Below are 287,650 nucleotides of genomic sequence, written 5' to 3' on the forward strand. Positions count from 1 at the left end.
CCCTAGTATATCCAATTTAATTGACCGTGGATTGCTACCTCCAGTAGTACAGGGGGCTTTTCAAATTATATACAGGAAAGAATACTGAGAGATATAAAAGGAAAATTGCATAAAAAGAAGTATAGTTTTACCAAGGGTAAATTGTTCCAGACTAGTTTGGCAGCTTTATTTCGTAATAACTTTACAACAGACTTTGTAGGCAAAAGAAACACAACAGATCTAATAGATCTTGATATCAGATTTCACATAATTGAACTTGAAGAAGATACAAAGATAATACTGTTAAGAAGTAATCTCATGATGGGAAGACAAAGTGAGTTCTGCTTGCTGGTGTTCAAGAAAGACCAATTCAAACTATAAATGTTCTGGAGAATGGTTACCAAGATGTTCAGAAACTTGATTTACGTTGCCTAACAAAGGAAAACTGAAGTTAAGCTGACTCTCTGTGCTCTCAAGGGTACTATGTTAGTAGCAAACACAAGAAAAAGGAATTGATTATTTAAGTTGAAAGGCACAGACTTGCCATAAGTACTTTTACAACGGAAATGATAAAGATGTTCCTGACCACCAGAGGATTTAGGATTTGGAATAGTGGTCCAGTAGAAGCAGCAAGAAGAAATCTGTGGAAGACTAGGATGAAAGTACCAGTTTTACTGAAAGCGAGTTAATTTTCTTCATGCAGTTAGAAACCTCTCTTTTTCATAGCTAGCACGATCATTGGGTTGAATTTAGTTTGAGAATAAGAAGATAACAACTTGGGACAGAGCTAATGCTTTTAACTGTTGCTGTCTGGGAGCTAAGGATGTTCTGAGTGCTCTGCCCACAGGTGTGAGGCATTGAGGAAGGGGGGCATGGATGGGGCAGAGCTTGACTGACATCCAGACTGATCAATAAGAGTATTCCATCCCATTAGCGTCATGCTTCATATTTAACGAGAGTCCGAATCTTCCAGCCAGTCTCTGAGTCAGGACAGAGACCTGTTTGGGAGTTTTTTCAGTCTTCTAATCTTCTGCCAATGTATCTGAGATAATTTACTGTAAAACTCAAGACAGCACTAATGGCCTACTCCCCTCAATATAGCATGAGTTTGAAAGGGGAAAAATCTAGATTCTGAAGTGCACTAAGCCTTACTTTCATCTTGAAATAATCTTTTAAATTTCTTTAAAGATATTTTTAATACATGTGAACATCTAATTAAAGCTAAAGGTAATTTGCACTTCAATTATCCTCCCTTCCTAGTAGGTCCTCAGCAGATCAACAAACCCAGGAAAAGTCTTTACCCTGGGTGCTCTCTGCCTCAGTACACCTTAATGGATCTTCTGTCCTGCTCCCAGAACCCCAAAGGTGAAAAAGGGTAAGCGTCTATATATACGTGTACACACATGTAGGGAGGGCAAGGGAGGACACATCCGCCCTGTTTTACATTCACTGTGCCCAGCCCTGGTGTTTACGCACACAGTTATGTCTATACACATAGTCCTGATATGAACAAAGTAGTTTCTCACACAGTTATGAAAGCTGTTTCTTAGAGGGCCAAAATCCTAGGCCCATAAGCAATTTGGTTGTTGTATAGTCTTCTCAATCTCCCTCTACAATCTGCACCTTCCCTTCCCTACTCAGCCCAAAACTGCTAAAGCCAGCTCATTTCACCACAGCCTCAGTGCCTTGCTCCTCTTTCATCTGGGCGCCTCCTGGGGTACCTCTGCTGCTCCTCGCTGTCCCAGTCCTGCCAGACCTCTCACTGGAGATCTAGAGCAGTATTTCAACAGCTGGCCTCAGCCCTGCTGAGACTGATTGGGAGTTGTAGCCATTTTGAGGGGAAACACATAAAATTGAAGCCTTTCCTGGTAGCTCGATGGCACAAATAACCTCTGCTCCTTTTCCATTTACCAACTCCAACTGCTGCTCATCATCCAGTTCTCAATGCAATGCTGCACTGCAAGCGTCTCTGTTCTCATAGTTCGTTCTGTAGCCCCACACTGCTGGCAATGCTGTGTTTCACCTTTGAAATGACAGAAATCTGCTGTTTCTGAACAGCCATATCCTGCTCTCCTGAGGCAACAGAAAAGGTGCTGTCACTGAAATGTTCAGGTGTGATGAAGAGGGAAATCAAGTGATTTAGGAGGTGCAGGATTTCAGCTGCCTGTCCTCAGTCATTTACTTCTTTGTTTAGGTTTGCTGGGGAGAAATAGATAAGGCCCTTTAAATAAGGTTCTTAATTGGCAGCTTGGTAAAGAGGCAGTGGGAGTGTGTATTGAAGAAACTGGAATAAACAACAAAAGCTAAACATAAGGTCATGATTCATGCAAATATGCCAGAGGGAGCACTTGAGCAGACTATGTTTATTGCTCAATGCAGTCTGAAGTCCAGGCAGCGTGTGGGTGCAGTCCAATGGAGCTCCCCTAAAGCCAGGAATGGAGAGGTGTGTGGAGGGCAGACCACAGAGAAGGCAGTATGTTTTCCTTTGGAAAGGGGCAAGAATTATTGTACAGTAGACTGGAAATGTTTAGCCATATAAAAGGTCTCAGTGTTAGCAGCAGCAATAGCAGCTTTGCACGTTTCTTTATTAAAAAAATAAATCAGACATTAACTTTTAGTGTGAGTTAGCAGGTCAGTCGCCACTTCTTACAGAAACTATTGCAGCTGAAAAGGACTGTGGGAACACTTCCTAATTAGCCCTATTGTGGGGGTTTTTGTTGTTTTTTTAAGAACAAAAAAGTAGCTGAACTTCTGAATCTAGTTTCCTGTGGAAACAAAGCTTACGCAATCAGTGTTTGTCCTTGTGGCGGATGCACTCGACACTCCTCAGCCAAACCAGCGGCAGTTTGGTCCAGGCTCCAGAAGAGGTAAAGGCTTGAGCTGTAGCCAGGCCAAGAACTCCTTTTAAGAAACCCGCAGGGAAGCTGAACAGCACACTGAACACCGATAAGTTGTGGGTGCAGGGAGTCTTGTACATACTTTTCCCACTGTATGCAATTTAACTCTGAGTCAACCACTTTATAAATATGACAGCCTGGATGATCCTACTTTGAGCTCTCTCTGCTAAATAAGTGGGCTGTATGGCAGTGGTTTTATTACATACAGGTCAGTAGATGAGCCCAATATAAGTGTAACATTAATCCTTCAGCTTAAGTAAAAGCACACTAAATATAATGAATCACTTAGAAGCATAAGGTTGTATGATTTTTAATATACTCTTGGCTTCATGTTACTTTGTAAGCTGGATTTGCTAAAATCTTAAGCTGTAATGTTCTGCTTATATTTACCAAAGGCAACTACAAACTACACTGAACGCTTGCAAGATAAGGTCTAGTTTGCACTTTTCTGGGAAGAAAGGAACTGACTGGGGAAAAAATAATAAAACAAGGCTAATACAGAGACATTAGACATCTGCAAAATGGGGCCTGTTTTGCACTTCGCTGAGAAGAAAGGACTTATTCAGGCAAAACAGTCCCTGCAAGGTTATGGACCATAAACAATGTCTACAACTGAACAAAACAAAGGCACATATGAGATCAGTGAAAAAGATCCAATGAGAAGCAAGAAGGCCCCAAAGTGAAATATTTCTATTGGACTGAATCATGATATGAATGGTCTGTTAAGATATAAAAGTCAATGGTTTTCTCTGCTCGGGTTGGACCTCTGTGCAGGTGCTCAGTTTGAGCCAGCCCTCCTGCTACCTCCTGCTATTCTACACTGTGGTTTTTTTGTTTTGTTTTCTGATAATTTTGTTTCCTGAAATTCTGCTCTGCATATGGTTATCAGGCCTCACCTGAATGTTTGCCTCTGGAGTTCTAAAACAGAGAGTCGGGGGCAAAGGGTTATCAGGGAGGGAACGCCTGAAAGTTTGCTTTCGCGAACAGGTACTTTCCCCTGAAAGTCTGCTTTTGGAGCTCTAAAAATACAGACTCTGGAGCAATGGTTATTAGGGAGAGAAGAATCCTGAAAGTTTGCTCCGTGAATGAGTATGAAGTTCCTGGAGAGAAGGTAAGCGGCATTCAGCTTGGTATATTTCCCCCATGTAGTAAATAACAGAGTGAACCTGCCACCAATTTCTCTTAAGTCACACTTCGCTTTGAGAAATTTAAACATTGTTCTGCAGTAAGCAGAACCCTAACATAGAACATAGAAACATAGAATGTCCTGAGTTGGAAGGCACCCACAAGGGTCATCAAGTCCAACTCCCGTCCCTGCATATGACAACCCTAAATTACCCTCCACGACAATCCTGAAGCTAATAATTTTTGTAACCTTCTGGCAAATCAGATTTTGACCCAAGCTGAAAGAGCAATAATGTTCAACATTTTTTTTTCTTTTTTAATTTCATAAAATCTGGGAGCAGGATAAGAAACAGAGAGTCAGGTTACTGCCTTGACTGAAGAAAAGGCAAGAGGATCTCAGCCGTTCTATGTTGCTTGCCAGTCAGCACACACGTGCTGACAGTGAGTATTTTTATAGCTCCAGACTAGTCCCAGAGTTGTTGTCTCTTGGTAGGGACTGTGTCATCAGAGGCACGAGGAGAGCTGGAATTATTGTGGTGAAGGGGAAAGAGATTTGGGACAAAGGACACAAATCCGTAGGAAATCAGGCTTCGTTAGTTCTGCTGCTCAGGAACAACATGTTTGTCTAACAATAGCTTTCTGCCTGAGCATACGTCAGAACCAGATTAGATTTCTATTTGCATACCTCTTTACCTTTCTCAGGAATGCTTCTGACATAAAACCCCTCAATTTATCTTTCTTCCTTATGCATGGGTCTTTCCTGGAGACTAACAGTAAAAGTTGCGTCTTATTTCTTAATAGCTTTATTACTTTGTTTACTCGAAGTCAGATGAACTGGGCTTAATAACAACATCAAATGTTTGCTGCCTTTTTAAATCCTCTTGGCTCTTCAGAAACAACATAACAGAGAGAGAGAGTAAATGAGCTGGATGCAATTCCATGTTGTGCACACACACTGAGAACCAAATCTGAAGACAGTATTGTTGTGCAATGTAAACAAGGCATAATTTATCCTACAGAACCCTTGTAGCTGATGATCTGAGAGAGAAAGAATCCAATGGATTTCTGAAGCATAAGATGAGCTTGTAGCACTGACAGGAAAAACAGGATTTTTTTGTTTTCATGTAAACTGAGCACATTTTATATGTACTTGTTGAAATAATAAGCGGGGAGGGAAGGGGGGTGTGAAGAAACCTTTACAGCCACGGTTCAAAGGAATGCTGTACTATCCAAGGGAGTTTTTAATCTGCAGAGAGAGAGAGAATAGAAGCTGTGCTCTTCTTTCTGTCTTATGTAGTCTGTGGTCTGTATTATGCTCATTACAATGATATCAGTGCTTCTAAATTAAAGTAGCAATGCCCAGATTCCACAGGGATGTGTGTCACAGAAATGCATGTGCGAGTAATTAAAAAGAATTTTCAAATATTGCTTCCAATTCAGACAAGAACCTTTTTATGCAGTTGTGTAATAAAGAAAGGAAGCTAGATCCAAACTGGAGGGGCAGCATTAATACACGGCGCAGCCACTGACACAACATGAGACCTTGTGCGCCATCATTGCTGCTAGCCGCATCGAAGAAAAGAGGTGTTTTCAAATATGAAGTAGTATATCAGAAGCTCAGATTTTACGGAAGTCCATCCAAACCCCAGCTGAATATTCCCACTGCCAACTGCTTTGAAAATTCACTCCAAAGGACAACTAGTCACCTAGAAGTAAAATGAGATGCAGTTGCAATGAAACAGATATTACTTTATTAGCTCCTACCACTGGGCTACTCAGTATTCAGCCATTGGCATTGCGCCTCTTCAGGGGCTAGAGGGAATAGCCCTTCCTGATCCCCACGTGGACAACAGGTTTATGAAAAGAAATACAGAGCAATTACCCTAATCACAGTCTTAGCAAATGCGATTAATGATCAGTTTTCCCATGTTTTGGCAAATCCTGTCCTAGTGTTATTTGCCTTGAATTCCTTGCACAGCAATGAGCTGTGTAAGTTGACAAAATGCAAATGCAAAAAGCACTACCTTTTGTGTCCCGGGAGTACTATAACTTGGTTATATCCAACCTTCTCTTTAGTAGCTGACCTATTTTCTTCTGTTGTTGGAATTTTAGAAGGAACTTTTTACAGGCTCTTTGTACACGGTCTGGATTAGTCCTCCAAGGTATCTTGGACATAAAAGGAGATGAAAAATAGTGTTTTCCTGATACATTATTACTTTAATTAACTAAATTGTGTCTGAAGGTGTGTCTGAAGGAGGAACAGAGGAACCTAATTCTAAGACACTCTGATTTTGTTCACGTTGCACTTACGTGTTCTGAGGCTAAAATAAAGCTTGTGTTGCACATATAGAGTGGCTAATGAATTAGCTCCTGACATCAGCTAAACTGCTAGGAAATTTTACACTGGGTCAAACCTAATGCATTGGTACACTTACAATCTAGCCGCTCAGATCTGCTTTCAGAACAAACACCTCAAACGTGTCATTAAAAGGCTGAAATACACCTACTGGCAAGGCCTGCATCCCAGTAACGTGCCCGCATGAGTCGTAGGCTGAGTCAAGGGGATCCTGCTAAAATCAACACTTCACCCAGTGTGCTGGCGAAGGGGATGGGATTTGTCTCATACAATTTTTGCAGTAACTTGCTATAGTCTGTGTTTGCTTAGTCACACCTAGTCAAACTGGTTTACATTGTTTCCTGCCTAATCATGTGCAAGTTATCCCTTTTTTTTTATTTCTTTTTTTTGTTTGTTTTGGTTTTAAGTTGCTGATGCTCACGGTTGTCCTAGCATTGTTATTAGAAAGTGTCAAGGTGGAAAAAAATATGGGTGGGCCTCAGAGGCCTTGTCCGGAGTTCAGATTTAGCTGCTCATTTAAGCAATTAATACATATGACTGAGTGTAGCCTAGTGCTTCAGTGTCTTCCCAGCCCTTCCCTACGTGATTTAAGAAACTACGTTTTTTTGTCATGGTATGTGCATAGTGAGAAATCAGAAAGTGGTTTTTGAATGGCATGAGCTGAAACCTTTCCCCTTGCTCACAAGGGGAGAAAGACTGCCTTGCAGCAATTTTTAATCCAGGAATGCGAACTCTGGGGAGATTAAGTCTCTTGAATAGCTGTGACAGCAGTCCTAATTTAGAGTAAAGCATCCTGGGACTGAAAAAAAAATGGCACACCCGAGAGGCAAGGAGATCTGGAAGGAGCCTGCAGAAAATGTGGATGAGTAACCTAGGTTATTGTGCTAATGAGATTATGTTTTGCTTTGCCATCTACTCCTGTAGGGAGAGACTGAGTCACTTTGTCTTGTCCTATGTCATAGGGAGACTAGGATTTATTTTTAATGACCAAAATAGCTGTACAGCTCCCAGGGAGTGCCTTGATTCCCTGGGCCTCCCCCTCACAGCTATAGGGGGGTAGTTAGAGAGAACATTTTTTTATGCGGGTATAAACTGCAACACAGGAGGTTCCATTTAAATTTGAGAAGAAACTTCTCAGTGAGGGTGACAGAACACTGGCACAGGCTGCCCAGGGAGGTTGTGGGGTCTCCTTCCCTGGAGACATTCAAAACCCACCTGGATGCCTTCCTGTGTAACCTCATCTAGGTGTTCCTGCTCCAGTGGGGGGATTGGTCTAGATGATCTTTTGAGGTCCCTTCCAATCCCTGACATTCTGCAATTCTGAGAACTTTACCTTTTAGCCTCATCTATGCCACGTTTTCCAGGCAAGCCTCTCCAGACCTCCCTTACACCCAGGCATGGCCCCACACACCCTCCAGGCTTTTCAGCTTCTCTAATGTTTGGTGAGTTTGCTTTTCCCCCTGCAGGGGTCCAGCCTGGGAAGTGGCTGACAGGAGGGGCTCCCCCTGCCTCCCAACCCACTTTCTCTGGTCTGGGGCTTCCCTCCCCACAGCTGGGGCCTCCTGGAGCCCCCTGGCACAGGGAATCTCTCTGCACTGCTCCCTTCTCCAGGGACCATGGCTTTCTCCCTGCAGGCATTGCAATGCTACCAGCCCCTGCTGCAGCAGCGCTGGATTTCCCTATTTGATCTTCGAGCACCAATTAGAGCATTTCATATTTATCAAAATGTGTATATTATATATCCTGTTACGCCAACATAACATACAATGAGAATAGGCTGGTGCAACTCACTTTTGAGCAGCTTATCAGCCTCCCTAATAGGGAATTCATGGTGTTTTAATTATATTGGTGTTGTTGCAGCAATATATAGTTCTCTGTGTAAAAATAGGATGAGAAAAATCCCTTAGATAAAATAAATTTTGCTTACCAGTTTTAGAAAAACCTTCACATGCATAACTTTTGTTTCAGGTGTCCTGCTATTTTCCATACATGAGAGGAACTCTTGTTTACGATGGGCTGATCAGTCATTTGACAAGCAAGCATGTTTACTCATAAAGCAACCTATCTAGCTCCATGTATGACTAAACTGAGTAACTACGTAATTATATTCCTGTATCTCAGGCCTTCTTTGCTGCACCCCTCTCCTTGAGTAGGTTTGTTTTATTCTCTCCTGTCTGCCATGTCCATCACTCAGACTATGTGCCCCGCTAGCACAAAGTGCAGTGTTTGATAGCAGATATGTTCTGTATTGATAGATTTTACAGCTCACTTGGTCTGCTCAGAATTCAGAAGTGATGCTGATTTAAAAATTTGAAGGAGAGAAAACTCATTTTCAAGTGCATTCAAACTTTTATTCAGCCTTACCCGTTGCTTTGAGTGTGAGCGTCACTAGAGTTTTATGGGACTGGCTGTCCCCCACAAATATGAGCATTCATATGGCTTGTAGTAGAGTTGGCAGAGCTACATCTACAGATCAGGCACTAGGGCTCAAAGCTTGTAAAATTACTCCGTTTAGGTTTTTCAGGTTGGCATTAACAGAGCTACATACAACAGCGCTGTTTAGAGGATGAAGCACTAGGCAGAAATTCAAACAAGACTATGGAATCGCTGGACTGGGCAAAAAAGCTGTTAGCCTCCTAAGTCCATCTAATTCATGTTCTTCCTCTCTCAGTGCAACACAACACTGACCAATGAAACCCTTTTTTTTTTTTCAGCTTTATCAAGTTGTTGTTTAATCACTGCTGGGCATTTTTTCTTTCTTTTAGGCTTCTAAATTAGTAGTTAACTCCAGTTTCCTAGCTAGTTTCTTCAAGGTTACCTGAAAGGGCCAGGGTGGAGGGGGAAGATAGCTTGCCCAAGTTTTATGATTTGTATCATAGCTATTCAGGCAGAATGAAAAGAAGTGTGAAACAAGGAGTGTCAACAAATTTCACAAGGATTAATGTTTGCTTCACTGCTAAAGCAGAAGAAGAAATGCATGGCATGATGAGAAGTAAAAGTGATCAGAAGAGGTGTGACTGGGAAGGAGGAAGAGAATGAAAAGTTGAACAATGGTAAAACAGGGAGTCAGGGGAAGGATTTAAACAGGTGAGAAAATGGGCAAGAGTAATAGTATTGACTTTTGGTTTGTCATAGGGAGAAAGGGACAGTTACGGATATTTCCAATATGGATATATAGGAGATGAAAAGGGAGGGAACAAACAGGAGCACTGTGACTGAGAGAAAAGGTTGCAAAGCTTGAAACTTGATCCGGCTGCAGTGTGGCAGGACTGGCTTTGATTAGTCCAAGCAACAGGGTAGGATAAAAGGAAGAACAATGCTTACAAACAGAGTAGAGGTATTGGAGTAGCACTTAAGGGGCCTCCTCAGAAGTTCAACAGCAGCGATGGGAAAGTTGAATTGGCAAAGACACTTCCCTGGGAGGATACAGTGGCTGAAATATAGGACTGGATGGACGAAGAAACCAAGATAAATGCACATGTCACTGACACAGAATGCTGGCAATGTGACTGAGTACTGATCCATGGGGAGAGGCAGATGAGAAAAAGCCTGCTGAGATTTCCATGGTGAATAGGAATGGAAAAGGAAGCCTCAGCTGTCAAAAGGGAGAAGTGAGGATGGAGTTGTGAAAGCCAAGGAGAGAAAGTGTTGAGAGGAAAGATGAAGTCGGCAGAGACGTTACAAAAGTAAGTGACAGGGATCAGTGAAGATATAAATAAAGACAACATCATTTAAGGAAGAAGAAGTCACGAGAGCAATTTCAGTGGTGCAATGAGAGTAGATAGCAGAATGTCAGAAATGCAAGACAGTAGAAAAGAGACTTGCAAGTACGTGGTGTATGTGAGTTGTGGTATTAGTCTTGGTGAGAGATGAACCAAGGAAATAAGGAAATGTTGTGAATATTGAGAATAACAGTGTGCATGGTAGAGGAAAGTTAGTGGAGACTCTGAAGGACAGAGGGAACAAGAGAGAGAGGAGTGTTGAGACTGTGTGAAAGAGAAGTGATGTGAGTCTTAATATCTTCCGGAATTGGTCTAAGCAGACTTGCAGTGTAAAAAGGGTGTCATAGGAGAAAGAGCTTACTAGCATGGGTAGGGAAGATGTTTTCAGAGACTCTTCTTTTTACTGTCTGAAAGCTGATGGATGTACATACATCCTTTAGCATCAAAGCTGGTGTTCAGACAAAACAGCAAGATGGAAAGGAAGAATTAATTATAAGGAGAGAGAGTTAAGGGAAAGAAGGGAAATATTTTGGTAGAAGAATATGGAAGTATATGATTAGCCTAATTGGCGTAATCTATTGTTTCCTACAGTATCACCAATTCTCAGTATTCACTGAGAATGAAAGTCTGTGTAATGAAAAGTGGGATTTGGGTCATTGAGAAACAGGCAGATGTACCTGCTGACTTCTAAGCTTATGTCTGTGTCTCTTTTGTCAAGGATGAGAAGCAGGGAAAGAAAAACCAGTTTTCAAAGTCAGGGTCAGCAGAGACAAGCACATCATTTGCATTTTGCTTTATTAATGTGGGTTAGCTCAGCAGGCAAAGTCTAGCATACTGATAAATGATTTCATAACAGGAAAAATAGGGTCAGTGGCTGCAAATCATTTTTCCCTGTAAAGTAAATGAGACACTGTTGACGGGGGAACTTGCGGGGGGTCATATTTCATGTCAGTCAGAAAATACAGATGTAGGCTGGATTAAAGGCTCTGAATATTTCACCAAGGAAAAACTATGATGAAAAAGAAGTAGAGCTAGGCCCTGCAGATATCACACAGTCCTGCTCCCAGGTGGTGATGGTTAGCTCCTGCCGTATTGGGTCCATGTGTTCTCCCACAGTGTTTAATCTGAGCAGCTCACAAAGCTGGCTATGTCCCTGGTTTCTTGCACAGAAACCCTCTGTTATCCCTCTGTGGAAACGAGGCCTTTTACAGCTTGGCTCCTATAATCTCCTGAAATATAATTGCTCCTCCCTTTACCCCGTGCTCCCCAATAGTTCAAGCAAAGGCTTTGTCCAACCCTTCCTATAAAGTACCACTGAGTTACTAAGTACGGAGTATCTATTCATGGATGTATAGTTGTGGAAGCAACTGGGCACATGCATTTGAGGAGTGTTAACACTGATCATGCCCTACATGATGCAGCTCAAGGAATACACGGATCTGTGTAAAATAATCAGTATCCATAGGTTTTTTTCCTTGCTTTAGTCTTCTGAGCTTTCTTCGGGCTGGGGTCAGAGAGTTTGAAGCCTTCTGCTCCCCTCCAAGTCATAGGAAACTTCTTGAGTTGTGAGTTGAATCTCACAGCTAAGCTGACACGCTATGAAAGGAGGATTGTCTTTTCTGTTCCTCTGCTCAAGCTTTCCATGTCTCCAAGTGCACCCCTGGCCTGTCAGAACCCACAGTGGGATTAGACAGCTCAGCTCACCTGATCCCATCATTACTTGCTGCCAAAAGGGGTGATCCCACTCTACCTCCTCCCTGGCCATGCACCCCAGCAGCTTCCCTTCCTGTGGCACTGGAGATCATCTTGTCTCGCAGTAAGAGTATCAAGGGACCTAAACTGGTAGAAAACTAACTCCTGAGCAGTATTTTTGCTGGAGGAGTTAAATGAGCCATCTCCTTGCAGGATCACACGAGCACAACCTGGGGGAGGCAGGACTTCCCCATTTGGTGCCACACAGCTGCTAGAAGGTCGTGGCTGCATCATCACACCATACCCCACAGCGCTGAAAAATCCGCCAAGCTCAATGCTCATCTGTGCACCACTTCTGAGAAGATTTTTCCATTCCTCACTCCTGGCTGTCAGGTAAACTCAGTGGGGCTGATTTGGCCTCCAGCTATCTGACTTTCCAAAGATCCTCCCATTTTGAATGGGAGCAATTGAGTTTTAGCAACTGTTTTTCTCATCTCTGGAAAGTGTGTGACACAGTCCTGACAGGTCAGCTCCACATCCACAGACACTTGGTAACAAAGCAATTTCTTACCTTAAATCAGAATACATGTACATACTGGCACAGTCCCCAGAATGTCACAGTTAGGCATGATGAAGCACCTACAAATTGACTCAGAGCATGTGTTACTTTTTTCCTGATTATATTGGCTCTGGTACCAGAACCACAGGACAGGGATAAGCAGGTACTTAGTTGGGATGAATCTATGCCTACTTTGTACTGAGACTGACATGTTTGAGTTTTCAGCACCATTATTAAAATGCAAACATATAAGCTAGGCCATATTTTGTATTCCAATTTATTGCTGTAAATAAAGTGAGGTTTTGGTTTGGTTTGGTTTGGTTTTTTTTATTCTTTCAACAAAGCTCCCTCAGAAAAGTTTTGGTACTCTACTCTGGCTTGCAGTGATATATTTTTTGTGATTGTGTGTGTCTTCCTCTTCCTTTCATGTTTTATCTGTTGGCACAGAGCTAAATCCAAATTTCAGCAACTTGTTCCCAGGGCTACACAGCCAACCTACTGTCTTTCAGTTTATTTTTTTTTCTTAATTTTGTGGGCCTTGGCTACAAGAAAGCAGGACAGCATTGCACACTTTAGTATTGCGCAATATATTTTTATCCTGCATGAACATAACCAATTTTTCTTAGATCCAGCATAAATCTAAGCTGGAAAATCTGATTGAGTATTTGAGAAGTGAGAACAACTATTTTGTCTTCAAACCTGGTAAATAAAAACTTGTCTTTCTAACTAAAGGCATTATATTGAGTTACACCATTATGCTATAATGCCTATAACACATAACACAACTACTTCTGTAATCCTTTGATTTCCTTTTGCCTAAACTAAATAGTAGAATAAAATTTCCCGGGTAAAAAATGTGCATGTAGAAACCTTGCATTGTGGGACCCTGTCACTTGCGGGAGGGTCCATGCTTGCTGCAGCAGTGCAGACAGCTTTGAATGAATCACAGAATTCCAAGAATTAGTGACAAACCTCCATCATGTGGGGCAACCCACAGCGCAGGAGCTGCCAGAACAATGCAGTGACTAAGGAGGCTGATGTGGTCCCTGGGTGCAGAATACCTTCCGTAGGAGTAAAGAGGTGATATTACAGTGATATTAAGGGAATAGTGTATCTCGTTCTGGCGCCCACACTTGGGAAAAATTATGTTGACAATTTAGGTTTCACAAAGCAGCAATAAAAGTTATGTGATATCTAAGCAAACCTGATTTATTGTAAGAGACTTATGATCAGTGTCTTTAGTTTATTGAAAAGTAGGCTGTTGCAGTTTATTGAAAGCAGTAGGCTGTGAAGGTTCTTAACTGCAAGGGACTGTCATCCTTCAGACAAAGACAAAGCCACATCCCATGGCAGAAGGTGAAAGCTAGAAATAAGGTGGATAGAGAGTAGTTCAGGGTAAAGATTAATTAACTTCATCACAGTATCATGCTTGGATCATTTCTGGCTTAACAGCCACTGGAACCCTTTTTATTACTATGGCAAAGGTGTCATGAAATGTGTGCATGAATAATTGAGATGATATGCTACATAAATAGAGCCAGATGCAACTAGCTGAGCTTGGAGAATTCATAAGCGCTTCCTGGGACATCTGCATTTGAATAGCTCAGGGGAGGATTGTGCAAATCAAGGACTCTCTTGCTGCTATGAGCAACTCCAGGAGATACCAGTTATGGTCTTCCCAAAAGCATGATTGTCTTCTATTCCTTCCTGTGCCAGCTCTGCCACTTTAGCCTGTAAAACAATAAGTCATTCAAATTCCTCCTTAGGGCTGGATACAGGGGCCATATGTGGATTCAGGGAAGAATACTCCTGTTTCTCTCCCATTAAAATCAATGAGTTTTCAGGCTGTCTGAAGATAGAGTCTTCTCTGGATGCAGCCACGACACTGATCGTGTTTAAGAGTCAGTAGGGATATTTCTTTCATTTGTTTGAACTTCATACCAGTTTATTTGACATTGTCTATTTAGTTGGTACGTGCTTTAAAGCACAAACTGTTGTTTCTATGGATGTAGTGTTTAGCAGAGCTGAAGACTGTCTTGATTGAGAGTTCTAGATGCAACTTGAATGCAGATAATAGAAATTCATAATAAGCCTTGAATTTATGCTTAGTCTCCCATGCGGTATAGTTCGACATCAGTGCTGCTTTATCACTGCAAGTGTATACAAAAGCTACACTCTTTCTGAGAGGACTCATCAAATGCTGTTGTAGAAAGATTTTGTGCTTTGTCTCATACCAAATATTTCCAGAACTGGACTGTTACTTTTCTGTGATCATGACAAATTAAGATCATGCACACTTCATGTGTTCAAAGAAGAACAAAAGAAGTCGATGTTTGCTAAACAGAAATTAATCTGATTCTAGCGAAGGACTGAAATTTTTAAAAAGACTTTCAGTGTACATGGGCAGTCAGTAGGTCCTTGGATAACTGCCCGCCCTCAGCTCTCTGTACATAGCTCTAGTTGCTAGCAGATCCTGGTTGAAATTCAAATCAGTTTCAGCATTGCTGCTGTCCCTTCTAATTGACTCCATCGACACACTCAGCTAGTGGAAGGGACAGAGGAGCAAAGCAGGCAAAAGGACCAAATCATTTCTACCACATGCTAGGCTATTCAGCAAAATGTTACTGACACGAGGGCCGAACATGTCACAAGTGTTGGGATTCCCCATGCCCTGCCACAGAGAATTCTGTCAGAAAACGGCAATTTTTTAAAAAATATTTTTTAGTGTTAGAAGCATTAGGCCGACAGCAGTTGAAAACCACAGCTCAGTTGGCGATGAGCCCTGTGCAGCAGTGGAAACACATGGAAAAATTCTGGCTGACTCACCTATAATTCATCTGCCATCCTGGGAAACGTGCGCACCGGAGAGGGATCCCTGGCACTCCTGCAAGGGCAGCGCCTGCTGCCTGAGCAAGACATGGGCAGCAACCAGCTCTCTTCCATCCAGGTGACCTCACAGTCTCTGACAAGCACTGGTCTCCCTGCTGCAACACAGAGCACGGGAGCGTAGCCCTGGGGGACTTAATTTGAGCTTCATGATGCTGCTGCTGTGGGGAAGGGTCAGGGAAGGAGCTGGCCCCAGACCCTGGGATAACATGTGCAATGATTTGAGGAATCCATTCCAGCCTGTTCAATACTTGCATCTTTGTACCTGTGTGCATGTGATGTAAACTCTGCTTTGAGGGACTCTGCTCTTGGACCTCCTGCTGGGCTGTGTTTCCAAGGGCTCCTGGTGAAGGGCTGGTAGGTGTTATTAAACCTTAATGATCTGTTCATACAGACCCCAAAAGGCAGGTGGCTGCAACCCAGGGCAAAGTAGTTTTTCAGCCTGACCTTCAGCTCAGGGGTAGCTAAGCAACATATTCTATGTTGGGGGATTTCAGTCACCTGATAAGGTTATTTTAAAAGTATGACTGGCCTGAAGAAACAAGTAAAATGTCTTGCGGGCTTTTTGAAAGAAAAACAGAAGAAACAGGATGAATATCAGAGACAACTGCAACTCACAGACAGTGTTCAGTAACCTAAACTCAGAGGAGTTTGCAAGAGAATCTTATGGAAAAGCATGGTGACAAGTAGTGAGGAAAAAATTACATAGACAAATTAAAGTATATGTTAATTGCTTTATCTCCATCCATGCATTTTTTCTACTGCCCAGGGCTGAAAGAGCTGACTCCTTCACGACTGACTGCTTTCACTGATTTTTCTGAAGGGATGAATGAGGTTCAGAGTACTCAAAATACCAGAGCTGCAAAATATGTGTGCGGGAAATCTATGAACGATTAGTCCTGGGACTGTGTGGTCAGAGTGAAGAGCTGAAGAACATGTATACACAATAGTGCCCAGACACAAGGGTCTAGTGATGTCCAGCTGGATTGCAGATGCCCCAATACCTGTAGACAAGAGGGCTGAACACCATAATGCTGACTGCAGTGGTTAACTTCTACCTGAACGCTCTGTTGGTGAAAGCATGGAATAATTTAACGAAACAAGACTCAGAATTCGCTAGCTAGCACACACAAATCAAAACCATCAGTTACATTCAGAGTCTATAAATGTTTATCATCTATTCTACTTCCATAGGCTGTGTTTCAGGAAATAATATTTTCAGGATTGTAGTCATTGTCGCTACCCTCAATCATTAAAAAAAATAAAAAAGACGTGACATAGAGACATAATCTAGAAAATGAAGCATGTTCCGTGGTTGTTTTCTTGTCTTAAATCTAATTACTTCCCAGTATTTCAGTTTGTTATATCTATTTTCATCTCATGTTCTACCACTGTTCCCAATAGTACACTCCATTGCACAATTCTTGGTATTATTTATTTTGAGGCAGCTTCTGGGATAAAGAATTAGTCCTGGGTTTTATCCACAGTTTTGACACTGGCCAGCTGGGTGACTTCTGGCCAAGTCACTGCACCTCTTCACCACTGTTTTCCCAGCAGTACAAGTGGGGTAATAACCTTTTCTGAAAGCACATGGACTTCTGCGGATGAAGTGCTATATAGTTTAAGTCCCTGTTTACAGCAATGATTTCACTGATGTAGTAGACTTGTATACTGAATTTCCTTTCTTTTTTTTTTTTACAGGTGAAAACCTGAAGACTAGCACCTGTCAAAGTGCTTGTTAACCTGTAATGGAACTAGTAAAAACAGACAATCACTGAATGTTTATTTTCCTCAGCCTGTTTAAAACAGGTACAACAGTAATACAGCCAAGCTTTTAAACTGGATGTTTGTGACCTATTTGGAACGCGTACAATCAGTGCAGACTTTGCTCATGGGTTCTGATTTTTCTTTTCTTAAGGTGCCCTCTGAGGGAACAATCGCACCATTTCTTACACCTGTGACTCTGTGCGCCCTTGGCCCAGCCAGGCAGAGGTGCTGCTTGAAGTGCAGCAGCCCCAGGACATGGTCAGGGAAAACTGCCTGAATTTGAGAGGAACACCTTGCTGTGACATTTGCCTTTTGGTCCTGCTTGGGATTTCACTCAACTCCACACTGAAGGTTTGTCAAGTTAGGAAATCTTCCTGTACTCTCTCCCTCTTCAAAAAATATCCAACAGCCAGATTAAATCTGTCTTGCTGTGACTTTCATGTCATGAGATAGAGGAGTCTCTAAAGGGAGGCAAGAGTAGCGGCCAAGTAATTATGCTAGAGATACATGAGTTCATTTGAAGACATTTCCTGTTTCACGCTTATGCATGACCTTCTCTTAAAAAAGTAAATTAGAATTAGTACTAAATACATATTCTTAAATAGCATCAACTATGGGAAGGGTTCTTCTAACTCTATAACATAAATTACCATGATATTGTAGTAATCTTGCACAATAATCAGTGGATCTTATCTCTCAAGTTCACATTTGGAGTTCAACTATATATTTAAAAAAAAAGCCCCCTGGAAGAGGAGATTACTCAGATTACTACTGGCTTGCCTTTTCTTTATTACCTCATGTTTATTTCCTCAGTTACACACTGCATAGTTCAAACATTGCGTACCCCTTAGTAGCAAACATCTCCATTCCTGTTCAGATACGGGGTCCTGGCTTTGATATCTGATATACTGTGCACCAATGTGAACCTTGACTTACCAGTGAGAATCCAAGGGAGTTCAAAATCCTGCTAGCACAAGTGAGATTGGAGAACCAGGACTAGGACTTTTGTTTTGGAGCTGGTAGTCTTTTACTTTACAAAAATCTAGAGATTTTTGTACTATTAGAGTCAATGCTTCGCCCATCATCTAAGCCCTAGTAAACAAAGGCAAAATTGTACAGTGCCTAATATTTTAATGTTTTTTCAAGGGTATCATTTTGCAACACCAAATTAAATAATTTGTCTCATGCATCTGTTGATTTTGTAACTAAAGCACTACTGGTCAAATTGTTTTCCTTACTGCCTCCTAATTGTGGGAGGAAAACGTGTAAGTGGATCGGAATGGTGCTCCACAATGAGTGTAACTCTCATTTAAGGCACAGGATATGAGATAGAGGAACCAAACTGGAGCCAGCTGAGGACAGCTCTTCTACCAAGCATTTGAGTTCCCCTAGGAGAATTTTATCCCCCTTGAAACCTAGTTGGGATATTTCTTCCAGTAGAGCTCTGCCTGTAGTGTAGGCAGGGTGCAGACATTTTGCCACAGTCAAACCATATGCAGCTTGGTTACACTTTGCTGCATTCTTGGCAGCACTGAAGGAGCATGAATTAGTGATTTTTTTTTTCATGTGTGTGTTTGTAAAAGGCACAGTACTGGATGTTCAACATCACCAAAGAGCCAAAATAAATATACTGATGGTAATGACCTTCAGGATGTGGAAGAGAATGTTATATCACTTCATGATAAGTAAATAAATGTAATAACAATTCAGGCCTTGTTAATTTGACAATGTCTTTAAATTCAATACAGTAGTAGATACCTGGCTTCTTCCTACCATACTTCATAAGTTCTGCCCTAAGCATTGGAGGCTGTTATACCTGTACACTATGTCCATTCTTCTCAGTTAAAAATTAAAGTAAAAGGTCATTCTTGAACAGGCTTAGAAACTATACAGGGTTTTGATAAAATACGGGGCTAATTGTAGTTGCATACAGCCCTTCCTCCTCTTCCTACCTTCACCTGCTTTTAGGACCCATATTAAAAGAAAGAAGAGTTGTCTTCCAGGGAGTGTTGATGTCCATCTTCAGTATCACTTCTTGAAAATATGTTTCTAGACATGTCATCATTAGCATTAATTTCTTCAGAAACAGAGAGAACCCTTGGTTGCCAGAGCCAGAAAACATAAAGTTCAGATAACCATCACTTGGCACTTCTTGCTGGCCAATTTTTAACTACCATTTTCACATATTTGTTACTAGACATTCATCAACAAGGAATGATTGGTTCCTTGTTGCAGCACAGGGAGGGGGTGTCCAAAGCTTTTCCTGCACCGTTTCCCCAGATATGTTTGCTGGTTTTGTCTTCTAGTTCAGATCAATCCTGCCCAAGACAATACCAAGCTATAAGCGCATATCTAACCAAGGAACATTTAAAAGATTTGTGTGACTGCATCTATATTCTTTGTTGGTAGATGCAGTTATAATACTTCCTTTTCCTGCATTTTTCACTATGATTCAATATTCCTTCTGTACATAAGACTGTGCCACTTTAATTATGGATCATGCTTCAACCCAAGTTGACAGAGAATTTTTATTAAAAGTTTGAAAGAGAAGTTGCTGCCATCTCTGCTATTAATACTATTACTGCTTCATATAACTATGTGATTCCCATACAGTGGATAAATTATAACAGACAAATAAGCATCTCTGCCCACAAGGAACTTTTACTTCTGCCTAAAAAGAGATTAAAGGATACATAGCAGGAAAGTTCAATACAGAAAACAGACAGAGGTTTGGAGGGTAGAGAGAAAATGCTGCGAAGTAGCAAGTCTGCAAAAGGTCAAATCTCATCCTAGAGATGAGGGGCAGTCAACACAATTAGGGCCTGCATTAATGTCTCATACTACATTTGGCAATTCCTGGATTAGTGGTGAAAATTGAGATGCCAGCAACTGAGGTGAAGAGGTTACTTTTCCTATGAAGTGTTTAATTTTGCAAGTGTATTTCTTCTTGCCCAAGCTCTGTCTCACCTCCTCCTATGAGCCTGGGATGATGTGTCACTTCAGCTGCACCATGTCTTCAGCAGCTTTTGGTCCCAACTCTTCAGCATTCATACAGTCCTACTTCCCATTTTCCTTGCTCAGACACAAAGCTCAGGCAGAGAAGCGGGACAGCGACCCAGCCCACACCTACTGTTGCTCTTCCTGCTGAGCCACCCATGTGTCAGGTTGTGCTGCACACCCAGCTCTGTGCTGACCAGGCATGTCCCAGCGGCACCAGGACATTCAGGAGGCTGCTTGGTGGCACCTAACAGCTCATACAGGACCCACAGTGGCAAGGTAAAGACCCTTGTGCTGAGTTGCATCAAATAAAGGAATTCATGCTGCAGGCAGAGGCTTTGGAGAGCAAAAGCATGCTTTGAACAATATGCTGTCTCTAGAAGCCAAATAGGTACTAAAATAAATCACTAAAAACAAACAAATCGCCCACAAATTATATTATCTAAAATGACATAGATTTAAATTTCCTATACAGTGAGATTAAATATCTCATGCCTGTAAAAATATTCTAAGACATTGTAAAGGTTTCAAAGTCAAGCACCTGTAATAATAAGAAACGCATTAATTTGGATCCAGCTTTGCAGCTTTAATTCTTTCCCTCTGGGTGCACTTGCATCCTGGTAGTCTTCATTTGTATGATTACATATAGCTGCTTCCAGAATGCAGAATGATCGCTTAAGCAGGAACCGGTTCATTTGTTTTTGTCAAATGTGCTAGAACAGGAGGGATGTCCTCCAGGTACCTGTGTTTCTCCATTAACTGCTGACAGGACCAAGGTGAGGACTTAGGTGAGATACCCAACGCACTGGTCAGTGAAATGATTCTGATTCCTCCTTCTAGTACTGACAGAGAACACTCTTACTGGGTGCATTAGGTTTGTTCCCAGTAAAGCTCACCATCAGCTGATGCACAACCAGTGTAAGCTGTTTGCAGAGAGAAACTGTAGTGCTTGACAGCTTCTGGTTCGCTTCCACAGTGTGTCACTCACTGGGTAAGAGGCTCGTGTGGTCCAGGAACCTTACGTCAATCAGAACTGTAACACGTCTCCCTATGTACCAGTTTGTACCTTTCTGCAGTCTGGCAACAACTTTTAGAAATGCATTTTCAGATTCCTCAGAGTCAAATGAACTTTTCTTAGCATGAACCCTCATCTAAAAATCCAGGCAGGTTGGTGCAGCAACCAAGAAAAATCTAATTAACCTAAAGAGAGGATTTTCATGTGAGATTTGTATTGCTCTCACCAATGAGGTGGTTCTCCAATACAACTTCATGCTATTGGTTATTGTTAGAAGTAATGACCTTCTACAACATATGGCCTCCTGTAGACTGTACTTTTGTAAGGGTTAGTTTGGAGCTCGAGGCAAATGCTACCTCCCATATGAATTTAATATGGCACTTGAGTAAACTTGCAAGTTGCTAGATTGCACTTTTAACAAGTTCGACAGCTAACTGCAAGACACTATATAAAAGGAGTTGTTTGCATTCACAGGGTTTATTTAAGATGCTCAGCATATCAACAACATAACACATTCACTAGAAGAAATGAGGAATCTCTAACAAGCAAGTTTATCCTAGAACTCCTAACCACACACCATTAAAATTAAGCAAACTACTTGTTTATCAAAACCTTCCTTTAATTACCAAGACCTAGCCAAGTGAGACAAATCCATGACAACACTCAATTGTTAGTTTCCTGCACTCTTCATGTTGAAAAAAAACATTCCTTCCTACCATGCAACTTAACCTACTGGGGCCTGTGAGTCGAGACAGCATTTGCCTATTAAGAGGCATTATTATACATTAATTACCTTAAGAAACAGAAAAGTGAACTGAAGTTAGCAATGTACAGTGGAATGCTAGGAGAGCTTTCTGAGATGTAAAAGATTTGTTCTCCACTCTTTTCCTCAGCCTTTCTCAAAAAATACTAAGAATATTAAATATGAGGGGATCAGTACGTACAGGTTACTGTTTGTTCCACTATAAACATGTGACACTGAGATGATGTCAGAATGCTGTCTGGTCAGATTAGGTGGTTCTGATTTTCATTATTTTATTGCAAATCCTTCAATACTTTTTCTTTCAGCTGCCAAAATCAAGAGACTGCAGTAAGAATCCCAGCTTACATATTCTTTAAGCAAGTTTTTTATTCCTCTGTATGGCAAAAGCTTGTAAATATGAAAGGCAGGTCTCCTAAAAGCTCTGAAAACAGATGGCAAATAACCAACCACCTACCCTTCCTCTCTAAATGTCTTATTTTTAAGAAAATGGGCTTTTAAGCCAATTTCACTTGTGAGTGGGCATTGACTCCTGAGTTTTGAACATTTACTGTGGCAATGCAAATCTGGATCAAAGCTTAAATTTTATGTTTTAAAAAGCACAGTTGTTTGGGGTTTTTTTTAAGCAACAGAAAAGCTTGTATTCCATTTCTTTTCCAGACTATCCATATTAAATATGTACTTTCAAACATTCCCTTACATTTTTGCTGGTCAAAACACAAGAGAAACCTGTTAGCGAATTGGTCACAGCCATGTTTTAAGAGAGTTTAAACAAGTGCCTGTCAGGAATGATCATGGGATAGCTGGTCCAGCTGTGAAGGCCAGATAATCTCTCAGCCTTTCTCAGGATTTTGAATCCTAGAAAAGAACACCTTATCATTAGGACACTTTCAAGTACCATGCAGCTATAAAATTCAGTGACAATGCTGCAGCTTTTGTATAGTAAAGATTTTCATATCATACTCTCTAGCTTCCTCAAACAGGTAAGTTCATAAGGTAAGTTAAAAGAATTTGCCAGGTAGATAAGACTCTGCCATTTTTAAGCTGATTAAACAATACTGTTGATGACAGAGGTTAGCATAGGTGTGGCTTGGCAAACAACAATAAATAATCATAATAATAACTACTAGAACAGGAAGCTACTCTTCCTCCAAGCTTCTGAGCATATACATTGCAATCGTGACAGCATATGTAACGGCAAGTTAATCTTAAAATCAATGACCTCCCAAATCATGACCTTGTTTGAAATATTTTAATCGCTCTGTCACGCACATATTCTCCAAGGTTACTATAACTGAATAAAGTTAGAAAAATATTTTCCACTTTGTCAGATTATGTGCTTTGAAGATGCACATTTTTGTAGTCTTAAAATAAAAGGAGGCAACTGTCTGCACATCCTGCAGGCTTCTGGTATATTTAATATAGTCCATAAATCATAACATAATGTTCAGTCCTGTGCAGTAAAATACTACTAACAAGGGCAGCAGATTTTTCAGGATTTCAGATTTCAGCAGATGTTCAGGATAGCATGCTAACCTGTTTCCTCAGAACAGACGTGAAAGAGGCAAACTACAGGCTGGCAGTAGGACTGGGAGCAGCTACAATAACTAAAAATTACTAAAACTCAAGTGTTTTCACCTGACAGTTTCATATTCCAAGAGTCCATTTAAAATCTACTTCTGCCACTAAGATTAGCATGTGGCGCATTTGAATTTGTAGGTGTGAGAGATGCAGACAGGAAAAGATAGTTTCTCACATGTAAACATCTATTTTACTGAAGAGCCAAGTGAGTGAAAGAAAAAAGCACGACAAAACTCCATCTGCGTGCAATTCCCAGAGCCTTACTCATCTTACTTCCTGATTCTCCTTTTTGGCCTCCTTTCCCTTAGGGCCCTCCCACCTCTATAAACACCATAACAATAATTATCCCATCAGTGGAGACTTAAACATTCTTGACATCCTAACATCTAACAAGTACAGGACATTTCACAAAGGCTTTCAAGAAGTGGGTCAGCTTGACACATCCCATGTGTTTCTGAAAGCCCGCAGTCTTTGAGCTTGCTCATCTATGGTAATGGGCACCCTACCAATGCAGTGACTGGGAACAAAACACCGCCTGCTTTGTCAGGGGAACTTTAAAATGTTTACCCAAAGCACCTAACTTGTAAATTTCCATCCTAAATATCATATAGAGGATGTCCTGTAGTGCCCAGCCACTCAGCAATTTCCAAACTCGGTGGTTTTGTGACCCACCTGCCCCTCATTTATTAAAAGGGGACTGGAAATCCTCCAGCCTCTGGCAGGAGGCATCCTGCCCACACACCCAGACAGAGCAGGGGAAGGGGTGCAGGGTGCTTTGCTCTGCCAGTGTCCGGAAGCTGGATGATCAGCTCTTTTCTTATTGCACTCCATCTTTTCCTGTCCCTCACTCTTACTTCAGTTGCTTACATACCACAAAGGGACTTTTTAGTCCAGGTTGATCTGGCCAAACTAACTCCTTTACTGCAGAAATTCTGGCCACTGTGGTTTGTTTTTGTGGGTTTTTTTTTGGTTGGTTGGTTGTGGTTTTTGTTTGTTTGGTTTTGTGCTTGTTTGTTTGCTTTGGGGTTTTTGGTATTGTTTGTGGGGGTAGGGGCAGTGTTTGTTTTGTTGTTGTTTGTTTTTGTTTTTAGTCACTCCGCAAGGATTTTTTTCTTTATATTCCAACATTCAAATCATGCCAGCTTGCTTCCAGCCTCAGCAGAAATCCGTGATGACTCAGAAATGGATTTTGACCCACTAGCCGAGAATCACTTCTCTAATAGTATTATAGTTTGGTATCTGTTTTCACAAAAGTAATAAACCAATGTGTCTCATCATATTTTCTATCCTGCCCTCTACATAATTTTGTCTTTTGAATAAAACACATTATATTCTAGCTTGGAGGACATTTTATTTCTGTGATCATTTTGACATTTTAGTTAGAACATGATGCTTGTACAGTAGCCAAGACAGCGAAGACTATAAAAATCTGCTATTTACGATCCATCCCAATGAACAAATTTTCAGTTCTCCTTAAACTGCCTTTTAATACTGGGCAAAGAAACCCCACCTGATGAACCAGAAAACAATCAAAAATAATTGTTCTTCAGTGTGGAAAGAGGACATGGTAAAGAGCTATTAATAACTTTGGAAGAAAAACATGAAGTTAACTACGATTAAGCTTCAAACTCATTAACAAAATGCAAATAAATTCAAAGAAATAGGGCTATAGAGATTAAATTTGGTGAGATTTTGTACAAAGAGTGGATCATACTTCCATAAAACTTGGGGTCCCCATAAATCACAGTGCCCATGTACATACCAGAAAGGTAAGAACAGAATAAAGAAAACAAGCCTGCTCCTGCTGTGTATACACACTGGTGTTCAAGTACCAAAACTATACATATATACATATATATATATAAAAATACCACAAGTGAAGCATTGGCAAACAAGAGAGATTTCTAATCACTCTTAGTCTAAGATGATAGGCACAAGTAGAGCTGACTCATACAAAAAAATAATTTCCATTAGTGGATTACTAAGTTTCATAAAAGCAGAAGCACCGTGCTATGTGTGAACAACAATACAGTAATACTGTAAATTGCAACTTGATTACTGTTTGATTCAACCAAGTTAATAGCTCATGATGGCCTATAATTCATATGTGATTGATTTTGGCAAGTCTTCCGTCAGTTCATCAAGCCTATCCTATATATGAGCAATTAAATTAACAGGAAAGAAAAAATAGTCCAAATAGTAAAGGGCTCAGCAAAAAATCACCCAAGTGGTTTGAAGAGATCTATCCTTAACACTGTTAAAGCATCATAGCCTATTTCTTAGTGTTTGGGTCTTTTTTCTCATTAGGACCAGCAATTCAGCACAGTAGGTACAACAATAAATAACAGACTGCTGATTTCCAAGCAGCTTCTTGAAGCAGGGAAAATTAATTCCAAAACAGTTACAAAGAAACTACGCATTGGAAAAACTTAAGCAGGAAAAATACTAAAGAACAGCAAACAGTTACCATCACTATGAACAGGAATATATTAGATTTCAGAGAGAAAGTGGCTGGACATTTGTCAGGCTGGCAGCCGTAGCATATGTACTAAATTCATGTGTCACGAGGAGGCTCGGTCCTACAGGGGGACAAAGGACATACACAAAAATAGACTCCCAAGGAGAATCCTGCCTGTGTTTCTCGATGACAACCAGAATGCTGCTGGCATCCCTGGCACAGATGGCCACAGCCCACCTACTCACTCATCACAGAGAGCAGCCAACACAGGATTCAGCAGTTAAATTAACCCCAGCAACATCGAGGCCACGCAGAACGCTCTGTGGTGAGAAGAGGATGTGCTTGTGCACTCGGGAAAGCTTTATCCTTATGGCTGCTTCCTGGAGCATGTCAGTCAGGGGCCGCTCACCCCTCTCCTCTGGCTGTGGGTTCCCCAAGGACAGCTGATGGGTGCACCATAAGCTGATGCTCACGCAGCACGTCTGCCTGGGGGAGCTGGGTCCTGGAGTGATGGAGGGAAATGATCACCTGCACTCACATTAAAACCCCCGTCTGACATGTTGACACCATGTTGATATGTTCAAGAAGAGGCCAAACAAATATCCTCAGTTGCTGGAAAGCTTGGATTGCATCTTCTCTTCTTTGGGTGAAACAGTCACTAAAAGTACACAAATAAAAAAACAAGCACACAGAAGAAAATTTCTGCATATGAAATTAGGCCTAACTAGGCTTTTCTGCAAAGCAAAATAATTTCTGGCTGACCCATCTATTGAAATTATTTGAAAGCATTAAAAAAAACCCACCCCAAAATCAAAGAGATTTTGGTGGAGATGGAAAACAAAGAGCAGAATTCAACAGTGAGTTTCTGCGATAGCAGAAGGTTCAGGACAGCCTGCTTCAGGGCTCTGTTGCACGTTGCATATTGTTGCTCTATTTACCACAGATTTAGAAAGAATGCTGTAGTGTAAGACAGTAAAATTTCCAGCTGCCACAATTATTTCAGCTAAGCAAGACAAGACAGGACTGTAATGATGGAGAAGCCCTAACAAAATGGATCATGTAATGATGAATTAAGTTCCATATTGAAAACGCAAAATAATGCATGTAGAGAGGAACATGAGTACTGCTGCTGAATATGACAGGTTTCAGTTCGTTTATGTCAACTGAAAAGCAGAAACTGGGCTTTTAGGTAAATATCCGTGTGCTATCTCTAATCCTCATAAAGCTGTAGTCAGAAAACAAGCTAATAGAACACAGAGGGAATAAATAACATACTGGCTAATACCAAGTAATAGAATATCTAAACATAAAGGAATTTATTTTCTCCTCTGGCATAGTAAACGGTACATCCTACCTCAGAAAAAGTGATATGGATGAATCTGTCTGTGGGCATGTTTGGGGGAAAAGGCTTTTATAAAAAACCAGTATTTTGATAGATTTGGATTTTTTATCCTAGGATGGTAGTAAATGACAGGACAAAAGCAAGCAGGGAATAATGTCAAGAGTTAAACACAAAAACACCTGCTCTCCTGTCTTATTGTACAAGAAATAGGAACTTGAGGGTGGCAATCTCAAAATGGGTGACATGAAATATTTTTGCATGGATGTTAAATGAGCCACGACTCAGTCAGTAGCTATGGAAAAAAAAAAAGAAATTAAGAAAAGAGTTAAGACACATCTAAATTTATGAACATAACAAATATGTTCCCCCAAACAGTTCATGTTAGCCAAATACTGTATTTTTTAAACTCTAAATTAAGCTTCCTTGTTTACAACAATCTCTAAATCTTAGAAAGCAAACTTAGATCTAGTGTGAGATAGCCTACCACTGCCAGCGTAACTGACCCTAGGGCATGATTCAGCACATGTTTTGACGTCCATCCCAGGCATTTCTACTCTTGTATAGTTTGCAGCTCCTTTTGATAGGGTATTTTTAGATGACTACATTTTGCTCAGCCATAAATGCTACTAGGCATCATGAAGCAATGCGTGTGACAGGATATTTGGGTGACTATAGGCAAGAAACATTTCGCTTCTTACAAACCTTTGCAAATGTCACACCTGCATTACCTCAGCAGTCATTTCACACAGGTGAAGCATAATTAACCTCCTCTATTTCCTGCTTCTGTACTTGTTCTCCAACACACCAGCAGCTGGAAATGGTTTGTGAAGCATTCAATTTTTGAGGATCTAGACGTGTCAGTGAAACTCCCTTCTGATGTTTTTAAAGTCATACTTGCTTGTTTGTAGATGTTTCTCTTCCATTGCTGCCATGTGAAAATACTAATGCAGGCAACTGCTTATTAATCAATGACATTAAGTATACACAAAAATACTGTAGGATCATAAAATCAGTGTCCTGAGCTGGAAGGGACCCACAAGGATCATGGAGTCCAACTCCTGTCCTTGCACAGGACAACCCCACAGTTCACACCACATGTCTGAGGACGTTGTTCAGTTTCGTATATTGACAGGCTTGGGGCCTATCACTCAAAGCATAAAACAAAGGAGGAAAGAAAAAAGAAAAAAAAAGGAACAATAACCCCCCAGGTACACCATTCTGTTCGTCCTGTCCCCCTCAGCAGAGACATTACCAAGCTCTCCCACCTCCCGTGGGCAGCGCTGCCCTGGTCTCTATGGCACTTCGCTTCGCTCCCGTCCCCTACCGCGGCCCGCGGGCAGCGAAGAGGAGCTGCGCCTGACAAGAGGCAGCCTCTCTGCCACCCCAGTCGCGACGCCAGCCTGTCGCCATCTATTTTCTCCACTCCCCGCACCCTTCCCTCAGCGCCTCACCAACTCCCGCCTCCCGCCGCCGCTACCGCCCTCGCACCTCGTCGCGCACCGCCCACCCAACCGCCCAACCTCGAGCCCGCCGAGAGGCGCAGGCCCCGCCCTTTCCCCGCGCCGTCGCGAGCGCGGGAGGGGGCGGGCGGGGCAGAGGCCGCGGGCTCAGCTGACTTGGGGAACGCACGGCGGCGGCGCCTCGCGCCGGGGCTGGACAGGGCGCGCGCGCGCGTAGACAGGAGGAGGAGGAGGAGGTGGAAGAGGAGGAGGGAGGGAGGGGGGGGGAGAGGGGGGACAGCCAGCCCGCCCGCCCTGCCGCGGCGCCTAGCGCGCGCTCTCCGCCCGCCTCGCTTCCGCCCGGCGCCGCTGCTGTACCCGCCTCAGTCGCTCCCTCCGGCCGGACCCGGTTCCGCCGCACCCCCGCGGCGCCCCCCACTCTCATCGGGCAGCTCTACGGGCCACGGCCGCCGTCGTCATCACACCCCCCAGCCCGCCCCCTTCTGAGACGCTCCGGTTGGGGGTGACCCGCACCGCAGCGCCCGGGCCTGCCCGTCGCTCCGCCCCAAGGCCCGTCCGGTGACAGTCGCGACTGCGGGAGGTGGCGGCGGAGGAGGAGGCCGGAGCCGGGATGTCCGGGCAACAGCAACAACAGCCGCCGCCGCCGCAGCTCCCCTTGGCGGCTGCCGCTGCCCCGCCGGGGATCCCCTCTGCCGCCGCCGCCAACCCCGGCCCCGCACCGGCCGCCACGCTCCTGCTCCACCCGCCACCGGCCACCGCTGCGCCGCCACCACCCCCCGCCGCCGGCAGCGGGCCCGTGGCGACGGGGAGCGGCGGTACCGGCGCGGCGATGGGCCTGCCGGCGGGGAGCAGCAGCGGCACCAGCGCCCCGGCGCCTTTCCCGCACGGCGACCCGGCCCTGAACGAGCAGGAGAAGGAGCTAAAGCGGCGGCTGAAGAGGCTCTACCCGGCCGTGGACGAGCAGGAGACGCCGCTGCCCCGCTCCTGGAGCCCGAAGGACAAATTCAGTTACATCGGCCTCTCCCAGAACAACCTGCGGGTACACTACAAAGGTGAGGGCCGGCCCGGGCCGCCGCGACCCCCCGGGACCCGGCGGGGCGCTGGGGCCCTCCCTGGGCCGGGGTTTGCGGGCCAGGGAGCAGCGGCCCGATCCCTCCATCGGGCAGTGGGCACAGGAGTAACAATAACAGGAAATAACACACGCTCTCCTCTCTCTTCTCCTCTGTTTTCTAATACCCTAAATTGCCCGCAGCGTGGAGAGAAGGGTCTTGTTTTTTCCTTATTTCAGCTTTATTTTGTCTCCCCTCCCCCCGTTTCTGTCGTGGTGCCGGGGAGGAAGGGGGTAGGGCAAGGGGCCGCCCCCGCCTCCTTGTGCTTCTGGAGTGGGCATTATGTAAACTCTGAGACTTCCTCCATGGATTCAGGTATCACCAGAAGGTTTGGGTCTGAGGCAGGAGAATAAAGGAGAATCGGCATGACGTGTCCTGTTTATGGTAATGAGCAAGAAAAGAAGTGGCTTTTTTTTTTTTCTCCCGAGGAGAGCAAGGGTTAAATGGAGTTAAGAGCAGCAAGCGTTAAGCTATTAAACAAGGAAATGATGGGAGGGGAAAGCACGGAGAAAAACACAGCTTAGTTTTAAACTGTGAAAGATGGAGTTAAAGTCTCTGGTAATAGTCTTGCCGAACTGTTGTACAGACTACAATGATTTCAGGGAAGGAATGACAATAGGATTTATGTTAGTAAAGGTGATGTTATAACTTTGTGCCTAGGCTTTTAATAGTTGAAGTTACTGATTTTCAAAGAAAAGGTGAAAATCGGAGTATGCATTTGTATAAATCAGCAAGAGGCAATAGGAGAAAAACTTGTGTTGATTGTTATGAAATGTCATGAAAACTGGAAACATAAACATACACTCTGACCTGAAAAAACACAGACACATCTGGTGTTCTAGGCCCAAGTCCTAAAGTAGAGGTGTTGTGGATTCAAAACCACTTCTGAGTTGGCTGTGAAGAGCTGGATCTTTTGTCAGTCTGTAGTCAAATGAACATAATGGGAGGGGAAAAAACAAACAACCTTGCAATTACCCTTTCTCAGAGTTTACAGTGAAGAAATTCAAGTGAAATCTTGATAAACATGTTACTATTTAATCGGAGAAGGAAAACGGCAACACAAACACATGGCAGGATTTGGCTGCCGTGAAAGGATTAAATGCACTCTCAGAGACTTTTTTTCATAGAGAGGCTTTATTATTACATACAAAGTACTCTGTTAAAAATTCTAAGTTTAATGCACCATACAAAGATAAAAAAAGAGGTTGGTGACTATAGAGCAAGTTTTTGGGAGGCACTGAGTGATTTAAGGACATGTTATTTAATACTCAACTTTGAATTTCCTGGCTTTTGTTCAGTGTTTTATGACCTTGTATTTTTAGAAGCGTTTAGTATTTTGTGGTGCATAGTGGTGGTGTGGTTTTTTGCCTTTTTTTTTTTTTTTTTTTGGTTGTTGTTGTTAAATCATAGCTTTGTGGCCATCAAGTCTAGAATTTAGAGAGAGAATCTCCCTGATCTGTCAGTGTAACTATACATTTTCAACCCTTATTTGTGCTGTTCCTGTTTTTCCTCACTTCTCTCCTTTGTCTTAGTGTTAAAAAAAAAATCATTACCTCAAAGAAATTACAAGAGGCTCTGCATGTTTCTGAAGTATAGGTAATATGGGAAATACTATGGATAGTCTACCAGAAGTCAGAAAGCACAGTTAGTAGTTTATCATAAAATAACCTTTACTCTAGCTCTTAAATAATAGTAAGTGGTGAAGGTTGATGTGTTCCTGGATTAGTCAAGAGGACTGCAGAAAGGAGAGGTGCCAATATAATATGAATACACTTTTCTTTCTCCTAACTGCAAATGTGAGTGGATGGCCTCTGAAGTGGCCTGTCTTTTCCACCTGGTAACGAAGGTGGCTATTAGGGCAGCCCCATGTATGAGTTACCGGCCTTGCACCTGCAGTTGCTAAGTGGGCTAAGGGATGGATGGTGGTGTGGCATTCCTACCTGTGAACTGGGGGAAAAAACATTAAAACATCTACTGCCTTTTCTCCCTTCTCAGTCATTCAACCCTAAGAACAAGATAAAAGGGAAGAAAATGAGGTTCCGTGAGGAGAGTAAGGAGAGATAGCAAGTAAGAATGTGCTTAGCACTGTGAAGTGTTTTTTCTGCAAGTCAGTTGCAAGTGGAGGTCTCAAAGCATTCAAAGTATCTTCTTGTGGAATACTGACATGTTCAGTGCTTCTGAAGTTATCTAAGTAGTTGTGGAAGGATGGTAGATGTTTTTGTTAAAAGGCAACTTGAATCGCACATTCAGCACAGATTAAGATCTGTTGTGTTCTTGACCAAATACTCAGGGAAGGGAGAGAAGACAGATCTGTCCAACGAAGCCAGTAATCTCAATTTTCTCACAATTTTCTGTTACTCTGTTACCTTGTATAGTTAAACTTTCTCTGCTGCTTTCAAAGATTTCTGGCTATAGAACTGTTTTTCTGGAGTAAACTTCCTTCTGTTTCTGACTGATAGGAGGCAGAAACTGGTAACATCAGTACGTTCTTTACACTGTGGATGTGTGGGGATACTTGCCTCTGAAAATATGGATGGGGAACAATCACAGCAAAAGCTTTCAAAGTAATTTTTTCATGTAACTAGCTTTATAATTTGAATGTGCAAGCAATGACAGTTTTCTTTCATTGGTTTGTGAGGCAAATAATAGTCCTCTCTATGTAATTGCCCTCTCTATGTATGTAATGGTCCTCTCTATGTAATTTTGAAGATTCCTTTCATTTTCGTGCATACCAGTGGACACACAAGTGGAAACACAAGGTGCAGTAGACATCTTTCTACCCATTGCAGCTGTGATGCTTTGTGTACTGTGTTTCCGGACCTGGAGCTTTTTGCAAGAAGTCTAGAGAATGCTTAAAAAATCAAAACTGCCACAAAACCAGGCATTGATCAAGCAGCGATTTAGTCTGTTTACTTAATTCTCTTCAGCATTCTCTCTCAGCATCATGGTGTTACTTAAAAAGAAAAGGAAAACATATGTGATGAGGTGCTTGAAGGGAAAATGCATTGGCTGGTGTGATATTTACCAGAACAGGCTAATTTCTTTCCACAGTGAGCTATTCTGTTATGCTTCTACAAATTCTTACTCTTGATTAGGAAGCTCCGCCAAGTCTGGATATGAAATATGTACACATTAGCATCAGTAATACTGTAATATATTAAAGGCCATACTGATGGGTATTTTTGTGTTTTTAGATGGACAGACATACATTTCTGTGTTGCTGCCAGTTAGCTATGCAAGCTTATAGAATACTAACACTATCCTTGTGACTGTTGTTTATGGTGTATATATATGTAAGGGAGACACGAAAAACAGTATTGGGCAAAAATGTATAATCTCAATTTTAATATAACAGCTCTGAGCTGTATGTAAGTGATAAAGAAAGCACAAGGGTTCAGACAAGTGTGTGCTACATGTAAAGCAGTTACCACACAAACTGCATAGCTATTAAGACATATTTTAAAATATTCCTACATATTTCTAAAGTATTCAGAATTAACACATGGATCTTGTGGAAAAATGGGGCTTTCATAAATGCTATATGTAATGTGAATGCTCCACTAGACAGACTGGTTCAGTTTCCAGTAGATGATAACCTATGCCATGTAGTATAAGGAGATAAAAATACAGACTCAATGTAGATGGTAACTGTGAAAGAAACTATATAGAGAATTAGGTAAACAAACTAAATCATTAGTGGTAAAATAATGGAAAGTCCTCTAGTAGCTTCATTTAAGTTAGTCTTGTGACGATTGTGCAAAATAAGCTAATGAAAGTTATACAATTTTGAGACGGCTGCCGTTGTGTGAACTTTTTCTAATGTGTCACAGGCCAGGAAATCTTAGCCAGACATTTATTTACACTGAATTTTCCTTTGAACTGTCTCTAGTGCCAAAATAATAAAAATATATTTTTCAGTACAAACTATGCATCCCAATTTCAATAACAAACAGGATTCTGTAGTAATAGTTCTGTGTTGTCATTCAGTGATACAAGGATGACATCAATTTTTGTGGCAGAAAACACTTGAACTACATTCAGTATAGTACAGTATGCATGTTTTGGGCACCTTTATAGCTCCAAGATGTCTTGCTTTTTTAAACTGGGGAAAAAGTTGAAGTAAAATCAGTAATTTGCACACGTCTTTTTCTTGTCTCAGTGAAACTTTCCTAAATAATTCAACAGAAGATTAGGCTGTGATTATTTTATTTTTGGCAGTGTGAGCAAGTCATTGAACCACCTGTTGGAAATAACTGCAGTTCAGTTTATATAAACTTCATTTAAGGATTGAACTGTATAAACACGCTTACCTTTGTCTAGGTAGACACTCCAGTTGACTACTTTTGAACTATTTGGTGCATATGCATTACACACTTAGATTCAGGCTCAAAGATTCTATTTTTGAAAGCTGAAGTGGCTGCTCCAATGATGGTTTTATCTGAATCTGCTTTTTTGAAGCAGGTGGAATTTAAATTTAAATTAATTTCAATTTAATTTTGCTAAAGGACTGATGATACTACTTTTAGTGAAAATCATCAGCGTGAATGAGTGCTTAAAAAAATAAAGCTTTACTCCTTAAGCATGGTTGACTCATGGTTGTTAAGCACTTTTAATGAAAGCCCAATTGAAAACAATTCTGTTAATTGAACTTCCCTATGATCTGGTTTGCAGAGTAAAGTTCAAGCTTTGTACACCTGTTTTCCCTTTTCTGTCCCAATGTATCTGTTTGCAGAATTCTCTTTTTAGTGCTGAAAATGATTAATTTTTATAGTATGTATTAAACAACACTAAAAATATTATTTTAAATACTTTAACTATAGCTTGTGACTATGAATGAGGTCTGTTCAGGGAACATGGGGCCATGTTCTCATGAGCTACTTCAGGCATTTGGAACCTCCAGTTCAATAGCTCAGAGTTGGGTGTCAAATTTCCTTTTTATTTCCAAGCAAGGAAGTGGAGATTCAGGTTAGCAGAGAATGTGGCAGCAGGATGTAATGTCAAGCTAATGGCCCACTCAGCTTGGTGGACATCAGTGACAGTGGCCATAATTGAGTGCCTACAGAAAAATCTAAAAACATGTTGGGCATATGTAGTGTATCTGTGTTTCCTCCCTCTCAGTTTCCAGCCATTTTAAGCTGAAAGATATCCTGAGCTGAAGGCAATTTTTCAGTTAATTGCTGTTCTAGAAGCTTGTCCAGCATCCACTTCAACACTAGCATCTATAATATTCTTTGGTAAGAAATTCTGGAGTTCAACTATGTGTTCTGTAAAGAGCCTCTTGTTTTAAAGCTGGCTGATAACCAATATCTCTTGACTCCTCATGTAATCCAACATAGCTGGATAGTACTGAAAGTCTCAACTAGCATATTGAGATAATTTAGAGGTGTTTGGAATACTTGAAAGTAGTTAACTGCTTGATGGTGTTGAATTTGCTGTTAGGAATAATAAGCATGTGTAAGAACAAATAAAAGCAGCATATATGAGTAGTAAAATCCACAGGAGATCATATTTAAAGGACAGCAGTTCTAAATTTAGGCTGTCTTCTGCTTTAATGTGATGAAAGTAGTTTTGGGCACTGACTTCCCCAAGCATGTTTCTTCACTGCATGAAGTGTTTGGCAATACTGGTAAGGGATCCTTTTACTTCTGCCCCTGCATCGACCTCTCACTTGCAGTGTGATAGCTGTATGTGGCCATGTTGTGAACTGGATCAGGGAACTGATCTGTTGCTTAAAAAAAAATCTGGTAGGTTTCTTAAAGCCTGATCAGCTAGTCAATCTGTTTCAGGGTATGTCCTTGCAAATAGCTGTCTGGATTGGGGAGGGGTTGGGAGAAGGTGACTAGTTTCAGGAAGAGGTGCTAAGAACACCTTAAATTGGTATTGTTTCCAAACACTTAGATGTGATTTCACAAAACAAAGTCTGCTGGGTAATAGATGTGCATTTTCAGTAATTATTGGCTGGTTCCTACCACTTCAGTCTTCTATGTGGAAAACTTGCCCAAATAAGGAGCCTGACTCAGACTGAAGCTACACAGATTGTCAAATGCATGGAGTAACCAAGGGAACTTCTTTGCAGTCTATTTTAAAGTAAAAACCTAAGGAGATTTAAAAAGAAAGTATGTTTCCTTCCCCACAACCCTCACTCTTAACTGATGCATCAAAATTTAAGGGATCTCTCAGGAGCTTAATGTTCTGCCCGTACGTTTTGGATGGCTTTTAGCTGAAGGATTTCTGCATACTTGGAAATAATAATCTAATTTATGGTGTGGTGAATTAGTGAGCTACTAGCACTTGAAAATGAAACAAACTTTTGGAAACTGTAAGGTTATATACTTGATTATTACCTTTGTTGACACAGCCTGAGAAAATAACTTAAAAATGGTCAACAGGAAAACATGCATGTAGTCTGGTGTATGGAGGAGTAAATTAGTGTTTTTTCCTCATATGAGACTTCTGAAAACAACATACAGAAGGTAGGTAATAAGCTTAATATTGTAAAACCTGTGAGGTTATTGAAGGATCTTCATATAATAGTAATGACATATTGAAGCAAGTAATGCATTTGCATCCAGAGAAATAAAATAGTTGGCTACTTGCCTTAAGGCAGTAACATGCTGAGGTGCACTAATTACATCAGAAAAATTTGGTAGGTTAAACCATGCTGTGCTGGCAAAGTTTTGAATGCAGGTGCAGCAATGGTGAAATGGAGAGTTCTCCTTGGCTGAGTATATCCTGTTTGGTACAAGGTGGTTGGTGCTAACTCAACAGGCAGATAAGCATTTACTGTTTTACCAACATTTACACTAGAGAGCTCTGTACAGAGGTTCAGGAGAGTAGGCCAGCTGCGCCTCATCCTTTTGCCTGGCTATACTGTCATTTTCCCACAGTTTCTTCCTTGCTGTATGACCCAACTTGCTGCACATGAGACATGATTAATCTGTTCCTGAGCAATACTTCCAGTGTTAATGTCACTGGAAGGAGTGAGGTTTTTGTTGTTTGGTTGGTTTGGTTTTTTTGGCATACACAGATCAGTGGCTGTGCAGGTGCAGTAGGCCACCCTGTCTGGACTGGAGGTGTTGGCTGGAGTGCTGCAGCCCGAGTGATTCATACAGCACACTCAAAACAGTCATCTCTTTTCATCATGCCTCAGATCCACGTGGAGAATGAACATGGGATCTGTGTGAATTATGGTAATGACAATCTGTTCCTGGCTGTTCGTGGTTACCATCTTATTTAAATACCAGTTGCCAGGATCTGATACACTTTCCATCTTGCTCTCCTTTTTTTTTTTTTTTTAACTGTCTTCTGACCCGATGTGCGACTTTCCACACAATAATTGAGGCATTTTGGTGTGGCTGGGAGAGGCTGAGCTTGCTTGAACAGGTTGCTGCTAAAGCAAGTCATCTGGCCAAAAACCTGCTTCCAAGTTGCCTTTGGAACAAAGGGCTGTGAAGAGGATGACACATTCAGAAGAGTTAGTCTTAGCAGAGTGCAAATGACTCTCAGGTTTACATTGAAAATCCCCAGAGTAGATACGAGCTGGCAGTGGACGTTGTTGTGGTGGAGCTTATACATAGTGAACCTTATAAGAAAAAGGAGTAGGAGCTGCATTAGCTCAGTTGCAGGCTGCAACTCTTAATGCTGTCCTGAAATAACATTCAGAACATGAAAATAAATTGTGAGTTGTATGTTCTATGTAATGACTGATGTTTATTCTGAAGGACACTAGAATTAAAGTATCTTAAATAACTTGAAGATTCAGAAGCACTAAGCATTAAACTCTTTGTCATGTTTCAGTTTATTAAAATGTATAAGCGCTGTCTGTTTGAGAAATCATACAGGTCTTTCAAACCCAGGTGGGCTTTTGTCAATTATGTTACTTACTGTGGTGAAACTTTTTTCCAGTTTCCCTTCAAATAATTGTAGAACCTTCTAGAGTAGTATATCCAGAACTTCACATAGCATACATAGTTGCAATACAGGTGCCTACAATGTAAACTTAATTTGGGGAGAAAATATTCTAGCATAAAAATGAGGGTGATTAGAATATTGTATATTGTTTGCTCATTACATAAGCCTTCTGGTTTGAGTAGTTGGTATGTATATCTTTGAGTTATCTGCGGTTGTCTAAAATACATCTTTCTTTTTTTTTTTTTGAATACAATTGTTTTTCAGGTCATGGAAAAACTCCAAAAGATGCTGCTTCTGTTCGAGCTACCCATCCTATACCTGCGGCCTGTGGCATATACTATTTTGAAGTTAAAATTGTCAGTAAGGGAAGAGATGGGTAAGCATTGAGTGCATTATTAATTATTACTTGAATACTGTCTTGCATCATCTTTCAGTCAACAGATGTCTTTGGTATCAAAACTTACTTTCATGTTTTGCCACTGTTTGTATAGCTTAATTCTTTATTCAAGAGAAGTTACACTTTGATATTTCATTGCTTTAATGGAGTTGATTGTGATATATATTGTCGACAAATCAGTGTACATAATAAACACCATAACAGCATCTTCTTATTTTCTCTTTACAGAGAAGTTAGGGTTTGAATGACCATAGTTTGCCTTGACTTCTACCGTTATAGGTGTTATTTTTTGGCTATATAGCTTTACAGACTTACATGAAATTTTTAGGAAGTTTTTAGGGTGTGCAGCAGACCAACTTACCTCCTCAGTGCAGTCTTTTCATGGATGTGGTATCAACTTTAAAACAAAGTTATTCTTAAGGCTATTTGTTGGTGAACAGTAATAAGAATAAATTGAAATGTTCTGAATAGGTGTCTGGGAATTTGTCACTCTATGGAAAGAACAAGAGTTGAGTGAATGCAGCTGCTGCTTCCCAGAATCTGTCTGAATTATGAATTTGTTGAAGTCCGGGTGATACCATGATTTTAAGTCTCCTGAGGCAGATATAATCTTACCTGGAAAGTTGTGAAGTGCTGGTGAAATCTTTGCAAGACCACTTTAATTCCTTTTCATCTTTCACTGCTTTTGGTAGAGATTATGTTTTAGTCCTGAGACATTAATTATGTTGCCTGTGTAGTACTACATAAGGAATTCTTTCCAATATGCTATAGTATGTACTGTGATCGTACTTCAAAGTTCTGGTGAGGATTGAATGTCATTGTCCTAGGTACTACACAAGCACGTTGCAGATGGTTATGTCCTGTTGTGAAAATTAGTTTTGAGAGAATGGAACTATGTAATAGCTCTTTGGGTGAAATTCAGTATCTTATTCTGTCTCCGAAAGAGTAGCCTCTCAATACTGCTGCTGCCTTATAGGGTCATTTATGAGTTTGTTATCGGTTCTATTACCAAAAGTTATCTCTGGGAGATTTCTTTGCTGTGAAAAGCTTATGTCTGTGTTTGCTTTTTTCACACCATGAGCACATAATGGTTTTTATGTTGAGAAGATAGAAATTAGTGTTTCAAGTAATGTTTTGCTATGAGTTTTAGGAACACATTTTGTGTGTTTGCTTTGTTTTTTTTTAATTCCTTAAACATTTTTTTTAAATTGTCCTGCTGCTCTCAGTTAAGGAGAGGTTCTTATTGTGATTTGTTAGTGATACATATATCTATTAATTAAATGTATTTCTGCTTGCTTAGTATGGAAGTTAGCTGTTTTGAAATAGTGGATTTCAAAAGGTGTCCGTGTGTGTGGATATAATTTTACATAGCTCCTCTAATACTTTACTTTAGACCTCTCTGTGTGGCTTTTTAGTGATTTCTATTTTAGCAGGCCACTCAGGGCAATCCTACAAAAGTAGAAAACACCTTTGAATAAAGTGTTTCAAGGTTTTATAGTTCAAATGATTGTTTGTGAGGTATACATAGCTAAGACTTGTGAAGTTGCTTAAAAAATGAGAGGGGTACTTTTTTCAGTTAATGTTAATACATATGGCCTTGTCCTTGTTTCAGCCTTGTGGCCTTTTTTAGTGTCACTTCATAAAACATTAGCTGCATAATGAGCTGAGATGTTCATTTTGTCATTGTATAAGATAGTATGAATGCTGGTGAATACTGTGACCAGAGCCAAATGCAAATGTAGGTTAACTGGTAAAGAGCAGGAGTCAACATGTGGAGCCTCACTGGATGTGATGTGTGTATCTCTAGACCCTGTTGTCAGGTCCAAGAGGTCTTTGCCTGGATGCAGTGTGAATCTCTTACAGTTCAATGTTACGCTGCATTCAAACTGATAAATTCTGCTGTAATAAGTAAGCTGGGTATTAAATACAGAGATCTATAAGCAGGTCTACAGAAACCATTTTGTGTCAGATAGGACTAATTAGTTCTTTCTCACTGCCTGTTATGTTTCATGTGATTTGTTCCAGGTATATTTTTACCATTTTTTTTTCTTCTTTGCTTGATGTCTTGTAATGGTAACAAAGTTCAGGAAGACCATATCTGTAGAGGACCAACATGTAACAGGGTCAATTAGTTAAAGTGTCTTACTGTTGCCAGAGCATCTGTTCTCAAGGCCTTGAGCCTAGCTGTGGAAGCACTATAGCTGTATCTTATAGCACTATTTATAATAAATCCTAGACTACCTAAGGCAACTTAGATGTCTTTCTGCAAGCTGAAGGACAGCTTTCAACTTTAATAAATGTCAATGGGTAATTTAATGGTGTTTATTTGGGGTTCCCTTTGGTAGTGGCCTTTACTATTTTTATATATATATATTAATAAACTCAGAATAAAATATTTAGTTTGTGTATTGTGCTATGGAGCAAGTCTAACAGCATTCTTGTTTGTGTGCTCTACATAGCACAACTTGCCTCAAATCATCAAAAACTGTTTACTAAAAACCTAGTCTAGGAGATGTGTGGTTTTTTTTTTTTTTTTACTATTGTAGCACTTGATGGCACTCTTCCTGGAATATGATCTTGCCTATAAGATGCTTCTAGGCATTATGGACACATTGAAGAAAGCATGAAAGCAGGCTTACTGGGAAGTAAGAAATGGGTCTTGCAGAGCAGGTGAACAGTGAAGTTGCTTTTTGATATCTCAATGAGAGGTGATTGGGCCACACAGCAACTGATGGTAGCAGATGAGAAAAAGAGAAGTCAGAATTTAGGTTAATAAAGTAGTAATAAGGTTGAAATATCATTCAAACTAAAACTGTCTTGGTGTTTGGCATGAAGAGTCCAAAGGTCTTTTATGTACTGCTACAGTACAGCTGTGTGAAATAATTACCTTAGATATTTAAAAACTTTTTTTGAGTGTGCTAACTGGGCTGTCATGTTGTGCTCTAAATATTTTCTGTTCTTTATGTCTTCAGTTTTCTTCATTAATTTCTTTTCTCCTTTTGCAGTTTGAGGACCTCTATTTATTTACGTTCTGTTTTTATATTCTCTCTTTGTTTTGTTTGGGAACATTGTGGACAGTGATGTGAGTGATTGAAGATGGTAACAGTAGATGAGTAATGGCTGTAAGAATGGGGAAGTGTACCAAGGTGATGATTAGAAAGTGTGGTAGGAAGAAAAGTATTAACTGCAATAAATTACAGCTGCATCTCTATTGAAATCTCCAGTTAATTTAAAAAGAAACACACACCTATATGTGTGTCAGTTAAAGCAGAGTATTGCAGCAAGTGCTGTGAAAAATTCTGATGTGACTGAGGAAGCTAAGCATAGTTGTAGGTTTAAATTAAACTTTTATAAGCTATTAAGGCAGCCCTCATTTCTAATTTTCCTATTAGAGAACTAGAAGTAACTTACATATGTTGTGTTCTGTAGTTTCTTAATACAGTACTCAAGGGAGTGAGAATGGCATGGCATTGCCATTTCAATACAACTCTTTTTAGTTTCATCTAAATTTCTAGAATAGGAGCTTAATTAAAGCAAACTACATTGACCATCTAGGAATGGGAATGAACAAAAGTGTGCGAAGTCCCATGGACTTGTGATTTGGAGTTATAAGCCTTAATCTCTAAATCTGTTATAATACTATACTGGCCTCTCACTTCCCAAAAATGATCACCATGGTGGCCATTGTCTTCGCTACCTAAATATATGCAAATGAGACTTTTTCCAGTCTCTCTCAAATCTTGATTTCAGTTTTATTGTACTGCTTTTCACTGAATTTTTCCACTTAAATTTGAGTAGAAACTTCTTCTCAGTGATGGTGACAGAACACTGGAACAGGCTGCCCAGGGAGGTTGTGGAGTCTCCTACTCTGGAGACATTCAAAACCCGCCTGGACACCTTTGTGTAAACTCATCTAGGTGTTCCTGCTCCGGCAGGGGGATTGGACCTTTTTAAATAAAGACTGCTCATAGTGTCACCTAGTCTAGACTAATCAAGTCTCAAATCTGTTCATGAGATGAAAACAATTGATTCTAATGAGGAGGGGTCCAGCTTTAAACATTCTGTGATTCTGTGAATTCAGTTGTGCTTTTACATATTTAGGTTCTCTGGCTTTGTGTAAAGAAGTAATGCATCTGCTTTACTGTCCCACAGTTAATATTTTATTTCGGATGCCAGTTAACATTTCCCTCTTTTACACAACTAAAGATACTTGCATGGTACTGGCATAGTGTATATAAACTACAAGTCCCATAGCTTTGTGCTGTTGCTGTGTGCATCCTTCTTTAATGGTGAAGAGTCTTCTATAGTCTCTCTTGGTTGAGAGTCTGTGAGCTTTGCTGTAGCCTTGGCTTGCACGCTTGGGCATTTCATACTGGGCACAAGCGTACTCTGGTTCTGGTTTCCAAGGGGCTGTCTCGAGGATGTCCACTGGCTACCTGCCTTTCAGAAGCAAATAACCTTCCATTATTTCATGTTATAAACAGCTTACATGTGAGCAATTTACTGAGTGATTGTCCATTTCTACATTAATTCAGTCTTAGGCTTGTTGGTTTTCATAATCAATCTCCCAGTCATGGCAATGTATTTTGAATGTTTACAATTCTTACTCTAAACTGTAGTTTGAAGACTTCGTGGTGGTTTGGCCATGCGGAGGAGCAGCTTCTGAACACCCCTTGAGTTCACTTCCCTTGTCCCGGTTTGTGACTGTGTGAGCTTCATGGTAGACCCAACTCTGTAGCTCAGTGTCCAAAAGCTGACCTCAAGAGTGAATGAGTTTTCATCCAGGTTCGGTCCCCTGTATAGCTGTTAGTATCACTTTGTGAGAAGCTGTGCTGGCAAAAGAGAAGGGAACTTAAGGCAGAAATGAGCATCTGGGCCCAGGATGCTGGGAATGCTACTTTTGGTAATGGTGCCAGCATATACCCACTTAATTTTAGCTGAAATAAGCTTTTTGGTTTTTTTAAGTTTTTCACCAGGAGAGACTTTATCTGTTTCTTTCCCAGAGAGAGTGAACTTTTGGGGAAAAGGCCTTTATCTTTAGTGTCTTGAATTTTTGTCCATTCTTATTGATTTGTAAATACAATTGCTAGCAATGGGGAAATTATAGTAATGCCTTTTACTTCTAGACAGTCTTTACTACTTTGAGCACAGATTCAGAGGATGTATGCTTAAAATGCAAAATCCTCTCAGTAGATGTGCTTTTTTTTTTTTTAAGGAGAATGAAAACAAGTCTTGGAAGTGGTAAGCCATCTAGAAGAAAAAATGAATGCTAAGTTTAGAAAGGATTTTAGTCTTTTAGCAGATAGCACTTAGTTTACACTTGTGTGAGCATGGTTGTTTAGTCTGTAGTGTGGTTATACTGATGTAGATCTTCAGGGAATGCTATATATTGTATGTGTAAGTTCTGCTAAATGTTCTGCATGGAAATAAAAATCTTACTACAGCAACTTGTGCAAGTAATCAGCATGCTTTTGGTAAAGCAGTGTTTATAAGGCTTTAGACACCTGTTGGATTATGTCTGTTTTTTAACACTGACCATAGAATCAGTCACCTGTTGTTTTGGCAGTATATTGTAGTACATGTTGTGTATGTGATGAAGTGGGTGAAGAAATCAAAAAGGAAAAACTGTACAAAACAAATAAATACCAGGAGGATTTAGTTTGAGTTTTCATGACACTTATGCCTAAGCTATGGTAGTGCATTTGAGTGATATTTGTGAAATACAAATGCTCTGTTGTCTTCCAGAGCACATATGTGTTAACTCTAAAGAGAAACCATATCTTTTTTTTTTTAATTAAAAATTTTCTGTTGTGATAAGTTCGTGTTTACAACAAATATAAATCAAAACATAGAATATAATCAGTTGCTGTTTTGTTTGTATGTGTTTTGTACGCTACTAATCTAATGTAAAAGCTTTGTGTAGTCTTAAGACCTATTTTTATAGTGTTGATATGTCCTCAGCAGTTATTTCTGTAATAGCAGGTGTTTGTTACAACAACACGCAAACTTCACTCAGTCTGTATTTACCTATGGATTGTGGCATTATTAGCAGAGTACTTGTGTATAGGTTAGAATCTGATAAAGTCTGAAGTAGCTTTCTTGCCTTATTACCTTCATTTGAATTGCAGCAGCTACAAGATTGCAGTATGAATCAGCAAGGGTATATTTTCTTAAACTGTTGCAGTTTTTACCTGAGTATAGGAGGCCAGACATTTGACAGAAAGGAACAGCAACTAAATATTATTGCCTATTCAACTGTTCTTTTCTGACACTGTGGTCCCCAAAAAGGTTTTAGAGCTTATGGAGAAGTGTCATGAGGCAGAAATTGCGCAACCTCAGAAAGTGAGAGGGATGTCAGTAGATGGGAGTCTTTTTAGGAACATTGCAGGAATCATAAGCAAAATGTTACAGGAATAACAGTTTCAAGCACTATGCAGGATGACTGCCTGACTTTTTTTTTTTCTCCATGTAGAACTGGATTAATCTGAAACCTGGGTTTATCATGTTCAAAATACTGTTTCCTTGGAAACATTCCATAAAATTAAACTTGTTTTCAATTTGGAATGAAAGACTCAAACTGTCTATGGCATATTTTGAAACATTTAAATGGAGAAAAATTTAACAGCTCATTTCTTATTGTGATTGTGCAGACAATAAGAATCTTGGATTAGCATATTCCTACAAAATTTTAATGCAGGGTAACTATATTAAAGATGAAATTTAGATACCTTCTTTGTGTACTGTATTTCTGGCATTATAGCATAGTGTCAGTGAAGACAGTGTAGAAAACTATAGGAGAACATTATTCAAACTTTTTACATCCTTGCAAGTCAGTCAGTTGCGAAGGTCCTTTAGAAGATCGTGTCTTAAAATTATTACTGTTGCAGGTTTTTTCTTCTTACAGCCTTTTCTGACATACAAACTTGATAGTAAAACAAGCTGCACCTGTTTTCTAGCCTCCTCTTCTCAGTGCCAATTTTACTTTTCGTAGTAGTCAATGCATTAGAAGCATCAGGATGTTTTCAGTTGCGTTATTTCTAGGTGTAGAGATCTGATAGTTCTTGGACTTAGGTTTCTTACAGATATTATGGTAATTTACATTTTAATGCTATAGGGTTGAAGTTGCTTTTTTAAGTATATGGTGGGCAGATGATAAGATACCAGGTTGATTATTTACTTTCCTGATCACCAAACTAGACTGGATTTCACAGCATGGTATAGCAGTTCCCCAGGTTATACTGTCTTTAATAGAACATGTAGGCATGGTGAAAGTCAGAAAGAATTTACCTCTCTGCAGACAACCGTTTGCTAGTGAAATCTCTGTACTAGGGAGGATATTTTTTTTCATTTCCTAAGGCTATGCTGAATTATTTTACTTGCCTTTACAAATACGGTATGGATTTTTTTTTTTAACTAGATAAGTGTCTATTTAGTACTTAAATTTATCTTTAACCACTAGTAAGCTTTCTGTGGTACCTGTGATTTTGTGTTGTTTTTGAGATTCTATTCTTCTTTATGGAGTGGGTGGGATAAAATATAATTAACCTGAATTCTGATTATCATCAACTTCCATATTGAAGGATCTTCCATACATCTTCAAAACAGTGGCTAAAAGATCTAACAGAGCAGTTTCAAATAAAAATCAGAATTGTGAATCTTTTATATTAACTGCTGTGGTTTTTTTTCCTCTTTCCATATGTTTTAGCAGTCTCCAGTTCTGTAGCACCTCCTATTGCTATTTTTTCCTTCTACTTGGGGCTGGTTTTTTTTTTTTTTTTTATTTCTCACAATTAGTCTATTCAGGCATCCAAGTAGAAACTTCAAGCACCAGCAAAAATGTGAATTTAACTCTTTTACTGGAAATATACTTGAGAAGAAAATAGTTTTTGTAAGCTTGCTGCTTGTTACACATTTCACTGCAGAGGAGCCTAGGCTTTTCAGTGTGTGTTAGTGGAAAAAACAGGTATCATAGTGCCTGTATTTTTGACACTGAGTTTTCTTTTGCTTTGTGGCAAAAAGTTGACTCTTCACCAAACTTTAAACTCTGTAGTTTTGTAGTATTCCTAAAAACTTCTATATGACTTGCAGTTGTGAAATATAAACTAGAAGATATGCTGAGACATTGAAATGGTAATCTATATCTTTAATGAACTGGAAAAAACAATAAATACAATTTGAAATGAAAAATCAAGAGTATGTAAGATGTACTTTCTTTCTTGGTATTTAATACTAATTTTGGCTACGTTTTAAATTGGTTTTCAGGCATAGCCTTTTATTTCAGTCTTTCGTGTGTTGATTTAATGTATTCCATGAATGGGTTTACACTCTATTTGTAATTTTGTGAGCTCCTGTAAGGCTTGATCACTTTAATGAGGTGATGAATCTCAGCCACTGGGACTGAAATGCTCCAAGAGAGGCTTCTTAATTCAAAGTGTCCCAGGCCACTTCCATTTGCCTTGGTGAGTGATCTTCCCGCTGCAGCAGCCAGGGATGTTAATGGCTGGAGGCACCCCCTGCCCACAGGTAGGGAGGGAAGTGAGCAGGGAGGTGACATCAGAACCACACTATTATTCACCCTCTCCGGTCTCTCGCACCAAGCTGTGTCACATCCGTTTTTGGAAGGTGCTACATGTCGAAGGGAGTGTGCTACTTCCTGGTGTTGACACCTCTGTTTCCCCAGGGCTACCGTTACTGTGTCACACAGTCTAAATGGACCGGTTCTTCCCGTCTGTGGCTGTCTCCCAGCCCAAACCTGTCCATGTGACAAGACAGGAAATGCATCATGAACTGACTGAGAACAGCTCAGGCCTGCATCGCACCTGGGTGCTGATGTTGTCCGCTTCTTGTACTGCCCTGCGTTTCTATCGTGAACTTAAGAAAACCTTAAATGCATAGCTCTGCCAGTGTTCTTCTGATTCTGAGACGCATGATACGTGAACCTTAAAGAAGCAAACAGGAGGACAATTTATGTAATTCCTCCCACTGAAGCAAGTCTTTTTGCAGACAGTGACTCTGGACCTAAATATGGGCTAAGCTTCTTTAAAAAACAAACAAAAAAGTGGGTTTATGCCTGTGAGGCTTACAGGTGCCAGGAAGAAAAAAATGTTAACATCTAGTGTTTTGGAAAAATACAACTCCTGTTGATGAATTTTAGAGCACCTAAAGCTTCTCTGTCATGACACTGTTTCCCCCCCTCAATTTATAGTGTACTCTATCAAGTTGAACATGAGATAAGCTATCCATCAACTATAGCAAATAATAAATTAACTTAATTGATGACCCTGTAATTTCACTCGCTTCCAAACTATAAATTGTAGCCATTCCTTTTTAGTTTTGAAAGATGTCTATAATAAACATGTTAATTATTTGAAATGTTTCAATCTAACTTTACTTGAGTTGCTATTAATACCACATCTCCTTGATGAAATGGTGTTAACATTCCAAGTAGTTTTAAGTGAATCCCAGGTTAAAAATATATACTGTTGAACATCTGTCTCCTTACTGAGATGATGTCAGTGCCTAGTGCCTTCTAGTCATTGCCAGTGGGTAAAGAATCCTTGTTCCCAACTGTATTAAATACAGCGAGTCTGCGTTTACAATTGTTACTGAGTTAAAGAGGAGGCTCAGAAGATATGATATCTGAGGGGGAAAAAAAGTAGGCAGTACCAAAATGTTACGTAGATAATGATTTTCTGTCTAGCATTTTACATTTTTCTGTAACCTTAATCTTGTTTCTGTAAGACTACTGAAATGAAATTTTGACTGGGGTGAAGGGTTTTTAATATGACTCATATTGAAAGGCTTTTTGCAGTCAGTGGAGTCCTTTAAGTTATCTAAAATTATTTTAAGAATTAAATTTCCTTTCTTTAATAAATTCTCCTTAACAGGAGACTTTACAATAATGTATTTGCAGTCTTTACAAGAGAATCCTTCATGCATCAAACTCCAGACTATGCTGATGATAATTCTGCCTTTATTGTTTAACACAAAATCAAGGGTTTTCCCCTTGTTTTCATTTATAATTGTTTTGTTGACTCTGCTGCAGTGGTGCCTCAGTAATATAATTAGCAGTGCAGCAAAGACTAATCCTTTTGTTTGTTGCCTTTTGCTTCAGCTCTTCAGTGTCTCCAAATGTAGTATCTGCTTTATATGTTTCTGAGGTTTGATTTCATGTTGTTGGTATGTTGGAGGGAGACTATGACGGGTATCATACCTTAGAAATTATTAGAGAAGGGCTTTGTAAATATTAAACATAGAAATGATTAAGGTAACTGTTGGAAGGGATCAGTAGAAAAAACAAAAGCCCAGTACATAGTTAAGCATATCACTTCTGAGATTTCCTGCTCAGTTTCCTTCTATATTAAATGTATTTTAAAAAGCAGATAAACCTGTACTTCCTAGTAGAATAGTTGCTTTGAATTTGCGTTTTATGAGATGGGAATACAAAGGTCATGTTTGTTGCCTTAAAAAATTTTCAAATTGGCATGGGTGATTTATTCTTTTCATGCAGCTTATTAATTATTTCAGGATAACTTTGTTATTTAACTAGTGTGAAAATGATTTGAATGTTTTGCTAAACTAGGAAATGTTAGGTTTAGCTGATTTTTTGGATGTTTACTTTTAATTGATGCCATTTGGGTTTTTTTTGGGAGGGTGGGAGGGAAGAGTGAAAGCCTAGGTTCCCATTGTGCTCGTTTCTTGGTGGGTTTTTTTGTGGGTTTTTGTGTGTGTGGGGGTTTTTTTTGTGTGTGTGTGTGTTTTTTGTGTGTGTGTTTTTTGTTTGTTTGTTTTGTTTCCTGCAGTCTCAGTCATGACATGGCTTTTGCTTAAGAAACAGAAGTAAAACTGATTTTACTAATGTCAAATAGTGTCATTTGGGAGGGAGACTAGTGACATCAGCTTTACAGTATTTGCTGTTAAATTGTTAGCAATTTTAATGGACACTGGCTTTATAAAAATTACCTTAGTGAAGCTGACTTTGGGACTTTATTGACCTAGCTATAACTTATTCAGACTCGAGATTGCTGGTCAGCATAGCAAGAATGTTTTCCCTCTTAAGTTTGCCAGCAGTGAAGTAACATTGGTGGTAAATTTCTCAGGTTAGCATTCTGCTCCATGATCCAGGCCTAATGTTTTATTCTGATCTTTTTGTGTTATTTCAGCATTTTGCTGCTGAAATAATGCGTAGTTTTGCATGTATTTAATAAAATTACTCATTTCTGTTTGTCTGCGGAACATGATAATGTACATTGAAGGTGATGAAATGGGTGTGTGTATAGCATTAGCCTTACTTTCAAAATAAGGCATGGCCTTTAGCTTTCTTCATTCATGCTTCAAAATTTATGGCTAATAGCAGTGTTCTCCACTAATAACTCAGAATGCCTAAAAGAGAATAAGGTTGTCCTTACCTCCTACAGGGACAGAATCTGTCTATATACACTGTATATCAGAAATTACTTTTAAGTTCTCTTGCTGTTGTGCCGGTATTAAATGACCTCTCAGCAGCTTAATTGGTATATGATTATCAGCACAGTGTTTCTTGGCAATATCCCACATATATATGCACTTTTGTAAGAGACAGGTATATTTTTCTTTTGTTCTTTCATTTTTACAGTTACATGGGAATTGGACTTTCAGCACAGGGTGTGAACATGAACAGACTACCAGGTATGTTTGAGTGTTTATTACATTTGGTAAATTACTTATATTGGTTAATTGTGTTTTTAAAATATGCTTGACATTGATGGGAAGGTTCTGGTAAGCAAAAAAGTGTGTAGCATGGCATCTCTGTGTTATATCTGTTACCTGAATCATGTAAAGCTTGCAACAAAAAGCCTTCTGTTAATTGTTTTACAGTACATTTGCTCCTGTACTACTTCCCTGAACTTTTAGTGTTATTTGTGTTTTGCAGATACTTTTTAGCAAACAAATACATTTTAAAATTCTCATCATGTTACCTGATAAAAACGAAGTCGTAGATTTCCTTGATCTGTAAACTGAATTTCTAGCAATAATGAAGAGCTACCATGTTAAAAACTTATTGTCGGACATGGAGCAAGCTCTCCTACTGTCAGTTTCCATACTGTTACCTTTCCAGCCTTAATAACAAGGATGCGTAGCATAATTTTAAGTTTTGGCTGTTACATTGACCTGCATGGTCCAGGAACAGTCTTGTTAACAATTGCCTGCAGTATCTCTCTGTAGTATTTACAGAAGTTTCGAGTGTGTGTGTGTGTACATGTTGGATTTTTTTAATACATCTCTAAATGGAAAACAAAACCAAACCAAACACAAACCACCAAAAAAACCTAACCAAAACAAGATCCCACCACAAAAACAAAACAAACAGATTTTTTTTTTTGAAATTGTTACTGTTAACCAAATATAAAATACTGAATAGACCTTAGAGTATCTGTATTCTGTTTCTTTTCCATTGCTGCTTTCTCACCCAAATGTCCCGGTAGAGATCCTTACAATGACAGCAAGTACGGGTTACACTGTGAGCCCAGCTAAGGGTGATGGATTATTAGTGGGTGGCATTAAATTTATTTTGAGTATGATTTAGGATGAATTGCAAATAATTATCAAAGATACTACTAATCAATGTAACTGCAGGAATTTGGCTTAATTTACTGAGAGATGCTCAATGTGACGGTTATACAGATTAAGGGCCTACATATGGAAGATAATTCAAATTAACCTGTTCTGCAGCAGCCTGAAAGAAGGAGAATAAATCCACAACCTTTAAGTGTTTAAAAATAATTTGAGTTGTCAGTATAAATTCCTAGAGTCAGAATGTGTACATACATATACATGAAATTTGACAATTTGTGTTAAAAGATCATTATTTATGTTATTTTGAATATACATTTAATAGATCTATTGTGAAGATTTTGTGGTGCCTGAAAGTTTACTCCTTTTCTGTGTATTTTTGTTTAGTATTGAATTGCAGAGTGTGTGGACAGGTATTTTTAAGTGAGTTCAGACTAAAATTGCTTGCTGTTAATTTAATTGTTCTGTAAAAACATGAAGCTTCTTAACTGGTTCTATGGCTACTTCACCTGCAGAATTAGCACTCTGTTTGCATAAATAATGATTGGCCTGCTGGCTGACTTTCACCTGTTTTGATAATTTTTTTTTAAATTTATTTTTAGGAGCAACAAAGCTAGTGACACTATAGGCTGGAGGTTCTGTTTTGCAGAGACTGGTTGCTGCTGCATAGTCATTGAGAATAATCAGGAGTAGAAATGTGTTTCCCCAGAGATGCGTATTTGGGTTTTAGCCAGGAAGAATTTGATTATGACATATGGTAGCAATAGTTTTGCAAGATGAAAGCGAGAACAGGAGAATCTTCACTCGTTTATTGGGACATGTCAGATCTGCATATAGCTTTTCAAATTTCAGCATCGTGGCTCATCATATTTTGGATGTCAATAATTTTGCATGGTCACTTAAAGAGAAAAATGTGTGATTTGAATTTGTGTTGCCTGTTATGTACTACAAATGGAATTACCTGTTCAGCCATTTTGATAAAAGAAGTTTTATTTTTAAAATGAAACAGATTTGTTAGTTAGGTAAGAAATCTTAGATATCAGAAAGCTGAGCATGGTAATTAATTGTATTACCCTGGTGAGAATATAGTAACTTTGCATAGTCTTTCAGTTATTTCATAAAAAAGGAAACTAATTAATTGCAAATGCTTTTGTTCTCTAGGTTGGGATAAACATTCGTATGGTTACCATGGAGATGATGGACATTCATTTTGTTCCTCTGGAACTGGACAACCGTACGGCCCAACATTTACTACGGGTGATGTCATTGGTTGTTGTGTCAACCTTATCAATAATACCTGCTTCTACACGAAGAATGGCCACAGCTTGGGTATGGAGAAACGTTATCTTTAATGATAACTTTATGTCTATAAGTCCGTTGTAAATGTGAAACTATTCATGTCAGGAGCAAAGTGTTCGAATAATCCTTTGGACAGTCTCATAATCTATGAATTAATTAAAGGATTAGGAAGATTAATTTCTTGTGCACCACTTGCACTAACATTCTTTGTGAATTTGGAAGGATTTTTCATAGCATCTCATTCCATAGGACTGGCATTTATGAACTTTGCTACTAAATCCACAAATAATACTTAATGTTTATAACATAAGGTAATAGATATAAGAGAACTAGAGAAATTGAGAGTGGATGTAGCTAAAATTCATTGCTACCGTATGAGGGACACCTAGCCTTCGCTAAAACCTTACATCATAGGGGCAATATTTTGGACATATGTTGGAGAGCAGTGTCTTTTGGACTCCCAGGCTGGAGTCATGCATAGTTAGGCTTAAACTATGAATTATACAAGTTGTGTTAAGATTAAGTCCATTAAATCCTCGTGGTAAGTTTTAGCATTGTGCAACACTGTAAGACTATTTTTGAGTTTGAAGATGGCAGGAGGGGGTAGAGTTAAAATTTTTGATGCAATACATATAATAATTCAGTTACTTAATGCAATTTAATGAGCAAAGATACAGAGCATAAAGAAAGAAGAAAAAATATCTTAATGCAGGAAGATGAATTAAGGAGAGAGCATGGGCTTGGGGAGAGATCTTGGAATTGTGCTGAGGGGAGCAGGAAGTTTCAAGGGATAAAGCTCAGAAAGAAAAAATAAGGTTTTTGTCTTGGGTAGAAATGTGATAAGGAAAAGAGAGGCTAGCTTGAAATGAAATAAGAGGCTATTGAGATAGGGACTCTTGAAGTGTCTATTCTATTTTCTCACATTGCCAAACATGAAGGTTTGGAAGGCAATAAGGGGAAGGACATGGTTTAAATACTTCTCCTTGTCTCTCAGAACAGGACTGTCTGTTTTCGCAGGCCTTGAGCAAACAGACCAAACTTTGGAGTTGTCCTGCCCCTACTCAGAGCAGGGCTTAGGTGCTTCCAGAGGTTAATTACAAGTAATCACTTCTGTGATTCTGTTCTGTCATGATTTAATGTTTCTTCTGAATTGAATGAGTCTATGCACCTAGACTTAATACTTTGACACCTGTGACAGTGGGACACTTAAACCATGCACTGTGTAGTTGTTTCTTTTGGCCCTGTTTCATGGTATATGTCAAAAAGGAAGATAACAGGCTTATGTTGTGTTTACCCTAATCTTTATTGGGTTAAGGCTGAGAAGGGTGATGTTGCGATATTCCCTCTTTGGAACTAGTAACAGTATGCTTGTGGGTAAGTTGTATCAGATTGTTGATCAACCGAAGAGACACTGGTTTTCTGACTGCCCTTATGGTAAAATGCTTGGAAGACCTAAGAGAGGAGCAGAACTTTCACTTTCTTAAAGTCTTAAAGCAGACTGGATTAGGTCAACTGTGAAACAACACTCCAAGCGGTTAAAATCTGTGTAAAGAGAACAGAATGTCATAGGTGAGGAGAGGCTAGTAAAATGTGATTTATCATAGACAGAGTCTGACAAACGCTTCATGGATTTCAGAAGGAAACCTGACAACTGTTCTGCTGTTGGGGGCTTTGCTGGCTTGGGTTTCTGACAGAGGAGAATTGATTCTGTGTTTAGGGGAAGAAGAAATTAGAAGTCTTGGCTGTCTTGCTGAGTTGTTGCTGCTGCTGCTGGTTGTCCAGAATTCCTATACAATCGTGACTTGGACATTTGTGTTTCTTTTCTGGGCCACAGATGTACTCTAGAGTATTGGAAATCTCTGGCTCAGTCTCAGATTTGATGCTACAAAAAGGACTAAGCAATTGTTCATGCAAGTGTTAAATCGTGGGCTGAAAAAAAACCAAACAAAACAAACACACACCCCACCCCCCAAAAAACCAACCAAACAAAAACAAAAAGAAAACACACACATACATAAAACCACAACACAACAAACACCCCCAACAGACAAACAAAAAAGCACACACACAAAAAACCCAAAACAAAACAAAAACCCTCAAACCTTAGAAATAACCCTAATACCTAATGTCACTCAGCCATAATTTATCTGTCTTGCCTACTGCCATAGTTATTTTGGAAAAGGTTGAGTTATATGTCAAACCGTGCTAAACAGAGAAAGTTGTAATATCTTAGAAGTAAGTTACGGTGTGAACAGGTAATAAATAAAATGATAGCTTTGAAATTCACTCTATATGACATTCCTTTGTATCAAAAGTGTGAGTAAGGAATCCAGATGCTCTTGAGATTTGCAATCTTGGTGAAGAGCGGAGATGGAAAGCACAGGTGGAATTTAGGACAAAAAGTTAAAAAGCTTTGTTTTAATCTTAAATTTGAAGAGGCAGAAATGCAAAACAAATAAGAGTTTGAAAGGATAAGTGGATTCAAATCATTAGGCACTTAAAAGAAAAAATGAAGAAATACTTGCAACAATAAAGGAAATTATGAAATGCTGTTACCATTTGTTTGTCAGAAGGAGATTTCCTGATATTTATTTTTTAACTTAAAGCTTCCTCCTGCCCTGGCCAAATAATGGCTTGAAGTTCCTGAAGTGTATACAGGTCAGATTTTTCTCTAATCCTGAGACATCAAAATCACTGCCTCGGTCTTATGGGTAGCTGGATGCTTGTGATTATATAACAAGGTATTGAGCTACTGTTTGAAAACCAAAACAAAACACCTTGGTGGAGATTAGAGTGAAGCATTTACCAGACTGGTTTGGACTGTTAGAGGCACATGCTGCTCATGTAAAGGGAATGCCGACTAATAAAGTAAAAACAAACAAGAAAAGACACTATTAAATCTTGGCATGTCAGAATTAAGACATGCAAGTAAAAAATATCTTCATATATTCTTACTCTTCCTGTTAATTTAATTTATAGCCAGAATTTTCATACTTTTAAATCTCCATATGTGTATGATGTTTGCTAAACCTTAAACCCGATTTTGAAAAATTGAGGGCAAATTGAATAAGAATAACTTTTTGCCAAATATTTCCCTTTATTACTCAAGTACCTTAGCTGTACCTAAACATTATGGATGTCACCATACTTAATATTTTTTGAGATTATTTGGGTGAGTTTTCTGAATATATAATGATACACTTGAAAAAGTGAGGCTAGAACTTAGACATGTGGAAATTAATCTTAATTTTTCTCTTTGTTACAGGCATCGCTTTCACAGATTTACCGGTAAGATAAGTGCATTTTCAAACAGCTTTCAGGTGTATTATAAACAGATGTTTCAAATGTAACTTGCATTTACCTTATGCTTCTTGGAAATAGAATTATGATCTTATTAACCAATTTGATATCAAGATATTTCTCATAATTGTTTCAGTGATGACTTGTTAATTGAATCAAAAAGTCCTCACAGTTTTCCTTTTCAGGTTTTTAACGCTGAGGCATTCTAATGCAAGTTTAGCAGAAAACAATATATACCGGTAGTTATTACATACTTTCTTTGACACATACGGGCCTTGTATACAAAGTCAAAGCTACCTTAAACACCAGCATTGTGCATGTGAGTACACGTGTGTACACAGTTGTGTGTCATTTTCAGAAAGGCCAGCTACTTAGGACGTGGTCACTGTAACTCATGCTTGATGCCTGATTTTCAAAATCTTTCTCTATGTTGTTCATAAGATCAAAGGTATCGGAATATTTTCTTTTTTTAAAGAAAACTGCAGGTATCTTAATCCTTGAAGCTTTTTGGTCAATTAAATTGTACTTTCCTTAAAACTGTTATAAATGTGTTTCCTATGCTACTGGTACAGGCATGATACTGCACTTATTTTGTTGTTTGGTTTTTTTTTTCCTCATCCACTTCATTTCTGATCTAATCGGGTTAGCGTGCAGTGTGTGACGCATTTCCATCTGGCCAGCTACTTCATTTGATATGGCCTTAGGAGGCAAGGACAGATATTAAGGAAAAATGAAGTTGGTAACCCAGCCTCACCACAGGGTTGGGTACTTAGTGTGGGAAGCCCCTGATGCTGTTCTGAATGTGTGAGGTGCCAATAGGGCTGCCCATGAGCACACGGTACCAGTACAGGAGAACTAATACTGTCATATGAATTTTAAAGCTGGACCCCTCCTCATTAGAATCAATTGTTTTCATCTCATGAACAGATTTGGGACTTGGTTAGTCTAGACTAGGTGACACTATGAGCAGTCTTTATTCAAAAATAAAAGAGGGGAGTGGGGGAAGATAAGGGCACGATCCAGTTGGGCATGATCTAAGCAACCAGAGTATTTTACTTTCATTTCACCAGGCCTCAGTGTTCCTACTGACCTCCATGTTGATAACTTCTTTCTGATTGCTTTAATTTATTTAGCATATACTTCCATAGATCAGCATACCATTATACCATATGACCATCGATTGCAGTGTAAATATGATGTAGGTGTATTTATAAATTAAAAACAAACAAAACCCCACAAACAACAACAACAAAATCCTACCCACCCAAAACCCCAACGGATTGCACTGCCATTGCTGAGATGCTAGGTACATTTAAGAAATTTACTTTAATCCCAACAGGCAGATATTATTTTTCTCATATTTAGCATATTTCAGATTTGCATGGAGACCTAATCTCTAAGCAGAAAATAAAACGGAGACAACAATAAATGCTTTAAAGTCTTTTTCTAGATACAAGTCCAGGAATTCACGAGAACTTCAATGCACTGTTACAGTTCTTTTTAGGCGCTACACTTGGACTTTGAGGCTAATGAGTTCTCTATCCTGTCAGTTCTTACCACTAAAATTCAGCGATGTTTTAAGTATTTCACCCCAAAAGGAAAATGACTCACTTTGTAAGTTTAATTTTTGTTCTCTTCTTAAAAGAAACTTTAATCCTGGTGTTTAAAAATCATTTAAAAATTGGTATTGAGTATCTTGTAAAATTGGAACCAAAAAGTTGTAAACTTTAGCACAATTTTAAAAGTGCATTTTTCTGAATAGAAAGGAATGATCAGTAAGGCTTTCGTATTTCAAAATAAAAAGAATTATGACCACTGGGAATGAAAAATAATCAGTCATTGTATTTCTGGATTGGTAGAAATTGCTTTAGCTCTGGATCATCTGTCCAGGAGTTATTTGCTGATTCACACTACTAGTTGCATTGGGGATAAAACAGAGATGAGAAAAAAAAGTCAGGACTTCAGAATAAGCAGAAAAAAACTAATTAAAAAATTTCTTGCAGCCAAACTTGTATCCCACAGTAGGGCTTCAGACACCAGGAGAGGTTGTGGATGCTAATTTTGGACAACACCCATTTGTATTTGACATTGAAGACTATATGAGAGAATGGAGAACCAAAATTCAAGCACAGATTGACAGATTTCCAATAGGAGATCGTGAAGGAGAGTGGCAAACAATGATTCAGAAGTAAGATTTTTGAATATTGTTCATTTAAAAAATAAGTTAATAATTGCATTATTTCAGAGGTTTTTAAATATTGTAACTATTGACTTGTGCAAAAAATTACAGATAGTATTAAAAATTAATACAAATTTGTTGACATAAGTTTGATAAGTATGTATAAAATTGAGCATGAATATATGTTTTGGGGAAGAGTTGTCCACATAATTACTTAATTAAGAGTACATAATGATGAGTGTAAGTCTTCCATTCCAATTTGACCTATCTAATGTTTGTTGAGGAGTTTAGAACAATTGCTGTGGCTGTAATGGGCAGTTTTTAATACTTTGAGCTCTGGAAATTTCCCTTTGTGTTCTCAGCCTTTCAGCATGCCAGGTTAAGTTCTGGCTCGTTAATTGTCTCACTTGAAAAAAATGGTGGTCGCGGCTTTGGATTTTTTATTTCTTTAGTGAAAACAAAAACTTAGTGTGCAGAAATTTCACTTCAGTGTATGTAATGAGCAATAAGAGAAACTTAGTAGCAGGTAGTGTTGTCAATGAGCCTACCTTTGAATGATGAATCATTTTTATGAAATTTCATAATAATAAAATAATACAAGTATTTTTTAGTTGTTTTTTTTCTGTACAGTGTTTTGAAGAAGACACTGATTCCTAAATTGAATCGCTTTTGTCTGTCTTCTACAGAAATTTATGACTTTCAAGTAGAATTCTTTAATTTCCTCTAAGTCCCTTTTTTTAAGAAAAGGGGGTTTACCTTCAATAAGTTCTCGGTTTCTTACCTGTATTTAATGAGTGTTTCTGGGTTGTTTTTGTTTGTTTTTAGAATGGTGTCATCTTACTTAGTTCACCATGGATACTGTGCAACAGCAGAGGCATTCGCCAGATCCACAGACCAGACTGTGCTAGAAGAATTAGCTTCCATTAAAAATAGACAAAGTAAGCCTTGGAAAGCATGTTACATCCTCTTTTTCCTCCCTTAAATATTACATAAAACTTTCTTTTAAGCATCATTGTAGAATTTCCTTTCAGCACTACTCCCTAGTATAGTTCTTTGCTGTCATGTGAAGTTATGTATGTAAGAACAGCTGGTTAAGATGAACTTCTGCACTAACGCTTTGGAACTTGTTTGATGTAGCGGAATGTGGAAATCACCTGTTGCTTTCTTTTGAATGGGAAATTGTGGTCTGTCTTAAACAAATGTAGGTAATGTCTCGTTTGTGAGAGCTAATGGTCAGTCACAAACAGGAATATAAAACTTAGTCTTCACAAATAATTAGACATTTATCTCCACTGTGAAGAGGGGTAGAGTTTAGAGAATGCTTTATAAGGTAAATCAAATTTGAGTTTTCCTGCTTACAAATGTGAGGGGGAAGAGGACAAGGAAAACTAACAGCAGTTCGGTTCTAACTCACTGTGGCAGTGCTGTTTGGTAGGCTGGTTAAACTGTGCCTTCCCCGTTCATTTAAATCCCTGCTGTATGAACACAAGTGTTTGTGTGACTGCATGAAACACCACACAGGGAAACTGCTCTGCTTGAAAAATGACCCATTTGTTGGGCTGTTTGCAACTTGTAACAGGTTACTGCAACAGAAGCATCAATAAAGCACAGACTGTTGTGGAAAGGTGTAGTCAACTGTAACCTGACAGGAAGTATGTGTTGTAAATGAGAGCACCTAAGTTTTCTTATCTTAGTCAAAATTGAACGTGTGGGAGGTGGGATGCAATTTGGATGTTCTTGGGTGATGATAGTTTGGTATGTGCTTATTTATAAAGGTACAAAAATGAAAAATAAATTGCAGAAGAGTGCCTGCAATCTTAATCTACCTCTAAATGAGCAATCTGAGTACAAGTTAATTGTATGTTGGCAATAAATAAAAATATTGAGTACTCATTTAGATATGTATAGGTAGAGTGCAGTTCTTAAATTTTCCTATTGAGCTTTTTAAGGAAGCGTGATCTTTCTTTATAAAGTTTTTTCTAAGAGGAAAACATCTTGCTGATTGATAGTTGCAGTGTCTTTTAATCATTAATTTACATGTGTTCATCTGTAAGCTGTTCATTTAACTGATGTTGGTTTTGGTGAACAGAAATTCAGAAATTGCTTTTGGCAGGATGAATGGAGAACCCATTGAAAACAACATAACAGCTGTATCCAAGTTTACTAGAAAAAAATCCTAATCTCTTATTTGTTTTTTGGTGAACAGGAATTCAGAAATTGGTTTTAGCAGGAAGAATGGGAGAAGCCATTGAAACAACACAACAGTTGTATCCAAGTTTACTAGAAAGAAATCCTAATCTCTTATTTGCATTAAAGTGAGTCTTCAAATTATACAGATGTGTGTTTATAGATGACACAGTACCTTCTGAGACAAGACAGTTACTCATTTAAAGCTTTCACAGAATTTTAAACAAAGTTAAGCAGCATTTTTTAGAAAATGTATATAGTTCACTTTTTTATGCTGTATTATTTGTTACATGTTTAACTAGATTTTGTCATCAAGGTCTTGTTTTGCAGCATAATTCACATCTCACTGTAGACTTGTTCTCTGGAATTAAATTTTGTAGTTTTTCAAATCAATTTTATTCAAATTTGGTATCAAGTAAAACTTAAAATGTAAACCGATACAGTGTCATATTCAAGAAAGTTAAGAGTTTGTCTGCTCCTCGAAGTGGGTGACTGACTTCACAGATCAGTTTAAATGAGCTGTTTGACTCCTTGTCACTTTACTTGAAGCCTCTGGCTACTACTGTGGAAATTCCATAATCGAAAGAGTTCTCTTGGCTTCCCAGGCACACAATAGTCACCTTCGTTCTGGCATTTTTAATTGCCAGCCACACTGATCCTCCAGAATTTTGTATCACGTTGTAGTGTTTGAATGCGGAAAAAAATCTGTTATCTCCTGTAAGAACAAAGCACTTCAATTTTTATGTTCAGTTAAGTAACTTGGAATGTGTTTGAAGTCTGTCATGGTCAAGTGCTGAACACAATTCATGTGCTAATACTGCAGACTTGCCACAGAATTCACAAAATGCAAACATTTTGGTGAAAAACTTCACTCAATAACATCAGCTTATGTTATCTTTTCCTCAGTGTGTCTTTCTAAATTTTGCTTGTTCTATTGAGGCTATCCAAGCATAAACCATAAAGCAGTAGTTCTGAGCTTCCTTAAAGTTTATAGTAAAGCCTCCTTACCTAAAATAAAATCGATAAAGAGCAACAGCCTCTAAAGGGAAGGTTTGTATATGAGCTTGCTTTTCAAACTGTTTCCTGTGCAAATGTTTAATGTTAAAAGTTACCACCTAATGCTTACTGTTCCAGAGGATCAAAACTGTGTTCTCATTTATTTTGAGAGAAATGACAGACATGACAACGTAATGACATATCCTCAGGAAATAACCTTGCCCCTGCCAATAAAGCAAAACAGTTCAAACACGAAAATACAATTTAGTTCTCTAAACTTTGAGGACTTATTGCCAAAGTCTGTCCTCAAAGGATAAGATTCCTGTTCTCCCTCTCCAGAGCTTAATAATGATTGGATTACTGACATCCAGCATTTTGTTGAGTCAGACTTTTTGTCTATTTAGCACTAAAATTATTGCTATCATTGGTAAATTGAAATGTGTTAGTTGTTTTATTAGCTTAACTTTTTTGCCTTTTGTTTAGGGTGCGCCAGTTTATAGAGATGGTGAATGGTACAGACAGCGAAGTGCGGTGTTTGGGAGGCCACAGTCCAAAATCTCAGGACAGTTACCCTGTTAGCCCACGCTCATTCAGTAGTCCTAGCATGAGTCCCAGCCATGGAATGAATATTCACAATTTGGCAACAGGCAAAGGGAGCAGCACACACTTTTCTGGTAAGTTGATGTGAAGGATGCACCACATAGATTTGTAGATTTCTTTGGTAGAATTAAGTAACGGGAGAAGTTAAAAATACAGACTAACAATTTGTTTTAATTAAGAATTGATGCTGAATGCTTTGTGTAAAAATGTAGTTTTAATAATTAAAATATGTGATTCTCAGTCACTGGGGAAATGGGAAGTGTATAAATAGAATCAAATCTATTTTTTTGTATGTACTCTTGGTTTTACTAAGGGTTTGCAAAGTAAGTTGCCAATGATTTCTAAGAAATGCTTGCTTCCAGGAAGTGGAAGGTTATGATGCAAATTTCTGTTATCCTTTTGATGATGATTTGTGGCTTGGGCAAGGTGGTTTAAATCCAGTTAAGCGGTCTATACGATCCACTTCCTATGGTGTTCATAAAATAGTTGGAACAGCTGCTCTTGCGTAGGAAATACCGGGAGCTGGGTGGTGGAGTTACGCAAGACTTTCTGCTGGCAGACAGATTTCAGTCTGCAGAGTTGAAGCGGTTCTGAGAGCACCTAGGTGGTGGTAAAGCTTTTTATTCTTCTTGGTGACATCGAGCAGGAAGCCAGTGTAGCCTGGCCACCAGAGTCCTGCTGCCCTTGGAAAGGCAGCAGCTTCTCTTTTCTTTCCTCTGTGTCAAGACTGTGCTATCATGTGTGTGAGTGGAGATCCTCTCAGATTATCTGTTTGTTCTTCAGGACTAGTAGTTTCTTGATTTTATGTTGGAAGGGTCAGAAGACATTTTAGCCAGACATCACAATTTCACAGCAGGGTATAAGCTTATTTAGCAAAGCACAATATTAACAATTAAAATAATTATATGGGGAAGGAGGGAGGTTGTATTTAAGTGTAGCAACATGTAAAGTATTTCCAGCACTGAATTTTACTGCGCATTTATTGAAAGAACTATGTGATTAGAAATTAATAAAATGTGTGTCTGCTTCCATCCAGAGTGATTACAGTGGCCTAGAAAAGATTTTCAGATCTTTCAGAAACAATGTATCAGTTCTAAGAAATGATTCTACTCTGATGCAGTTTTCTGTTTTACTGGTGTATAAATACAAATGAAAAACCTTCTCACGTATGTGTTGTACTTGTTAAATAATGCTTAATTTCTGCACTGTAGAAGCTTTAAAGGTTTGAATACGTGAAACACAGAGGCTAAATATTTGTTTGTAAGTCTATTTGTTTGGCAAATCTGGTGTCTACTGACCAGGAACAATTAAATTATGCTTATTTCACTCCTGTAAATCCATACTTGCAAGTAAATTTGTAGATTATTACAATTATTAAAACTTTCTTACAGGGTTTGAAAGTAGTTGCAGTAATGGAGTAATATCAAATAAAGCACATCAGTCTTACTGTCACAATAAACACACGACCACCAGCTTGAATGTACCAGAGCTCAACAACATAAATGTATCAAGATCACAGCAGGTTAACAGCTATTCCAGGTGAATAAACTTCAGATGCTTCTAACTTACATCAAGGCTTGTATTGTGCATGTGCGCTTTTTTTTTCCAGAGATTCAGTGGAATTTTGTGATTTTTCTCTCTTTTTTTTTCTTTCCCAAGAACAGTTAAAAGAGGGCAAGGGGCCAACAGCTTGTGATCACTCTAGCGTGCTTTGGTTTTGTTTTAACTTCTCAAGCTCAATAGATGCTTTTCTCCTGTTCCGTTAAAGAAATGCAATGGACAAAAATAAATGGCCTTTCTTATAGCTCTTTATGGTCACCTTTGAAGTTGTGAAGATTAACTAGCTCTCTGGCACTTGGGATTTTAATTTAAACCACTGACATTGATTTAAGCACGCTGCATGTAGGTAATGAAAAGTTTTCCAAATACTCTCTCTTTACTTTGCAGTATCTGCAAAGTAAACACAATTGAGATGCATATTCTTTTGAGGTCCCTTCCAGTCCTTAACATTCTATGATTCTGTGTGATATGAAACGTGCATTGCCTTCTGTTGCACACACAAGTATTGTTTGCCTACTCCAGTCCGTCACTTGTGCAAACACATTCAATTTGGAGAATTACGATACATACATTACCCAGGGTTAATATGGTTATTCATAACCAGTAAATACTAAGCTCTAGGTTGCACAGATGCAGCAGAACTTAAGTTGATGTGAAATGCAACAGTATTCGGCTGTACTGCCCAAGATGGATTCCCAAAATTACCAACTAGGATGTGGTGATGTGGTGGTGATAACAAAGACTGTTCCAGTTGGATAGTGATGACTGGGGGGAAAAAAAATAAAGAGTAACAATTTACCTTTTAGCTTCACAATTTTTGTTTGTGTCAGCAATTTCTTCTGCCAAAAAAGCCTGGCAGTGTCTAGGCAACTTGTAGATTTTTCACAGGAGGAAGACAGTTCCTTGGCTGCAGTGTTGCCCAGTCAGAGAGGCCTTTTGGCTTTCTTCCTCAAAGGAAGCTGAGTATTTTTCATTGCTTAGAAGCAAGATATTAAACCTTTCAATTGAATCTTTTTGGTCTTGAGAGAGGTTTTAGGTTGTCGTTCTCCATGATGAACAGGCTAGGATGTAACTGTTGGCAAAGCTCAGTCCCAAAACCATGCTGGCATTTTCTAAAAGTGTTTCTGTGACCTGCTGCAAGCAAAGTATGGTGAGGAGCTGTACGCTCCGAATCTGGCTCCGAGTATCTCTTAAGTGTCCTGATTTATTCAGTATTTGCTTTGGGTTTTTCTTCTTTTTCCCTGTCATTCTACCAACAGTAAATGAGAGATCGAGGCTTTTTTTGGAAATAATTATTTACCTAAATGCGATATTCTCAAAGTAGGCTCTGTATTGAGTTAACTGTATTTAAAAAAAAAAAAAGTGGGAACTGTGTATTTTCTCAATGCATTTTCTCCAGCTCTGTGTATGTACAGATACATGAACAAGGTAAGAACTTTCTGGTGTGTTTTTAGCAAGGTTGTACTACTTATTCTGGAATAGTGGCAGACACATGTAATTTTACTGAATGCCAACGTTAGCTGAAAGAGCGTTAAGATTTCACTGGTGCTCTGGCACTGCCAGTTGCTGCAGAAAGAGCTGTGGTCTGACTTGGTAATATTTAAAAGTAGCTTTTCAGTAGCCAAGATGGGGAGGTATTGTGCTGAAGTCGTGAAGAAGATAACCGCTACGCACTTAAATATGCATAAAACTTTTATTTATTACTCTCTTTTCAGCAATGATGTAGACATGGAAACAGATCACTACTCCAATGGGGTTGCTGAGGCTTCATCCAATGGCTTCCTAAATGGTAGTTCTAAACATGATCACGAAATGGAAGAATGTGACACAGAAATGGGTCTGCAGTGATATTTCTTACATTTTTATTAAGTGATGGCAACAAGGTTATGTTTTTACTTGCAATGCTTCCCAACTTGAAAATTAGGGATATTAGCTCAAATCCTAATTTTTTTTCTTTTGTTTGTTTTGCTGTTATTAGATGTGAATCTTATAATCACTGATTCAGGTGGTCCAATATCAGTGTGAGAACAGGGGAAACATCAATTTGTAAGACAGTGCCTTTGAGAAGAAACATCCTGTTGTATAGCACGCCTGGGTTAGGGTTGGCAGATGGCTTCTCCCTCTTTTCCTGGTCCTCTTACCATTCATGGTTCTGATGGCATCTTTGCACTCGACAGTAAGAGTAGAAATTCCAAGTCGCTCATATTGAAGAATGCAAAGTGCTAATATTAAGTGGTAAAGAAAAGGGCTATGTTTGGGAACTGAGATGTTAAAAACAATAAACACACACCACACACTCAAACAAAAAACCCTCAAACAACAACAACCAACCAACCCACAAATGTTTTCCACCAAAAAAATATCCTGTTTTACATGGTTGTGGTCTAAAAAAATAACTTTGTTTTACTTAACCTGCTTTATACTCAGTCATAACTGTTGTCATTAGTGACAAATGAGTATTTAAATGCCTTCTGATCGCCGGCACACCATAACAAGATGCTGTTTACTCTGTCAGTTATGGTGCTAACTGCATTCTCAAACAATTGCTTTAACCAGACATCAATGAATAGGTAGTTTAAATGAAACATGAAACTCTGGACAATGCTGGTGAACTTTCAGAATGCCGTAGTACTTACAGGTACTACTTCACAGAATGCTTCACAGTTCTGAGGGCATGTGCTGCTGCTGACAATCATGCAGCTTTGCTGGTAAATACTACATAACTGTTGAAAAGCAAATATAATTCTGTTACAGCCCTGGAGGGGGCAGATTCACATTTCCAGGCCATTCCCTGCATTGTGCTCTGAAACTGGATAACAACAAGGCCTAACTTCTGTGACAGGAAAGACAAAATGCTTCTTTACTCTCTTGCAGCCTTCTCCGTGGAGGCTTGCTGTGACACACATGAAGCCAACTGCACAGGGCACAGAGTAGTTGTGTGTGGCTTTTTTAAAGGTAGTTGTTTTCCGCCTTTGAAAAGTGATGTCCTAGGTTGGGCAGCAGATAGCAGCAAACACCACTGCTTGAAGACATGTGGGTGCTTCACCTTTGTAAAAAGGAAATGTGGCTCTGCAACCTACACTGATTACACATCACAGTTGGAGTTTGGTGGTTTTTTGCTTTTCAGAATATTTATATGTTCCCCTTAGTGCTGTGTACATACAGCTATGTAGGTAGATTTTTTCTACAGGTGATATGCTCACATCTAAGAAAAACAAGTAAAGCAGCCACTTACAAATCCTTGTTTATCATAGTGGTCAAAATATATCACTGGGTAGCAATGTTAAAATCAGAAGGAAGAATGGTTTTGTAATCAGTCTGATTCAAAACTTAATAAGGCAAAGAATGGATAAATGCTTCTTTTTAAGGTTGCTTTAGTTGTAAATTTTAAAAAGGCAGAACTTTCAGAGAAGTCAAGCATTGATTTACTGTTCATAAACTGCATTAATAACCCTTAAAATCCCTATTATGGGGTAATATTGTAGCAAACATTAAATAAATCTATTGTAGTGCTCTGCTTGATTACAAAATAAGTCTGAAATGTCCAAATCTTTAAAATAATTTGTTCTACAAGGAGTCCAAACAGTGAAAAATATCATCTTGTACGAACATCCATCATGGGAAGTTGAGTGGTTTTTACCCTCTATTAGCCGTTCTGGATTTGGTGTATCTTTAGAAGTGCAATGGCAAAGAACTAAAAAAGTAGAACTGTGGGCTTAATTGTTGTTATTAATTTTAAACTCCAGTCAAATTTTAGGGAACAACTTAGCTAATCTTCTAGTTAGTTAAAAATTAACCATTGCAAAATAAACGGTGCGTGTGGGCAGCCTTTGCTGTTAGTTAGCTAAGTCTCTATGTTTATAAAGGAGCAACTGAACAGTGCTCTGTATAGGAGCATGTTGTGCTGAGGTCTCTGGCCCAATGTACTTTCTCTCTGGGAAGGCAGATGTCTTCTGAGTGAAATCAGTGGATTCTCTAGATCCATAGATTGTTATTGCCAGCTCTGTTAGCAGTGGTGATGACGATATCATTTTTGCAGAAGTAGATTCAAGCCAGTTAAGACGTCAGCTATGTGGTGGCAGCCAAGCGGCTATTGAAAGAATGATCCATTTCGGAAGAGAATTGCAAGCAATGAGTGAGCAACTAAGAAGAGAATGTGGCAAAAACACAGCAAATAAGAAAATGCTGAAGGTATGTTTCCTCTTGAAATTGTGGTATTAGCTGTGCTGCCCAGCAGAAACTGTGTCCCCAGCATGCTGTGTCGAAATACTGCCCTGCTGTAGCTTTAGCAATTTTTTTTGTCTGAGAGCAGTGCTCTAATCAGCTGTGGTGTAGCACTATCTCCTTGTCTTGTCTGTGTAGCACGTTCACAGGGAAGATAATTGCATACTGTAATACAATTAAAACCAGAGATTAATTTAGCACTTCCCTCCATCTAATTTCAGACTCTGCAGTTTGGCCTCTTGAATTGAAATGCTGTTTTCAGCTCTAATGATAAATGAACTGCAAAGATAATTGATCCAGATGCCTGAAATGTTCTCTCTGTAGTATTCTTATGTGTTAATTAGTTTACCTTGATTTGAGACTGCTCTGGAAAAGGATTCCCTTACCAAAGACTAACTGCATGCAATTTTCAGTCTGTTTCATCTTTCCCCAACACTTATTAAAATACTGCTAACTTTTGTCTTTCTGCTTGCTCAAAATGGAACAATTCCTTTTACAGTTTCTTTTTATCATTTTGTATTGATGGACACAGCCAATCACCTTTGTGATTCAGAGTCCAAACAGGTGATGAAAACAGTCCTAGCGGAATATAGCTGTGAGATGTAATAAACCTCATCTTTCCGCAGGATGCATTCAGTTTACTTGCATATTCCGATCCCTGGAGCAGCCCTGTTGGAAACCAGCTTGACCCGATACAAAGAGAACCTGTGTGCTCTGTACTGAATAGTGCAATACTAGGTGGGTAAAGCCTGGGGGCTTTCTCCATTCATTCTAGTCAGGTAGCACTGCTCACATCATTTGCTGTGCTCAGGACTAGGCTGGCTGTGTCACTAACAAAGCATAGCAATGTTATGGTATGCTCTAGTTTTTAGTAAAAGAGAGAGGGGTGGTATAGGGGGCATGGTAATGTTACAGATGTCAGCATCTTTTTTTGTTGTTCAAAGCAAAAATGGGCCTGTTAGTAATGGTGCTGTGTAGGGAATTTCAAAATCACTTGGTTTGTCCTGTTCTGTCTTGCTCAAAGAGCAAACTTTGCAAGTAAATACAGTAATTTCAAACATCTTTTTAAACAAGCTTAAAATGTAAGTGTTCAGTGCATTGCTATGACATTAATCACGTATTTAACTGTCACCACAATTCTTTTTCAGAGACTCACAATCTGCCAAAGCAACCACCACTTGCCCTAGCGATGGGACAAGCATCACAGTGTCTAGGATTGATGGCTCGATCAGGAATCGGATCCTGCGCGTTCGCCACAGTGGAAGACTACCTACACTAGCTATGCATTTGAAGATCTGAAAGGTGTTGTGGCATATTCAACATGGAAAGTAGACCAGCTCTGCTGACTGGAATTTGGAATTTTAATTATGTACTAAGGACAAGTCTGTCGCTTTATGTTGCTTCCTAGTTTACAGCATGATGCAAATGATTTCTAACTTAGTGTTAGGAGAAAATTTCCATCTTCAAACCTCTTAGACAGCTAAGAGTTGAAAATATCACTGATAATGTCAGACATCCAAACTGACAAGTACCAATCCTTTGAACGATTGTCCAAAACAAACCAAAAATCCTGCTACGTTGTGGTGGGACTGACTAGAAACCTGGATCTATTTAGCATGTGGGTGATGTCAATGTCAAAGCAGGACGACTTGCCAACCTCCACCCCATTGTTACATAGTTCAATCAGTGTAATTTGCAAAGTGCATAAACACCTGATGGTTTGGATATATAGTGTTGATGGGAAGAAATGATATTTTTTAATGTGTACTGTAAAACTTGAATTACTCAGGAGCTGAGTGAATATGTTTGTTGCTACTTACAATCCCAACCTGTTGATCTTAGTAGTTTTTTGTTTTAACATGGTCTTTTCAACTTTGTTTCCTTGTTTAACTACAGACAGCTTCTGTTGTGTAGACTCACCAGTTTAACTGTTGTATTATAACAGTATTACATGTCAACACAGTGTGGTTATGACCTATTTATATAAAAACCAAATATTTAGTCAATTTACAGTCTTAATTTAATCTTTGTACACCTTGCATTTTTAAAAGTGCTTCAAATAGTACTATATTGCAATAAAATGTAGTGATATCATAATTAACCAGCCATTAAAAACTTACTTCTACATACATGGTAGCATGGACTTGTATGCTACAGTTTCTGGGCTCTAGAGCTCTATCCTAGAACAGTGGCTCTCAGGGAAACCTAAAGCTTCAGCAGGGTGGGTGGCCAGTTGAACAAGGGATGCCACTTCCCTGCCTCAGAGCACTGCAGCAGCCAGGCTGTCAAAAGGGAAAGGTTTACTGCGTTCTTGCAGAAGGCAAGTCTTGCCTCAGCGATGCTAGTAACTGGAAAAGCAGGAATAATTGAGTGCTGTAAGAAATGTGGCTTCCAGAACAGTAAGTACAACATGGTTAATCTTTATTCCCTGCAAAGCAGCTGTCTCATGGGGGCAGCTCTACCAGCCTGGCCTGAACACCAGCTGTTCTCAATCAGTATTAAGGATACACAGTCACTACCCTGGCCCAGCTGGTCTCACCTCTCCTGGAAGGGAGAGGGAAGAGAACGGTGCAGTCAGCTCAGGCACAGCTTGCTGAAGGTTAGTGCCTGCTGGTGGCTAGATCTGAATGAAGAGCAATGATGGAGCAGTGGGGGGAAAAAAAAACACCTTCGTGGGGAGAGACACATTCTTAATTGTATCTTCTGAAAAAGCTGTCTTCATACTTGCTTTTTAATCTGTGTTGCGAGCCAACGTTGTTTAAACCTTGCTGCTTTTAGCTTCTTCTCTTGCCCTTGAACACCAAAAAGAGAAAACTGTTAAATTATTATTTCCTTAGCGTATCCACTGGAGAAGCAGCAATCCTTTGATTACTGCAGCATTTCAGAACAGAACTGACTGCAAAGCTGATAAACTTCCTATTGTATTTCACACACACAAGGTGCTTTTCAGTGGCTGGGTACCAACTTGTGCCAATCCCCTTCCAAAAGTGGGGGGGTACAGCAGCACTTGTGAAGCACAACTGAAAAGCAGATGCTGCCCACTGAGTATCAGTAACTTTGGCTTCTAGTATTCATGAGCCCCACAGAGGGTACTTGTGTGGCTGTAACTGATGTGCAAGTCTGCCCCCATTCCCTTCCATAATGTCACTTTTATAAGGAGAAACAGGCACCATTCCCCTGTGCTCAAAACACAAGTTCTGGCATCTTGGCATCCCTGCTTTAAGTTTCACACACATCTGAAATTACTTCCAAGGGCTCAGAGGCTGCAGGCTGAAACAATTAGTAAAGTACTTATTTTGGCAAGTAAACATGGCTCTAGGCCCAGATGCTGTTTCTTAAAGTATCAAAAAAGGAAGCAATTTTTTCAAGTTGGGTCTCATATACCCTTCTCACACCAACTCAGGCTGTAGCGTTCCACAGCCCTCTAGCATGGAAAAGTTTTCTTTAAAAAAACACCCAAACAAATTTGAGCATACTGTGGTTTAAAGCAGTACCTACTTTGACTTTATATACTCACCCCAAGATTTGTCCACAAACTGAACTGCAGCTTTTCTAACTGGGTTTTTCTTATTCTCAAGGGAAAAAAATTCATTTGCTGAAACAGAGATGAGTGTTAATGACAAAGTTTAACAAACACATCCAGATGCAGACCCACCTATGGAAAACTGCTTACCCCCTACCCGGTTGGTGCCTGGTCCATAGAGATGAGTGCTTAAAAAGTCTCGGGCGAGCTGTTGGTGGAGGTTTTCCAAAGTCTGATCTTTTAAGCGCACAGCCATATAGTTGCCTTTTGACCTAGGTAAATACAGTGATGTAAATACCTGTAGTGTAGTTATAGAACTCAGAACAACAGACAAACATCTGTTGTGCTCGAGCAGCAAAGCACTGAAGCTGGTGCTGGTTTCTGATGCTCAGCCAAGCTTTGTAGCTGTATTAAAAACTGGACCAAGGCTCTCAACCTATGCCTTTATATGCCCTGAGGAATTCCTTGGGAGTCTGGAACTAGTCCTACCAGAGCCACATCAGTGACAGAGAAACAAAGGGGAAAAAAAAACCACCACCACCACCAACACAACCACCAAAATCCCAAAACAAGCAAACAAAAAAACCTGAATGTAGGAGCTTCACAGCAAGATCTGCAGAGATAACAGACTGTTGCCTGCTGTGCTTATGGCTACTCAGTTATCTCATACCAATTAACTTAAAAATTATTTATATTATAGATTTTCTATATATGCAGGTGTATATATACATATATATATTTTACAAGTATGCCATATCAGAAGCATACTAAAGGTGCTTACAGCACATAAATACACTTTCAATCAGAGGAAGCACAGGGAACATCAAGCAGAGAGCACAGCCACCCAGTTACACAACATCTTCCCTGGTGCCCCCTCCCCAGGCAGAAGTAGCAGCAGTGTCACCACATGGGGATAGAGCCCCTGGCTCTGCTTCTCCCAGCACACCTGGCACCCTTCCTTTGCACATCTTTCTTCACCAGCCTTTGGGCTTTGCCTTTGCTCTGCTTTGCAGCCCCACCTTCACAGAGTTCACCTAAAGTAAATTTAACAGAAAACAGAAAAAAATTCCCAAACATTATGAATCAAGAGCTGTAAGTGAAAGGGGAACAGGAATGAAACAAGAATTAGGCTGTGAAAAACAAGATGTCTTCAGTTAACTCCAAGAGGCATTTTTCAAAAGCTCTGACTAGTAAGAGCTAGAAAGCGTTGCCCACATTAGAAAGGCTGTTAGCAAGTAGTAGAGAAAAAGCACACCTTGGGAGAACTACCCCAAGTACCCCTGGCCAGCCTTCCCCTTCCTTGGCATCAATACCACAGGATTCAGCACAGGACAAAAATCCAGTGCTACACAACAGCTATGAGTAACAGGCAAAGGGGATGCCAGCCTCTGATTCGTTCTCACCACCAGGTACATGGAGACCAAGAATTCAAAGAACCATTAGCATGGTTTGGGTTGGAAGCGACCTTCAAAGGTCATCTAGTCCAAGCCCCTGCAATGAGCAGGGGCATCTTCAACTGCATCAGCTTGCTCAGAGCCCTGTCCAGCCTGGCTTGAATGTCACCAGGGATGGGGCATCTACCACCTCTCTGGGTAGCCTGTGCCAGTGTTTCACCACCCTCATTGTAAACTATTTATTCCTCATCTCTAGCCTGAATCTTCACTCCTTTACTTTAAAACCATAATCCCTTGTCCTATCCTGAGCTTATCTCTTTTCTATGCCAACAACAGATTTTTCTAAAAAAAAAATAATAAAAGGAAGAAAAAGTAGCTGTTATATCAGCTGGCTATATAATTATGTGATCTATGGATCAGACAACTGTTTTTAAAAAAAAACAAAAACACAAACATTTTCTTTAAAGTATCTTGAAATGCAGATGTAGGGGGCCAGAAAACAGCAGTCATGAATACTCTTCATTTTCTAGTTCAGAATATGAAAAAAGCCACCTTTTTTTTTTTTTCTTTTACAGATGCTATTAAATCCTAGTATGATATGTAAAGTATTAAGGCAATTAACAACTGTATACAGAAATAGCCTTTGTAAATTAAGCAAAGGCTATTAATCTTCCTCTAGTAAGAAGGAGCTTTTTCTATTATAACACCAGCCCATTATTTCCTTAAAAATTGTTGTACAATTGTTGAGCCTGAAATTGTTGTACAGCAAAACATTTTTGTAAAAGACCCAGAAATCAGATTAAATGCAGCTTCAGATCCTCCCTTGGGTATTTTTCCTTGGCAACAGACAATCTGTTCAGCCTGTTTCACACTTGCAAAAGGCCTCTGTACCAAAGCGCTTCCCCCTGCAGCCCTAGCACAGAGACGGAACGCGGAGGTAGCAGGACGAGCACCATGTCAGTGAAGCTGGCTGTGGTGTACCTGTGTTCACAGCTGCAGCTTGTTCGTCGTCTCTGTGGAGGAAGGAAAAGGCAAAAGGTTACCCTTCCAGTGCACACACTCCCTGCATTCACCCAGAGCCGCTACGGCTCGCATGGCAGTAACTCCCCAGGCACCTCGGTGAGACACTAAGCAGAACCAAGAGTCTTGTTTCCCCCCGTAATCTCCCGACGCCAGGACCCGATGGGGCCGCACTGCCACAGGCAGCGCTCCTGGAACCACGTCTCCCCACCCCTCGTGTCCCCCTCACCTTCCTGGTGGCGCAGCAGCCAGCTCCTGCAGCACGGCTTCGGGGAGCAGCTTCTGCCTCTGCAGGGAGAGCCCAGTTAGCGGGGCGGGCCCCTCAGTTCAGAAAAGACAGGGAACCGCTGGAGAGAGTCCAGCGCAGGGCAACAAAGATGATTAAGGGAGTGGAGCATCTCCCTTATGAGGAAAGGCTGAGGGAACTGGGTCTCTTTGGCCTGGAGGAGACTGAGGGGTGATCCCATTAATGCTTATAAATATGTAAAAGATGAGTGTCACAAGGATGGAGCCAGGCTCTTCTCGGTGACAACCAATGATACGACAAGGGGTAATGAGTACAAACTGGAACATAGGAGGTTCCACTTAAACTTGAGAAGAAACTTCTTCTCAGTGAAGGTGACAGAGCACTGGAACAGGCTGCCCAGGGAGGTTGTGGAGTCCCCTACTCTGGAGACATTCAAAACCTGCCTGGACACCTTCCTGTGTAACCTCATCCAGGTGCTCCTACTCCGGTGGGGAGACTGGACTAGATGATCTTTCGAGGTCCCTTCCAATCCCTCACATTCTGTGATTCTGTGGGGGCGCGGCCCGTCCGGCGCGGGGTGCGAACGGGGAGCGGGGGCCGCCGTACCTTCTGCTCCGCGAACAGCTCCTGCCGCCGGCGCCGCTTCTCCTTCAGCAGCTCCCGGTGTCTGCGGGGAGGTGGGAGGCGCCGTCAGCGCCGCCTGAGGACAGGGAAGCGGGAAGGGGTGGGGGGGGGGAGCGCCGGGCACAGGTGGCTTTTGCAGGGGTTAATGTTCGTACCTCCGGGCCGCCTCCCCGACGAGCTTCCGTTCGGTCTCGGCCGCCTCCCTCGCCACGCCAAAGGACACCTCCTCCGGCGCCTCGTCCTCCGAGGAAGCCGGGCTGAGGAGTGTGGCGGGCGGCCCGCGCTTTCCCGCGGCCGCCGCCTTTCTCCGCCGCGCCATGGCCCCCATGCTGCCCCACTGGAGCCCCGTCCCGGAAGCGTTCCCTGCCTTCCGCCGCCAGTACGCATGAGCACCCCAGCAACCACTCCCCCCGCCCCTGTGCAGACACCCCGCCCCGCCATAACGGCCACGAGCCACGCCCTCCCCCCCCAGGCACGCGCGGGCGCACACACACAGAGAAAGGCCGGAGAGCGGCTGCTTGGGCTCGGGGCAGCGGGGCTGCTCGCTCCGTGCCGCGCCGCCCGTTTATTGCTGCAGGGAGCAGGGGAGGGGACAGACCGGCGAGACCCGCCGCTTCCGCTTTCTCCCCTTTTCCCCTCCCCACCTCCCCCTGCCCCCTCCGCGCTGGGTCCCGCCAGGCCGGGCTGCAGCTGCCGGTGCGGCGCGTCCCCGCCGGCTGTTCCCGGGTGCTCAGGAGATGATCTCAGTCTCGTGTCGGGCCAGCGCCGGCGGCAGGGTGGTCCCGCAGGGGCCCGGGAAGTGAAACCTGGAAGGAAACAGCCGGGTGAAGGGGCGAGCAACCACCAGCAAACGCTGCTGCTTCTGGCGGTGCCCGAGGGCATCTGACACGCAGGTAAGGCAGCTGGTCCTGCCTGTGAGGTAAAGGGGTTTAGGCCTGCTAGGACCTAGAGCCAGGCGTCACACTTAAGACACAAGTGTATTTTTCTAAGTTAATTCCAGTAAGAAAGAACAATAATCTTCTCTTTCTTTTAAGAAGGAAATAATATTCAGTGCATCCCAATGACAGGATGAGCGGCAGCAGGCACAGACTGAAATATAGGAGGTTCCCTCTGAATATGAGGAGAAACTTCTTTACTTTGAGGGTGCCAGAGCGCTGGGACAGGCTGCCCAGAGAGGTTGTGGAGTCTCCTTCTCTGGAGACATTCAAAACCTGCCTGGACACCTTCCTCTGTGATCTGCTCTGGGTGAACCTGCTTTAGCAGGTGGGTTGGACTGGATGATCTCCAGAAGCCACTTCCAACCCCAGCCATTCAATGATTCTGTGATATTTCTTAAGCATCTTGGAAGAAACTAGATCATGTATGTTAAAAAATTTTCTAAACATTTCAGAAATTCAATGGAAAAGTCAATAAAGATGGAGGGGACTAAAACTTACTAGTTTAAGACTGAACAGCTTTACCTGAATCTGTTTGTAGCAGGAGTGGCTTCCATGTTAAATTCTGCAACTGGCACTCCTCTGGCAGATACCTGAGGGGCAAACATAGCAGCAGGATACACCACGGAGGAGGTCCCAACCTGCAGGGACAGGGCAAAAAATTCAGAAGTGTAGCAAGCAGGCCAGTAGTTAAACAGACAAAACCAAATCAGCCCACAACGTAAGGACCGTTCTCAGAACACTGGATCTGCAAAACCACTAAAGCATGGAAGATCCTACAGAAATGAAACCAAATCAGTATCTATATTTAGTGTCACTGCACATGTAGCTATTTAACATAGCATAAGAATCAGGAATTGTTTATCTGATGCAACCCGAAGAAACCTGTTTGGAGATTTTAACTGTAGATGAACAAAAAAATCCCAGAAACAAAATGGTAGACTTTGCTTTCAAGAAAAATAAAACCACCACAAGATGTCCCTTGTGTTACTTGAGATTATTGTCTGAGGGGTATGCAATATTCTGAGCAAATGTTTCGGGGTCACCAGTGTAAAACCTACATGGCATGTAAACAACCTTGCGAAAATGGAGCATGTGATAACAGCTAGTTATGTTCTTAGGTTTTGTAACGTCTTTTTAAACTGAGCATCAAAATAATCCCGTTTTTCACTGTTTAAGAAACTTTTTAAATTAGCTAACCTCTAACACTTGAAGCTTTTACATGTGTGCACACTAAATGCAGAGAGCAGATACCAGCTGAGCAAGATGCCCAGTGTATGTAAAATTTTAAACTTCATGGTCTTAATGTTGTATACTTGATACTAGAGAGTCCCTCAGGTGCTTTTAGCTCAGTCAAGGAAGTGCAGATGCATCTCCTTTACCTGGGAGGTGCAACCTCTTTAGCTTGGCTTCCCTGCTGGTTAAGAGGATAGGTTACAGAAGAGGCACTCACCACCAAGCAGAGGTCACATATCTCAAGCTCCTTCTCAACCGCTGTCAGAATGTTAGGATCCAGGGTTTCACCAAACCATACAACGTGCGGACGGAGGAGTCCATTGCAGCCGTCCTCCTCACACCTGTTTAAAAACCACAAAGGGACAGCATGTTGTTTCTGACATGCAAATTTCAAAATTTCAACCTGCAAAATGGCAAAGCAGTTTTCATTCTTATTTGGACATGTCTTTATCTGCCCTCATTCTTCTTTCTCTCCTCTCTTTCGCAGTCTTTGTGCTGGACAGAAGGCAGCTGATGCCATGCTACATGTTTTGGAAGTACACACACAAAATGGCTGGCTGAACAGTTGTCCAGCTCAGATACTTTATCACATCTTTCCTTTACTCAGCTCCTGAAATGCATGAAACTTAAAAAACATAGTAGGTGCTACAGTCCTCTGCCTCCATCAACATTAACAAACTGGCCATCAGGTTTTTAAGGAGAAAGTGAATTGCAAGAAGCATCGCGTTAGCCTCTTTTCCTTAGGAACCAGATGAAAAATATAGTGGCTTTTTACGTCTACAACTACCTAAGGCAAAGCTTCAGCCATTATAAAAAAACACTGTGGCCTGCTTAATTCCTGCAAGGGACTATGCTGTGGCGGTACCCCAGTGCAATATTAAGGACTGACTAACAGTAGGCAGCACCTGCAAAGTAGTAAATTGTTTACTGTGTAGAACTTAAGTTTCTTACTGCAATTCTCTGACTACTCCAGCTACTACAAAACCCATGAACTGAAGCATGTTTCACCTTGATGTTCAAGTACACAAGCATGTGATCCCTTTAGCATCATGATAAACTAGTACACATTCCTGTTGTCTGCTGTCCCCTGCAACACCAGGTTTAGATTTAGACTCAGTTCTCTGAGGCAAAGTCGCACATCTTTTTCTGTAGGATGTTTCTGTATCCTTCCAAAACCATATGAACAGCAATATAAGCCTTTGAGATGCACAAAGCACGAAGAGGTAACAGCAAAGATCAAAGCAGCCCATACATACTGAGGAAGTTCTTCAACTGGAATAGCGGCGTCTTGTGTTTCAGGATCTGGAGCCCTGAAGTTACAAAAATGAAATAAATATTCAGTCATACAAAAAGTGCACTTTATATATTAATAAAAACTTAATATTTCTCTAAAGCATGCTCTCCAATCAAGGAATCTTTGCAACTTCAGCCAACTTCAACACCTGCTACAACCCTAAAATACCCTACAGAGGCCAGGCCGGCATTTGCCCAGAATTATCCCAGAGCTAAGCAGCTGTAAGAAGCTGGTCAAAGTCTGTCAAAAGCACAACAAATATTTATGTAGCCATCTGATGATTTGGCAAAATACAAAGGGGAAAATACCTAAAAATCTGAGCATGTGCCTGTCCTGTTTCCCTGCCTCCTTTTTTTTTAATGGTGAAAGAAAGAGGATGGCTAGAAAAAGGAGACTGAAGGATTCTTCTGCAACTTTTAAAGTTGCAGAAATCCTGGGAACTGATGCTTCCCTCCTGATTGTTCCATGCATCTGTGTTTTGAGACCTGTAGTCATGAGAATCTTATTGATGAGTTGAAGGACAAGAGCTGCTCAAGAGATGCAGAAGAGGACAGTCAGTGTATCAAGTGATGACAGTCTAATTTAAGGAGTAAGCATCCGATTTAATAAAAAAAAATGGAAGTTGAATAGGATGGGAGTAAACACACATTCTCAAAGAGTACAATTGGTTGATGTCCAGTATGAGAGTTCCAGACCATCTGAAACTGTTCTAATTAAAATAGATATAATGTTGTGCTAACTTAGAGGTTAACAGCTATTCATTCACAGGACTTGTATCACAGGCTCTCACTGAAGCTACCAAACAGTACACTCCTGTTTCAAAACAGTTGTGTGAAATTTAAGCGTTAATACTACTAAAGGAAAATGAGGTGGTTGGCTGAAACTCCTGTACAGTCCTAAAATGGCTCCTTTTCTATTGAACAGCAGATAGACAAAGTAGAAAATGCAGAGTTTACAAGGCAGACAGTATTACCCTTTGCCAGCCAATGCGGGGCATATTGGACTCTTGTAATTTGCAGCCACATTTCCACAGTTGGTGCATCGAGTTTTAAATAAACTACCTGAAAGGCACAAAGAAAACATCAGAGATCATGCGATTGCTTCGAGGACTGGCTGCACAAACAAATGGCTCTGTTTATTTGGACAGCCTTTATTTGACTTTGAACTTATACCTTGTGGGTAACTTACTATATGAATGTAGCAACCAAGTGTTGAAACCTGGCAGCATTATCCAGGAGACACTCTTTACTACACATGGCCTACACACCGTTTTGTTTGGCAACCCAAGGTGACCAGCACTGTAGTCAGGCACAGACTGGGCCCAGCAAAGACAGGCACAGCCCTTCCAGCTGAAAGGCTGCAGTGAACAACAGCAACGGTCCCTCTAAGCTATGATTTGTTCTACCTCACCACATGAGTAACACACAGTCTCTTAACAGTATTTCAGAGGAAAATAATTATCTAAAATATCATTGAGGGAAATTATTTCTGCTTATTGCTTTTCCCCTTGAATCAGAAACATTTTCATAAAAGAATATATGCTGCTTAACACTGTTTTGTTTCATGCAACACTCCCCAACCCCAAGACTTCTGTAGTGTTAGTAACATGCTGTAGAGAAGTGCAATATCACAAAGAGTTTAAAATTGTTTAAATTTTGTAAAGACTAAGACTAAAATTAAACTATACCCAAGACTTTATCCTTGGATCCACAACTGCAAAACAATTTGTGCAAGTTTCCTGTGTCCAGATCACAAAGCAGCAGTGGGAAAAGCCGTTTAAACCTTTCATGGTACTTTAAGAGTTAAGAAGCATCATAGTGCTGGACGACCAGGATGGGACTTTGTCCCGGGAGACATTCACTCTGCAGCAGGGCCTGTGAAGGCACCTCACAGGATGGAGAAAGGCCTCCTCACCCTCCATTTTCTCCATCCCTGCAATGTACTTCATCAGAGCCAAAGCTCCACTGACCCCCATGCACTACACCTGTGTTGTGCTCCTCTGGACTTTGCTGGAGAGGGGGCGGGAGCAAGGAATGCCACTAACTATAGGGAAGAGAGAGGGAGTGCCACTGGGTGTAGGAGAGAAAGGCAAGGGGATTTCATCTGTTTCCAGCCTCTTCTTCCTCCTGTAGCCAAGGGCTGTGCAGCAGGTGGGTCTTTGAAGGACAGAGGAAGAGGGGCAGGTGGCAGAGCAGAAAGCACCAGAGATGGAAAGACCAATCTTGCCAATCCACATTTTACTGGGGTCAATACCAGTGTGGCAACACCAATGTTAGCGCAGGCTGACATTGTGAATAATTTATGCAAGTTATTATAATTTTTAAGACAAATTTATTTTCTCCCAGTACTTATCCTGTTCTCTCTTCTCTCCCACAAGTTTGCTGGCCTGTAGCAGCCAGGTAACCTGATTCTTACCATGAATTTCTAGGAGGTGCTTTGTGCCTGCCTTTCTGTGTAGTTCATCAATATTCTGCGTAATGACCACAACACTCCGTCCTTGCTTGCTCAGCCGCCTTTCACACTCTGCAATGGCGATATGTGCAGGATTTGGATGTTTACTCAACATCACTTCCCGGCGGTAATGGTAAAATTCCCATACACGAGAAGGGTTTCGTGCAAAGGCCTCTGGCGTAGCCAACTCCTGGAAAAGACGTAAGAATTAATTCTAGCAACAAATGGGCAGGAAAATTCCCTCCCCAGATGAAGCCTGCTAGCATGCTGCCATCTACACTACTACCAGCGTAACACCAAGATCGAAAGCAGATTCTTTATAACCAGATGCAGTTGAAAAGAATACAGTTCAATAGCCCTTACAAGGATGACAAGTCAAAGTATCTTATTGAGGAAATGACTGATACCAAAAGTGTGGTACACAGTCTTACACAGTACACTCGGACCTTATTCTCTGCTCTCCTACCAAACTATTAGGAGTTTTGTACAGTACAAAGAAAGGTATTTCAATACACATGATTTTTGGCGTTCAAAATTCTTTTCCACAGCAGCCATAAAGCTCAGTATCACATGGACATATTTCCTTTGCTAGCAATTTCTTTATTGCCTTAAGTGTAACACAGGCCAAATTACAGCCATTGTCAAAACCCAAGTCTAACGTCTTGTGTTCATGTGCCTACAAAATCTAGCTATACTTTTCACACTAATTTTGCCCTATCTTTTTTTAAACAAGGAATAGCTCAGTATAACGCTTCCAGGCCCAGTTCTGCTGATCTAAAATCAATGAATACAAACTTTCTGATGCAGAAGGACTAAGCATTTATACAAACACTTTATTTGAATTAATAGCCACTGAAAGAAAAAACACACCTTTAGATTCAAACCATCTCTAAAACATGATCTCTGACCCCTTTTTAACTTCAACGAATCTTTAATGAATGCATCATTAAAAAACATAAAGCAAATGTGATTGCAGGGTTTGGGGTAGCAATTACTGACAGAGTAATGATTATTTGAAACATCTGCAGCACCACGAAAGATCAGACTCACAAGGTACCAGTACAAGTTGTGTATTTTGGTGCTCTCTGCTGCATCACTCCACTCTCCAGCATCTGCTTCCACCTCTTCTCCCACCTGTGTCTCTAAAACACTGGCAAGATCACACCAGCAAGGGAGACAGAGCTTGTGGGAGACTTAGAGACTGGGAGGAACCCTGTCCCCAGACAAAACAAAATCCTAAAACATTTTTAAAGAGTATTATGAGAAATCAAAATTTTTTCCCAAACAGACGATAACCCAAACAACAGAAAAGAAGCAGCAGCTGCACAAGCAGCAACTTCACAGCGTGGCGAAGAGCTGCAGGGAGAGCTGTATCCCCGCCGTACCCCATGGGAACACCTCCACCCCCTGAGGCACCCATCTTCTGACCCTGCAGGCTTACCTACCTGATGGAGCGAGAAGCGCAGCTGCGCAGAGACCTGCCACCCGTACATACCTGGGCCTGCCACTTTCTCCAGAAACCTCCAGCCCCTCTGAAGGTAGGAACTCCACTCTCTGCACTAACTCCCGCCCCTGTGATGATGGCTATGTGCTTCGCTTTGGCAAACACCTCTCGAAAATCAGCCATATCTGTGCGTGGGGAAGAAAAACAAACAGATGGTCAAGCATAGTTCTATATAAGAAGCCATACAGTTCTGGCAAACTTATGCATCCAGAAACGGCTTCCACATACACCTCCCATGACTTTAGTTTCAGAATACTGATTTGTTTCTGAACTTCTGTGTAGTGGAATTTTAAGAGCAATTCCTGGAGATCCTCAAAAATGCATCTAAGCAAGCCCAGTAAAACAAAATGTATTAAACTGTAAATGTACTCAATATTTGCAAGGCAGAGCCTTAAAATAAAACCTCACACGAGATGCTACCATAAAAAAAAAAATATCTCTTCCAGTTTACCTCAGATATTAAGGCAATGTATTTCAGAATCACAGAACAGCTGAGGTAGGAAATGACCTCTGAAAATCATCTGGTCCGAAACTCCTGCACAAGAGGGTCAGCCAGAGCAGACTGTCCAGGACTGTGACCAGTCAGGTGGCTTCTGAGCATCTCCGAGGATGGAGACTCTACCACCTCACTCTGCACAACTCATTCCAGTGTCTGACCACCCACACAGTAAAAAAGTGTTTTCTCGTGTACAGATGGAACCATGTGTGTTCCGGTTTGTGTCCACTGCCCCATGTCTTGTCATTGGACACTAGTGAGAAGAGTCAGCCTTGTCTTCTGAACAGTCCCGGCTCTCTCAGCCTCTCCTCACATGTCAGATGCTCCAAGCCATTAATCATTTTTGTAGCCCTTTGCTGGATCCTCTCTAGTGTATCCATGTCTCTTTTCTGCTGGGGAGCCCGGCACTGGACCCAGCATTCCAGGTGTATCTCACTAGTGCTGAGCAGAATTGAACAATCACCTCCCTCCATTTGCTGGAGATGCTCTTGCCTAATGTTCAGGACAGCCATCAGCTGCCTTTGCCACAGGGGCTCATTGGTGGCTCATGGTCAACTTGGTGTCTACCAGGACCCTGAGGGCCTCTCCTGCAAAGCTGCTTTCCAGCAGGTTGGTCCCAGCCTGTCCTGGTGCCTGGGTTTATTCCTCCCCACGGACAGGATTCAGCATTTCCATTTGTTCAACTTCATGAGATTCCTGTCAGCCCATGTCCCTAGCCTCTTGAGGTCTCTCTGGACCACAGCATGACCCTCTGGTGTATCAGTCCCTGCTCCCAGGTTTGTGTCATCTGCAAACTCGCTGAGGGTTCGCTCTGCCTCATCATCCAGATTGCTAATGAAGGTGTTAAATTATATCCCCAGTACCAACTCCTACGGTAAGCAACTAGTGACTGGCCTCCAGCTGAACTCTGAGCTACTGATCACAACCCTAATCTTCACATTTACTATGTGGGGGGTTTTGTTTGGTTGTTTTGTTTTTTAAAGCAAGGCTGATATCTTTTATGAGACACAGTCAGTGGAGAAGTCCCTGGGTGCACAGCACAAGAGCCATAGAGGTGGACAGAGAACACCACAATTCTGATGCCCCATCTGCTCTTGTAAACTAAATGTCACAAGCCTTGAATGTATAAAGATCAGGCCCAAAGTCCTCCTGGTCTAGTCTCCAGTCTCTGACAGCAGCCAAACGCTGATGCTCAAGACAGCAGAAAAAGCAAGTGCACCTTGGCTATGCAACTCTTAAGGCTTATTATTATTATACCTGTGAAGTTTTGTGTGCAGTTTTCAAATTAAAACACATTCTCAAATTAAAAAAAAAAAAAAAGGAAAAGAAAAGAAAAGAAAGATAATATTTACTACTACTAGACTGAACAAGGCTCCTGGAGTTACCCAATATTCTGCTCCCAAGTTGTTCCAAATGCTCCAGGCCCTCTGTAATTCTTGTGCACAGAAATGAGAAGGTTTATTACCCATTAGGATTATGAAAAGGAAATGCAATTAATTAGCATACATTTGTGTGCATAGATTATAAATACTACAAACAAATCACCACACAACCACACTAACTGCAACTATACAAAGTTTTTTGGAGCTATCCATAGAAGACAAATTTTAGTAGCTGACCAAAAAAATCCAAACCTCAAATCTAGCTTAAATATCTCTCCGTGGTAGTAAAGAAAACAAATAAATGTCTTACTTGAACTAGGACGAGCCATTTCCAAACAAAACTTCTGTTTCTTTGAAGAAGCCTTAAATCCACAATGCACTTGGGAAACCAACCTTCTAGCAGTAAATTGGAAGAGACTCATCAGCATCCCTTGGAAACACGTTACCTGAGAAGAAATAAATAAAACACAAGCAGCCCATTCAGGGTGTGTATTTCAGAACGCACGTACGGAATTCTCCGTAAAGAACCAAGTACAATTATTATTCCCGGTTTTCTCCTGCACCTTCAAATTCCCGACCCCCGTGCTGCAAAACCGAAGAGATTCGTTCTGCCCAAAGACCACCGACCCTTAAAATTAGTTGCCCAACACAGCAACGCGCACCCGTCGCGGATTTATCTAACACTCAACTCACGCGATGCTTTTAAATTTTGTTGTCTCACGCCGAGAGCAACTCCCAGGATCAACTGCAATTTTAAGGAGGGTAAAGCAAGCCCACGGCCGCTTCGCCGAGCAGCATTCGCACCGGGACGCAGCTGCGGCACCAACCCCAGCGGGCAGCGAGCGTACGTGCAGCTGCCCGCCTGCAGAAGGGCGAAGAGGAACCGCGCGGGGGGACGAAGCCCCGTCGAGGGGGAGGCGGCGGCGGCCACGCCGCCGCCGCCTCCCCCTCGACGGGGCTTCGTCCCCCCCGCGGTTCGGAAGCCCCGGGGTCGCGGGGTCGCGCCCCGCCCGCGTCACCTACCTCAGCGGCGGGGAGCGGCGGCGCCCTTGCGGCTCTGAGGCCGAGGCGTGCGGCGCCTCACGTCCCGCCCCGGGCTTGCGACGGGAGGCGGCCCTCGCTCCGCTCCGCTCCGCCCCCCTCGGTGTGTTAAGGCAGGAGGGGGTGGATGGAAGTCGGCACGGGGTGCTGTGGCATCGCGGCTGCCTTTCGGCGTTGCGCTTTCCCTGCCAGAACGAGCACATACTACATTACACCCAAATATGTCTGAAAAGCTGGATGCTCTTCCCGTGTGATCGGTGTGATGGTCGCAGTTCACACATTAACCGACGAAACTCCTGTAGGCTGCTATGCTAACATAACTTGGTCATTAACAACATCCTGATAGCTTACTCGGTGTTTCCAGTGTTTTTATGAGGACAGCTGTTTTTAGCTTGTTTTTCTGCAGGAACAAGACAGCAACTGCTTTCATCCAGCCTCTTCCTCTCCACCCGTCCCCAAAAGCTTTAACTCTCTTTAGTCCTTTTCAGTCAAGCTGAGATTTCACTCCTTTTTCTTTTTTTCCCTTTGAATTCTGTAAATTACCAGCTAAACAAATAAAGAGGTCCCTCAAACACGTACCCAAACACAGGAGAAGACTGAAAGGCGAGCCCTACCCTATTGCAGAACTGCTCTTTTAAGCCTCATCACCTGGTAACCAGCCCATGGAGCTTCTGCCTTTGACACAGTCCCTTGGTACAGGGCCTGGGCAGCTACAAGAGGGAAGCAGGGGAGACAGGCAACACCCAGAGGTTGCTTCCCAGGGGCTCCCAGCTCACATTCCATTCACTCCTCTGCTTCATGGCACTTCATAACAGCATGTCATATTCTGCCCTGTTGCAAACATGAAGAAAGCCTTTTGTGGAGGAACGCTGTCAGCAGTATTGGTCAAACACAACACTTCTGCTTGCTGGACTGTGACAGCTGCTCTCTGACAATCTCCACATAGGTGCATATGCTTGAAAAAACATGTAATAAACTCTTTCTGAATATAAAGCCTGACACGATCTCATCCAACACTAACTGTCCTGATGGTCAAAATCAGATAATTCTGTCTGGGCCAGGGAAAGCACTCAAATGACAGGTTTGTTCTGGCAGCTCAGACAAATGAGGGATTGGCTCTGCCCTATGTTATTCAATATTATGACCAGAGATAGTTTTTTTAAATTGAGGTCTTAGTATGGATTGTACATCCTGCTTATTAGGCAGGGTATTTTAGGTGCTGGTTAAGGTAAGGAAAAGGAAAGGTAAGGTAAGGTTAAGGTAAGGAAAGGTTAAGGTAAGGAAAAAAAAAAAAAGGCAATTTGCAGTTGGACTATCACCACAACATGATTCCACTATATTCTATATAGCAAACTACTAGTTTACAATTACAAACAGAAAAACTACTTCTGTGTTTATGTACCAGTTTGAGGAGCACATCAACTAAAATGCTTGCAGTTCCACATTAAGCCATCACATTCATTAGATATGCTCCTCTAACTTTAACTCAGAGCAGGGCACACTAAAATGCAAGATTTGCAAAAGTACAGGTCTTTGAATGACAGAAGCCATGACAGCACAGGTTATGCAAAATGTGTACAACACAAAACTAGGTTGGCGTGTTTGGGTTTCTCTTGCACATCCAGATTGTATACCCCATGAAGCAAAATTATGCCCATGTTTCTTCAGCAATGATGCATTCTGTATTCTACAAAGGTCAGAAGCCTGCTTCAGCTGATGGTAACCTGGTGTAAATATACTGCATCTTCACCATAAGAAAATGGCCACATTAGCTTTCAAAATTGTTTGTAGTGGCTTTGGACAAATATGTTTATGCCAATGTCTGTGCGCACACACGTAAGTGTGTACTTTCTAAAAAAAGTGTTGTTAAAAGATTAAAGTGGCATCTAAAATTAACTTGAATACCATGGTGCTGGGTATAGGTACCTCACAGTGTTCTAGGATCATCTGTGCCTGCCAAAACACTTCTGCATAAAGTGTTTTTTCTATTATGGTAATTTCCTCCAGCAGCAGTATAATTAGCGCAGCGAGAGCAGCTCTAAGTGGACACCAGAAGTATGAAATGTTCTGCGAAGATATTAATTTAACCAATGCCAATTAACGCCTAAGAATCCTGTCTCAGAGGAGCCAAAAACTGTGTCAAGGGCAAGTACCCTGAAATGTGCTCTCCCGCTTTCCCCACCCCCAGCATGTTACCCTCCCAGCTGCCAACCGTGTTGCACTCAGCTGAGGCAGTTACAGATTTAGCAGTGAGTCTGTCTTGTCCGTCTTCCAGGAACTTGTCCTGTCTCCCCCTGACCCACATAACACCATTCCCTGGCAGGAACTCCCCAGCTCCGTTCCCTGTCCTGTGAAAGAAGGGGAAAGCAGCAGGTGAGGAGCGGGTACCCACAGGGGCTCCTGTTCTCCGCTTAACGCTGCATGAACCCATCAGTGTAAAAACAGGTGACCACCATCCAGTCTTCCACACCACTCGTATTGTCCTTCAGCATTTTTACAAAATACTTTGCAACTGAGCACCACCACCTAGAACCAGCTTACTATTTGACCATGAAACCTAATCATACCAAATACAAGCAAAACATTTTCTTTTTTAAATCCCAAGTAAACAGTCTGTATTCTAACACACAATAGGTCTGTACCAATTAAATACACTATGGCAGTATATAAATTACAGTTCTTTACAGGAAATAGTAAAATACGAGAGTCTGCTTACTGTACACAACAATCAAAGAACAGCAGCTTTTCAGTAAGGTCCCAGGTATCTCAATCATCCACTTGCTAAGAAACAAAGAACAGATACAGCAGGCCACTCACTTCACTCGTTTTTTTACCGTGTTACTTTACAAATATCTAGAACGCTTGTACAGGCATCTACAGTATCTACATGTGGAACAACTTTCTTAGGAATTCATGAGCACCAGACACAAATCCCTCCATCATTCCCATTATTAAAATAAACTTTACAGATTAAGATTACTTTAGCAGGTTCTATTTCATCTTGATAATAACCAGCAAGTAACAAGTGCAAAGTTTGCAGTCATGATCCATTTACTGCTTCTTTGTTTCTCTATTCCCCCACACACCCAAAAAAATAAGAGCCCCCTAAAAACCCCAAAATGTTGTCCTCTCACACCCTTGCAGTAATACTGGTTCTGCAGTCAAACTGCCCAGCTGGCTTATGTTAACAGGTGAAATGCCAGATGTACAGCTTCAGGCATTGTTAGTCATTTCAACCCAACGCCAAGTCAGCACAGTGGCAGGCCTCTAGGAAGACAAAAATATACGAAGCAGTTGGATATTTCAGTGTGCTTAAACACAGAACATAAGGCTGCACGGTGCCCAGTGACTAGAAGAAACATGGCACCAAGTCATCAGTTAAAACATTTACAATAGAAAGATATAAACAGCAAGTGTGTCAGTCTAAAACAAGTTCTTTGGTAATTAAGAAGAGCAAACCGTAGCGCTTTTTTTTCCAAATATGGATTTACATCCTGTTTTTTCCACAATAAAATATTTCTTGTTGTTTAAAATATATCTCCCAAGTTGCCGTGTAACAAATAGTCCAGTACCTCAGTTATCTACAGATCAGCTTTAACTGTATTTTAGTGTGCAGCTGTATCTGCCCACTGGCAGACAAACTATAGATACACATTCATATATATATATATAATATATATATTATTTATAAAAAATTAGAGAATTAAGTCAAGGACTCTAGAGAATACACATTCTGTATGTGTACATTAAAATGTACAATAGCTTCAAAAATCCATGAAGTTTTCTACACAGTGATGCGTGTAGTAAGTGCAAAAATACTACAGTTTAGTTAATCCAAGATTTCCTGTTTTCCTGTTTCCTGGAAAAAGCAGAAGCAGCTGCATCTCCTGAATGGCAGAGGACGTCTCGTCCTGTTTTAGGAGCGGATGATGAGCCTTGCAGCACAGAACTTTTCCGTTTCTCTGAAGTGGAAGATGCCTGAGGGCAGGAAGTGCTACTCCATTTCCTTGTGGAAGCTGGTGCTTTGCTGAGGCGCCCGGGACGAACAAAGATGCCATGTCGTGGTTTGCAGTGGAAGTACTCTCTGCCTTTTACAGTTCCATTGTGCTTCCCTTCAATGAGAGTAAATGCACAGAATTAATTGTTGGCACTTTCATTAGCACATACAATTGCAGTGTGAATATCTTTGGCCATCTGTTAAAGAGCTAAGATTTTTCATACTGAGTGATGAAACCAGATGCATACCACACACTAGGGAGAAAAAAACTTGGAAAGAAGGGCTTGAATTGTGACCAAAGAGATGATTTCCTAAAATATTACTTCGTTAACTAATGGTTTAAAAAGTCAAACATCTGTTCATTTTACAAAGCAAACTATCCTCAAAACCAATTGCTTACAAAGCTTAAAACTTAGCTGTCAGAGCAACTTCCAGTGTCAATGTTAGTATCTGTTAAACTACTAAAATCATCTTTTAAGAAGATAGAAAGCATTTCTGTAGGAATCTCTTAACACTTGCAGAGCACTGACTTTTTCTGACTCCATCAAATTGAAGGTAAAGAAACCCTGTGCTCTCTAAACTTTCCCTAATGGGGAAAAGAAAAAAAAAATCTCTTTGACAGCTACAGACAAATGCATTTGACGAGTCATGTCCATTGTTAGTACTGCCCACGAACATGCATGTTCATTAAAAAAACCAAAATCTGCCAATTATAGGCTTTGCTTGTTTTCCTGATCTATAAAAACAGATGGGTATCAATGGGAAATACCACAGCAAGCAAAAGCACTATTCTGCATAGAGCAAGAAGAACAGGGCTGTAAGACAGTTAAAGATTAACCCTTAGCAAAGTATTCCTATAAACAGAAAGCCTAGATCTGGATGCGCATCAGATTCCAAGCCTGTATGAAATCAGAGGTATTTTCCAAGCATATGATTGTACTCTAAAACCAGATCATTCTAACTGCATAGATAACCCAGAGTGGAATTAGTCTTACCCAGCTGAACGTTTAGTTCGACTCCAACCCAGATTCCAGCTGAAAAATCCACCATTCCAACATATCTCACTGTGCCCATCTTATTACTTCCAACACAGACTTGTTCACCCACTGCCACCCAGCTAGGCAAGACGTCGGCCTGATCTGCAGAAGCACCTTCTTCACAATCAGAAGCATCCAAGTGGTCCTTCCCAATAACATAATCTATGGCAGCGTCGGGACCAGTCTCGGGGTCTGAAGTCTCTTTCATCAGTGTCAAACACAAAGGGTTTCCCACAGCATCTCCAGAGCCCAGCTGGACCACGCACATGCTCTGCTCCACCCCAGCTCCTTGGGGTAACTCTGAGGCATCTGCTCCATTAGAGGACAGAAGGGAACACGACTGCGGAGCTGTCAAGTGGTCAAAGTCCTTTCCATCTTCGACGCCCATGAACTCCGTAAAAGAGTGATCTTCCAGAATGTCCGTCGTGTGCTCAACTGTTGCTTCACGTGCTGAAAATTCAATTGTACGGCAGGTACTTTTGCCAGCCGAGGAACTTAAAGCAGGAAATGATCCAGCTCTGGGCAACTGCTGAGAGTCTCTGTCAGTGGCATCAAGGGACAGAGGTACTCGTTCTGCTAAGGCACTGTTTTCTTTCAGTGGTAACACAGGTAACTTTTCTCTCGCTAACTCTTTTTCTGGCTCTCGACATTCCTTATTTGAAGAGGACCTCAAATCATGTGCAAGAGATGATCCTGAGGGATCATTAGAGTCCAGCTCCTTCATGTGAGTGGCAAGCTGGTCTGTGCTATCACTACAGGGAACAAGCATGTCAGACAGAGTAGCATTAGAGGCACTGTGGGAAAAGTAGCCACTAGTAATACTGCTAGTGGTGGGGCTGCGGGATACCTCTTTCTCAAGAACACGTGAACTCATGAAGTCTGATTTAGGAGAAAACCATTCCCTGTTCTCCAGGCTAGCATTGTAAACACTGAAGTCGGCAAACTCCTCCGGTACGTAAGGCCGGAAATTTTGAAAACTTTGTGGACTTATCAGCTTCTTATTAATGGCCTCCAACTCGCTGTCTTCCTCCTCAGAGTCCTGCAAAAGAAGAGTATTTAGCGGGATTAGAAAGCTATGACAGTGAAGTTTTCAAAATAAACTAACCTTCCGTGACTCTTTCCTTTCTGTACATGGAGAAATATATACCTTTAATGTTCTTTAACTGAAAAATGGAAAACACCTCTGAAAAAGGCTGCTGGGAACTTATCCTGTCCACACCAAGCTATTCAGTTTTCAGAAAATAAATTCTAAATAGTTCAGAAAATATAAAGCAGTAAATTTTGGTATAAGGAAAGCTCACAACATGAAAAAATTATATGTTTACATATTTTCATCACACTCAATTTTTTATAGATACATATTATAAACTTCCTTTTTCCATGATTTATACTAATTAAATCTACTGAAGGTATTCTATAGAACTAACTGACCACCTACCAAGATAAATATAAATAAGAATGGAAGAGGCCTTACAGTGTCTCAGCTGCAATACTGATGGCTAACATTTTGTTAAAAACTATCCTGCACAACGGGATTTTCTATTAATCTGATACCACTGAGGCTCAATAATTTTGCTCACCCCTAGCTATCACACCTGAACACATTCATAATAATTGAAAATAAAGGCACAAGGATCAAATATTACAGAGAATCTTCAAGGAAGCATTTGTGTGCATACATGTATGTGTCTGGAGGGAAAGTGATGTTAAATCGAGCTGGCAGAATTTGGAGGTAGCTCCCTGAATTTGCCTTTGCTAATGAGCGTTGATTTGATGCGCTGCGACCAGCAGTCTGTCAAGCTGCATCTGAGAAAAACCCCAGCAACATGGCTTGGCTGCTCCCCCAACGTAAAATACTGCAGGCAGGACTCCAAACGGATGCTTTTTTAAGTACTTCATTCTTCACAGAAACATATTTTTTTATATATATGCACATGTAAGCATATGTATATATACACACATCTTCAGAAAAAATGAAAACTGCTGAAATTTAGAGGAACTCAAGCTCCTGTTATTTCTCTATTCCTTTACCTGCATCACGGATTTCAATTACTGATCCAGTCAGACCCTGTGTGATATAAAGTAGTGTGATGCTTTCAGTTACCTGCCATGAATCACTGATGGAAAAAGAAAAGCAATATACTTAGCCAGACGACCAGTGCCTTGAGAACCAGATAAAACACTGTCTTGAAAATGCTTACTATACTTCATAATAACCAAGACTGCTCAAATAACTTTGTAAAACAAAGCTTCAAATACATAGAGACAGCAAACAGATTTGTTCAGTTTGCATAAGTCAAAATAATCACATAACCGTTTAGGTCGGAAGGTACCTCTGGAGGTCATTTAGTCCAAATCCCCCTGCTCAAGCAGGGTCAAGCAGAGCAGATTGTCCAGGACCATGTCCAGTTGGGTGCATTTTGAGATCCCCAAGCCCAAAGACTCTTAGAACCTCTCCGCACAACCCACTCCAGCATTTGACCACCCTCACAGTAAAAAATGTTTTCTTGTGTTCAGATGGAATCTCATGTGTTTTAGCTCCATTTAGTCCATTGCCTCATGCCCCATCACTGGGCACTACTGGAGAAAAGTCTGCCTTGCTTTCACTCCTTTCCATCAGGTATTTTCACACATTGATAAGATGCCCCTCAACCTACTCTCCTCCAGAGTGAACAGTCCCAGCTCTCCCAGCCTCTCCTCATATGTCAGATGCTTCAAGCCATTAATCATCTTTGTAACCTACACCAGGCAGTAATTGAGTATCTTTCTTGTATTGGGGAGCCCAGAACCAGACACAATATTCCAGATACAGCCTCACTAGTGCTGAGTAGGGAGCTAGGATGACTCCAACTTTCTAGCTATGTCCAGCATACTGTTGTTCTCTGCTGCAAGAGGGCATTGCTGGCTCATGGCCAGGTCATTTTCCACAAGGTACTTCTAGGTAAAGTGGCTCTCCAGCCAGTCAGCCCCCAATATGTACAGATGCAAGACTTTGCATTTCCCTTTGTTGAACTTCATGAGATTCCTCTTTGCCCAGTTATACAACTTGTTGGGGTCCCTTGGAATAGTAGCACAATCCTCTGGCGTATCAGCCACTTCTCCCAGTCTTGTACCATCTACAAACTTGCCAAGGGTGCACTCTGTCCAATCGTCCAGGTCCTTAATGAAGGTGTTGAAGAGTACTGGCCCAAGTGCTGAGCCCTGGAGTGCAATGCTTGTTACCGGCCTCCAACAGCACTTTGCACCCCTGATCACAACTTTCTGGGCCCAGCTGTTCAGGCAGTTGTCAATCCACTTCACTGTCCATCTATCTAGCCTGTACTTTGTCAGCCCACCTATGATGACTTTATAGGAGTATAGATGTCAAAGGCTTTACTAGAGTCAAAGTAAACAACGTTCCCTGTTCTCATCCAAGCTAGTCACCTTTTAGTTCGTTGTTTTCATAATATTACAACTTCTGATGTTTATCAAATATGATGGGTTTAAAATATTAAATGAACTCCAAATCAATAAGCAATTCATGAAGTATTTCTAGTGAATACTAAATAAACATCCACTTGAAACCAAAAGGCATTTTTATAACACAGTTATTTGTTTCTCCTTCGAATCCCACAAAATTCACCACTGGACTCAAAAAAATTTTAGTACGCACAGGGTCTCTCTTCAGAATCAGACTGGGTAAGTCAGAAACGGCTCTACAGATGCACAGACGCTGGTGACATGGTTTGTGAAGAATGCTGCAAATAGGTTATATCACCTTATGAGAGACAAAAGGTGCCCCTTGTGGGGACAAGAAATATTTCCTTTCAAAGCTTCTCTTGAGCTTCCTGATTGGGAAAATCAAGAAACAAAGCAGTTTCGTGTGGGGAAAAAAAGAAGGAAGCCACCTTGTACTGCTCAAGCTATTGGTGGAAATAAAGATAAAATCCTTAAAAAATTGATAATGAAACTGCAGGCACTTCCCTGGGACATAACAGACTACAATGAAAAACAGATTTAAGAACTGGTAACAGTAAGAATGTGCCAGCAAGGACTAGGGAGATAAGACTACCCATCAAGATTTAGCAATAACAGAAACCAAGTAAGCAAGACCACAGAGCAGCTTCCCTCCACTTGCTTCGTAACAAACATACTGTGTAGTTAAAAGTTTAAGTATCTGAGTTTTCAGATCCCTAAATTACAGCTCTCAAGTAACCTCAAAGATGCTAGTTCCCATTTTACTAATCTAAAAATCAGTAATACTCCTTTAGTGGTTGCATCACTGATGCTTCCATCCTCCTTGGCCTCTAGGAGGATTTGCTCTTGGCCAATCCCCGCTTAGATCTGTTAAATACAGGCAGTAGTCAAAATATGCTCCATATGAAAGTACTGCATCCAACCTTTACATATTCCACTGTACTCATGTATTTTATAGATCATGCCCTTATGCCATGCTGTTCTGAAATAGCTGCAACACTAAACACATGTGGAAGTGCTCTTTGAAATTCAAGGTCAAATGCTGTATTTCAGGCCAATTGAATAAAAATATGGTCAACTGCTTTTTTGTTGTTGTTGTTGTTGTTCCTTCCTTTGACAGAGGTGATTGGAATACTGAAGAGAAGTAAAGAATAGGTCCCAAAGAAACATGAGAAAAAAGCCAAACATCATTCTTAGATGCAGAACATTAATCTAGTTACAAATTACTAGCTTCCTGTATGTTTAGTCATTTTATTTCTGTGGCATTTTTTTTTTACATGCTCTAAGATGCAAGTGAGCATCACACCTGAAGCAACACTAATCATCCAGTGGTTAATTAGGAGAATGAGGCTCTGTACCTTAGAGCAATTGTTTACAATATTGATTAATAACGTGAAAACTTCAAATCAGATAAAGAGGAGCAGCCAGCTGAAGTTTCATGCAGAGATGTGATGTTGCCCTAGTGTAATCTCGGACCTTGTTCTGAAAGCACTGTTCAATTCAAATGTGTGGAATTTATACACCAGCCTACGTAAAAACATAGACTTGCTTCACCTCTGAAAAATGCAAGGTAGCCTGGGAAGCCTACATCTTACAAAGGCCTCCTTCCTAAAGTGATTAAAAAACCCCAGAAGTCATCATTTGGTAAACCTGATGCCATAAGCTGGGCAGGGCTACCCAATGCAGCCACCTCAACCTCCTCCCCAACAGTGGCTGCTGATTCTTGCCTGCCTCCCCAGTACCCACTCAGGTGTCTCTGAGGTGATCACACAGGGCAGTAGAGCCAAACAAAGTGGGAGTCTAGTCACCAGCTGGATGGATCAGTTCCCTTGATCTGATTTGCTATGCAACCAAATGAAAATGTGTTTTGGTGCAAGGGAGAAGCCAGTGCAAGGGTAGGAACAAGCAGCTGAGAACTGAAAGAGCAGCTCTTTCCAGGGCCCTGTTGGCTACAGCAGGCTTACAGTATTCAATGAATTAGTTCCATTCTAATCGGAAAAGCCCTGTGCAGGATATGTTACCCTTTTCCAGCTCTGAAAGCTTGTGCTTATCTTTGGAAAACAGCACAGGCAAATGCCTGGGTTAATTCAGGGCATGCATAGAGTGGGACCCTTTTTTTACTCAAGGGACAAAAACTGCCCTGAAGTTGCTATGGAAAATTTTGCAACTCATTTTGTGACTCAGTGCAAGTCAGCATGTCAGTTACCTTATGGAAAATTAACATGATTGAGAATAAAACAGCTACTACCCAGCAGCCATGCTTCAAATATATACACTAGAACATTCCAGGTACTTTGGTATAACAACCTACAAAATAGCATTAGAAATCCAGAACAGATTTCTTGATGGCTTGGCTGTATGTTAGGAATGAAAATAACTGTTGAATATGAAGAATCCATCACTAGCACTTCACGGTAAAGGAGGCCTATAACACTTACAGGTAACAATTTGAATGTTCCAAATTCAAATTAAAAGCTCTGATTAAAGCAAGTATTTACAGCCATGTTCCACAGCCCGAAACCCAAGTCCACCATAGAGCAGAAATGATGATACGCCTTTTGTTGAAGCAGCAGTGAGAAAAGGATTTGGCAGGTGAAGAAAAAAAATAAAAGCCCTCCACCTCAATTCACTGTCTGAATTATGATGAAGACAGGCTGCAGGTTAATTAAGAGCGGCAATCTTATTTAAGTCATATAACTTCCACATCAGGCAATGAGAAAGCTTTTATAGTGTACCCACACCTAAATGCACGGTTACTTACACCAAATGGGATCATTCCATTTACTCTGGGGTATAGTCACAAAATCTGGGTAACATACAAGGTACATTAGAGCAACAACAACATGGTTCACTAAACCACCCTTTACCTGATCATTCGTGCCCTGTAAAACTAAAGCCTCCCCTCTTCCGCCCACCCCACAAAACAAATCGCATCTAAATATTAAATAACAAACAAACAAAAAACCCCAAAACCAAACAAACCAAAACCACCAACTGAGTTAGTTCCAAAGACAGATTGCATTTGCAAGCCAGGCAAGTGTTCATTACAACCATTAGTTACAATCAACTGCAAGTGATTATATCCACATTACACCTTTTATCTGCTGCGGGTAGCGCAAGCTCCTTAGGCCCATCACCAAGCCTAAGCCCACCACCAGGCCTCGTAACAGCAGCTGGTACAAAACTTACAATCTTTTCCTCACGTGCGCTACTGCTTTCTACGGGCATGCTGCTGGCATTGCTTCCTGCAGGCAGCACGCAGCCAGCGCCACGTGCCCCAGGGGAAGGCAAGCTCTGCAAAGGTTAAGACACGCAACACATCACACAAACCACAATTCCCACCACAGCGCCACATGTGTGCGAGTTAGGAAGGCGTTAAAACAAGTGGACCGTCCCTGCTGGCCAGGTGTCCACAAGAATTCAAGTTAAGAGGCAGAGAAAGTGCGCTCCTCCCAGCAGAGGTTTAGGTTGAGGAATAAAGGTCAGAATTGTAACTGTCTAGAACACTGTTTCACGGAATTACTTTTTATCTTCGAAAAAACACACCGACATCTTGCTGAAGAAAAGAAAATGCAGGTTACTACTACTTAAAAATAGAACAAAAGTACCCTATAAAGGAGAATACTTACCAAGAAGTGGGAAAAAAAGAGCAAAACCATAACATTGTTCCAGGAAAAAACACAAACACGAAAACCCCACCACATATAAAGAACAGTCTGATTAATATAACCAGAGAATTACAAAATTCTATTGCATCAGATGCATGCTGCAAACAATTTGCCAAGGACACAAAATCACTCAATCTCCATTAAAAAAAAGCAACAGGTGGTTTTCAAAGATTACCTCTTGACTAAGCAGAGGTCGGCTTTCAAGTGGGGTCTTCCTTTTATGCTCCTCTTTCACTGGCATTAAGGGTTTGAAAAACTTCGGTGGCTGAGGAGAAAATGCTTTGAAAGGGCTGGCCATTAAGGCATGGGAATTCTCTGATACAACACCTAGGAAAAAAGCAAGAACACTGTATTTCATTTCTTCCTATCTTGTCCACAAGAGCATAATTTAAAATAATGCAAGGTTAAGCCATGCATTTTGCAAGTTCATGACTACAGAAAGAATGTCAATATTTATTTCGGTATCCAACCACTGGCCCAAGCATGAGACAACTTTCCCTCATAGAGCTCTGCACTGCCCTGTTTCCCCAAAAATAAGACAGGGTCTTATATTAATTTTTACTCCAAAATTTATTACTTTTTTTACATGTATAGCTGCCTGGATGCTTTTTAAATTGGCTGTTTTATGAACTGTACCTAGGGCTTATTTTTGGAGTAGGGCTTGTATTTCGAGCGTTCTCAAAAATCCTGAAAAATCATGCTAGGGCTTATTTTCGGGGTAGGTCTTATTTTTGGGGAAACAGGGTATGTCCCTCTGATGACTCAGAAAACAGAAGGAAAGCAGAGAATGGCAGTATCTGCCCCCTCTATTCTGAGGCTCCAATATTTCTCCTTCTCACCTCAGCCACAAAAGCGGTGAGAAGTAGAACTGACAGCTCTTCGCTTCCTGCACCTCACCTGATCTCTGCCCACAACACCGCCAACTCGGCCCTGAACTGAGCCAGCAACCCTGCACAACCAGGATGACCAAAAAGGAAATTATAGACAAGGAAGCAATGCATAAACTCCCAGTCCCAATATGTGGCAGCAGTGTCTCTACCTGTATTGCCTGTTCAAGAAGAGTTATAATTTGACCTAAAGAAGATAAGGCATCTGACATGGCAGAGCAAATATTCAGATTATGTAAAGAACCTCAAAATGATCCTTCCCACTTTAATAAAAATATTTTCATTTTCAAATTCGTGAACTAATAGCACCTCCTTCTGTGTGTTCTATTTTGTTCTTTTGTTGTTTTGGTTTTTGGTTTGGGGTTTTGTTTTTTTGCATCCCCCCACCGTTTTGATTCACATGTAGCTTGTTTTTCTGCTTTTCTCTCAGTTTCCTGGACACTCCCAATTTCCTGTCCTTTCCCAGATTTTTTCATGCATTTCTCCCATTCTCCCCTATGATTACATTTAGCTGCTGAAGTAAGAAGCTGGATAATGCACTCAGTAGGAGAAGAGCACTGAGAATTTGTTAGGAAGAGAGCACTGAGCGTTTAATTTTCAATTTAATGCTGTAATTAAAAAACAGCAAATGCTGTCATTACATATACATTTTAGAGTCTCACCACTGCCATCTTTGCTCTTGCGAGGTGACTCCCTGGGTAAAGTACCATAGCATGATACATCTTGATAACTGGAAGAACAGTCAGATATATCTAGGTGACTTTCAGCCCAACCCTAAGAAATAAAAATACATAAATGTGCATGTGGATACAGGCAAACATGGAAAAATTAATAGACAAACTCACAGGTAAGTTGTTGGTTTTTTTTAAATAACCCTAAGTAATCTCAACTTTGACTTCAAGACAATTTTGTCTCACACAGATGGATTATTTAGCAGCTAATTAGATTTTCAGTGAAGTATATTAAGTTTTGCTATAACTTCCCCCTTCTTAAATATTTGTTTCTGCAATTCTAACATGAAGAGCAGAGAATTACAAGAAGGTTTAATTCAAGATAATACATTATTAGTGCAGCATTTTGTAGATATATTATGTAAATAGACAGCTAAAGACACTGTTTTCCTATTTTATTCAATTCTCAAATACATCTTGCTTTTAAGAGGGAAAAAATCTCAGAATGTGTGCCATTTGGTTTTCTGAACTTCATATTTACATACCTTATCATCTTCATCACAGGCAGAAAGATCTAGTCGGCTACAGGACACCTAAAAAACACCAGCAGGCAGAATGACAAAATGCCTACATTTATTTATTAAACACAATGTCTTGAGGAGACACTGTGATCATTTAGTCCTAACATCTTTTGTGTTCTCTCTTTACAGGTAAGACTATTTATAACGACAGCTACGTTTGCTCTGTGCGAGTGGATGATAGGAGGACGTATAAAATGCACACAAAATGGCAACGATCCTTTACACTATGAATAAAGCTACAGAGACTTTGAAGAAAAAGTAACCTGAATCAGGGCAGTCACCATCCTAAACTACTCCCAAAACTCTTGTAAGAGTTTAACTAAAGTCTTATAAAATACGAATTGAGACCAACCCGCCCACTTTTCTGTCAACTTTGTCATCTCCCAGGATGGAGAGTTGTGGGGAAGGGCTTCTATTAAATGATTGAGTCATTCTCCTTCACAACAACTTCTCTATAAGTTGGTTAGTCCTAGCTCAGAATCATTATTACAATATCACATCGTGTGTGATTTTTACACCAGCACACAGACACTGCCCCCCCCCACACCCAATTAGCACTAATTTACCAAAGGATTAAGTATCCTTACGTTGTGGACATTTGGAGTGCTGATGCTCCTGCGGATGTTTCTTGCTTTGGTGGAAAGTGCCTCTTTGACCGTGACTGCCTACATAAAGAAATGATTACACTAAAAAAGTGCTCACATCAAAGATGGGCAATGCCATGGTGGCCTCATGAGACATGACCAAGGAGGATAGAGACTTTTTTCGGTGTGGACAGAGACAGCAAACAGGGCTTGCATTTAAAAATCTTAATTTGCACATACAACCACCAAAATTTGTTTCTGAAATTCATTCTTTGGTCTTTGCCTGTTCGGGTTCCAAGTACTACACCATTGCCAACTACAGTTACTAGACCTACCACTGCTGGAATTCTTTATTTCACAAAAAGTCTTACATTTATCCATTCAATGTTCTCTAAGGAAACTCAAACTAAAACCCCAAGCAACACTTAGTATTTTTAAAAGACCAATTATCTCTACTTGAATTCTCATAAGCCAGCTCAATAGCTGCAAGAAGTGCCTTTTCCTTGCCTGTCTTAGTCGTTCAAGGCTCAAAATGTTCTCCACTTGCAGCACCCCACGTGTGTATTTTTCAATGTACGTTTCGCCATCGGATGTGCCCTCATTTTCACTCCTTGCAGCCATCAGCGCCAAGGTCTCGCGATCCTCAATTTCTTCTGTAGCCTAAATTACAAGATACACTAATTAATTTTTAAAAAAATTAAAGCCTATAGGTTTGAATATATTGATTTAGACCATATCAATCCAGAAATTAATTTGGATTGATAATCCTTAATTGGTAATCCTAATTACAATCACTGATCCAGGACTTTTCAATACAGATGTAAATAATGCTGAACTAAGAGATCATGCTCGAAAGAAGCTTGCACATTTATTGGAGTCGGTGTACTTCTAAGAATAATGCACATATAAACTGAAATTGCATATGTTAAGGATTAAATAATAACAGCTTCCTAGGCAAGTAAATACATCTACCTTCCCGTATCTTAGCTATCCTGTGTAATTCCCTGGAGTTTAAATTTTAAAGTACTACTGCACAGAAGTGACCATTGCATGGTGACAAGACTAAGTTCTCATTCATCCAGATTGTTTACCTTTAAAATAAATGTGAGTGCATTTACAATTTGTACAAGCTTTGTCTTCAAAAAGCAATTTACTTTCCTGTGCACTCCTTTTCCCAGCTGTTCTGTTTTCACTGACCTGAACATCCCTCTGAGTACACTTTTTATTCTCTCTGTAGACACTAATATGATTTCAAAAATAGCTCTACTACAATAACTCAGTTAAACACAGTAGAAGAGAAAATAAAATCCCCACAGTTTCCAACTGATTAAAGACAAACCTGATCTCACCACTGAACTTCGGGATACACACTTCAGCAGCTGCCTCTTATTAGCAAAGCAGGACATCCACTTCCCCATCAGTACCACCCACTGCGGTAGGTCATTCTGTTCCTTTCAACGAATTTACCAGAGGAATATGGTATAATTTACCTTTGGTATATTGGATACTATTTCATAAGTCACTCCACAGGCATAATATATATTTTTCAAGGATATTCTCCTTTTCAGGCTCTGGGTAAAACTCTAGAAACAAAGTAATTTTCAATGATTGTTTTGACAATGATTATTTATGTCATTCTAAGAAATAAAAGGTCACAATGCAAAAATTTATTTTACCACAAAAGCACATCTTTCAGGACCATAATTTAGTAAGTTCCTTTTTCGCATTAATGATGCTTTAAGTACTCTTTACGGCCCTATGCTCAGTACACAATGCTACTAAACTCAATCAGTAACATTTTCCTCCTTTTATGCACAGATGCTCTATCCTCATGTAGTAACCTGTAACAGATAAGCCACTTCTTGTGGCTGCAAGAAATCTCTAATGTATGGATACCAACATTTCTCATTTTGTCAGCCATCTGTTAAACATGCAAAAACTTCCTTTTGCAATAGCAAGGCACGACTTGGCTTTCTAGCCGTAACTGAAATAGTAGCCTGAGTTTTCACTTTTGTAATCACAAGCTTAGCACACTTCATTGCCAGGTCAGTTAGCCCTTACACTTAACTTTCATGTAATAAGGGATTTGAAAGAAATGAAACTAGCAATGACAGTATGCCAAACACAAAAAGGCACAGAATTTAGCTGCTTAGCAAGTTGCTTAGTAATAACAACAGCTGTTTTGTGCTCATTCCCCTGTTGTACTGCAAAATCTGAAGCAATTCTGAAATACCTTCTTGGTCTCAATCAAGAAAACAGAAAGGAACTTAATTTCAGAGAGCACCTCACTGTTTAACCCCAGGAAAGCAGCAAAGGGGAACAGCAACCCCTCTTGTGGTCAAAGTAAATGTCCCAGGAGGATCATGGTGTAAAAGTAGGTGGAGAACATACACATTTGGCTAGTGGTGGGAAACAAGCCTAGTTGGTAATTAACTGAAAAAGCAGAAAAGAGAAAGGAAAAAAGATACATTTTGTTTACACTGAACACCTGAAGGTCTCAAAGATGCTTTCAGGAATAGAGTGACTACGGTGACGAGCTACTACCAACTTCTCTGAATCAAAGAACATTTCAAGTTGTATAGACCAGAAAGTAAAATCCTTTTCTGTTGCAAAACTAGCACCTGTTACACTTTGAACCAAATCAGGCTGAAAAATGGACAGTTCAAAGGTATCTACTGGAAGTGCAGCTTCACTGCAACCTACAATGGTCTTTTTCATATGTCTTTCATAAGAACAGGAGTGACTGAATTCACAAAAAAATGAAGCAGGCAGCTAAGATGACACACTCATAAAATTAAGGACATCAAGCAAAACTCGTAATTAAAAAACACTGAAAACTTCTTACCTGCTTGTTATAAATATTGGCTGCAATCCTTTTGCGTAATACCAGTTCCATTGCAGCAGGATGGCTGAGCTGCACAGTAGCCTTCACTATTAAATAAATTCTCTCATTTTGAGGAGTTACCCTATTCAGGTGCACTGAATCATGGACAGAAGAGTCCCAAGCAGCAGTGGCTGAAACCTGTGCAGACAAAATGAGAGGAAGGAAAAGGAAGTAAAGGATTCAATTACTCTAACAACAGGTAAAATTTGCAATGATTTAACAGGAAATAAAACAATAATGAAAAAAAAGCATCATTGAGCAAAATGGGGTCAAAGCTCCTTTTCACAGTAAGGAATTTATCAGAAGCAGCACAGAAGTGGTGTTAAGATATTGGGGTATGTAACCATGAGCACAATCCCTGCACTGTGAAAACTGCTTTAGATGGAAGTCTTCACACAGACGGAAGTAGAGAGCAAAGCAGAAGCAAGACTGGAGGAAAGAATACAAATCCTACTACGACTGTATTAAAAGTTCATCAAATTCAATGGCAAATTTTCCATATGAGTTGGATTAGGTTATAAAGGCCTATACAGTACAAACATGCTCCCATCCTGTGGAATGTGTTTTTCCTTCCCCTGCCTCCTCCCCAACTTGGGCATCCTGTTCATTCTGCCAGTCGTCTCTGAGTTGGCACAGGAGGTGGAAGGAGTAAGTTAAAAAATTCAAAAATGTATTTAGAACCATTCATTTCCAACAATTCCCAAACTTTATATTCAAATAAGTATTTGTGTACTACAAAATAAAAAGCTTTATTTAAACATTAAGCTCTGCCTAGAGTGCACAACAACTTAAGTAGCTTTCTCTGAAGAATCAAGAGCCTGCAAGAGGAATCAGAGTGAGGAAAGAAGAAAAAGGGATTTTTGAGTCAGGCAATGGTATTAACTCTTCTATCCAGAAGAGCTAAGATTTGTCACCTCTGAATTAAGATTGAAGGGCTAACAAGTCATTATCTTCTTAAGTTTTAATCAAATAGGCCAGAAAATAAAGGCAGCACTAGACAGAGATAGTACTTCTAAGAGAAAAATATAATAGTGATTAAATACAAGTAGAAATTAAAACATACAAAGAAAGTGTTAACATAAGCTGCAGTTGTCAAGAAGGAGGCTTGCTAACAATTTACCTCATCATCACTGTGTTTTATGATCGGCAGATAAAAGAATGGACTCCCATGCTCCTTTGGTAGTATTGAGTTAACTCCTGATGCATGGGGACCTATAAGTTGTTCATTGGCACTGAGGTCATCAGCTAATGAAACAAATGTGCAAAGAATGAAATAGTTTTATACCAAAGGATATTAATATATAGAGGCAAAGTCGTAATACAAAGTTGTAATAAAGTCCTATCCATATTTCATAATACATTTAATTCTAATTAATCTTATTACTATGCAATATTTTGAAGACAATTTCAGCATACAAAAGAAGGGCAGTAAAACCAGGTTAAGACTCAGCCTGAACACATTCCCATGTAACCCGAACAGACTTCAAAACTATTTCTAGGTATTCATAACATTAACTTATGCAGCCAGAAAAATTCTGATTTATCCACCTGTCAGCCTAGCCAGCTCCTAGCTAAACAAAAAAAAAATCGTGCAATGATCCATCAATCTGTTTAAATATCCTGTTTGATCTTCTGTCTGCTAATCTCCGCTGATAATGGTTAAACCACAACAAACAAAAATATTTCTTGTGAGCATAAAGCAAGGAGTCAATATCGTTTTCTAAAAGCAGCTTCTAAAGCAGACATAAATGTGTGGCCTGTATAAGCATCCCTAGTAGCCACTGAAGTGACAAGGCCTGTGGATCCTCTTCTGCTTTATTATAGACTTGTTTCCTAAACAGTCCTTAAATGTGGTGTTAACTCCAGTCCCTTGTTGTTTACAGTGTACCTGTGTCCTAGGAATATCTATCAATAGTTTTCTCACATGTAAAACCTTCAAAGAGAACATTTAGCTTCTCTAATGAAATGCTCATTATAGTCTTAACACACTCTTCATCAAACCAGTTGTTTAAACCTCTACAGATAATTTTTCCAACATACAGAGAAAGAAGAAAAATAATTTTACAAGCCATATTGGACAGTGCCATTGCCAGGACTTGTTTTGATATCTCAAGATATTTCAGATTCATTCTTCCACTTTTTCAATTTATTGATCCAACCTAATTTATCCCCCCGCCACTACAACATACCATTCAAATCAAGGAAGAGAACAGGTATATGTGTTTCCATTCCTGCAGGTGGAATCCTGAAACAAAACAAACTGCTGTCAACAAGGAAGGCAAATACATAAACTAATTTGGGCAAACAGATCTCCACGAATATTAATTGTAACCAAGGACTAAACCTGTCAAAATTTTGATGGCTAACTTGAATGCCTGTGTTGCACAATGTTTTGTTTATCTACTCATGCAGTGAAATGTAGTTACCAAAACTTAATTCACCCCACACAGCACATTTCAGTTGCTGTGAGAATAACAAGCTTTAAACATCCTGTTCTGCTTTTTATAAAGTTAACTGGTTGGAGTCACCTCATCCACAAAGGTTAGCAGCTTTTCAAACAACTGGATGTGTAACCACTGGTAAAGCATAGTCTTTATATCAATAAACACACTTTTCACTGTATGATCACGGCACGCTTCAGGTGGATAAGGGAAAAAAATGGCAAGGAAAGATTATCACTACATCAGTCACCCAAAGAAGAAGAGATATTAGGTATTACCAGGGACATCAGCCTACACTTCATTAGAGCCATACTTCTTGTCTATACTTTCCCAAATCTAATGTGTCGCATTCCCCATTTTCACATGCCAGTTCCAGTGACCTTAGTAAAAACACGAATTTAAATGGAATTAAATAAGAGAACACATCCTTTAAAATCAGAATTTCTTGCCTCCCCATCCCCTATCAATGAAATTGTTGTGTGTTCTACCATTCACTTTTGAACCACTCCTTTTTTGAAAGGAGTCAAACTACAGGATAACTCTCTCAGAATTTTGAAAAAATATAAAATAGTATGTCAAACTCAAAGGTGATTTTCAAACCTTGAAAGCTATCTCAAAGCTACTTTATGTAATTATGTTAACTAAGCAGACCTTTCTTACATTCAAACCAGCACCTGGCCTTCTAGCCTTCTGCCAGCTGAGGGTAACAGGAAAACATAGAAAGCTCTAAAACAGCCTCTGACTTTTTTTACATTGCAGTGTGCAATGTTCATGCAGAGAAAGCTAACCACTGTACATACCAATCTGCAGGGGCACCGGGAATTCCACTGCCTGGCGCTGGAACAAACACGGCATTCCTCTCCTCTGTCAGCCCTACCCACTGTTCAACCAGCCGGGCTTCTCGTTCTAAATCATCCTCAGATTTTTCTACAGTGAAAGAGATTAATATTATATATGAGATATATATATATTTTATGGTGTAGGGAACAAAGTACTTATGACAGGGACTTTAAGCTTCAAACCTTGTTTATTGCTGATCTTTTGAATCTGCTCATCCAAGTACTCTCTGCGTTTTATCAATGCATCAGACCACCTTTCTCGTACACAGTTTAAATCTTCTTCCTACCACGGAAAGAGAAAAGAAAGTTATTAGGCTATGTGCTTAAGATTAGAGGACAGTGAATTTTGTGATAATTTTGTCGGAATTGATATTAAACAGCTTGTATGATGCAGAAAATTTTCTTCCCCCAAATGACATGCACACTGATTAAGTACCTCACCGCCCATGAACGGAAGCTCATTTGCTTTCAAGTTTCGTATTCCAATAGGAGGAAAAGAAGCTTTGACTGCCTCAATTGCTGAGCAGAATTATACACCATTGGCTAATTACTCATACAAGTGGCAATCAAACTTTTAAAAAGCGTATGGAATAGGAAAAACAGGTATCATCAGTTGATCATTAAGTTCTCTTGCAGATTAGACAGGTCAGTACGCCCTCAAACCTGCGCAAAATTCCATTGCTAGCAGCTGCTATCAGTGCAATTAAAAGATTTCTCATGCAAACAAAACCCATCATGCAATCATGCTTTGTGGTATCACAGAAAATCTGCTTTGTTCTTCTCTGTGATAAGTCAGGAAGCGCATAAACAGCCCGCAAGAAGTTAGTACCTAACTGCTATCTTTGATATTGCTGTTGAACCTAATACGTTATCTTAAGGGATGTCAGCATTCTCATCTAACTGGTTCTACTTCTGTAAAGCTGCCTGCTAGAAATAAGACTTCCATGCAGAGATCTGTAATGCGTTTCACTTTAAGGCATTTCCTCTTTTGCCCTTTGTCACCTTTTAAAGGGTTCTTCTGTTATGCTTCCTAAACTGTGACTGTCCTATATTTACTTATCACACAAAAAACACAGGCTTCACTGAAGCTTCTGTATTTCCTACACTTGCACCCTCACCTTTCTCCCTGACTGGCATTTCAGAAAACTGCACAACTTAAAAGGTTATTTTTAATTCAGAGAACAAATGAAAAATCCTATGCTGCATAATTTGGTTGGGAAACATGCCTGCACCTGCAGGCGGTTGTTCTTTTCCCTATGATACTCACTGGAAACTGTTTTCATTCCAAATTAAAGTTTCTAGGCTTTTATTCACATCACAGTTCACGTAGCCAGTTAGGAGAGCTGACTGCTGAGTACCAGAGAAGAGAGCACACTGCGAGAGTATAAAGTCACGAAGTAAACTGAAAGAGCAGTGTTTTATAGCCCAGGTAGCCTCTTAAATGCACAGCATATTTATGTATTTCAAAGCCGCTTTTGCTTGCTTGTTCATTTGAAAGTTGCTGACTATTAGCATTAGCTGTGCCCCATGCCAGAGGATTGACAGCAACAGCAGCAATACCTGGTAACTATCCATATCACCACCATCATCCTCCTCTTTCTGGCAGGAGAAAATAAATTTTGTAAAACACAAAAGAACATGCATTTCTCTCAACAGAAACTCACAGAAATACCCCAAAACATGAAAACAAACATTTCCGTCACAAATAAACTTGTAAAATGTTAAAATTACAACATTCAAATAACAAAAGCCTTACTAACAGGTAGAAACAGAATTTTTTTTTCATTACAGCCTATAGCATCCCAGCCATGACTTGAGTGTTAGTGAATATATTTATTAAAAATACAGTGCCAGAAGAAGGACTGAGCAAGCATATCACCAATCTTCACATTTTACAGTTTCATCTGTATTTAAGGCTATAATTACTTGTGGTTCTGAATGTAACGCTTTTGACAAAAGGCACCGCGCTTTTCCCCCGGGTGGTCGACTCCACTTGTTCTTTGCCGTCGCTGTTGAAAGCATGCTTTATTTCCAATATGAATTTGCTCACTATCAGCTTGAAGCCATTTATACTTAAGACTTTTTTCTGCTAGAAGAAATACACCTTTCACATTCAGTGACGGCTATTTCTGATTCTGATTGAGTAACAGCTCAGTCCTTTTTGAAAAGATAAACAGTACCTTCTCTGTGAGACATTTACTCTGTTTTTTTTCTGTTTTTCCCCTCCTCAACTTCTACCATCCTTGTTAGGGAGGGAAACTGATGGAGCTAGGAATGTACTATCAATCACCTCTACACACAAGGTAAAAACAGTTTTCATATTGCTGCTGTCTTGCGTACGCTCAAATACCACACTTGGCTCTTTATCAGCTATTCACCAAGTTATAAGCAAAAGAAGAATCAGATTTAGCACCATATGCTCACATTATGTAAATTAGCCTCAAAACACATGTAAAACTGCAAAATTACATATAATGTATCAGCATGCTGGGGTCCCTTATGGAACTATGTTGGGTTGGCTCTAGAACAGCAAAACAAAACCAAAAAAATAAATCAACACATGAAAAAGGAACTGTCTTACCTGGTAGCTGTCCAAGCCCCTTTGCAGTTTGGTTGATCGGGCAGTTACACCACCTATAGAGACTGAAAGAATTGCTTCCACCATGAGAGGCAACGTTCCCGAATGCTGCACAGGTTTCACAGTCACCTGAACTCTGCGAGAATGACCCTGAACATGTAATTGAGAGACAGAAAGAAAGAAAGAGAAAAGCAAAGAAACTAAGTATAAAATTAATAATCAGTTTAAGTACAAATAAGAAGATACGGAAAACATACGTACCTGTCTAAGCTGGAAAATTCCCCCTGTGTTTACATCTTTTGCCTGATGGAGTTCAACTGCAGTATATTCTCCCATCTCATTTAATTCTTGTATAGAAATCCACATTTCTATTCTTCGAGTTACTTCATTCCACCTAAAAAGACATCCCCACAAAAACTAACAGTTGCCTCACCAAAGTTTATTTTGCGCACCACAAGTATGAGAAAGCTGATGGAAGCATCTATGTGTAATTTATGTGTACCTGTCTCTCAGTGTCCTGGTTTTAGCATGAAGAGAATCAACTTCCCAAACAGAGCTCCCATTGCCAGTACATCTGTGACCCCACACCTCAATAGCAAGAGCTCCTTCTGAAATGAACTCCAAAAACTCCTCTGTGACATTCACCACGTAGTCCTGGAAATGAGAAAAAACAAATAACATCCAATCAAAGGAAATTAATTGCATCTCCTCAACTAGTTTGTAAGGACACACTGAACAACAAACTACCTGCATGGTAACGCCATACGGCTTGGATCATAAAGCTCAACTCTGGTCAATAGAGTTGTGAAACCTATCATCCCAGCAATTCCTGCTTCTGCATACTGCAATTCATGCTTTGAAAATTTCCATAAAAACAATGGCACAACTCCAATGATCTTTTTCAAGTTACTGAACAATAAGATGCCATCCTATAAACTGTAGTTTCCCCCATGGCATTTGATTTTAAAGGATAACTAATTAAAAGGTTTTTTTCATTTTGCTGCATTTTGAAGAAGTGATGAGATGAATAAAGTATAGTCAGAAGTCATTAGTTACATGACTTCAGTCACTCCTCCTTTCCCCAGCAAAACAAGGCTCAAATTCTAAATAGCTCCTCTCAAACATACCATCCTCCCAGTAACACTATTTCATAATAGAAATAGTTACCTTACAGTGAGAGAAGGTCACTGTAAAATGAGCATCCTTGCTTTGAGGTGAAGGCACATCTGGATCTACCACTGGTGCTGCTACTGACTCGCATTGATCCCAAAATGTATATTGACAAAAGACAAAGTTAGAAAGATTCAGTGGCAGTCCAGTTGCTTCTTTTATTTTTACCTGACGAGACAAAACAGATGTTCTCATAAATATGATTGTTTCTTCTTCGACTGTAGTGTTCAAAAATTAAGTATTTAATCCAAAAGTACCAAGAGCCAATAGGAATTTTTAAATGACATTTCCAATTGTTTTCTAAGAATGTCCCAATTTAGGAAATCTGTATTTTGCATATACAGAAATGAAGATGCAAGGAAAGCAGCTACACGCATCTAACCCACCCAATCACGTACACATTCGCTTTGAGGAAGTTAATAAGCCTAACTGGACAATGAAGCATTTAATCACCGAAGAGATGAAATCCAGACACTACCCATAGATACTACATTAGATGGTCAAACCATAGGAGGTGGCTACACAGAAAAACTGCTTCCCCTTCTGTTTCTGGCAAGAAGGACAGCCCTTGTAATGTCTGCATTTATGATGCAGACCTGCATATAGTAGAAACTAATGAAAATTTCCGTCAGCCACTTGCAACCACAGGCAGTTAGACTGACCTACACTTGACCAGAACAAGCAAAGTCTCTTTTCTTCAGAGAATCTGAAGCAAGCAATAGCCTGTGTATCTTTGTACTTTATATCAGATTGAGTACATAGTTAGAAAGGCCTGAAACTTAACTCCATGATGCACTCTCACTTACCCTGCAGGAGAGCTTTTTAGCTCTATGGATAATTTCTCCATTGTTATCCATGACTTCCAGACTCCCACTCTCACTGGAGTTCTCAGATGAGTCATCTCCTTCTACTACACGTTCTGGGACAGACCCAGTGACTCGCATCACTTCAACATGCAACCGTCCTGCAACCTGTGGGGAGACAAGTACTAAGAGCCTGTGCACAGGGGACTTAAAGACATTAAGAATGTAAATATCTAACTCTAGGAGGTGCACAGAAACAGAACTGAGCAGCTCTCAACGACCAAATGAAAAGCAACAATGTCAGAAAGTGGAGAAAGGAATAAAAAAAAAAATTCTATACAGAACTACTGACCTTTTTAATGCATGCACAACAGAAAAGGCATACAGTGTCACAACTATACATCAGAACCTTTATATGCTGGGGTTTGCTCAGTTACCTACATTGATACGATTCTAGGAATTTTATTCCACAATTTTAGTAGCTGGGTAATTGTAAACAATTAAACACAAAACATACATAGCAATGTGCAAAGCATCATTTGCTTGTTAATAATTTGGTGTATGTCAGGTCTCACAGCAAAAAAGCCATGTTATCCCTGTAGATTTGAGTGCACAGGGTGTGCCTGGTCCCACTACAGATGAGGACACTACGTGGATTTACCTCTCCCTGCTGGCTGATGATAGGCACAGCATACTGCAGCTTCACGTCATAAAAAAGGCACTCCAAAAACACGTTGGCAACGCCAATTAAGTTGTGATTCTCTTGCGCTTCATAAAAAGGATCCCCTCTTTTGCCAATCAGCTTCCTTATCTGTTTTAAAGATCATAAAAGTTATGTCAAAAACTGTCACAAAAGTGAAAAACCACATCGTAGAAGATCATGGCACAAAAATTAAGTCACTACCATTATTTTCTGTTCCTTCCTGTTAGCACAGGTATGAAGAGACTAGAAGCATATCACAAATTTGAAATGAAATCTTTGAGATGATACATAATATAATCCTTTCTTTACTATGGGATACAGTAATATGATGACCTACTTTTTTTTTTAGTGATGTCAACCAAAGCAGATTTTACCATGAACAAGCACAGTAGCCATTGATTTCAGTAAGTTTCACCTTACTTTTCTGCTCTGTTTATGCTTTTAAAATGCGAGAAGGAATCATCCTCAGGTTGAATAGCTGGTCCGGCTGCTAGGTACCACTACAAGGGCAGAAGGGAAGGTGCAGGATGACTCCCACTTAAGCCTACAAGTGTTCTTATGACTCCCATAGAGCTGAGATTGCATCTGCGGCATTTTCTAGACAAGTAGTCCATACACAGCCACAAAGAGTTCATGCAGATTTGTAGCATGATATGCACCCCTCAGTGGACTTATTAACTCCTTCCCTTCTCCTCTTTTGTCTCCAACACATGCATTTGACCTACATGTTTCTATGTAGCATATAGAACACATGCATTATGGATGACATAGGCAATGGGAAGGACGATCCTGGCTCAGGCAGACATAATATATTCAAAGGATGTGCTAGCAGTTCTTACTAAAGTCAGCAGCAAAATCATCGTTGTCTTCAATGGGCACAGATGAAATGCTTGACCTCCCCTGTGTTATGATTTTAGAGATTCCCACTGTCCCGTCCAAGGCATGTAACAAAGGCACAAGAGCTGTTCAAACATATTTGAGAATGATTCTCGATACAAGTAGTTTAGGTGCTCCCTATCAGCCACAAGACAGCAAGATGTACTTCCTATGCACTTCTACCTGCATACCTAGAGAATGTCTTCCGGAACACCAAATCTCACATCTATCTCTTGCAAGTAAACAAGCAAGCTTTTGACAAGTATCATGCTTATCTGCCAAGGCTAGTGTACTACTTAAATTCTCAGGAAACACCACTTAGTTTTGATAGAGATACTGATGTAGACTGCGTGTCTTCAATTGTTTTCTTCACTGCTTTAAGCTTCAGGGACATACAAATGAAATTAGATTGTTTCACATTTTAAGATCAAGTTCTACTCCAGTAGTGTGTTCTGCACATTGAGTGTATCTAAGCTGCATCCTTGCCAGCTTTGATACTAACGGCCATTTAATCATTTTAGTTCTAGTGCAACTAGCTGCTTCTATTCAGAGCTGGTGCTTATCTGCATAGCACCTATATTATGTCAGATAAACATTTGCTCTTAGTGCTATTATGAGTCACTACCTCAGCAAAATTACATCTGACCTCAGCACACTTATATCTAAGAATGCAAGTGAAGATAGGGCATATGCGTGTTTTATTATGCATCGACCTTTTTAATATTTACTATTATTCATAGGTTTTTTTTTGTTTTGTTTTAAAAAACAGAATATCATACCCTTTTGTATACAAAGTCATTGCACTTGATCTGTACAACATGTTAAAAGGGATTAAAAGAAAACAAACTCAATCTCTGATCCCTTTCAGAAAATATAGACAATACCTCAGGAACTTTCTCCTTCCACTCTTGATAGAGGTCTCTCATGTCAATCAATTTGTTCTCCAGTTTCTCAATAGTCCACACTTGAGTACCTTTTCCTTTTCTTCTTACTTGAATAGCAGGCTCACTTACTATAGCACCCCTCTAAGTCAAAGGAAAAAATAATCACTGCAGGAAAGGTGCATGTAAGTAGTTTTAGCTCTTCACTCAAATTACATTCCTAAAAAGGAATAAAATACAGAACATACATCTTCCCTCTCCATGCCAGCCATACTATCTCTGTCCTCAAACACAGCACATCCTATACATCACTTGAGGATCCAGACCTTAGTCCTTCTCAGATAACCACCATTCACATAGGAACATTAACACTCTCAATCAAGTCACTTATGACAAGTACATTATCCTTATTGCTATCATCATATTTACAGAAGCACTACAACTAGAAAACCCTTAAGACAAAAAAATGTAGGCATCTGTAACAAAAAACAGTATTTTTTTTTTAAACATAACTGAAATGCAGGTTTCACAGCAACAGAACACAAATGTCTGTTCACGAACCACATGCACATACGGTGATCATATGCTTGAAAGAACAGCGAGAGCCATACTTAACGCTATTTTCCTGTTTTTACTTATAATTATTCACTTTCAACAGATTAAATCCAGGTAGCAGCCATATTTTGCTCATGCATAATCTAACAGAAGTAACATTCTATAGCCTCAAGTTAGATGAATGCTATATAAGTCTACATATTTTTAGACTAGCCATAAAACCACATTTTCCAGTGTTCTTTGCTGTCATTACCTTTTTGTTGGCACTGAGGTTTTCAGCAGGGATCTGAAGTGTTACTTGGTAGTCTGTTAGCTTGCTCATTTCTTCTGCTAAGAAGTTTGCTTCTCTCACCAGTGTATTTGCCTTTACTATCTGCTCTCGAAGTTTAGCCAGGCTCTGTCGAAACAATTCATCCCTGTGGTGCAGTAGGTAACATAAAAAATACACAGAAACCTATTTCTATTATTGGAAAGCTGCAAACAGAGGTGCTAACAAAGACTTCTCTGAAACATCTTTAAGAAGAAATGCAGTGTAGCACACAAAACAGCATCAGACAATTTTATTGAGGAAAAGCAGTGATCACATATTAAACAAATACATTATTGTTGAGGTAAGTATAGTACAGTAATGTCCAAACAAAAGGGCACAGTGTTATGGGAGCTGCTACAATGATGATTCGTTAAAAGCCCTAGGGACATTCCTAATTTTCAAGAAATTAAATAATTGCAGTTGTCTTTAATCTGGAGTCCTGTTCCACAGAAACTACCAGTCCCAACATGTGAGACTTCCATCTTGATAAAACCCACTTTTCCTCAGATTGTGATGTTGGAACCTGCAATCACTGCAGGCCACAGCTTTACATCACAGCTGGGGTTTTGCAGTGCTACAGACCTCCAGACCTCCCCCCATATACTTAACCCTTCTCAAGTGTACAAATAAAAAACAGACAATCTTTAAGTCCTACATACCCAAAGTACCTTTTAAGTAAAAGATGAATGAGCATGGGTTAAAGCTTGTGCACTCCGTACAGTTAACAGTCTCTGGCCAAATTCCAGAAAGGTTTCAAGGCCTGTCTGAGCAAATCTGTTCTAATGCAACACCTGGCAAACCTGCTATGACACATACTACACCTTCACCTGCGATACTAAGATATGCTCTCACCTGGGATTCTCACCTTTAATGTGCTTTTTAAAAGTATCATGATCATCCTCTGAGCAAATGCGACGTTCCCTTTTCTGCCTTTTGTCATAATACCAGCAGCGCTTACCCACATCTCACCGTTTTCATAAAACTCATTATCAAACTTCAGATATTTCAGTGACCAGCAATCCCCTGCATGACTTTTTAGCTATTCTACACAAAGCCCAACTGAAACAGAGTACACATTGTACACATACATTTCCAATTTCTACAAAATACATTACGTCACTGGAGGAACAAGTAAACTCACGGGCCCCACTGTGAATACAAGCAAAGTCTGCAGATTTGCCTTTATTCAAATAATCGTAGATCTTCTGTATGTCTTTATTGTACAAATCACAAACAACTGTTAATATGCCTTTCGGTCTCCAACAGAATTCTTCTTGACTGGCTACCCTTTTTCAAAATATCCCAAAGAACTGCCTGGGTAATTCAAACTGTGCTCTGCTGGTTCCCTGATACCAAACCACAGTGGTAAATGACTAGCAGTGTTAGGAACAGCCCTGAATTTTAGTGTCTTCAACATGCTCAAACATGCAGCTTTGTCTCTCTCCCCTATCTGGCCTAAGTTTGCAACAGTGGTGGGTTTTGCTGGATCTTAAATAGCTGCTACTGTCAGCGAATTTTTAGTCCACTTCATATCTTCTTGTGGTGTTATATGGAAAATTCCTTTCCCTCTGCCTCTTGCTTCTGTTATCCAGGCTATCAAGATGAAATGAGCAATTCCAGACCAAGGGAGTGACACATTCCACAGACAGCTATAATTTTGGATTCAACCAGAAAATGAAGGAAGAGTCAAGAATTACCCACTAAATAGTCCTTAATACTGCATTACACCTGCAACCACTGAGACAACCACCCAGTCTAAGAAACACAGGGCAGCTTTGATCTGTAAGTGCTGTAGGAGCCATAGGGTTCAGCTACAGCCAGTTCCTTTCTTCATCTGGGAAGTGGGCACCTGGCAAAGCTTTTGGGGAGGCTCCCACACCAATCTTTTCTTTGCAAGACTCTTGAGAAAAGAAGGGTTTAAGACTATAAGGATGACTTATGAGTAACTAATTGATTATGATGGGTAGTTCTTGTTTTAATTGTGTTTTTCTCTAGATGGCTGTGCCAGCACCCTTCCAGAAACTTGAGGAAATTTAAAAAAAAAAAGTTTCAGATAGGACTTCTTAATTCCTAACAGACAAAACATAGGGCAAGCTCCATCAGGATATTAACCAAAGCAAATACCGCTGAACATGAAACCCTGAAATAATTGTTTAAGCCAAACACTGGGCAAACTTACATCTGACACAATGAGTCATTGTGAATCTCTGGGAATCCTAATGCCAGATACAGAATATGCTGAACCAAACCTCTGTTCCAGTACACCACCATCACTCCCCACCCTGGCAAACTACGTGTTCAAAGTCACAATGGGTTAACTTTATGCCAACAGGTTTCAACGCCACGTCAGGTATCCTCTGTCCTTCCACAGTCAGCATAAAGCCAGAATAAACTCTGTGCAGTGTGTTCTAGCTGCTCTGACAGATACAGCCATGTGCCTACATCTGATACCCATCAAATTCATTTTGCTGGCTGATCTGGTAGAGCTCAGCTTCATTTGCAATGGCAACGGAAGCAAAAGCTAAAACTGCACTAATCAAAGCCCCTCCAATCCAGACACTTGGCTCTTTCACACTTTCTTCATATCCAGTCTTCCTATTTTTTCCTGTATTTCTTGTCCTCTGGCCAGTTGGCTGGTACACATCCTCTCAGCACCACATTGCCATGCTTTCACAGCAGAAATCCCTCAAAGATGTTCTTCCAGTTACTTATTTAAGAAGATTCATTTTTTTTCCCCTTTTTTTCACAAGCCCAAACCAAAGTATACCTAAGAGGATCTTCTAGATGACAGGAAACTGATAATTAGTTCTTCCAGAAAACTGCTTATTCAAAGGCAGTGCCACCAAAACATTACCAGACTGCTTATGGATCGCTACAAAGGGCATTCATTCTCCTCTTTTTCACAATGCAGTGAAGTACAGCCTTCAAGTATAATAGTTCAACAGTTATTTATAGTAAAGCATTCACCCACGAAATCCAGAGACAAAATGCTTGTTCAAAGCACAGCTCCTCCCTGAGGAACTTCTAACAACTACTAAGAAGGCTGGCACAACATTTAGCCTTGGTAGTGCTCCAGATTCTCACTTCTTATGTCAGTACATGATTGTGGCGGTTGGTTAATTTTAAGTTGATCAATTACAATCTTTTTCTTCTCTACAACAGGTAAGAAGGTTTTTTGCTCCTTCCTCTTCCCTTCTATTGCACCTTTTTAGAGGTGTGGCTTCCCTTTCTAGTAAGCCCAGATCTCATGGCTGCTGCTGAAGTGCTTTATCAATGATTTCTTGACGGCCTTGCTGTGCTCAAAGCTGTTTTGAACAGCAATGATTCCAACTGGCGTGTTTCCTATTTTGCACTCCTCCTGCAGCCTTAAAGAGCCTGCAAATACCAACCATCTCTGCAATGCTTTACATTCAGTTCCAACGATTCTGTTTTTAGCTCTTACAGAGGCAAACAATTATTATAATTAAAGCTGAAACACAGCACTACTTTTCCCTATACTTGCCATGGAAAACATTCTAGTCACTGCTGGTGAGTGGATCAACAGTTTGTTATTTAGAATCATAGAATGTCCCCAGTTGGAAGGGACGTGGAAGGATCAGGGTCCAACTGCTGTTGTTTGGGTTTTTTTCCCAGGTCAAAGTGGGCAGAAATTACAAAACAAAACCTTGCACAAAAACTAATCCAAGACCTGTTCTAACTCTCTGAATTTGAAAGCTGCAACACAATCTGCATTGCCTTTGTTTAGACTTTTCTTGTACATGGATTTTTTTTTTAAATGGTGGAGAATAAAGCAAAAATAACCAAAATAGGAAAAAGCACTCAAACTCACTACATACAGAAAACAGGCTGAGTGATTAATGAAGCTTCTGTTTTAAAAGAAAATTAATTAAAAAGAAACAAGTAACCTGTGAGTACATCTAGTCATTCTTCCTGCTGAATTAACCCAATGACAGAATAATCCGTTGTACGCCAAAAGCTTAAATCATCTTGGTTGCTACCCCCAGAACTTCCCTCCATGGAGCCAGCATTCTTCCCTCTCCAGTTATACCAACAACAAGCTTCTCTCATTGACAAGATGCAAACACACACCTAGTCTGCTTTTTTAACAATCCCTGCAAATCTCACTATGAAGTTTCACCACGGCTGCATTCAGCTGCCTTGCTATTCCTTTGCAAAGAGGCCTTTCTACCCCATGGCAAACCGCTTACTTCCTAAGCAGCTGAAACACACTCTATTTGACTATTCTGCGGTTCTCAAATACACAGCTGTTCTCCTCTAAAGCTGGACTTACTTTTAGAAATGTGCATACAACATTTAAGGACTTCCATTTTCTGTGTTTTTTATGGTTTTTAGGTTGTGAAATACCATTCTCTTATTGTATACTCTCAACACACAATACTCTTTAGTGGACTCCTTAGTCTTAGTTGACAAATTTGCCTTTGTGCTATCCTTTCCTTTTTTTCCAGAACTAGCTTAATAATTGCAAAACCAAACATTTCAGAAGCACTTTTCTATTATAGTTCAAAAAAGAGCTATAATGCTGATCAATAAAAGCTAAATTCTGATTTCATTTGTGTATTAAATGAAAGAAGATCTTGTATACACTTCAGGATCTAAATGAAGTGTTAACACTTTGGAGGAGGCAGATCCTGTACTGCACATCAACTCCATAAAAAAGTATTATCAGCTTCTGACGGACGGCTCAAGTCCCATCTTTTGCCCTTTATAGTTTTTAGTTATTGTTCTGCTTTAAGTCCAGTATTCTCACCTCTCTTCTGTCCAGAGATTGACTTTCTGCTGCGCAGTCTGCGCAGTGTAGGAGAGTCTGTCACTGCTGTGCTGATGCTGCCTCTCTGGAGAGAGCTGCTGCCGCAGCAGCTCCAACTCGCGTTCATACATCAGCCTCTGCTCCTCAAGAGCACTCCGCTTCTCTTCCAAGTACTGCTTCTCCAAGATCTGGACCACGTTTTGTACTGGGTCTAAAACAAAACAAGTCCACCAAATGTAAGAGTGAGAAAATGCCATTTCAGCATTACACTATTTATTTGGTAATAGCAACCAAGATATCCCAGTCTTTGCAAACACACAATGGCCATTACCCCCCCAAACAGAAGCCAAAATAATAAATATTGCATTAGATAAATAAATTCAAACAAGAAAAAAAAAAAAAAACACCAGCATGCAAAGAGGCTGAAACAATGGTTAAGACCCTTGTCTACTGCACACTTCAGCACTGTGAAATTGTAATATGTTCCAGAATCCCCATCAGAAAAAAAGAATAGATGGAAAGTGGAATAAATGAATAAGAAGAAAACAAAGAAAAATATAAGGGAAGATATTAACCAGAGAAGGAAACGACATAAGGAATTAAAAAAACAATTTGCTTTCTCCATTTTGGCACAGAATGAAATATGTTGCAGAGCTGCAGATGAAAACGGAGACAAACAAGTGGTCTGACTAGTCACATATCACATTGTACCAATGTGCTGCTGTACAACAGTGAAGCAGACAAAGTACATTCTGGAGGGGACTTCTGCATTTAGCCTTACAAACCACTTTTCATCCCAGTACCAACCCAGAACAACTACCCATTCGGATACTCTATCCTTAAACAACTGCTTGTGTTAATCGGCTACAGTTAAATCTAAATTGCATTCAAATTAAAGAAACACCTATTCCTTGTTTTTAGGTCCAATGCCAGACTGTGCCTCTGAAAGAGCAATTCAATGGAATAAGCTCCTTCTATATACTACCAGTATGTATCTGCTTCATGCATGTACAGCTGGAAGCTTAAATACAGCAAAAAGAGTGGTTTGAAAGAGGACCAATCTAGATGAATATGAGTGACAGCACATCACCCAACAGACTGCTGGTTCTGCACATCAGAAGAAGGAAGAAGAGGAAGTTCTACAGATGGAGTCATGGAAATGAGGGGAAATAACACTGCAGCTCTAGAACATGCCAGGATTTTCAAATGCAAAAAATTGTTTGTGATATCTCTTCCATTTTGCAAATATAAAAAAAAAAGAGCTGCTGTGACTTTTAAGGATGCCAGTCTGTCACAAAGGAGGGAGACAAATCCATTTTTAATTACACTGTCCCACTTTGGAACTAGTCAGTGTGATTTAGTGATGAACCATCTTGCTTTTACTACCAAAAGCCTACATGAAAAATGTACATGAATGCTACATGAAAAAAATTTTGGGTTACTATAGCATGCAATCGAGGATTCACATGAAAGTGTCTGTAGGGTTTTCATCAGCAGCAGTGTTATGCTGGTCCCCATAACATGCACATACACTCTCTCAAAACCAAACACGCCTTATATCTTCACAGTAGATGTAAACAAATGTAAATTACTGTATTCCACAATGTATAACAACTTACTTAGTACTAAAACTAAAGAGACCAATTTTGCTAAAGAGAAATCAACTCATTATCTGTGATTTTGACATACACGCAAATTTAGGCAAGCCATTCATAACACAAATCCTTCCTATTATAAATGCCAGAGGAGCAAACAGGATCTCCACGGTTTTGTTGTTACACTGGGTTTCTATTTGCCTCTCAGCATCCTTTTTGGAAATATTAAGATTGGTGTAAAGCATATTTTTATTTTTAGCAGAAAGCAAACACTACTGCAAATTGCTACTGTGGCCGTAGCCTCATCCATGGAAGAAATCACTGTCTTCACACAAAGACATCACAAAATATCACCATGATGGTAATTATAAAGCACAAAGTTAAAAATCATTTGGTATAAATAGCAACCAAACAGCAAAATAGTGATGCATAAGTGTTTAAAATAACCAGAAATATTACTTTTTAGTACATGACATTCTAGAAAGACAGTTTTCAGCTTTTAAATATACAGTGCAACAAAAACAAATGACTGAAATATATTCTAATATGCTAGATTAAAGCCCAAGTTATTCATGTTGATCTGCATCACCCTCCTCCTCCTAACTTCTCCAGATAATACCTAAATTACCTTCACATGCATAGGTTTCACTGCATAATCCCTAAAATAGTTTTAGTTATGCATAAGAATGGTTGAGAAATCAGGTATTACGCAGAAGATAGAGAAGAGGCATGGAAGAAATTAAACCCTCAATTGTGTTTGCAAACACAGGAAATGAATCTAAGGCTGACTCATTGAGATGAGACTTTTCTAAACTGCTCAAAGACCAGCTCTGAGTTCAAGGAGCATATTTCCTTAATAAAAATAACCTTTTCAACCACTGAGATTTACAGGAGTCACAATCACCACAGGATCAAACTAGACCATGGAAAATATTTGGAACGAGATGCAAGAACCTAATCTAAAATTTCCCAGTTTCAATGAAATCCACTATTGTTTGGGGAAAGAACAGGTGGGTTATGCTTTTATTTAAATGCAAAAGGTAAATTTACACTTTTAGAAAAGTTTTCAGCTTAACTTTTGAAAGAGTTTACACAGAAAACCCCAAGTCTTTCGCAGTGGAAAAGCAAAATATGGTGTGAATTATAAACTGTCTAGTAAGAAGATGTAAAAATAAGCAAGTTTTTCACAATTAAAAAGAACTGCTGTAGTGCTTAAGTTAGATTTAAACACCATGTTCCACAATTTTGGATTTCTCATGCGAAGTCAAAAAAAATCAGGCAAGACTAGCCAGTGCCTGTCAAATGAATACCAAATTCCATACAGTGTTAAAAGTCACAAGTCTCCCAATCCTTTACATATCATAGAATCATAGAACAGTTTGGGTTGGAAGGGACCTTCAAAGGTCACCTAGTCCAACGCCCCTGCCATGAACAGGGACATCTTCAACTAGATCACATTACATGACAAGAGTTCAATGGCTCTAGAAAGACCATTCATATGCAGTTATGCCTCTGTAAAATGCTAGAATATTAACATTGAACCAGAAGAATGTACTTTCTCCATAGGATAAAGAGCATTTATTACCTCGCTGCAATGTCACTTCACGTCAGTAACAACAATGCTGAATAAATAAATTCCTTAAAGATTTCATGGAAGTGCATTTTTCTAAGCAAGCCAGAAGGTGGTTATGGGACAGGCTGCTTTGTTCGGTTCCATCAAAATCCCCATCCCGAGCTGTAACAGTTTTGTTTGCCCAAATGAGAATCTGCCTAACCTAATCACATTGTTTACTTAACCACTGCACCGCATACAAGAATAAAGTAAACTTCTTTGCTGCATTCTCTGTTTGACCAGAATCACAAATTAGCAGTACAAAGCTGATCTGACAGAATCCCACAAAGAAAGTGAACATGTTGAAGGGAGGAAGGAATCTGGATGTTTTCTTTATAGCTGTTTCCAATGTTACACATTTGCCTCAGAACTTCTCTGGAGCCGGATGCAATATGTGACACTGCTGTACTGGTCACATGCCATAAAAACAAATGTGTTTGCACCCTGGAGAAGCCAGGCTATTTATTTAAAGAGGGTTACTGTTCTCAGATAGATCAAGGGGAAGGGGGAAAAAAAAAGAAAACCACCAACAGCCCACAAACAAGCAAAAAAACCTCTTGCTTTGGGCTAGATAATTATTTTATAGACATATATTTATATAATCAAATTTTTTAAATATCCCTTTATTCTCCCCAATAACAGAATTAACTATCTTCAGTTATTTAGTCACTTCTTCCTTAAGTGTATTTATTTTTCATTTTAAGGAAGAACAAATAAATGGTATTTTAACAAAGCTGCTTTACTACTTACCCAACAAACTGGAAACCTGTCAGAAAAAACATCTATTAGCTATACCATTGAGAACAGAACCTAGAAGTGCTATCTAGCTTCAAATCAAAAGACCAGTCTATGATCTGCAGTCACTTGTTTTCTCAGGGTTTTATTATATTATCACTTACTGCTCCAATTTAGTTAAGCAACACCTATGTGCGAGGGAACAGAAGAGACAAGATGCAGAATAATTGCATTATAATGCCTCTGAAAAGGTGCAACATGTAGGACCACTAACATTTTCTGAGCATTAGGGAGGAGAAAGCTCTAATGAAACAAAAGGTCTGTGCTTTTCCTGAACAAAGACACAAAAAACAACCGACCAAGACAAAAACTGCCTGAAGCTCCATCAAAAAAGTCTATTGAGCCAAAATGTAAAGACACTTGAAATATTGTGAAGAATCATTTCGGCAAGATAATAACACATGAAAACAAAAAAAAAAGCAACCTCTCGTTCAAAGAACACTGACTCATTGTAGACTGCTACAGTTTAGTCAAATCCCCTGTTAGTGACAAGCAGATCAAGCATCAATTAATGCTTTCAAATTTCTCCAGCAGTCTCATGCATGAGTCAATAGAGTTCAAAACCTTTGTCCCAGTTTTGGCACAGATACGGGATGGTTTGAGGCCTTAAAACAGGCAACAGACTCTTCAGAAGCGATGACAACACTGAAGACCACCAGGATGGCAGATTCATCTGAAATTCGTCTCCTGGTATGATTGAACCATAATGAGAATATTTCTGTTATCAAACAGTAATTTCACATCAATTTAAGTGACCTGACCCTGTCACTCACTCACACAAGCAATCCCATTAAAATCAAACAGTAAAAAGCCTACAACTATTGCTAAAGCATCAACCATATAAAACCATCCTGCTGTACTCAACAGCAAAACAGAGAAAGGTGAAGAACAAGGGGAGAACAAGAAAAAAGTAAATACTGTATTCAGAAAAGCAAACCACAGCAAACAATGGAAATACTGTAAAGATATGAAGAAAGGAAGGCAGGAAGCAATGAAACACCATCTATTGTGTCTTCCTGGTCCCTGACCAGGATACAAATACCAAAAGGTATTTGCCTCTCAAATTTTGTGTTTTAAAAAACCTGTACAAAGCATTCAGTAGTTTGCCAAGTTTTTCAGCATTTCTTTATACCATATGCTATCATATGAGCTATGACTTGCATTCTAGAAATCATGAAAACACCACATTGTTTCATAGATACACCATACCATTATTTTATATGTACTGTATTTCATTATAATGTCCAAAAAAAGGCAGCACATTAGGTTTTAACAAAGATTAAATACAATAGAGTGATCAAGCATTAAAAAACCACTCTAGCTGACATTCGACTATTGGTTTGTTATCATTTCAGTGTTTTTCTACTAAACAGCATCAGTAATATTTGATACAAAAGGACAATGAAACTGAGCCATATTTGGAGCACCCTTTTGTCTGCAGTAACTTAAGAAAGTAAGAGGTTAGTAAGACTTGGATGATGATTTGACAGGTATATGATTACAACACAGCTGCACTATAAAGGACCAGAGATGTACTGATAAAATTCTGTGTCAGGGCACAACCGAACTACGAACTTGTGTCTGTATTGATAACTATGTGCATATACCTATGTGCCTAACACCGTTTCTATAAAATATCTTTTTCTGAAAATGTTCCAAAGGTCCCTGGAGTAAGTACAACACTTGTTTTACCCAGAAATTAAGTTCCTTGCTAAATTTGTTAGACAATCCAATAGAACATTTTTATCTGAAAGTTGCCTTACCATTACTATTCAGTGTTTTCATAATAACTTCCATTTGTGCAAACTCATAGTTGTAGTCTGGTTCTGAAGAAGCTTCACTGGTTGCATCCAGATCATGCTCTCCTAATGAAGTTTCTTTCTCAAGGTCTTTCAGCCAATCTCGTCGTTTCCTCTTTGGTAAGTTGATTCTGTGTAAAAATTAAAGTTCGGTTTCAAAAAGTTTATGCAGAACAATGGAATTAAAAAAAAAATAGGCTGAATGTAAAGAGGTTGGAATGTAAATATCAACTATTACCTAAAAAAGTGGTTGTTTCCCCATAATATTCTATCTCCGTGCCACAATTGAGTGACAGAACATACCAGTGCACCATTTACACAGGACCTGAAAGAAGAAAATACAACTTCAGCAAAATCCTAAAAACAAAAGATTGAACAGTAATTACAAAATCTACTGCTCCTCCAATCTACAGGCAGTGATTTCTGTCATATCATGCACAAATCTGTTAGGTTCTCATTAAAGCTTTGGCTGGCACAACTCTTTAGTCAACATACAGATGAGGTTGATTTAGTTGTACAGTTTTTTTAAATGCCCATTTCTCAAACTGGGTCTCCAGCTGTTTCTTACAAACAGTCTGTTAATTTGGATGCCTGCAATTGTTACTGATAAAGCTCTCCAAGATACAAGATAGTCAACACAAGAGTTGTAAAATATACTATTAACATACTAGACCATTCAAGCCTAAGAAAAGACCCTTAGATCCAAGTTTCATTCTTTCAACAGACTGAGTGACTATTATTAACAAAGGTGTATTTTTGTGAACATCTGGTATACTGCTACATTTGCATTTTGGTTTCTTTGTATTTAAGTTTCAAACACAAAATGGGAAAAATGGAGCTGTTGAACTTTCACATATGAGAGTCACAAAGCAGAACATTTTATCTGAAAGGGAAAAAAAACCTGAAGTAAAATGAAAAGCCTTTTTCAGATGCAGTGTTCTGAATTCAGCTTTCTTGAGTAAGTCAACACAAACATGTAAGCATTTGATTTAAAACCAGATTTTCTTCTTTTTTTAATGATATTCTGGTAGCTAGATTTCTGTTGATACTAGTATCTTAAGAACAGCTCCTTAAGCATTGCACACCAGGCATGAGTAAAATAAGTTTTTTCCACTGCTGTGTGCCTTTGTTCTTGCCAGTCAAAATGACTGACTTCCAGTACAGTAACTATATCACCAGAAGTCTGAATCCCATCTGTTTGAAATTTTGTACTGTAGGCTGCAGAAGAAAATGCAAATGCTAAGAGGCACTTTACCGAAGGCAGAATGAAAGAGATCAGATTTTTTAAAAGGTGTCTCTCAAACTTTTGTTTCTCATTCTGATACTAATCTATACATTTATTTAGATATTCAGATTTCAGACTAACAGCAGGACTATTAACTGGGACAAAGGTATTGCTTATCACATGCCACTGAAGATGAAGTGACAAAGACATTTACCATTCCACCCAAGAAGCCACAGTACTCCCATAATGAAAAATAATTAAAATACAAAAGTAGAAACAAAAGGACAAACTTGACTTCACATTGCATATTTACTAGACACAATGGTAAGTAAAGATTTAGAAAACAATTTCAAGGTCTTCAGATCTTTAAAACACCTCTTTCTCACAAAATACTGAGCTTTACAACAGGAACTACTCATGAGAGACAATTTCTCCTCCCCCACCAAGACACAGGCTACTATCCCATTGCAGGGGTCAGGACAGCCAGCAGCATCTCAGTGATTGTGTTACCACTGAAGACAGAGACAAGCAATGGTTCCCCATTCCTATTAAAAAGCTTCTTGCGACGGTTTATTCTGAGTCAAACGATTGATAGTCTGTTAAGGTGCAAAGTGAGTGGGTGGGTAGGTGTGTACACACGTGGGGAAATCTCAGTTTTATCACCGAATTTCACTTCTAAGCATCTGTTTAAGTCACCTGTATTGAAGCAACTCATTCATCAGAATGTAAGATATTTCTGACTATGTAAAATAAAAATGCATGCAAGTTATCCTCTGGTAAAGAAAAGCAACACTTCACTAAAAAGTGCTGCTGATTCTCCTTACCTTGCATTTTCTTTTGGTGTGAGTGTAACTTCTCCATCAAAAGCAATATCAATCTCGCAGTGTTCTGGTTGGATTCCTATACCAAAGAGCTGTATATCCTGAGAGGTATCTGCACCAACTCTTGTGTGATCCTAGAAAATAAGCAGTTACTAAGGGACAAGCAAACTATCACTGTTTACATAACTAAGACAATATTAGCTAAAGCATTGAGGCTGAACAATCTACATGCTCTTCTTTGCTAAGCACTTCTGTAGGGTAGAAATGGTGCCATAGCAGATTGGAAGACTGTAAAGGTCACACAGAAACTGTTCTGCTATGCACTTTATCTCCATATCATTTTAGATAAAGCAAAATAAAGCAGTTGACACACAAATTCTGATTTTAAAATATTCTTAGACTATGCTTGCATACAAGTAATAAATGCAAATAGTGAAGAAAACCAGCCACGTCATGCAGGCATATATAACAGAGAACAGCACAGATAGTAAAACATGATACACGGAGTTGGCTGCTTTTTAGAAGACACCTATACAACAACTCAAACATACTAAGATCTACATAATTTCAAGTCATACTGTAAATTCTGCCAAAATACTTTGCTGTTTTAGAGAGGTTGTGCTTTATTTGCTTCTGTTCAAATGCAGAAGCCCTATCTCTGCCACTAAAGCAGAAAGTAACTATAAAACCAGACAGGATATTCTTTCATACCTTATTGACAAGGAGCTTGTATTTGCTTGCAAACTTATGAGGTTTGTTTTTGACACCATTTCACTCTGACACAAGACTACGCTAAACAGAATGGTATGAAAGCTAGTGGCACTAGGAAAATATTTTTCTCTAAATTTTAAACAGTGCTTCCCCCCCCGCTTTCTCTTAAACTTTTCTGACAAAGGCTACGTTTACTCTTACTGATTAGTACTAAGCATCATCTCCATATGATTAACTCATGGAATATTTAAAGCAATCGTCAGCTGAATAACAAAAAAGAAGCACCTAGCACAAGGCTCTCTCTTCTCATTCAGCCCAGAAGGTGACCCTACTCACATCCTGCCTAGAAAATCTAGAACATGGGCACACACTGAGCACTTCTCCCACTGTTGGCAATCAGGAAATCAGTTAGGAAAGCAATGGAGCTGAACTGCAGAGGGAGAACAAAAACCTAAGCAGTAGGAGGCAGCCTATCCCATTTTGCTGCAACTAGTCTTAATAATCTATATAACAAATTGAGCCAGAAATTCAAAACAATAAACAAGTGTCCTTTCATTCTGTGTAAACATCCTGCTCAGTTCTTACCTTTAAGTAGTAAACCAAAAGCTCATTAAGCGCAGGGTCTGCATTCAGGTTCACCAGGTAACACTTGTCATCACCAACCTTGATACCTGAAGACTCAAGGGAAATTCCCATACTTTCTAGCTGTCTTTGCCTCTCCTGTAAGCACAAAAATAGGTTAATCTCCCCTGCTGCAACATATAGGCACGAGTACAGCAAGTAAACAAAAGCAGAGCAACTAAAGCTGAAGATGCACGTACTGAGCATGCATTCTGTATATCGCTACCAGAAACAGAACTTGACACTGGTTAAGTACTATATGTTTAACAGAATTTATTTTTACACGCCAACAATAAAAGGTTAAATCTAATCCTCAAGCACCTGCTTCCCCAAAGTGGAACTTACCTGAAAGCAGCCCTACTGATTTTATTAGAGCCCCTATGTTAGTCAAAAACTAGTTTCAGTTGCAATTATAATGCAAAAATAACCACAGTCACAGGTAATTTAGAGAACAGCAAGCTACAATTTAGGTTCATTCTTTTGAAGCCTTTTTTTTTTTTTTTTAATTTAAACAACCGTTGCACCAAAGCATGCTTCTGGAACATTAGGACTAGTAAGGGAAAACAACAATAGTTGTTCTCCAAGCTATAGACGGCGGAAATGATGAAAAAGTACACTAGAATCCAGAAGTCATATTTTAAGTACAATAACAATAACCAAACATTAGTGAATATATGTACACATATTCCTTCTTTGGTTAAGAAGTCACTAAAAGCAAATGCAACAAATACCACCCAAAACTCTGATCCTTTTGTAATTCTTCACTTTCTTAGTCACTTCAAGGTAAACACGTCCAAGATCCCACTGTGGTCATAGAAATAAATGAGCTGTCCAAACATATTTTGACATTTTATTTTAAAACCAAATGTTAGTTTTTATCAATGATATCATGACACAGCTACATTTATTCTAATGAAATTTAGACAAAACAAGCAAACAAAACCAACACCACCACCAACCAAGGGGAAAAGACAAAAGTCCAGAGGAATTTTAAATAGCTGGCAGGGAAGGCAGCATAGTCCACTAAAGCTCATGAAATTCAGCTGACTTGCACTATATTAGTATCTGGCCTTTCCTCCTCAAAATTTCTGAAATACCTGTGCAATTTCTTCTGTTTTCCTTAGCTTTTCTTCCCAGGTGACTGTTAGCTCCTTTATTAGCTTTTCAGATTCTTCCAATTTTTCCTTCAGTTCTGGTGCTTTCATGGCCTAAAAGACAGAAATTAGCAAAAAACTCTCATCTACTCTTCCAACTGCAGTGTCTGCTTGCATAAGGAAACTGAACACAGTAGCATAATATAAAATGCGACAAACATAGATTTCAACTGTATCCCCAGGTTTTTCATGGCAGAAAATGAAGAAACAGGTCACTTGCAAAGGAAGAGGACAGAAACAACCTGTAAGGGGTCCAGTTCTGACATAGCTGAAGGTCGACATAGCTCCGGAGGCCAATGGAACCAACCAAATCTCTGGGCCTGGCCGATCAAGCTTCAGTGTCTGTATAAAAATATCTGAGTATTTAAAAACTTTAAATCTTAGCTATCTGAAGTTAAACTGCGAAGTCTTTCTTCCAACAGCAGTTTCATATACAAATTTCTCTTGATATTTAGCCTTCCATGCTATTTTGGTTTCGTAAGTGTTTCTAGAGTTGCACTACAGCTTTCCGACTGACCCTGTTGATTACCTTTCAAAGGAGGGCATGCTCTCGAGCTAACACACACTTCTCATTTCACAATTGGAAACAAAAGCAAAGGCCTCAAACACATCCAGTGCCAAGTAAGAATTCAACAAGCTGGCCTATAACTCTATATTACTGTTTAAAACAGAATGTATAAGAGGAAAAAACTTTAAAATAAATTACTAAGACTTTGGACACCTTCCTACTGATTGTCTTCAGCCACATTCTGCGCCAACATAATTAAAAACATAATACAATAATATTTTCCTATTTAAAATATGGGATTAGAACAGATTTTTATTTACAAAAAGAAAAGTGAATCAGTCCTTTTTCTTAAATCAGATTTTCCCATTTCAGCCTGTAAGGAACTGTTCACATGAGGAACACTGTTCCTTAAATGAAAGTGAAGTTTAAACACCACACAAATTTACCATCAGACACCTTTGTTCTTTTTCCACCAGTATTTTGTATCTTGGCTGAAAAGACCAAAAATATGTTCCCACAGCACAGTGCTTTATAACTCCACATATCACAAAATAAACTACCCTACCCTGATACTTTGCTCTCCAATTATTAACAGAAATATAAATCTAAAATAAGCAGCAATCCCAGTGTTAACTGTCAAGGCAGTAAAGCAAATTGTTGATGGTTTCACTATTGGACTTTTGCCACTTTTCTATAGTTTTTTACAAATGTCAAGGAGAGAAACATCCCACATATTTTGTGGTCCAATACCAGATTTTCAGCTTTTCACACTTTTCCATTTGACATCTCAAAATTATGTAGTTCATCTATGAAAAAAAAAATAATCTGCTAATAAGTTGTCCTGATACAGTGCTGTGTTTTGGACTTAGTATGAGAAGAATGTTGATAACAAACTGGTGTTTTAGTTGTTGCTCAACAGTGCATATACTAGGTCAAGGACTTTTCGATTTCCCATGGACTGCCAGAGAGGACATGTGCACGAAGCTAGGAGAGGACACAGCCGGGACAGCTGACCCAAACTGGTCAAAGGGATATTCCACACCATATAATGTCACTGGGGGAACATGGTCAAGGGGTGGCAATCGCTGCTCAGGGATGGGTTGGGCATTGGTCAGTGGGTGGTGAGCAAATGCACTGTGCACCACTTGTTTTGTATGTTATTTTATCATCATCATTATCATTATTTTCTCTTCCTTTGCTGTCCTATGAAACTATCTTTATCTCCACCCATGAATCTTTCGGGTTTTTTTTGTTTGTTTGTTTGTTTGTTTTTTTCCCCATTCTTCTCCCCATCCCACTGTGGCGGGGGGGTGGTGGGTGGGTATGTGAGTGGCTGCGTGGTGTTTAGTTGCTTGCTGGTGTTAAACAATGGCATAAGTCTACACAATGAAGTTGTACTCTAGCTCTTATCTCTGCTGCATCAATTATTGCTTGACATGAAGTTCCTCAAGAACAGTCTATTCTGACAAGGGTCAACATTACCACAACGTTGTCCTCATTTAAAAGTTATGTTGGATTTATTTCAGTAAACAAGGTTAATTATTTAACAAAAATGTGCAGGACTCTTCCTTTCCTCATTTTGTAAGACTTAAAAAGAAAGGTAATCTTCCAGCCAGAGTCTGATGTTTCCTTGTGAAACTCGGTTTACCATATACTGTGAATAACGTTACCTCAGCTTGCGAGAGCTGTTCTTTGAGTTTTTCAACTTCTTCACGTAGTTCTCTGATGACTCTAGCATTTGGATCTTCATTCACCACAGCATGATTAACTATCCTTTTGGCTCTGTCTGCATATCTGAGAGTAGAGAGTGTTTCTTCATAATTGTCTGCTGCTGGACTAATTGTGGCTATCATGGCCGTTTGGCTGTTTCCTCCCAAGTTGTCCTGTAGAGTGCATCCACAGAAAGTTCAAGAGTTAAAAATGGTTCTCAGGTTATACAGTGTCTTTACAAAAAAACTTAAATTGCAAAGCTTATTATTTAGACACTGAAAGGTACTCTGGATATAAACTACGCAGCATGTTCCACAAACATTTCCAGCCACCTCCACTAGCACTGATTCCACTATAACTGAAAATAGCCAAATAGGACTTTAAACAGAATTAACACAAGACACACTAACCTGTCCATATTACTTGGAATAACTTAGAGCTACAAGAGCTCCTTAGCTCACTCCTTTAAAAAAATATAAGTCCACATACACAGAGTTGTGCTACGATGATCCTACAAACTATTAAGCTAACATCTTGTGAACAGGATGAACATAAAATATTAATTACCTTGAGAAGCCATGTGAGTACAGAGTCTCTGTAAGGCACAAACTTGTTTTTCCCCTTCCCTGCTGCTTGGTCAGCGAGTGAGGATATAACCAAGCCCAGCGTTGAAAGTGACCTATAAATGCAACACAGCAGAATTGCTTTAATATATATTCCAAATGTAGATTTAATAAAACACAGAAAAAAGGATTTGCTGAAGAGTTTAACTTGTTCTCTGCAGAACTTCACATCCAATTTTCAAAATATCATGGAATAATTTAAGTTGGAAATGACCACAGGAGACAGGGTAGCCCATTGCCAAACAGGGTAATGTATTAAGTAAAATTACATATTTGGAAGAAAAAAAATGGATATCTACGGTGTTTCAGCTCATCTGGTACTAAGACCAAGCTTCAGGAAGACAGATAAAGTTGAAATATTCAGATATTTAAATATTTTGAAAAGTGTAAATCAGGCTGCTTCAGTACATAGACAATCATTGCCTTTGATTAGACACCTACCTTCTCTCGGAGACTAAAAACCTTTTTGTCTTGGACAGTGCCTCATGACACTGTTACGAGTCAGTGTTGGCAGCACAGCAAGAATCCGGTTTCTAAGAACAATGTTTTAAGAGCACTGGCTCAACAGACTGTAACAGAACAATTCTCTAGTCATAAGGAGGCATCCTCAAGACAAAGTCAACTATGGCCCAGAAGAACTATTAACTAATCAGCCATCACACAACAATAGAGGACTGCTCATCAAAAAAGCCTTGATTAGGGGTTCCCTTGACAAATGAGTTGACTGAGGTAGAGCCTTGGAGGCTCCCCTTGGGAGGGGAATAGGCCAATCAACCTCCCAGTTACAAAAATGTTGCACAAGCATGAAAAAGAAAAGCCCCAAAACTGCTTAGCAGACAGCCACATCCCAAACAGCACTCTAGAATCCTGAAAAAAATACAGGTAACTCATTCATTTTGGTACACATATCACTTCTATCAACTGTGGTAGCTCTGTGAGCAATCCGTGCAAAGCATATATGCATTATATTATCCAAGTGCTATACAACCCTGTGTAAATTTTAAGTGACATCGGGGTTCTTGGGGTGAGTATATTTAGGATAATGAGCTGGTTCAGGAGCCTGAGAACATTAAACAGATGCCTAAAGGGTTTTAAAACAGACAGCACTGAAGCCCAAGAGCATACTGCTCCATCATACCCATGCCCAATTATCCAGCTACTCTTTATAACTACTTTAAAACTTCAGCAGCATCACAATTAGATAGTGAAATAAAATTTTAATTGTACTGTTCCACTAAATCATTTTGAGTTTCCTTTTCAAAAAAGCAGTACTATTTTAGTTGATAGGCATTGTTTGCACAAGATTTGTAACAGGGTCTTAGTGCTGCTTGAAACTGTCAGTGGTTCAGAAACAGCACTTACAAAAACGCTACAGAAGAATATTTCAAGGAAGACATCTGAGGGTAAGGTAACAAGAACTATTACCTGTGCTAGAGAACAGACTGCCTTAGCTTATTGAGTGTCACAAAAGATGTCCTATATTGTGTATAGCACAAAGTAGTATGATAGGATAGACTTGAAAACAAAATTAAAATAAATTCATGGAGAGGCTACGCAATCTGATCTCCCAAGAGAGGACTCTACTTTGTAAATTTGTCTGTAGGATAACTTCGCTATTTGCCTCAGAAAAACTCACAGCAGAAAGGCCAGTTAGTTTTAATTTGCAGCATAAAAGTCTAACGACCTCTGAAAGCTTGTGGGAGGAAGAAAGGAGAGGGAGAATCGGTTCTTGCCTCCAGCCTCTGGTCTCCATAGGCAGAGATGGCAGTGAGCTAAACATGCAAGAGCAAACAGTAGGATGCTGTACACTGCTCCGTAGCAACCTCCCACAGCACAAGTGAAAAGCAGCACCAGCACACTCCCAACAGAGTCCACCTTCAAGGAGCTTAAAGTTAAAAAGTCACCCTGGCCTATTTTCCTCTGATTCCTCTTTCCCCTCTTTAAATGAGGGGAATGTGAAAATCAAAGCAAAAAAACTGAGGGAGAGGGGAAGAAAAGGACACTCAAAAGACAGATGGAAAGAACTGAGATTCAAAAAGGCCTGTCACTGAAAACTACTTCACAACAGGGCTGTAACACCAATTTGAGTTATGGGCCCTGTATTTTAATGAACAGGAAATTATAAGCTACAGTTTATTAACACAAGATTAAAAGATTTTATAATATTTCTGCTCCTTATAAATACCAATTTTAAGACTGTTAACATCTGCAATAAAAGCCAAACTGTAGTCATTGACATATTCTGCTTGAGATTTCACAACACAAAGCTGTTTAAAGACTTTGAGGAAAGCAGTAAAACAAATGGCTGCCCAACAAAACAATCACAGGACTCACGGGCTGCTTTCCTTCATGCTAAGTGACACATCAGAGATCTGTCATTACTTTGATCCTATCTCACACTACTCATACAACGGTATCAACCAGTAGGCCTAAGCCCCTATCGCAGAGGAGACTCAGGCACTACAGGAGCAGCAGAGTGAACTCATGTTGTGAAAAACTATGGGAAAGCACTGTTTCTGCACACTTTCTGTTCTCCTTGTCCCTATTCCTCACGCACAACCAGGTTGCCCTTGCTAGCAGGCAGTGGGAAGCTCACCCATTCAAGCTACTTCTGTACAATTTACAACCAAATTCCTCAACAGAATCCACCTTTCCATTAGTTTCCACTCAATAAAAACCTCCCTAAAATCAGCTTGGAGTCAGACCTGTCCCAACCCATTCCTTCCTCCCAACTACACTTTAAAGGCTTCTTCTTGCATTCTCACGTTAAAATGACAATAGCTATGATGTTACTAATCAGAGTTAAAATTGCAGACTGCTCACAGAAAGTATTTTTCTTAGCCACTAATTGATAGCTTGTTTATTCTGCTTCCTCCTACTATTGTAATCTAGAAATTCCTTGACTACGCCACAGAGAGTTATTAAGCACCTGCATTTCTACGCTCCATATGGGAACTTGCACATCCTGGGCACCAACAAGCACATCCAGCTTTCCTATGAGGTACTGCAAGTCCCCCAAAAACCTCAACAATAAAGGGCAGACACCCAGCACTTTCACCAAGGCAACTCTGCATCAGCTCTGAGAAAAAACAGAAGTCATCTTTATTATGACTTTATGGAGCCATTAACAAAACGACACAACTCTCCACTATTTTGCTAAGCGTAGAACAATCCACCATGTCCCCTCTGCAACGTGCTGTCCCAAGACAGCAAAGAGTGTTTACAACTGGATGAGCTGTGGGACCAAGGTGGCAGCTGCCAGAGCCCCAGCCAGGTTCCATCAGAAACAAACAGCACAGGCACCTGCAGAGACTGGCCAGATGTCACACTACACAGTTTTGGTACACACAGCTGAGTGCACATTTTCCCTGCCCTGTAAATACATGAACAGATAAATTATTTTCACATTCTTCTTGAAGTCAATAAAACATAGCAGAAGCAGTAAACTTATTTGCCAAGTAATTTCAGCAGCTCCATTTTCGATCTCTTTAAACGTAACACATCCTACCACTGCAAGTTACAGCTTTTTTTAAAAAAGAATAAAAATTATTTTAAAAGGAGCTGACATAATAAAGTATATGGTTTATACTGCATCACTCCAGAAAAGATTACTCCCTTTCCCTAAGAAGTAAGGTGTATCACACCCAAGAGATGATCATACACCATGTTCTCTGAAGAACAAGCCTGATAAAACATGTATAAAAATTGAGGCTTCCAGAGAAAGTCAGACTTCATTAAAGCTCCAAGTAACAGCAAAAATCTAACAGAAGACACCAAGCACAGCACTAAGAATTCTCTCCTGTCTACCAGTTCCAGAACACATTTCAAATAGAGAATGCTTAATAAAAGGATTAAGTAATACAGATTTACATCATTTCAGAATTTAATTAATGAAAAATGTAGAGCTCTCTACTTTTAAAAATATCTTTTAGAGAAAAGTTTGGAGCTTGCATCTGCAATCCTGTATTGTCAAAGAGATTCAGCATGGGCAAAAGAACTTTTCCCTACTGCATCGAAACCATATAACAGAGTAACGATCCTAATAGGAAAACAAAAAACACCCACGAAGTCTTTCTGTATCTATAGCTACACTTGCAATGTGTTAATAGCTGTTGAGAGAACTGGCATTTGAATTATTTCCCAAGAATCAGAAAGAAGCATTTAATTGCACCTTTGTTTATGCAAAACAGAGATATGGTTTCTAGTAAAAACCATCCAAATTTAGCTAGTAACCTGTGGGGTAAAGGTACAAAACCTGTCATTAGGCAAACAGAGCCACATCATTTTGTTTCACAGGAACTATGCCAGTGTGGCTACCAAAATGATGCATTAAACACTAAGTCGATTAGAAATTAAACTAGAAAGAGCAAACGTGTTCAAATTCTAAAAAGAGGTAATTTAAAATCATTTTAACTATGAATGCAGTTCAAACACACTTCATGCTGTCATTGTTAACTTAAAATACATCAAAACATTTTGCAACACGTTAAAATTAAATTGAAGAAAGTCATAGCTTTTAATGTAACAGTTAAACCCTTTCTTTCCCAGGAAAACTAGTGTATGCAAGAAAGCAGTAACAGCGTACTAAATTCTTGCTTTTGGGCAATAACATAGTAATTACAGTAAAAAAAGTGCCTTAAAACTTGTCACTGCTTGAGTACAAATGCCCAAGGCAATGCTAAACTGACACAGCTTCATACTGATCTGGTTTTATTAAACTGTGAATTATACTCTTACATATTTTAATACGCGTTGGAACAAAGCCATTTAACTCTGCAACTCTGCATTCTTCCTTGAGGAGATGACGAGACAAACACATGAGCCTGAGGACAGGGTGTATAAATGAATCACAAAAGGTATATGCTTAATTAAAGAGCGTTGCTGTCACTTTTTCCAGATAAAATTCATACAGCCCTCATCTGAGTCAACTAAGGTCTATCATTTGAACTGACTCGTGACAAGCACACCAAGAGAGGCAGCCAAGGAGACAACAGTGATTACACAATTAAGCTCCGCAACCTGCATATGCCAATGCCTTACTTGTTTATGTTGCTGCCCTCCTTCAGACGTTCTCCTGCAGCTCCCGTTTTGGACACTCTCTCGCTCCCAGCCAAATCCACCAGGCTGACCTTGCTGACCTTCTCTCCAGAATTCTGCACAGATGGGACACAGGAGAACAACAGCTAAGAAATACCAGCACAAAGTGCTAACAGGTCTGACACTGGCACCATGAAACACTGTTCTCCATAATAATGTGGGTTAAAGTATCAAATACAATATATGAGAGAAGAAGGAATTGTCAGAGTTTTTATAGCTCTTTAAGAGTCACTCATTTTATAGTCAAGGGCTGAAGCACTAATGAACCAGAATCAGCTGTGTGGTAACATCAACAACCATTAAAACATAACTTCAGCAGCAGTTTGGGCCTGAAACAGGTTTCATGGTGGCAATATAATCTTAAAAATTGACCCAACTGTCTGCTTCATCTGGAGTGCTTCCTCACTCTTCCATGGTTCTCTCAGTCTTAGGGTCTTGTCAGTATTCCTTTGATTGCTGGACCCCATGGCATTAAAGGTAGGAACACAGCTAAACATAATATATATGGAAGTGGAAGGAAGAAGAGTAATTTAGCATAGCTTCATAAATTAACCAACAGAAACACATACACCAGAATGCAGGTCATAAAGTGTCTGAGTCACTATAATGTTGAAGACAGCATGAGAGCGGCTGCTTTCTTCATTCATGTTGGTTGCAGCAACTGTTCGTGATTTGTTTCCCTCTGACATCAGTGACTCAATATCCTAGAGCAAAAGGAGTAAAAAGTTATGTTAGGATGAAAGCAAGTATTGTGCTTGCTGAACAAAATCCCCATCTAGATGAAAGGGTGTGTACGTGAGAGAGAGAGGAAGAAGAGAAGGTAGAAATAATGAGAAAATTTGCACATTTTGAGAGGTATTGGTACAGAGGGTACGTAATTCCACAGAACAACGTTAAATCATATCTCTGTTTTAAGTGCTGCACTTAAAAGCCAAGCAACTTCAGTCAATGAGCCTTCTTATCTGCTGCTGAAATACGTTGGCAACGTCCACATTACAAATCATATTGTTTAATGCCAGTAACCAGGCCAGCACAGATCCACTTACATAAGTGAACACAATGCATCTTTTCACTGAACTGCACTAACACTATCTTCACTTAATTGGCTCAAAGGGTTACCTCACTTGGAGCCTGTGAGGTTAAAAAAATAAACAAACCTTCTCACATAGGTAAAAACAAAGACGACTATGTCGAATCTGATATATGTACTTGCTGAGTCTTCCAAGACAGTTTTGTAAAAGTCATCAGCCAAAAACTAGGTATAAACAAAGTTTTCTAGAATTTGAATGAAGGTTTGTTTTCAAAGTACGGGATTCACCATAAAAGCCGCAAGAGCAGTTTTTATAACTCTAAAATACGCACAAATGCTTTAGAAAAATAAAAATCCCCATAAAAAGAGCAAAACGGTTCCCACATAATGCTACACAAAGAATGAACATTTTTTTAAAAACCAACATACCCAAATCAGCTTTCTCATAAAAAAAAAAAAAAGCCTGCGCAATTCATACAACTGCACCACTTTAATTATTTCCATTGTAGCTATATTAGTTCCTTGGCTTCTACAATACTGTTCTATCTGAATATGTTTTGGTAACTGAGGAGGGACTTGATGCTGTCATGATTTAAATAATGAATTATACAAGCCATGTTGTAGCTCCTCATGCAATATACTTATATAAAATAAGAGGTCATATTCAATAACAAAATCAAAAGAATTCATGCTGGAAGACTAATATTCTTATTTTGGAAGCCTTGTATTTCCTGTGTCAAGGAAATATTGTCTTCTTTGTGTATACTATATGCTTCAAAAACTGCAAAACAAAGAGATACCACTATTGTATTTTTAACCAACATAAAGCCAAATCCAGTGCTTTTACATGAAATAAATACTCTTGAAGCATTAGAGAAGATCTTCGCAATTGCGAGAGACCATAAACACTCAAGAACTGAAATACCTGGATAGACACAAGTTTATCTCTTATAATATACCTACTGTTTATGTACATAGGTGTTATTTATAAACTTGTCATTAGTTTAGATTTACCTCAAAGTTTGTAACAGCCAGCTGAGACAGGCCATCCACATATGGTCCCAACACTTTGTGCTCTCGAACCTTAAGGGACTGCCGACTCCTATGGAATAAAGGAGACTTTATGCACAATCCACTAGTGTGCACTTCATTGAAAAACAAAAATTACAGTATGAAATTATAAGAATCTTCTATATAGCAGAAGTCAATTTATGTGTTTTAATTGTAATGGGAGGAAAATAAGTCTTCCAGGATTGTTTTAAAACCAGTTAGATTAATTTGAGGTAAATCTATATACATGAAGTATTTTTAATGCATCCTCCCACCCCAGTACTTGTGGCTGGAACAAAACCTGAAATGCCTTACGTGGCAGAGAGAATGCTGACAAAAAAGGAAACCTAAAACCCTTCTTTTACCCTTTCCCCAATAATTTGCTAAAGCTTCAACTCTTCCTGCATTTTCCACGCTTTATTGACACGTATCAAGTAACTCTCAAATATACCTTTTTAACTAACTTGCATACTTCTTCACCTAATGCAACTATATTCAAGAATCAAAATATATACCACTTATACCAACACTCAGCTTCAAAAAAAAAACAAAACAACCCACCCTATCAAACTACCTGTTGTCTAGACATCTCCAAACCAGAGCACATAAGCAGTAATTTTGGGTAGACAAAACAGAAGAAAAGAGTACCATGAGTATATTTTGAGGTGTTACTCTTCCACATTAAAAAAGTTCAATGCCCAAACCAGAAGCAACATGTTGTAAATAAGTTTCAAACTCCTCCTAGCTGATGAAAATTCTTACCTTAATATGGTCTGGATCATACAGCAAAAATACCCCAGAGTTTACTTGTACTTGTACAGTATTGCTTTCTGGTGGTAAACTACTTCATACAGTATTTGTTTGCATCATTATGATGGTATCCTAATATTTAAGTTGATCTACACCAGTTCCTACTACATTTCTGCTGTTTATTATCCAATCCTTTCTAAGGCATTTGACTTACAAAAGTGATTTCTACTTTTACAGTTTCAGACATAAACAACGGAAAGTGAGGCTACTCACCCTTTTGGGTCAAGCAGATCTCTGACTTTCTCATTGTAGATTTCCATATAGGACACTTCGACTTTAAAAGTATGAGATTCATTTTCTTCCACAGAGATTCTCTGAAATAAAGCACAACAGAGCCGTGGGATCAGACCCTGCTGCTCTGCATTGCCCATCATTGAAAAGGATTTTCCTGAACCTAGAGGAAAAAAGAAGAAAATGCTTTAGAATATAGTTTCTGAGTTATTCAATTGTTCCTGAAGCGTATGTTTTAATTCTCTTTTTATTCCTCCAGAAGCACATATCAGAACAAGTGGCACGCTATTCCAGACAGATAGCCTGCTCTTTGGATTACAAGGCACAGATAAACAAAAAGAGAAATTATCCTAAAAGTTTGTTCAGCAGGGCCATTACTTGGGACCCCATTGAAGGCACTTAAACACAAAAGACTGAATGAGTGTTTGGTATGAACTGCTCCTTTCAGGCTTTGAAAGCAGCCTAACAGGTACTAACTAGAAACATAGTTAGAGAGCGGCTTTAAGAATTTTACATTGTCACTGGCTGTGCCAAATATTTGATATTTAATATTTTGATATTTCAAATAATATTTTTTTAATTTTACCAACTTAATATTTATGTTTTGTTCTTCCCACTTCCCATGTGTACAAAAAGTGTTCTTCCCTTCTAGCACAGGAGACTCACCTGTCTGTCCATAGGCAAAAATACACGCGTTATATCCCTGAAAGGCCTTTTCAAGAATTCCTTCTCCAAGGCACTTGAACACCATTTCTTGACCTAGAAAATAATTATTTTTAAGTTGATTTTAAACTTAATGACATACTAAAATTTACTGAAAACATGAAAAAAGGTTTGCAAATAATTTCTTACAATTGATGAACAAACAAATGATTTCGCCTACAACTAAGAGACAAGTTCAAAACTGTTGCCTGAAACTTACATAACAGCTGCCTCTGTTTTTAAATATATTGCTGATTTTCCTGTGAAGAGAGCAGTTCTTTAAAAGATGTCATATAAGGTGAATGCTTGGAAAATAACATAGACGTCTACACTTTGTATTATTTAACTGTAAATTTTGCAATTAATATACATTATTTAATCACAAACTATACACAAAGAGTTCTGTAACAGAACTGCAATGAAACCCATTAGTGAACTGGGATAATTAGAGGTACAACAAACGTCCTGCCAGAAACAGTAGTAGCTGTTTCCTCTTTGGAACTGGTCTCAAGTTTCACCGTAAGGTATTATGATTCACGCCATGCCTAGGTGATGCTGGAGCCAAGACAAAAGCATTCTGATGACATTCAGGCAGAAAGTGAGTGTTATGAGGTGGTGAGACTTCAACAGAGGTGTTTGAGGACACATTCTGGCAAATCCATAGTTTGAAACATCAACTGCAGAATTTCATAATCTGAAAATTGTCTCTCTGTGCCAGACAGATTTTTAGATGTGATTTGATCTTTCAGATGTAGAAGACAAAAACAGGCATCATGGTTCATTTTTTTCAGTAGAAAAGCCCAGAATTTGTCTACCTCAAAGAGGGTCAATGGATTGTCTGCTCTGAGTTCTCAGAGAATTGCACCAGCTGTGTGTACACCCAAAACAATCAGAGCTGAGCTACGGAGTATTTACACACCTTCTGGTGTCTGGTTTTAAAGTTACTTTCACTGCCTGGTGACTTTCAGGACAGCTGTGATCAGCTGCATCTCTCATTTTGGTAAAATAGTTTCAGCAGTTGTCAGTTACAAGAAATTATTTTGTAGGGTGGATGCAATACTGACTTCCATAGTTCTCAAAATGGAACAGACTGGTATAAAAAAAAATAATAATCTAGCTATACACTTACACATCGTGTGAGAATATTTACACTCTATGATCCTTGAGTAATTGGTAGCCCAGAAAATTACTGCAGAACAACCTGTGCAATGATTTACGGGCATGCAAATAGGACTAAAAAGTACTACACGACTTTTATTTTCCTATAACCTAATTTCTCTTCTGCTGTAAAGGAAAAAAACTAGTGCAGTGATGCCCTATCAAATGGCCTTTGTGTATCTTTCCAGCTGAATTTCTAAAATTCCAAAGTGTCACGGCTCCTTGGATTAACACAGTTCAGAAATGCTGAATACAGAAATTAAAACTAGAGGAGAACTTGCTGTGCTCTAGAATAACTCCATCTCCGTCTCCATGCATATTAATTCACTTCTCATTCAGCTTAGGATCATTTGGCTACTTTATAATATCTATGCTGATAGCACACTGTTCAACAACCTCGAAAATAACTATAGAGAATATTAAACTACTAAAGAATGAATGAAGAAAACATATCAGCAAAATATTTTAATAAGAACATACAATACAAAAAAATTTGCTTTCCAACCAGCTCCTGAGGGACCACTTTGAAGTTACTAAATATCGAAGACACAGGGAACCACTTACTATCTTGCTGAGCAAGAATGCAAAATCAAGCAAAGATTTAGACTGTGTATAATTATTAAGTGAAAAAGCATATATATTCCACAATGACTGTGAGTGAAGAATAAAACCATTTGTCAGAAGAGGAGAAAAATTTGCTACCCAGTTCTGACCAGCAATAAACTAGTAACCTCCCCCATGTTACCCAAGAAAAAAAGCAGATACCAAAATATTATAAAACTGTGCATGGTCATGATAACCATAAGATGACCTACAGAATCCCTTACTGCTAAATACCAGGGAAGAAACCCAGTTTGAATCTCACAGGCAAAGCTGGATCTTCTTTTTTCAGAAGAAATTTAATTTTCAAATGGTCACCACAAAGAGAAAGGCTATTAGACACTGATACATAATTCTAAAATAGTATTTTTATTACAGTTTTTAAGAGCTCAGCAATACCAACACAGACAAATGGGTCATTAAAGAGTAACGCTGACAGCAACCAGTCAAATTATCATGGGATAAAATAAGACTTGGTTTTAAGTACACTTAGAGAAAAGAACACAAGATGTTAAATTTCAATTATGGATACATTATTAATTTGCTAATGCAGTGCACTGTAACACCATATCATCCACGGTGTTTTGACATTTTTCATTAAGAAACCTCACTGCTTCCCCCATGAATTTTATTAGTGTGTTTACAAACCAATTACAAAATCTGTATTATACAGAATTACGTCTGCCTGCACTTAAGGTCCAAAGAAATAATGGAGTTCCATTGTCTACACGACTGCATTTTTGTTTTGTTAAATACACTTAGCCATCTCCAATCAATGCTTTTGCCTATTTATAGGATTTTTCTTCCACAAATACCTAGTGTTTAAAGAGGGAAGCAGGGGTTTTAAATTCATTCTAACTTAATTTAACAGAATGTGTGAGAAATACAGGAAAAAAAAACTAGTTAACAGAAAGACTTCCCCTGTGTCAACCATTACTGTCTTTTAAGATAAGGATTCCCAATCTTCCAGTTGGCTAAAACCATATAGCTTCTTACAGAGACAACTAAAGGCCAGACACTGAAACACCCGCCTCCTCTCCCACCTTCTGCTCAGATGAGCAAGCCTCAGGTGACTGATGGACAGGCAATCAGTCAGGCTGGGGAACACACACCCAAGGCTGTAGGGGAGCCCAAGATGAGCACAGGAGCTGCCAGTTCTCCCAGGCCTGGATCTCCTGCCTGCTCATCCCTTCAAGGAAAGGGGAGCAAAGTCTTGTGAATTTTTCCTGCAGACCACAATCTAAAAGAAATCTTGTTTACTTTAAGGAGTAGGACAGTTAATCTGGAGTCATGCAGTGAGAAAGATTATTCGACAGTATTGCTGTGTGCTCTATAACTTTAGTTACGGCCTGTGTAGGAGTGCCCCTAACACTGCAAGGTGTGAAACCCAACACGCCATTAGGGATGCTCATGCTCTGCTAATCAAAACCTGAAAAACACTAGTGGTTGCCAACTCAGTTCTGAAGACTGGAAAGCAACATAAAGACCACATGGAAACCTTTTCCACTTTCACTAGAGAGCTATAACTGTCTTCATAGCTTCAAGACATGATCTGTGCATTTTCACAAGTGCAACTGCAGGACTGATGCCAACAGTAGGAGAAAAAAAAAAATCTAAAAAAGATCAAACGTAGGACAACCTACACATTGCAGAGGAACCCTAGGACTTGTTCTCACAATCTGCAAAATTAATCTATTTACAAATAAAGTTTAGATATTCTGAAGTTCACTAAACTGGTGACAGAAAGCAAAGAGAAGAAAGGGATGAAAAGGAAGGGGGCAGGAAAGGGCCACATTCTTTTTAACAAAACTCCCTTTCAAAAAGGCTGTAAACAGTTACTGTCTTTCCTAAGATCTGTTCGTTTAGTGACAAACACGTTCAGCATGTACTAGTTTCAGTGTCTGGTTTTTGGGTGTCTAGTATTTCTAGTTCACAAATAGGGATAATTGTCTCCTGTTACCACACATTCATTCAGCCAGGTTGTGACTGCAACATTATGACACATCACTGCCACTCCTGAAAGCCCCTCCCTTACACAGCAAAAGTAGCTGGAACCAAGTAACAGCTTGTTGCATACAACACTGAAAAAAAAAAAATCAAGTCTCTTTATGGTTTAAATCTCTAGCCCAGAACATTTTAATAAGCAAATCCTGACAGCAATAAATTGCAGTTGGTTCTGTGATCCAGAAGTTAAAACTTGATCTGTGGAGATCAGAATGATCAGCAGCTCTGCTAGATAGTAGTTTTTATAGAATCTCTGAAATGGGAAGAGTTAAGAAAAGGGCAAGGAAGTTGGTGAGGAGTCTGGAGCAAAAGTCTGATGAGGAGCAGCTAAGGGAACTGGGGCTGTTCAGCCTGGAGAAAAGGAGGCTGAGGGGAGACCTGATCACTGTCTACAACTGCCTGAAAGGAGGTTGTAGCATGGAGGGGGTTGGTCTCTTCTCCCAAGTAGCAAGCAACAGGACAAGAGGAAATGGCCTCAAGTTGCCCCAGGGGAGGTTCAGACTGGATACTAGGAAAAGTTTCTGCACTGAAAGGGTCGTCAGGCATTGGAACAGGCTGCCCAGGGAAGTAGTGGAATTACCATCCCTGCAGGTGTTTAAAAGGCATATAGATGAGGTTCTTAGGGACACGGTTTAGTGCCAGAGTTAGGTTATGGCTGGACTCAATGATCTTGAGGGTCTCTTCCAATCAAAATGATTCTATGAAAAATGCCTGTGGTTCACCTCACCAAGAAGCTAAAAGCGCAGCAGCTAGTACTGTCTAACTACTGCAGCCTAACACTACAGTACAGACAAGCACTGGAGTCTTTAATGTTCAACACCTTTATCCACTAAAAGGTCTCCAGTGCTCCAAAATAGGCATGACAACATCTATGTTTTAAGTGCCTGACCCATACAGTGCTAAAACCATACAGAATCACTAAGTTTCCCCCAAAATGTACAGGTCAGTTGTCAGCTGTGTGACACAAAATTAAGTCCTACATACTGTGTAGAGTCTCCCCTAAAAAAGAAAAGAAAAAAAAACATTGACGGGAACAGCAAGAAAGGGCTACGTTTCTCCCATGTAACAGCTTAAAGGTTAGTCAGAATTACAAGCAGACACTCGCGTCCGCTCAAAATCCATAATTTACGATCTCTCATGAGGGTAGAAGTGTACAGTTCTTTAAGCCAATTGTCTGGTTTGCTTCCTTTTAAAAAAAGCCACTGAAACACCAATAGTCAGCATACATATTTCCTATAAAATTAAAGCTTAGCCCAAAGTAGTGTGTTTAGCCTTTCAGGACAAGGCATGCCTGTAGAAACACAGAGTTGAGATTTCAGGCCAAATGTGGTGCAGTTTAGGGAGTCTAAGAAAAGTCCATGGACAAGTCAATACCGCATTGGGTCCCTGCAATGGACCTAAGTGCTACGGTAGTTATTTACACCGTCTCTCGAATCCTTCCCAAACTGAAGGGTTTCTTTCCTCCCTTTTAAAAATCCACTTCATTGCAGATTTCAATAGGCTCTTACTGTAGTCTAGGCTTGTAAAAAGAATTCTTTGTTCTTGTGTCTGAGAATTTCTCCATGTCCTCCTCTTCATCAAAATGCCGAGCTGTTATTTGTCTCTGTGAGCTTTTCAAGGCAAGCAGTTGTGTCCTTATCCATGAACTGACTCTTGACCCATTCAAGTCAAGAAACAAACGGTAGTAAGAAGCTATTTTGCTTACTCTAAAAACACCTCTGCTATAGCCTGTGAGGCAAAGCTCAACCCTTTTCCAAATCAAGGCAAACTCATTCTTCCCTATAACAAAATTTCCCTTACTCCTCAAAAATCTATTTCATTGACCTGTTTTGGGGTTGGTTGGTTTTGTTTTCCCTCTCTGATAAGAATTTCATATTCTCACCAAATATCCAACTATGTCTTTCAGAATCAAATAATCAGTAAAAAGGTGCTTGAGCTAGCATGCCATGATCAGCACAAACCCACGGGTTTGTAACTGTTCCTTGCTTGGAACAACGCAGCCACAAATTGTTTGGAAACACACAGTGTGAGTATTCAGAGTAATCTTCCCTCTATCCCCTAACTGGTTAGATTAAAAAAACCCCACTCAACTCCCCCCCGAAAAACAATCAAAACCCCCCAACCACTTTAACATACATTATAAACAGATAATTTCTAGTCTTAATAGCAATTCAGAGGGAGTTCTGCATCTTGCCACCTCTAAAATAAAGTCATTAAATAGCCTCTCTCTCCTGCAGCATCTGAAACCAAAGCATCACTTCCACAAAGGTCTTGTAAAGTGCTTACTCCTCTTCCGTGCTCCAGACTCTCTGCTGTCTCTGTGAGATACACAGTCCTGCAAGGACAGTAGCAAAGATGCCCTCTACATTTTTTTCATCACATGAAGGTTAACTTCACTATTTCTGTCAGCGATATTATTGCTGGACCATTTTAGAATTTTATAACCCAATTTCCACTTCAGTTGAAAAAAAAAAAAAGCTAAAAAAGCAAATCTGCTACCAACAGCAACAATCCTCATCTTTTCAAATGCTGGAAAGAGAAGGTAACTTTCAAACTGGAATAAGATATCTTGTATTTCTTGAATATGAGTTCAGAAAGAAAATTAGTACTTACAAAATAAGCATTTTGTTCAGCCAAAAAAGTTGATCTCTCACAGAATAAGTTTAGTCTAAGAGAAAGTGATGGTTAATCCCATTGCAGGGTCAGTCCTGGTCCCCCACAGCCTGAGAATTGTTACCAGTTACCCATGTGATTAAGTTTATCCAAACAAGAATCTTGCTTTTGTGCAAACGATATTAACAAGTGCCAGTAGTACTGCAGATCAATCAGCTAAGCAAAAAATCAAACCAGCTCATAACTGTATGTGATAGCTTTACGGATCTTATTAAAAATGTCCATTTCCAGGAGACCACAAACTTGGGTTTTGTTAACATTTGAAAATACAAACAAAGAAAAAAAACACCTACACCATGGAAGAGTTATCCACATAAGTCAACACAAAATTCAGACATATGTTGTCTGTAGTGCACATCATTCTGTGCATTTTCCAATATCCCACACATCAACAAATCTTTAATATAGTATGATATACACAACAATAGGTCTATTCAACATAACACAAGATGAGCATGTTTTGGTTTTGCACAGAGAGCGATGACTGACAGGGTAGCTTAGTAGCTGAGAATTTCTTGCTAAACCTTTCACTGTCACATTTTACACTGTATTTCTGTGATACAGATAAAACAGTTTTTCAAGTAATTAAATTTGTATCACATACCTTTCATATTTCAGGTATTTTACTTAACCTTGAGGCTCATATATTACTTACATTTACAAGCATTCTGCACTTAGCTTTCAAGCTTTATATATGTTCCCTTTTAAGTGTACAACTAATGACCGTTCTTGCCAGTGACATTAAACTTACACATCCACACAGAGTTATTTCAGGCAGGGAGTCTGTATTAAGCAATTAATAATGCATCTGTTTAGCTTCTGGATCAGCACACCTCTAGTCCAGCATCCAGCCAAGAAATTACAGTTAAGCTCAAAAACTCAGGCTGTCAGGTGGCTTGTCTGGACTCTTTAAGCTTGTTAATTCTGCAACAGTCTCTGGTACGATCTCTGGACATAGATAATGTATATTTGTAAGGTGCCTAGGACAATGGGGGTTTGTTCCATGAGGCGAAGGAATTATCAAATATCCAAACCAAAATCAGTTTTCATATTTCTTTGTTTAGCACAGTAATTTAGGCCAAGATGTGAAAACGACTTAGGGCACATAACTACAAATATACAGAAACTTAAATCTTGCCATTTCAGCATTTGGTTTGTTGGCTCTAAAATAAGTAACACAACTGTAGTATGGCATAGTCCAGGTCATAGTCCAAGCAAGTGAACAAGCCAACAATCCAGAAATTTAGGCCTGAAACACACATGGGTGGTGGTTGTTGTCATCAGGGTGGGGTCGTTTTGTTTTTTTTGTTGTTGTGTTGTTGTTGTTGTTTTTTGAGGCAGGGGCGGGGGGAAGGTTGCTTTTCCCCAGCAGGAATATCACCTGGAATGGGCAAGAAAACGCCTTATAGCTTTCTGGCCAGTAAGTAAATGCAAGAGATGCAGGTGACAGCTTTCTAGAGTCCAGTCCAACAAGAGATTCATCTGCATACAGATAATAAAACTTCAGTTCTCAGATAAGACAAATTCAATGATAACTTCTGAAAGAGGCTAGACAAATCTAGTTTTGCCTCAAATTAAAAATAAATGGAACTAGAATCCCACTGAATACACCTGGAAATGGGTTAAGCCCAGACAGAAACAAGTTTAACTGGTCAGGGGTGTGTTTGTGGTTTCTCTCTTCTCCACAAGCAGGTTAGCACCACGATGCACCCAACAGCCGCAGCTCCCACCTGTGCACTGGAGGCACATGGGGCCAAGATCTGGGTGTGCACCATCACCCCCTTCCTTTACAAGTAAACAGAGGGGTGCAGGCACAAAAGGAGGTGCTGCCTCGCTCTGATGGCTCTACCAGCCTGAACCACGAACACTGCAGTGCAAATACAGTTACTGTAAGATGAATCAATGCTGAACTTCTTTTTCTGAAGAAACCTATCTTTGATCAGGCAAGCAAGAAACACAGCGGTATGTATGCTCAAGTGCAACCCTCAAGAGATTTGGGATTTGATACCACGGGGCTACAGCAGTCAGAGATGTATTTTAACACAAATATATGACAGTTCATTTCCTAGGCCACTGATATCACCTTTTTAGCTAATTAACCCTATCAACCTTCAAGATTTCTTATGGGCCGCAAAGTTTCATAATATGAATATCTAAACCAAATGCTGCTTTTTTTATTCTGCTTTCCATGGATCACAACCTTGAAATCCCAGCATTTAGAGCTGTGTCTATCAAAACAAGTCCTCTTACAAAGTATGAATATGTTAATACAGAAATCCAGCTATCAGAAAACTAACTACTGGGATTACAATCTTGCCTGGATTATCCATATTTTGGGAAGGAGTAGTCACAAAGCTGATAACTCAAAAACATCACGGATCTGAATGATCAGACTATGAATGACTTGAAAGACCTGAAATAACCACACCATCTGAGAACAGGCTTTATTCCTCTCTCATGCATAGGAATTCAGAGCACTGAAAACACACAGGTTCACCACTAGCCTTAGTCAGAATTAATTTCTGATACAGAACTGAAATTTCATTTTAAGTGACAGAAATAATCCTCACAAAAAGCTCTTCCAGGAGATAAAAAACCACTATAGCTCAGATGTAAAAGCATCCCTCCTGAACAGTGTACTGGGCACATTAAAGCTTGCATTCCTTCTAAACTGAGGCACTAGTACTCAGATAACTCAATTCCTATAAAAATGAGCAGTCTGCTTCTGTGAAGTCACTTGAGCATCACAGTACAAAACAAAAAACTCCACAAAACAAAAGCCCAAGGTCTCATATGTTATTTATACTGTTAAATGTATGGAAAATAGTTTACCTGCATATTTTGTGGTGTTTGATTCATCCATGGACCAGAAGCAGTGATCAAAGGCAAACACCTGCAGAAGCACATAAAAAGACAAATTATGAACTCTGGCTACAAGACATTTCTCTTAAAGCAGTACAAATCCATGACTGTTTAATTGCAGTTAGGCTCTACTGTTCCTATGGATACTAAATCAGAACTGTAAAAAGGCTTCGTCAGCAGGAATACTTTGGGGAAATCTTAAGAGCTGCAGAACTGCAATACTTCTTTTCTATCTGTATTATACACAATACAAAATACTGCTTGTAGTATCGCTTAATACAAACTTCAAAAGACAGCCAAAACCTAATAATTGGCTCCACTCTTCTCTGAGCACTAAATCTGAAAAATGTTTCTGCCAACACTAACAAAACGGCACCAAAAGGACTCAATATACAGAACTTAGCAAGATGACTACTTAGCAGACATCAATACAAGATGCACAGAAGTTTTATCATGGGTTGAACTTCTAATGCTTAAAGAGCATTGCTACTTACATGTGTTAAGGAGTAAATAAATAGTATCAGATTACCTGCCTAAACTAAGAGTACAGTACTGGATGTCAGTAGAGGAAGTTCAAAAACTTCAAATAGAAAATGTAGCTCTAGTAGACAAACAGGCTATCAGAGCCTGCTCTAATGAAAAGACTTAACACTGGACAGTCAAGAATTCAAGCTGGGTAGAAATCAAATCACACTCAATATTGTCTTCAGTGGGCTTGTGGACCTAGAACAGTGTCCTGTAAAACCATTTAACATGTTGGGATTTGATCCAAGTTACTCTTTCTGCACATCTGAGAACATCATGGTATAGACATTTAACACTGCTGTTTTCACAACTTTATATTGCCACAAACACAACTTAAACTGCAATGTATTTTCCATATTTTACCATGGTAAATTGACTGTGGATGAGTTAATGATATAGATTCTATTTATTTTTTTATTTTGGGATCCCAAGAGGTGGGGAAAAAACTTAAACAACCTTTTTTATTAAAACTTTGTCTGAGCCAAGATTTTCATTGCCTGATCTCTCCCAACAGCTGGTCTCCTTAGTAAGGCAACCATGAAGGACAATGGAGAGCAAGGCTCACAGGCTCTATCAGGAAAAATGCCAAATTCACTGTGAGACAAACCCTGAAATGAGGAATAAAATGGATCATTTCCTTTCATTTTTGGGGAATACAGAACAACTTGGATCCCCTGTTATTGCAGAATTACTATGCAATTTGATCAGGGATATTGTAACCTAACTCTTCCAAAAATGTCTTGCTGCTGCAGGTAAAACCAGGTAGCAGAGTAACCTCACCTCCTTCCCTTTCCCCCAAGTTAATGCAAAACGCATCAAAAGGCCTGAGAGAAGACTACATACCGAGAAAACTCTTCGTCCACAAGAGTGAAATGAATCTGGAACTCTCTTCTGAAGAGAAAACAAACAAGCAAAAAAACCCCATAGTAATAACCTAACAGGGAGATCTGAATCACTTAGTGCAGCACAAATAGAAAGAAACAAAATAATGAGTCAGGAAGTTCCCTGATGTGGCTGAGTCAAAGCTGTAGTTTTGCCACTGAACTGCAAGCAAAACACAGCAGTTACTTCACCTTATCTTCAGACCTCCACAGAAGTAGGGCACATGTTGAATTACTTCTGTGCATGTGCTCATCGTGCTTCAAACCTAAGCATAACGAACTCTGTGTCATCAATAAGAATGCTCTAACCATTTTCCTAATCTTTACAGCCCAAGAAATAGCATTCTTTTCTTGCCTTCCACTTCTATGGAAGTTTTCCTCACAGGACTTGATAACAACACCCAATCTCTCTATGATCGAATGGCAAGCAGCTCAACTACAAAAGAAAACCCAGTTGCATGGATCCAAATCTAGCAGATGCCCCAACTAGGCATTATCTGCAGTGGATCACACAGCCCCATTAGGAAGGTTACCCAGCTACACATGCTCATGTGTAATGACCTAGATGTCAATACAGCAGTATTGTAGGCCAATTTAATCTATTGTCCTAAACATTTTCCTCTTGGTTAACACAGAAAATCAAGGCAGGATTATTCAGTGACTCATAATTTAAACACTGATCTTGCAAAGAGACTTCACAAAATGAAATATGTGCTTGCAGCCAAGTGTTTTGCATAGAAAAAGTTTTATTTGGATTTTTTCTTTAAAGTAAAAATTGGTCAGACTGCTTTTTAAAAGTTCCAAAATGACTATGCAAGAGGAAGAGAAAAATTCTGTTTCAAGATTAAACAAATATAGCATTTTAGCATGTTTTCATACTAAGCATAAAGAACCATGACAAGGTCTCAGTTTATTTATAAAATCTGTTCTGGAAAAATTGCCAAATCCTGCAGAAGTAACAAGATTACTTAAAAAAAAAAGTCAGGAAAAAAAAGTGGAAATTGCTCGGACATGCACTGTCTGCAAACATGTAGAGCAGCTGCAGTAAAACTCTTTTCTCCATTACAACAGGCAGGTAAAAATTTAAAAATTACTTTGATTGGTGATGACAAAACAGCAACCTTGAACGTTTCCAGCATTGATAGTTTAAGGAAGCGCTCAATCAAAGCAATTTTCAGGACAAGTCAGACTTTTGGGAAAATGGACTCCAAATGCAAGAATCAACAGAGCAAGAAATATAAGAGAAAGAAACTTGGTCCGTATCAGTGAGGCTCTTCTGCATGTACATAACAAAGACATTTTACGGAAAATGGCTGTAGGACAGTGTCCTACCTGAAGCGTGATCTATTGATCAACTTTTCTTTACAAAGATGACTCGCTAGTTTTATATTTTCCTGATTTCCAATGCAGGAACTGCAGGAGGTGCAGTCCCAAGAAGAGCACACAAGTATACTTACGGTCAAGATGTAGAACCTATACTATGATGAAGAAAAAAATCCTCTAAATCTCATCTAAGGTGCTCCTTTTCCTTCTCCCATTTTCACTGATTATTCTTCCTTGAAAATGAAAATGGTGGGTATTACTTTTTCTTCTGACAGGAGTATGCAGAAAATTTTTTTTTATTATTATTTTTTTTTTCTCTCCAAGTTCCATTCCCCCGAAGAGGGCATTAAAGCCCCTGTCAATGTGACTACCAAAGCGATCAGAAGTTCTGTTAATGCTAAAGACCCTGAGTCAATGGCGAATACTCAAAAAAAAGCCTTTTCTAGCTTTTTGAAGAACACTCAAAAAGCAAAAATCTTTACCAACTTACATCAAAACTATATCAACCAACTATGTCAAAACTACTAATGAAATGTATTTGAACAGAGAGATCTGTGACACACAAACAGAACTTTTTAAACTTCAGGCACTCTGTGAATTGGTTTTTAGCCACATTTTGTAGAATTCATTCCATTTTGCTTGTTTTAAAATTAAAAGAAAAAAGGCAAATATTTTTTTTTGAAACACAAAGTTTAAAACTGCTACCTGTATCCCCACTAAGATTACATGAACTTTCAGTTATTCTTCTAACCATTTTGAGCAAGTCTTTGTGACTATGTGGATGAGTATTTCTGCTTTCCTACTGCTCTGATGTCAATTCCATAGCCACTGTACCAGGAAGTCTAACATTTTCAGAAGGTAGGCAAAATGGGAAAACCATGAAAGACAGGTAGTAGACATTACTTCAAGAGTCTGCATAGGTTGGCATTCAACCACAAGCAGACCTAAGTTCACACAGGTGTTGGCCAGTTCTCACAATCAAGACTCAAAATCATTCTGGGCTTTTAATTACAGAAGGAATTAACAAGCAAGCCTTGAAACTTTCCTATTTTTGCAAGATTCTGTACTTCACCCTAGCATCTAAAAGAGAAAGCTAGATAAAAGGAAGCTGCCAAGAATCTGTCACACTTGGGTAGTAGCTTCTAAACCAAAAATTTTGAGTGGTGCTAAGAGACCAAAAGGGTGGGTTTTTTCCCACCTCTATTATTCCAGTGTTTGACATTGCAGAATATTTTCAGCCTGAGTGGTAAGACAGTTGGAAAAAGGCTTGGACATCACATTTTAGACATCTAGAAATCATCAACTGACAGAGTTACAAGGAATGGGACAGAACGCACCAGGACAGGTCTTTCACAACTGGGAGTCCATGGTAAAAAAAGAGTATCTGAGCTTAAGTATGTACTCATTGTATATTCATTGTAAGAATTTTAACTCACAAATGTTACAGCAAAAACACATAAAAACGGAAAGTTATGAGAAAGAATTAGCCAGGAAGTGCTAGACCCTGGCACTACTGTATCTGGAATCACCGTAAGTGTGCACATTACCCTGGGTAACAGTTACATAGGCCATTTCCAGGTTACAGACAACTATACTCAGAGTTTTAATAACTATTAGAAGTTAAACAAAAGACTTGTTCTGGTAACCACAAAGTTTAAGAAAAGACATGAGGCTTTATTCAGATTTCTTCAGCAAACACCTATAGCAGTTTAAGACAGTTTTTGGTTACTATTTTGCTAACCAGGCAGCTAGAGGTTATGGCTTCCACAGCAAAACAAACAGTGATGCAGGTCTGGAGTCTTGTCTCAAGTTCACCTGCACCTGTGGTTTAAAATGAGACTTCAGATTTTAAACTAGAAGGGCCACTCTGCCTGACTACTACACAGCAGGAACCTCTCAAAGAATCAGAAAAGAAAGCCAAGCAGTATTCACATTTTAAATAGCCAAAACAATATTCTGCAGAACTCGTTTTTATTAAAACTCCTAATCAATGGCTTCAAGAATAAATAATTTTAAGAGTTTACACATGCAAGTACACTTACGTGAACTACTTACAGGTAATGAGTACCATATCCAACATGAACCCCCTGCCAGATTAAGCCAAATGACATAATTAGTTTGGAAAGGAGTCTAATTTCACATTCATATTAATTGTTTCGAAGCCTAACCCTCAGCATAGAGTAGGCAGAGTCTGGGCATCCAGCATTTAGCAATGTATTAGCTATACTGAACATAATCCCTAAAATACTGTCTATGAAGCTATAAAATATTGTAAATGCATAGCTAACACTTAATAGCAATTTCCATCTGCCCAACAGACAGCCAACTAATGTTTTTTTTTATTTTTTTTTTTTAACAGAAAAATGTTCTGCTGGACAGGTATAGACATTGGTCACATGAATCTGAATGAAGCCATCAGTCTGACACATAGGGTGACTTACAAGGCTGCCTGGTTGCTAAGAAGACGAGCAAGGGAGAACTGAGAAAGGGAAGTGTTCATTCACCAAGCAGCTGGTCCTACATCCCTACTACAGCCGCTGATGGAGATAAGCGGTAAAGGAGATACATTAGGAAATGGCAAACAAAGTTGACACCAGTAAGCTGAATGTAAATGGAAGCCATTACAGAACTGAAAAAAAAAAAAGAAGATGGTCACTGTTTGACAAACATAAGACCTACCCCAGCCCTGAAGAAGCATGGTCAGAAAAACTGAAGGTAGCCTAAGGCACAGCTCACATAGCTCAGAACGGACGTTTTATCTTTGTCACAAATTTACACTAAAAAAACAAGATTAGTAATATACTTGCATGCAACATTTGTAGAAATCGCAAAACACCCTAATATCCTTGTATCACTTTTCCTACCACAGCTTCTGAGCTACCAAGTTGAACTGGGATCACAATTCATCCACAGCTGATGATAAAACAGGTCATTAAAGAAACTTCCAATATTTATGATTCTCATTTAAAAAAAAACTAATTTGAAGATGATCAACTATGTGCAGTACCCTAAAAACTGTATGAATCAAGAAACAACCAAATCTCACATCTCTACAAACTCACAAAGCCTATTTCCACTGATGACAAGATCCTTCTCCTGTCTCAAAACTGATCAACATTTCACACAATATTTTAAGTTCCAGCGTTATAGCTCAAAGATATTAATGGCCATCTAACTATACCTAAGAATAATGTGGCATATATGCACAAGCGTGCAGCTATTATGTTTTTGTCAAAGAAATGCAAGGCCATAATTAAGCTTTTACATAATGTTAAGAACAACATCATCTGCCTATAATGGAATATGAATGATGTACTACAGAAAATGGAGGCTCTTGAAAAACGGTTTTTGTGAAATTACAATACAACAACAGAAAGAAAGAGGCTATTTTGCTTTTTAAAAGTCCGTTAAGAATAATCAAACTCTTAAATATGTTAACTGGGACGGATGAAGAACTTTATTAAATGCTTTAAAAAATATTGAGAAACTAAAAACTAAGTCCATCATTTTAAGAAACTCAATCATTCAGTGGTGGTGGTGAAAATAAATCTGTACAGCATACCATTTTAAACTGTAGTATCAGTGTTATTAATTTTGACCTGCTGTGATCTTAAACTACATATTTTTGTTTCATTTTTTCAAATATGGTTATTTCAGTTCATGTTAAAATAGGTTGGTCCATTCTTCCCTGCCTATTGTGAATAATATAAGTCACTTACTGAGAAGTTTTCTTCTGGCACTTAAATACTAACCAAAACAATACATATTTTACTTTTACATATATATATATATATATATATATATATATATATATATATGTGCATGCACACATAACAGCTGTGTGAACCATGAAGTCCATAGCTATCCATATAAGCCAGACATATAGATCAATATCCATCCCAATTTCTATTTCCAGAAGGCCTACAGAATGCTCTGCTATACCTGCAGAAGCCACATCAGACTTGCATACACTGTTTCTTGAAGATCTACAAATCAAACAGGATAATATAAAATAAAAGCTAATTCAGATTTAATTACAGCTTTCTGCTGTAGAAAGTATCATCCAACAGAAATAGAAAGGACAAAATTATAATTGAATTGCTGAAATGAAATACCAATGCAGTGTTTTGCATGTGCTGGCAAGACACAGTTCACACAATCCTTTTCCCTTATCTTTGCTACCAGCCTTGTACCGATACTGCATTTGTCATCCCAGTAGGGCTCCTTCTCTATCCCAACAGGTACACAACACCCTTTCTCCCTCCCTTCCCCTGCATTACAAAGAACATAGATCATTTTTTCTAGGTTAATTCCAGTGCACTTTGGCCACTTTTACACAAATTATTATTTCATTAATATCATCAGTTACAAACAAGAACAGTTTGTTTCTTACTAGATGTATTTCGCCAACTTTTAAAAAACAGTATTTTAACTTTTAAGCAGAATTATCTGCAATGAAATGTTTTTTACACACATAGTTGTTATTTACTGTTTCAAATGTTTTTATGAATGCATTAAAATCATGGCTTGTCCAGGTCACAGCTTTAACAAGTCACAGGCCTTGTCTGCATGCCAGTTGAATTAAAATGTATTCTTCTGGAATTCTGAAGTCATGAACTTTGACGTATAAGGAATAGGGTTTTTTAAAATGTATTTTCCTTTATCAAAGTTGTATTGATCACATTACTACAGCAACATGCCCAACACTTTAGAGCGGCTCAATGTTTTCAAGTAGATACAAATGCAAGAAGAGACAAAATACTCACCTTTGGTGGTTTTCTAGATGATCAGCAAAAAAAAATCAGCAATGATGATAAGTAGGAGTACACCATTCACATAAAGGGAAGGGAGCAAAGAAAAAGAAAAGAAATAATGTCAGTGTACATTATTACTATAATCTGAACTTTTTTGTAACTCACAATGTATTTAAGAATAATCAGAAAATATTTATATGATACACCACAGATTTTTAACCAGTAATTATTTAATTACTAATACAGTCCCACAGTAAACATAATGGAAAATGTCAGACTCCTTATAGGTATTAAAAAAATAAATAAATAAAAAAAATCTAACAGCACCGAGTTCCAGAAGGAAGAAAAGCACCTGGTTTGTTGTGGAAGTCAAAACACAACCAACCTTTTGTGGCAAACACACCAAGCCTGCAAACTGGCAGGCCAAGGTGCCAGGGTGAAGCCCCACTAACCTCAGCAGTGCTACATATGCAAGACCAGGGTAAGAATCCAACAAATGTTTCTTGTAGAGATTATAGAAGAGTGAAGAAAAATAAACTTATGTTTTCCCTAGCCACAGAAAGCCTACACAGAGTACAGGAAGCCAATGCAAGAAAACCATTACCCTTCACACCAATTCTGCTGTCAGAAATAAAAGACAGATGACAAATCCCCAAACTAAAGACACCAGGTCAGAGTACTTTGGCTTGTCCTTAAATGCTTTTATGTTCATGCTGGCAGCCATATGGCTACATCATCAACTAAATTAGTTTGGAGTTTTCTAGAGGGGTGAGATTGCTGCCCTGTCTCACTGTGCAGCCCTGTGCTCGCTAATGCCAGTGCAAGAGAGGAGGTAAAAATACGGAGCAGATTAGACTAACTTAGGCCATTTATGACAATTACAACCATAGGCAGATGTTTACATTATGTATTGAAATAAGCCCAAAGTGATACACAGATCTAATTTCCACTTGCTCTTCACATAAAGAAAAAAGAGCATACAAATGTGGATTAAGGGAAAAAAAGCACAACCAGAAAGGTCTGAAGATAAAACAGCATAAGCAGAGAACTTAATAAGGTTTATAAGACACGGATATGGATGAAAGGTCTCCAGGAACAGACACATTACACAAAATTCAAAGACATCAAGAGACTATAGTCTCAGTGCAGAAACTCATGGAAGTGAGCCATGCTTTCATCCACTAGACTACATATAGCAGCTCCACACAGTGCGGGGTGGGGGGTGGGTGAAAAAACAAACCGCTTTGACCAGTTTTCTTAGAAACCCACAATAAAATGGCTCAGCAAAAAAAGCTGAAGAGATGCAAATCCACAAACACATCTTACGCAATCTTTTCTGCCTACTCTCAGCTCATACCTTAGATGACATGTCTGTGTAAACCGTAAGTTCCATAGTTGGTACACGCTACTTGTATAATGCGAACACACTTTGTCTTTGAGCCAAACCACTCTTTGCAGCTTTGCCCTTTCATTAACAGTGGTCACACAGGCTCAGTTTGTTGCTAGCTCATGTCCAGGTGGCTCAGAACTTGTGCAAGATGAAAAAATATATTTAGCCGTACCTTGAATATTTTTCACTTCAGTCAATTTTCAGATATGATTAAAGTCCAACATTATCAGCTTGTCTAGTCAAAGTCCCAGACCAGCTCTAAACTTCCAGTTGCTACTTGGAAGAGAAGTTCCTATTGAAAGAAGTCATCCAAGGTTTTTTGGAAAGCTCTTGAATACAATTATATCTTGAAAAATCACTCCAGAATGCATCAGCTTTCCTAAGGAATTCCTGAGAGACTGTTGTACAGGTTCAGCAGAAGCCCTGAAGAGTTTAATTGAAATACAAACCAACAGAAAGTTTATCAACTCTTTGGGGGGTTGTTTTGTTTTTGTTTTCTCTGAGATCATTCTCATAAGCCCCTATTGGAAAAGGTACAGAAAGAACATCACTGAAATACACTGCTTGACATATTTCTTAAGATATTTACTTAAGCGATGTAAGCCACCACCTTTTAGGAAGTTTCCTCTTATTTTCCTCTGATGCTCATTTTAAGAAAAGCATAATAGTGACTTTTTAAACCACTGCTGGACAGTAGAACTTTCGAGTTGGAAGCAAGATGTTCATCACTCATCTCCTGGATTTCAAAACACAAGAAGATAAAGCTCCCTACTGTATGTCACATCCTACTGCTCCGAAATCTTCGGCTATTAAGACCAAACTAGCAATGCCACAAGTCACCTGCTAGCATCAGCAGCAGCAATATGATCAAGCGTCTCTGGAATAAGTCAGCTATATTGACTCACAGGAGAGAATTAAAGGTATTTGGAAATTTCAGCCAAACATCCCACGGTAACCATTATCCTGGCAGTGATTCAGACGGAGACACTCCGAAATACTTTCTTCAATCAAAGGACACATACTAATAAAGAACTGTTTACCGTTTACCAGAAGTCACATCTGTAGCAACTTAGAAGATTTCTATAAAACCTGCATTAGCCTCATTCCATTTCTCACGTAAGTTTTTTGGTTTGCTTTGTGAATTTTAATTTCCCAGAATTTTTACCTCCATGTCAGATCATCCATGGTGTCAATAGCAACATGCAGCTATACCTTTTGAAGGACAAGGTCTCCTCTAATGTGGACAGCTGGTATACTTCAGAAAATAATCACTGAGTTACCTAACCTGTAATGCATCTGGACAACAGCAGATTTTGGTCTAACATGATGAACAGCATCTTCCATCTGCACACCCAGATGGAAGATGAATTTTCTCATATGCCTAGAACTCAAAACCAAAGCAAATACTGCCAAGAGCCTGAAAAATATTCTCACAGGTCAGAGGAAAAGTATGAATTTCAGTGACCACAAAGCCCACTGAGCTACTGAACTTCCTCCTGCCTTTCTCCTTAAGCCATCAGTAAAATATCAGCAGAATGATTTTCTAACTTTATTGAGCAGTATGCCTGTTAAGGGTATCTACTCAGGCTTTATCTTTCACAACAGTAGTAAGCCTCTCCTGTCCAGCTTCGGTAACACACATCAAGATCACAGAGTGCACAGCTACCTCAAATTTTCATCCAGATGGAGAAAAACAATTTCTAGAAAGCTTTGTACTAATGCAACTTTTTTTTTCCCTGCTGTGTCTTGTGAAAACTAAACTCAACACTTCTGACATATGCTGAGAAGTGATTCACAAAATGTCAGTTCTCATGTTCTATATTAGCACATGAATGATAAGCCTTCCTGACTGCATACACATTTTCTTTCTGCCATCAGCCCACTGCCTGTGACAGCACACCATGAGAGGAGTACACTCTGCTAGCAGTTTAACAACAGCAAAGGTTGTTTCTTCTTTAACTACCTATGCCAGGTGTCAAACTAATTTTCACGGAGGCCCATTTTAGGACTGTATAGAAGTCCTAAAATTACATCTGACCCTTAGAAGGCAACCACGAGGCTGATATGGCCCTCCGTGAAAATTAGTTTGACACCCCTGACCTACACTATCTCAGAGGGGTCTCACTTTGTCATATAAAAGGTAGATATTTCGACTAGAAAACTAGGTCCGTGCAATAGGAAGCAACAGAAGACACTCTTGCACTATGAGCATCCAGAAGTACACAATATTGTCATCTTAATCATTTTCAGAACTACATCTGGTTTTTGTCCCTTAGAGAGTGTTGTCAGCACTCCCAACCAAACGTCACTTCTACCAGAAGGAAAAACATTTTGTACGTCAAAAAACTTGAAGGAATTGCTTTTTTCTCCCCATTCCATATGACGAGGTTTTGTCACCCCACCCAGCCCCAGTCAAGAACGTCACCTTCAGCAGGGACAAGATACGTTTGAAAATGAGAATGTAGGTGTAAAACCAGGTATTCCACATTGAAAGAGACAGAGGAACAAGGCGTTTTTGAAAAACAGGTCTTAAATTCTTTGGAACATCCACATAGCCCAATTCATCTACAATTCGGCTGTGCTAAGAAGCAAAGTACATCACAATTGTACTATAATGATTTCACATTCTGGAAAGTATTCAGTGGATTCTTTTCCTTTCTCACAACCAGTTAATGAAGACAAAGCAATCATAACCATTTATGTTAAGTAACCACACATAGTATCTGTAGTAGATGATAAACAAACCACGTGGCTCTGCAGCTTGTTCTTCAAAGCTGACTACACCAGAAACCATCATCTAAGACACTGAGTCTGAAATACCTTTTTATTCTCATCACACATGCAACCACACCAAATTCACGGTACCTACTGTTTTCCTAAATATATAATTAAGTGTTTGCATGTAGTGTCTACACAATCATTGATGTATTCAGGATCACTCATCAAAAGAATTATTACAAGCAACAACCAATATACTAGAAAAGGGAGAGAAGTCTTCAGGTTTCTATAGGATAAGTTGAAAAAAGTCTTCCTTCTTTCCTCTGTAAGCATAAAGTTGAAGAAGTTGAAAAGATCATCCTGATAGATTTTTTTTTTCTTTTTTTTTTTTTTTTTTTTACATTCCAGTTGATGGGAAGCACTAGCATACAAAGAGCCCAACAGTATTTTTTGAGTTTTTTGTTTTTGTTTTTTTTTTTACCAGGCTGCTTTACAACTCAGGTTGAGAATATCACAAGCACTGTGTGTTTGCCTCACTCAAGGGTAGAGTGCAAGAGAACAAACCAGTGGTAGGACCATCATAACAAGTGCGCCTTGTTTTACAGGATGAAAGTAACTGCACTGCTTGTTTATCCACATATATAAGGGTTTCAGACTGGCTGCAGCAGAGGCAGTAGACATTCAGCATTCGTAACTGCAAACGACGTAAATTATGTAGAAGCAAAGAGACGATGTTTCTCCTATCTTTCATAGTAAGATCACATGCTCTAGGACCTTTCCTTGTCTCACAGTTTATTGCTGCAGGCTGTTAACTGCAGGCTTGACACCAAGCATCTTAAAAAGCACATCTATATATTATTAATGGACAGTGTGCTACTTAAGAAAACCATCTATCTAGAAAAAGATCACAGTCTGCCACAGTAACAGTTTCAGATAATTGTGTACTCCAAACTATTGGCAGCACACCATTTTCTCTACAACGAACACATAAAAAGGACATTTATTTTCCCTTTCTTTTTCTAAATGCAGAGGTGGATTAAAGGAAATGGAAGGAACAATGGCCTTAAAGGGAACAGTGTCCCACCTTTGTGCTTGGTTGAGTTACCTCGTGTAGCCCTGACTGATGAAGCTGGCACCACCATTCAATACTAGGATTCCTGGAAGAGTTACTTGACATACTGCATGAGCACACATACATACACAAATATAATCAGTTATTTTATATTCCTGCATAAGGTGGGCAGCACATGCCCTGCTTCTGCTTAATCCTACTCAGCAAAAGTCGTGTTCTATAGACAAAATAATGCTTTGAAGACCACCAAAAGAAAAACATTTTAGCAAGTAAAGCAATTTGAGCAAGTGCCTGCATAAGGTATTAGCTAATCATAATCAGAAACACTAAGAGATGCATATAGTAAAAACAGGTTGCTCTCCCAGGCTTTATGGAAACACTGTATCAAGAAGCTGTGCTACTACTGCAAACCTACCACACGCCAGACACTGAGATCAAAATGACAAATACTGCAGTGCAAGTTAAACAAAATAGACATTACAGTATTAGAGTGACATCCATGACACAAAAGAAACCTAGAAAATGCCTGGATAATAGGGTTCCACTCCAAGAACTTAAACCTCATTTAAACTTCATTCACTACAGCAGTGATGAACTACCAAAAGACAAAAAAAAAAAAAAAAAAAAAAGCACCACAGGTTATGAAACCAACATAAACTCATCGAAGTAAATGAAAGTCATTATATTCTGACATGTACAAGATGGAAAACAGAAAATGACACCACCAGTCCCTATCTTACCTTCAAACCTGAGTTCTGACTACTTTTACTGCCCAAGGCATTATTATTCCAATGCCAGCTATTTATTGAAGTTCAAACAGTTCTAATCTTTACACAGGAGCCTTGGTGTTCATGTAAAAACAACTACTACTGACAGTCTGAAAAAGGCTGATACCTGTCCTACATGCAGCAGCATGCCACCTTGCAAACAGCAATCAGCTCAGGAGTCACCACCCATACACCACAGAAACTTAATCACTTTGCTAGAAAGTTCACTAATGTATCTATGTCTATCTTCCCACATAAAACAAGCTTAAAAAAAAAAAAAAATCTTGTTTCAGTTAATTTGCTCAGCATTACTGAAGAGGCAAAAACTCACTAAAAGTTTTGTTCGGCTCTGCAATAAAAGAGCTCAACTCAATCCTGACTGCTGAGATCCCATCCAGAACCTACCATGGTAAATAATCTATTTTCCATGAGTCTTTAATCATACTCATTCAAAACTTATCCAAGACTCTAGGTATTGCAATGAAAACTTGCTACACCTAGTAGAAGTACAACATAACCACAATCACAACTATAGCAGTAGTTATGCTACCAGGTAGTACTGACCCTTTTAAAATGAATTATTTTTCCCTCCTTTTTATTAAAACTGAATATTAGAGAATCTGAATAAAGAGATTTTTACTAAATAATCAGGATGAAGAAAAGAGGGAAGGGAAAAAGAAATCAGTCTCAGAACCCAAGATTTATTAGCTCTCAAGACTAGTCTTGAATGATTTTTAACCTGAATCCAATTAAACTGATGTAAGGACAAACGTACTATAGTTCTGGAAAGTAAGTGGAAACACATTCTAGAAATGTTAATAAAATTACTGTGGCATTTATTAGCCACCCATTATTATTATATTATTCTGTTGCACTTATTACTAGTGCTCTCGAGGAGAAAAATACCCCAAGCATTAACTGGCATTTTCACTCTCTGCACAAACTGTTAAGACTCTCTCACCCAACCAGTCACTTGGGCTATTAACTACCTCATAGGTCTCCAATGTCTGTGGGAAATGTTCCCTTTCAACGCTACTGCTCCTTTGAAATTCCTTCAGAAATGCTGCCTCTAAGAACCATCAAAACACTAGACTGCACCAAAGGCATACCCCCTGTGTAGGTAGTGCTCAAAGCTATCTGAAAAATATACCGCTATTTTATCACTACATACAGTATTTATTGCAAGACAGGTGACCTTCAAAATCACATGAAGGAAATTTGATAAGCAACATAGCATTTCATAAATTATATTTGAATTTGTTAGTTGCCAGTTCAAAACTGAAGCATTACAATTTGCTACAAAGATGTAAGTGGCAATTAGCAGCTTTGTTGCTTCGGACCAATACAGAAGATCTCTAGTCAGTGGAAAGACTATCTACCGGAAAGAACTAAACCCTAAGTGTTAACTGAGTAACTGGGTTTGAACCTTGGTTGTAACACCTGACTTTCCTCAGCAAATGGAAAACAGGAAAATATCAGTCTTTTCACTGGGAGGTAAACATATTCCTTCTTATCCAATCAGAAGAAGGATATATTTGAGAAGTTTCTGAAGATACATGTGTAGCAGCCCTGACCATGTGTTCAAGCTGGACAGCAGACAAGAACCCACAAGTCTCACTGTCACATTCCCTTACCACAACAGGAAAAAAAATCATTCAAATTTAATCTATTTTATGTTACTAATGAGATTTCAAGACAGATGTTAATCGGCCTTGACACTTCTTCCTTTCACATAGCTCTGCAAATGTATGTTAGCATTCCTTAAATGTAACTATAGTATGAAAAAATTATCTGAGACTCCACAAAATTCACAAATTACTATTTTGTTTTATCCTAGCATATGTTTTTAGTGACATGAATATTAAATGAGCTTATCAGAAAGAAAATACTGTTTATTAGTTTGCATGCAAAATTAAAACTTTCCTTGGGTTTGATGACAATACACATCAGCACAGCAATTTCCATCATTTCACTAAAAACATTTTGCAGAAGAAAGTCTACCTCAGCTGGCTGCAACAGCAGCTTCTTTTGGTGACTTTGAGATTACATTATTTACTTTAATAGACAGCATTAACACCCATTTGCCAGAAAGTGGACACTATGCAGAGAAAGGTTATGATGATTCACAGAATAAAAAAGGTTTATTGTGTGGAACAATATACCAAGAATGTAAACTCCAATCAGCTCTACATAAATAGACGAAGTGAATACGGTCTCCTGAGTTGCTGCAGAACCTGTTGCTCCTAAAAGTACTGAGGAGACTTTATTCTTGTACAGCGCTCATACAACTGAGATCTCTAGAGATCTTTTCACTGATCTCTACAAAGCTTAGGCAGTTAGCTCTAGTAACCTAGCATGCCATGAAATGAACCATAAAAGTTACCCAAAGGGTAGAAAAATTCCTCACAGTGTGTGGTCCAAGTTTATCAGTTGACAAAAAGAGAACAACTGCCAAGGTAGCAGACAATCTTCACAAAGAGAAGACATGAAGCACTAACTTACTGACCCTGGCAGGGAAAGGCACAACAACCTGAACTCATTTCTAGGATCTGAGAACTGATAATTTCCAGCAGAGAACGGTGGTAACTGCAACGGCACTTGCAGATTTTCCATTTGAGGGCTTCAGACAGAGGTTAGATGCCGTTCTGGTACACATCAGAGGGGTAATCGAGTTACTGGGCTGAATTACCTTGTCACAGAAGACATCCTATACAACAGGGGAGGTGAGACCAAAGTTTACCAGGCTCCCCTTCCCCAGTGAGCTGCGAGTTTGTGACAATTTGTATAAACGTTAGGTTACTCTGAGCCAAAAACATTTCCTTTTTTACAGCAAAGCTTGCATGCAAGACTTCTCTAGCAGGCATTATGTTATGTATGTAATAAGGTGCACGTGGTAGTAATGACAACCATCTCTTCAGTACCTGCCATATGGTAAGACATAAATGAGAGGAGTGACAACCACTGTAGACTTTTATGCAACCACTACAACTAGCACTGTGAAAAAATGAACAATATCCCTAAATTTTCCTGGACTGAAAAATGAAGCACACACCGCTCACGTATAATGTAGGAAATACTTAGACCTGGAGAAACACTAACAGTCTAACATCTCTGCAGGGCTAAAAAAAAAAAACACAGGAGCATTTTATGACTGGAATACATGACCTTAATAGATCACAGACTAAAAAACCCAAATGATATTTGAATCCAGTATTAAGCAAATCCTTTTTCTAGGTCTAATTGAATCCTAAATGGTACAATTCATGTTCTTAAGGAAACCCTGCTTTATATGCTGGAGAATAATAAGACCAGGAAAAAAAACCAAAACAAGTTAAAAATTAGGGATGGAGCATCTCTCCTATGAGGAGAAGCTGAGTGAGTTCTGACTGTTCAGCCTGGAGAAGGTTCATGACAGATCTTATTGATGTTTATAAACACCTGAAGGGAAGGTGCAAAGAGGACAGAGCCAGGCTCCTTTCAGTGGTGCCCACTGACAGGACCAGAGGAAACAGGTACAAACTGAGACACAGGAGGTTAGCCCTGAACATCAGGAAACACTTTTTCACTGCAAGGGTAACTGAGCACTGGCACAGGTTGCCCAAACAGGTTGTGGACTCTCCCTCCTTGGAGATACTCAAAAGCCATCTGAACATGGTCCTGGACAACCTGTTCTAGGTGGCCCAGCTTGAACAGCGGGGTTGGACCAGGTGACCTCCAGATGTCCCTGCCAACATCAACCCTTCTGTGAAAAATGCTAAAATCAATTTTTAAAAAGATATTGTGGCATAGCATAGTAGCATGAGCATTATTAAATGAGTAAATGAGATTACCTGCAAGGTTTGTGATTCAGGAATTCGTAACCATTACTATCATCCCACACTTGTGTCAATTTATTGAAGTCAATGAAAAACATCCTTAGGTGATGTGTTCCCCATACCAACCCATATATATATCAGTTTCACAGAAGTAAATTTTCAACATGAAATATAAAATTTGTGGCAACCCAGCAATCTTCAGTGGGGTTTAGCACCTGTTTTTTATGCCTGACATTTCTTCACATCCCAAAAAAGATACAGCGAGCCTGCTGTGAAGAATATTATTCATTGCGCCCATCAAGTGACCTTATCAGGCAAGGACTGGCATCCAGATTTCACCAGTTAATTTTCAGTGAACAAGGTGGGATGGTATTACATTAACACCAGAGTAGCAATTTTTAGTTTGCTCTGGCAGTTAAAAGGGGTTCACAGGCAATCACATCATGAAGTCTTTTGAGACAGAGTCTGAACAACTCAAAGACAGTTATGTTATTCTGCTTCATGAAAGGCTATTTGTTCTCCTGCTGTCCAGAAAGCTTTCATGATTTTTGATATTGATGAAATCTAATCTCATGTGTTTGTTCTTGCTACCAACATTGTCCTGTAATTTAACACTTCAATCCGATTTAGTTTTGTACATACACTCTCACGTGTTACACTCCCCTCCTAGCTCTATGTACCCTTCTACATAGGTCCTGCAGTCCTCTAGCCATCTTAACTTCAGATCAGTTTGAATTCGTATTTCTTAAACATAGTGAATTTGAAACATACAGAATACTCCAAACGAGGTTCTACCAAGTATCTTTTAGAATGGCAAAGTTCCTCTGTTGTATTTGTATTGCATTGCTTAGGAAGTAACATTGACATTTAAACAGTTTGGAAAATATTTTTGTTTCTACAAAAGTACATATTTTTGCACAGAAAGCATAATTCTGTCTAGTCTTTGCTATATTCATACAGTACCCTTGAAGAGCCACTACCTAGGGATGAACTACAACAAATTTCAGTTTGCATTAGAGATCAGAAAGAACGAAGCAGGCAAGAAATGTAGAAATTGCTTAATTTTTGAAAGCTGAAGAAGTACTTCAGCTAGCAAATTCTTCTTGAGAACATATCAGAAACAGAGAAAGGAAAACTTTAAAAGCAGATGTTGTATCTTTAATTAGGCTGCAGGTGAAATAGTTTTATCTCTGTGGGGGATGGGGGAGGAGGAAAAACAGGTAGGGTTTTAAGAGTGTACACTCTGTTTCAGGTCTGTGACAGAACAAGTAAGCTTCAAACCAAAAGACATTGGCAACAATTGCCCTAAGGATATTTCACTGTAATTGTTCAAGAGGCAAAGCCAGTTTAAGAAGTTTCTGCTCTTCTCTTGCTTCTTGTTTGCATGTCCATGCCACTGTCACAATTATCTGTGCCCCTGCCAGATAATTACAGAGCGAAGGTGGGTTGGAGTGTGAAGGGAGAGCATCAGTTTGTTTTGCCATTCTTTATTTTAAAAATGATCTTCATCAATTTAGTTTACAGAACCAGCGACCATCTGTACCAATGCAGGGAATGTGCACAGTAAATGTCAATGTGCAATTTGGAACATGAATCCAGGGAGAGACAGGTGAAGTTGCACTTACTGCTGGGCCATGGGCATATTACAGAACAGGCAGATCCTGCCTCCGACAGTCATCAGACCTTTTCATCAGTTTTGTATTTGTTCTGAACCCACCTCCTGAAAATTTAAGGTAAACTCCCACAGCAAATAATTCCTCCTGCTGTTCATGGGTGTGCAGATCTCTAACCACACCCCTTTTCCCTTCCCCAGCTGTCTTCCTTCCAGAACAAAGTATTTCTGACTTTTTTCCTGGTTCCTCATGTAAGTGGCTGTAAGAAGCCCAGTACCGTTACAGCCATCCTCTACTTCTTCCTAGTTCCAGCTCACCTTTTTGAGACAGGAGGGCCAGAATAAAACACAATGGTCAAGATCACTTTGCAGCTGCACAGAGACATAAAGCTTCTCCTTCGTTCCCTGCTCTTTCTCAATGTGCTTTCCCAGTAGGTCCTAAGAGTCCCTTGACATTCTTCACCCACTTGCTGAGCACTAAGCTGATGTTTCCCTTGAACAGGCATCACTCCAAGATGATTCTCCTGAGAACACAGAGTCCAGAAACCATGGCTGGGTACATAAGGTCAGCTGAGCTTCATGTTTCACAGTGAGTTTCATGCACTCTTTTATCAGTCAGCCACAACCCACCTGAAACCACAATTTTGTGTAGCTTCCTAGTGCTGCCAATATATTGTCATAATAGTCTTCACCCCTTTCCAAATTCATTTATAAAAGAAAATACCAGATCAAGCAAACGTATCTTCAGGACTTCACATGAGGTGTGCAGGGGTGGGGGGGAAGATCTTAAATGGACACATGGCTCATCTCTACCAAGTCTGTGATTTTTATTAACCAAGATAAATCAAAAGTCACAGGCTGTGGGCTGTGACTTGTTCCTTTCTTCCAAAACACTTGAAGTACAGATATCAGTTGCTTGTTAGCTGAAAACTCATTACAACCTGTAAAATTATTTAGTCTTGAATCTTCCAGAAATGTCTTTACACAGAAGCTAAGGAAACTTGCAGAAAGAATATGGCCCTTTCAAAGGGAACAAAATTGTGTGCGAGCCCTTAGCTCAGCTATCCACTCAATACCATTCACATAGGAATTGCTGAAAAGCATTGCAGAAAATAATGAAGTCTCACTCTCAAAGGTGCTATAAATAATTTTCCTAGACACAGATTTTTAAACTAAATTAACAGTGTTGCTAAGTTAACTGCAGAAGCCCTTGATCAGCTTTCTCCAATTACCTGAAATGATGATGCCACTGCTATCACACCATTTACCATTGTTTCAGAAAAAAAAAGTAGCAGATTAAAAAAATGCAGCACTTTGAAAAAATGTGATACAAAAGTCCAAAACCAAAATGACAGCAGAGAGTTCTGAAATACAGCAAAAATATTCTGCCACCTTAGGACCTGTCTGCACAATCAAATCTAAACCTTGGGACATAAAGCAATATTCAGTAATACTTTTTAAAAAGTTACAAACAGGCTTCTAGCATCATCCAGTTTAAAAGTTACATTCAAGAAATAATAATCCAGGAAAAAAGCAAGGCTGAGGACAGTATTTTTGCTTCATAATCTAAAGGACTAAATATAGTTGCTTTACTCGCAGCTGCGCTCTCAATAGATTGTGATAGAATATATTACAGGCATCTTAGCTTTTCTCTCTGCCACATTCTAAAGACTGAGGATTAAGATAAATGTAACACACACAAAACCTCCCTTCAAATACAGACGCAGCTTTCCATCGTCATTACTATACTATAAACTGAGCAGCTACATTTCGGGACTGCAATTCTGTTTCTATACTTAATGTACCTTGTGCTACCTCCCACAAAAATGGATGTTCTCTACAAGTCTTACTTAACACACCTGTACCTACTCCTCTGTGCAACACCTGGAAATAACTAATCAACAGAGAAGTAGAAAAGCAATTATTTCATATTAACGTCTTTCCTAATCTAAACCCCCACTTTTATGCAATGGAATCTGCCCCTAACAGGTACAACCAAAACTCAAAAGCTCAATGTAACATTTCCTTTAGTTATACATCAAGTTGTATAAAAATTACTGTCAAACTAAACCAAAAATAAGTTAACTGAACAAAATAAGGATATATAAAAATCGTAACCTTTTAATAGAAACCTTCAGAAAGCTTTTCCAAATGGTCCTTTTTTAGACTAATCTATCTCAAGATATCTAGGATACAGGATAACTAGTTACTATGAGAACAGTAACTCTTGACTCTTAGGCAGCTAGAAATAGAGGTAATTTTCGTGGAGCACTGCAGGAAGCACCAAGTATTTTCTAAATCCTCTCTCATTCAAAAAAATCTCTGGAAGATAACATTGCATACATCAAATAAATGCAACCCCAGACTGCCAATCTGAAAAATCATTAATAGCATACTACCCCCTTGGGAGGGAGAGAGGGAAGCAGGGCCTCCTTTGTACAATGACAAGTCTTATCAAATCCTCTCCTTTGTTAGTAAAGCTTCAACACTTAAATCCTTTTCTAAAATGCACTCTTTCTTCAGAATCGCAGAACCATTTTGTTTGGAAAAGATCTTTAAGAATGAGTCCAACCGTAAACCTAACAACGACAAATCCACCTCTAAACCATGTCCCTAAGAACCTCATCTACGTGTCTTTTAAACACGTCCAGGAATGGTGACTCAACCACTTCCCTGGGCAGCCTGTTCCTATGCCTGACGATCCTTTCCATGAAGCAATTTTTCCTAATATCCAATCTGAACCTTTCCTGGTGCAAATCAAGGCTGTTTCCTCTTGTCCTATCACTTGCTACTTGGGAGAAGAGACCAACACCCTCCATGCTACAACCTCCTTTCAGGTAGTTGCAGAGGATGGTAAGGTCTCCCCTCAGCCTCCTTTTCTCCAGGCTGAACAGCCCCAGTTCCCTCAACCGCTCCTCACAAGACTTGTGCACCAGACCCCTCACCAGCTTCATTGACCTCCTCTGAACTTGCACCTCAATGTCCTTCCTGAGGTGAGGGGCCCCAAACTGAACACAGGATTCAACATGGGGTCTCACCAGTGCCAAGTACAGGGGACGATCACTTCTCTAGTCCTGCTGGTCACACTATTCCTGATACAAGCCAGGATGCTGTTGGACTTTTTGGCCACCTGGGCACACTGCTGGCCAATTCAGCCGTATCTCAAGCATAATGAATAAATTCTTCAACCTTTCAGGAATGGGGAAGGGGGAGAATAGGAAAGCAAGTAGAAGAGCAAGATTCTTTTTTCCTTATAGAAGAAAATGACAATCAGTGGTCATTTCCCTGTGTATCATAGGGGTAGACAGAAGAAATTGACAGTACTTGTTATCTCCAACTTTTACCTCAGAGGATCAAGCTGCAGCAGCATGAGCACAAGCGAGCAAAGGTCCCTGCGTTTACAACACGGGGTACAAAGAGCCACAGATGCGTCAACAGCCCCTCAGATGGAATCTCAACACAGGACCCCGCAGTGATAGTGCTGCAGACTTGTGCTCTGCACAGGCTCTGCTGCTTCGGAGGAGCACACTTCTCTTTGTTAACAGAAGAGACACACAAAGAGTAACCATAAATTAGTCTCTTAATGATCTGCATTGACAAGCAACGCCGTCACAGCGGTGTGATGCTGAGCAAACAGGAGCAGAGCATCAAGATGCTGCTCTGCGCAACCAGAGTCAGGAAAAATCTTCACAAAGGCTAGTGTAAAAGCCTGTGTCGTCTTATTATAAACAAACAAACAAACAAATACCCTTTTTTTCAAGAATCACATTTTGCTGTTGTCATAAGACAATTTATTCAGTGTTGTAAAAATACACTCCTCTCAGTATAGCATGGGTGGGATTCTACACTCATTGTACATATTTTGAGCACTGAGAATTTAGAAGTAATATTATTAGTAAATGTACTTTTTTTTTTTCATTCGGGTGAGCTTTTGAAACTGCTTTTGGAGCTTTACAAAAACAACCTCCCTCTCATTGTTACTGAGATTACATAGCAATAAAAACAAATATTTAAAACAGAAAGTGTTCAAGATCCAAAAGCTGACCAGTACAATTCCTCAAAATTTAAACTAAAGTTATGAAGAACCAGGTTCATTTGCTTGTAAAGCCCAGATTTAAATGCACAAAAGTACTCTTTGCTATACATAGCCGCTTCTTCATCCCTCGCTGATTTGTAAATTAAGCTGGCAAACTGGTATTAGAGAATAAAACTGAAGGTTAGTAAATACAGAATATACAAAATTCAGCTTTGAATACTTTACAAGAAAAAACACAGGCAAGCCTTACCTCACTTAACCAAAGATCAATATCCAGAAGTAAAAAGTAAGCAATTCAAGCCATTTTAGAAAGGAGGGTAAAAAATAACAGAATAGGTAGAAGACAGAAAAATTCCATTAAGCAGCTGACAAAAAAAAGTTTTCAACTTTTTTCCTTGACATATTTAATTACAACTACACATACATGTTACTCTTTCCCTGCTAGCTTATTTTCTGGTCCTCGTTTTCTACTCTCCTCAAATAAAGCTCGTTTGAGTTTCTATTTTTAGTCACTGTGCTAAAGAATGAGAGTGAACCTAAGCTAATAAAACTAAAGAACACTTTGAAACAAAATGCTGACATATTGCCAACATTCATTTTGGCCCAAATTTTCAACAGGGTCTCACTAACACAGCTCACAACCTTGGACATTTTGGATTGAAACTCCCCTATACTAGAATGATCTTGCATACAAACTGCAATGTTTAAGTTTCAGTTTTCTGTCTATTCTCTGACCATTTTTCCATGGACACTCTTCAGATCCTGTTTTAACTTCCATGTGTTTTAATATTTGTTGTAGCAACATGATAATGAAATATACAAGTCATTACAATCACACAGCTCTTTCAAAAATATGAAGACAGCATTTATTCCACTTGCAGAGGAAGTACATCCTCAATCTCCAAGCCAAGCTTTATGTTGGGCACTAGGTATACAGCTTGGAAATAGAACTGTATAATGGAAATACTGAGAAGCTCTTTGTCATAGCATCGCTGGCAATATAAATACCCAAGATTACAAACAATATCATCATGTGAGCATTCCAGGCCAGTCTATAAATAGCAATTCAGAAAGAACTGGCCTCTCACCACTACAGTGCTTCAGTACAATGTGTGTCTGCTAAAAATATCAAATATGTGCATGCAGTGAAAATAGTTCTGGCCAAATTTTGTGAATTAAATAGCTATTTACACACCCTATCTCATTTACTAAACTGATGATAATTCACAGGACTACTGTGATGTATTTCTGGCTGAACTAATGCACATTTTGTATATGAGTGTTATCAGTATTTGATTTACCCAGGAGTATGCATATTTGCAATACTTTCCTTGATAAGGAAGTCCTACTTCAGAGCTGCTTCAGAAACAGCATCACTAAGCATCTGTCTTCATATTATGATGAGAATTTATGATTCAAAAATTAACTTAGGATTCCAGCAACAAAAGAAAAAAGACAATATTATGCAAAGATTCTTAGAGATAAGATGCTCATCGACATCTACTTACATAGATTATAAAAACATACATTTGAGAAAATGATTGCTTTACACAAGAAAACATACTGTTTTGATACCGTTAATTATTTTTCCAGAAAGAACAACTGAACAACAGATGCATATTAATGGTTACACCATGTTTTTATACAATAGAGGGAGTGGACACATTCCTCAGGTAGCAGATCAGTAGTACACAAGGTTTCAGAAACAATCAGAACTTCCTGAGAGATAATGGAAAAGATAATTCATGTATTACTCAGGATAGGCTTACTCATTTTGCTTTGCAAAAAAAAAAGAAGGCATTAGACACTGCTAGGGAAGAAAATGACAATATACTTGAAAGTATTAGTGACTTTAAAGTTTATCAATGGCTGCAAATGTCGGTTTTAGCAATTCATATGAATATAGCCAGAGGGAAAAAAACTGCTCATGTCTCTGGAACATGCCTCACCCCACTTACTTTCTACACTTCAGTCACTTCAGTTATGCTGTCTTGCAGGTCAACTAGTTCATTCACTGTAATAACCCAGTGACAATAAAAAGTTTAATTCATTAAGAAGGAGAAAAAAAAAACGATGTATTTAAACATGTGTCCCAAACTCAGTATCTTAATTTGTGGTGGCACCTACCAAGCTGCTCCTGGGAGTAACATGACTGAAATCAGTTCTCCTTGTGTGTACATCCCTCGGTTTTGTCGTTTCCTTTAAAATCTTAATGGGAACGCATATGTCAAGCCTTTTTGTACTTTTGCAGACCTATTACTGATTTCACCTCTGCGCAGAAGGAGGAGTAGCAAGGAGTGCTCTGAAGGATGACACACATGAACGCACACCCGCTCCGTGAGCAGCAGGCAGCCCCCTTCATTGTGCGGCCCAGAACAAGGACAGGTTACCACAGCTCAAAAACTAGCTCTGGAGAGATTCCCAGCAAAGCACCAACATGTGACCAGCAAGCACACTGTGCTACTACAGAAACCAGTAACCCAGACCCACAGCTCAGGACCAGTGGACAGCCAAGGTTAATTGGCTGACCATCCCACCAGCACTGCACATATACCCCTGCAGAGAGGCTGATCTCCTCTCCTCCTACCTCTCACCTCCAAGCAAGAATCACTGATCCTACTCCCAGTTGTTACATATTTCTGAATGCAAGAGGAATGGCTAGAAGAATGTGCTGTTTAGGAAACTAGAGGGTGGGTCATCTTCAGCAGACAGCTTCTAGAGAGCTAAGGAGTGGAAAAAAGAGAGAGGCACAAGTCTAGGAAACCATAACTCTGTATTCCACTTTTTTAGTCACTAAAAAGTTTTATGTACTTACCATACAGCATTAAAGACTTAAACTTACCATGCAAGCTATTAAGTGGAACTGAGAAAACAAACATAAGTAAACATGAAAGACACAAAAATCCCTTTAGATCAGTAACAACGCTGAGCCAGTGCCAAATAATTTTGTAGTATCCTGGTATATTTTTATAATCTTCTGGTTAGTTGCAGTTACAGACCTGCTTCAGAAACACAAGTATTCTACAGATACTAGAAAAAAATAGAAAATAATCCCAGATATAATTGGAAACTAAAGCACTCTCAGTGTTTAAGACAACTCATTAAGTCTCTGTGAGGGATAAAGATATAAATGTAAATACTAATTGGTTCTTTTTTGACAGATCCATGCACAGCTTTAAATAGAGTCTAAAACAGCTATCCTTATAATTACATCAGTTGATTACAGAATCTATTTTAAGGAAATAAATAATAGCAATTTCAAATTATTTTATTCCTGACTGGCAGGATAGATCTGTGTCCTGTTACTAAAAAATACTCTGAAATACAGAGAACATATGTGAGAGAGCTTCAGTTTCCAAGTTGCATGTTGAAACAGGAATGTGCTCTTTTGTTCTATTTTTTTTTTCCCCTCATTTAATCATAATGAATTCACTTGCAACATTACAACGGTTTCCAGAGCAACAGTCCAGTCACATGTGATGAACAGACGATAAGGGTGTGCGCAGGAGAGCTCTGTAACCCACTGGTGATCTTGATGGGAAATTCAGCATAAATCTGCCCAGGCCAAAGCAGCAACTGGATCTGTCCTCTTCTATATGCAAGGACAGAGTTTCATATAATAGGATCAGGCTTTAGGTCGACATAAAGAAATACAAGGTGACAGAATGTTTTTTTTTTTCCCCAAATATCTGAAAAATACTTACAACTCATCTGGTCTGTTCCGTGCGGAAATACATGAGGCATAAAATTCAAAGCAGGAAAAGCTACTATAACACAGCACTTACAGTTGTAATAACGTGAATGATAATCCAATGGTTGGCTAGACTCATTGTCCTTCAGTATTTGGCTACCAGATTTCCCAAGAAATAATGCTTTATGAATCCAGAGCAGAACGGATAAAGTCTAAGTAATAACCCTAGATGATGAAGTCAGGTGTATATACAAACCAGGCACAGTCAGAAATAAAAGAAGCAAAGGATTGTGCTTTGAAAGGCAGGAATTTAAGCATGAGAAACGCAGCCTGACTTCATCCAGAGATACACTTAGAACTGTATCTGCAGACAAATCTCCTTCAGGGGCTTCATGAGGTGTCTGCAATCTTTCAAAACAGAGAGCTTGAAATGCCATGGGTTAACCAACTCATGTGTCTATGTCCTGGGGCACATCACATATATATACACTACATATTAATGATTAACCCACAGCACAAACAAAAACTGCACAGTCAGCATCGTTTAAATATATGAGGCACCAGAGAGGAGTTTTTCTTTCTTTTACTGTAGTAATACCTCGCATATGATTGATATTTTTCCAAAAGATTCTCCTCAGAAGAACAGTGATAGAAATACGCTGTAATAACCTCCATCAAAGCACGCACCCTCCTGAAGGAACAGTCCTAAACAAGCAAACAACCCCAAACAAGGAACAATTACCAGCAAAAGCAACTGTTTCCTTATTGGCATTGTCCAACTATTGGCATGAAAGCTAACCAGGAATCCTGCTTCAAAAGTAAACCAGTTCTTGAACAATCCTCCAGACTTTCTATTCCCAGGAGAGCTTCATACTTCACGTCAAACACAACACTGAACTACAGTAAAAGGGAAGCTCTGTGGAAATGGAGCAAAGCTGTGAAAAAGTCCTGATTAAGACCTGTATAAACAAGTGATGCAACTCATGTACATTTACCACACTAATCAAAGGCCAGAAAAAAAGAGATTGTTAATTTGTCTCTTTAAAAAGACAAAAAAGAAAACAAAACAGAGAACTTCAAGGAAATAGATTCTGAACAGTATAACAAGAATGGATACACAGCATTATTTCTGCTTCTAACAGTACTTCTACCCTATTTTGCAGTCTTCCAGTGTAGACAGACACCCATCCACAAAACCATAGGACTGCAAAAAGGGATGAAATTTCATGTGCCACATCAGGTCCCAAACGAGCATGAAGGTTAAACTCAAGTCACATTTTGTCAATTTCATGTTTCAGGGTAAATAACTACAACAGACAAGGACAGCACCCTTGGTATAAATTTGGTTACCTTGGTCACTAATTTTCCAAAGAAGGAATAAAGTCCACCCAATGCCAGACCTAGAGAGTGGTTTAGTATATCTAAAGTAAGCCTATCGTTACAGCAATATGAGTAGCTAGCTCCTAGTTAAGCTTTCAGAGGCACATTTAAGCCAACAGCTGCAATTTGGGTAGGCTGTAGCAGGGAAAAGAATACAGGAAGATCTGAGTGAAGTAGTTGTTTCCAACTAAGTGAGCATTTTAAAAGTAAATTTTTTCAAACCTAAAGTATCTCTAAGCTTGTTTTCAAAAATACTAATTCTATGGCCAGTTTGAAGAGCTGTCTTGAAACAATTTTTCTTAGAGGTCTCCTCATCACCCAGTAACAACTCTCTTCAAGAAACACATCTTGCACATGAAGAAAAAGTGGAAAAAAAAAAAAAAAAAATCACAGAAGAAAAAAAGTGTACTCTGTACACCACATCCTTTAGCAATCTGTGAGTCGCCATTGTGCCTTCATGGTCAGATGCAAGTTGTCTCCCAGGAAGCCACAGTGAGATATATCTCAGACTTCCCTGAATAGAAGATTAGTGTTGTCACACACCTCACCTTGGTACCAAAACCTGGCACACCCTGTAACATAAAAGTTAGAATTTAATCTCTTCACACTGAGACACTAAGTCTCCACCAGAGGAGAGGTACAACATGGCAATATTAGACAGGGCCTTGGGTGTCCCTGTCACCTAAGAGCAGCAAACACACCTGCACCCAGCCTACCTTCACTCTTTTTCATTGCCAACAGCAATGCTGCAATAGCAGTGGGAGAACTGCTAAAAATGTTTAAACACCTTGACCTTAGAAATAGTCTTCCAAGATGTCATCCGAACCATTAACACCTTACGTGAACAACTGTAACTCAAAGTCGTAACAAATGTACATGCTCACTCCATTTTAGCTGTAGGGATGCGTGAGGTGCTAGAGCTCCTGAAAGCTGCTCTGCAGCAAGGGAAGGCTCGGTCACTCTTTGGCAGGGAACAATGAAAAAGCACATCTTTGCTCTCCAAGTCTTGCTCAATTGTTTCCTTTACCCACATCCTGCAAAGAGCTCCACAGTTAGGTTTTTTTTTTTTTTAATGGTTTCTTCTTCTCCATGCTCTAACTGAAAAAAATAGTTCAGCCTGGAAGGTTTTCTTAAATGAATTACTAGTGTTCCCATGCTAGCCACTTTTGTATAACTTTATCATTCACTTCATTAGTCACGTTTCAAAGACAACAGAAATAATCTTTTCTGCACAGTTGTCTTGCCACCAAGCATGGAAAGTTATTTGAATTTATGGTATTAGCTCTGGATATAAAACAATGTTAAACAAAAATACTAAGGTGGTAAACAGAAAAAAAGCTACAAAATACAGAATACAATGCCTCAAAGCTTAATAAGAGCACAAAGCACAACTAAAAAGACCTATTTTCTCATGTCTTACAAGGGGGAAAAGAAGAAAATGGAATAAACTTCCAAAAAAACCCAAAACAACACCCAAGCAGATGCATTTCTTCAGAGAACACATTTCAAATATTGTTGCATTCAGGGAAAGCCAAACCAGACAAATTACTTCCATGAACTTGCTTGTTTTTTCACAAACCAATTCCTGAAGAGCTTTTAAAAGCCGTCTATTCTTCATTACTGCAAATTAATTCCATAATCTCAGAAAACTGCGATAAGGGATTTATAGCAATTTTCCCTTCCCAACAGAAACCAGTGCCTTCTGACCCAATTCCAACTAAATCACTTCATCCAAGCTTCAATGTGCATCACAGGATCTTTTTCTACCAATGCTAAACACTGGCCATTATGTTTGCAGCCTCCTGCAATCCCCATGAGAGACGTCGCCTCTATTCTCCACCTCTGCCATGAGCTGAGGAAAAACAAAAGAACTCCCAACAATTCAGTCCCCATTTTTTCCTTCAAATCAGAAACATGGATGATTCTAACTTACTGTAACTGCACATACACACCATCTGATCCATCATACCTCACCCCTTTACAAACCTTTCTCTGTCTTCTTCAAGTTTATTATTTATTAAAAAGATGCTTTTCTTAGCAACAAGGTTGTTCATGACAATTAAGGTCATAGAAATGTAACATTGTTTGCTTCAGGACTTGGTCTTACAGATAACACGTCTTAATAAATAGTAGTAAATGGGGGATTTGTATTTAACTCTCCCCCATGTTTACAACAGAGCAGCCATTTATTTTTGCCCAGTGATGGAAACTGTTACTGCCATCTGTGCTGATTCCAGCTGGTATAAGACTAAAATAAAATTCCGTTAGATGCTTTGAGCTGCTTATTCAGCTGGCAATAATAAAAGTCAAGCTCATTAACAGCAGCCTTGCATAGCAAAGTTTCTGCTTATCTCAGAGAAGCAACTAAGCATCTCCAAGAACCTCTCCACAATTAAAAAAAAAAAAAATTACAACTCTACTTCCTTGGCACCTGTATTTAATAACAATCTCACAAAACATTACAATTACTTTTTTTTTTAACATGTCTATCAACTGGACTAAAATTTCTTAAAAAAAAAAAAATCAAAGCTGATACATGAAGGCAATATGCTGTTTCCTGTACACAAACTGAAACAGATTTCTAAAAATCCCATCCCTAACACTTCAAGAGGCAGTTGATGAATGAGCACCTCTGAAGCAAGTGTTTAGGAAATAGTTTCCGTATCTCAAGCAATACTTAATTGAACGCTGATTAAGATTTTACATTCCCTTCTATATTTTAAACAGACAAGAGACAAACTACTGGAGAACACTCAAGCAATTAATCAGCTTAAATACATACTGGGGAATTTTATTTTTCCCTGCTTGCAAATTGCAGAGTTCTGGGACTATGATCTGGGAAATAGTAAAAATGAGATCTAACCACAATTTTTGTGAGGTTTCCATCCTCCCTTCTCCCTGAAGTCACAGTAATGTTACTGCAGGCATCAGTAAGCAACAAAACCAAGAAAACACAAATTAAAACAGTTTTACTGAGTATGTGCAACTTTTTGGTATTTTATCTTATGAAATGTACATGTGCAGTAGAAATTCTCTGATGAAATGTCACGAGCTTTTGACTCTATCACGCTCTTCCAGAAACTAAACAACCTCTCTTTCTCACCTACATACTTTGTAAAAAACCTTCTTGACTCAGTTCATAATCCATAATGAATCCATTTATAGTTGCTAGTTACCAAAATGTGTTATCACATACTTCCTCTCAAATCTATGAAATCCCATTTTGTGACTCAGATGAAACTATTCATTTTTCATTTTCATACAACACCCCTGATTTGCCAATACCCACACCCCACCAGCATCCAGAGACACAGCAATAAAGAAAAAAAAAAAAACCAAACAGAGGTGTAGTTCTTAGTGCAGGCTTTGAATACAGCAGACATTTTCTGTGACACCAGAAACTCAGAGGATGGTAACCACCATCCCAGCTTCGTCCAAGGCAGCAGGTCAAAGCCTTCTACATTTCAGAAAGGAGGTCGACTTGTCTCACCCGCCATACGATCCAGGAAGAGAAGCACAAGACAAGTCAAAGGCAAAAGGAAAGACCTATCTTGTTTCCTCAAGTTTGCAGCTACATTCTTTCTTGCCTTTAGCAGTATCTTCCAATAATCAAATAACTGTGCACTTCTGCCCCCACTTCACTGAACATGAGCATTTAGCTACTAGTATTCGGTACATTAAGAAACCTTATGTTTCTGGTATATCTGTGACGTTATTAAGGCACTATTAGCAAAACTGAAATACGTGGATTTTAGTAAGTATCACAGTTGAAAAGTTGAATTGAAATGCTACAAAGCACCTCTTCTTCAAGAGGAGAACTACTTAACACTGACATTAACTCTCCAGGCACAGAGTCAAACAGCTGAAAGGCAGTGACTTCTGACATCACCTCAGCTGATGTGCAAAGCGCTACCTGATCAAACTCTCGAGTTCAAGGTCACTCACCCACCCAGGCTAAGTTACCTCTCTACAATTTCACTCACTTTTCTGCTGAAAGAGCCGAAAACCTTCAGTCCTTTGTAAGTTATGCAACATTTTATTTTGGGAAGCCAGAATTAAGTAGGTGCATGGGAAAGATTCAGTTCCAATGCCAAGGTAAAGTGACCTCTCATCAACCCAAAAGAATTCACCAGTACTGAAACTCACACTGACTGACTACATGGAAAAAGGTACAATTCAGAAGGAATACATGAAGCTTTTGCTAATAAATGAATGTTGTATTTTAATTTTCTTAATGTATTTTATTTAGTAACTCACATCTCATGCATTACATTAGGTTTGCCAGCATTTCGCTCCCCTTCACAACTGATTTGTAAGGTTAATACTATACAGGAGCAATGGGAATATATATTAGAAAAGTGAAAACTTTCCCAAGAGAGAAACACACTCATCACGTGTTTACCAGCAGTAAATATCTTCCAGCCTTCACAAACCAAAATCAAGGGTCAGATCGTGCGCTTTTTATTAAATGAAAGTTAAAGTAATGCTGATTCTTCTCTTCATCTTTTAATGGTTTTCCTTTTCTGACTATGAAATCAGAATGGTTTTACTAGTTATTAATACACTGCAATTTTTAAGACAATACAGTTAAATAAAGGAAATTTTTTGTGGCTAGGTTTAAAAACCTATGCTGATAAATATACTAAAGAGCCACATCATCTTACGAATTCCAAATATCTCAAACATTTATGTCTAAGCTACTACATCAAGCTGTCTGACAAAGCTGCACTGAAGTTAAGGGCTGACCCCTCACGTGGTGATCCATTGCTATGCCTACTAAAAATGCATCATTCTGACCCCTCTAAAATATTGCTATACACACCACAAATGTCAATTAAAATCTTTCTATGTGCCTTACCAACATAGGCACAGTGCAGTCTGAAAACCAGTAGTGTACCTTATTTTGCAGGTGTGGAAACCAAAAGAAGGCAACACCACTGGGCAACTTCCATTTATAGATTCCTCAATGCTCAACTGGCCAAACTCCCAAAAGTGATATTACAATAACCTCAGCAATTCCAAGAAGAAAAATAGAGAAGGTTTGATCTAAACTCACTATGTCAGCTACAACAGATATTTAGAAAATATCAACATAAAATGTGATCAGTCAATAAAAGCGTGAGGTTGGGATTTTAACAATAGAGAATTCCAATACAATAGAGATGAATACTGAATTACTGCATTGTGATTTGGGGAGCTTTCATGACTGTCTTATTAAAGTAGGACGCTGCATTAACTACAGACATCCAAAACCAGACAACAGAAATGGATGAGGAAGAGGAAGGTTCCCTTTGAGACAAATTTAAAAATTTAACACTATGCAAACCTAGTGCTTAGCGCATTAACTGCCTTCAAAGAAGACTGTCTTCACAGATATTATCTCTGCATAGCTTGTACAGTAATGGTTGTAAACAGCCATTAATAAGCTCAGACATAATGAAGTTACCAAGAATCAGTTGAGCTACAGCAACAGCAAGGAAGCAAAGTGTGCCCGGCCCACAGACATTTGAGACAGTTCACGTAACTTACATGAAACTGTTGCTTTTGATTGCTTTTTTCTTTTACTTATTTTTATTTTGTACATTGCTACTTGCTCCTTCTGGTAGTTTCAGATTTTGAGTTTAGCAGTGACACACAAACCATCTTGGAGGCCCACGTTTCCTTCCAGTCACGTGTAAACTAAAAAGCTAGAGCCGTATAATTGAAATTAGCTGTTATCTAATCCCCAAAAAAAGGTGTTATTTTATACTCATTACTATTAATGTGTTGCAGTAAGAAGAGAGTTGAGAAATAACCTTATTGGATAGCGCATGTGTGTCTACCAGACAGGTCTTCCGAAGCGATTTGCGACCTGAATTAATTCTAAAGAGAACACAGTATTTTACCTTTGCAGGTTCCTTGAAAAAACTAAGCAGATGGGATATGTTCTCCCTTATACTCTTGCAATACATTCAGAGGAGCTGCATGATGAAAGGCTCATCATTTCATTGACACTTTGACAAATTATTTTAAGCCCTTCAAAATGCCATATTTTGTATTCCAATGTTATATGAACGATATTCCAGTCTGTAAGGTATAAACAAACAATTCTGAATACATTCTTTGTTGAATTCCAGCATTCATTCATGTACTGATCTCTGAACTCTAAAGTTCAACATGAAAAAGCATCCACAACTACGGGGTTTTTTTCCTCAGAAACAGAGCTTCAGGTCAGATCTGCCATATGCAGAATTATTAGACTACAACAGACATTTTAATCACCTTACCTCTCAAAAAGACAAACCACAGATCATAATCTGATTTGCCTCATTAATTACCTGTAATTGATGGTATCTTTACTGCATAAAGGCATCTGGAACACTTTGTTCAATGAAACATGGAACACAATGAAAAATAGCCTTCTGAAAGCAAGTACATACTCAGAACTGGTCATTATTCACCTGCCTTTGAGCGCACCAGAGAACCAAGCAATCAGAAAAGGCAATTCTAGGAAAGGGACAGAAAATAGGAGCTCTTTGATGTCTCTACTTAAAAAACATTATATCACGTATTTTTTTTAATCTTAAAAAGACAAAAAAGTGTCCTTCTTTTACAATCTTTTGACAGCAAAACTTGTTTACAACCTACAGAGGTCTCTGACTTGCTATTATATTTGCTTACTAAAAATCTATGGATTATGCTTTTTAGTTTTTGACCTGTAAACTTAATAACTCTGAAAAAAGTTTTTGAAGCCTTCGATACCAAAACCACTTTCAAATGTAACTTTAAGAGAAGCATTAAAAATCTATTTTCAGTTTCAACTAAAGCCTGTCCCATTCCCCAAAAACTCAGCATTTCACACAAGCATATCTAGCTCAACTACTTCTGTAACTTCTTTCACATGCTTCAAACTTCTGCTCATCAATTTATTCCATGTATTGTTCTACATAAAAGCCCAATAATGTGCTTGAAACAGGCACCTAGTAGAGTAGCTTAAAGACAATTTTGCAATGAAAACTGTTTTTACCCAAGATGAAAAATTACTCTCTCCACAGAACTTGCCCAGTGACTATGCAGCAACATGACTTTAGTAGCAAAATTACTCTTCTTAAAGCTGCTACAGAAAAGGTTGGCAGGTCTGCTTCTTTCCAACACGACAGGTGTTAAGCTCCAAGAGACACAGTGATGGACAATACAGGCACAATTAACTGACAACACGAACTAAGGAGATTAAGACTCTAGCCTCTAAAATTCCAGAGGGCTATAATTAACAAAAGTTTGATTTCGTATCTTTTCAGATCTTACCATAGTATAGAGGCCATACTGACAAACTAGGCAACTTTATTTCCAAATTCATTACTCAAAGATTGCCAGGCATCATAATCACCTTCCCAAAATGACTTCCTGCACTATGTAACTCTTGTATTTACCGACGGTAGACATCATCACATGGGAATCTTTAAAAAATACACAAGCGGAGAAGTCCTGAACTCTGACTAGCAGCATGCACAGCATACCACTGCTGGAAAATAGTTGTTTCCTTAAACAATTTGTTTCTCTCCAGATACACTTTTATATTTAAAACACAACATGTTCAAGATATGGTATTCTCAATGAAATTTTACTCAAACAGCCTGAAGTCTATCCACAGCTCCTTCTTTCTTGAAAAATTGTTCATTCTTAATTTAAGTCCTCACTAAATCTTTTTCCCTTCCTTGACTTGCAGCCAACAGTATTATTCCCTTAAAATGTTTTTTTTTGAGCTGTGATCTCAGACTGCAGAGCCAGGCTTATATCCACAACTCATTCTATGAACATTTGTTTACAGAGAGTGGAACACTACTGTATTACTTTACTGAAAGGTAGAAGTTGTTTGAAATATCTTCCCACTGCCATTACCTGTAAGAATTTTAACCATGTTGCAGGTTTGTTGCACAGACACAAAGCAGACACTGAGTCCAGCCAGGCTTTTATTAGCTCATGCCCAAAACCAAGCAAAAAGTGGCGAAGAGACAAGCCAATGTCTAAAAAGAGAGAAGGTCCATGGACACATTCACACGGTGGAAAGCACCTGATTAGGTATCACTTGAGTGCACAGCCCCAGGCTGGATACAGTGGGCAAATGAGCCCTCCAACTTAAAGTGAGGGAGAATTGGAGAACATGAGAGTCTGTATCACCCTGCAGAAAGTCACAGGGGTCTGGCTAAGAGGTTTAGCTCCCATTCAGCAGCAGTATGCTAAGCACAGTTGCATTGTGAAAAATGTTATTCCATTATAAGATTTTTCTTCTGGTGTGGCAAAAGACTTCAAGCAACCTCTAAAGTAGAAAACATGGTCATCTTATAAAGAAATCAAGCTGCCACTCCTGACAAGTTTCAGAATAGGAGACAGATATTCAGCAGTTAGCACACAGAAACATAAATGCAAAGCATCTGGTAACAGAATTAAAAAAAAAAAAAACCACACACACACACAAAAAAACCACAACACACCACCAATCACAAGGTAAGTCACTCAGAGAAGACAGACACAGAAAGCAAAGGAGCTGAGACACAACCACCACACACATGCTACTACACCAACTGCAGACAATTAAAGATAATCAAAGCTTCCAATTTAGAATGAGCAGCAGAGTGCTGTGGGGATTTGCTAACAGCACTCGGTCTCTTTTTTCTGAAACACCATTATTTCTGGAGATAACACTTTAAATGGTATCTTTAAAAGGCATGGAAGAATGCAGGTAGAAGGCCAGGAGGATCAAAGGTAGAGGAAAGAGAAAGTTAAACTAGAGTAGAGCAGAGAAAGACATAAACATCTATAGAGATGCTTGCACAGAAATGATAAGGTTTAGTATAAAGATTAGCTGTGTATGTTTTAGGAGCCTGCAGAGTCACCCTTGGCTACTGGGCCGACACCCACATGCAATCCCAGAGACTGCAGCACGGTCTGTGGCCTGTGCTGCCATGTATTCAGAGGCAGTTAAGATGGGAAACACAGGTTTTTTTACTGGGATAAGAAATGCGTGCAAGTGATCCTATAATGCAGTTACACAATGGAACGTCTCTTTCATAAAGAGAACAGTGAAAAATGTGTTTTTTTCCCCAATGGATGCTTTTCCCGGTACTGCTCAATCAGTAAAGCGAATAGGTGTATTTAAATCAAACTGGAAGTTTTATCACATTTTTCAGTGAAGTAGTTAAACTACTTTGTTCCTCGTATTTAATGAAGTACTTTAAATTTGACTTAAAATGGTCATATAACAGCTTTATAGTTCCATTTAGTACCATATGACCGTGATCTGCAGTCAGCTCCACTACTCACAATGAACATATGTTGAAACACTCCTGACAACGCCAAATCTGAGATAATGGAGTATACACTCAGGAGCCTATTGCAGACCCCCCAAAACACCCAACCCAAGACTGTGGACCCAATTAGTTCAATTACTTCGCATAGCCAGTCGCTGCACTCTGAGTTTGAGGAAACTCCATCAGCTTTGCCTCATTACCCAAACATGTGCTCATCCTGCACTGCCTCTGAACTAGTGAAACAGGAGCAGGGGCCCACACCCACCGCCTTTTCGCCCTTTCCTACCCATGGCATTGCACTTGACTTTGTCATTGTCACCTCCTCCCACTTCCACATTCAGAAGGACAATCACAAGCTTCAGATGCAGCGGGCACAGCAGAGGGTGACGAAGCCTTGCTAGACACAAGCCAACACCACCCACAGCTGCCCAGTATTTGCTCTGTAAAACCAGGCTCTGAGTCCAGCTCTGCACAGGAGGAGGTGAGGCCCCACAGAGCTTCCAGCTAAACTTCCACAACACCAAGCTGCAATTCTTCTGTTTCAGGAGCTGCAACTCAGCTAATTATATCTGCTATAAATAACCCACAGCCTAAGTGATCTACCTAGAGATCTGCCTGCATAGCAGAGTTACACAAAACAAGCTGGAAGAAATAAAGGAGAATTCCATGTGGTCTGTCAGAAAGTTGACAAAAATCCTTAGGAAAGAATGAAGACATATGTCACGGAAGAAGAGAGAGACTCAGAACAAGTAGATCAGTCTGAAACACCATATGAAAGGGTAGGCAGGTTCTTAATTCTGGTAAGCATTGCATTACTTCGTGATCCAAGAAGGTAAATACTACTGAGGTCAGTGGGTTTTGGTGAGTAACATTAAGATAAGAATGTGAAGAAACAAAGTAGGTGAGCAGCAATACTGCAAACAAAATTAAGGTTTAACAAATACAGCACTAAGTTCAAAATTACTGAAAAAGTTAATCGCATTAATTTTTCAGTGTTGCTTTCCCACTTTGACCACCATCATTAATATTTTAAATAAAGGCCAGCAGCAGCAGCACTCAACTCTCCACAGTTTTCAAGGTAATAAGGAATCAACAGTTTCCTTTTTGCTTAAGTAGTCATTCTATTCCAAAAATATCTAAAAGTCATGTTGTTTGATAAGTAACTTCAGACCAGGTCAATTTATTTTCATCAACTGCATCTGCAAACTGAGATATGAAAGTAAAGGGGCATGAGTAGAAAGATGTGCCACAAGAGAAGCTGCAGCTAAGGCAAGCATCCCATTTCAAATATTCTTAGTACTCTTAGATTAACAGTACTGGGGCAAAGAAGTGACCTCCCTGATATGCAGAAACAGCTACAGGGAGAGAACAAACAAAAGTAGTAACATGATTTTTAAAACAATCATTAATTACCCAATCCAGATGTTTAGGAGACAAAAACAATGAAACACACAGCACACTTGGCTCCTTCCATTTAGAGCAAAAGTTCTGTACGGAATCTATAACTTGCCTTCTATTTTGGATGCAAAGTAGAATGGCAATTATAAATGTACTTCAAGTACAAAGCTTTTCCACTATTATTTGGAAAAAATGTGCAAGTTTCCTAGTCTAATGAAAGAGATACCTTGAGCTCACTAAACTCCAACACTGCTCATTACAGCTACCAGTCAACAGATTGTCGGACTGTTATCACTCCTAAATGGTTCTTGAAAATAAAAAATGACCTAATTTAGTTTTTATTTTCCTACCTAACAACTGCATATCATCATTAATATTTCTATTTTCTTTCATTTATATACACCGTTGATGAACAATTCCTCCCTCAAAGTTCAATTCTGTAATTCCATTTTTAGTATCTAATTTCAAAGTCCACAAGACCTAGCATTTACTTTCCCTTTTTAATCACTGCAAAGGGAAGCAGGCAAGAGGTCACTTACATGACTCAATTGCCTCCATCTTTTCTGAACCATGATGAAGATGCAGATACTGTGAGAAAAAAAATAAGTATTTAAACTGTGAGATCCTCCAAAAGTCATTCTACAACACCCTTCTTAACCAAAGATGACAGATTTAAGATCGAGTTGGCTTGGAGAAATTTTTATTAAATTCATTTTACACTTTGGTCTTGAGTGCAAGAATATTTTCAAAGTATATTTGAGTCTGTCTTGCACACAAGCCATGAATTTCTTCCTTATTCAGGTATGAAATTCTCAAACAGCAACAAGCAATATGGGTCAAACCATGTACCAGAAGAAAAGTAACTCAGAAAACACATGAGCACTGCAAAACATGAAGGTCATTTGGCCAGTCCAACACTGCCAGATACGCATTTCTGGCTTTAAACTAGCACAAAGTTGCAAGATGCCATTCTGAAACTTCAAATAAAGGTACACCACATTCCTTGAAGCATACGCAAAGCTTCTATCTGTGAGTGTGGATGGCAGTAAGGAGAGAGCATACTAAGGGCACAAAGCTTGCACACCATTAGTATTTCTGAAAAAAGCCTCTCACTGTTACATTCAAATCTGCAAAACTGAAACTTCAAAAACTATTTGAGAAGATGCAGCCCACCCAAAATAGTATTAAACAAGGGAAGACAGATTAGGCTAATAATCTGTCTAGGTTCAGCACTCAAAATCTATGCCCTACTGAGCACTTTAAAATGCAACTGGCAAGAGCTAACTTCTAACTTTCAGCATAAGGAAGTCAGACATGCCCTTTCTTCAGCATCCAGGACTCTCAACAGTAAGGGGGAATCCAGCCATGGAACTGAGATGCTGAGAGGGACAGAACATCTACTGAATTTATTTTAAAAATTCAAGATACTGTTCCATTGAAAGAGACTTCAGGAGAACACTTAAATGTTGCATTTTCATACATCCATTGTCCTTTTGATGCATACACAAATGTTTCCAAGTGGATTATTTCACAGCCAATTTACAGAGATTCTCAATCATGACAAACGTTTAATATAATAAACAGTAAAGATTCAATGTTAAAATATAACTACACAATGAAAATTAGAAATATGACATGAACTTAGCTGCAATGTTACAAACACCTCAAACAATAAACATACTAAGGACTTGGAAGCTATTGACAAGGAAGCTACAGGGCATGCTGTCCAGTGTTCAATGGTCTGTTTACAAGAACTGAATTTCCTTTGGGTTTCAACTTGGATCTCAAACAGAACACATATGAAGACTGCAGTACCAGCCCAGAGAATGTCAGTTTCTCATACACATTTTTGGGAGGATAGAGGAAAGCTTACTGGATGATGTTGAGTTTTGTTGTTTGCTTGTTTTATTGTCCTCTGACATGTACTTTAAGGAATTTCATCATGATGTTGGGCATCCAACAACATGATGTTGAAGTGCTGAGTCCTGCACTTGGGTCACAACAACCCCAGGCAGTGCTACATGCTCAGGGAAGAATGGCTGGAAAGCTGACTGGCAGAAAGGGATCTGGGAGTGTTGATTGACAGCAGCTGAATATGAGCCAGCAGTGTGCCCAGGTGGCCAAAAAGGCCAACAGCATCCTGGCTTGTGTCAAGAATAGAGAAGTGATTGTGCCACTGTACTCGGTGCTAGTGAGGTCCCACCTCAAATTCTGTGTTCAGTTTTGGGCCCCTCACTGCAAGAAAGACACTGAGGTGCTTGAGAGAGTTCAGAGAAGGGCAACAAAGCTGATGAGAAGTCTGGAGCACAAGTCTGATGAGGAGCAGCTAAGGGAACTGGGGCTGTTCAGCCTGGAGAAAAGGAGGCTGAGGGGAGACCTGATCGCTGTCTACAACTACCTGAAAGGAGGTTGTAACATGGAGGGTGTTGGTCTCTTCTTCCAAGTAGCAAGTGATAGGACAAGAGGAAATGGCCTCAAGTTGCGCCAGGGCAGGTTCAGATTGGATACTAGGATAAAATTCTTCATGGAAAGGGTTGTCAGGCATTGGAACGGGCTGCCCAGGGAAGTGGCTCAGTCACCATCCCTGGAGGTGTTTAAAAGGCATTTAGACGAGGTTCTTAGGGACATAGTTTAGTGCTAGAGTTAGGTTATGGTTGGGCTCTATGATCGTGAGAGTCTCCTCCAACCAAAATTATTTTATGATCCATTTCTGTACCTCTCTTTTGCCTTCCATTATCCTTCCAGTTCTGGTCCCCAAGTATCCTTTCCCTATATTCTAACACATCAGCAGCAAATCCATTAACAAGCCATCTTTTGCATTTCTTATGTGTCGGTTTCTCTGCAAACACTGAAGCAGCATTTCTCAAGGGCATTCCAATCAAGAATGCAGGCAAAAAGGATTAGATTTACAGCAGAAGAAGAATGAGAGCTATTCAAAACTTTTTAAAATGTAATAGAGATTACAGAAAATACCAGATTGTTTTCTAGACAGTTTGTTCCAGAATAGCATACCCACTTGTCGTCACGGTAAGAAGCTCCAAACCAGCAAAATCTGAGTGCTGGGATGATGTTCCATGATATGCTTCTGACAACACCTTCAGAACCATCTTTTTATCACAATACAGAACAATACCAAAGTGCAGGAAGACTGCAGATGGTTTCTGCTCTTACATAGCTGCAAAGTTCTCTTTAAAAAACTTACCCAAACTCAGCTACTTCTTGCTGAGCATTCAGAGGATACATAAGTCACGTATTAATGTCTTCAGCTGAATGCAGTGAATATAGGAACATTATTTTACCAAATGGCCAATTCCAGTTTCAGCCTGATTTCATTAAATAAAATTCTCTGAAAACACATTGCAGGACTAAAGGAAATTTAGAAACAACTCAAAATAGGGAATGACAACACGGTGTGACAGAAAGGAAAAAATAGCAAAAAATATAAAAATGCTTCAGACTTACATCACTCAGGGAGGTGGCACTACTGACCCTAAGCAAGTCTGGAGTGCTGCAGACTTACATCACATTGCATACATAAAAACTCAAAACAGATGCTGACAAAGAAACTTTCCAAAGCAGACCAGGATGCTGCTCATTCAGGGCCATAAAGCTGCTTTGCCAGTAGAAAACTTAAGCCAGCTCTGTGCCTCCGCTGGAATGCTCTGTTGACTTATCTTTAGCAAAAGCTCATCTACTGTAAAATAAGCCTCGGCTTTTGAATCACACAGTAAAATTGAATTTGAAGTAAATATTCAACAAAATTGAGAACTTCTAAGTACTAAAAATCACAATGTAGCCAGTGCCACTCACTGTACAAATCCATTTGTTCTGCAGATAAACTTCCCTTCCCACTGCACCCCATCCTTTTTCCTTCTGCTCTAAAAGAATCAAATTTGCCCTTCTCAGCTACACTGCACATGATTTTAATCATAAAGTCAGAAGAAAAGTGGAAACCATGTGGGAAGAAGTATCAAGTACTTCAGTTTCATATCTAAGGTCTGATGTCCCTTGTCATCATATAAGAAATATAAAGCGAAACAGAGTTCCAGATACTTGTATTTAACGTTAGAAAAATTATTCCTGTAGCTCAAAAGATAGATTCAGAATTCTGAAGCCTTATATTAGAAAAAGAAAATTTAAGCTCACCTGGAGGCTTTTGAACACTACTTACTTGAGATTGATATTTACATTTAAAAAAAAAAAAAAGGACTGTGGAATAAAACATAAGCTCAATAAACAGAAGATCATGTACATTTTTTCATTTTATTTGCAAGTCTAAAATATTCTCTAATAAATAAAAAAAAATCAGAAAAAATATTTGTGTTGATAATTTCAGCAATGTGTTTTTAAAACAAAGCACCAAATTATTTTATAGCAAGTTTACAGTTAACACTGCATCCTGGTAGTATTTTTAAACATATTGAACAGTGTCTTCATAAACACATGCAGAGATAAGCATGCCATTCCAGCCACAGCAGCTGCTTTGATTCATGTTTATGAAATGCTCAGAGTTCTTGGAATATCCATACACAGCAAAAAGAAGATGCAAAGGTGTCATGGATCTCAAAATAAGCCAGTTCAGCCTACTGTCTATGCTTTTACCAAACATGAGAGGCAGCAGCACAGGCTTGGTGGTGGTTAGCATCTAGAAAAAAAGACCATAAGTACATACTCTCTTGCTAGTGCACAATGAGCCTCTTTGCTCTATCTTCAGCATCATCATTAACCATGCTGGTTTACCAGGCGCTAACACAAGCAGACAGCAATGTTTCAGACACACCTTTCTACCACTGTGCTGATTGATATACCTCAAAATAAGTACTGTACCATTAATAACCCACAAAATATATTCATGTCTTAATCTGTCAAAAGAGTAGTTGTGGTATAAATCTTCATCCTGAGTTATAATGCTTAAATAGCAAATAAGTTGCTCTAGGACAATAAGTCATCATTGACTTCATTAAGGGCTGCTACCATAAACATTTCCCTATAGTGACCTATGTGAAATGAGACAGAACATTCAGATTACTTCCTAGTGAAAAAGTTACACCTTAGAAGTCACTAACTTCACATTATCCAAGGAAGATGTAGATATATTTGGTAAGCATGTACATGCTTGACAACGTCTCTATTTACAATATAATAAAATGCCAGATAAACGTTGCAGCTGATGACTAAGGAATGTATTATAATTTCACTGGATGTTTTGATGACTGAGGGTTGAGTTTTTTAATTATTATTTTTAGATAAAAAGGCATCTCATCTATCAAAAATAAAGGTCAGAACTAGAGAGGTTAACTAACACTAACCAAGCACAACAGCATCAGAAAGCCATTCATTCCCTTTTCCCCAAATATGAGAAATGACATAAAGGGACACCCTCCCATAGCACTGAGAACAGCTTGAGTAACTCCTACTCTCCAGAGAGACCTTACTGCAGCTTTTGAGTGCTTAAAAAGGGGGGGACAGACTTCTTAGCAGGGCCTGTTGCAATAGGACAAGGGGTAATGGTTTTAAACTAAAGGAGGAGAAATTCAGGCTAGACATGAGGAAGAAATTTTTTACGATGAGGGTGGTGAAACACTGGCCCAGGTTTCCCACAGAGGTGGTAGATGCCCCATCCCTGGAAACATTCCAGGCCAGGCTGGACAGGGCTCTGAGCAACGTGACCTAGTTGAAGATGTTCCTGCTCATGGCAGGGGGCTTGGACTAGATGACTTTGAAGGTCCCTTCCAACCCAAACTATTCTGTGATTTCCAGCTCCTGTCAGCAATGCATTTTTCCAACTACCTTCATATAGCAAATTTTCAATCTACTTCTTGTTAACTTACCAAGCTCTGCACTCAGCCCCCAGTGAGCACCCATCACATGCCACAGAAGGATCATAAAGACACAAACAGCTCCAGCAGACCTCAGAACTCTCATATCAACATACAAAGTCAAGTACTGACTGAACAAGCTTATACACCTTCTACTGTCTCTTGTAAAAAGACACAGAGCAACATCACTTCCAGGCAACAGCATAACTGTTCAAGTTAACTTGGTGCTTTGGGTCTCAAGTTAACTTGATACGAAGTCCTGTGGTGCACATCATTGCACAGCGGGGTCCTTTTCTTTGTAGGCTGCACTTACTGAGGAGACGTAAAATTCACTGTCTCCAGTAAATGCTTTCACGCTTCCTCCACACTCCACCGTCAGTAACAGAAATCCTCACAAAATACAAGTAAATGAGCAGTCAGAGAAGTTATCCAGTTAAGCAACAGCATCTGCACAGCATTGCAGCAGCAGCTGGCATTTTGCTACCGTAGACAATAATTGTTTCCATTAATAGATTCAAACCATGCCCAGGGTGGGCCAAATAAGCAAAGACACTGGACAGCTTTCCCACCATGAAGGACAATCTGTCCATGCAAGAGACACCAGCAACACAGCCGGAGGCAGCTACTGCTACTCAATCTGTACCCAACTTCAGAGGAATGAAGGACTTCAAATCTGACAATGCCAAAAACACAACAGCAACAAGTACGTTTGTCAATTTAAAGATTTAGCTCTAATTTTATTACTAGAAGTAGCACCATGCTGACTCCCTGAATAACAGATGCCTGCCTGCGCATGGTGCACTGCGGGCCTGAAAGCAAGGAGGGATTCATTTTATCCCCAAAACTTTGTACCAGGATTTGCACCCCAGCTCTGTGCAGTACACAGACTTACATGGAAGGGCAGCTGGTCAGCACTGCTTCTTTCTGAGCCCAAGTTCTGCTGAACAGGGACTTATTAAGCACCTGCTGAAGTATTTTAAATCCAGGCTATGCCACAGTCACTACAATACATTTACAAGTATCATTTCAATTTTTTAATTATTACATTATAGTGAATTTAATTAGAAGTCTGAAATCTTATCATATGCACATTTAATAAATCTACCAGATGCACAACAGAGCAAATATAATCTTGTTTTCAAAACCAGAAAGCTGTCTATTACTTACACTAAGAGGGCAAAAGAGGTGAAAATAGATTTTTTCCTTTAATTCTGATCTCCCCAAAGAACAGGAGCAAAACTAAATTCATTTTTAAAGACCTACATATTTCTTAAAATTCATAATGCATTTCAATGAACATCATATTCAAGGCTAGTAATCTGGATCTCAAACACCACCTCTGGCTGCAGTAATAGGCAAGTGGATGCATACTTGCCCCTTCTAAACACAGAAGCTAAGCATGTCTAAAGGATTAAGTAATCTTTTTTAGTAAATCTTTCCATGTTTCACAGTGTGGGCATTTTTAACACCATAAAACAGAAAAACTGGACAAGTTCAAAGCTGAACTTCATTTTACTGTGTTCTACTCAAAAATATTTGAACCTAGTACTCAGTAGTCCAAAAGCAGAGAATGGATACAAAGCAATGATTGCCTAAACATGGTCATACCAAGCAGTTTTCCTTCTCTTCAAACACTTTATCTATTTTTGTTCTGAAATACTGCCAGCTGCTTAGCCACACTCCCAACAGCTCCCAACGGTAGTTTCCTCTAGCAATGCCATTTACAGACCAAAGCACAAGGCCCTAACAGCTGTCTAGATCTTATAAACATGGTAAAATAATGGGTGTTGCATTTACTTACAGTTCAGGCCACCTCAGGAAGAACCAAGAGCCATGCCACGCAGTATTTTGGATTACAAGTTTTTGTGTCTCATTTTGTTTCAATTTACATGGAATTTAAGAACAGCAATTTCACGGAATTGCATCCAGTGTCCCATCTGAGCCATGAATGAATTAAAGCAATGCAAAAATAGCTCTAAAATGACATTTTCCAACCACACATTTCATAATTCAAACACACCTCTTCTACAAAGGTTCAAAGCTAACAGTTCACATCCTGAACATTGGTGTCTAACATGAAAGTTAACATAAGAGGTCAAAGTCAGATTACTTGCACCATTTCCTGCAGGCAGAGATACAAGTTGCTGCCTGCTATTATTTTACGACCTACATCAGACAGGTGATAATTTGGAGTATATGCAAAGACGTGATCTTGTTGTCATTCCTTCAGATATGGAAATCGTTAACAGTTGTCCTATTTTACCTTCAAGTATAAGTTCGAAAAAGGGACCATTACCAGAAACAGAGATACTCTCCCTACAACAGCCCTCTTCTCTTTTCTCTGATGCTATTCAAACCAATCCATGAAAGTGTAGAAATAAAAATGCCACAACCACCACATAAAGGACTATATACTGAAGACCACCTAAAATCATGCTTTCTCTGAGGTAGAGGGGAACAACAGCTGTTCTCTGGAAATATGTTTTAGGACAAGATACCTAGGGAAGAAGTTTGCGCTTCAGATATTCATCTTTGGAAGTATTGTGACCTACAAGCACTAGACACACACACACACCTGTTCCTTACTATTTATTTTATTAGAGAGCTTAAACCTCCTCAAAAAAACGCCTCCATAAATTCGGGAATCTTTAGTAATTCAGAGCTATAAGAAGAGTTTACCTAGGTAGAATTAGGCCTTGGTGCTATTTGTCTGTTATCAAAGCGACGATGGAAGAAAACAGAGCAAGCAAGTTGTAAGATTTTAGATTTTTTTTTTTTAAATGCAGTTAAGCCAGGCAACAAGTATACTTTCAGAGAAGAGTGGCAATTTTAAGCTCAGCTCTACACTCTGATGATTTCTTTCTTATTTTCTGCCCTGAGATTTTTAATAAGGCAAAGTTTGCACAAGGCTACTGCGCTCTAATGGAATAAATTGCCCAACATTAATTTTTGTTTTGGTCAGGACTACAGTTGAAATAGTATTTCAGTTCTACTGTCTCCATAGTTCCTTGTTTATTTCTGTCAGGACAAATATTTTGCTTACTAAAGGAAAAATCAGGTCATGAAGAACTGTTGTCAAGGAAGTAAAATGAAACTTTTATTTTCAGATCCTATGCATTAAAAAGTGTAGCTGAAATGAATGGTTGGAAAAAAACATATCAACAATCAAAAGCAGAGGAGGAAACTAGCAAAACCTAATTTGTTGTTCTAAAAAATAATAGGCCTAATGTAAAGTCATCAACCTAGAGAGAGATGTAAAATTTACATTGTAAAAGATTACTCAAATATTTTGAAAGGTTGTAACTCCATACTCTAATTATCTCATAGTTACATTTTAATATTGTATCTAATTGCCAACAGTCAAATACAAACATTTATAGCAAGACAGCAGGATGTACACAGTTGGCTTTGAAGCATAACACCCATCTCTAAAAGACTCTAAGTTCGAGCAATTTTTTTCAGGAAGCAGATGAGAGACACAAGAGGTGACTAAAGTGACACACAAGCACACTCAGGCATATATAAAGGAAGCTATTGCTACTAATAAAACAAGGGTTAAAGGTATGAAGTCCAACAACCAACTTACAACAACCTTGCCAGCACCTGAGATTGTACCTGATACCAGCTCATGAAAAACGTTTCTTTCTGAACTGTCCCATATTAATTTGATAAAGATTTTTACTGTGCCTTTCAGACTCTGACTGTTCAGTTTTACTACGTTCTGGTTTTCCTCCTTTGTCAGTTTAAAACACTAGAAGTCGTGTCTCTGTGGGGAATGGCAGGCCTGCTGCTTATAAAAAGACAGAACACTTGTATTCAATTACAATTACTATTTTGTAGCTGTGTTTGTTAAGGTTTGGATGCTGTGTGGTCTAGTAGTTAGAAGATGAAGTCAGAACCCTGTTCTCATTTATGGTTATAACTTATTACTTTACCTCTAATACAATTTTATAAGTTGGACATATGACAGCACTGGCAGAGATTTTAGGCTTTTTTCACCACTTGTAAAACTATAACTATTTGCCTATCTAAAACGCTTCAGAAATATCCTTAAAAAAACCTAGAGAGTTATTAACAGTATGCATCTGAACTTAGATTTAATTCAAAAGCTCTGTACCGAATAGGCAAAGCTAGTAAAATCTCAGTTTTCATAACCTTGGATAGTCCTCCAAGAGCAAATTTTATAATATTATAATTAAAGAGTCATCCAACTTTATTTCAGAAAATTCTGTCCATAACCTAAAAATTATAACTGAAAGAAGAAAGCAAATAGCATGGTTCTGTATTCACCCCCACTCCCTCACAGCCTTAGCTTAATTAAGAGAAGCAGCCCTAGAAACCAAATTTGCTTTAGAAGGCTACTTATTCTGAACTGCAGTATAAACTTGTACTTCCATTCAGTGAGAAATGGAAAATTTCCATATAAAAAGACTACATGTAAAAAGGGAAAGGTAAGACTAAACACAACATTCAAATAAAGCAATATAGTAGAGAAAGACCAATTAATCACCCTAATGAGTGAAATCATTTTTGCAATGACATGGTTGCTCTGAAAGAAAAAAAAAACAGTTGAGCTATATAAAAACATGCTACACAAAGAAAACCAAAAATCCGTTTGACATCTCTAACCCTGCCAAGAACAAACAGCAACTACTCAGCAATTCAGAGCCAGTTTATACAGACATTTTATGGTAGGTACACATAGAACAGAATTCATTCTTCATCATGAGCAAAAAATAGAAATCATCAGTTTAGCACTGAAGAAGATAGAAGGATCATCACAAGGTGCTATAAAATCTATTAGGCATCTCAACAGGTTACATACAACATCTGCCATTTAGAAGGTACTCAAACCATGAGTTACTTCCAAGCAGTATTTCTCACAGATACTTTGAATCCACTAACATCAAGCAGTTGCTTCAAACATGGAAGTTACACCTGTAAGAGCCAGACAAATTCCAGCCTCACCCTGGGCTGCAAGCAGGACAGCATCACCTGCCAACACAGCTGCCAACAGTGAGGTGGCACACAAGTGTCACAGCTCACTCTTGAGGCTCTCGGCACACAATCAGAAGCCAAATCCAATGAAGTAAGATAATTTATAATATAGATATTAATGCCAGATAAACACAAGCTCTCAAAAGACAGAGAGTCACTTCACAGTCTCACTGAATACCTGTGGCCAATGTGCACAACAAGCAAAACTCACAGGTTACAGGCTCTTTATTAAAACATCTGGCCCTTAAGCTCTTTAGTCTATTGAAATAATGATTTAAAAATCTTAATTCTGTTCTTGCTTTGCCATTTGTATTTCATGTTTTATACCTGTCAAATCCACTCACTTTAAAGAATTAGTGTTATTACAGCAGTGTTGTGATGGAGGTCATATACACACTTCAATAAACAAACCCCAAAACTTTCTATAATAGAATAGTCTCAAGAAAAACAAGATTTCCATTTTACAGACTGGATGCTAAGATCCAAAAAGGCAGCATGGCTTGTAGCAGATCACACAAAGACCTGTGCAAGGAGGAGGAAACCAGCACAGATCTTTCAAGACCCAGGTCAGCCCATTAGCCACAACACAGTTCTGAAAACAACGTAAATTGGATTTAAGTTAAAATGGTGTGATTACAACTGTTTTCCAGTATACGGATTAACATGAGAAGCACCTTCACAATTTGGACACGTCAAAACAGAAAAGGTCTCAGCCTTTTCTGCTGGAAAACTATAAAAACATGACACACTGCCTTTGGGAACAAAAAAAAAAAAAAAAAAAAACACACAACACATTCTCACACTACAGTTTCTTCATAACTACTATGAACTCAATCAAAAATATTCTTAATAAAACCTTGAGCAGTAGGAACGTGTTCAGATTAAAATCTCCATAACCATGCAAACATTTTCACATTCTTCAGCATTAAATACATTTCACAGATCAACTTTAGTCGAGCAGTCAACAGGTAACTAAAGAGATAAGCGTACAACGTAACTATTCCCCTTGCACCTCCCTGTCTTTCCCCACACTCCCTCAAAGGAAAGAAATCTTTTCCTGTTCTGATCTATTTTTACAGTCTAGTGCATTGGTATTTTGGATTATTTCCAAGGGTATTCTTTACTGGGGCATCACAACTAAACGCCAGATTTCAAAATTATTTTAACATATTCTCATAGGCTACTTCACAGAACAACACTGAATTAAAAAAAAAAGCCTACCAAGTACAACCTTTTCAAATGTAAATACGTTAAAACCTAGTAAGCAAACTACAAAAAAATACCTAGCATAAAAATCAGATTCTGCTTCTTATTCTCCCACAGGTTACACTAAGTTATTAGCAGTCTGCACACAAGGGAAATTTCTGAAAGCAGCACACACAGTCGGTTTAAGTCCTTACCTAATCAAAAGCTTTCTTTTCTTTTTCTGAGCAGTGAATCAAGAATCAGCTTTTAAACCTGGGAGGCCAACAGGGGATCTTCCGTCTCCGTATCCCAATTTGCGTACCTCCGACTCCCCTCAGGAAGCCAGGAGAAGAGGCTCTGGTCCTTACCTCCCAGGGATGCAAGCCCAACTCGGTCATCTCTGGCTGGAGCTCACCCTTGCCCGCTTACCCCCACCCCCAAAAGGCACCGAGCAAGCCCTCTAGGACCCCGCCGCTCCCCTAACAAAGCCGGCCGCCGAAGCGTCTGCGAGGGTGAGGCAGAGAAACGGGGGATGTTTTTGGGGACACGGCGACCTGTTGTGTATTTTTTTTTTTTTTTTTACCTTTCTCCCTGCTTGGTGTTGGAAGGCGGAGGGTGAAGCACAGTCTGGTTCCCTTCCATCTCCACGATGCACTTGGTATTCAGGTCCAGCTCTGCAAGGCGACACGGCGAGGGGCTGTACCCACGGCCAGAGCAGCCCCTCGTCTCCTCGCACGCCGGGGCAGCTCGCCCCCCGCTGGATCCCCCTCGGGGCGGGTGGGGAGGCTCTCAGCCCTGCCCGAGCGAGGGGCTGCGGGTGCGTGTGATGGGGTTCATCCTCCCGCCAGCCCGGGAGCCACAGGCGCGCCCCGGTGCCGCCCCCTCCCCACACCCCCGCTGCCTCCGCGCCCCGAGACCCCGCCGCCCCCTTCCCCAGCGCCGCCCGCCGGTTACCTCTCCTGTTCATCGGCCGGACCCTGACGGCAACTTTCACCTTGGTGTCCGACATCTTCCCCCGCCCCGTCGCGGGAGCGCCGGGCGGCCCCGCTCAGCGGCAGCGGCGGCTCGCGGCCTCGCAGCGCCGCGCACAGCGACACGGCGGAGTGCCAGCGTCCATGCCGGGCAGGGGTGAGGGCGGGGGGCCGGGACAGGCGGGGAAGGCGAGAGGCGACGAGGGAGGGAGAGAGGGAGGGCGAGGAGGAGGGTCCGGCGCCGGGGAGGGCGGTGGTGGCTCAGCCTCAGTCGCCTCCCTGCTCAGCCGCGGTCCGCACCGGCTCTGGCTGCTGACGGCCTCGTTTGCATAACTGCTGCTGCTGCTCCTGCCGCTGCGCTTGCCGCCGCCTCCCCTTCAATCCCAGCCGCCATCTTCCGCCTCCTCCCGCCGCGCCGCCGGGATTGCAGCGCCCAGGCAAGCGGTGAGGGGGCAGGGAGAGACCGCGGCGCCGGAAAGGGACGGAAACTCCCGAACGCCTTCGGAACGGGGTGGGGAGGTGGAGAACTCGCCCCCACACACATCGGAGGGCCGCGGCCGCTGCCGCCCAGTGAGCATGCGCGAACTGCCGACCTTGCAGTGGCGATAGGGGCAGGAAGGTGGCGCTGCCGCGCTCGCCTGCGCATGCGTAGAGAGGGCGGGGGAAGCCGGGCGGTGCGTGTTGCCTTGGCGCTGACTGCCGGGCCGTGGGGCTGCTGCGGGGAACGGGGCTGTCCTGGGGCTCACAGAGGCGGGAACGGGGCTGCCGGGGTCTGTCCTCGTCCCCATGCCCTCAAGGCCTTCCCGAGAGCCACCGCCACGGCTTGTGCAGATGTACGGTGCTACCATAAACCCACCGGCTTGTCCAAATGGACATCAAGTTTCCTTGAGGCAAGGCAAGGCCACAAAGAAAGGCCTGCAAACTGTGTCAAACTAAATGTCATCGTGCTAGGGGATTTTTTATTTTTTTTTAACAAAATATGTGCAATACTCAATTAGAAAACAACAGCCTGCCAGGCGTAGTCCTGGTGCTAGCACAGATGACCTGAGTGAAACATAGAATCACAGAATCATTTTGGTTGGAAGACACCTTTAAGATCATCAAGTCCAACCATAACCTAACTCTAGCCCTAAACCGTGTCCCTAAGAACCTCGTCTATGTGTCTTTTAAACACCTCCAGGGATGGCGACTCCACCCCTTCCCTGGGCAGCCTGTTCCTATGCCTAACAACCCTTTCTGTGAATCAATTTTTCCTAACGTCCAATCTGAACCTCCCCTGACACAACCTGAGGCCATTTACTCTCATCCTGTCACTTGCTATCTGGGAGAAGAGACCAACACCCTCCATGCTACAACCTCCTTTCAGGTAGTTGTAGACAATCATCAGGTCTCCCCTCAGCCTCCTTTTCTCCAGGCTGAACAGCCCCAGTTCCTTCAGCTGCTCCTCATCAGACTTGGGCTCCAGACCTTTCACAAGCTTTGTTGCCCTTCTCGCTCCAGCACCTCAATGTCTTTTCTGTGGAGGCCTGGAAGTGGTGCTGCACCTCAATGTGATGGAACAAGAAGTTCTGCCCTGGCCCCAGCCTGTGCTTCACCTCCTTGGGACAAGGCTGCCTGCAAAGTGCTGTGGCTGCTCGTGCCACACGGCTTTTCCAGGCAGTGACAGGCCACCATTGATAAATGCCTGCCCAAACACCGCAGGACAGAGTTGTGTCCATCTACTAGATGCGAGTTCACTGTCGGGGGAAAGCATTACAAACGGCAGTGCAATTACCCAGCAACCATGAACCCCAAGGATGGCTGAGCTCCCAGTGGGCAAGTCAGGAAAGATTTTTAGTTAAAACTGCAATAGACTTATGATCTCAGGATAGCCTTCTTTTTGAAGTATCTTGTTAAAACTTTGTTTTCTCCCTGGGAATGTTTCCTTAGCTTCAGTAAAATATCTCCCAAATAATCTATTCTTGTTGTTGATGCAGCTAACCAGTAGGAATCCCAGTGCAAAATAGTGATGTCTGTAACATTTTCTTGACAGAAAAAACAGGTTCAAACCCAAATAGGATTATTCTGTCTACTCTGGGGCTGAAGCACTGTAGGAAGATGGCCTAAACAACAAATGATGGATAGCTGCACTGAGAAAGAGCAGACCTTTCAAACAGGTGAAAACAACAGATGGAGCTTAGAAGATCAACCATCCCCCTGGCTGCCAACACACCAGCCAGAAGAGCCCTTCAAAGCAACTGAGACAAATATCTCTGGAGGAAGACCGGCTGCCCCACACGGCCATGGCTTGCAGGAATGCTGAAAGGAAATGAAAGACGCACTTAGTGCAGTGAAACGTTACCATATAGAGCCCGGCATCTTGAGAACATTGGCAACAGCAGCTGGCTCACGTGGATTTCTTGCCTGTGGAAGAAGGCAAAAGGAATGAAGTTCGTTATGAAATGCATTGTAAACATGTGGCTCCATGAGTAAAGAAAAGAATGATGCTGAAATGAGACATCCTACTTATGACTGTAGACTCTAAGAACCCAGATCAAAGTAGGCACTGGCTCAAGATAAGGCATGAAGAAGGCTGCACAGAAAGGGAGTTCTTCAGTGAAACTTGGACACTATTGGGAAAGAGAAGACAGCCAACAGATTCTTCACTATGAGGGTGGGGAGGCACTGGAACAGGCTGCCCAGATAAGCTGTGGATGCCCCATCCCTGGAAGTGTGCAAGGCCAGGTTGGATGGGGCTTTGAGCAATCTGATCTAGTGGAAGGTGTCCCTGCCCACGTAAGAGGACTTGAAACCAGACAATGCTTGAAATTCCTTCCAACCCAAACCATTCTATGGTTCTGTGATTCTGTGGAAGAGAAAATATTCCATCTTGATTTTCCACCTCTTAGTGGAAAAACTACATCATTGCAAGACGAAATAAAAACAATTATATTAGCTGAAGAGAATCTAAAGGGAGTCTGTATCAGATTGACTCTGATTCTGCCTGTGGGAAGAGTTTGAGAATAAATTTTCACTAATGTCTGTAACAGGCTTATGAATTATATTCTGCCATTTGCAGGTACGGAAAGCCAGCTATGCAAAAGCATTTGAAAAGGGAGATGTGACCTAGTTTGTTCTAAAACAAACCATAGCTGTTCTCTTCTTGTGAAATCATGCTTTTTTCTTAGTGTTAGGTAATTGGGAAAAAGGATTTTTGCTCTCTCATTCACATCAATGTACCCTGAAAAACAACTGCCAACGTGCTGGTTCCACCGAGTTTTTCTGTCCTCTTGAGGAAGGGTTTTTGGGAACATCTGTACCACGACCTGACAAGATCTATTAGGCAGCACACATGTAGGAGATATAATTCTGTTCTCCCTTAAACCTTTGACATTATGGCAGAATAGGAAGGAAGTTACGTCATGGGACCCAATGAGATCATTAGGTAGCACAAAGAGCAATCTGTGAAGGACCATGAGAAGTGGGTGTAATTCAGGCCAATGAGATGTTTCTCTTCTGGCATTGTATTTCCCCATTGAACACAGCTGCCATATGGAACCCTTTACATTTCTGCCTTTGCTACTGGTAACAACCATGGATGAATGTCTCTCACCTGTCAGCATTTGTTAGTTTAATCAGTTTACATGCCCCGAGGGAACTGGCAAGGGATACTGATGGGTCATTCACCCTTCAGCATTATCTGCCAGCTATCCCAGACATGCTGACGGATGGATGGATGGATGTGAGATAACAGATGAGAAATGACAGCTTACTGCTTCGGCAATGAAAAAACATGAGAGCCGGAGAAAGTGGAGACCGATGGCAGGTTAGGGGAACAGGGATGGGAACAACAAGGACAAAACCATTTGAAGCCATCCCTCCCTGATTTCCTTTTCCTGTCCTTGCTTTTCTCCAACCCCTGTTTTGTTCTGGTTCTGCACCACTGCAGTCAAGAGGAATTTTGCAGCATTACCAGAGCCAGAATTGAATCTTTGTCTCTTGCTTTCCATCTGTTTAATTTTTGTTTCTCTCTTTCAGCATTTCCACACATTTGTCCATCGATCCACAGTTGCATATTTGCTTTATGCAAAGAGCATAAAGAAAATATCACTCCTTTATTCTGGTGGGAAGTTCCAGCTGCTCCCTACCTTCCCAAGGCACAAGACAGATAACGTGACTTGACATGAAGGCATGCCCATGTCTTCCCATATATTCTGAGCAGGAGGCTCAGTTGCTCTACTTCATGACATGGAAAAAGGGCAGCAATGCTGTGCACCCGGAGTCGATGCCTGAAGCCCTGCCAGTAGGGCAGAGTGTTCCACTGACCTCCTTTCTTCACTGAAGGGCAGGGACAAATATGCAAGAATATGCATCTTGTCAGCAGCGTCCCCAGCGCATATCTTGCTGTGCCTGACTGGTGCACGCTGTCACTGACACATCTAACTTCATCTCATGTCACAGGAGCTGAAGAGGAGGAGCTGGCAGCACAGAGAGCATAGGAGGCAGAGCAGTGTTTTTCTTTCAGTGTTGAAAGTGTCAAAAAGAAAGACAAAGTGTTTGATTTTACAGCACCCAAGGTCCAAAAGATGCTTACAATGAAGGTTTTCAGTACCAAATTTAACCCAAGGCATGTAAGAGTGACCAAAATTAAGGGGTTTTTTTGTGTTTCCAAATTTTTACTAAGCATTTTTTAAAATTAAAATTCACAGAGAAGACAAACCTTTATTTTCAACCCAAACACTATACAGCATCATCCATTCTGGAAAAATAAGAGGTAATATGAACAAACAATATATACTGAAACCAACAGACATTTTTAAGGTTAATAAGCTAATATATTACACTTTCATTAGGAAAAAGCATAGGAAGAAATCATAGTTCTAACAAAGTAATTGATAAACCTTCAATTGATGTTGGTGAAAAAGAAGAATGAATAATGATTTGGGGTTTTTTTTAAATAGCATTTAGAAAGAGGCCTGGACATTCTAGAAGGGAGAAATATTCATATTGGAAGGGTGGGATAAAATACAACCTTTTATCTGTGACAGGGCAGAAATGAGTGTCATGCTATGCACATGAACTTCTATTGTTCATTGACTAAACACAGACATTTAGCAAGCAGCTAGGGAAGCAAGTGCCTGCCCATAATTGTACACTGGGAACCAAATTTCTGTCTCCCACACATCACTAGGCTTTGCAAGTAACCTGACCAGACAGGTGTGTTGAATTCACAACACAGTACATGAGGGCAGGATTTTACCCAGCGCCCTCAGCTAGGTTTTCAGGCTGCTTTTCCATTTCCTTTTTGCTCCAAATTCAAGCTGGACATTAGTCAGGCTGGATGTTTGCCACCTCTGTCTTACCAGAGATCTGTTTTGACTGTCTCTTAAGCTGCACTGGAGGCATGAAAATCATCTTCTATGTCCAGCATATTTATGGCAACACTCAGGGCCCAGAAAGGGGCCGTGGTGACAGATACTCTTCTGACACTCAGCAAGAAGTCATTTTAATTGCCAGTGTTAGGAAAAAATGCAGAATATATGCACCTAAACATTATCCTGCCTGAGAGATGCTGCTCAAAGCTACATGAGATGGCTGCCTGTTGCATATTTAGATTCCTGCGCAGTATATTGCTTTTAACAGGCCCTGCAGTTTAAACTTACCTCAGCTCTGAACAGAGTTGGCTTACAGGCTCTTCCAGTGCTGAATGGACTGACTTTGTTCTTACAGGCTAATTTACCGATGTTTTAAATGACCTGTTTGGCTTTACCTGGATGGGGTCCTAACCCCTGCTAGGACCCTATCTCTGCCTCCACACCCACCCTGGGTGTCTGAGAGAAGATCACACTCTGGGATCAGAAGTGAACAATTACAGCTAATGTCCTTGAGGCAGGTGTCGTTACATCTCCATCAAGCTGAAATGTTCCTTGCTGTAGGGGGAAAAATACAGAATCATAGAATCAATCATATCAATCATCTAGGTTGGAAAAGACCTTTGAGTCCAACCACAATATCAAATGCAATTTCACTGATCAGATCAGACGTTTGATCCCTGCCTCTGATACAATATTGCAATAGTCTTTAAAACAATTCATCCCAATATTCAGCCCAGTGGATAAGACTAAGCCATCTGTGGGAGGAGCTGGTCAATTTTAATTACTTTTAACTACATGACTATTCACCTTCGCTCCACTCACTGTAGAACAAGGGGCAGGGAGCTCTCTTCCCCATCTCCTATCACTTACCAGGAAAAAATAGTTTCAAATTACTGTGGAAACGTTAATGGTCTTTGCTACCTACAAATGAAAAGTCATATTAATAGAAATAAATGAGCTTAGATGCAGACTAATGCACCTATAGCCAAGAAACTGATGAGAAGCAAAAAAGGAGAAAAAAGTAGCAAGAATAATTCTTGATATTGCTCAGGTACAATTCCCTACACTTTGGAAGTCTGATTGAAGATTTTACTGAATCCAAAGTGAACCTCTCTGTCATCTCAGGAGGCATTTGGTTTATGGCAGGGAATTTAACGTCCCTGCAATCCTAAACTCAGACATGGGCAGTAGTTCTGTCCTCCGATAGCTAGTTGGGTGCTATGCAGCTCAAATTCCTTAGCTGTCAGGGAAATAATGGGTAGATGGATTTGTTTACATTTTTGTTGCTATTGATGTTAATTATGTGTATGCCATCCCTTTTTCACCTCAGGAAACACCCCAGCCCCAACTCAAATACCTACCTAAATTTGCTTATACTGGGGAGAGCAGGGCTGTGGATATTCAGCCCGGATTCACGATCAAGTGATACCATAATGAAAACATACATAGTTGGGACTGTTATACTTGAATTATTTCCTGCAGTGAAAGAGGAGGTATGGGTGACATTTTAAAAAGCATTGTTGAGACTCCACCAGGAAAACTCAGTACAGTATTTAGGGAAGAGGAGTTCAAACTGGAAGAGACCCACAAAAGGGTTACTGGGAGGACTGGGGAGTGGTGAATATTATCAAACAACAGCAGACTAGAAAAGTTTGGTTTGTTTAGTCTGGCAAAATGAAGACTGAGAGGAGATTTGGCTGTTTATGCTTCCTTTCAGGCCAGTTAAAAGCATGGTGCTACTCAAGTTCAAGGAAAACACTAGCGCAAGAACAAATGGGCGTAAACTGTCTTTCATGCAACCCTTTTATTCTGGGCTGCGTTAGGAGGACAGCTGCCAGCAGGTCAAGGGAGGGGATCCTTCCTCTCTGCTCAGCACTGGTGAGGCTCCATCTGGAGTGCTGGGTTCAGTTCTGGGCTGCCCAGCAGAAGACAGAGATGAACTTACAGGAGTGAGACCAGCGCAGGGCCACAAAGATGGTTAAAGGACTAGAGCATCTCTCCTATGAAGAAAGGCTGAGAGAGCTGAGGCTGTTCAGCCCAGAGAAGAGAAGGTTCGGGGAAGATCTTATCAATCTGTTTGAAAAACGTGAAGGGAGGGTCCAAAGAATCTGTAGCCAAGCTCCTTTTCAGGGGTGTCCACTGACAGGACCAGAGGTAACGGGTACAAATTGGAACACAGGAGGTTCTCTCTGAACTTCAGGAAACACTTTTTGACTGTGAGGGTGACTGAGCACTGGCACAGGTTGCCCAGAGAGGTTGTGGACTCTCCCTCCTTGGAGATATTCAAAAGCCATCAGGACATGGTCCTGGGCAGCCTGCTCTAAGTGGCCCAGCTTGAGCAGTGGGGTTGGATGAGGAGACCTCCAGATGTCCTTGCCAGCCTCAGCTCTTATGTGATTCTGTCTTGGAACACACTCAAGCTGGAAATAAGTTGACTTCTACCCCCAGAGGAATGAACAGTCTCCTACACAGAAGACCAGAGGACTAAACCTAGCTAATTTTAAGAGTGAGCTTGATTGTATTAGAAGCCATGACAGCAGGGAACCTGTCCTGCTGACCCTACCAGACACAGGCTCCTATATAGTCTTTAAACATCATGGTGATAACAGTTTATGGTAGTGGCAAGGGAATAAAAGGAAAGAGTTTTGTACTGTTAAAAAAGTAAGAGCACAAGGTCCCAAAGGAATTGACATCACCTGCCTCTGGTTAATATGCAGTTATGAAAAGGGATTGATGTTAAATTAGTAGAGATATATAATTTTTTTCCTTTTTTTTCTTCTCTTTTCCTGCTATATATTAGTAGAAATCAGATGCTTCTCCTAAGAAACAACAAACTGCCACAGCTAGTTTGTAATGTTATTTACAATTTAAATCAGCAGGCAGGCCCCAGTGAACTGAAGAAAAGGACAACCCTCCCATTATTTCCCCTACCCAGAAAGCTCTTGCCCCTCTTCATCTTTATGATAAGGAATGTCTGGTATGCAAGCGTCACTCCAGCACATCCCTGTGGTTCTCTTGTGACTTCGAGTCCCAAATTGAGACTAAGGGCACTTGTGAGCAGGAAAGCCAGCTCAGGAATGCTGTCCAGAGCATCACTAACTATTATGCATTTGCTAAGTGTAGGTGTGTGCCGTACCACAGGTAAAAATAGTGAGTCTGCAGCCTCCACGTCTCTTCAGTCAGCAACTGGATACTACAGACAGTCTGTCTGACATACAGCAATGCTCAGACTCTGTTTTCAGAGGTGTGCTTTTTTTCTCAGTAGGGATGAATGGGAAAGCTGTAAATATAAAAGAGGCTGGTTAGTGGCAGCAGCCTCTTGAAACACACGTGCAGCATTCTTAATAACCTTTTTGCACCCAGTCACAGTCCCCTTGTTGGTTTATTTTCTGCTTTCAGAGAGAAGCTGAACTTTGCTGGCTACCCTGTGTGAAACTTGGAACCTGGGCTCTGCCCTTGGGAGGACAAGAAGGGTAGGGAGGGAGGAGTGCATCCACCAAGCTTGCTTATTAAATAAGCTGAGCTAGTAACCATGCTGGCCAAGCCAAAATTTCTCCTTACGCAATTACTTTTTACTGATGCCTGCAAATATGTGCTCCAGCCAAACATGCGTTATCTTTCTAAAGTAGGAGTAATTACATTTATACAGTCCTAAAATTACATTCGGTCCTTTGAAGGCAACCGCCAGGCTGATGTGGCCCCCAGTGAAAATGAGTTTGACACCCCTGGTCTAAAGTTTGGAGAAGAAAATAAGCTCTTGCTTGAAATAGATTAGAAAGAAGAACAGTATGCACTAGGAGGTCAGGATGTGAGGAAGATGAGTGAGGCAAAGCCTTGAGAGAGAAGGTGGAATTGCATTTCTTAAATTGTATGGAAGTCAGCTCAGCACAGATCTTGGGTCTATCTGCTCTCTGTTGAAGTCAACAGGAAGATTCACATGAAGTTCAACAGGTTTCATCAGTTCCCGTGTAAGGTGGAAACAAGTGCTAAAGGTGCTAATTAAGCTGCATAACAAGACTTGAGATCTTTTATTTAGAAAACAAAACACCCAATCACTCCTCCTCCCAGTTCTCCCCAGTGTGACGCAAACATACGAAATATAATCATCTCCTATCAACAACAAAAAAATTATCAGGAGCAGATCATACTCTCATTTTCAGATTGAAGACTGTCAAATAGTGCAACCACTGGGTGTCCTTTGTTGTCGTGTCACTTCAAATTTCATCGTCTTTGATTCAGGGCAAGAAGGCTTGCTCTTCACAGGTGAAAACACTTAGAGGAACAGCCAGCCTGTGCAGGCTTCCAAGCTTCTTGTAGTTTGTCTACACCAGCATGTGGTAGGAAACTCAGACCAGTAATAGGAGTCAGTGACTTCTGATGTAGTGTTTCCCACAGTCACTATTACAAATGGAGCTACAGGAGGGGAGCGGGGGTAGGAGGGTTCCTAAAACTGTTGGTCCACACACAGTTTATATTGTACAGTCCTTCACCCTTTTTCTCTGCTGTAATAAAGCTTGCAAACCTGTCTCCCAAACGCATTCCCTGAATGGCTTAAGTCACTTCCTGCCATTCATATTGTGATCTGAGGCTTCCTCCTTTTAATCTCACAGATTAAAAGATGAAAGATGAAAGGCTATTTTAGAAAAGAAACACGGCAAAATAAAACACGGACAGAAACTCTAGGGGAATTAATCTTTCTTCTGAAATCAAAACGGTGTGAACACACAGATGCACTACACAGTTTGACTGAACAACAGTTCTGGGAAGAGCAGGTGAGGATTTTGAAAAAGGCACAAATAGGTACAACATGGTTGAATTTTGGAAATCAAAAATTTAGGCTTATTGTCAATAAAATTGATTTGATATTCAAGTTTAACACAAGCAAAAGGCTGAAAGTCCCTCACTCAGTACAGATGTTTTAAGAAAATTCATGGGTTTTATTTCTCCAGTAAGAGAGAGAAAAGAAAAACAAGATTAACTTATGCTTTCAAGGTATACTTTTTCTAAGATGCTGGGTTTGGTTTTTATCTCAGTAACACTGACACAGTGGAAATATGGGAAGAATAATATCAGCTGCATTTTAATGATAACACCATCCAAATACTGAAGAGCTTTATGAATATCACAAAATAAATGATAAATAGACACATAGTTCTAATCCTAGACCTGGGACAACTTCAATGTCACTTTGCCATACTAGGGAAAAAACAGTGCTCTTTTCACTTGGTCTTTAAAGGCCGGCATTCCTCCATCTGAAATCAAACAAAAAGTGGCTAGCTACCCTGCAACCTTAGAAATCTTTTCACATAATTTTCTTGAGACCTAAAACCTCCAATGTCATCTCTACTATAGTGAAAATGCTGCAACTCTCCTAACCTGCTGTCTAAGACAAGTAACCTCCTCCTCAGGGTCTGCAAGAGCATTTCAGGTGTAAGGTCTCCACTGATGCCAGTCCAGAGTGAGTCTTGCTCCAGATTGCTGGTTACTGAAGCAACCGCGCGTCTCAAAAGCGGGGTGTGGTACCGATCCACTTAGTCTGATGGACTGTTAGGAACCAGGCAAGTGTTCAGTATGTTACGAAGGAATAAATGAGACATGCTACACCATTACATTAAGTTTGTTCCACAAAAGATTTCTGATGTTAAAAGTCATAATTAGTTATCATATATTCTAAACATCTACAGGGCTTTCAGCACGTAAAAAAAACAAAGCAGCATTCCCAGAAATTGTCATAATGAAGGCTGTTGCAAAGGCTCCTCCGGGGCAAACCTCTGCACTAGCCTGAATCTCCCTGACTTCAAGCCCAGTCCTGCAGCGTTTATTTATGTGGACAATTCCATTTGCAGTACTCATGACTGCACAGATAAACTATTCATGACAGAGCAAGCCTCAACTCAAACAAGTCACTTTAAGAAATAATAAGAATAGAAAAAGACTAATACATATATTTGAAATACTTCTGGCTCCATAATATCATGCTGTAAGTTGAGAGGAAGCTGGTGCAGAACTCACTGAAGAGCCCCGTTTCCTACCTAATTAAGGACAATGACAAATAAAGGAGCCAGGCACGTCCTTTTCATATGAAAATTATTATACATTTTTAATACTTAATCTGACTCTTTTTGAGAGATTTCTTATAAAGCATATCTTTAATGACTTTACATTTCTTCTCACATTAGCTCCTTAGTCTGCAACAGTAAAAGGCACAATTGTTCCCTGTTTCTTACTTTCAATACAGGTCAGTAGTTACTGAATACTGATTTGATACTGGTTAAATTCCATAGTCCGTATTATCCAGGATATCATGCTGGGTGAGCGTTAATACTTTCCTTCAGGTTTTATCTTTTATCTATTTATGTTTGGAACAAAGAACAGTAAATGAGTTACTTCCTGTGAAAATGTAGGTGTGATCATTCTTTCAAGATCATCTTCTTTGTATTAGCAGTTTTAAAAGCAAGCTTTCATAAAGGACATCTTCTCTTTTTGCCTTTTTTTTTACATCTTCACAGTTTTCTCAAAATAAATTCTTTCATTTCCCAGCTATAATTTGCTCTAACACTATATCCTTCTTAAAATTGCCTAGCCTTTATTCATTACGAAGCATATAACTATATTTAGAGTATTCTAAATGGTTTACAGAATCTTCTATCTAGCAATATTTTGCTGATTTAAAAACCAACATATGCAATGTAGGCAGGATTTGTTCTCACCTCAACTCACTGCCCATATAGTTCTAACCTACAAAAAAGACCAAAAATTGCCTAAAGAGGGATCTTTAGAAAAATATTATATATGTATTTATTAAATTATAGGGAGCATACTTCCCTAAAATGCTTAGTTTTCTCCAAATCTTAATTTCCCACATATTTTTGATACAGATACAGATACAGAGCTGAAAGTGATAGCTCTCCTAAGGATTACCATCTGAAAAGTGCCTAATTGTGTCTGGGAAATTTGTTCAAATGTAGGTTATTCCCCTGCCAGGTCAATAATAATCAAGAGGCAACGGCCCTTATAATCTTGTCCATTTTCCAGGCTAAAATGCTTCACCTCTTAAGAATGCATGGGAGTGCTCTGTGGTCTGCCTTGGTGGAATTCACCCCCTGCTTAAGCCACAGACACCTTTCATTTTTTTTCTCCTTTTCAGTGTCAATCTCTCCTCCTCCTTTCTATCCTCAACATGAAATAAGCAACTTGATCACTGCTGTGAGGTTTCACAGCAGTACATCTCCTTCCAGAGCATTTCAAAACTCTGAAACCACGCACCTTCATGGAGCACACTGGAAGCAATTATCTAGGAATACACTGTGGTTCAGAAAAGTATTAATTTCCACGGTTTGTAGGACACACCAAAGGAATTAGCAACAACAAGGTCATAAGGAAAATGTTAAAACTTATTCCAAAATCAGGAAGGCAACTCCCAGACAAGAGGATAATTAAACACAGACACTCCCTGCTTTATTAAGGCACCAACCGTGTAATGGGAAGTCTGAGATCTAGTCTTAAATCTGCCAAAGACTTCTCTTGATTGTCAACTCTCCAGCCTGCAGCTGCAGGGCCAGAACATTTATATTGTGTTTGCCTCAAAGAGAGGCTGGAGCGCCAAGTTCAAAAATATCTGCAAATCTCTTGGAAAGCCGTGGTGAGAAAAAGGCATAAGTGCACTGCATTGTCTGAGAATCTCTCCAGTGTTAGACAGCTTTGAAGCTGTCCAGGAGAATCAGATAGGTCATACTACAGAAGCACTCTAGGGAAAGCCTGTATGGTTAGGTAACAAAAATCAAACATAAACATGTTATTATTAGCACATTTAGTTGAGATAATGAAGTTGGAAATGTAATGTGGAATGGAGGCACGGTCAATGTCCACTTCAAGGAAGACAGAACTGGTAAATATTCCTCCCTCCTGGACTGATGTATGACCTGCAGCACCACATGGCAAAGGGAAAAATGCTGGGTGCCTCTTTGGTTTAATGCATTTCAAGTTTAAAGATTTCCATGTTCTGCACATTTGTGATTTTTATATGCAGGTAATGATAATTGCCCATCACATTCAGTAGCAGAAAGGGTTTGCTGAAGAGAAATCAAGTAGACAGACAGTTCATGTTCTCAGCTCATCTCCAGTGGGGCTGAGCCAACCTTCTGCCTGGCAATGGCTGAGCATTGCATGGACAGGCAGACCAATACTGTATTTCAGGTCTGCCTGGCCTGTTCCTCTTTCCAGTCAGTGACTGCATATGTGACGTGATTAATTTTGAAATCTTTAGGCAATTTTGAACTCTGTATGTGCTTATTTCCAATGGTAATCCCTACTTTGTTTCCAGAGCCTCGTTTATGCCTTCCTGCTGGCTCCGCAGCCTTCCCATCAAGTTAAACAAAGTAGACAAGCTTGGGAAAAAGCCCCCATATTGCTGGGGGCTATACATTCCACCTGGAAGATCCTCTGTTCGGATGGAAGCACTTTTGGACACAGCTGGCCAAACCAAGAGAGCCTGCTGTATCAGATGAGCCAGCGACTCAAACAGCAATTGCTGGGGCTGGGGATGGACAGGGCTGATCAAGAAATGGCATGACAGGTCTGACAAGAAGGTTACAAAAGGCATTTCCCACCAGAATTTTCTAGACTAGGACAGTGGATTCTATATAGAGGCTTCTGGTGTACTTGTAGGGGAACTGAAGGCAACAAGGGGAGAAAATACTACTATCAGTGAATTTAAACTGTCTCCACTGAGGATAGGCCTTGGGCACTTGCTGCTTTTCAAAGAATCTGTCACTTCTCCCAAGATGTCTGAATGAAGTGTGAGGTCTAGAACTCATTTTGCAAAATCTGTACATTTTTGCTTTAGTTATATTATAGTCCTGTGGAGGTAGGCTGTGTCTCACAGGTGACTTGTAAACTATAAGAAAGGGTCTCCGAGAAGAGTCAGAAAAAAACCCCAAACATTGGAGAGAAAGAAATGAAGGCAAATTCCTCCTGTGCAGGGTGCAACAGTACCATAACCCATTTAGGGAGAAAGCTTCTTTTTTACCTCTGTAAACCTTTGCAGAAAGGAAAGTTTGCCTGTATTCAAGGCCATAATTTTGATAGACCCTGCTGTATAAAACTCTCAGTGTTCTGGGGGCTGGACATTACAGGAGGTTCCCTCTTCACCTGAAATCAGTCCATATTAAAAAAAATGCTATGATGGTGTTAAGTCTGTGCTTTGTAAAAATATAAAAATCAAACTGACATGTACAGCAATGTGGCTGGAGGCAATAGACAGATGGTCAAAAGGACAACAGCCAAAATTTAGGAATTTTTACCTTTTTTCTCCCTGTATTTCTTTATTCTTTTTATTCACCAATGTGAAAAAATGATCATATTATTTATCTAAAATTATTGTGTTCACAAGCAAAACAAAAGAATACATACGTGATGGGACACAATTTCAATACACATTTCTGAAACTCCCCTGCTCCCCATATTCCTAAACACTGTAAACATACCCTGGTATATTTATATGCTAGGATAGCAACCAGAGATCAGTGTTTAAAAATAAACCAAATATGAATTACAGTGTGTGTGTGCAAAACAGACATAAAGTAGGGGCTGAAGAGATTACATTAGGGAAATATTGCCCATTATATTTGTTTGGGTTACATCCAAGTTGTCAAAGCATGAGGTACAGAGGGTTACGCAAAGTTTAGTTTAGGTTCTTTTTTCTAAATAAATGCAATGGTAATTGCAATGGTAATTATCACTGAAGTGACTAGTCCCAAGTTACATTCTAGATGAAATTGCCAGCACTTTTTTCTGAGGGTGAGCACGCAACTAGCTGCCCTCATTTTGAGCACCCCTAAGCCCCAAAAACGTCACCTACCTAATTAATGATACCTCTTCAAGTATGGGCCCTTCATCCTTTGCCATCCCACTCTCAGAACCCAAGGTTTTGTTCTGTTGAGATCTGTGACTAAATTGCAAGATTTGCAGATGAACAGATGCAGTATATGTCTCATGGGCCTTTGAAAAGCAGATGGTATTAAGGTATCACCCTGAAGGCAACAGATAACTACAGTAGCTATAGGGGAAATGTGCATATATGCATAAAGGAAGAGGCAAGAGTAAGCAAAAACGTCAAAAGCTTTTTAGTTTGTTACCTGCATATTGGTGGATCTCTCTCCTCTTATCTCTTAAATTCTCTTGTATGACCCAATAAAGGTTTCAGGTTTACTGCTGCATTTTCCCTTATATGCTGAAGAACTCAGAATTTTTAAGACATGGTTTTATACAGTTCTTTAAGGTTTCTTAATTTAGGCGCCTGCATCAAATGAATTAAGACAGCATGCAATGATTTCTTTGATGCACCAACCTTTATAGCAAAAGGAAAACAGCTATATCATTCTTAGAAAAAGTCTACATTTGCCTTCAGTTGGTCAGTAAAGCAGAGACTGCAGGAGATAGCACAAAGCAAACTAGGTAGAATAAAGACACAAAGTTTATTTTGCTTATAAACCCAAACATCAAGTGATTTCTAGTCATATACCACAGGAGACAGGAGCAGAATGGGCAACAATGGGAGTTTTTGTGGATTTTAAAACAGCATGAGTCATATATTTAAAAATCAGCATTTCAGCTGCTGGAAAGTTGCCTACGTGGCAGCAGAGGCTAGGAAATTTGCCCATCCATGAGCTCAGTAGGAAAAACAAGCTCCTGGTGCACACAAAGATTTGAGGAGATGAAAGCTCACAGCTCAGAGGAAAGGTCCAGGTCCCATAAATGCCATTGCGATAAACTATTAATTATGTATCAATCCAGCATCCACGGTATTGCATGTGTTTTGAAACACAACAGTTCCCCAAAGGAAGTGTTATCTAATTGTTTTTATATCCCTACAGACCAATGTCTCCTTTGCATCTGGAGGAGAGTACATAATCCAGGGGGCTGCTTCTCTGAGTAAATTTCTTCCTCGACCCCTCAAGAGGGCTCCTGCTCAGGGCCATACACCTCCTACTGCAGAATAGCCAAGGGGTATTTCTGGTACCACCAAAGGCACTTACTGTGTGGCCTGGCAGAAGAGAAGGCTGGAAAAGACCAAATGTGCAGGTCCATATGGTTTTTGATAGCAACAAATGACCTTACAACAACTTTAGCAAGATATCTCCAAATAAAAAAAAGAAACCACCTGTAGGACAATTGCAAGAGAGTTACTGGATTGCAACAGATAAACCCATGATAAAAAGATATGAATTTTCACTAAATTATTCAATATAGGAGTAAACAAGTCACACTTTATTGGCAGGTCACTGTTCAATTAACCTTTACAAATAGCTGCATTTAATAGATTTGTTTTGTTTATATAAATGTTAGCATAAGACAGATTAAAACATCATCTGAATTAGAGGGCTAAACTGCTCCGGTTTACAGTATTTACTGGTGCAGCAGTACGTGCAGTTATTAAATTCCCTAAAGTCAGACCAAAAGCCAGATTAAAAAATTACTGACAGAAAGATTGTCTGCGAATTTCAAATATTCATTATTTCAGGTCTAAATGAAAGAAATGACCTCAAAAGTTTTATGTCATTTTAACCTACTCATCTCTACTCCCAGAGAGCATTTGCACCTAATTTCCTTTTAATGCTGAACCTCCTAAGTAATCACTTAAGGAGCAGGTAAAAGCCTAAAAATGCAGCAGTGACTTCTAGTGGAGGTGGTTAAATCCTTCTGAAAATTATTCAGATATACTAGTGCAATAAGGCAACAGAACTCATGTCCACAGTGAAACTATTTCCAAGGAAATACAAACTGGAGTAAACCTGCTGTGTATTCACAACCAACAAAACCTCATTTGGAAGCTAGGAAAAAAATGAACCTTATGTCCCCCTTTCTCTACTACTCACCAACATTGCAATTTTCAGTTAAATGTTGGATTTTGAGGCTCAAAAGTACCATATTAATGACTAAACTGAGAAAGGCAGTACTGGAAACCTCCCAAGCGCAGCTGCATTAGCAGCACAGCCAACTCCATTTTATATTTGCAGAAGTATTTGTGGTCTGAACAGAAACACTTCACGGGCTTTTAGGGAAAGCTGCCCACGCTGCTAACCACACACCAAGTTATCTCTAGATGAAAACACAGACTTGTGCGTTATAGAGGAAGATCAAGAGCTCCGGTATAACTCTAATAAAGGTGGGAACAAACTAGTACAGAGAAGAGCGCTCCCAGAAGTGCATTTCCCCAGTATGGAAAAAAATAGGCTTTGAGCACCGACTCACTTCACATTAGCTCACTAACCAGTGGTAGCTCCTCCATTGCAATGATCTTAGCTGGATTCGGGCGACCTTGAACTGAAGCTTCTGTTTCTCCTATAGTTTTGTCAAGCCAGCCTCCTTTCTCGTGCAGAAATCCTGGAAACAGAAACCACTCTGTCACTCTAATAAGCATATCTATGCTTCATGAACAATAATGAAAACTATGTGCTGGGAAAGGTAAACAAACAATGCATCACTTCCTTGCCCAGGTGCCAGTCTTTGATTATTCCATTCCAAATGTCATTGTTATTACTCATCAAAAAGTACCAAAAACATTTGGTTGTCAAGGAATGAAATAGTTTTTAAATGCCAAATTAATGCTGGCTACAGCCTGCAACTGCCAGGTCTTTTCTTGTGGATAGGCAAAAGACTCAATGTAAGTTTTGCACTAAGCACAGCGTGTTGGCCAAAGATGGCAATTTCACTTAAAGCCCAGAAAACGCCTCCTCTCTAGACACCTACCAACACCAGAACTTTGCTTGCTTTATAGCCAAAAGCAGGTTGTACCCATAGCAGTGAGCACCTAAACCTGTTCACGTGGAGCTATATATTTTTATTGAATGATCACCACTGTCTAAAACAACGAGGGAATTGTTTGCCGTATAAGTCAGCCCTACAGGATATGAAAGCCCGTGACTAATTAGAGGATTAAAGATGGGAAACTCCTCAGGTTTCCCTAAGCATATTACAGCCTGGCTACAGACATCTGTTACTATAACACGACCCTCTTTGTCAAAGGCCACAGCTGTAGTATGTATTTTGGAGGGGGAAACGAGGTTCAGACCGAAGCTGTCCATCTGGCCAACAAGATCCATCTCTGCACTGAATATCTTCACTCGGGTGCTGCTGCTGTTCGGTCCTTGAGCTTTCAGGTGCTCTATCACTGCGACAGCACCCAAGGTCTGGGAGACTGCAACCCCTCTGGGGCTGGTGAGCCGAGACTGGATCATCTGACACTTCTTTAATTTCCCATTCCTGAAGTCGGCCGTCAGGCGGTACAGAGCTCCTGCCTCCGAGTCGGTCAGGATCACTTCGCCCTCGGGGGTGGCATCCAAACCCCAAGGCAAACAGAAACCTTCCCGGACAGCCAGGACCCCCCTTCCATCAAAATCAAAGGCCTTCACTGCGCGGTCCCCGCCATCGGTGACCACCACGTGCCCGTCCGACGTCACCGTCACATCAAGCGGGTACTTGATGTCGTTGCCCGCGTCCCCCCGTTCCCCGAACCGCTGCAGGCAGGTTCCGCTCGGCCCAAAGACTTGGATCCTCTTCTTGCCGTCGTGTGCCACCACCAGGCGTCCCGACCTCCGGCAGGCGGCCACCCCTGTGGGGTTGACCAGCGACCCCCAGCCTCCCAGCGACAGCCGGAGCCCCAGGCCCGCGGGGCCCGGCCCGGCCGCCTCTCCGCCGCCGCTCCTCCCCAAGGCCGAGGGGACGCTGTCGCCGGCGGGGCCCAGGACCTCCAGCAGCTGCAACAGCGGGAGGCAGTCGCTGGTCTCGGCGGAGCCGCAGGCCCGCCGGCAGAAGGGACACTCCACCCGCCGGCGTTCGGGGCCGCTCAGAGCGCCCACGCAGCCCCGGCAGAGGACGTGCCCGCAGGGCAGGTTCCGTGGCCGCCGCTCGCCGCCGGGGCCGTACCGCTCGAAGCACACCCGGCACTCCAGCAGGCTCAGCTCCGCCTCGTCCTCCGCCGCCATCCCCGCCGCGGCGAGGCGGGGCCGGCGCTGGCCGAGGCGGCCCGGGGGCGGAGCGGCGGGGCCGGCGGGCCGCCCTCCCCGGTTCTTTCGAAAATTGCAGCTTGCGCTGGCCCGCTGGCTGCATGCTTTCTTCTGCCAGCCTGGCCTGCAACACTCGGAAGAACCCCACGGCTTCTACTCTTCACAGAATCACAGAACGATTGGGGTTGAAAGGGACCTCTGAAGATCATCTAGTCTAACCCACCTGCTAAAGCAGGTTCACCCAGAGCAGATCACAGAGAACATATTGAGGCGGGTGCGAGGGCGAAAAATCATGAACTCCACACAATCCAATATGAATTCAAGCGAAGCCATTTATTACAGAGACAAGCCTCCATATATACGAAGTTATTTCTTGATCACGCATCCACATTCCAAACACGCATTTGCTGATCGGATATTGTCCATGTTCAGGTCTTGTTATTATAGAATTACCTCACTCTCATAACAGGTGTTGTTTTTCAGCCTTCGCGCCGGCCTTGGAGTTGCTTTGTCTAGTTCAGAGATAAATCTCTATCTAACAGAAACCCATCCACACAACAACCTTAAGAAAATCCCTCAAATCTCCCACAGGCGGGTTTTGAATGTCTCCAGAGAAGGAGACTCCACAGCCTCTCTGGGCAGCCTGTTCCAGCGCTCTGGCATCCTCAAAGTAAAGAAGTTTCTCCTCATATTCAGATGGAACCTCCTGTGCTTCAGTCTGTGCCCATTGCCCCTCATCCTATCGTTGGGCACCACTGAAAGGAGTCCATTCTCTTGACACCCACCCTTTAGATATTTATCAGCATCTTCTTCTAGTCTTGGTGAATGATAATACACTACATTGCAAATGTATCCTTCCAGCCTTTTTTAAAAGGAGCTGCCAAGGGGAGAAAGCCAGGTTAAGAAAGGGTTTTGAGAGCCCCAGATTTTGTAATTGTTAAAAATTCTGGTAGTATCAAGCAAGTTCACTGATGATACAAAACTGGGAGGAGTGGTTGATACACCAGAAGACTGCGCTGCCATCCAGCGAGACCTGGACAGACTGGAGGACTGGGCAGAGAAGAACCTGATGAAGTTCAACATGGTCAAGTGTAGGGTCCTGCACCTGGGAAGAATAACCCCAGGCACCAGTACAGGTTAGGGGTGGACCTGCTGGAAAGCAGCACTACAGAGAAGGACCTGGGAGTCCTGATCAAGTTGACCATGAGCCAGCACTGTGCCCTTGTGGCCAAGAAGGCCAACAGTAACCTGGGGTGCATTAAGAAGAGTGTGACCAGCAGGTCAGGGGAGGTGATCTTCCCCCTCTACTCTGCCCTGGTGAGGCCGCATCTGGAGCACTGTGTCTAGTTCTGGGCTCCTCAGTTTAAGAAGGACAAGGAAATACCGAAGGGAGTCCAGCAGAGGGCTATGAAGATAACAAGGGGACTGGAGCATCTTTCTTATGAGGAGAGACTGAGAGAGCTGGGTCTGTTCAGCCTGGAGAAGAGAAGGCTGAGAGGGGACCTTTTTTATGCTTATGAATGTCTCAGGGTTGGGTGTCAAGAGGATGGGACCAAACTTTTTCCAGTGGTGGCCAATGATAGCATGAGGGGCAACAGGCAGAGACTGAAACATAAGACGTTCCAAATTTATTTAGGGTGCCAAAGCACTGAAACAGGCTGCCCAGAATCATTATGGAGTCTCCTTCTCTGGAGACATTCAGAACACGCCTGGACACATTCCTGTGTGATCTGCTCTGGGTGAACTTGCTTTAGCAGGTGGGTTGGACTAGATGATTTCCAGAGGTCCCTTACAACCCCAACCATTCTGTGATCCATACTGGAGTGATAGAAGACCCACGAAGGAGGGTTTGTGTTTAGATGAAAACACAGCAGCTTTGCAGGCTTTGAACCCTCACACCCTACATGCCCTGTGCCACTTTGCCTGCTCATAGCTACACTCTTGAGGAAGGGAACAGCACACTCGAGAGCAGCTGCAGGGACATTTTCTCCCCAAGCTCTCCTTTATTGTCATCTGGTTCACTTCCTTCTTCTCTTTCCTCCTCCATGATAGTTGCCCCTTGGTGGCTGCTGCCAAGCATTTTTGCCCACTCAATGCCAGCTTGTCTCTTGACTTGTAGAATCACAGAATCATTTTGGCTGGAGGAGACCCTCAAGATCATTGAGTCCAACCATAACCTAACTTGTTTAGATTGCGTGGCGACGACCTATACCACTGACTCCCTGAAGGGATTTTCATTTCTGTCCCAATTTCCTTCTCCAGCATTTTTCAATACCTTAAAAAATATATATATTAAAAAAAAAAAAAAAAAGAAAATTAGATTTGATTGGAACATCATGTTGATTTTGGCCCCAAAGACTTTGTTTCCTAGAAATAATTTGGGTCATCATCAGAACACTTCAAAGATTTCTAGCCAGTGTAGAGCTATTGCATTGCATTGTTTTTAACACAATTCTATGCATGTTCCAGTGTGTGCATTTAGTTTCTACTTCACTCAATATTTTAAAAGCAGTCTTAAACTGAAGCTTGGGAGAGAAAAAGAGCAGATCTTGGCTCCAAGGTTTGCGGACATCACTCTGAAGTTTCTGTGCATCCAAATGCTGTTAATCCTTGATAATATGATGATGCTTGTGTGATGACCACGGAAACACACAGGGGGGCAGCAATGAGGAAAGAAGAACCTTTAAAGATAGTCTGGTGTTGCTCACATCGCAAGCGAGGATAATCAATTTTCGGTATCATTCCTTACAAATGCTTGTCTAATTTATTCTTTAAAAATTCCTTTAATATTACTGCTGTTGCAAAGATTGCTACATATGCTATGTTTTTCAGGTTTTTAACTTAAGTCTCATTATTCAGTGTTATGTGCAGTGGATATACACAAAAGCTTTTCTTCATAGCTACCTTTTAGATGTTTAAAGGCACTTGTTTCTCTTCACTATTGCCTTTTCCAGGTTAAGCAACTGGTTTTCAATTTGCACTTTGAAGTTGGACTTTTGTTCCCCTTTGGACTTCCTGTAGAATCCCAGAAATTGTACTACACCCTTCTTGAAAGGCAAGACATCATCTGGAGGGTTCAACAGCTAATCTGTGCAAATACAATGCTGCAAAAATAATGCGTGGCTGTACTATCTGAAGTGTCATGTGTGATGAGGAATCACTGAGTGTTTTAATTAGTGGGAAATGGTACATAAAAACTAGGTGACAGAAACAGGACATGAGGCTGGCCTACTGTTCTTCAAGCCTGTGGTGCAGCTCTGTGGGCTTTGGATGACTAAGGGAAAGCAGGAGGCACAGGAGAAAACTGCTGCTGGATCTTAATGGAAGATGGCAAATGATTTGGAGAGAGGTTTTCAAAGTCAGAAATGCAAGTCAGGAGCCCAGTTCCAACTTGCCTGTGAAATCACTGTGTACTTCCCTTGCTTGTGTAACTTTGTGTATTGTCCAGAAGTTTTCATTTCAAAGTTAAGAAAGTTACACTTGTATGATAGGTGATGTCATGATCTCATAATAACAGGTATAATAAAAGCAGTGGAAAATGTCAGTATTCAAAACAGAGCCATGATAAATTATTAACAAACTTGTACAACTGTCGCTTACCGTGCCTTCCACATTACAGCTGTCATTAGTCATTGATGCTGTTTCCTCAGACTTTGAGCTGTAGTATCTGATTTTCGTTTCAGGGTGTGTTCTGAAGTTGCTGATGGCACTGCCTTAGTCCTTTGGCTAAAAAGTGTAGCAAATATTTTGTGGATTATCAATCTGAGCAGCATTCAAACAGCATTCTTTTCAAATCAATAAGGAAGAAAGTTGCACCAGTTCATCTCAGTTCCCTAATACCAAAGGTCTTTTTCACATCTATTGATCCTTTTGTATTTTGCTCCTTCTTTAAGGTCAGTTGATGTCTGGAGGGAACTGTCACATCTTTGAAAACTCCTTGTAGCTATGGAAAAGAGATTTGTTGACTTCCTTGGGTGATACGTAGACACTGAAGAAATGATATGCTGTTCATCCCTAAGTCAGAAATAGGAATTAGGAAGGAATGTGTTACTGGAAAATAAAATAGGACTGGGCCCCTTGAGACAGAAATATGTTGATGAAATCGTGTAGTGTTATTAACCAAGACATAGTGACTCTTTGGCCAGGAAACAAACAGATCCTGTGCTAAAATAGTGTTTGTTCCAGGTAATTCTCATCAGTCTCTCCAAGTAATGGATCTACTTTGCAAATGAGAAAAAGTGGACCTAAATAGTGAAACAATAAGGGATGGTTTTCTTCCCCCGGATCAAAACCAACACAGCAGAGCCCGTATAGTTTTGAACTCAGTAGCAGCTCCTTCACCTGCTTACTGTCATACAGAGCAGAATCTGCACTTTCTCCTTCCGTATGGCTCTTGGAAGAAACTTGGTTGCACTTGTTCACTTGTTGGAAATATTGGGATGCTGATCAAGCGCAACTGTAGCCAAATTCTTGTGGAGTCTGACCCGTCACAGAATGTGCAAGGGCTGTAGAGGTTGAAATACCGATTTTCTTCAGTGCTGTAGTAATAAGAATGCAAAACGTGTTTGAAGAGACAGTGTTTTTCTGGCTCCAAGCCAATTCTATGGATGTTCAAGAGTTTCCAAAAATCCTTCTTGCAACAACCCTCTTGTGAATTAATGAGAAAATAGGGTGGAAAAAAAATCAGCACATAAAATAGCTGTGACACACAGCACTTAAAAGTCTCCACCGGACACTCCACACAAAAGAAAAAGACCGGTGGGGTGGCACATCGGGGCCACCGGCCTGTCGGCACCGCTTGTAGCGGTGGCAGCTCAAGGAGGCTGCCCGGCTGGAGAAGAAGGGACACGGGGCGGGAAGAGTTTTTCCTCGAACTCTCTCTCGGGAGACACACAAAACGCGCGATTCCCGCTCGTTCCCGCGTTTACCGGCACACGGGGCGGGGCCGAGGAGCGACGGCTCTGCCATCCGCTCGTCGGGGCTGCTGGCTCGGTCTTTGCGGGAGGCGGTAGCGATTGCTCGGGTCTGTGTCCAGCATGGCGGCCAAGGCGAGCAGCAGCCCCTCTCAGCTGCTGCTGCCGCTCGGTAAGCGGCGCCGCGACGCTTCCGCGCTCTCCCGGTGCCCGGGCGGGGCTGCGCTGGGGCCCGGCCTGTGCCCGGCGGGCGGGCGGGCGGGGAGGACGAGGCCGCTTGCGGGCACGCGTGGGTGGCGCGCTCGGCGCCGCCGCTTGGCGGGCAGCTGGAGCGGGGGGAGCGGCTGTGCCCGCCGGGTCCGGCGGTGTCGGCCGGTGCGGGAAAATCCCGTCGAAGATGTTACAGGCTTGTGAGTATTATTTCTGCTTGTTGTTGCTGTTTCATTTTGTGTTTCCTGAGGGAAAACTTGCTGTAAGGTGTGTAAGCAAAACGTGCTTGTTTTTTTGGAATGTTTGCCGGCTGAGTAGTTTCTGCCTTGGACTGAATCCTTGGGGGTGATCTGTTCGGGGCAGCCCTGTCATAGGGTAGCAGTTGCGTGACTGATCCTTGTCATCGGGTTCCTACCTGGTAGCCTTGATTTGGCGTGGGTTGTTGTGTTGAACTTCTCCGTAGTGAGTTTGGTTTTCCATTTCCTGAAGGTCTAGGCAAAGATTAAACAAATGAGTGGACTTAAAGAGAAGTATTTATTATTTGGTCATGCCATGTTGCTCTTTGAAACCTGTTTTGATTCTTGGTGATATTCAAGAAATTGCCGCGACTCAGAGGGCAAATCTTGATGTGCTGAGCAGAAGAGTGCAATGGATCTTTTTGCTTGCCAGGTAGCTTTCTTGACTCACGTGGCCAGATGATCAAGATTCCACTGCACGCCTGAGAGAGTGAGAAAGATCCCCTCCCTCCTTAAATAATGACCATGATGCAAATGGGATGGAATACTCTTCTTGATCAGCCTGGATGTCAGTCAAGCTCTGTCCCATCTCAGCCCCCTTTCCTCAATACATCACATCTGTGGGCAGAGCAGTCAGAAGGTCCTTGGCTCTCAGACCAGAGCAATAAAAAACATCAGCTCTGTGCTGGGGTGTTAGCTCTTGTTCTCAAACTAATTCCAAATAATGACTGTGCTAGCTTTGACAAAGAAAGATTTCTGTCTCCATGAAGAAAATCATTTCACTTTTAGTCAAAACAGCACAGTTTCTTTCAGGTATGGAGCCCTCAGGGCTCTGTCAGGGCTTTCTTTTCTCCTCTGCCTTCCCTTCTCCCCTGCCCTTCCCCCTTCCCTCTCCCTTCACTCTTCCCTAAAAAACACTTTCCAGGACACAAAACACAATGGATACAAGTGTTTCTATTTTTTTTTTTTTTTTTTTTATTTTATTTTTTTAGTTTACTTCATGTTCTGTTATTTCATGTCATTTCTGTTTCTCACTCTGTTTCAGAGCCAGTGCTCACCATCCTTAACACAAGCCCACGTGTAGCCAGGAGCAGGCTGATGCATTCTTCAGTTTAGCTTGAACAAACAGCCCTTGCAGGCTGGCAAAGGCAAGTCCCAGAGCTGCAGAGAGCATCAGCAGGAATAGAGGCCAAGCTTTCCCTGGTTCCTGAAGAGGGAGAACCTTGAGAATGAGGCGCGGGACTGACCGTGCACAAAAGAAGAGGTATGTGGTACTGTGGGATCTTTTCCAAAGCATCACATGTAGCGATGACAAGCAGGTGTTTTGCCTTCCACAGCTTGTTTTGCTGCTGTGCTTCTTGGGCAGGGATGCACGAGAAGCGCTCTGGTCCCGGCCAGGCGCTGGTGTTGCCCGCAGGGAGAGCTGCCGAGTGGCAGCTGCGAATCCTTCCTGTTCCTGACAGGACACCAGTGGCTGCTCCAAAGCACTGGGTCCCCATGCAACATCTCTGCATCCTGTTCCCTACATCTGCCTTCTTTGTCTGTAACTTGTTTGGGTTTTGCCTGTTTCTTTCTACCTTGTTTGTTTTTTTGTTTTGGTGGTGGTGGTGTTGTTTCTATTGTTGTTGTTCTGGTTTTGCTGTTTTTTTTAAAATTCGTTTCATTTGGTGGGTTTAGGTCAGTTTCTGTGAGTTGGTTTTGGTAGGCTTTTTGAGACTGGTTGTTCGAAGGTGGTTGTTTGACGCTGTATGACGTTGTTGGTAGGTTGTGTGTTCGTAGGTCAGTGAAGGCTGGTTGGTTTAGGTTAAGGTTTGTTAAGTTTGGTTTAGGTTGGTGGTCTTACATTGCTTGTTTCAGGTTTGATGGTTTAGCTTGGTTTCAGTTGGTTAGTTTAGGTGGGTTGGTTTAGGTTGTTTGATGTGATTTTCTTACCGCTGATCTATGTTGTTTAGCTGAGGAGGTTTATTTTTCTTGGTTTTGCTGGGTTCTTTGGTTGGTGCTGTTTTCTGAGGATTCTTTAGCACTGGTTGTGTTAGTTTGGTTTAGGTTTCTGGTTTTAGTAGCTTGGTTCAGTTTGTTGCGGTCGTTTGAGGTTGGTTTGAGGCAGGTTCTTTGAGGGTGGTTGTGAGAGGCTGGTTGTTGAAGGCTGGTGGGTCCAGGTTGCTTGATGCAGGTGATTTTTGGTTGAAGTTGTCTTCCGTTGGTTGTTGTAGGTGGCGTATCTGAAGCTGTTATCGTTGAGGCTGCTTTCAGTAGTTTGGTTTAGGTTTGTTTAGATGATTTTAAGTTGGGGGTGGGTTGGCTGGTTGGTTATTTGAGGTTGTTTCTTTTCAGTAAGCAGTTTAGGTGGGTTGGTGGGTGTGTTTTTAGGTAGGTTGGTTTAGGCAGGTTTGGTTTACATTGTTTAGGTTGCTTGAAGGGTTTCTGTTAAGGTTGGTTCAGGTTGCTTGGTTTAGTGATTTTTTTGGTAGGTTGTTTTAGGCAGCATTATGCACGTTGTATGTTTTGAAGATGGCTTCCTTTAGGTTGGGGTGGCTTAGATTGGTTGTTGAGGGTGCTTTAGGTGGTTTGGTTAGATTTACATTGTGTTTTGTTGGTTTTAGTGTTGTATGGATGATTTGGATGTGAGTGCAATCTCGCTGGGACATGTGTCCCCCCACTAATCACCAGGCTCGATTGGGCTGTTTCTGCTGTCTCGGCAGACGTCCCCTTCCTCCTTCCCTGCTCCACGTGTTTCCCTGCCTTGCTCAAAGAGGACAACGTTCCCCGCTAGAGGCGAACCATTGCTAGGTCAAGGGTATACGGTAGCTGCGCTGTGCTTGAGGACCTCCAAACAAGCTCAGGGTCCATTAGGAGGAGAACCTGGGGTAGTCAGGCTTCCAAGACTGCATACACATCCAAGTGAGACACTGCCTGGGGTAGGGTGGCTGTTGGTTGGATTTTTGTTGTTGAGGTTTTTTAGGGTGTTTTAGCTTCGTTGTTGAAGTTTAGTTGATTTCGATTGGTTTTTAGCTTGGTCATTGTAGGCTGGTTTCAGTGGTTCTATTTAGCTTTGGGTTGTTTGCTTTAGGTCATTTTGGTCAGGTTATGTCATTTGGTTTCGTATTTTTGAGGTTGGTTTAGATTGGTTGTTTTAGGTAGTTTTATCCTTTATTAGATTGGTTTTAAGTTGTTTGAGATTGTTTAATTGTTATTTTAGGTTAAGATTGGTTGGTTTCAGTTTGTTTAGCTTGTTTGGTTTCAGGTTGCTTAAGGTTGGCTGAGAAATGCTGGTTTATGTAGTTTTAGATCATTTTATGTAGGATTTTTTTAGATCATTTTGTTTAGGTAGGTTTGTTTTAGGGTGTTTAGGTTGGTTTATTTTGTTTGGTTTAGGTAATTTGTTGTAGATTGTTTAAGGTTCCGTTTAGGTTGTTGGTGGCTGATTGAAGTTTTTTAAGGCAGATTGGTTTAGCTTCTTTAAGGTTGGTTTAGGTGAGCTGTTCTATGCTGGTTTGGGCAGGCTGTTCTAGCTAAGTTTAGGGCCAGCTCGTGGAGCAGCAGGCACCCAGCCCAAATGGCCCAAAGAAGCCGTGGCAAGGGGCCGTGCTCAGCGCTGCAGAGGAAGGCAAAAAACCCCCGGAGACGCTTGCCGTCCCACCTGGGGGAAAAAAAAAGCCTTCCTCCCCCCAGCTGCAGGGCACGAGAGGCCATCTTCCTGGTGCTTGAGCAGCAGGCAGGATCCGAGCCAAAAGGGCCCAGAGGAGCTCTGCAAAGTGGTCATGCTCAATGCTGCAGAGGAAGGCAAAAAACCCCCGGGGACCAGTGCCAATCTGCCCCGGGGGAAAAAATTCCTTCCTGACCCCAGTGCTGGCGATCGGCTGTTCCCTGAGCATGTGAGCCAGACCTGGCTCCTTGTCCCACAGGCTGCTCACACCTCCCAGGACCTGCCCCAGCCCTATCCTATCCTATCCTATCCTATCCTATCCTATCCTATCCTATCCTATCCTATCCTATCCTATCCTATCCTATCCTATCCTATCCTCCCTTGAGCTGGAGTCATCTCCTGGACTCCCGAGAGTGCTCAAATGCCCCTGACCTGATGGACCTTGGTGGGGACTAGAATGCTTCCTGTGCCTGGTGGGACACCAGTGGTTGTCCCAAAGCACTGCAACCCCTTGCAACCCCTTTACATCCTAGTTCTTACGGCTGCTGAGCCTGGCTCCACAGGGGATGAAGATGGTGAGCTCTGCAGTGCTCCTCCCGAAGGAATTCCCTTGGTCTTGCCACTGCTATCCAGCTGAAAAGGATTTCCAGCCATCAGATAAGCTTGGAAGGTGGCCCTGGCAGTCCGTGTGCCATTCCTTCCCAATGCAGCAAGTGACGTGCTGCTACGCTGTCATTTATGGTGACGCTGTCTGCTTGGGAAGAAGTCCTGCATGGTTTTGTGCTGTTTACCGTATCTTTCCTTGGACTTGATAGCTCTTTTCCTGCTTTGGCTTTCATCCTTGATATCGTCCTTGAAGAGCTCTGCAGTGCTCCTCAAGAAGAAATTCCCTTGGTCTTGCCACTGCTACCCAGCTGAAAAGGATTTCCCTCCATGAGCTGAGGTTTGAAGGTGGCCCTGGCAGCAGATTGTCTTACAGTGGAGAACCTCCAGCAGCCTCACGCAAGCTCTTCCTCCCTCAGCCCCTGCCCTGTGATGCCACCAGCTCCTCAAGTGCTTCCTCCGGGATGTGTTGGGGCTGCCCCCGGGCCAGCTCTGGCAGTGGACGCGGGACCCGGCTGCTCCTTTTGATCCTGCCCAGGGCATTGTGAGCTCTGCGTTGCCGGGTGCTGGCATTGTGACGTGGGGGTGACAGAGCCCCACGTGTGCAGCCCCGCCCGCCCCCAATCCGCCCAGCACCCTATGGAGGAAGCCTTGGGGTGCTGGCCCCAAATCGGTCCCTGAGCTGAAGAGGCCCAGGAGGCTGTCCCTGCCCTTGGTGTGCATTCACTGGGCACAGCTGCTGGGTGTCCCTGAGGCCTCCTCTGCCGCTCGGCTCCCCAGAACAAACCTCCTGCTGTTTCTCTTCTCTCAGGCAGAAACCAGCCCTGCAGCCTCGAGGCCACCCTAGTAGCCATCTCCTCTCTGCCCCACATAAAAAGCCCGCTGGGTCCCACAGCAAGGAAGACCAGGGACTCAATCCAGCTGGACACAAACCCTTTCCTGAGGCATAAAGAGAGTGATTTTGAGAGCTGCAGAGAGCAGCAGCAGGAATAGAGGCCACGCTTTCCCTGGTTCGTAAGAGGGAGAACCTTGAGAATGAGGCGCGGGACTGACCATGCCCAAAAGAAGAAGAAGAAGGAGAAGAAGATGATGACGGGTGTGGTACCGTGGGATGTTTTCCAGAGCTACGTGACACGTAGCGATGACGAGCAGACTTTTTGCCTTCCGCAGCTTGTTTTGCTGCCGTGCTTCTTGGGCAGGGATGCACGAGGAGCGCTTTGGTCCCTGCCAGGCGCTTGTGTTGCCCGCAGGGAGAGGTGCCGAGTGGCAGCTGCGGATGTTGCAGCCGCGCTGGAGCCCTTCCAAGCAGGGGCTGTTTTGGTGGAGGGAGGTTTTTGGTTTTGGTAGCTTGGTTGAGGTTGTTGAGGTGGTTGGAGGTGGTTTGTTTGAGGCAGGTTCTTCTTTGAGGGTGGTTGTGGGAGGCTGGGTTGGTGAAGGCTGGTGGGTTTAGGTAGCTTGATGGAGGTGATATTTGGTTGAAGTTGTTTTCCCCTTGGTTGTTTTAGGTGTGGTATGTGAAGTTGTTTTCATTGAGGTTGTTTTCAGTATTTTGTTTGAGGTTGGTGTAGGTGGTTTGGTTGAGGTTGTTTAGATGATTGGAGGTTGGGTGGCTTAGGTTGGTTCTGTTATAAAGCTTCAGTTGCCATGGGGGGACTCGAACCCACGAGCGGAGAGTGTGTTTACCCTTCTCCCACTTCCATGCAGTCATTAGCGGGTCCATCCTGGCTCCCGTGACCGGGACGCAACAGAAGGCTCACTCAGGGTTACTTGATCTACCCCCAAGATGGCTAGCGGCTGACCCCCTTCTGGTGGAGTCAAGTCAGTAGCCCCCTTAGGTAGGTGCCCATTTACAGCAATATGGGGAATCTGGCCATGCGGAGGCTTCCCTCGCCAGTTGCTGGCCCCCCATGTTACAGGCCCACGTTACAGTAAAACAGAAGCATACCTTATCCGCTTAATTCAAAAAGTCGTCGTCTGCCCCCGCGGTGACCAGCCGGAGTGGAACGGAGCCCCTCTGAAATAAAAGGTTCGGGACACGTCTGGGAGGTCCGTTTCTCTCAGGCGGTCCGCACAGCCGGGCAGAGCTTGTGCCTTCGTGGTCGCCAAAATTGATACGTGGAAACAACTTTACAACGTGCAAGGTTATAAAGCGGGTGTGTTTATCTGATATCGGGCGCAAGGGGGATCGTTCCACCATTCATGCGCACCTTCTAACACTATGAGGTGTGTTTAAATACAGCAAGGTGTTAGGTATTCATAGTGACCCCAGGAACGCCTATACTTATTCATAACCTTTCCCCGCTTCTTATTAAAATGAGTCCCAGGTCATAATTTGCAAAGTCTCCTCCTAGACAGCTCCCTGTTGCGCCTGCGCAGTGCCATCTGGTGGTCTTGAGGAGGGGTCTTTGGATGAAGGCTCCTTCAGCTTGGTCACAGTGAACTTTTTACCTTTGGCTCATTATGTTGAATTGACTGGGACCCAAGCTGCCAAGTCGATTGAAACCAGGCTGGCGCCCCCTTTTGCTCTAAATCTTTGTTATCTCGTCTCCTCAAGTTTACAGCTGGGTGCAGTAAAACTTCTTATCTTGGCATTCGAGGGGGTTCTGTTTTTCTTAGCATAAGTCTACATAAAGCTCTAAACTAAGCACTTATTGTGTGCCTAAGCCTTAAAGTGGTAGTTCGTTAGTAGGCACCCATGATATGTTTAGTTGACCCTTAAAATGGTAGTTCCCTCTATCATCTCCCCCCCCCCCCATCCCCTGTCTCTCACCCCTTCTCCCCCCCTCTTCCCCCCACCCCCTTCCCCTGTCTCTCCCACGCTCCCCGCTCTGTCCCCCCCTCCCCGTCCTATCCCTCTCTCCTCACTCCCCCTCCCTCCCTCTCTCTCTCTCTCTCTCCCCCCTCCCTCCTCTTTTCCCTGAAAAACACTTTCAAGGACACAAAACACAATGGATACAAAGTGTTTCTTTTTATTTTATTTTAGGTTCTTGAGGGTCGGTTATTTGCTTGCTGTTGTTGTAGGTTGCTTTAGGTGAGCTGTTCTATGCTGGTTTGGGTGTGCTGTTCTAGCTAAGTTTAGGGCCAGCTCGTGGAGCAGCAGGCACCCAGCCCAAATGGCCCAAAGAAGCCATGGCAAGGGGCCGTGCTCAGCGCTGCAGAGGAAGGCAAAAAACCCCCGGAGACACTCGCTGTCCCACCTGGGGGAAAAAAAAAGCCTTCCTCCCCCCAGCTGCAGGGCACGAGAGGCCATCTTCCTGGTGCTTGAGCAGCAGGCAGGATCCGAGCCAAAAGGGCCCAGAGGAGCTCTGCAAAGTGGTCATGCTCAATGCTGCAGAGGAAGGCAAAAAACCCCCGGGGACCAGTGCCAATCTGCCCCGGGGGAAAAAATTCCTTCCTGACCCCAGTGCTGGCGATCGGCTGTTCCCTGAGCATGTGAGCCAGACCTGGCTCCTTGTCCCACAGGCTGCTCACGCCTCCCAGGACCTGCCCAAGCCCTAGCCTATCCTATCCTAGCCTAGCCTGTCCTACCTTGCACTGGAGCCATCTCCTGGACTTGGGAGAGTGCCCAAAGGCCTCTGACCTCTGACAGACCTTGGGGGCAAGGACACTTTGGAAAATCCTGCTTCCAACTGTCCTGTCAAGAATTCATGAGCAAACCTGGGCAGAGAAAACAAAATGCCAGAGATGAAACTTACTGCATGTAACAAGAGGACACAGCAGAGATGACGGAGGAAAACAGCAAGAGGGGAAGGAGAGGAGGAGCAGAGAACACAGAAGTAAACGAGACCCTTGAATCTCAGCCGATCAGAGGAGTAAGAGAAGGGTTCCAAAAGACCAGGCTCTGAATACAAAGCATACCTCGTAAGGTTTTGTCTCCAAACTTTTCCTCTTTTGAAGGCAAGGTGCAGATCCCACGCTGTCCTTTGGTCTCCGACGATGTCCTCCAGCGGCGTCCTTCGGTCCCCGACGGTCTCTGGCGGTCTCCAGTGGGCTTCTGTGCACGCACACGCACACATCTGGTTTTTATTTTCTATATCTACACATTTCTATTAACTCTAGAGTCTGTATACACGTCTACAGGGAGAAGGAGAAAAAGTCTGACTTATTTGTGCAATGTGCAAACCTTTTCCCTTGAAGGCAAGCTCCAGCTCCAGCGCTGCCCGTGGGTGTCCTGGCCGTCTGTGGTGGCTCCTGAGGACTCCTCCCGGTGCTCTGGGGCTGCCGACCAGAAGATGGCAGCGACTCTCCTCGCCTCTTCCCCAGGCCCCAGGGCAGAGGAGATGCCCCGGCATGAGGGCCGGGGGTGCGGGCTGGGAAGCCGGGCTCACCTGCGGCTCCAGAGCGGCTGCTGCTCCGGCCCGGCCCATCCCGTCCCGTCCCATGCCCCGGAGGCGGCTAGTGGCGGCTGCGGGGGCGGCGCCGCTTGTGCCCAGGCGCCTGCTTGGGGGCTCTGGGAGAGCCCCCGGCCGTCCTGCGGCGCTTCGGGCACCACGGCGCCGGGGGCTGCCCGCCCATGCTGCTCTTGTGCCCCAGCAGCCCTGCCTGAGGCGGGTCCACGTCCATCGGCTCCGCCTCCTCCCGAGGCGGGTCGATGTCCATGGGCTGCTCCTCCTCCTCCCGGGGTGGGTCAACCTCCATCGGCTCCTCCTCTCGCCTGTGGGCGGTGCTGGTGCTCGCGACAGGCTGCCGCCGTTTCTTGGGCGGCGGAGCCATGGGCCGGGGGGTCCGTGAGCCTCCTCTTCTCTCTTCTGATCGCTGCGGCCTCTTCTCTCCGAGCGCTGGCGCGGCTGGCACGGCTGTGCTCCAACTGCCACAACAGAGGCTCGCGGCGTCCCCAGCGAACGCTGCGGTGGCCGGCATGGCGGCCCGCAGGGCCACGAGGGCCCCGTCGCGGGGCCATTTTGCTCTGCAGTGCTGTCAGTGCTTGCATTTGGTTTGCCTCGCCTCGGATGGAACCAGCTCGTTTGCCTTTTGTCTTGAGGAAAGACCGACAGCCGCACATCTTTTGACAATATCTTTTACCAGCACGACAAACCTGGCACTTGTGTTGCAGAATTATCCTGTGCTAAGGGATTCTGCTGTTTCTTTAGTGCTGTAGGATGAAGAATGCAAAAGGTGTTTGAAGAGACAGTGCTCGTTCCCGCGTTTACCGGCACACGGGGCGGGGCCGAGGAGCGACGGCTCTGCCATCCGCTCGTCGGGGCTGCTGGCTCGGTCTTTGCGGGAGGCGGTAGCGATTGCTCGGGTCTGTGTCCAGCATGGCGGCCAAGGCGAGCGGCAGCCCCTCTCAGCTGCTGCTGCCGCTCGGTAAGCGGCGCCGCGACGCTTCCGCGCTCTCCCGGTGCCCGGGCGGGGCTGCGCTGGGGCCCGGCCTGTGCCCGGCGGGCGGGGAGGGCGAGGCCGCTTGCGGGCACGCGTGGGTGGCGCGCTCGGCGCTGCCGCTTGGCGGGCAGCTGGAGCGGGGGGAGCGGCTGTGCCCGCCGGGTCCGGCGGTGTCGGCCGGTGCGGGAAAATCCCGTCGAAGATGTTACAGGCTTGTGAGTATTATTTCTGCTTGTTGTTGCTGTTTCATTTTGTGTTTCCTGAGGGAAAACTTGCTGTAAGGTGTGGAAGCAAAACGTGCTTGTTTTTTTGGAATGTTTGCCAGCTGAGTAGTTTCTGCCTTGGACTGAATCCTTGGGGGTGATCTGTTCGGGGCAGCCCTGTCATAGGGTAGCAGTTGCGTGACTGATCCTTGTCATCGGGTTCCTACCTGGTAGCCTTGATTTGGCGTGGGTTGTTGTGTTGAACTTCTCCGTAGTGAGTTTGGTTTTCCATTTCCTGAAGGTCTAGGCAGAGATTAAACAAATGAGTGGACTTAAAGAGAAGTATTTATTATTTGGTCATGCCATGTTGCTCTTTGAAACCTGTTTTGATTCTTGGTGATATTCAAGAAATTGCCGCGACTCAGAGGGCAAATCTTGATGTGCTGAGCAGAAGAGTGCAATGGATCTTTTTGCTTGCCAGGTAGCTTTCCTGACCCATGTGGCCAGTTGATCAAGATTCCACTGCACGCCTGAGAGAGTGAGAAAGATCCCCTCCCTCCTTCAATAATGACCGTGATGCTAATGGGATGAAATACTCTTCTTGATCAGCCTGGATGTCAGTCAAGCTCTGTCCCATCGCTGCCCCCCTTCCTCGGCAGGTCCCATCTGTGGGCAGAGCAGTCAGAATGTCCTTGGCTCTCAGACCAGAGCAATTACAAGCATTAGTTCTGTGCTGGGGTGTTAGCTCTTGTTCTCAAACTAATTCCAAATAATGAGCGTGCGAGCTGTGAAAAAGAAAGGTTTCTAACTGCATGAAGAAAATCAGTTCGCTTTCGGTGAAAACAGCACAATTTCTTTCAGGTATGGAGCCCTCAGGGCTCTCTCTGTCAGGGCTTTCTTTTCTCCTCTGCCTTCTTTTCCCTTCCCTTCCCCCTTCCCTCTCCCTTCCTTCACTCTTCCCTAAAAACCACTTCCCAGGACACAAAACGCAATGGATACAGGTGTTTCTATTTTATTTTGTTTTATTTTATTTTTTAATGTACTTCCTTTGATGTTATTTGATGTCATTTCTGTTTCTCACTCTGTTTCAGAGCCAGTGCTCACAATCCTTAACGCAAGCCCACGTGTAGCCAGGAGCAGGCTGCTGCGTTCTTCACTTTAGCTTGAACAAACAGCCCTTGCAGGCTGGCAAAGGCAAGTCCCAGAGCTGCAGAGAGCAGCAGCAGGAATAGAGGCCAAGCTTTCCCTGGTTCCTGAAGAGGGAGAACCTTGAGAATGAGGCGCGGGACTGACCGTGCACAAAAGAAGAGGTATGTGGTACTGTGGGATCTTTTCCAAAGCATCACATGTAGCGATGACAAGCAGGTGTTTTGCCTTCCACAGCTTGTTTTGCTGCTGTGCTTCTTGGGCAGGGATGCACGAGAAGCGCTCTGGTCCCGGCCAGGCGCTGGTGTTGCCCGCAGGGAGAGCTGCCGAGTGGCAGCTGCGCATCCTTCCTGTTCCTGACAGGACACCAGTGGCTGCTCCAAAGCACTGGGTCCCCATGCAACATCTCTGCATCCTGTTCCCTACATCTGCCTTCTTTGTCTGTAACTTGTTTGGGTTTTGCCTGTTTCTTTCTACCTTGTTTGTTTTTTTGTTTTGGTGGTGGTGGTGTTGTTTCTCTTGTTGCTGTTGTTCTGGTTTTGTTGGGGTTTTTTAAGTTTGTTTCGTTTGGTTGGTGTAGGTCAGTTTCTATGAGTTGGTTTTGGTAGGCTTTTTGAGACTGGTTGTTCGAAGGTGGTTGTTTGACGCTGTATGACGCTGTTGGTAGGTTGTGTGTTCGTAGGTCACTGAAGGCTGGTTGTTTTAGGTTAAGGTTTGTTAAGTTTGGTTTAGGTTGGCGGTCTTAGCTGCTTGTTTCAGGTTTGATGGTTTAGCTTGGTTTGGGTTGGTTAGTTTAGGTGGGTGGGTTCAGGTTGTTTGATGTGATTTTCTTAGCGCTGCTCTGTGTGGTTTAGCTGAGGAGGTTTCTTTTTCTCGGTTTTGCTGGGTTCTTTGGTTGGTGCTGTTTTCTGAGGATTCTTTAGCACTGGTTGTGTTAGTTTGGTTTAGGTTTCTGGTTTTAGTAGCTTGGTTCAGTTTGTTGCGGTCGTTTGAGGTTGGTTTGAGGCAGGTTCTTTGAGGGTGGTTGTGAGAGGCTGGTTGTTGAAGGCTGGTGGGTTCAGGTTGCTTGATGCAGGTGATTTTTGGTTGAAGTTGTCTTCCGTTGGTTGTTGTAGGTGGTGTATCTGAAGCTGTTTTCATTGAGGCTGTTTTCTGTAGTTTGGTTGAGGTTTGTTTAGATGATTTTAAGTTGGGGGTGGGTGGGTTGGTTGATTGGTTGGTTGGTTATTTGAGGTTGTTTCTTTTCAGTAAGCAGTTTAGGTGGGTTGGTGGGTGTCTGTGTTTTTAGGTAGGTTGGTTTAGGCAGGTTTGGTTTACATTGTTTAGGTCGCTTGAAGGGTTTCTGTTAAGGTTGGTTCAGGTTGTTTGGTTTAGGTTGGTTTAGTTATTTCCTGGTAGGTTGTTTAGGGCAGTGTTATGCACGGTGCATGTTTTGCAGATGGGTTCCTTCAGGCTGGGGTGGCTTAGATTGGTTGTTGAGGGTGCTTTAGGTGGTTTGGTTAGATGTACATTGTGTTTAGTTGGTTTTCGGTTGTGTCTGGATGCTTTGGATGTGAGTGCAGTCTCGCTGGGACATGTGTCCCCCCACTAATCACCAGGCTCGATTGGGCTGTTTCTGCTGTCTCGGCAGACGTCCCCTTCCTCCTTCCCTGCTCCACGTGTTTCCCTGCCTTGCTCAAAGAGGACGACGTTCCCCGCTAGAGGCGAACCATTGCTAGGTCAAGGGTATACGGTAGCTGCGCTGTGCTTGAGGACCTCCAAACAAGCTCAGGGTCCGTTAGGAGGAGAACCTGGGGTAGTCAGGCTTCCAAGACTGCAGGCACATCCAAGTGAGACACTGCCTGGGGTAGGGTGGCTGGTGGTTGGGTTTTTGTTGTTGAGGTTTTTTAGGGTGTTTTAGCTTTGTTGTTGAAGTTGAGTTGATCTAGATTGGTTTTTAGCTTGGTCGTTGTAGGCTGGTTTCAGTGGTTCTATTTAGCTTTGGGTTGTTTGCTTTAGGTCATTTTGGTCAGGTTATGTCATTTGGTTTCGTATTTTTGAGGTTGGTTTAGATCGGTCGCTTTAGGTGGTTTTATCCTTTATTAGATTGGTTTTAAGTTGTTTGAGATTGTTTAATGGTTATTTTAGGTTAAGATTGGTTGGTTTCAGTTTGTTTAGCTTGTTTGGTTCTAGGTTGCTTCAGGTTGGTTGAGAAATGCCGGTTTATGTAGTTTTAGATTGTTTTAGGTAGGATTTTTTTAGATCATTTGGTTTAGATAGGTTTGTTTTAGGATTGTTTAGGTTGGTTTATTTTGTTTGGTTTAGGTAATTTGTGGTAGATTGTTTAAGGTTCTGTTTAGGTTGTTGGTGGCTGATTGAAGTTTTTTAAGGCAGATTGGTTTAGCTTCTTTAAGGTTGGTTTAGGTGAGCTGTTCTATGCTGGTTTGGGCAGGCTGTTCTAGCTAAGTTTAGGGCCAGCTCGTGGAGCAGCAGGCACCCAGCCCAAATGGCCCAAAGAAGCCGTGGCAAGGGGCCGTGCTCAGCGCTGCAGAGGAAGGCAAAAAACCCCCGGAGACGCTTGCCGTCCCACCTGGGGGAAAAAAAAAGCCTTCCTCCCCCCAGCTGCAGGGCACGAGAGGCCATCTTCCTGGTGCTTGAGCAGCAGGCAGGATCCGAGCCAAAAGGGCCCAGAGGAGCTCTGCAAAGTGGTCATGCTCAATGCTGCAGAGGAAGGCAAAAAACCCCCGGGGACCAGTGCCAATCTGCCCCGGGGGAAAAAATTCCTTCCTGACCCCAGTGCTGGCGATCGGCTGTTCCCTGAGCATGTGAGCCAGACCTGGCTCCTTGTCCCACAGGCTGCTCACGCCTCCCAGGACCTGCCCCAGCCCTATCCTATCCTATCCTATCCTATCCTATCCTATCCTATCCTATCCTATCCTATCCTATCCTATCCTATCCTATCCTATCCTCCCTTGAGCTGGAGTCATCTCCTGGACTCCCGAGAGTGCTCAAATGCCCCTGACCTGATGGACCTTGGTGGGGACTAGAATGCTTCCTGTGCCTGGTGGGACACCAGTGGTTGTCCCAAAGCACTGCAACCCCTTGCAACCCCTTTACATCCTAGTTCTTACGGCTGCTGAGCCTGGCTCCACAGGGGATGAAGATGGTGAGCTCTGCAGTGCTCCTCCCGAAGGAATTCCCTTGGTCTTGCCACTGCTATCCAGCTGAAAAGGATTTCCAGCCATCAGATAAGCTTGGAAGGTGGCCCTGGCAGTCCGTGTGCCATTCCTACCCAATGCAGCAAGTGACGTGCTGCTACGCTGTCATTTATGGTGACGCTGTCTGCTCGGGAAGAAGTCCTGCATGGTTTTGTGCTGTTTACCGTATCTTTCCTTGGACTTGATAGCTCTTTTCCTGCTTTGGCTTTCATCCTTGATATCGTCCTTGAAGAGCTCTGCAGTGCTCCTCAAGAAGAAATTCCCTTGGTCTTGCCACTGCTACCCAGCTGAAAAGGATTTCCCTCCATGAGCTGAGGTTTGAAGGTGGCCCTGGCAGCAGATTGTCTTACAGTGGAGAACCTCCAGCAGCCTCACGCAAGCTCTTCCTCCCTCAGCCCCTGCCCTGTGATGCCACCAGCTCCTCAAGTGCTTCCTCCGGGATGTGTTGGGGCTGCCCCCGGGCCAGCTCTGGCAGTGGACGCGGGACCCGGCTGCTCCTTTTGATCCTGCCCAGGGCATTGTGAGCTCTGCGTTGCCGGGTGCTGGCATTGTGACGTGGGGGTGACAGAGCCCCACGTGTGCAGCCCCGCCCGCCCCCAATCCGCCCAGCACCCTATGGAGGAAGCCTTGGGGTGCTGGCCCCAAATCGGTCCCTGAGCTGAAGAGGCCCAGGAGGCTGTCCCTGCCCTTGGTGTGCATTCACTGGGCACAGCTGCTGGGTGTCCCTGAGGCCTCCTCTGCCGCTCGGCTCCCCAGAACAAACCTCCTGCTGTTTCTCTTCTCTCAGGCAGAAACCAGCCCTGCAGCCTCGAGGCCACCCTAGTAGCCATCTCCTCTCTGCCCCACATAAAAAGCCCACTGGGTCCCACAGCAAGGAAGACCAGGGACTCAATCCAGCTGGACACAAACCCTTTCCTGAGGCATAAAGAGAGTGATTTTGAGAGCTGCAGAGAGCAGCAGCAGGAATAGAGGCCACGCTTTCCCTGGTTCGTAAGAGGGAGAACCTTGAGAATGAGGCGCGGGACTGACCATGCCCAAAAGAAGAAGAAGAAGGAGAAGATGATGATGACGGGTGTGGTACCGTGGGATGTTTTCCAGAGCTACGTGACACGTAGCGATGACGAGCAGACTTTTTGCCTTCCGCAGCTTGTTTTGCTGCCGTGCTTCTTGGGCAGGGATGCACGAGGAGCGCTTTGGTCCCTGCCAGGCGCTTGTGTTGCCCGCAGGGAGAGGTGCCGAGTGGCAGCTGCGGATGTTGCAGCCGCGCTGGAGCCCTTCCAAGCAGGGGCTGTTTTGGTGGAGGGAGGTTTTTGGTTTTGGTAGCTTGGTTGAGGTTGTTGAGGTGGTTGGAGGTGGTTTGTTTGAGGCAGGTTCTTCTTTGAGGGTGGTTGTGGGAGGCTGGGTTGGTGAAGGCTGGTGGGTTTAGGTAGCTTGATGGAGGTGATATTTGGTTGAAGTTGTTTTCCCCTTGGTTGTTTTAGGTGGGGTATGTGAAGTTGTTTTCATTGAGGTTGTTTTCAGTATTTTGTTTGAGGTTGGTGTAGGTGGTTTGGTTGAGGTTGTTTAGATGATTGGAGGTTGGGTGGCTTAGGTTGGTTCTGTTATAAAGCTTCAGTTGCCATGGGGGGACTCGAACCCACGAGCGGAGAGTGTGTTTACCCTTCTCCCACTTCCATGCAGTCATTAGCGGGTCCATCCTGGCTCCCGTGACCGGGACGCAACAGAAGGCTCACTCAGGGTTACTCGATCTACCCCCAAGATGGCTAGCGGCTGACCCCCTTCTGGTGGAGTCAAGTCAGTAGCCCCCTTAGGTAGGTGCCCATTTACAGCAATATGGGGAATCTGGCCATGCGGAGGCTTCCCTCGCCAGTTGCTGGCCCCCCATGTTACAGGCCCACGTTACAGTAAAACAGAAGCATACCTTATCCGCTTAATTCAAAAAGTCGTTGTCTGCCCCCGCGGTGACCAGCCGGAGTGGAACGGAGCCCCTCTGAAATAAAAGGTTCGGGACACGTCTGGGAGGTCCGTTTCTCTCAGGCGGTCCGCACAGCCGGGCAGAGCTTGTGCCTTCGTGGTCGCCAAAATTGATACGTGGAAACAACTTTACAACGTGCAAGGTTATAAAGCGGGTGTGTTTATCTGATATCGGGCGCAAGGGGGATCGTTCCACCATTCATGCGCACCTTCTAACACTATGAGGTGTGTTTAAATACAGCAAGGTGTTAGGTATTCATAGTGACCCCAGGAACGCCTATACTTATTCATAACCTTTCCCCGCTTCTTATTAAAATGAGTCCCAGGTCATAATTTGCAAAGTCTCCTCCTAGACAGCTCCCTGTTGCGCCTGCGCAGTGCCATCTGGTGGTCTTGAGGAGGGGTCTTTGGATGAAGGCTCCTTCAGCTTGGTCACAGTGAACTTTTTACCTTTGGCTCATTATGTTGAATTGACTGGGACCCAAGCTGCCAAGTCGATTGAAACCAGGCTGGCGCCCCCTTTTGCTCTAAATCTTTGTTATCTCGTCTCCTCAAGTTTACAGCTGGGTGCAGTAAAACTTCTTATCTTGGCATTCGAGGGGGTTCTGTTTTTCTTAGCATAAGTCTACATAAAGCTCTAAACTAAGCACTTATTGTGTGCCTAAGCCTTAAAGTGGTAGTTCGTTAGTAGGCACCCATGATATGTTTAGTTGACCCTTAAAATGGTAGCTCCCTCTATCATCTCCCCCCCCCCCATCCCCTGTCTCTCACCCCTTCTCCCCCCCTCTTCCCCCCACCCCCTTCCCCTGTCTCTCCCACGCTCCCCGCTCTGTCCCCCCCTCCCCGTCCTATCCCTCTCTCCTCACTCCCCCTCCCTCCCTCTCTCTCTCTCTCTCTCCCCCCTCCCTCCTCTTTTCCCTGAAAAACACTTTCAAGGACACAAAACACAATGGATACAAAGTGTTTCTTTTTATTTTATTTTAGGTTCTTGAAGGTCGGTTAGTTGCTTGCTGTTGTTGTAGGTTGCTTTAGGTGAGCTGTTCTATGCTGGTTTGGGTGTGCTGTTCTAGCTAAGTTTAGGGCCAGCTCGTGGAGCAGCAGGCACCCAGCCCAAATGGCCCAAAGAAGCCATGGCAAGGGGCCGTGCTCAGCGCTGCAGAGGAAGGCAAAAAACCCCCGGAGACACTCGCTGTCCCACCTGGGGGAAAAAAAAAGCCTTCCTCCCCCCAGCTGCAGGGCACGAGAGGCCATCTTCCTGGTGCTTGAGCAGCAGGCAGGATCCGAGCCAAAAGGGCCCAGAGGAGCTCTGCAAAGTGGTCATGCTCAATGCTGCAGAGGAAGGCAAAAAACCCCCGGGGACCAGTGCCAATCTGCCCCGGGGGAAAAAATTCCTTCCTGACCCCAGTGCTGGCGATCGGCTGTTCCCTGAGCATGTGAGCCAGACCTGGCTCCTTGTCCCACAGGCTGCTCACGCCTCCCAGGACCTGCCCAAGCCCTAGCCTATCCTATCCTAGCCTAGCCTGTCCTACCTTGCGCTGGAGCCATCTCCTGGACTTGGGAGAGTGCCCAAAGGCCTCTGACCTCTGACGGACCTTGGGGGCAAGGACACTTTGGAAAATCCTGCTTCCAACTGTCCTGTCAAGAATTCATGAGCAAACCTGGGCAGAGAAAACAAAATGCCAGAGATGAAACTTACTGCATGTAACAAGAGGACACAGCAGAGATGACGGAGGAAAACAGCAAGAGGGGAAGGAGAGGAGGAGCAGAGAACACAGAAGTAAACGAGACCCTTGAATCTCAGCCAATCAGAGGAGTAAGAGAAGGGTTCCAAAAGACCAGGCTCTGAATACAAAGCATACCTCGTAAGGTTTTGTCTCCAAACTTTTCCTCTTTTGAAGGCAAGGTGCAGATCCCACGCTGTCCTTTGGTCTCCGACGATGTCCTCCAGCGGCGTCCTTCGGTCCCCGACGGTCTCTGGCGGTCTCCAGTGGGCTTCTGTGCACGCACACGCACACATCTGGTTTTTATTTTCTATATCTACACATTTCTATTAACTCTAGAGTCTGTATACACGTCTACAGGGAGAAGGAGAAAAAGTCTGACTTATTTGTGCAATGTGCAAACCTTTTCCCTTGAAGGCAAGCTCCAGCTCCAGCGCTGCCCGTGGGTGTCCTGGCCGTCTGTGGTGGCTCCTGAGGACTCCTCCCGGTGCTCTGGGGCTGCCGACCAGAAGATGGCAGCGACTCTCCTCGCCTCTTCCCCAGGCCCCAGGGCAGAGGAGATGCCCCGGCATGAGGGCCGGGGGTGCGGGCTGGGAAGCCGGGCTCACCTGCGGCTCCAGAGCGGCTGCTGCTCCGGCCCGGCCCATCCCGTCCCGTCCCATGCCCCGGAGGCGGCTAGTGGCGGCTGCGGGGGCGGCGCCGCTTGTGCCCAGGCGCCTGCTTGGGGGCTCTGGGAGAGCCCCCGGCCGTCCTGCGGCGCTTCGGGCACCACGGCGCCGGGGGCTGCCCGCCCATGCTGCTCTTGTGCCCCAGCAGCCCTGCCTGAGGCGGGTCCACGTCCATCGGCTCCGCCTCCTCCCGAGGCGGGTCGATGTCCATGGGCTGCTCCTCCTCCTCCCGGGGTGGGTCAACCTCCATCGGCTCCTCCTCTCGCCTGTGGGCGGTGCTGGTGCTCGCGACAGGCTGCCGCCGTTTCTTGGGCGGCGGAGCCATGGGCCAGGGGGTCCGTGAGCCTCCTCTTCTCTCTTCTGATCGCTGCGGCCTCTTCTCTCCGAGCGCTGGCGCGGCTGGCACGGCTGTGCTCCAACTGCCACAACAGAGGCTCGCGGCGTCCCCAGCGAACGCTGCGGTGGCCGGCATGGCGGCCCGCAGGGCCACGAGGGCCCCGTCGCGGGGCCATTTTGCTCTGCAGTGCTGTCAGTGCTTGCATTTGGTTTGCCTCGCCTCGGATGGAACCAGCTCGTTTGCCTTTTGTCTTGAGGAAAGACCGACAGCCGCACATCTTTTGACAATATCTTTTACCAGCACGACAAACCTGGCACTTGTGTTGCAGAATTATCCTGTGCTAAGGGATTCTGCTGTTTCTTTAGTGCTGTAGGATGAAGAATGCAAAAGGTGTTTGAAGAGACAGTGCTCGTTCCCGCGTTTACCGGCACACGGGGCGGGGCCGAGGAGCGACGGCTCTGCCATCCGCTCGTCGGGGCTGCTGGCTCGGTCTTTGCGGGAGGCGGTAGCGATTGCTCGGGTCTGTGTCCAGCATGGCGGCCAAGGCGAGCGGCAGCCCCTCTCAGCTGCTGCTGCCGCTCGGTAAGCGGCGCCGCGACGCTTCCGCGCTCTCCCGGTGCCCGGGCGGGGCTGCGCTGGGGCCCGGCCTGTGCCCGGCGGGCGGGGAGGGCGAGGCCGCTTGCGGGCACGCGTGGGTGGCGCGCTCGGCGCTGCCGCTTGGCGGGCAGCTGGAGCGGGGGGAGCGGCTGTGCCCGCCGGGTCCGGCGGTGTCGGCCGGTGCGGGAAAATCCCGTCGAAGATGTTACAGGCTTGTGAGTATTATTTCTGCTTGTTGTTGCTGTTTCATTTTGTGTTTCCTGAGGGAAAACTTGCTGTAAGGTGTGGAAGCAAAACGTGCTTGTTTTTTTGGAATGTTTGCCAGCTGAGTAGTTTCTGCCTTGGACTGAATCCTTGGGGGTGATCTGTTCGGGGCAGCCCTGTCATAGGGTAGCAGTTGCGTGACTGATCCTTGTCATCGGGTTCCTACCTGGTAGCCTTGATTTGGCGTGGGTTGTTGTGTTGAACTTCTCCGTAGTGAGTTTGGTTTTCCATTTCCTGAAGGTCTAGGCAGAGATTAAACAAATGAGTGGACTTAAAGAGAAGTATTTATTATTTGGTCATGCCATGTTGCTCTTTGAAACCTGTTTTGATTCTTGGTGATATTCAAGAAATTGCCGCGACTCAGAGGGCAAATCTTGATGTGCTGAGCAGAAGAGTGCAATGGATCTTTTTGCTTGCCAGGTAGCTTTCCTGACCCATGTGGCCAGTTGATCAAGATTCCACTGCACGCCTGAGAGAGTGAGAAAGATCCCCTCCCTCCTTCAATAATGACCGTGATGCTAATGGGATGAAATACTCTTCTTGATCAGCCTGGATGTCAGTCAAGCTCTGTCCCATCGCTGCCCCCCTTCCTCGGCAGGTCCCATCTGTGGGCAGAGCAGTCAGAATGTCCTTGGCTCTCAGACCAGAGCAATTACAAGCATTAGTTCTGTGCTGGGGTGTTAGCTCTTGTTCTCAAACTAATTCCAAATAATGAGCGTGCGAGCTGTGAAAAAGAAAGGTTTCTAACTGCATGAAGAAAATCAGTTCGCTTTCGGTGAAAACAGCACAATTTCTTTCAGGTATGGAGCCCTCAGGGCTCTCTCTGTCAGGGCTTTCTTTTCTCCTCTGCCTTCTTTTCCCTTCCCTTCCCCCTTCCCTCTCCCTTCCTTCACTCTTCCCTAAAAACCACTTCCCAGGACACAAAACGCAATGGATACAGGTGTTTCTATTTTATTTTGTTTTATTTTATTTTTTAATGTACTTCCTTTGATGTTATTTGATGTCATTTCTGTTTCTCACTCTGTTTCAGAGCCAGTGCTCACAATCCTTAACGCAAGCCCACGTGTAGCCAGGAGCAGGCTGCTGCGTTCTTCACTTTAGCTTGAACAAACAGCCCTTGCAGGCTGGCAAAGGCAAGTCCCAGAGCTGCAGAGAGCAGCAGCAGGAATAGAGGCCAAGCTTTCCCTGGTTCCTGAAGAGGGAGAACCTTGAGAATGAGGCGCGGGACTGACCGTGCACAAAAGAAGAGGTATGTGGTACTGTGGGATCTTTTCCAAAGCATCACATGTAGCGATGACAAGCAGGTGTTTTGCCTTCCACAGCTTGTTTTGCTGCTGTGCTTCTTGGGCAGGGATGCACGAGAAGCGCTCTGGTCCCGGCCAGGCGCTGGTGTTGCCCGCAGGGAGAGCTGCCGAGTGGCAGCTGCGCATCCTTCCTGTTCCTGACAGGACACCAGTGGCTGCTCCAAAGCACTGGGTCCCCATGCAACATCTCTGCATCCTGTTCCCTACATCTGCCTTCTTTGTCTGTAACTTGTTTGGGTTTTGCCTGTTTCTTTCTACCTTGTTTGTTTTTTTGTTTTGGTGGTGGTGGTGTTGTTTCTCTTGTTGCTGTTGTTCTGGTTTTGTTGGGGTTTTTTAAGTTTGTTTCGTTTGGTTGGTGTAGGTCAGTTTCTATGAGTTGGTTTTGGTAGGCTTTTTGAGACTGGTTGTTCGAAGGTGGTTGTTTGACGCTGTATGACGCTGTTGGTAGGTTGTGTGTTCGTAGGTCACTGAAGGCTGGTTGTTTTAGGTTAAGGTTTGTTAAGTTTGGTTTAGGTTGGCGGTCTTAGCTGCTTGTTTCAGGTTTGATGGTTTAGCTTGGTTTGGGTTGGTTAGTTTAGGTGGGTGGGTTCAGGTTGTTTGATGTGATTTTCTTAGCGCTGCTCTGTGTGGTTTAGCTGAGGAGGTTTCTTTTTCTCGGTTTTGCTGGGTTCTTTGGTTGGTGCTGTTTTCTGAGGATTCTTTAGCACTGGTTGTGTTAGTTTGGTTTAGGTTTCTGGTTTTAGTAGCTTGGTTCAGTTTGTTGCGGTCGTTTGAGGTTGGTTTGAGGCAGGTTCTTTGAGGGTGGTTGTGAGAGGCTGGTTGTTGAAGGCTGGTGGGTTCAGGTTGCTTGATGCAGGTGATTTTTGGTTGAAGTTGTCTTCCGTTGGTTGTTGTAGGTGGTGTATCTGAAGCTGTTTTCATTGAGGCTGTTTTCTGTAGTTTGGTTGAGGTTTGTTTAGATGATTTTAAGTTGGGGGTGGGTGGGTTGGTTGATTGGTTGGTTGGTTATTTGAGGTTGTTTCTTTTCAGTAAGCAGTTTAGGTGGGTTGGTGGGTGTCTGTGTTTTTAGGTAGGTTGGTTTAGGCAGGTTTGGTTTACATTGTTTAGGTCGCTTGAAGGGTTTCTGTTAAGGTTGGTTCAGGTTGTTTGGTTTAGGTTGGTTTAGTTATTTCCTGGTAGGTTGTTTAGGGCAGTGTTATGCACGGTGCATGTTTTGCAGATGGGTTCCTTCAGGCTGGGGTGGCTTAGATTGGTTGTTGAGGGTGCTTTAGGTGGTTTGGTTAGATGTACATTGTGTTTAGTTGGTTTTCGGTTGTGTCTGGATGCTTTGGATGTGAGTGCAGTCTCGCTGGGACATGTGTCCCCCCACTAATCACCAGGCTCGATTGGGCTGTTTCTGCTGTCTCGGCAGACGTCCCCTTCCTCCTTCCCTGCTCCACGTGTTTCCCTGCCTTGCTCAAAGAGGACGACGTTCCCCGCTAGAGGCGAACCATTGCTAGGTCAAGGGTATACGGTAGCTGCGCTGTGCTTGAGGACCTCCAAACAAGCTCAGGGTCCGTTAGGAGGAGAACCTGGGGTAGTCAGGCTTCCAAGACTGCAGGCACATCCAAGTGAGACACTGCCTGGGGTAGGGTGGCTGGTGGTTGGGTTTTTGTTGTTGAGGTTTTTTAGGGTGTTTTAGCTTTGTTGTTGAAGTTGAGTTGATCTAGATTGGTTTTTAGCTTGGTCGTTGTAGGCTGGTTTCAGTGGTTCTATTTAGCTTTGGGTTGTTTGCTTTAGGTCATTTTGGTCAGGTTATGTCATTTGGTTTCGTATTTTTGAGGTTGGTTTAGATCGGTCGCTTTAGGTGGTTTTATCCTTTATTAGATTGGTTTTAAGTTGTTTGAGATTGTTTAATGGTTATTTTAGGTTAAGATTGGTTGGTTTCAGTTTGTTTAGCTTGTTTGGTTCTAGGTTGCTTCAGGTTGGTTGAGAAATGCTGGTTTATGTAGTTTTAGATTGTTTTAGGTAGGATTTTTTTAGATCATTTGGTTTAGATAGGTTTGTTTTAGGATTGTTTAGGTTGGTTTATTTTGTTTGGTTTAGGTAATTTGTGGTAGATTGTTTAAGGTTCTGTTTAGGTTGTTGGTGGCTGATTGAAGTTTTTTAAGGCAGATTGGTTTAGCTTCTTTAAGGTTGGTTTAGGTGAGCTGTTCTATGCTGGTTTGGGCAGGCTGTTCTAGCTAAGTTTAGGGCCAGCTCGTGGAGCAGCAGGCACCCAGCCCAAATGGCCCAAAGAAGCCGTGGCAAGGGGCCGTGCTCAGCGCTGCAGAGGAAGGCAAAAAACCCCCGGAGACGCTTGCCGTCCCACCTGGGGGAAAAAAAAAGCCTTCCTCCCCCCAGCTGCAGGGCACGAGAGGCCATCTTCCTGGTGCTTGAGCAGCAGGCAGGATCCGAGCCAAAAGGGCCCAGAGGAGCTCTGCAAAGTGGTCATGCTCAATGCTGCAGAGGAAGGCAAAAAACCCCCGGGGACCAGTGCCAATCTGCCCCGGGGGAAAAAATTCCTTCCTGACCCCAGTGCTGGCGATCGGCTGTTCCCTGAGCATGTGAGCCAGACCTGGCTCCTTGTCCCACAGGCTGCTCACGCCTCCCAGGACCTGCCCCAGCCCTATCCTATCCTATCCTATCCTATCCTATCCTATCCTATCCTATCCTATCCTATCCTATCCTATCCTATCCTATCCTCCCTTGAGCTGGAGTCATCTCCTGGACTCCCGAGAGTGCTCAAATGCCCCTGACCTGATGGACCTTGGTGGGGACTAGAATGCTTCCTGTGCCTGGTGGGACACCAGTGGTTGTCCCAAAGCACTGCAACCCCTTGCAACCCCTTTACATCCTAGTTCTTACGGCTGCTGAGCCTGGCTCCACAGGGGATGAAGATGGTGAGCTCTGCAGTGCTCCTCCCGAAGGAATTCCCTTGGTCTTGCCACTGCTATCCAGCTGAAAAGGATTTCCAGCCATCAGATAAGCTTGGAAGGTGGCCCTGGCAGTCCGTGTGCCATTCCTTCCCAATGCAGCAAGTGACGTGCTGCTACGCTGTCATTTATGGTGACGCTGTCTGCTCGGGAAGAAGTCCTGCATGGTTTTGTGCTGTTTACCGTATCTTTCCTTGGACTTGATAGCTCTTTTCCTGCTTTGGCTTTCATCCTTGATATCGTCCTTGAAGAGCTCTGCAGTGCTCCTCAAGAAGAAATTCCCTTGGTCTTGCCACTGCTACCCAGCTGAAAAGGATTTCCATCCATGAGCTGAGATTTGAAGGTGGCCCTGGCAGCAGATTGTCTTACAGTGGAGAACCTCCAGCAGCCTCACGCAAGCTCTTCCTCCCTCAGCCCCTGCCCTGTGATGCCACCAGCTCCTCAAGTGCTTCCTCCGGGATGTGTTGGGGCTGCCCCCGGGCCAGCTCTGGCAGTGGACGCGGGACCCGGCTGCTCCTTTTGATCCTGCCCAGGGCATTGTGAGCTCTGCGTTGCCGGGTGCTGGCATTGTGACGTGGGGGTGACAGAGCCCCACGTGTGCAGCCCCGCCCGCCCCCAATCCGCCCAGCACCCTATGGAGGAAGCCTTGGGGTGCTGGCCCCAAATCGGTCCCTGAGCTGAAGAGGCCCAGGAGGCTGTCCCTGCCCTTGGTGTGCATTCACTGGGCACAGCTGCTGGGTGTCCCTGAGGCCTCCTCTGCCGCTCGGCTCCCCAGAACAAACCTCCTGCTGTTTCTCTTCTCTCAGGCAGAAACCAGCCCTGCAGCCTCGAGGCCACCCTAGTAGCCATCTCCTCTCTGCCCCACATAAAAAGCCCGCTGGGTCCCACAGCAAGGAAGACCAGGGACTCAATCCAGCTGGACACAAACCCTTTCCTGAGGCATAAAGAGAGTGATTTTGAGAGCTGCAGAGAGCAGCAGCAGGAATAGAGGCCACGCTTTCCCTGGTTCGTAAGAGGGAGAACCTTGAGAATGAGGCGCGGGACTGACCATGCCCAAAAGAAGAAGAAGAAGGAGAAGAAGATGATGACGGGTGTGGTACCGTGGGATGTTTTCCAGAGCTACGTGACACGTAGCGATGACGAGCAGACTTTTTGCCTTCCGCAGCTTGTTTTGCTGCCGTGCTTCTTGGGCAGGGATGCACGAGGAGCGCTTTGGTCCCTGCCAGGCGCTTGTGTTGCCCGCAGGGAGAGGTGCCGAGTGGCAGCTGCGGATGTTGCAGCCGCGCTGGAGCCCTTCCAAGCAGGGGCTGTTTTGGTGGAGGGAGGTTTTTGGTTTTGGTAGCTTGGTTGAGGTTGTTGAGGTGGTTGGAGGTGGTTTGTTTGAGGCAGGTTCTTCTTTGAGGGTGGTTGTGGGAGGCTGGGTTGGTGAAGGCTGGTGGGTTTAGGTAGCTTGATGGAGGTGATATTTGGTTGAAGTTGTTTTCCCCTTGGTTGTTTTAGGTGGGGTATGTGAAGTTGTTTTCATTGAGGTTGTTTTCAGTATTTTGTTTGAGGTTGGTGTAGGTGGTTTGGTTGAGGTTGTTTAGATGATTGGAGGTTGGGTGGCTTAGGTTGGTTCTGTTATAAAGCTTCAGTTGCCATGGGGGGACTCGAACCCACGAGCGGAGAGTGTGTTTACCCTTCTCCCACTTCCATGCAGTCATTAGCGGGTCCATCCTGGCTCCCGTGACCGGGACGCAACAGAAGGCTCACTCAGGGTTACTCGATCTACCCCCAAGATGGCTAGCGGCTGACCCCCTTCTGGTGGAGTCAAGTCAGTAGCCCCCTTAGGTAGGTGCCCATTTACAGCAATATGGGGAATCTGGCCATGCGGAGGCTTCCCTCGCCAGTTGCTGGCCCCCCATGTTACAGGCCCACGTTACAGTAAAACAGAAGCATACCTTATCCGCTTAATTCAAAAAGTCGTTGTCTGCCCCCGCGGTGACCAGCCGGAGTGGAACGGAGCCCCTCTGAAATAAAAGGTTCGGGACACGTCTGGGAGGTCCGTTTCTCTCAGGCGGTCCGCACAGCCGGGCAGAGCTTGTGCCTTCGTGGTCGCCAAAATTGATACGTGGAAACAACTTTACAACGTGCAAGGTTATAAAGCGGGTGTGTTTATCTGATATCGGGCGCAAGGGGGATCGTTCCACCATTCATGCGCACCTTCTAACACTATGAGGTGTGTTTAAATACAGCAAGGTGTTAGGTATTCATAGTGACCCCAGGAACGCCTATACTTATTCATAACCTTTCCCCGCTTCTTATTAAAATGAGTCCCAGGTCATAATTTGCAAAGTCTCCTCCTAGACAGCTCCCTGTTGCGCCTGCGCAGTGCCATCTGGTGGTCTTGAGGAGGGGTCTTTGGATGAAGGCTCCTTCAGCTTGGTCACAGTGAACTTTTTACCTTTGGCTCATTATGTTGAATTGACTGGGACCCAAGCTGCCAAGTCGATTGAAACCAGGCTGGCGCCCCCTTTTGCTCTAAATCTTTGTTATCTCGTCTCCTCAAGTTTACAGCTGGGTGCAGTAAAACTTCTTATCTTGGCATTCGAGGGGGTTCTGTTTTTCTTAGCATAAGTCTACATAAAGCTCTAAACTAAGCACTTATTGTGTGCCTAAGCCTTAAAGTGGTAGTTCGTTAGTAGGCACCCATGATATGTTTAGTTGACCCTTAAAATGGTAGCTCCCTCTATCATCTCCCCCCCCCCCCATCCCCTGTCTCTCACCCCTTCTCCCCCCCTCTTCCCCCCACCCCCTTCCCCTGTCTCTCCCACGCTCCCCGCTCTGTCCCCCCCTCCCCGTCCTATCCCTCTCTCCTCACTCCCCCTCCCTCCCTCCCTCTCTCTCTCTCTCTCCCCCCTCCCTCCTCTTTTCCCTAAAAAACACTTTCAAGGACACAAAACACAATGGATACAAAGTGTTTCTTTTTATTTTATTTTAGGTTCTTGAAGGTCGGTTAGTTGCTTGCTGTTGTTGTAGGTTGCTTTAGGTGAGCTGTTCTATGCTGGTTTGGGTGTGCTGTTCTAGCTAAGTTTAGGGCCAGCTCGTGGAGCAGCAGGCACCCAGCCCAAATGGCCCAAAGAAGCCATGGCAAGGGGCCGTGCTCAGCGCTGCAGAGGAAGGCAAAAAACCCCCGGAGACACTCGCTGTCCCACCTGGGGGAAAAAAAAAGCCTTCCTCCCCCCAGCTGCAGGGCACGAGAGGCCATCTTCCTGGTGCTTGAGCAGCAGGCAGGATCCGAGCCAAAAGGGCCCAGAGGAGCTCTGCAAAGTGGTCATGCTCAATGCTGCAGAGGAAGGCAAAAAACCCCCGGGGACCAGTGCCAATCTGCCCCGGGGGAAAAAATTCCTTCCTGACCCCAGTGCTGGCGATCGGCTGTTCCCTGAGCATGTGAGCCAGACCTGGCTCCTTGTCCCACAGGCTGCTCACGCCTCCCAGGACCTGCCCAAGCCCTAGCCTATCCTATCCTAGCCTAGCCTGTCCTACCTTGCGCTGGAGCCATCTCCTGGACTTGGGAGAGTGCCCAAAGGCCTCTGACCTCTGACGGACCTTGGGGGCAAGGACACTTTGGAAAATCCTGCTTCCAACTGTCCTGTCAAGAATTCATGAGCAAACCTGGGCAGAGAAAACAAAATGCCAGAGATGAAACTTACTGCATGTAACAAGAGGACACAACAGAGATGACGGAGGAAAACAGCAAGAGGGGAAGGAGAGGAGGAGCAGAGAACACAGAAGTAAACGAGACCCTTGAATCTCAGCCAATCAGAGGAGTAAGAGAAGGGTTCCAAAAGACCAGGCTCTGAATACAAAGCATACCTCGTAAGGTTTTGTCTCCAAACTTTTCCTCTTTTGAAGGCAAGGTGCAGATCCCACGCTGTCCTTTGGTCTCCGACGATGTCCTCCAGCGGCGTCCTTCGGTCCCCGACGGTCTCTGGCGGTCTCCAGTGGGCTTCTGTGCACGCACACGCACACATCTGGTTTTTATTTTCTATATCTACACATTTCTATTAACTCTAGAGTCTGTATACACGTCTACAGGGAGAAGGAGAAAAAGTCTGACTTATTTGTGCAATGTGCAAACCTTTTCCCTTGAAGGCAAGCTCCAGCTCCAGCGCTGCCCGTGGGTGTCCTGGCCGTCTGTGGTGGCTCCTGAGGACTCCTCCCGGTGCTCTGGGGCTGCCGACCAGAAGATGGCAGCGACTCTCCTCGCCTCTTCCCCAGGCCCCAGGGCAGAGGAGATGCCCCGGCATGAGGGCCGGGGGTGCGGGCTGGGAAGCCGGGCTCACCTGCGGCTCCAGAGCGGCTGCTGCTCCGGCCCGGCCCATCCCGTCCCGTCCCATGCCCCGGAGGCGGCTAGTGGCGGCTGCGGGGGCGGCGCCGCTTGTGCCCAGGCGCCTGCTTGGGGGCTCTGGGAGAGCCCCCGGCCGTCCTGCGGCGCTTCGGGCACCACGGCGCCGGGGGCTGCCCGCCCATGCTGCTCTTGTGCCCCAGCAGCCCTGCCTGAGGCGGGTCCACGTCCATCGGCTCCGCCTCCTCCCGAGGCGGGTCGATGTCCATGGGCTGCTCCTCCTCCTCCCGGGGTGGGTCAACCTCCATCGGCTCCTCCTCTCGCCTGTGGGCGGTGCTGGTGCTCGCGACAGGCTGCCGCCGTTTCTTGGGCGGCGGAGCCATGGGCCGGGGGGTCCGTGAGCCTCCTCTTCTCTCTTCTGATCGCTGCGGCCTCTTCTCTCCGAGCGCTGGCGCGGCTGGCACGGCTGTGCTCCAACTGCCACAACAGAGGCTCGCGGCGTCCCCAGCGAACGCTGCGGTGGCCGGCATGGCGGCCCGCAGGGCCACGAGGGCCCCGTCGCGGGGCCATTTTGCTCTGCAGTGCTGTCAGTGCTTGCATTTGGTTTGCCTCGCCTCGGATGGAACCAGCTCGTTTGCCTTTTGTCTTGAGGAAAGACCGACAGCCGCACATCTTTTGACAATATCTTTTACCAGCACGACAAACCTGGCACTTGTGTTGCAGAATTATCCTGTGCTAAGGGATTCTGCTGTTTCTTTAGTGCTGTAGGATGAAGAATGCAAAAGGTGTTTGAAGAGACAGTGCTCGTTCCCGCGTTTACCGGCACACGGGGCGGGGCCGAGGAGCGACGGCTCTGCCATCCGCTCGTCGGGGCTGCTGGCTCGGTCTTTGCGGGAGGCGGTAGCGATTGCTCGGGTCTGTGTCCAGCATGGCGGCCAAGGCGAGCGGCAGCCCCTCTCAGCTGCTGCTGCCGCTCGGTAAGCGGCGCCGCGACGCTTCCGCGCTCTCCCGGTGCCCGGGCGGGGCTGCGCTGGGGCCCGGCCTGTGCCCGGCGGGCGGGGAGGGCGAGGCCGCTTGCGGGCACGCGTGGGTGGCGCGCTCGGCGCTGCCGCTTGGCGGGCAGCTGGAGCGGGGGGAGCGGCTGTGCCCGCCGGGTCCGGCGGTGTCGGCCGGTGCGGGAAAATCCCGTCGAAGATGTTACAGGCTTGTGAGTATTATTTCTGCTTGTTGTTGCTGTTTCATTTTGTGTTTCCTGAGGGAAAACTTGCTGTAAGGTGTGGAAGCAAAACGTGCTTGTTTTTTTGGAATGTTTGCCAGCTGAGTAGTTTCTGCCTTGGACTGAATCCTTGGGGGTGATCTGTTCGGGGCAGCCCTGTCATAGGGTAGCAGTTGCGTGACTGATCCTTGTCATCGGGTTCCTACCTGGTAGCCTTGATTTGGCGTGGGTTGTTGTGTTGAACTTCTCCGTAGTGAGTTTGGTTTTCCATTTCCTGAAGGTCTAGGCAGAGATTAAACAAATGAGTGGACTTAAAGAGAAGTATTTATTATTTGGTCATGCCATGTTGCTCTTTGAAACCTGTTTTGATTCTTGGTGATATTCAAGAAATTGCCGCGACTCAGAGGGCAAATCTTGATGTGCTGAGCAGAAGAGTGCAATGGATCTTTTTGCTTGCCAGGTAGCTTTCCTGACCCATGTGGCCAGTTGATCAAGATTCCACTGCACGCCTGAGAGAGTGAGAAAGATCCCCTCCCTCCTTCAATAATGACCGTGATGCTAATGGGATGAAATACTCTTCTTGATCAGCCTGGATGTCAGTCAAGCTCTGTCCCATCGCTGCCCCCCTTCCTCGGCAGGTCCCATCTGTGGGCAGAGCAGTCAGAATGTCCTTGGCTCTCAGACCAGAGCAATTACAAGCATTAGTTCTGTGCTGGGGTGTTAGCTCTTGTTCTCAAACTAATTCCAAATAATGAGCGTGCGAGCTGTGAAAAAGAAAGGTTTCTAACTGCATGAAGAAAATCAGTTCGCTTTCGGTGAAAACAGCACAATTTCTTTCAGGTATGGAGCCCTCAGGGCTCTCTCTGTCAGGGCTTTCTTTTCTCCTCTGCCTTCTTTTCCCTTCCCTTCCCCCTTCCCTCTCCCTTCCTTCACTCTTCCCTAAAAACCACTTCCCAGGACACAAAACGCAATGGATACAAGTGTTTCTATTTTATTTTGTTTTATTTTATTTTTTAATGTACTTCCTTTGATGTTATTTGATGTCATTTCTGTTTCTCACTCTGTTTCAGAGCCAGTGCTCACAATCCTTAACGCAAGCCCACGTGTAGCCAGGAGCAGGCTGCTGCGTTCTTCACTTTAGCTTGAACAAACAGCCCTTGCAGGCTGGCAAAGGCAAGTCCCAGAGCTGCAGAGAGCAGCAGCAGGAATAGAGGCCAAGCTTTCCCTGGTTCCTGAAGAGGGAGAACCTTGAGAATGAGGCGCGGGACTGACCGTGCACAAAAGAAGAGGTATGTGGTACTGTGGGATCTTTTCCAAAGCATCACATGTAGCGATGACAAGCAGGTGTTTTGCCTTCCACAGCTTGTTTTGCTGCTGTGCTTCTTGGGCAGGGATGCACGAGAAGCGCTCTGGTCCCGGCCAGGCGCTGGTGTTGCCCGCAGGGAGAGCTGCCGAGTGGCAGCTGCGCATCCTTCCTGTTCCTGACAGGACACCAGTGGCTGCTCCAAAGCACTGGGTCCCCATGCAACATCTCTGCATCCTGTTCCCTACATCTGCCTTCTTTGTCTGTAACTTGTTTGGGTTTTGCCTGTTTCTTTCTACCTTGTTTGTTTTTTTGTTTTGGTGGTGGTGGTGTTGTTTCTCTTGTTGCTGTTGTTCTGGTTTTGTTGGGGTTTTGTAAGTTTGTTTCGTTTGGTTGGTGTAGGTCAGTTTCTATGAGTTGGTTTTGGTAGGCTTTTTGAGACTGGTTGTTCGAAGGTGGTTGTTTGACGCTGTATGACGCTGTTGGTAGGTTGTGTGTTCGTAGGTCACTGAAGGCTGGTTGTTTTAGGTTAAGGTTTGTTAAGTTTGGTTTAGGTTGGCGGTCTTAGCTGCTTGTTTCAGGTTTGATGGTTTAGCTTGGTTTGGGTTGGTTAGTTTAGGTGGGTGGGTTCAGGTTGTTTGATGTGATTTTCTTAGCGCTGCTCTGTGTGGTTTAGCTGAGGAGGTTTCTTTTTCTCGGTTTTGCTGGGTTCTTTGGTTGGTGCTGTTTTCTGAGGATTCTTTAGCACTGGTTGTGTTAGTTTGGTTTAGGTTTCTGGTTTTAGTAGCTTGGTTCAGTTTGTTGCGGTCGTTTGAGGTTGGTTTGAGGCAGGTTCTTTGAGGGTGGTTGTGAGAGGCTGGTTGTTGAAGGCTGGTGGGTTCAGGTTGCTTGATGCAGGTGATTTTTGGTTGAAGTTGTCTTCCGTTGGTTGTTGTAGGTGGTGTATCTGAAGCTGTTTTCATTGAGGCTGTTTTCTGTAGTTTGGTTGAGGTTTGTTTAGATGATTTTAAGTTGGGGGTGGGTGGGTTGGTTGATTGGTTGGTTGGTTATTTGAGGTTGTTTCTTTTCAGTAAGCAGTTTAGGTGGCTTGGTGGGTGTCTGTGTTTTTAGGTAGGTTGGTTTAGGCAGGTTTGGTTTACATTGTTTAGGTCGCTTGAAGGGTTTCTGTTAAGGTTGGTTCAGGTTGTTTGGTTTAGGTTGGTTTAGTTATTTCCTGGTAGGTTGTTTAGGGCAGTGTTATGCACGGTGCATGTTTTGCAGATGGGTTCCTTCAGGCTGGGGTGGCTTAGATTGGTTGTTGAGGGTGCTTTAGGTGGTTTGGTTAGATGTACATTGTGTTTAGTTGGTTTTCGGTTGTGTCTGGATGCTTTGGATGTGAGTGCAGTCTCGCTGGGACATGTGTCCCCCCACTAATCACCAGGCTCGATTGGGCTGTTTCTGCTGTCTCGGCAGACGTCCCCTTCCTCCTTCCCTGCTCCACGTGTTTCCCTGCCTTGCTCAAAGAGGACGACGTTCCCCGCTAGAGGCGAACCATTGCTAGGTCAAGGGTATACGGTAGCTGCGCTGTGCTTGAGGACCTCCAAACAAGCTCAGGGTCCGTTAGGAGGAGAACCTGGGGTAGTCAGGCTTCCAAGACTGCAGGCACATCCAAGTGAGACACTGCCTGGGGTAGGGTGGCTGGTGGTTGGGTTTTTGTTGTTGAGGTTTTTTAGGGTGTTTTAGCTTTGTTGTTGAAGTTGAGTTGATCTAGATTGGTTTTTAGCTTGGTCGTTGTAGACTGGTTTCAGTGGTTCTATTTAGCTTTGGGTTGTTTGCTTTAGGTCATTTTGGTCAGGTTATGTCATTTGGTTTCGTATTTTTGAGGTTGGTTTAGATCGGTCGCTTTAGGTGGTTTTATCCTTTATTAGATTGGTTTTAAGTTGTTTGAGATTGTTTAATGGTTATTTTAGGTTAAGATTGGTTGGTTTCAGTTTGTTTAGCTTGTTTGGTTCTAGGTTGCTTCAGGTTGGTTGAGAAATGCCGGTTTATGTAGTTTTAGATTGTTTTAGGTAGGATTTTTTTAGATCATTTGGTTTAGATAGGTTTGTTTTAGGATTGTTTAGGTTGGTTTATTTTGTTTGGTTTAGGTAATTTGTGGTAGATTGTTTAAGGTTCTGTTTAGGTTGTTGGTGGCTGATTGAAGTTTTTTAAGGCAGATTGGTTTAGCTTCTTTAAGGTTGGTTTAGGTGAGCTGTTCTATGCTGGTTTGGGCAGGCTGTTCTAGCTAAGTTTAGGGCCAGCTCGTGGAGCAGCAGGCACCCAGCCCAAATGGCCCAAAGAAGCCGTGGCAAGGGGCCGTGCTCAGCGCTGCAGAGGAAGGCAAAAAACCCCCGGAGACGCTTGCCGTCCCACCTGGGGGAAAAAAAAAGCCTTCCTCCCCCCAGCTGCAGGGCACGAGAGGCCATCTTCCTGGTGCTTGAGCAGCAGGCAGGATCCGAGCCAAAAGGGCCCAGAGGAGCTCTGCAAAGTGGTCATGCTCAATGCTGCAGAGGAAGGCAAAAAACCCCCGGGGACCAGTGCCAATCTGCCCCGGGGGAAAAAATTCCTTCCTGACCCCAGTGCTGGCGATCGGCTGTTCCCTGAGCATGTGAGCCAGACCTGGCTCCTTGTCCCACAGGCTGCTCACGCCTCCCAGGACCTGCCCCAGCCCTATCCTATCCTATCCTATCCTATCCTATCCTATCCTATCCTATCCTATCCTATCCTATCCTATCCTATCCTATCCTATCCTATCCTATCCTATCCTATCCTCCCTTGAGCTGGAGTCATCTCCTGGACTCCCGAGAGTGCTCAAATGCCCCTGACCTGATGGACCTTGGTGGGGACTAGAATGCTTCCTGTGCCTGGTGGGACACCAGTGGTTGTCCCAAAGCACTGCAACCCCTTGCAACCCCTTTACATCCTAGTTCTTACGGCTGCTGAGCCTGGCTCCACAGGGGATGAAGATGGTGAGCTCTGCAGTGCTCCTCCCGAAGGAATTCCCTTGGTCTTGCCACTGCTATCCAGCTGAAAAGGATTTCCAGCCATCAGATAAGCTTGGAAGGTGGCCCTGGCAGTCCGTGTGCCATTCCTTCCCAATGCAGCAAGTGACGTGCTGCTACGCTGTCATTTATGGTGACGCTGTCTGCTCGGGAAGAAGTCCTGCATGGTTTTGTGCTGTTTACCGTATCTTTCCTTGGACTTGATAGCTCTTTTCCTGCTTTGGCTTTCATCCTTGATATCGTCCTTGAAGAGCTCTGCAGTGCTCCTCAAGAAGAAATTCCCTTGGTCTTGCCACTGCTACCCAGCTGAAAAGGATTTCCATCCATGAGCTGAGGTTTGAAGGTGGCCCTGGCAGCAGATTGTCTTACAGTGGAGAACCTCCAGCAGCCTCACGCAAGCTCTTCCTCCCTCAGCCCCTGCCCTGTGATGCCACCAGCTCCTCAAGTGCTTCCTCCGGGATGTGTTGGGGCTGCCCCCGGGCCAGCTCTGGCAGTGGACGCGGGACCCGGCTGCTCCTTTTGATCCTGCCCAGGGCATTGTGAGCTCTGCGTTGCCGGGTGCTGGCATTGTGACGTGGGGGTGACAGAGCCCCACGTGTGCAGCCCCGCCCGCCCCCAATCCGCCCAGCACCCTATGGAGGAAGCCTTGGGGTGCTGGCCCCAAATCGGTCCCTGAGCTGAAGAGGCCCAGGAGGCTGTCCCTGCCCTTGGTGTGCATTCACTGGGCACAGCTGCTGGGTGTCCCTGAGGCCTCCTCTGCCGCTCGGCTCCCCAGAACAAACCTCCTGCTGTTTCTCTTCTCTCAGGCAGAAACCAGCCCTGCAGCCTCGAGGCCACCCTAGTAGCCATCTCCTCTCTGCCCCACATAAAAAGCCCGCTGGGTCCCACAGCAAGGAAGACCAGGGACTCAATCCAGCTGGACACAAACCCTTTCCTGAGGCATAAAGAGAGTGATTTTGAGAGCTGCAGAGAGCAGCAGCAGGAATAGAGGCCACGCTTTCCCTGGTTCGTAAGAGGGAGAACCTTGAGAATGAGGCGCGGGACTGACCATGCCCAAAAGAAGAAGAAGAAGGAGAAGAAGATGATGACGGGTGTGGTACCGTGGGATGTTTTCCAGAGCTACGTGACACGTAGCGATGACGAGCAGACTTTTTGCCTTCCGCAGCTTGTTTTGCTGCCGTGCTTCTTGGGCAGGGATGCACGAGGAGCGCTTTGGTCCCTGCCAGGCGCTTGTGTTGCCCGCAGGGAGAGGTGCCGAGTGGCAGCTGCGGATGTTGCAGCCGCGCTGGAGCCCTTCCAAGCAGGGGCTGTTTTGGTGGAGGGAGGTTTTTGGTTTTGGTAGCTTGGTTGAGGTTGTTGAGGTGGTTGGAGGTGGTTTGTTTGAGGCAGGTTCTTCTTTGAGGGTGGTTGTGGGAGGCTGGGTTGGTGAAGGCTGGTGGGTTTAGGTAGCTTGATGGAGGTGATATTTGGTTGAAGTTGTTTTCCCCTTGGTTGTTTTAGGTGGGGTATGTGAAGTTGTTTTCATTGAGGTTGTTTTCAGTATTTTGTTTGAGGTTGGTGTAGGTGGTTTGGTTGAGGTTGTTTAGATGATTGGAGGTTGGGTGGCTTAGGTTGGTTCTGTTATAAAGCTTCAGTTGCCATGGGGGGACTCGAACCCACGAGCGGAGAGTGTGTTTACCCTTCTCCCACTTCCATGCAGTCATTAGCGGGTCCATCCTGGCTCCCGTGACCGGGACGCAACAGAAGGCTCACTCAGGGTTACTCGATCTACCCCCAAGATGGCTAGCGGCTGACCCCCTTCTGGTGGAGTCAAGTCAGTAGCCCCCTTAGGTAGGTGCCCATTTACAGCAATATGGGGAATCTGGCCATGCGGAGGCTTCCCTCGCCAGTTGCTGGCCCCCCATGTTACAGGCCCACGTTACAGTAAAACAGAAGCATACCTTATCCGCTTAATTCAAAAAGTCGTTGTCTGCCCCCGCGGTGACCAGCCGGAGTGGAACGGAGCCCCTCTGAAATAAAAGGTTCGGGACACGTCTGGGAGGTCCGTTTCTCTCAGGCGGTCCGCACAGCCGGGCAGAGCTTGTGCCTTCGTGGTCGCCAAAATTGATACGTGGAAACAACTTTACAACGTGCAAGGTTATAAAGCGGGTGTGTTTATCTGATATCGGGCGCAAGGGGGATCGTTCCACCATTCATGCGCACCTTCTAACACTATGAGGTGTGTTTAAATACAGCAAGGTGTTAGGTATTCATAGTGACCCCAGGAACGCCTATACTTATTCATAACCTTTCCCCGCTTCTTATTAAAATGAGTCCCAGGTCATAATTTGCAAAGTCTCCTCCTAGACAGCTCCCTGTTGCGCCTGCGCAGTGCCATCTGGTGGTCTTGAGGAGGGGTCTTTGGATGAAGGCTCCTTCAGCTTGGTCACAGTGAACTTTTTACCTTTGGCTCATTATGTTGAATTGACTGGGACCCAAGCTGCCAAGTCGATTGAAACCAGGCTGGCGCCCCCTTTTGCTCTAAATCTTTGTTATCTCGTCTCCTCAAGTTTACAGCTGGGTGCAGTAAAACTTCTTATCTTGGCATTCGAGGGGGTTCTGTTTTTCTTAGCATAAGTCTACATAAAGCTCTAAACTAAGCACTTATTGTGTGCCTAAGCCTTAAAGTGGTAGTTCGTTAGTAGGCACCCATGATATGTTTAGTTGACCCTTAAAATGGTAGCTCCCTCTATCATCTCCCCCCCCCCCATCCCCTGTCTCTCACCCCTTCTCCCCCCCTCTTCCCCCCACCCCCTTCCCCTGTCTCTCCCACGCTCCCCGCTCTGTCCCCCCCTCCCCGTCCTATCCCTCTCTCCTCACTCCCCCTCCCTCCCTCTCTCTCTCTCTCTCTCCCCCCTCCCTCCTCTTTTCCCTGAAAAACACTTTCAAGGACACAAAACACAATGGATACAAAGTGTTTCTTTTTATTTTATTTTAGGTTCTTGAAGGTCGGTTAGTTGCTTGCTGTTGTTGTAGGTTGCTTTAGGTGAGCTGTTCTATGCTGGTTTGGGTGTGCTGTTCTAGCTAAGTTTAGGGCCAGCTCGTGGAGCAGCAGGCACCCAGCCCAAATGGCCCAAAGAAGCCATGGCAAGGGGCCGTGCTCAGCGCTGCAGAGGAAGGCAAAAAACCCCCGGAGACACTCGCTGTCCCACCTGGGGGAAAAAAAAAGCCTTCCTCCCCCCAGCTGCAGGGCACGAGAGGCCATCTTCCTGGTGCTTGAGCAGCAGGCAGGATCCGAGCCAAAAGGGCCCAGAGGAGCTCTGCAAAGTGGTCATGCTCAATGCTGCAGAGGAAGGCAAAAAACCCCCGGGGACCAGTGCCAATCTGCCCCGGGGGAAAAAATTCCTTCCTGACCCCAGTGCTGGCGATCGGCTGTTCCCTGAGCATGTGAGCCAGACCTGGCTCCTTGTCCCACAGGCTGCTCACGCCTCCCAGGACCTGCCCAAGCCCTAGCCTATCCTATCCTAGCCTAGCCTGTCCTACCTTGCGCTGGAGCCATCTCCTGGACTTGGGAGAGTGCCCAAAGGCCTCTGACCTCTGACGGACCTTGGGGGCAAGGACACTTTGGAAAATCCTGCTTCCAACTGTCCTGTCAAGAATTCATGAGCAAACCTGGGCAGAGAAAACAAAATGCCAGAGATGAAACTTACTGCATGTAACAAGAGGACACAGCAGAGATGACGGAGGAAAACAGCAAGAGGGGAAGGAGAGGAGGAGCAGAGAACACAGAAGTAAACGAGACCCTTGAATCTCAGCCAATCAGAGGAGTAAGAGAAGGGTTCCAAAAGACCAGGCTCTGAATACAAAGCATACCTCGTAAGGTTTTGTCTCCAAACTTTTCCTCTTTTGAAGGCAAGGTGCAGATCCCACGCTGTCCTTTGGTCTCCGACGATGTCCTCCAGCGGCGTCCTTCGGTCCCCGACGGTCTCTGGCGGTCTCCAGTGGGCTTCTGTGCACGCACACGCACACATCTGGTTTTTATTTTCTATATCTACACATTTCTATTAACTCTAGAGTCTGTATACACGTCTACAGGGAGAAGGAGAAAAAGTCTGACTTATTTGTGCAATGTGCAAACCTTTTCCCTTGAAGGCAAGCTCCAGCTCCAGCGCTGCCCGTGGGTGTCCTGGCCGTCTGTGGTGGCTCCTGAGGACTCCTCCCGGTGCTCTGGGGCTGCCGACCAGAAGATGGCAGCGACTCTCCTCGCCTCTTCCCCAGGCCCCAGGGCAGAGGAGATGCCCCGGCATGAGGGCCGGGGGTGCGGGCTGGGAAGCCGGGCTCACCTGCGGCTCCAGAGCGGCTGCTGCTCCGGCCCGGCCCATCCCGTCCCGTCCCATGCCCCGGAGGCGGCTAGTGGCGGCTGCGGGGGCGGCGCCGCTTGTGCCCAGGCGCCTGCTTGGGGGCTCTGGGAGAGCCCCCGGCCGTCCTGCGGCGCTTCGGGCACCACGGCGCCGGGGGCTGCCCGCCCATGCTGCTCTTGTGCCCCAGCAGCCCTGCCTGAGGCGGGTCCACGTCCATCGGCTCCGCCTCCTCCCGAGGCGGGTCGATGTCCATGGGCTGCTCCTCCTCCTCCCGGGGTGGGTCAACCTCCATCGGCTCCTCCTCTCGCCTGTGGGCGGTGCTGGTGCTCGCGACAGGCTGCCGCCGTTTCTTGGGCGGCGGAGCCATGGGCCGGGGGGTCCGTGAGCCTCCTCTTCTCTCTTCTGATCGCTGCGGCCTCTTCTCTCCGAGCGCTGGCGCGGCTGGCACGGCTGTGCTCCAACTGCCACAACAGAGGCTCGCGGCGTCCCCAGCGAACGCTGCGGTGGCCGGCATGGCGGCCCGCAGGGCCACGAGGGCCCCGTCGCGGGGCCATTTTGCTCTGCAGTGCTGTCAGTGCTTGCATTTGGTTTGCCTCGCCTCGGATGGAACCAGCTCGTTTGCCTTTTGTCTTGAGGAAAGACCGACAGCCGCACATCTTTTGACAATATCTTTTACCAGCACGACAAACCTGGCACTTGTGTTGCAGAATTATCCTGTGCTAAGGGATTCTGCTGTTTCTTTAGTGCTGTAGGATGAAGAATGCAAAAGGTGTTTGAAGAGACAGTGCTCGTTCCCGCGTTTACCGGCACACGGGGCGGGGCCGAGGAGCGACGGCTCTGCCATCCGCTCGTCGGGGCTGCTGGCTCGGTCTTTGCGGGAGGCGGTAGCGATTGCTCGGGTCTGTGTCCAGCATGGCGGCCAAGGCGAGCGGCAGCCCCTCTCAGCTGCTGCTGCCGCTCGGTAAGCGGCGCCGCGACGCTTCCGCGCTCTCCCGGTGCCCGGGCGGGGCTGCGCTGGGGCCCGGCCTGTGCCCGGCGGGCGGGGAGGGCGAGGCCGCTTGCGGGCACGCGTGGGTGGCGCGCTCGGCGCTGCCGCTTGGCGGGCAGCTGGAGCGGGGGGAGCGGCTGTGCCCGCCGGGTCCGGCGGTGTCGGCCGGTGCGGGAAAATCCCGTCGAAGATGTTACAGGCTTGTGAGTATTATTTCTGCTTGTTGTTGCTGTTTCATTTTGTGTTTCCTGAGGGAAAACTTGCTGTAAGGTGTGGAAGCAAAACGTGCTTGTTTTTTTGGAATGTTTGCCAGCTGAGTAGTTTCTGCCTTGGACTGAATCCTTGGGGGTGATCTGTTCGGGGCAGCCCTGTCATAGGGTAGCAGTTGCGTGACTGATCCTTGTCATCGGGTTCCTACCTGGTAGCCTTGATTTGGCGTGGGTTGTTGTGTTGAACTTCTCCGTAGTGAGTTTGGTTTTCCATTTCCTGAAGGTCTAGGCAGAGATTAAACAAATGAGTGGACTTAAAGAGAAGTATTTATTATTTGGTCATGCCATGTTGCTCTTTGAAACCTGTTTTGATTCTTGGTGATATTCAAGAAATTGCCGCGACTCAGAGGGCAAATCTTGATGTGCTGAGCAGAAGAGTGCAATGGATCTTTTTGCTTGCCAGGTAGCTTTCCTGACCCATGTGGCCAGTTGATCAAGATTCCACTGCACGCCTGAGAGAGTGAGAAAGATCCCCTCCCTCCTTCAATAATGACCGTGATGCTAATGGGATGAAATACTCTTCTTGATCAGCCTGGATGTCAGTCAAGCTCTGTCCCATCGCTGCCCCCCTTCCTCGGCAGGTCCCATCTGTGGGCAGAGCAGTCAGAATGTCCTTGGCTCTCAGACCAGAGCAATTACAAGCATTAGTTCTGTGCTGGGGTGTTAGCTCTTGTTCTCAAACTAATTCCAAATAATGAGCGTGCGAGCTGTGAAAAAGAAAGGTTTCTAACTGCATGAAGAAAATCAGTTCGCTTTCGGTGAAAACAGCACAATTTCTTTCAGGTATGGAGCCCTCAGGGCTCTCTCTGTCAGGGCTTTCTTTTCTCCTCTGCCTTCTTTTCCCTTCCCTTCCCCCTTCCCTCTCCCTTCCTTCACTCTTCCCTAAAAACCACTTCCCAGGACACAAAACGCAATGGATACAGGTGTTTCTATTTTATTTTGTTTTATTTTATTTTTTAATGTACTTCCTTTGATGTTATTTGATGTCATTTCTGTTTCTCACTCTGTTTCAGAGCCAGTGCTCACAATCCTTAACGCAAGCCCACGTGTAGCCAGCAGCAGGCTGCTGCGTTCTTCACTTTAGCTTGAACAAACAGCCCTTGCAGGCTGGCAAAGGCAAGTCCCAGAGCTGCAGAGAGCAGCAGCAGGAATAGAGGCCAAGCTTTCCCTGGTTCCTGAAGAGGGAGAACCTTGAGAATGAGGCGCGGGACTGACCGTGCACAAAAGAAGAGGTATGTGGTACTGTGGGATCTTTTCCAAAGCATCACATGTAGCGATGACAAGCAGGTGTTTTGCCTTCCACAGCTTGTTTTGCTGCTGTGCTTCTTGGGCAGGGATGCACGAGAAGCGCTCTGGTCCCGGCCAGGCGCTGGTGTTGCCCGCAGGGAGAGCTGCCGAGTGGCAGCTGCGCATCCTTCCTGTTCCTGACAGGACACCAGTGGCTGCTCCAAAGCACTGGGTCCCCATGCAACATCTCTGCATCCTGTTCCCTACATCTGCCTTCTTTGTCTGTAACTTGTTTGGGTTTTGCCTGTTTCTTTCTACCTTGTTTGTTTTTTTGTTTTGGTGGTGGTGGTGTTGTTTCTCTTGTTGCTGTTGTTCTGGTTTTGTTGGGGTTTTTTAAGTTTGTTTCGTTTGGTTGGTGTAGGTCAGTTTCTATGAGTTGGTTTTGGTAGGCTTTTTGAGACTGGTTGTTCGAAGGTGGTTGTTTGACGCTGTATGACGCTGTTGGTAGGTTGTGTGTTCGTAGGTCACTGAAGGCTGGTTGTTTTAGGTTAAGGTTTGTTAAGTTTGGTTTAGGTTGGCGGTCTTAGCTGCTTGTTTCAGGTTTGATGGTTTAGCTTGGTTTGGGTTGGTTAGTTTAGGTGGGTGGGTTCAGGTTGTTTGATGTGATTTTCTTAGCGCTGCTCTGTGTGGTTTAGCTGAGGAGGTTTCTTTTTCTCGGTTTTGCTGGGTTCTTTGGTTGGTGCTGTTTTCTGAGGATTCTTTAGCACTGGTTGTGTTAGTTTGGTTTAGGTTTCTGGTTTTAGTAGCTTGGTTCAGTTTGTTGCGGTCGTTTGAGGTTGGTTTGAGGCAGGTTCTTTGAGGGTGGTTGTGAGAGGCTGGTTGTTGAAGGCTGGTGGGTTCAGGTTGCTTGATGCAGGTGATTTTTGGTTGAAGTTGTCTTCCGTTGGTTGTTGTAGGTGGTGTATCTGAAGCTGTTTTCATTGAGGCTGTTTTCTGTAGTTTGGTTGAGGTTTGTTTAGATGATTTTAAGTTGGGGGTGGGTGGGTTGGTTGATTGGTTGGTTGGTTATTTGAGGTTGTTTCTTTTCAGTAAGCAGTTTAGGTGGGTTGGTGGGTGTCTGTGTTTTTAGGTAGGTTGGTTTAGGCAGGTTTGGTTTACATTGTTTAGGTCGCTTGAAGGGTTTCTGTTAAGGTTGGTTCAGGTTGTTTGGTTTAGGTTGGTTTAGTTATTTCCTGGTAGGTTGTTTAGGGCAGTGTTATGCACGGTGCATGTTTTGCAGATGGGTTCCTTCAGGCTGGGGTGGCTTAGATTGGTTGTTGAGGGTGCTTTAGGTGGTTTGGTTAGATGTACATTGTGTTTAGTTGGTTTTCGGTTGTGTCTGGATGCTTTGGATGTGAGTGCAGTCTCGCTGGGACATGTGTCCCCCCACTAATCACCAGGCTCGATTGGGCTGTTTCTGCTGTCTCGGCAGACGTCCCCTTCCTCCTTCCCTGCTCCACGTGTTTCCCTGCCTTGCTCAAAGAGGACGACGTTCCCCGCTAGAGGCGAACCATTGCTAGGTCAAGGGTATACGGTAGCTGCGCTGTGCTTGAGGACCTCCAAACAAGCTCAGGGTCCGTTAGGAGGAGAACCTGGGGTAGTCAGGCTTCCAAGACTGCAGGCACATCCAAGTGAGACACTGCCTGGGGTAGGGTGGCTGGTGGTTGGGTTTTTGTTGTTGAGGTTTTTTAGGGTGTTTTAGCTTTGTTGTTGAAGTTGAGTTGATCTAGATTGGTTTTTAGCTTGGTCGTTGTAGGCTGGTTTCAGTGGTTCTATTTAGCTTTGGGTTGTTTGCTTTAGGTCATTTTGGTCAGGTTATGTCATTTGGTTTCGTATTTTTGAGGTTGGTTTAGATCGGTCGCTTTAGGTGGTTTTATCCTTTATTAGATTGGTTTTAAGTTGTTTGAGATTGTTTAATGGTTATTTTAGGTTAAGATTGGTTGGTTTCAGTTTGTTTAGCTTGTTTGGTTCTAGGTTGCTTCAGGTTGGTTGAGAAATGCTGGTTTATGTAGTTTTAGATTGTTTTAGGTAGGATTTTTTTAGATCATTTGGTTTAGATAGGTTTGTTTTAGGATTGTTTAGGTTGGTTTATTTTGTTTGGTTTAGGTAATTTGTGGTAGATTGTTTAAGGTTCTGTTTAGGTTGTTGGTGGCTGATTGAAGTTTTTTAAGGCAGATTGGTTTAGCTTCTTTAAGGTTGGTTTAGGTGAGCTGTTCTATGCTGGTTTGGGCAGGCTGTTCTAGCTAAGTTTAGGGCCAGCTCGTGGAGCAGCAGGCACCCAGCCCAAATGGCCCAAAGAAGCCGTGGCAAGGGGCCGTGCTCAGCGCTGCAGAGGAAGGCAAAAAACCCCCGGAGACGCTTGCCGTCCCACCTGGGGGAAAAAAAAAGCCTTCCTCCCCCCAGCTGCAGGGCACGAGAGGCCATCTTCCTGGTGCTTGAGCAGCAGGCAGGATCCGAGCCAAAAGGGCCCAGAGGAGCTCTGCAAAGTGGTCATGCTCAATGCTGCAGAGGAAGGCAAAAAACCCCCGGGGACCAGTGCCAATCTGCCCCGGGGGAAAAAATTCCTTCCTGACCCCAGTGCTGGCGATCGGCTGTTCCCTGAGCATGTGAGCCAGACCTGGCTCCTTGTCCCACAGGCTGCTCACGCCTCCCAGGACCTGCCCCAGCCCTATCCTATCCTATCCTATCCTATCCTATCCTATCCTATCCTATCCTATCCTATCCTATCCTATCCTATCCTCCCTTGAGCTGGAGTCATCTCCTGGACTCCCGAGAGTGCTCAAATGCCCCTGACCTGATGGACCTTGGTGGGGACTAGAATGCTTCCTGTGCCTGGTGGGACACCAGTGGTTGTCCCAAAGCACTGCAACCCCTTGCAACCCCTTTACATCCTAGTTCTTACGGCTGCTGAGCCTGGCTCCACAGGGGATGAAGATGGTGAGCTCTGCAGTGCTCCTCCCGAAGGAATTCCCTTGGTCTTGCCACTGCTATCCAGCTGAAAAGGATTTCCAGCCATCAGATAAGCTTGGAAGGTGGCCCTGGCAGTCCGTGTGCCATTCCTTCCCAATGCAGCAAGTGACGTGCTGCTACGCTGTCATTTATGGTGACGCTGTCTGCTCGGGAAGAAGTCCTGCATGGTTTTGTGCTGTTTACCGTATCTTTCCTTGGACTTGATAGCTCTTTTCCTGCTTTGGCTTTCATCCTTGATATCGTCCTTGAAGAGCTCTGCAGTGCTCCTCAAGAAGAAATTCCCTTGGTCTTGCCACTGCTACCCAGCTGAAAAGGATTTCCATCCATGAGCTGAGGTTTGAAGGTGGCCCTGGCAGCAGATTGTCTTACAGTGGAGAACCTCCAGCAGCCTCACGCAAGCTCTTCCTCCCTCAGCCCCTGCCCTGTGATGCCACCAGCTCCTCAAGTGCTTCCTCCGGGATGTGTTGGGGCTGCCCCCGGGCCAGCTCTGGCAGTGGACGCGGGACCCGGCTGCTCCTTTTGATCCTGCCCAGGGCATTGTGAGCTCTGCGTTGCCGGGTGCTGGCATTGTGACGTGGGGGTGACAGAGCCCCACGTGTGCAGCCCCGCCCGCCCCCAATCCGCCCAGCACCCTATGGAGGAAGCCTTGGGGTGCTGGCCCCAAATCGGTCCCTGAGCTGAAGAGGCCCAGGAGGCTGTCCCTGCCCTTGGTGTGCATTCACTGGGCACAGCTGCTGGGTGTCCCTGAGGCCTCCTCTGCCGCTCGGCTCCCCAGAACAAACCTCCTGCTGTTTCTCTTCTCTCAGGCAGAAACCAGCCCTGCAGCCTCGAGGCCACCCTAGTAGCCATCTCCTCTCTGCCCCACATAAAAAGCCCGCTGGGTCCCACAGCAAGGAAGACCAGGGACTCAATCCAGCTGGACACAAACCCTTTCCTGAGGCATAAAGAGAGTGATTTTGAGAGCTGCAGAGAGCAGCAGCAGGAATAGAGGCCACGCTTTCCCTGGTTCGTAAGAGGGAGAACCTTGAGAATGAGGCGCGGGACTGACCATGCCCAAAAGAAGAAGAAGAAGGAGAAGAAGATGATGACGGGTGTGGTACCGTGGGATGTTTTCCAGAGCTACGTGACACGTAGCGATGACGAGCAGACTTTTTGCCTTCCGCAGCTTGTTTTGCTGCCGTGCTTCTTGGGCAGGGATGCACGAGGAGCGCTTTGGTCCCTGCCAGGCGCTTGTGTTGCCCGCAGGGAGAGGTGCCGAGTGGCAGCTGCGGATGTTGCAGCCGCGCTGGAGCCCTTCCAAGCAGGGGCTGTTTTGGTGGAGGGAGGTTTTTGGTTTTGGTAGCTTGGTTGAGGTTGTTGAGGTGGTTGGAGGTGGTTTGTTTGAGGCAGGTTCTTCTTTGAGGGTGGTTGTGGGAGGCTGGGTTGGTGAAGGCTGGTGGGTTTAGGTAGCTTGATGGAGGTGATATTTGGTTGAAGTTGTTTTCCCCTTGGTTGTTTTAGGTGGGGTATGTGAAGTTGTTTTCATTGAGGTTGTTTTCAGTATTTTGTTTGAGGTTGGTGTAGGTGGTTTGGTTGAGGTTGTTTAGATGATTGGAGGTTGGGTGGCTTAGGTTGGTTCTGTTATAAAGCTTCAGTTGCCATGGGGGGACTCGAACCCACGAGCGGAGAGTGTGTTTACCCTTCTCCCACTTCCATGCAGTCATTAGCGGGTCCATCCTGGCTCCCGTGACCGGGACGCAACAGAAGGCTCACTCAGGGTTACTCGATCTACCCCCAAGATGGCTAGCGGCTGACCCCCTTCTGGTGGAGTCAAGTCAGTAGCCCCCTTAGGTAGGTGCCCATTTACAGCAATATGGGGAATCTGGCCATGCGGAGGCTTCCCTCGCCAGTTGCTGGCCCCCCATGTTACAGGCCCACGTTACAGTAAAACAGAAGCATACCTTATCCGCTTAATTCAAAAAGTCGTTGTCTGCCCCCGCGGTGACCAGCCGGAGTGGAACGGAGCCCCTCTGAAATAAAAGGTTCGGGACACGTCTGGGAGGTCCGTTTCTCTCAGGCGGTCCGCACAGCCGGGCAGAGCTTGTGCCTTCGTGGTCGCCAAAATTGATACGTGGAAACAACTTTACAACGTGCAAGGTTATAAAGCGGGTGTGTTTATCTGATATCGGGCGCAAGGGGGATCGTTCCACCATTCATGCGCACCTTCTAACACTATGAGGTGTGTTTAAATACAGCAAGGTGTTAGGTATTCATAGTGACCCCAGGAACGCCTATACTTATTCATAACCTTTCCCCGCTTCTTATTAAAATGAGTCCCAGGTCATAATTTGCAAAGTCTCCTCCTAGACAGCTCCCTGTTGCGCCTGCGCAGTGCCATCTGGTGGTCTTGAGGAGGGGTCTTTGGATGAAGGCTCCTTCAGCTTGGTCACAGTGAACTTTTTACCTTTGGCTCATTATGTTGAATTGACTGGGACCCAAGCTGCCAAGTCGATTGAAACCAGGCTGGCGCCCCCTTTTGCTCTAAATCTTTGTTATCTCGTCTCCTCAAGTTTACAGCTGGGTGCAGTAAAACTTCTTATCTTGGCATTCGAGGGGGTTCTGTTTTTCTTAGCATAAGTCTACATAAAGCTCTAAACTAAGCACTTATTGTGTGCCTAAGCCTTAAAGTGGTAGTTCGTTAGTAGGCACCCATGATATGTTTAGTTGACCCTTAAAATGGTAGCTCCCTCTATCATCTCCCCCCCCCCCCATCCCCTGTCTCTCACCCCTTCTCCCCCCCTCTTCCCCCCACCCCCTTCCCCTGTCTCTCCCACGCTCCCCGCTCTGTCCCCCCCTCCCCGTCCTATCCCTCTCTCCTCACTCCCCCTCCCTCCCTCCCTCTCTCTCTCTCTCTCCCCCCTCCCTCCTCTTTTCCCTAAAAAACACTTTCAAGGACACAAAACACAATGGATACAAAGTGTTTCTTTTTATTTTATTTTAGGTTCTTGAAGGTCGGTTAGTTGCTTGCTGTTGTTGTAGGTTGCTTTAGGTGAGCTGTTCTATGCTGGTTTGGGTGTGCTGTTCTAGCTAAGTTTAGGGCCAGCTCGTGGAGCAGCAGGCACCCAGCCCAAATGGCCCAAAGAAGCCATGGCAAGGGGCCGTGCTCAGCGCTGCAGAGGAAGGCAAAAAACCCCCGGAGACACTCGCTGTCCCACCTGGGGGAAAAAAAAAGCCTTCCTCCCCCCAGCTGCAGGGCACGAGAGGCCATCTTCCTGGTGCTTGAGCAGCAGGCAGGATCCGAGCCAAAAGGGCCCAGAGGAGCTCTGCAAAGTGGTCATGCTCAATGCTGCAGAGGAAGGCAAAAAACCCCCGGGGACCAGTGCCAATCTGCCCCGGGGGAAAAAATTCCTTCCTGACCCCAGTGCTGGCGATCGGCTGTTCCCTGAGCATGTGAGCCAGACCTGGCTCCTTGTCCCACAGGCTGCTCACGCCTCCCAGGACCTGCCCAAGCCCTAGCCTATCCTATCCTAGCCTAGCCTGTCCTACCTTGCGCTGGAGCCATCTCCTGGACTTGGGAGAGTGCCCAAAGGCCTCTGACCTCTGACGGACCTTGGGGGCAAGGACACTTTGGAAAATCCTGCTTCCAACTGTCCTGTCAAGAATTCATGAGCAAACCTGGGCAGAGAAAACAAAATGCCAGAGATGAAACTTACTGCATGTAACAAGAGGACACAACAGAGATGACGGAGGAAAACAGCAAGAGGGGAAGGAGAGGAGGAGCAGAGAACACAGAAGTAAACGAGACCCTTGAATCTCAGCCAATCAGAGGAGTAAGAGAAGGGTTCCAAAAGACCAGGCTCTGAATACAAAGCATACCTCGTAAGGTTTTGTCTCCAAACTTTTCCTCTTTTGAAGGCAAGGTGCAGATCCCACGCTGTCCTTTGGTCTCCGACGATGTCCTCCAGCGGCGTCCTTCGGTCCCCGACGGTCTCTGGCGGTCTCCAGTGGGCTTCTGTGCACGCACACGCACACATCTGGTTTTTATTTTCTATATCTACACATTTCTATTAACTCTAGAGTCTGTATACACGTCTACAGGGAGAAGGAGAAAAAGTCTGACTTATTTGTGCAATGTGCAAACCTTTTCCCTTGAAGGCAAGCTCCAGCTCCAGCGCTGCCCGTGGGTGTCCTGGCCGTCTGTGGTGGCTCCTGAGGACTCCTCCCGGTGCTCTGGGGCTGCCGACCAGAAGATGGCAGCGACTCTCCTCGCCTCTTCCCCAGGCCCCAGGGCAGAGGAGATGCCCCGGCATGAGGGCCGGGGGTGCGGGCTGGGAAGCCGGGCTCACCTGCGGCTCCAGAGCGGCTGCTGCTCCGGCCCGGCCCATCCCGTCCCGTCCCATGCCCCGGAGGCGGCTAGTGGCGGCTGCGGGGGCGGCGCCGCTTGTGCCCAGGCGCCTGCTTGGGGGCTCTGGGAGAGCCCCCGGCCGTCCTGCGGCGCTTCGGGCACCACGGCGCCGGGGGCTGCCCGCCCATGCTGCTCTTGTGCCCCAGCAGCCCTGCCTGAGGCGGGTCCACGTCCATCGGCTCCGCCTCCTCCCGAGGCGGGTCGATGTCCATGGGCTGCTCCTCCTCCTCCCGGGGTGGGTCAACCTCCATCGGCTCCTCCTCTCGCCTGTGGGCGGTGCTGGTGCTCGCGACAGGCTGCCGCCGTTTCTTGGGCGGCGGAGCCATGGGCCGGGGGGTCCGTGAGCCTCCTCTTCTCTCTTCTGATCGCTGCGGCCTCTTCTCTCCGAGCGCTGGCGCGGCTGGCACGGCTGTGCTCCAACTGCCACAACAGAGGCTCGCGGCGTCCCCAGCGAACGCTGCGGTGGCCGGCATGGCGGCCCGCAGGGCCACGAGGGCCCCGTCGCGGGGCCATTTTGCTCTGCAGTGCTGTCAGTGCTTGCATTTGGTTTGCCTCGCCTCGGATGGAACCAGCTCGTTTGCCTTTTGTCTTGAGGAAAGACCGACAGCCGCACATCTTTTGACAATATCTTTTACCAGCACGACAAACCTGGCACTTGTGTTGCACAATTATCCTGTGCTAAGGGATTCTGCTGTTTCTTTAGTGCTGTAGGATGAAGAATGCAAAAGGTGTTTGAAGAGACAGTGCTCGTTCCCGCGTTTACCGGCACACGGGGCGGGGCCGAGGAGCGACGGCTCTGCCATCCGCTCGTCGGGGCTGCTGGCTCGGTCTTTGCGGGAGGCGGTAGCGATTGCTCGGGTCTGTGTCCAGCATGGCGGCCAAGGCGAGCGGCAGCCCCTCTCAGCTGCTGCTGCCGCTCGGTAAGCGGCGCCGCGACGCTTCCGCGCTCTCCCGGTGCCCGGGCGGGGCTGCGCTGGGGCCCGGCCTGTGCCCGGCGGGCGGGGAGGGCGAGGCCGCTTGCGGGCACGCGTGGGTGGCGCGCTCGGCGCTGCCGCTTGGCGGGCAGCTGGAGCGGGGGGAGCGGCTGTGCCCGCCGGGTCCGGCGGTGTCGGCCGGTGCGGGAAAATCCCGTCGAAGATGTTACAGGCTTGTGAGTATTATTTCTGCTTGTTGTTGCTGTTTCATTTTGTGTTTCCTGAGGGAAAACTTGCTGTAAGGTGTGGAAGCAAAACGTGCTTGTTTTTTTGGAATGTTTGCCAGCTGAGTAGTTTCTGCCTTGGACTGAATCCTTGGGGGTGATCTGTTCGGGGCAGCCCTGTCATAGGGTAGCAGTTGCGTGACTGATCCTTGTCATCGGGTTCCTACCTGGTAGCCTTGATTTGGCGTGGGTTGTTGTGTTGAACTTCTCCGTAGTGAGTTTGGTTTTCCATTTCCTGAAGGTCTAGGCAGAGATTAAACAAATGAGTGGACTTAAAGAGAAGTATTTATTATTTGGTCATGCCATGTTGCTCTTTGAAACCTGTTTTGATTCTTGGTGATATTCAAGAAATTGCCGCGACTCAGAGGGCAAATCTTGATGTGCTGAGCAGAAGAGTGCAATGGATCTTTTTGCTTGCCAGGTAGCTTTCCTGACCCATGTGGCCAGTTGATCAAGATTCCACTGCACGCCTGAGAGAGTGAGAAAGATCCCCTCCCTCCTTCAATAATGACCGTGATGCTAATGGGATGAAATACTCTTCTTGATCAGCCTGGATGTCAGTCAAGCTCTGTCCCATCGCTGCCCCCCTTCCTCGGCAGGTCCCATCTGTGGGCAGAGCAGTCAGAATGTCCTTGGCTCTCAGACCAGAGCAATTACAAGCATTAGTTCTGTGCTGGGGTGTTAGCTCTTGTTCTCAAACTAATTCCAAATAATGAGCGTGCGAGCTGTGAAAAAGAAAGGTTTCTAACTGCATGAAGAAAATCAGTTCGCTTTCGGTGAAAACAGCACAATTTCTTTCAGGTATGGAGCCCTCAGGGCTCTCTCTGTCAGGGCTTTCTTTTCTCCTCTGCCTTCTTTTCCCTTCCCTTCCCCCTTCCCTCTCCCTTCCTTCACTCTTCCCTAAAAACCACTTCCCAGGACACAAAACGCAATGGATACAAGTGTTTCTATTTTATTTTGTTTTATTTTATTTTTTAATGTACTTCCTTTGATGTTATTTGATGTCATTTCTGTTTCTCACTCTGTTTCAGAGCCAGTGCTCACAATCCTTAACGCAAGCCCACGTGTAGCCAGGAGCAGGCTGCTGCGTTCTTCACTTTAGCTTGAACAAACAGCCCTTGCAGGCTGGCAAAGGCAAGTCCCAGAGCTGCAGAGAGCAGCAGCAGGAATAGAGGCCAAGCTTTCCCTGGTTCCTGAAGAGGGAGAACCTTGAGAATGAGGCGCGGGACTGACCGTGCACAAAAGAAGAGGTATGTGGTACTGTGGGATCTTTTCCAAAGCATCACATGTAGCGATGACAAGCAGGTGTTTTGCCTTCCACAGCTTGTTTTGCTGCTGTGCTTCTTGGGCAGGGATGCACGAGAAGCGCTCTGGTCCCGGCCAGGCGCTGGTGTTGCCCGCAGGGAGAGCTGCCGAGTGGCAGCTGCGCATCCTTCCTGTTCCTGACAGGACACCAGTGGCTGCTCCAAAGCACTGGGTCCCCATGCAACATCTCTGCATCCTGTTCCCTACATCTGCCTTCTTTGTCTGTAACTTGTTTGGGTTTTGCCTGTTTCTTTCTACCTTGTTTGTTTTTTTGTTTTGGTGGTGGTGGTGTTGTTTCTCTTGTTGCTGTTGTTCTGGTTTTGTTGGGGTTTTGTAAGTTTGTTTCGTTTGGTTGGTGTAGGTCAGTTTCTATGAGTTGGTTTTGGTAGGCTTTTTGAGACTGGTTGTTCGAAGGTGGTTGTTTGACGCTGTATGACGCTGTTGGTAGGTTGTGTGTTCGTAGGTCACTGAAGGCTGGTTGTTTTAGGTTAAGGTTTGTTAAGTTTGGTTTAGGTTGGCGGTCTTAGCTGCTTGTTTCAGGTTTGATGGTTTAGCTTGGTTTGGGTTGGTTAGTTTAGGTGGGTGGGTTCAGGTTGTTTGATGTGATTTTCTTAGCGCTGCTCTGTGTGGTTTAGCTGAGGAGGTTTCTTTTTCTCGGTTTTGCTGGGTTCTTTGGTTGGTGCTGTTTTCTGAGGATTCTTTAGCACTGGTTGTGTTAGTTTGGTTTAGGTTTCTGGTTTTAGTAGCTTGGTTCAGTTTGTTGCGGTCGTTTGAGGTTGGTTTGAGGCAGGTTCTTTGAGGGTGGTTGTGAGAGGCTGGTTGTTGAAGGCTGGTGGGTTCAGGTTGCTTGATGCAGGTGATTTTTGGTTGAAGTTGTCTTCCGTTGGTTGTTGTAGGTGGTGTATCTGAAGCTGTTTTCATTGAGGCTGTTTTCTGTAGTTTGGTTGAGGTTTGTTTAGATGATTTTAAGTTGGGGGTGGGTGGGTTGGTTGATTGGTTATTTGAGGTTGTTTCTTTTCAGTAAGCAGTTTAGGTGGCTTGGTGGGTGTCTGTGTTTTTAGGTAGGTTGGTTTAGGCAGGTTTGGTTTACATTGTTTAGGTCGCTTGAAGGGTTTCTGTTAAGGTTGGTTCAGGTTGTTTGGTTTAGGTTGGTTTAGTTATTTCCTGGTAGGTTGTTTAGGGCAGTGTTATGCACGGTGCATGTTTTGCAGATGGGTTCCTTCAGGCTGGGGTGGCTTAGATTGGTTGTTGAGGGTGCTTTAGGTGGTTTGGTTAGATGTACATTGTGTTTAGTTGGTTTTCGGTTGTGTCTGGATGCTTTGGATGTGAGTGCAGTCTCGCTGGGACATGTGTCCCCCCACTAATCACCAGGCTCGATTGGGCTGTTTCTGCTGTCTCGGCAGACGTCCCCTTCCTCCTTCCCTGCTCCACGTGTTTCCCTGCCTTGCTCAAAGAGGACGACGTTCCCCGCTAGAGGCGAACCATTGCTAGGTCAAGGGTATACGGTAGCTGCGCTGTGCTTGAGGACCTCCAAACAAGCTCAGGGTCCGTTAGGAGGAGAACCTGGGGTAGTCAGGCTTCCAAGACTGCAGGCACATCCAAGTGAGACACTGCCTGGGGTAGGGTGGCTGGTGGTTGGGTTTTTGTTGTTGAGGTTTTTTAGGGTGTTTTAGCTTTGTTGTTGAAGTTGAGTTGATCTAGATTGGTTTTTAGCTTGGTCGTTGTAGACTGGTTTCAGTGGTTCTATTTAGCTTTGGGTTGTTTGCTTTAGGTCATTTTGGTCAGGTTATGTCATTTGGTTTCGTATTTTTGAGGTTGGTTTAGATCGGTCGCTTTAGGTGGTTTTATCCTTTATTAGATTGGTTTTAAGTTGTTTGAGATTGTTTAATGGTTATTTTAGGTTAAGATTGGTTGGTTTCAGTTTGTTTAGCTTGTTTGGTTCTAGGTTGCTTCAGGTTGGTTGAGAAATGCCGGTTTATGTAGTTTTAGATTGTTTTAGGTAGGATTTTTTTAGATCATTTGGTTTAGATAGGTTTGTTTTAGGATTGTTTAGGTTGGTTTATTTTGTTTGGTTTAGGTAATTTGTGGTAGATTGTTTAAGGTTCTGTTTAGGTTGTTGGTGGCTGATTGAAGTTTTTTAAGGCAGATTGGTTTAGCTTCTTTAAGGTTGGTTTAGGTGAGCTGTTCTATGCTGGTTTGGGCAGGCTGTTCTAGCTAAGTTTAGGGCCAGCTCGTGGAGCAGCAGGCACCCAGCCCAAATGGCCCAAAGAAGCCGTGGCAAGGGGCCGTGCTCAGCGCTGCAGAGGAAGGCAAAAAACCCCCGGAGACGCTTGCCGTCCCACCTGGGGGAAAAAAAAAGCCTTCCTCCCCCCAGCTGCAGGGCACGAGAGGCCATCTTCCTGGTGCTTGAGCAGCAGGCAGGATCCGAGCCAAAAGGGCCCAGAGGAGCTCTGCAAAGTGGTCATGCTCAATGCTGCAGAGGAAGGCAAAAAACCCCCGGGGACCAGTGCCAATCTGCCCCGGGGGAAAAAATTCCTTCCTGACCCCAGTGCTGGCGATCGGCTGTTCCCTGAGCATGTGAGCCAGACCTGGCTCCTTGTCCCACAGGCTGCTCACGCCTCCCAGGACCTGCCCCAGCCCTATCCTATCCTATCCTATCCTATCCTATCCTATCCTATCCTATCCTATCCTATCCTATCCTATCCTATCCTATCCTATCCTATCCTATCCTCCCTTGAGCTGGAGTCATCTCCTGGACTCCCGAGAGTGCTCAAATGCCCCTGACCTGATGGACCTTGGTGGGGACTAGAATGCTTCCTGTGCCTGGTGGGACACCAGTGGTTGTCCCAAAGCACTGCAACCCCTTGCAACCCCTTTACATCCTAGTTCTTACGGCTGCTGAGCCTGGCTCCACAGGGGATGAAGATGGTGAGCTCTGCAGTGCTCCTCCCGAAGGAATTCCCTTGGTCTTGCCACTGCTATCCAGCTGAAAAGGATTTCCAGCCATCAGATAAGCTTGGAAGGTGGCCCTGGCAGTCCGTGTGCCATTCCTACCCAATGCAGCAAGTGACGTGCTGCTACGCTGTCATTTATGGTGACGCTGTCTGCTCGGGAAGAAGTCCTGCATGGTTTTGTGCTGTTTACCGTATCTTTCCTTGGACTTGATAGCTCTTTTCCTGCTTTGGCTTTCATCCTTGATATCGTCCTTGAAGAGCTCTGCAGTGCTCCTCAAGAAGAAATTCCCTTGGTCTTGCCACTGCTACCCAGCTGAAAAGGATTTCCCTCCATGAGCTGAGGTTTGAAGGTGGCCCTGGCAGCAGATTGTCTTACAGTGGAGAACCTCCAGCAGCCTCACGCAAGCTCTTCCTCCCTCAGCCCCTGCCCTGTGATGCCACCAGCTCCTCAAGTGCTTCCTCCGGGATGTGTTGGGGCTGCCCCCGGGCCAGCTCTGGCAGTGGACGCGGGACCCGGCTGCTCCTTTTGATCCTGCCCAGGGCATTGTGAGCTCTGCGTTGCCGGGTGCTGGCATTGTGACGTGGGGGTGACAGAGCCCCACGTGTGCAGCCCCGCCCGCCCCCAATCCGCCCAGCACCCTATGGAGGAAGCCTTGGGGTGCTGGCCCCAAATCGGTCCCTGAGCTGAAGAGGCCCAGGAGGCTGTCCCTGCCCTTGGTGTGCATTCACTGGGCACAGCTGCTGGGTGTCCCTGAGGCCTCCTCTGCCGCTCGGCTCCCCAGAACAAACCTCCTGCTGTTTCTCTTCTCTCAGGCAGAAACCAGCCCTGCAGCCTCGAGGCCACCCTAGTAGCCATCTCCTCTCTGCCCCACATAAAAAGCCCACTGGGTCCCACAGCAAGGAAGACCAGGGACTCAATCCAGCTGGACACAAACCCTTTCCTGAGGCATAAAGAGAGTGATTTTGAGAGCTGCAGAGAGCAGCAGCAGGAATAGAGGCCACGCTTTCCCTGGTTCGTAAGAGGGAGAACCTTGAGAATGAGGCGCGGGACTGACCATGCCCAAAAGAAGAAGAAGAAGGAGAAGATGATGATGACGGGTGTGGTACCGTGGGATGTTTTCCAGAGCTACGTGACACGTAGCGATGACGAGCAGACTTTTTGCCTTCCGCAGCTTGTTTTGCTGCCGTGCTTCTTGGGCAGGGATGCACGAGGAGCGCTTTGGTCCCTGCCAGGCGCTTGTGTTGCCCGCAGGGAGAGGTGCCGAGTGGCAGCTGCGGATGTTGCAGCCGCGCTGGAGCCCTTCCAAGCAGGGGCTGTTTTGGTGGAGGGAGGTTTTTGGTTTTGGTAGCTTGGTTGAGGTTGTTGAGGTGGTTGGAGGTGGTTTGTTTGAGGCAGGTTCTTCTTTGAGGGTGGTTGTGGGAGGCTGGGTTGGTGAAGGCTGGTGGGTTTAGGTAGCTTGATGGAGGTGATATTTGGTTGAAGTTGTTTTCCCCTTGGTTGTTTTAGGTGGGGTATGTGAAGTTGTTTTCATTGAGGTTGTTTTCAGTATTTTGTTTGAGGTTGGTGTAGGTGGTTTGGTTGAGGTTGTTTAGATGATTGGAGGTTGGGTGGCTTAGGTTGGTTCTGTTATAAAGCTTCAGTTGCCATGGGGGGACTCGAACCCACGAGCGGAGAGTGTGTTTACCCTTCTCCCACTTCCATGCAGTCATTAGCGGGTCCATCCTGGCTCCCGTGACCGGGACGCAACAGAAGGCTCACTCAGGGTTACTCGATCTACCCCCAAGATGGCTAGCGGCTGACCCCCTTCTGGTGGAGTCAAGTCAGTAGCCCCCTTAGGTAGGTGCCCATTTACAGCAATATGGGGAATCTGGCCATGCGGAGGCTTCCCTCGCCAGTTGCTGGCCCCCCATGTTACAGGCCCACGTTACAGTAAAACAGAAGCATACCTTATCCGCTTAATTCAAAAAGTCGTTGTCTGCCCCCGCGGTGACCAGCCGGAGTGGAACGGAGCCCCTCTGAAATAAAAGGTTCGGGACACGTCTGGGAGGTCCGTTTCTCTCAGGCGGTCCGCACAGCCGGGCAGAGCTTGTGCCTTCGTGGTCGCCAAAATTGATACGTGGAAACAACTTTACAACGTGCAAGGTTATAAAGCGGGTGTGTTTATCTGATATCGGGCGCAAGGGGGATCGTTCCACCATTCATGCGCACCTTCTAACACTATGAGGTGTGTTTAAATACAGCAAGGTGTTAGGTATTCATAGTGACCCCAGGAACGCCTATACTTATTCATAACCTTTCCCCGCTTCTTATTAAAATGAGTCCCAGGTCATAATTTGCAAAGTCTCCTCCTAGACAGCTCCCTGTTGCGCCTGCGCAGTGCCATCTGGTGGTCTTGAGGAGGGGTCTTTGGATGAAGGCTCCTTCAGCTTGGTCACAGTGAACTTTTTACCTTTGGCTCATTATGTTGAATTGACTGGGACCCAAGCTGCCAAGTCGATTGAAACCAGGCTGGCGCCCCCTTTTGCTCTAAATCTTTGTTATCTCGTCTCCTCAAGTTTACAGCTGGGTGCAGTAAAACTTCTTATCTTGGCATTCGAGGGGGTTCTGTTTTTCTTAGCATAAGTCTACATAAAGCTCTAAACTAAGCACTTATTGTGTGCCTAAGCCTTAAAGTGGTAGTTCGTTAGTAGGCACCCATGATATGTTTAGTTGACCCTTAAAATGGTAGCTCCCTCTATCATCTCCCCCCCCCCCATCCCCTGTCTCTCACCCCTTCTCCCCCCCTCTTCCCCCCACCCCCTTCCCCTGTCTCTCCCACGCTCCCCGCTCTGTCCCCCCCTCCCCGTCCTATCCCTCTCTCCTCACTCCCCCTCCCTCCCTCCCTCTCTCTCTCTCTCCCCCCTCCCTCCTCTTTTCCCTGAAAAACACTTTCAAGGACACAAAACACAATGGATACAAAGTGTTTCTTTTTATTTTATTTTAGGTTCTTGAAGGTCGGTTAGTTGCTTGCTGTTGTTGTAGGTTGCTTTAGGTGAGCTGTTCTATGCTGGTTTGGGTGTGCTGTTCTAGCTAAGTTTAGGGCCAGCTCGTGGAGCAGCAGGCACCCAGCCCAAATGGCCCAAAGAAGCCATGGCAAGGGGCCGTGCTCAGCGCTGCAGAGGAAGGCAAAAAACCCCCGGAGACACTCGCTGTCCCACCTGGGGGAAAAAAAAAGCCTTCCTCCCCCCAGCTGCAGGGCACGAGAGGCCATCTTCCTGGTGCTTGAGCAGCAGGCAGGATCCGAGCCAAAAGGGCCCAGAGGAGCTCTGCAAAGTGGTCATGCTCAATGCTGCAGAGGAAGGCAAAAAACCCCCGGGGACCAGTGCCAATCTGCCCCGGGGGAAAAAATTCCTTCCTGACCCCAGTGCTGGCGATCGGCTGTTCCCTGAGCATGTGAGCCAGACCTGGCTCCTTGTCCCACAGGCTGCTCACGCCTCCCAGGACCTGCCCAAGCCCTAGCCTATCCTATCCTAGCCTAGCCTGTCCTACCTTGCGCTGGAGCCATCTCCTGGACTTGGGAGAGTGCCCAAAGGCCTCTGACCTCTGACGGACCTTGGGGGCAAGGACACTTTGGAAAATCCTGCTTCCAACTGTCCTGTCAAGAATTCATGAGCAAACCTGGGCAGAGAAAACAAAATGCCAGAGATGAAACTTACTGCATGTAACAAGAGGACACAGCAGAGATGACGGAGGAAAACAGCAAGAGGGGAAGGAGAGGAGGAGCAGAGAACACAGAAGTAAACGAGACCCTTGAATCTCAGCCAATCAGAGGAGTAAGAGAAGGGTTCCAAAAGACCAGGCTCTGAATACAAAGCATACCTCGTAAGGTTTTGTCTCCAAACTTTTCCTCTTTTGAAGGCAAGGTGCAGATCCCACGCTGTCCTTTGGTCTCCGACGATGTCCTCCAGCGGCGTCCTTCGGTCCCCGACGGTCTCTGGCGGTCTCCAGTGGGCTTCTGTGCACGCACACGCACACATCTGGTTTTTATTTTCTATATCTACACATTTCTATTAACTCTAGAGTCTGTATACACGTCTACAGGGAGAAGGAGAAAAAGTCTGACTTATTTGTGCAATGTGCAAACCTTTTCCCTTGAAGGCAAGCTCCAGCTCCAGCGCTGCCCGTGGGTGTCCTGGCCGTCTGTGGTGGCTCCTGAGGACTCCTCCCGGTGCTCTGGGGCTGCCGACCAGAAGATGGCAGCGACTCTCCTCGCCTCTTCCCCAGGCCCCAGGGCAGAGGAGATGCCCCGGCATGAGGGCCGGGGGTGCGGGCTGGGAAGCCGGGCTCACCTGCGGCTCCAGAGCGGCTGCTGCTCCGGCCCGGCCCATCCCGTCCCGTCCCATGCCCCGGAGGCGGCTAGTGGCGGCTGCGGGGGCGGCGCCGCTTGTGCCCAGGCGCCTGCTTGGGGGCTCTGGGAGAGCCCCCGGCCGTCCTGCGGCGCTTCGGGCACCACGGCGCCGGGGGCTGCCCGCCCATGCTGCTCTTGTGCCCCAGCAGCCCTGCCTGAGGCGGGTCCACGTCCATCGGCTCCGCCTCCTCCCGAGGCGGGTCGATGTCCATGGGCTGCTCCTCCTCCTCCCGGGGTGGGTCAACCTCCATCGGCTCCTCCTCTCGCCTGTGGGCGGTGCTGGTGCTCGCGACAGGCTGCCGCCGTTTCTTGGGCGGCGGAGCCATGGGCCAGGGGGTCCGTGAGCCTCCTCTTCTCTCTTCTGATCGCTGCGGCCTCTTCTCTCCGAGCGCTGGCGCGGCTGGCACGGCTGTGCTCCAACTGCCACAACAGAGGCTCGCGGCGTCCCCAGCGAACGCTGCGGTGGCCGGCATGGCGGCCCGCAGGGCCACGAGGGCCCCGTCGCGGGGCCATTTTGCTCTGCAGTGCTGTCAGTGCTTGCATTTGGTTTGCCTCGCCTCGGATGGAACCAGCTCGTTTGCCTTTTGTCTTGAGGAAAGACCGACAGCCGCACATCTTTTGACAATATCTTTTACCAGCACGACAAGCCTGGCACTTGTGTTGCAGAATTATCCTGTGCTAAGGGATTCTGCTGTTTCTTTAGTGCTGTAGGATGAAGAATGCAAAAGGTGTTTGAAGAGACAGTGCTCGTTCCCGCGTTTACCGGCACACGGGGCGGGGCCGAGGAGCGACGGCTCTGCCATCCGCTCGTCGGGGCTGCTGGCTCGGTCTTTGCGGGAGGCGGTAGCGATTGCTCGGGTCTGTGTCCAGCATGGCGGCCAAGGCGAGCGGCAGCCCCTCTCAGCTGCTGCTGCCGCTCGGTAAGCGGCGCCGCGACGCTTCCGCGCTCTCCCGCTGCCCGGGCGGGGCTGCGCTGGGGCCCGGCCTGTGCCCGGCGGGCGGGGAGGGCGAGGCCGCTTGCGGGCACGCGTGGGTGGCGCGCTCGGCGCTGCCGCTTGGCGGGCAGCTGGAGCGGGGGGAGCGGCTGTGCCCGCCGGGTCCGGCGGTGTCGGCCGGTGCGGGAAAATCCCGTCGAAGATGTTACAGGCTTGTGAGTATTATTTCTGCTTGTTGTTGCTGTTTCATTTTGTGTTTCCTGAGGGAAAACTTGCTGTAAGGTGTGGAAGCAAAACGTGCTTGTTTTTTTGGAATGTTTGCCAGCTGAGTAGTTTCTGCCTTGGACTGAATCCTTGGGGGTGATCTGTTCGGGGCAGCCCTGTCATAGGGTAGCAGTTGCGTGACTGATCCTTGTCATCGGGTTCCTACCTGGTAGCCTTGATTTGGCGTGGGTTGTTGTGTTGAACTTCTCCGTAGTGAGTTTGGTTTTCCATTTCCTGAAGGTCTAGGCAAAGATTAAACAAATGAGTGGACTTAAAGAGAAGTATTTATTATTTGGTCATGCCATGTTGCTCTTTGAAACCTGTTTTGATTCTTGGTGATATTCAAGAAATTGCCGCGACTCAGAGGGCAAATCTTGATGTGCTGAGCAGAAGAGTGCAATGGATCTTTTTGCTTGCCAGGTAGCTTTCCTGACCCATGTGGCCAGTTGATCAAGATTCCACTGCACGCCTGAGAGAGTGAGAAAGATCCCCTCCCTCCTTCAATAATGACCGTGATGCTAATGGGATGAAATACTCTTCTTGATCAGCCTGGATGTCAGTCAAGCTCTGTCCCATCTCTGCCCCCCTTCCTCGGCAGGTCCCATCTGTGGGCAGAGCAGTCAGAATGTCCTTGGCTCTCAGACCAGAGCAATTACAAGCATTAGTTCTGTGCTGGGGTGTTAGCTCTTGTTCTCAAACTAATTCCAAATAATGAGCGTGCGAGCTGTGAAAAAGAAAGGTTTCTAACTGCATGAAGAAAATCAGTTCGCTTTCGGTGAAAACAGCACAATTTCTTTCAGGTATGGAGCCCTCAGGGCTCTCTCTGTCAGGGCTTTCTTTTCTCCTCTGCCTTCTTTTCCCTTCCCTTCCCCCTTCCCTCTCCCTTCCTTCACTCTTCCCTAAAAACCACTTCCCAGGACACAAAACGCAATGGATACAAGTGTTTCTATTTTATTTTGTTTTATTTTATTTTTTAATGTACTTCCTTTGATGTTATTTCATGTCACTTCTGTTTCTCACTCTGTTTCAGAGCCAGTGCTCACAATCCTTAACGCAAGCCCACGTGTAGCCAGGAGCAGGCTGCTGCGTTCTTCACTTTAGCTTGAACAAACAGCCCTTGCAGGCTGGCAAAGGCAAGTCCCAGAGCTGCAGAGAGCAGCAGCAGGAATAGAGGCCAAGCTTTCCCTGGTTCCTGAAGAGGGAGAACCTTGAGAATGAGGCGCGGGACTGACCGTGCACAAAAGAAGAGGTATGTGGTACTGTGGGATCTTTTCCAAAGCATCACATGTAGCGATGACAAGCAGGTGTTTTGCCTTCCACAGCTTGTTTTGCTGCTGTGCTTCTTGGGCAGGGATGCACGAGAAGCGCTCTGGTCCCGGCCAGGCGCTGGTGTTGCCCGCAGGGAGAGCTGCCGAGTGGCAGCTGCGCATCCTTCCTGTTCCTGACAGGACACCAGTGGCTGCTCCAAAGCACTGGGTCCCCATGCAACATCTCTGCATCCTGTTCCCTACATCTGCCTTCTTTGTCTGTAACTTGTTTGGGTTTTGCCTGTTTCTTTCTACCTTGTTTGTTTTTTTGTTTTGGTGGTGGTGGTGTTGTTTCTCTTGTTGCTGTTGTTCTGGTTTTGTTGGGGTTTTTTAAGTTTGTTTCGTTTGGTTGGTGTAGGTCAGTTTCTATGAGTTGGTTTTGGTAGGCTTTTTGAGACTGGTTGTTCGAAGGTGGTTGTTTGACGCTGTATGACGCTGTTGGTAGGTTGTGTGTTCGTAGGTCACTGAAGGCTGGTTGTTTTAGGTTAAGGTTTGTTAAGTTTGGTTTAGGTTGGCGGTCTTAGCTGCTTGTTTCAGGTTTGATGGTTTAGCTTGGTTTGGGTTGGTTAGTTTAGGTGGGTGGGTTCAGGTTGTTTGATGTGATTTTCTTAGCGCTGCTCTGTGTGGTTTAGCTGAGGAGGTTTCTTTTTCTCGGTTTTGCTGGGTTCTTTGGTTGGTGCTGTTTTCTGAGGATTCTTTAGCACTGGTTGTGTTAGTTTGGTTTAGGTTTCTGGTTTTAGTAGCTTGGTTCAGTTTGTTGCGGTCGTTTGAGGTTGGTTTGAGGCAGGTTCTTTGAGGGTGGTTGTGAGAGGCTGGTTGTTGAAGGCTGGTGGGTTCAGGTTGCTTGATGCAGGTGATTTTTGGTTGAAGTTGTCTTCCGTTGGTTGTTGTAGGTGGTGTATCTGAAGCTGTTTTCATTGAGGCTGTTTTCTGTAGTTTGGTTGAGGTTTGTTTAGATGATTTTAAGTTGGGGGTGGGTGGGTTGGTTGATTGGTTGGTTGGTTATTTGAGGTTGTTTCTTTTCAGTAAGCAGTTTAGGTGGCTTGGTGGGTGTCTGTGTTTTTAGGTAGGTTGGTTTAGGCAGGTTTGGTTTACATTGTTTAGGTCGCTTGAAGGGTTTCTGTTAAGGTTGGTTCAGGTTGTTTGGTTTAGGTTGGTTTAGTTATTTCCTGGTAGGTTGTTTAGGGCAGTGTTATGCACGGTGCATGTTTTGCAGATGGGTTCCTTCAGGCTGGGGTGGCTTAGATTGGTTGTTGAGGGTGCTTTAGGTGGTTTGGTTAGATGTACATTGTGTTTAGTTGGTTTTCGGTTGTGTCTGGATGCTTTGGATGTGAGTGCAGTCTCGCTGGGACATGTGTCCCCCCACTAATCACCAGGCTCGATTGGGCTGTTTCTGCTGTCTCGGCAGACGTCCCCTTCCTCCTTCCCTGCTCCACGTGTTTCCCTGCCTTGCTCAAAGAGGACGACGTTCCCCGCTAGAGGCGAACCATTGCTAGGTCAAGGGTATACGGTAGCTGCGCTGTGCTTGAGGACCTCCAAACAAGCTCAGGGTCCGTTAGGAGGAGAACCTGGGGTAGTCAGGCTTCCAAGACTGCAGGCACATCCAAGTGAGACACTGCCTGGGGTAGGGTGGCTGGTGGTTGGGTTTTTGTTGTTGAGGTTTTTTAGGGTGTTTTAGCTTTGTTGTTGAAGTTGAGTTGATCTAGATTGGTTTTTAGCTTGGTCGTTGTAGACTGGTTTCAGTGGTTCTATTTAGCTTTGGGTTGTTTGCTTTAGGTCATTTTGGTCAGGTTATGTCATTT

The 287,650-nt window shown here is 42.8% G+C and overlaps 5 protein-coding genes and 3 long non-coding RNA genes across 20 annotated transcripts; 3 read left to right on the forward strand and 5 right to left on the reverse strand.

Moving 5' to 3' along the window:
• Nucleotides 1–11,990: 11,990 nt before the first annotated feature.
• Nucleotides 11,991–18,826, forward strand: LOC139827408 (uncharacterized). The gene is made up of 3 exons (XR_011737943.1): nt 11,991–12,164; nt 16,918–17,025; nt 17,135–18,826. It is a non-coding gene; the product is annotated as an uncharacterized lncRNA (long non-coding RNA).
• A 5,836-nt stretch (nt 18,827–24,662) lies between these two features.
• On the reverse strand, nt 24,663–29,041 carry LOC139827215 (uncharacterized). The gene is made up of 2 exons (XR_011737555.1): nt 28,954–29,041; nt 24,663–26,452 (listed from the first exon to the last, which is right to left on the reverse strand). It is a non-coding gene; the product is annotated as an uncharacterized lncRNA (long non-coding RNA).
• Nucleotides 29,042–29,199: 158 nt separating this feature from the next.
• RANBP9 (RAN binding protein 9) lies at nt 29,200–69,007 on the forward strand. 3 transcript variants are annotated; one of them, XM_065833084.2, is made up of 14 exons: nt 29,200–29,648; nt 37,881–37,992; nt 49,628–49,680; nt 51,727–51,894; nt 55,130–55,152; nt 57,168–57,352; nt 58,169–58,281; nt 59,550–59,658; nt 61,010–61,200; nt 62,518–62,665; nt 64,402–64,523; nt 66,726–66,877; nt 67,537–67,648; nt 68,059–69,007. In XM_065833084.2, the coding sequence occupies exons 1-14, from the start codon at nt 29,207–29,209 to the stop codon at nt 68,187–68,189; spliced, it is 2,061 nt and encodes a 686-aa protein (XP_065689156.1). In that variant the 5' UTR covers nt 29,200–29,206; the 3' UTR covers nt 68,190–69,007. The 3 variants fall into 3 exon arrangements, with proteins under 3 accessions (XP_065689156.1, XP_065689157.1, XP_071660704.1); XM_065833085.2 differs by having other exon boundaries at nt 64,402–64,475; XM_071804603.1 differs by lacking the exons at nt 67,537–67,648; nt 68,059–69,007 and having other exon boundaries at nt 64,402–64,569; nt 66,726–66,847.
• A 307-nt stretch (nt 69,008–69,314) lies between these two features.
• On the reverse strand, nt 69,315–74,080 carry NOL7 (nucleolar protein 7). The gene is made up of 8 exons (XM_065833086.2): nt 73,874–74,080; nt 73,701–73,761; nt 73,077–73,135; nt 72,809–72,840; nt 71,380–71,467; nt 70,584–70,705; nt 70,428–70,505; nt 69,315–69,702 (listed from the first exon to the last, which is right to left on the reverse strand). Exons 1-8 carry the CDS (start codon nt 74,044–74,046, stop codon nt 69,629–69,631), a joined length of 687 nt encoding a protein of 228 aa, XP_065689158.1. The 5' UTR covers nt 74,047–74,080; the 3' UTR covers nt 69,315–69,628.
• A 135-nt stretch (nt 74,081–74,215) lies between these two features.
• SIRT5 (sirtuin 5) lies at nt 74,216–84,143 on the reverse strand. 2 transcript variants are annotated; one of them, XM_065832722.2, is made up of 9 exons: nt 84,040–84,143; nt 83,327–83,462; nt 81,130–81,263; nt 79,599–79,824; nt 78,157–78,244; nt 77,146–77,199; nt 76,107–76,230; nt 75,179–75,294; nt 74,216–74,524 (listed from the first exon to the last, which is right to left on the reverse strand). In XM_065832722.2, the coding sequence occupies exons 2-9, from the start codon at nt 83,442–83,444 to the stop codon at nt 74,449–74,451; spliced, it is 936 nt and encodes a 311-aa protein (XP_065688794.1). In that variant the 5' UTR covers nt 83,445–83,462; nt 84,040–84,143; the 3' UTR covers nt 74,216–74,448. The 2 variants fall into 2 exon arrangements, with proteins under 2 accessions (XP_065688794.1, XP_065688793.1); XM_065832721.2 differs by lacking the exon at nt 84,040–84,143 and adding an exon at nt 83,710–83,915.
• LOC139827216 (uncharacterized) lies at nt 74,493–98,732 on the forward strand. Of its 2 annotated transcripts, none has more exons than XR_011737557.1 (3): nt 74,493–74,611; nt 80,923–81,172; nt 98,484–98,732. It is a non-coding gene; the product is annotated as an uncharacterized lncRNA (long non-coding RNA). The 2 variants fall into 2 exon arrangements; XR_011737556.1 differs by lacking the exon at nt 98,484–98,732 and adding an exon at nt 87,927–88,198.
• Nucleotides 86,642–200,985, reverse strand: KIF13A (kinesin family member 13A). Of its 9 annotated transcripts, none has more exons than XM_065832720.2 (40): nt 200,743–200,985; nt 200,372–200,462; nt 156,633–156,645; nt 149,108–149,168; nt 139,805–139,897; nt 139,121–139,301; nt 138,062–138,149; nt 136,587–136,721; nt 135,961–136,073; nt 130,865–130,976; nt 130,258–130,470; nt 128,023–128,133; nt 126,890–127,024; nt 125,597–125,727; nt 123,786–123,872; nt 123,512–123,678; nt 117,747–117,957; nt 112,922–113,084; nt 112,117–112,257; nt 110,315–110,464; nt 109,657–109,821; nt 108,848–109,018; nt 108,183–108,334; nt 107,942–108,074; nt 107,684–107,830; nt 106,663–106,701; nt 105,286–105,385; nt 105,064–105,190; nt 104,012–104,067; nt 102,943–103,067; nt 101,784–101,960; nt 100,429–100,521; nt 99,446–99,598; nt 98,942–99,019; nt 98,319–98,366; nt 97,765–97,876; nt 96,391–96,542; nt 95,737–95,841; nt 89,050–90,130; nt 86,642–88,169 (listed from the first exon to the last, which is right to left on the reverse strand). In XM_065832720.2, exons 1-40 carry the CDS (start codon nt 200,795–200,797, stop codon nt 87,883–87,885), a joined length of 5,952 nt encoding a protein of 1,983 aa, XP_065688792.1. In that variant the 5' UTR covers nt 200,798–200,985; the 3' UTR covers nt 86,642–87,882. The 9 variants fall into 9 exon arrangements, with proteins under 9 accessions (XP_065688792.1, XP_065688788.1, XP_071660705.1 ...); XM_065832716.2 differs by lacking the exon at nt 95,737–95,841 and adding an exon at nt 122,313–122,435; XM_071804607.1 differs by lacking the exons at nt 86,642–88,169; nt 89,050–90,130 and adding exons at nt 95,329–95,353; nt 122,313–122,435.
• A 16,049-nt stretch (nt 200,986–217,034) lies between these two features.
• On the reverse strand, nt 217,035–220,113 carry NHLRC1 (NHL repeat containing E3 ubiquitin protein ligase 1). Its single transcript, XM_071804609.1, has one exon. It carries the CDS (start codon nt 220,096–220,098, stop codon nt 218,935–218,937), a length of 1,164 nt encoding a protein of 387 aa, XP_071660710.1. The 5' UTR covers nt 220,099–220,113; the 3' UTR covers nt 217,035–218,934.
• Nucleotides 220,114–287,650: the final 67,537 nt, after the last annotated feature.

Source organism: Patagioenas fasciata, chromosome 2, assembly GCF_037038585.1.
Source record: "Patagioenas fasciata isolate bPatFas1 chromosome 2, bPatFas1.hap1, whole genome shotgun sequence".
Taxonomy (NCBI): domain Eukaryota; kingdom Metazoa; phylum Chordata; class Aves; order Columbiformes; family Columbidae; genus Patagioenas; species Patagioenas fasciata.

What these genes read in the sequence shown, in the direction of transcription:
- NHLRC1 (XM_071804609.1), bottom strand. Translation starts at nt 220,098, where the DNA reads ATGGCGGCGGAGGACGAGGCGGAGCTGAGCCTGCTGGAGTGCCGGGTG.
- KIF13A (XM_065832716.2), bottom strand. Translation starts at nt 200,797, where the DNA reads ATGTCGGACACCAAGGTGAAAGTTGCCGTCAGGGTCCGGCCGATGAAC. An exon ending in GATCTGCTTGACCCAAAAGG is followed by an intron (nt 138,150 to 139,120) that starts GTGAGTAGCCTC and finishes TTTATTCCATAG; the next exon opens with GAGTCGGCAGTCCCTTAAGG. An exon ending in GAGGGCAGCAACATAAACAA is followed by an intron (nt 130,977 to 135,960) that starts GTAAGGCATTGG and finishes TTGCATTTATAG; the next exon opens with GTCACTTTCAACGCTGGGCT.
- RANBP9 (XM_065833084.2), top strand. Translation starts at nt 29,207, where the DNA reads ATGTCCGGGCAACAGCAACAACAGCCGCCGCCGCCGCAGCTCCCCTTG. An exon ending in GAGCAGCACACACTTTTCTG is followed by an intron (nt 61,201 to 62,517) that starts GTAAGTTGATGT and finishes ACTTTCTTACAG; the next exon opens with GGTTTGAAAGTAGTTGCAGT. An exon ending in CAAATAAGAAAATGCTGAAG is followed by an intron (nt 66,878 to 67,536) that starts GTATGTTTCCTC and finishes ATCTTTCCGCAG; the next exon opens with GATGCATTCAGTTTACTTGC.
- NOL7 (XM_065833086.2), bottom strand. Translation starts at nt 74,046, where the DNA reads ATGGGGGCCATGGCGCGGCGGAGAAAGGCGGCGGCCGCGGGAAAGCGC. An exon ending in AGCTGCAGCTGTGAACACAG is followed by an intron (nt 71,468 to 72,808) that starts GTACACCACAGC and finishes AATTTACTTTAG; the next exon opens with GTGAACTCTGTGAAGGTGGG. An exon ending in AGGCACCAACCGGGTAGGGG is followed by an intron (nt 70,506 to 70,583) that starts GTAAGCAGTTTT and finishes TCTCTGTTTCAG; the next exon opens with CAAATGAATTTTTTTCCCTT.
- SIRT5 (XM_065832722.2), bottom strand. Translation starts at nt 83,444, where the DNA reads ATGCTGATGAGTCTCTTCCAATTTACTGCTAGAAGGTTGGTTTCCCAA. An exon ending in CCCGCATTGGCTGGCAAAGG is followed by an intron (nt 77,200 to 78,156) that starts GTAATACTGTCT and finishes TTGTAACTTCAG; the next exon opens with GGCTCCAGATCCTGAAACAC. An exon ending in TATGTGACCTCTGCTTGGTG is followed by an intron (nt 75,295 to 76,106) that starts GTGAGTGCCTCT and finishes CTGTCCCTGCAG; the next exon opens with GTTGGGACCTCCTCCGTGGT.